This window comes from Sorex araneus, chromosome 3 (genome assembly GCF_027595985.1).
Source record: "Sorex araneus isolate mSorAra2 chromosome 3, mSorAra2.pri, whole genome shotgun sequence".
In the NCBI taxonomy this organism is placed as follows: Eukaryota; Metazoa; Chordata; class Mammalia; order Eulipotyphla; family Soricidae; genus Sorex; species Sorex araneus.
In genome coordinates this window covers 191988551-192269001 of record NC_073304.1, presented here as the reverse complement: position 1 = coordinate 192269001, position 280451 = coordinate 191988551, and the positions used below count along the sequence as shown (strand labels likewise).

The 280451-nt window shown below is 52.0% G+C and overlaps 8 protein-coding genes across 30 annotated transcripts; all 8 read right to left on the bottom strand.

Annotated features, from left to right (window-relative positions):
• Nucleotides 1-13477: 13477 nt before the first annotated feature.
• Nucleotides 13478-48492, bottom strand: CRK (CRK proto-oncogene, adaptor protein). Of its 2 annotated transcripts, none has more exons than XM_004604986.2 (3): nt 48119-48492; nt 31320-31855; nt 13478-16048 (listed from the first exon to the last, which is right to left on the bottom strand). In XM_004604986.2, the coding sequence occupies exons 1-3, from the start codon at nt 48357-48359 to the stop codon at nt 15911-15913; spliced, it is 915 nt and encodes a 304-aa protein (XP_004605043.1). In that variant the 5' UTR covers nt 48360-48492; the 3' UTR covers nt 13478-15910. The 2 variants fall into 2 exon arrangements, with proteins under 2 accessions (XP_004605043.1, XP_004605044.1); XM_004604987.2 differs by having other exon boundaries at nt 15906-16048; nt 31490-31855.
• Nucleotides 48493-56767: 8275 nt separating this feature from the next.
• MYO1C (myosin IC) lies at nt 56768-81154 on the bottom strand. 3 transcript variants are annotated; one of them, XM_004604984.2, is made up of 32 exons: nt 81065-81154; nt 74112-74267; nt 73905-74020; nt 73446-73644; nt 73287-73367; nt 70873-71052; nt 70695-70793; nt 70419-70532; nt 70257-70328; nt 69681-69800; nt 69519-69601; nt 69223-69328; nt 69041-69121; nt 68755-68846; nt 66271-66365; nt 66120-66166; nt 65933-66013; nt 63391-63496; nt 63153-63270; nt 62265-62378; nt 62109-62185; nt 61474-61542; nt 61295-61379; nt 61037-61196; nt 60538-60621; nt 59618-59711; nt 59484-59539; nt 59241-59376; nt 59094-59164; nt 58917-59014; nt 58684-58783; nt 56768-57976 (listed from the first exon to the last, which is right to left on the bottom strand). In XM_004604984.2, exons 1-32 carry the CDS (start codon nt 81137-81139, stop codon nt 57950-57952), a joined length of 3192 nt encoding a protein of 1063 aa, XP_004605041.1. In that variant the 5' UTR covers nt 81140-81154; the 3' UTR covers nt 56768-57949. The 3 variants fall into 3 exon arrangements, with proteins under 3 accessions (XP_004605041.1, XP_054986295.1, XP_004605042.1); XM_055130320.1 differs by lacking the exon at nt 81065-81154 and adding an exon at nt 80194-80314; XM_004604985.2 differs by lacking the exon at nt 81065-81154 and adding an exon at nt 75750-76141.
• Nucleotides 81155-82695: 1541 nt separating this feature from the next.
• INPP5K (inositol polyphosphate-5-phosphatase K) lies at nt 82696-107202 on the bottom strand. 6 transcript variants are annotated; one of them, XR_008629387.1, is made up of 13 exons: nt 106893-107177; nt 104921-105028; nt 104534-104642; nt 99565-99681; nt 99108-99283; nt 98481-98592; nt 97596-97705; nt 86729-86915; nt 85533-85670; nt 85216-85299; nt 84968-85072; nt 84566-84794; nt 82696-84132 (listed from the first exon to the last, which is right to left on the bottom strand). XR_008629387.1 is itself a non-coding variant. In XM_055133933.1 (12 exons), the coding sequence occupies exons 1-12, from the start codon at nt 106943-106945 to the stop codon at nt 84735-84737; spliced, it is 1359 nt and encodes a 452-aa protein (XP_054989908.1). In that variant the 5' UTR covers nt 106946-107177; the 3' UTR covers nt 82696-84734. The 6 variants fall into 6 exon arrangements, 5 of the variants coding, with proteins under 5 accessions (XP_054989908.1, XP_054989909.1, XP_054989911.1 ...); XM_055133933.1 differs by having other exon boundaries at nt 82696-84794; XM_055133934.1 differs by having other exon boundaries at nt 82696-84794; nt 104534-104682; nt 106893-106917.
• Nucleotides 107203-108087: 885 nt separating this feature from the next.
• Nucleotides 108088-154393, bottom strand: PITPNA (phosphatidylinositol transfer protein alpha). The gene is made up of 12 exons (XM_055133938.1): nt 154226-154393; nt 149721-149751; nt 141282-141427; nt 138539-138630; nt 129344-129351; nt 127718-127792; nt 125267-125350; nt 122500-122577; nt 122238-122348; nt 120694-120816; nt 112235-112301; nt 108088-110685 (listed from the first exon to the last, which is right to left on the bottom strand). Exons 1-11 carry the CDS (start codon nt 154243-154245, stop codon nt 112257-112259), a joined length of 813 nt encoding a protein of 270 aa, XP_054989913.1. The 5' UTR covers nt 154246-154393; the 3' UTR covers nt 108088-110685; nt 112235-112256.
• A 15428-nt stretch (nt 154394-169821) lies between these two features.
• On the bottom strand, nt 169822-213195 carry SLC43A2 (solute carrier family 43 member 2). 4 transcript variants are annotated; one of them, XM_055130883.1, is made up of 15 exons: nt 213076-213195; nt 212135-212343; nt 202704-202911; nt 200962-201017; nt 199791-199867; nt 183500-183592; nt 181966-182099; nt 181681-181883; nt 181109-181255; nt 177991-178002; nt 177293-177431; nt 175322-175451; nt 172722-172795; nt 171554-171677; nt 169822-171177 (listed from the first exon to the last, which is right to left on the bottom strand). In XM_055130883.1, exons 2-15 carry the CDS (start codon nt 212292-212294, stop codon nt 171016-171018), a joined length of 1719 nt encoding a protein of 572 aa, XP_054986858.1. In that variant the 5' UTR covers nt 212295-212343; nt 213076-213195; the 3' UTR covers nt 169822-171015. The 4 variants fall into 4 exon arrangements, with proteins under 4 accessions (XP_054986858.1, XP_054986861.1, XP_054986860.1 ...); XM_055130886.1 differs by lacking the exon at nt 213076-213195 and adding an exon at nt 212909-212974; XM_055130885.1 differs by lacking the exon at nt 213076-213195 and adding an exon at nt 212642-212726.
• Nucleotides 213196-226649: 13454 nt separating this feature from the next.
• On the bottom strand, nt 226650-236934 carry SCARF1 (scavenger receptor class F member 1). Of its 2 annotated transcripts, XM_055131514.1 has the most exons (11): nt 236772-236934; nt 236435-236496; nt 236126-236227; nt 234938-235463; nt 233301-233519; nt 232935-233063; nt 232113-232216; nt 231541-231661; nt 230034-230155; nt 229810-229956; nt 226650-227901 (listed from the first exon to the last, which is right to left on the bottom strand). In XM_055131514.1, the coding sequence occupies exons 1-11, from the start codon at nt 236867-236869 to the stop codon at nt 227033-227035; spliced, it is 2499 nt and encodes an 832-aa protein (XP_054987489.1). In that variant the 5' UTR covers nt 236870-236934; the 3' UTR covers nt 226650-227032. The 2 variants fall into 2 exon arrangements, with proteins under 2 accessions (XP_054987489.1, XP_054987490.1); XM_055131515.1 differs by lacking the exon at nt 232935-233063.
• Nucleotides 236935-237309: 375 nt separating this feature from the next.
• Nucleotides 237310-241716, bottom strand: RILP (Rab interacting lysosomal protein). Of its 11 annotated transcripts, XM_004605266.2 has the most exons (9): nt 241437-241715; nt 241270-241363; nt 241078-241184; nt 240804-240989; nt 240085-240233; nt 239142-239264; nt 238145-238225; nt 237845-237931; nt 237310-237813 (listed from the first exon to the last, which is right to left on the bottom strand). In XM_004605266.2, the coding sequence occupies exons 1-9, from the start codon at nt 241677-241679 to the stop codon at nt 237543-237545; spliced, it is 1341 nt and encodes a 446-aa protein (XP_004605323.2). In that variant the 5' UTR covers nt 241680-241715; the 3' UTR covers nt 237310-237542. The 11 variants fall into 11 exon arrangements, 9 of the variants coding, with proteins under 9 accessions (XP_004605323.2, XP_054987591.1, XP_054987590.1 ...); XM_055131616.1 differs by having other exon boundaries at nt 237310-237931; nt 240804-240983; nt 241437-241712; XM_055131615.1 differs by having other exon boundaries at nt 237310-237931; nt 241270-241357; nt 241437-241712.
• A 579-nt stretch (nt 241717-242295) lies between these two features.
• Nucleotides 242296-275052, bottom strand: PRPF8 (pre-mRNA processing factor 8). The gene is made up of 43 exons (XM_004604980.2): nt 274961-275052; nt 274653-274766; nt 273851-274019; nt 271416-271580; nt 271084-271302; nt 270699-270911; nt 270446-270571; nt 270246-270351; nt 268174-268364; nt 267802-267921; nt 267524-267713; nt 267144-267263; nt 266911-267045; nt 266241-266370; nt 261764-261960; nt 261436-261642; nt 261164-261327; nt 260903-261029; nt 260593-260785; nt 259910-260097; nt 259523-259761; nt 259048-259194; nt 258646-258856; nt 258340-258456; nt 252838-253085; nt 252556-252735; nt 252196-252331; nt 251910-252079; nt 251646-251775; nt 251403-251549; nt 251075-251235; nt 250349-250540; nt 249170-249407; nt 248944-249072; nt 247430-247543; nt 247174-247347; nt 246693-246886; nt 245632-245871; nt 245395-245536; nt 243431-243571; nt 243160-243299; nt 242855-243057; nt 242296-242637 (listed from the first exon to the last, which is right to left on the bottom strand). The coding sequence occupies exons 2-43, from the start codon at nt 274750-274752 to the stop codon at nt 242483-242485; spliced, it is 7008 nt and encodes a 2335-aa protein (XP_004605037.1). The 5' UTR covers nt 274753-274766; nt 274961-275052; the 3' UTR covers nt 242296-242482.
• Between the last annotated feature and the right edge of the window lie 5399 nt (nt 275053-280451).

The window sequence follows — 280451 nt, the reverse complement described above, 5'->3', positions numbered from 1 at the left end:
AAGGGGGCATGGATTTCGTTCAGAATTCATTGTAGAGTTTGAAGTGCCTGGAGGATTTGCAAATGGGCCTCACAGTAATATGTATGACTGCTTATTATCTAAATTGAAGAAAAGGAAGGTTTGAAAGTGACAGATAGTGAAGGAATGGGACTAGAATGTTCCTAGAGAAGAGACTGAAAAGGATAGAAGGTAGTGAGTGGGGGTCAGAGCAATAGCATAGCGGGTAAAGCGTTTGCCTTGCACGTGGCCGACCCAGGTTTGATCCCTGGCATCCCGTATGGTCTCCCAGCACTGCCAGGAGTAATTCCTGAGTGCAGAACCAGAAGTAAATCCTGAGCATTGCTGGGTGTGATCCAAAAAGCAAACAAAAAAAAATAAAAGAAGAAGGTAGTGAGTGGATAGAAGTATTTACAATTTTAGGGAATTAACAGTTTTATTTATTCCTTTTGGTTTGGAGGCCATATCCAGTGGTGTTCAGGGCTTACTCCTGGCTCTGTGCTCAGGAATCACTTCTGGCAGGGCTCAGGGACTATATGTGGTGCTAGGGACCAAACGTGGGTTAGCTACATCCAAGGCAAGTGCCCTACCTGCTTTATTTTATTTTATTAAATTTGCTTTTTGGGTCACACCCAGTGATGCTCAGGGGTCACTACTGGCTCTGCACTCAGGAATTACCCCTGGCCGTGCTCAGGGGACCATATGAGGATGCTGGGAATCGAACCCTGGTCGGCCACGTGCAAGGCAAACGCGCTACCCGCTGTGCTATCACTCCAGCCCCGCCCTACCTGCTTTAATATCTCTCAAACACCTGACCCCGCAATCCTTAATAAACAAAAGGAAGGCTGATAACTGATTCATGGAGGGAGAGAGAGAGAGAGAGAGAGAGAGAGAAAGGAGAGAGAGAGAAATATCTAAGATGGAAGAGCTTCAGAGATAGAATAAATTGTTTTCATGGGAATATGAGCTCCGGGTGATATGGCTGGGTGCTTGAGAACACACTTTTGCATGTGTAAGTCACCAAGTTTGAGTCCCAGCAATGGAGGGAAGGGGTGAAAAAGCTTAAACTGTGGGGATATGATGTATGGTCCAGGAAGTGAAAACCCAGATCAACTCAAGGATTCCAACGACAGAATGAGATGCAGATAGCAAAGATGGCAGGAATGTGAACGATGGAATGAGCTTGTCGGTCCCAGCTGTCCTGGTCATGACAGTTCACGCTTCAGAAGTAATTCGGTGCATTGCAGGAGTGTTTCTCCAAAGGACAGGCCTGGGAGAGAGTAGCCAGATTTAGCAAGTGAAAATGCAGGCAGTCCAGTTCAATGTCAATGTCAAATACTACAGAAGACATACTTAGAACTGAAAAATTATGTGAGTTATTTGAGATGCCTGAAAGCATCTTCCTGCTTCCGGCAAAGCTTTGGGTGGAGACTAGGGGTAAGATAACCTGACAGTTGGAAAGCGTCTCACCTATCCAACTCAATGCTTCCTGACTAGTCAGAGTGTGATAACTGCTGTCACTACAAGAACTTAAAACCTAGAATGGGGGCTGGAGTGACAGCACAGCGGGTAGGGCGTTTGCCTCGTACTCGGCCGACCCGGGTTCGATTCCCAGCACCCCATATGGTCCCCTGAGCACTGCCAGGGGTAATTCCTGAGTGCAGAGCCAGGAGTAACCCCTGTGCGTCGCCGGGTGTGACCCAAAAAGCAAAAAAACAAAAACAAAAATAAAAAAAAACCCTAGAATGAAGTGTAGGCTTCAAGAGGGCAGAGAGACAGGACAGCGGAGAAGGTCGAGCCTTGCTTGAGGCCAGCTTGGGTTCGATCCTGGGCATCATATCGTTCTCCTGAGCACTGCCAGGACTGATCCCTGATTGCAAAGCCAAGAATTAGTCCTGAGCACCGCTGGGGGTGGCACCCCCCCAAAATTAAATAAGTAAAAGACCCAAGAGCCCTTGGTGGTTCTTTAGGTATCCCAAAGTCACTGTCACTGTCATCCCGTTGCTCATCAATTTGCTCGAGCGGGCACCAGTAATGTCTCCATTGTGAGACTCGTTATTACTGGTTTTTGGCATATCAAATATGCCATGAGTCGCTTGCCAGGCTCTGCTGTGTGGGCTAGATATGTTCGGTAGCTTGCCAGGCTCTCGGAGAGGAGCGGTGGAATCAAACCCGGGTTGGCTGCATGAAGGCAAATGCCCTACCGCTGTGCTATCGCTCCAGCCCATCAATAATCCCAAAGTAGTGCTGATTAAATATCTCACTAAAAGAAACAAGAAAGGGCGCTTGCCTTGCACACTGCCAACCTGGGTTCCATCCATGGTATCCCATATGCCTGCACACTGCCAGCAATGATCCCTGAGTGCAGAGCCAAGAGTAACCCCTGAGCATCACCAGGTATGTGCCTCCACCCACACATTTTTTTAGAAATAAAATAAAAGGAAGATAAAAAAATATACTCTGGTGTTTCAGATGCTCTCTACTCAACCATGAAGTGGCTGCTTTATCTTTCCATTATAAATGAAATTTACTACAAACCAGTCCACACTGCAAATGTTCCTCTCTAGGTCTGGCTTATATAAATGCCAGTCACCATGGCAACAGGAAGGCTGCCGGGCTCAGGCGGCAAAGCATGGTGAGGAACAAGAGGCCACCGCTGGTTCAGACAAAAAACCTGATCCCCCGTGTGTGCCCGGCAGGGAATACAAAATGTTCAAAAGAAAAAGTGAGCCAGCCCCCAAGCGCCACAGCGTGTGATCCAAAACAAAGCAAAATAAATAGTAAAAGTAGGGGCTGGCATGATAGTACAGGGGACAGGGCGCTTACCGTGCTCGAGGCCATTGGGTGGGATCCCCCAGAACCTCGAGACCCGAGACCTCCAGGAGAGACCCCTGAGCCCAGAGCCAGAGTCATCCCCAAACACCTCCCAGCGTAGCCCCAACCCAACCCAAAGCAAACAAAAATAGTAGAAGTAGAAGTTGCCCTTGATTCTTGTGAGAGAAAAATGTGGCCAGAATTTAGATAAACCATTTGTTCTCATTACATTGTTTTCTGGGAATAGGACCTGGCTTTCTCTTTCTTTTTCTTATTATATTCCCGGGTTTCTAATAAGACTGGAACTGTTTCAGGCCCTGCTTCTCTTTCTTCCTGCTCCTTTTTCCTTTTTTTTTCCCCCCTAATTTTGGGCACCTCGGTGGTGCTCAGAGCTTACTCCTGGCTCTGAGTTCAGAGGTCACTCCTGGCAGTGTTCAGTGGACCATATGTGGTGCCAGGGATCAATCAGGGTCAGCTGCATGGTGCTTTAACCCCTGTGTCACCTCTCTGGGCCCTTTCTCTTCCCTTCTAACCTACCCTAATAGAGTGAAGTCATTCCTTTTACCATAATCTTTTATCATAAAGATCCTGCCCCATTAGTTGCTTTCTTGAGTTGCTGTCACACTCAGTGATGCTCAGGGATTACTCCTGGCTCTGTAGTCAGAAATTTTTCCTGGTGGGTTTGGAGGACCATATTGGGGATCAAACCCGATTTGGCTATACATAAGGCAAAAATGCCCTATCCACTATACTATCACTCTGGTCCCTGAGATCTATATTATTGAAGGACCTAAATGGCAACAGTTTAAAAGTTATTTCCAGGGGCCAGAGCAATAGTACAGCAGGTGGGGCATTTCCCTTACACATGGCTGACCTGGTTCAGTCCCTAGCATCCTATATGGTCTCCCAAGCACAGAGGAATAATTCCTGAGTGCATGGGGGCTGGAGCGATAGCACAGTGGGTAGGGCATTTGCCTTGTATGCAGCCAACGCAGGTTCCATTCTCAGCATCCCATATGGCTCCCCCGAGCACCGCCAGGAGTAATTCCTGAGTGCATGAGCCAGGAGTAACCCCTGTGCATTGCCAGGTGTGACCTAAAAAGCAAAATAATAATAATAAATATAACAATAATAATTCCTGAGTACAGTCAGGAGTAATCCCTGAGCATCACTGGGTGTGACCCAAAAAGGCAAAAAAAAATTATTTCCAGGGCCACTTGGCAGTAGTTTCATATACCTTGTAAGCATATGGTCACAAATTCAAATCCCATATATACTGAGCATGATCCTTGTGGCGATCCTGCTCAAGCTGGCAGCTCGGCTGACTGTGCTCCCCGGGTGCAGGTGACTTCTATCTGCACCACAGTCAGGTGTGTAAGAGTATACAACAAAGAGAGCTTCAGCTCTAGGAAGCCTCAAGACTGCAAAGAAGTTCAAGTCCAGGAAATGTGACCTCTGGTGAGCATGTGTAGAAGCAAATCAAGTGATCCTGACCAAATACCACAACGATATATGTGTGCCTCAGTGAAACTGTGCACTCTGAGGAGGGTATGTGTGCAAGCACCATACCAGTGACACAACACCAGTGAGCACGTGTGGAGCATGTGAACACCACACCACACAGCACTGTGCTAGCCCGGTGAGCACCACAGCTACAAATGTGTGGGCTTAACAACAATGAAGGGTGGGGATGAAGGAGGGAAAAATAAAATAAACATCACCATAGGAGTTACTTGTCATGGGCCAGAGTGATAGTACAGCAGGTACGGCTGTTGCTTTGCATGCAGCAGACCTGGGTTTGATTCCTAGCATCCCATGTAGTCCCCTGAGCACCGCCAGGAGTGATCCCTGAGTGCAGAGCCAGGAGTAACCCCTGAGCACCTCCAGGTGTGATAAAATAAAAGTTACTTTTCACGACAATGGCATTGTAGGGGGTTTTAGGGCCACGTTCAGTGTTACTCAGGGGATACTCCTTACTCAATCTGTCAGGGCTCCCTCCTGGTGATGCTCAGGGCACCATGTCATGCTGAAGGATCAGACCTGGATCTCCCACCTGCAAAGCATGCCCTTAACCTGTTAGTTCTCTCTGGCCCAACAACTGGCATTTTCTCTATTTTGGTTTGGGGGTCTCCCAAGCAGTGCTTATGAGGCTTAGGTGTCCCACCCAGTGATTGCTGACCAATCACACCAGTGGTTCCAGGTGAGGACCCACAAGTACAGAACTGCCCAGTCCTTGAGATGCTGGGGATCACCAGGTAGCTGTGCTTGGGGCCCTCCAGGGTCACAACCAAAAGTTCTCAGTGGCTTCCGAGGCTGCACCCAGCAATGCTTGGGAACTGGGGGGTGGCGGGACTAAGCAGGGTCAGCTGCATGCAAGGCAGTTTAGGCTTAACCAAGCACTACTGGCCTTCTCTGTTTTGTTTATGTTAACTCCTCCAGGAGTTACCTACAGGTTCTCCTGCTCTCACCGCAGGGATCATTCCAGGTGGGTCTCAGGAGGCCATACAAGGTGCTGGGGATTGAACTCAGGTCAGTGAAGCACAGGCAAGTGCTCTACTCACTGTCCCGTATCTCTGACCCCATAACAATTGACAATTCATTTGTTTAGATTTGGGGGCCACACTCGGCGGTACTCAGGGTTACTCCTGACTCTGCACTCAGGAATAATTCCTGGCAGTGCTCGGGGGCCATACGAGATGCCGGGGATTGAATCATGTTCGGCTACATGTGGGACAAATACCCTAACTGCTGTACTAGTGCTCCAGGCCCACAAATAACATTTTAGAACAAAATATTTAGACATGACCTTGATATTTTAGGTGATATATTCAGTCTTTTAATTTATTTTGGGGGGCCACACCCAGCGGTGCTCAGGCCTTACTCTAGGTTCTGCATTCAGGGATCACTCCTAGTGGGCTTGGGCCCCCACAGGATGCGTAAGATCAAATCTGGGTCAACCTCATGCAAGGTAAGAGCCTTACTTGCTGTATTATCTCACCATCCTCCTTTAACTTTATTTGGGGGAGGGGGTTGGGGCCACATGCGACAATGCTCAGGGGTTACTCCTGGCTCTGCACTCACGAATCATTCCTGGTGGTGCTCGAGGGACCATATGGGATGCCATGGATCAAACCCTGGTCAGCTGTGTGCAAGGCAACTGCCCTACCCTCTGTACTATTGTTCTGCCCAACCCCTTTTTATATCTGTGATTTTTTTGCCTTTTTTGTTTTTGTTTTTTAGCCACACCCAGTGATACTCAGGGGGTACTCCTGGCTCTGCACTCAGGGATTACTCTTGGCGGGGCTCTGAGTATCATATGGGGTATTGGATATTGAAAGTGGGTCTGCTGTGTGCAAGGCCAGCCAGTACCCTGCCTGCTGTATCCTATTTTTTTTTTTCTTTTTGGTTCACACCTGGCAATGCTCAGGGCTGACTCCTGGCTCTGCACTCAGGAACCACCCCTGGTGGTGCTCAGGGGACCATATGGGATGCTGGGAATTGAACCTGGGTAGGCCGCGTGCAAGGCAAACACCCTACCCACAGTGCTATTGCTCCAGCCCCCACCGTATCCTATTTCTCCAGCCCTCTGACATGTATTTTACTCTTGTTTTTTGGTTTTGAGGGCGATGCTTGGCACTACTCGGGTTATTCCTGACTCTATGCTCGAGAATGACTCCTCATGGGCTCAATGGGCCATATGCAGTCTTAGGGGTTAACCAGGTAGTCTTCATGCAAGGCAAGCGCGTTACCCCTTATCTTTTCAGCCCCAATTATTAAAAACAGAGATCACAGAGACCATAAAAATAGAATAGTAGCCAGGAGTAACCCCTGAGCACAGTCCGATGTGACCTCCCCCCCCACAGAAAAAAGGAAAAAAGAGTATTTGTGGGCAGAGAAATACCTCAAAGGGCTAGAACACATTCACGTAGGAGGCTGGGGTTCGCTCTCTGGTGTCACACACAGTCCTCCAAGCACCACCAGAAGTAGCCCTTAAACACTGCTGGGTGTAGTACAACATTCTTTTAAACAAATGAGGCCACTTGTATTGCCAGTGGTGCAGCCCTAAAACCTTGATCCCTGGTGTTGTGTGCTCAGGGCTGGCAGTGCTGAGGTTAAGAGAAGTCAAGGATCAGGCTGGAGCAATAGCACAGCAGGTAGGGCATTTGCCTTGCACGCAGCTGACTTGGGTTCGATTCCCAGCATCCCATATGGTCCCCTGAGCACTGCCAGGAGTAATTCCTGAGCGCAGAGTCAGGAGTAACCCCTGTGCATTGCCAGGTGTGACCCAAAAAGCAAAAAAAAAAAAAAAAAAAAACCAACCTAAAAAGAGAGAAGTCAAGGATCAAATCTGGGGTTGCATGCAGGCCTGCCGTGTGCTCCACCCCTTTCAGCCATATCCCAGACTCCGTAGGTAAATCACGGGGCCTGGGCCGGGCAGATGGCTCAAAGGGCTCCAGTGGGTGACTTGCAAGCATGAACCCAGGCTCTGACTCCTGGCACCGCGTGGCTCCTTACATTGCTAAGAGTTTAAGTCCTGTACCAAGAGCAGCACTGTGTGGGTGGACTAAAAGTGGGTGGACTAAAAGTTGGACTTAAAAGCACTACTGGGTGGACTAAAAGTCCCCTTTCCACAGTTAAGTGACTACTTCTAATTTGATCACGATAGCCCCCCTTTGAGGTGACCAGTCACTTCTGCTTCTTTGGAAAAGGAAAAGGGAGATGGCCACAGGGAAGCTCTCAACCCTGGCGACTGTTTCCCGGGACTTTCCCAGATGGGTTTTACGCTGACCAGCGTTCAGACACACCTGCAGTTTCTAAGCACACACAGGAACAGGGACATTGTGGAGAGCCATGAAGAGGCAAGTGGTTGGATCCCTGTCCCCTGCACTCCAGCCCCGTGAGCACGAACATGACGCATCCCACAAACACGAAGTGTCTGCTCAGAGCCGGGCCCCGGAGATACAGTGAATGAATCTGATCTGGCTCCTGTCCTGCTGGAACTGACCTAGAGCCTAACATGGGATTTGCATCACAGAGCTAGCGAAGGAGGGACGGAGAGCAGTGCTGCCAAGGGGAATGACTAGAATCAGGGCTTGGGTGGTGGCCTGGAAGCAGGGAAGGCGTCTCTGAGAAAGTGACATTTAAGCTGGAGCCAAGAGAGTAAGCTGGACTTGAGGGAGGGGGGAGGGAGGGAGAGAAAGAGAGAGAGAGCGAGAGAGCAAGAGAGGGAGAGGGAGAGAGAGGGAGACAGAGAGAGCGAGAAAGAGAGGGAGAGGGAGAGAGAGAGAGAGAGAGAGAGAGAGAGAGAGAGAGAGAGAGAGAGAAGAGCTTGCCCATCTAAAGTGCTCAGACTGCCAGAAGCACAGTCAAGGTGAAGGGTGAAGGTCAGCACTGCAGTGCAGTTGCTTTTTTCTTCAGGGAGACATCAGGCCCACACTGGTGGTGCTCAGGTCTTAAACTGGGCTCTGTGCTCAGGGATCACTCCTGGCAATGTTCAGGGGAACCATATGGGGATCTGGGATCGAATACAGGTCAGCAACATGCATGGCAAGTGTCCTGCCTGCTGCACCAGCCCTTTGGTCAGTCCTCCCCCCATTTTTTGGGGGGGCGCATACCAGGCAGTGCTGGGGATCAACAGGATCAATGCTGTGACTCCTGCATGCAAAGCAAATGGCCAGCTTTGGAGTCATCCCTCCAGTCCCCAATAAGTCACCTTTTCATGGGAGGGAGGGGCCACACCTGGAGCTGCTCAGGGCTTTTACCTGGCTTTGTGCTCAGTGATCACTACTGGCAGGCTCAGGGAACCATATGAGGTCCTGGGAACCAAATCTGGGTTGGTCGTGTGCAGGCAAGTGCCCTACCCACCGTACTCTCTCCAGCTCCAATAAAGCACCTTATTATGTAATTGGGGTATTTTTGGCCACACCTGGTGTTCAGAGCTTAGTCCAGGCTCTGTGCTCAGCAAGCATTCCTGGTGGTGCTGGGGATCAAAGCCTGGTCAGCTATGCCTTACCTACTCTTTCTTGTCCTAATAATTTTTTTTTTTTAAGTTTTTGGGCCACATCTGGCAAATCTCAAGAGCTTACTCTGGCTTTGTGCTCAGGAATGTACCTAGCAGGGCTCAGGGTACCAGATGCAACACTGTGGACTGAACCCAAAGTGGTAGCAGCTGAGGCAAGTGCCCTATCCACTGTACTATCTCTGTGGTTCAGTAAGCACTTTTTCGGGGTGGGGGTGGGGCGTGTGTCAACACCCTCGGATGCTCAGGGGCTACTACTGGCTCTGCATCAGGAATTAACTTCTGGTGGTGCTTTGGGAGCCACATGGGACACTGAGGATTGAACCCGGGTCAGCTGTGTACAAGTCAAATGCCCTACTCACTGTACTATTGCTGGTCCCCCACTAAGCATTTTAATTAATTTTGCCTTTTGGGTCACACCTGGTGATGATCAGGAGTTTCTCTTGGCAGTGCTGGGGGACACCATATGAGATGCTGGGGATTGAATACAGATCGGCTGCATGCACAGCAAACACCCTACCCGCTGTACTATTGCTCCGACCCTCCGCTAAGTATTTTAAACAAGGGCATGCCATAATCAAGTCTGCCTTGCTGGAAGATAATTCTGGTTGCTCCACAATGCACAGAGGGGCAAGTGAACAGTGCGGAAGGTGCTGTGTTATTGCTGTGGTGCAGCGGATGGCTGCTGGAGTGATGATGGAAGGATACAGATGAGGGGAGAACAGAGCCCTCAGACTCAGTAATGAGGTGGGTGCGGGGAAGAGGGGCCTTTATTAATGGGCCAACAACTGGGACATTTAGTAGACATCAAAGCTAGTGTCTGTCTTCCAGCACTGCCACACTACAAAAACATGAAAGTGGGGGCTACTCTGTGCTGAGATTTAACTGGGGTCTGCTGTATGCTAGGCAAGAGCTTTACCTCTGTGCAATCTCTCTGTTTCCCAGACACAATATTTTTCCAACGAGTGTCAGGCCAGGAGGTTGTGTACTAGTTAGGGTGCAAGCCTCGCACGTGCCAGACCCAATTTGTTACTGGCATGACATGGTTCTCTAAGCACGGCCAGGGTGGCTGTAAATCCCTGGCACCAGTCTCAGTAACATCACAGCCTTGGACCCTTGCATCCAACAGCCTACTCGGGCTTTTAGACCTCCTGAGCACTGCTTGGGAGATCCTCCACCCTCCTAAAAAAGTGTCTGCCAGTGTCATGTTTAGATATCCTTAGCAAGGCCACTCAATTCAGCAGAGGAAGAGGGTGTTTTCTACGGGCTACTCACAAAAAGGCAATGTCACCAAAAATTTTTAAATTTTCTTTTGGGGCCACAACTGATGTTCAGGGCTTGCTCCTGGCCCTGCACTCCTGGTGGGCTCTGGGAATAATATGCAGTGCCAGGAATCAGTACGGGTCAGCTGTATGCAAGACAGTACCAGCTGTATTATTACTCTAGCCCCCTAAATTTACTTTTGAAAGTCACCCTCCACTTTTGGGAGCTTCTGCTGGGGTTACAAACGTGGTTTTGTTCCTGCTTCTCACAGAATTTAGGACTCACAAGAATAATCTATTCCACATGACCTCTATCTCAGAATTGCCATAATTTAATCAGTCTCTAATTACCCTGCCAAAAACCAGACCAGAGTCAAACCCAACTCTGTAGATTGACGTATCTTTTTCATTCATTTATTTTTTTTGCCACACTGGCAATGCTCAGGATCTACTCCTGGCTCTGCACCCGGGATCACTCCTGGGCTTGGGGACCATTATGGGGTGCAGGGATAGAAACAAGGGTCGGCCGTATGCAAGGCAAATGTCCTTCCCACCGTACTATCACTCCAGCCCGAGTCTTTCACGTTTAGAGAAGCCCTATTCCATGGCAGCTGAGATAAGCTTATGTGACACTCTCAAAAGAGTAATTAGAAAAGGATGAACGTAAGTTTACAACCATCCCTGCCCCTTTGGTAATTTCTGGACATTGGTAACCATAGCCAGGTCAGCTAGGACCTTTAGTTCTAAAGACCTATTAGAGGCTGGGGGCTTCATGAAGAGACCTGCGCCCATGGTCAGGGACTTCAGGAAGCTCAATCCAGCATTACACAAAATGCGAGTGAAGTCTCATAGCCAGCAATTAGTATCACTATATAGCCTTTATAGCACAAATTCCTTTCCACACTGGAATTCTCTCCCAGCACATAGGAAAAAAGACCATGAATTTCACTTAATGAATCCATTTTCTAATTTTCCTTGTTGATACTCAGACTCTTAAGAAAATGCCCTTACCCTACTTCTCCAACCTTGACCCAAAATTATAGACTCCATGAATTTCTCCCAGAGGGAAGAAATGGGCTTGGAACAAGCCAACCTCCATGAGTCTGATACACATCTGTTCTTCCCAATCCCAGAAAGCTACATCATCCCTAACCACCACCCACCTAACTGCATCTCAAGTGGGATAGAAACAATTAGCACATGGGGCTGGAGTGATAAGCACAGCGGGTAGTGCGTTGCCTTGCATGCGGCCAACCTGGGTTCGATTCCCAGCATCCCATATGGTCCCCCGAGTACCTCCAGGAGTAATTCCTGAGTGCAAAGCCAGGAGTAACCCCTGTGCACCACTGGGTGTGAACCGCCCACCCAAAAAGAAACAATTAGCCCAGGACAGTTTAGTTTACATTTTCGTTTTTGGGCCATACCCAGTGGTGGCAAGGTATGGTTTTGGGCCATACCCAATGGTGGTAAGGTATGGTTTTGGGCCATACCATTCAGTACCAGGGATCAAACCTGCTTTGCTGCTAGCAAGACAAGGGCCCTAACCCCTGGACCATCTCTCTGGCCCCAACCCAGTTTACTTCTGAGGTATGTGCTCTACCATGGAGAACATCCCTGGCCCTTAAACTGTTTCCTGATGGTTAGTTTTCCACTGTTCTTTTTCTTCAGGATATAAAAGGCTGCAGAGCTCCAACTGTTAACACTAGGAGGACATTTTCACATTTTCTTCTTTGGAGGGGATCTTTCTCTTCATATCTGTAAGAGGAGTAGAATTTAATCTAGACAGGATCACAAAACTGAAGAGCTGGTAAAGGAACCCAACATTTAAACTATTAAAAGATTTTAGCAGCTTGTTTTATTGATAAAAGTGGAAACACTTAAATTAGCTTATTAAATTTGTGTCTGCTAAAGCTGGCTGGCTCCTTTTAGAGTAGTATTATTCATTTAGTTGATATGTTATATCCACTAACTAAATAAATTTTGGATTCAAGTCAACACTATGTAACTGGCAACAGAATTTTTTTGTGAGTGTGGAGAGGGCCACACTGGGTTGTCCTCAGGGATTGCTCATGGCGTGCCTTAGGGGACTATACAGGGTGCTGGGAATCTAACCTGTGCTGGCTGCAAAGCAAGCAAGCACCCTACCCACTGTACTCTCTCCAGTCCAACAACTGTCCTTTTCACTTTAAAACTTTAACCCTGTAGGATACATAACTAAAGTATATACATCTTTTACATATTTATTTATACGGACTGGAGTGATAACACGGTGGGTAGGGTATTTGCCTTGCATTCGGCCAACCCGGGTTCGATTCCTCTGTCCCTCTCAGAGAGCCCGGCAAGCTACCAAGAGTATTCTGCCTGCACAGCAGAATGGCAAGCTACCCATGGTGTGTTCGATATGCCAAACACAGTAACAAGTCTTACAATGGAGATGTTACTGGTGCCTGTTCGAGCAAATCGATGAACAACGGGACAACAGTGCTACATCTTATTTATATGTTTTTGTACATGTATCTATAACATGCACTCTGAACATGTTAAACTTTCTTTTTGTATTTTCTAAACTATAAACCTAGAAAATTGATAGCACAGCGGGTAGAGTGTTTGCCTTGCATGCGGGCGACCTGGGTTCGATTCCCAGCATCCCATATGGTCCCCTGAGCACCGCCAGGGATAATTTCTGAGTGCAGAGCCAGGAATAACCCCTGTGCATCACCGGGTGACCCCCCCCAAAAAAAAGCAAAAAAAAACCCTAGAAATGTGCTACTTAGGTTTAAATAAATCATACTGGTTATGCCTGTCGCTAACACCCTAAAACCCATTGTAGAGCATCCAAACTTCCCTTTTATTTTTTTTGGTGCAATGTTCAGGGGTCACTCTGAAAGGCACAAGGTGACAACAGGCCTTCTGCATACACAGCCTGCACTCAGCACTTAGACAGCTGAGTTGCCTAGCTCTGGCCTGAACTCTCAAACCTTGTTTGCTATTCGAAAACCCCTCCATATCCTTATTTGAACCAACATGTAACCATTTTCAGTCAAGTTAGATATTTTCTAGGGATGATTTATACCTATGTCATTTAGAGTGATTTATATCCACACCATTCAAGTCTTTGAATTATCTTATGATTGTTCTTCTATTCCGCTCAAATATTTCATGATTTCTAGAGACCCTTTAAAGTGGTACCGATTATTAATTAATCCCATCTTTTATTTTTTTTGTTTTATTTTTTGCCAAATACAACAGTGCTCAGGGGATCACGCAGTTCTGGGGCTTAGACCTGCGGCGCTCTCATGAAAGCATGTGTTCCAGCCCTTTAAGCCAGCTCGCCAAAGATTTAGCTCTTTTGCGAAAAATATTCAAAGATTTCTCTCTTCAAAAGATCACCAAGCCAAATATTTGGCCATATTTTTATTTACTACATATTCTATAAACATATACAATACATGCTACAAAAAAACATTTTTTTAAATTTAACTGTCAAGAAAGTGTATAGTGTTATAATACAATGGCACATGTTCATATTTTATTTCAAATTGGTTTGCATTATCACCCATTCCAAACCATTAATAGTGAAATGTTACTTAAGGATAATTAAAAATTCTATCTGCAATATTAACAATAAACAATTCCAACAAATTAATAAGAATTAACCATGTCAAATATTAGTATCCAAAAAAATGTGGGTTTTTTGCAGAAATGATTATATAAAATATAGCAGCCAATTTCAGTTTACTTTGCTCTGTGACAATGCACATATGCATTTATATAGGCTTCGAGCATTTGCTTTTGGAAGATACTTATAAGAAGTCCTTTTAATTTCTTAAGGTACAACAACGGCCATATTCAGCCAAATCCAACTCAACAATTCATGTCACGTAATGGCTTCAGACAACTGATCACTGAGAAATTCTTCTGACTTAGGTAAAGTTGCATGTCGTAATAATATTACATATGATGAAAAGAGACATTACAAAGTCAAAGGCAAAAGAAAATACAAACATTCAACTCAGTTGTGACAAGATTCAATGGGTATTGGATTTTATAGTATCTATATTCAAACTGAAAATCTAACAGAGTAGTCAGCTGGAATTAGGTCTAGTATTGCAAGTCTGTTCACTCAACATTACTGAGCACCCACTATGTGCATAGCACTGTGATAACATTTTAAAAGTAGAGTATTAATGTCTTTATCAAGCATTACCTTAATGTGAGGTAAAAATATATAAATTAGTATCAATTCATTAGTTTGTTGTGGTAATGTACGCAGTTCTGTGCCAGCTGGCTTTTCTGTGCCACATAATGAGCTTCTTCATGACCCTCACTCACTCACACCAACATCTGTATCTATATACCGATGATGACAGGCATGACGATAATCACTGGGACACCATAATTTGGTAGATTTTTTCAAATAACATAAATGAATCATTAATAATTAGAAATATACCTTACTTTTCTAAAATAAGGCCCAAAGCAAGATACAAGGTGTTCTGTTAAGTCATGTCATACAACACCACAGACCAGTAAGGACCTTTCTAGACAGGGAACTAACTTTTTAAGTTTTATAGTGTAGTCTAAATAACCTAGATCATTTTTGGTCTCAGAAGTCTATTTTTTTGGAGCACCTGACCCCATAAAACCATTCCATACTTAAAAGGGGTTTGTAAACTAAACCTGAAAGAGCCAAAAAGGAAGGTAGTTTATAACGTAATTCACGTCAAGCACAATCGTGGCCGATAATGTAATATATAATCACATAAGTAAGTAATTCATGATTGGATCAAATATTTTTCAAAGCACTCTCATCTCAAATTCATGTTATTTGATCTTGACTTTTTATACAAGTTGCACATAAAGCAAAGGACAGAATTTGGCCCCACAACCTTCTATGGAATATCCTAAGTAATTGGTCCATCCACTCCAAGTAGAAGCTAAGAATCCCAAAGAATCCCCTATTAGGATACTGGCACTCAGGAGAAATGGCCCCGCTGGATCCCATTAGCCCCGGGTCTGTGTAGACGCAGCAGCAGCGTGAACCTACTACAACCCTGTGGGGGAAGGCAGAGAGCTGGAAGTTTTGCTGTCCACTCAGTGAATCCAATACTGCCTTAAAGCTATGCACTGAATAAAGTGCTCTGCACATCCCACTTGTCATCTGGAATTAAAATAAAACATTCCTCTTAAGAGTCAACCTAAACCTTTTTGGTAAAAGAATGACAAGGGTTGAAACAATCCCAAGAAAAAAGTGTGAAGCATTGACTAGGAAGGTAGACAAATGCCTCTAGTAGTGTCCTCAGAATTCTCAGGATTCGAACTGTCAGAATGAGTCATATGATGGTCGTGTTCTGTAAATGAAAAAGCAGTCCCACTGGGTACTAGCCACATGGTGCATGGTTACTTCATGGGGGAGGAAGGGAACAGTCTGTTGCCATTGACAGTATGATTTCAGAATGAAAGCAAAACCACTGAATAAATCCGGCAAGCAGTGTGCAACATTCCTCTCCTGCTCATCAGTTCCCACAGGCTGAGCTGCACCACCTGAGAGGAAGGAGGTACTCGGATACACTCGGGTGTGGCTCTACCACCTAATAATGCCAATTCAGAAATGAATACACAAGCCCTCCAGTTTCGTACCCTAAACATGGTAAATGAGACTAGGGATGGAACAGTTCAGCCAGAAAAAGATCACAGGTAACAGAATACTTATATATAAACTAAACTGCTTTGACATCTGTAAGAAAATTGTATGGATGGCAATTTGGGGGGAAAAAAAAGATTGTTCCCATCTGTCAGCCACACTGTTGAGCTATACTCAGCTGAAGTCCTCATCGGGATTCTGTTGATCCAGCAGACGGACATGTGTGAACGGGAAGTGACCTCGTTTGCCATTACACTCCCCTTCCCACTGACCACTCACATTAATCTTCGTAACCTTTACCAGCTCACCGACCTGCAGGAGGAGAATAAGGAGAACACTTTATTCCTGGTTATAAATGCAAACCAAAGAAATCCGTTCCCTGGTTAGCATACCCTGCCCACATGATTACTCTAGGGCAGAGTTACAGAAATGACCGTTTGATGCCTCCCAAGCCCCAGCCACCAGAATTGATTATGTGTGGTTAATGCAGGCAGAAGGAAGAAGTGATTTTAGCAGTACAGAGAAATAGAGTACAAAAGAAGAAAATGCTGTTTCTCAGGAGTCTCAGTTGTTTCTGGATGAGCAAAACCAATCAAAGCTAGCATTCCTTTTCTTCTTACCCATGATCTTTAGCTTCCTTCTGATCCCCAGGTCCTTCCTGGCTTAGGGGAAAGAGCAAGTTCCCTCTCTCCTCCCTAGCACAGAGCAGCAACACGACCCTCCAGGCCTACTCTTCTACATATATCCTCTCCTGCTACTGTTTATAAAGGGTTCCCCCACAAGGCAGGTATGGGCCCAAATTCCAGCAGTTCCCTGCAAATTCCCTTCCTCCTTCAGCAAACTCTACCTGGCTGATTACTACCTGAAACCTCAACCTTCCCTGTGTTGACAGAACTTGCTCTTCCCTCAATGCTACTTGTTACCTATTTATTCATAAGGGGGCACCATATATTTGCTTGCTTCTGTTCTAAAAAAGTTTCTTATTGTAATAAGATTTTTTATTTTGGGGTTTGTGGGGGGGGGGGGGCCGAGGGGACAGCAATGCTCAGGAGTTAACTTATAGCCCTGCACTCAGGAATTAGACCTGGCAGGTCAGGGAACCATAAGGGATGCTGGGGATTGAACCCACATTGGCCACATATAAGGCAAATACTCTACCTGCTGTACTACCTTTCAAGCCCTTCAAATAGACCTTTTTATTTTTTGGGGGGAGGGTTTATTTTTGGCTTGTTTGGGGGCTATATTGGCAGTGCTCAGGGGGCTCTCCAGGATCATTACTGGCAGACTTGGGGGACAATACAGGGTGCTGGGGGCCAAACCTGGGTCAGCCGCATGCAAGGCAAGTAACTTACTCCCTGAACTGCTCCAGCCCCTCAAGTAGACATTTTTAACAATTTAGAATATAACTCTATCCTGCTATAAAACTTAAGACAAGGTGAGTCTAAGGAATGGCTTCATCATACGGAAAAACACTGAATAGTGATAAAGGCCCCAATAATCAATTAACTAGTAGCTTCATGTCTTGCCTTAAACTATCAGCATCTGAAATGAGCATACAAAAAAATAAACGGTAGCACTGTCGTCCCATTGTTCATCGATTTGCTCGAGCGGGCATCAGTAACATCTCCATTGTGAGACTTGTTACTGTTTTTGGCATATCGAATACACCACGAGTAGCTTGCCAAGCTCTGCCGAGAGGGTAGGATATTCTCGGTAGCTTGCCGGGCTCTCCAAGAGGGACAAAGGAATCAAACCTGGGTCGGCCGTGTGCAAGGTAAACGCCCTACCTGCTGTGCTAATGCTCCAGCCCAAATACATAAAAAAACCCCGAAATTTTAATTTGATTTCACTGAAACTATTCACTGAATTTTCTTTTTTTGCTTTTTGGGTCACACCCGGCAACGCACAGGGGTTACTCCTGGCTCTGCACTCAGGAATTACCCCTGGTAGTGCTCAGGGGACCATATGGGATGCTGGGAATCGAATCCGAGTCGACAAGGCAAACGCCCTGACTTCTGTGCTATTGCTCCGGCCCTCACTGAATTTTCGCAAGTACCTTTTTTTTTTTAGGTAAGTACTTCAAGCACTGTAGCACTGTCATCCCATTGTTCATCGATTTGCTCGAGCGGGCACCAATAACTTCTCCATTTTGAGACTTGTTGTTACTGTTTTTGGCATATCGAATATGCCCCGGGTAGCTTGCCAAGCTCTGCCATTCGGGGGCTCTCCGAAAGGGACGGAGGAATCGAGCCTGGGTTGGCTGCATGTAAGGCAAATGCCCTACCCGCTGTGTTACTGCTCCAGCCAAGTGCTTTTACAAAAAAGAAAAAAAGAAGTTTTTCTAGATACAGAGGTAGGCGCATTGCTGCACATTGTCGCCAGGAGTGACACCTTGACACCTGCCAGAGTCCTGCCAATTATGGGCCCACAAAACCAAAACCAATGGCCAGTGCAATAGTACATGAAAAGAAACACTTCCCTTTCAGGGCTGGAGCAATAGCACAGCAGGTAGGGCATTTGCCTTGCACGCGGCCGACCCCGGTTCAATTCCCAGCATCCCATATGGTACCCTGAGAACCGCCAGGAGTAATTCCTGAGTGCAGAGCCAGGAGTAACCCCTGTGCATTGCCAGGTGTGACCCAAAAAGAAAAAAAAACAAACAAAACCACTTCCCTTGCATGCTAACATGTTCAATGTTTACCCTGACTCGAATCTCTGGTACTGCCAGGTGTAACCCAAAATATCCTCAATAAAACCAACCAACCCAACCAAAAAAGCTTTTCCATATTATTTTTACCCCACTCTGCAATTCTAAGGGGCTACTATGATTAGGGGGCTATGTGGTCGTATGACAGGAATTATTTTCATCTTACAGATAAGAAAACTGAGGTTCAAAACAATTACATGAGGGGGCTGGAGCAATAGCACAGCGGGTAGGGCGTTTGCCTTGCACTCGGCCGACCCGGGTTCGATTCCCAGCATCCCATATGGTTCCCTGAGCACCGCCAGGAGTAATTCCTGAGTGCAGAGCCAGGAGTAGCCCCTGTGCATCGCCAGGTGTGACCCAAAAAGAAAAAACAAAAACAAACAAACAAAACAATTACATGATATATCTGAGGTTACAGGGCCAGACAAGGCATGGATCTGAGCCCAGATTATCTAGCTCCAAACCCTATTTAGATCTTTCTACTATACAAGGAACACAGCAACCAGGGTTCAAGGATTTTCTAAGAATGTCTGCAGGTCGACAACTAGCCAATGCTGATCTGAGTCTGGGTCCATGGCTTCTTCAGAGCCCTCCTGATTTACTATAAAGGAAATAACTTTACATACTGAACTGTAATTTCCTAAGGAACTGATAGAAAATGAGAGGTTGAAGCAGTTTGGGGGGGGGGGGTCAAAGAAATGCCAAAAAGAGGACAGATGGGGCTGGAGCGATAGCACAGCAGGTAGGGCATTTGCCTTGCACGCGGCTGACCCGGGTTCGATTCCCAGCATTCCATATGGTCCCTCGAGCACTGCCAGGACAAATTCCTGAGTGCAAAGCCAGGAGTAACCCCTGTGCATTGCCAGGTGTGACCCAAAAAGAAAAAGAAAAAAAAAATGGAGGACAGAGACCAGGGAATATTAGAGACAAGATAAGGTACCAGGGTAAGAAAATGCAATACAGTGGTGTCTGTATTTGGAAAAAAAAGTGTGTGCATATATATATATATATTTTTTTTTTGGGGGGGGTCACACCCAGTGATGCTCAGGGGTTACTCCTAGCATTGCACTCAGAAACCACTCCTGGTGGGGCTCTTAGGACAACATGGGATGCTGGATATCAAAGGTAGGCTACATGCAAGGAAAATGCCCAACCCGCTGTATACAGTTTCAGAAAATTAAGGCTGATGGTGTAAGAGAAGGAAGTATGGTACTGCATATGCATCCTTGGAAGCAGATGCAGTCCCTAGTCCCTAGAGTACTAGAGTTGCTTATGCCAAGTACTTTGAAAACCAAAGTTCCTGACATCTAAGCAGGGCAATCACAAGTTAAATTTTCAGTCTTTGAGGGAAGGGAAGTCTAGAAGCCTAAGGTGACATTTTCTCACTATCAATGATTCTAAAAGATCTCTGCTGGGGGTCTGGAGCGATACTACAGCGGGTAGGGCATTTGCCTTGCATGCAGCCGACCGAGTACGATCCCCCACACCCCATATGGTCCCCCGAGCACCGCCAGAAGTAATTTCTGAGTGCAAAGCCAGGAGTAACCCCTGTTACTGCTGGGTGTGACCCACAAAGAAAAAGCAAAAATTAAAAGATCTCTGCTGAATCTGGTAAGAGAGTTCAAAGAGCTGAGTGAATAATTTGCATGCAGGAGGCCAAGATTCAATCCCCAACACTGTATGGTCCTGAGCACCAACAGGAACAATTCTGGAAAAATCACTAGAGTGGCCCCAAAACCTAGCTAGTAAAAAACTAAGACTTCTTGGTCTTTAAGGCTAGAACTACAGCTTCCCAGAAAATCACCAAAATGACCAACACAAAGGGAAAGAAGAGAGGCAACTACTTATATGTTCTCTAGACCTCTGAAAAAACATATCCTTACACATATGGATCTACAATAATTGTAGATATAAAGGGAATGGCTAATGTTCAAAGAGTGACATCCCGCAAAAGTCACTAAGGCAAAACTGGGAATGTCTACCATGTTATCCTTTATGCTGCTGGCATTCTTATAAACAAATACAAGCAAAATTCTTACCAAGAGAACTTGGTTTGTTTTTTCTGGCCACACAGTCCTCTGTAAAATACAGTTCTTTCCCCAGACAGAAACCACACTAGCAAGTGTGTAACTCTGCCTGTCAGGCAACAACTCACTAAGATTATTCCTGAGGGCCAAACCAGGGAGTGGGAGGAGGGTACATAAGGATTTCAAACTTGGCCTACGTACTACTTTACAAACAAAGAGAAAATAAAAAAACAAAGAACAAAAAAGCCAATTTCTTGTCCCAGAAATGTTATAAACTGAAGACATAAAGGGATGAGTACAGTAATAATTATAGCTCTAGATTTTGACAAGATTTCAAAATTCAAATAAGGACAAGCACTAGCTTTTTGGGGTTTGTTTCTGGGCCACACCCAGTGGTGTTCAGGGATTACTTTTTTTTTTTATTTTTGGGTCACACCCAGCAATGCTCAGGAATTACTTACTCCTGGCAGTGCTGGGGAACCAAACCATATAGGATGCTGGGAATCGAACCTGGGTTGGCCCTGTGCAAGGCAAACACCCTACCTGCTGTGCTATGGCTCCAGCCCCTCAGGGATTACTCTTGATGGTGCTCATGGGACCATATACGGAGCCAAGGCTTGAACCCTGACTGCTGTGTGCAAGACAAACATCCTACCTGCTGTACTATGGCTCTGGCCCCTTGAAAAATTGAGTTTTCGATGATCCAAGATTTGAGAAATACAGGGATACATAGCTTAATGGTAATTACAGGTACTTCCAACAGAAAGGGGAGGGCCACCCCCAAAATACTGATCACATGCCAAGTGTATGCTTCGCATTAAGGAGACCTGAGTTCAATCCCTGGTACCATATCTCCCTCAGCACCACCGGTGAGTACTGCCAGGTGTGGCCCCCCCAAAGACAAAAATTAAATAAAATAAAAGGGGATCTGGGATGGCTCAGTGAATGGCAAGTGTCTTGCAAGTAAGGAATCAAGAGTAAACTCTGGGGGCTGGAGCAACAGCACAGCGGGTAGGGCGTTTGCCTTGCAAGCGGCCAGCCAGGTTCAATTCCCAGCATCCCTTATGGTCCCCCAAGCACCACCAGGATTGATTCCTGAGAGCAGAGCCAAGAGTAAGTAACCCCTGAGCATCGGCAGGTGTGACCCAAAAAGCAAAAAAAAAAAAAAAAAAAAAGAGTGAAACCCCGCTTCTGTCTCAAGCAGTATCAGCAATCTCTGAATCTCTGGCAGACCACAGAAGGTGCTAGGGCTTACTCCTGCCTCTGTGTTCAGGGATCACTCCTGGTGGGGTTCAGGTGACCATATGGGATGTTGGGGATTGAACCCGGTTGTGTGCAAGCAGGGCAAATGCTCTACCTGTTGTTGTACTATAACTCTGGTCTGTATTTTGACATCTCTTATTGCAAATAGAGCTCAATGGTAACTAATCCAATTGCTCAGACACTGGAGGCAAGGCCTTTCGATTCTCTATAGGTGATTTCTGATCAACTATTTTACTTTTACTTTGGAATACTAACTATGAACTGTAATAGTGTAGCCCAGAGATCCCCAACCTTCTTGGTTTGTTACATCCAGAGTGCTTCAGTACTATTTCATAGTTCTCCAGGCAAAAAGGAATACCTAATAGGCTGGTGCGATAGTACCAGTAATAGTACCATTCTCAATAAAGGACAGGGCACTTGCCTTGCACATGGCCATCTGGTTTGATCTCTGGCACTGCGGAGATCAGTGAGTACAGAGCCCCTGAGTACTGCTGGATGTGACCCAAAATCAAAACAACCAAAAAATTCCGAGGAGTTCCATTTATTATGTTCAAATTATTTATAATAGCAGGGGTGAGAAACAGCATAATTACAAGGAAACTAGGGTTGTGGCGCTCATTGGCTCAGTATATGCTTTTCAGGTATGAGACCCTGGGTTCTATTTATTTGTTTGCTTATTTATGTACTGCTGGAGAGTGTACCTGGAGCAAGAGCTCTACTGCTGAGCTGTATCTCTGGCCTAAATATTTTATTTTTGAGTGACAAAACTTCCAGCTCTAGTGCTTGGGCTTCTTTGGGCAGTGTTTGGGGGACCATGCTGTGTCATCCAGAACTTTCACACACAAAGCTTGTGCTCGGCCCTTTAGGCTCTTTTTCCCTGGCACAAATAATCATTTTTGGGGTTTTTTTTTTGGGGGGGACACACTTGACAGTGATTTACGTTACTATTGCTCTGTGCTTGGCAGGCCACGAAGTGCTGGGAGTCAAACCCAGGCTTTCAGGGAGAGAGATTAAGCTCTGCTCCTTTCATTACCCCATCCTGGTTAGATTTCCTGGCACCACATATGGCCTCCCAATGTCACTCCTGAGCACCACTGGGTGGTGGCTCAAAACCCCAAAGCACAAAAGTCAAAACAAATCCAGTCTCCTTCACACAAAGCATGCTCTTAGCCTATTAAATTATCCTTCCCTGAAGGCAACATGTGGCCGATACTGGTTTCAACCCCTGGTAGCCCAGTATGTTCTCCTAAGCACTGCCAGGAGGGAACCCTGAACACAGAGGCAGGAAGAAGTAGGTACTTCTAGGTGTGGCCCAGAAACGTGTGTGTGCGTGAGGGAGGGGAGGGGGTGTCAAAATAGAATGATAGGAGGAGTAAAAGTTGTTACTATTCTCAATAAAATGTGAAATACATAGCAACAATCTTAGGAAAATTAAAAACTGTAGGGCCAGAGAGCACAATTGGCTATCTCTGAAGCTTTGTACACAGGATAACAAGCTTTAATCCCCAGCATAGCAGAGCTAGGAGTAACCCTCAAACACTGGGTATGGCCTCAAGACCGAGTTGGGCGGGGGGTGGGGGGTGGGGGGAGAGACACACAACTGGGGATGAAATCAGGAGTAGGGAAAACTGAGGACAAGGATGTAGGATAGAGATCAGGGTAGAGCACTTGCCTTGTTTGTGTGCGGTCCTGAACTCAATCCCTGGAACCAGAACCCCGAAAATCTCTAATGTGACTATACTACAGCAAGATAGATAATACAGCAAGTACGACACCTGTCTTGCACAGCAGCCAACCTAGGTTCAATGCCCAGCACCACATACAGACCCCTGACCCCCCACCAGGAGGGATCCCTGAGCCCAGAGCCATGAACAGTAAGTTTTCTGTTTTTCCTTTTTTGGGTCACACCTGGCGATGCACAGGGATTACTCCTAGCTCATGCACTCAGGAATTACTCCTGACAGTGCTCGGGGTCCACATGGGATGCTGGGAATCGAACCCGGCCAGCCTCGTGCAAGGTAAACGCCCTACCTGCTGTGCTACCACTACAGCCCCTGAACAGCAAGTTTTGAACACTGCCAGGATCAAGAGAGAAAGAGAAATTAAAGATGAGGGGCCAGAGTGATAATACAGGGGGTGGGACAATTGCCTTGCATATGGCAGGCCAGGTTTGCTCCCTGGCACCCCAAGTTCTACTAGGAATGATCCCTGGGAGCTCAGGTAGCAGTCCCTGAGCTCTGCCGGGTGTGGCCCCAAAACAAGAGAAAAGTAATTATGTTCTAGAACAGAGTCTTCAAAACTTTCAATACTTGTAAGTTATATTTCTCATTATTTTAGTTTCCAGTGAGTCAGATCAAATACTATAGTAGTTAAGGGAATTAGATCAAAGATTAAAACTATGTAAAGGTATCTGTTTCAGCATTAGTCTTTTAAAATCACTTAGCATATCTGCAATTTAAAATCTTTCTTAAGGAGCTCCAGGATGGAACAGATGGTGTCTGTCTTTCAGTTAAATTCCTGTAGAATAAGGCTGACCGACCCACAGACCCAGTAAACACCCCATCTTTGTTTCCTTTTAGAATTCCTTCTTTCCATAGCCTTCGTCTCTTCTAGAGAAATCTGGTGGGTGGGAAAAGGGTAAAACATAGTATCTTATGTTCTAGTGATTCTGCTAACAATTAACCACACAGGGAATAGGGAAAACCCAGTCATTCCTAAACTGGTTTGTTTGGGGAGGAAAAGGGAGGTCATACCTGATGGTGTTCAGGGGTTACTCGTTAGTGTCTGGGGGAACATATGGTGCCAAGAAGTGAACCAGGACCTCCCACATACACCTCTCACATACAAAGTATGTGCTCAGGGGCTGAAGTGATAGCACAGCGGGTAGGGTGTTTGCCTTGCACTCGGCCAACCCGGGTTGGAATCCCAGCATCCCATATGGTCCCGAGTACCACCAGGGGTGGTTCCTGAGCGCACAGCCAAGAGTAATCCCTGTGCATCGCCGGGTGTGACCAAAAAAGCAACAACAACAAAAAAGTATGTGCTCAGCCCATTATCTGACACCTTGAGGACTGTTTTTAAAACCAGGGACCACCTGAGACTGCCAGGAATAACTCCTGAACAGATCCAGGAATGAGCCCTGAGCATCACTAGGCGTGGCTCAAAACTCAAAATAAATTAATTAAAATGGGGACCAGGGGCCAGAGAGATAGTATGCATTGAACAGGGTGTTTGTCTTGCACCTGGCTAACCCATGTTTGATTCCCAGCACCCCATATGGTCCCCCGATTCCTCCTGGAGTGATCCTTAAGTGCAGAGCCAGGAGTAAACCCTGAGCACCTCTGGGTGTGACCCTAAAACAAAAACAAAAATAGGGGGCTGGAGCGATAGCACAGTGGGTAGGGCTGTGTTTGCCTTGCATGCAGCTGACCTAGATTCAATCCCCAGCATTCCATACAGTCCCCCAAACACCACTAGGAGTAATTCTTGAGTGCAGAGCCAGGTGTAACCCAAAAGCAAAGGGAAAAAAAGGGGGCAGCAGAGGGGTAGTACAGGGGTTAGACAGTTGCTTTGCATGTAACAGACCCTGATTTGAATCTCTGGAGCTACATATGATGACTCCTGACCTGAGCCAGGAACATACCCTGCACATTTATTTGCATGTACCCCAATGCCACCAAAGTAAGGACGTCACAGGGAGCACAGGGGGCAAAGGGCATGCCTGGCATGTCTGACCCTGGTTCCACCCCCAGTATTGCGTATGGATCCCAGAGCACCACCAGAGGTCACTCCTGAGCAGAGCCAAAAACTTCCTGTGCACTGCTAGGGTGTGGGCCCGAATCCCATGCCCCACACTCCAAATTAACAATTTAGGGTCTAGAGAAAACACAGAAGTTAAGGTACTTGCCTTGCAAGTGGCAGACCCTGGTAAAGCATGCATCTTGTGTGTGGGATGCCCTGAGTTGAGGCCAAACCAAACAAAAACAAAGGTGGTTTGGTCAAACAAAAGAGGAAACCTAATTGTGTTACAACCATAATTCTCCTAGCTATTTCCTGGGAGACCAGGAAAAGCAGTCTCATGGCTTCTGGTAACATTTTTACTCCATGATTCTGCCCAATTATAAGATGTAATGATTACGGGCTGGAGCGATAGCACAGAGGTAGTGCGTTTGCCTTGCACGGGGCCGACCTGGGTTTGATTCCCAGCATCCCATATGGTCCACCAAGCACCGCCAGGGGTAATTCCTGAGTGCATGAGCCAGGAGTAACCCCTGTGCATCGCCGGGTGTGATCCAAAAAGCAAAAAAAAAGGGGCTGGAGCAATAGCACAGCGGGTAGGGTGTTTGCCTTGCACGCGGCCGACCCAGGTTCAATTCCCAGCATCCCATATGGTCCCCTGAGCACCGCCAGGAGTAATTCCTGAGTGCAGAGCCAGGAATGACCCCTGTGCATTGCCGGGTGTGACCCAAAAAGCAAAAAAAAAAAAAAAGAGTATTAAAACTCCACACCAAGTACCTACAACCGGAGAGACAGTATTCATTCAGCACCCCAGTTTGATCCTTGGCACTCTGTGAGGACTTCTGGGAGTGACTCCCATCCCCCTGAAATCAAGAGTCTCTGAATCTTGTTTGTGGACGACACATAGTGATAAGCAAAGATCTTAGGGTATGATACAAGGACAATCTAAGCCTTCTGGGAAGTAAAGTATATGCTCTTGCCCTTTGAGCTCCATTTCTTGGACTCTTGTTTGGGGGCCATACCTGGCCCAGCTCAGGACTTACTCTTGGATCTGTGCTCAGAGATTACTCCTAGCAGGGCTTGGGAGGCCATTCACGGTGTCAGGAATCAAAACCAGGTAGGCAGCATGCAAAGCAATCACCCTAGCCCCTGTTCTCTCTCCAGACCCCAGAGCTCCATCTTCTAGTTTGGTTTGGCCTATACCCAGCAGTACTTCAGAGCTACTCTCAACAAGGTACTCTGGTCATGTCCAGAGAGGCCTGAGGATCATGCCATGTCCAGGGTCAAACCTGAAGCTCCCACATGCAGAGCATGTGCTCTAGCCCTCTGAGCCATCTCCTCAGTCCTGAGTATCTGAATCTTTTTTTTTTTCTGGGTTACACCCAGCAATGCTCAGGGGTTACTCCTGGCAGTGCTCAGGGGTAACTGGGATGGGAAGGTGGGAATTGAATCTGGGTCGGCTGCGTGCAAGGCAAATGCCCTACCCACTGTGCTATTGCTCCATCCTCAGGTCAGTAGAGTAAACATTAGCTCCTGTGAAAAAAGACAGAAAAGAACTGTGGCCCTCCACAGTGGAGCTGATTACATGCCGTCACTGAAGCCACAAAGCTTTAGTGTCTCCTTTAGGACAATAGTAGGGCTCAATCAAAAAGAATCAGCTTAGGGCTAGACAGTACCGGGGTTAAGCACTTGCCTTGAATGCAGCTGGCCTGGATTCAATCCCCAGCCCCACATGACCCCCTGAACCCCACCAGGAGTGACCCCTAAGCACTGCTATGTGTGCACCCTCCACCTCAAAATAAACAATCAGCAGAAATTTGGTTGTGGTAGAAAAGACACACACAAAAAAACTGGGGTCCTTCATATTTCTACCTCCAAATGGCCTTTTTTCTGGTGGGTGGGGAAGGGGTGGGACAGGGGGCCTATTCTGAGGTGCTTAGGCTATTCCTGGCTTTGTACTCAAAAGTTACTCCTGGGGGTATTCAGGGGTTCCTATGTGGTGCTGGGAATTCAAACCAGGGTCACTGCAATGGCACCTAAAAGCAAGGGTCTTTATTTTTTTTCTTGGTTACTGGCCCATACCTGGGTATACTTGGAACTTACTCCTGGTTCTGCTAAAGATTATTTCTGGTAGTATTTAGGGGCCATGATGATGCTGGGGATCATATCTGAACTGAGTGCAAGGCAAGCACCTTACTGTATCTCCAGCCCACAAGGCACTTGTCTTATAGCCTATACTATCCTTCTGAACCTCCAAGTTAGTCTTAATAACGGATCCATCTATATAAACATCTAGTGCTTTCATATAACAAGAGCATCCAAGAGTGCTTTCCAGTTCTAAAACTCCATGATGTAAATGAGTACCTTTTCTTTTTAAAGTTATCACGTATTTGTTTTAATTTTTTGTTTTTGGGCCACACCTCATGGTGCAGAGGGCTTTCTCCTGGGTCTACAATCAGGTATCATTTCTGGCAGTGCTCAGGGGACAATAGGGGTGCCTGGGATCAGCTGCCTGCAAGGCAAACATCCTATCCATTGTACTAACATTCTGGCCTCCTATCTAAGGTATTTAAGCGCTATTGCTTGAAGTTATTTGTTCTAACTTGAAAGAACTTAAAAAAAAAAACTCATCTTTAGCAATAAACGCAAGGCTCACAACCAAATATATCCAAGCAAAAGAGAAAGGGTTCTGAAATCATAAACTAGTTTTCTACTTAAATCTTTATTTCATAAGATTTATCTTTACATCAGGGAAAGAAACTCAATCACTTCTGAGCACTGTAGCCTCTAACCAAGGCAGACATTATAAACAATTCTTGCTGAGAAAAGGAAATGCAAATAAAAACAAAATTAATATGGTCTCTCTGGCTTATTTCATGAATGCTATTTTCACATTCCAGTACAGTGATAATAAGGCCTGCAATAAATCTTAGTATCACAGCTATGTGCACAGGGCCACGTTAGATAGAGCCATCACTTGAGCTTAAATGGTAGTAGGAGGCTAAAAACTTTCCCTATCCTCCAAATTCTAAGTGTAAAAAACTGGCGTGATCTACACAACAAACATTTCACTCGCTAGAAAAAAACAGGGACACTTTTAAGTCATATTAGCCCCCCAAATACATATTTCCTGGGGTCAGAAAGATAACTCAAAATGTGGGTCAATGGGCTTCATGCTTTTTGTATGCAGGAGGCCCAGGTTTAAGTCTAGCACCCCCATGGTGTCCTGAGCACTGCATGCATGGCCCCCAAGACAAAAAAAAGATACACACTTCCTTTTTTTCCCTTCTTTTCCCTCTGTTTTCCTTAGTCACTCTTAGCTATGCTCAAGGGGCCATGTGGTACTGTGGTACTGGGGATAAACCAAGGTCTCTGGACCAGGAAATTACTCAACAGGCTAGAGCTCATGCTTTACGTGCAGGACATCCAAGTTTAATCCTAGCATCACATGGTTCCCTGAGGACAGTCTGAAGTAGCCACTAAGCACTGCCGTGTATGGCCCCAAAACAAGAAGAAAACAAAGAACAGGCCTCCTGCATAAAAGCACTTGTTCAGCCTGCTGAGTTCTCTCAAGGCCCTCCACAATAAATACTTGAGGGGGGAAACCCATTCTCAGTCAAATCAACTAACCCTTCTTTGTACCCATTGTCCAGAATATAAAGTTATTTGAAACCTATAGTCTTTGGGAATGGTTCAAATAAATTCTAGCTCGTTTGGGGCTGGAGTGATAGCACAGCGGGTAGGGCGTTTGCCTTGCACGCGACCGACCCGGGTTCGAATCCCAGCATCCCATATGGTCCCCTGAGCACCGCCAGGGGTGATTCCTGAGTGCATGAGCCAGGAGTGACCCCTGTGCATCGCCAGGTGTGACCCAAAAAGCAAAAAAAAAAAAAAAAAAAAAAAATTCTAGCTCGTTCTCTGAAGAAAAAAATCCAGAGAAGATAGCTCTACTCAGTGTGTGAATATGACTCAAAGAAATAAAAATTTAGGGGCCAGAGAGATATTAAAACAGGTAGGGCTCCATATACAGATTTGACCCATGCCACTGTTCTTCATGTCCTGCCAAGAGTGATAAGAGTGATCCCTGAGTGCAGAACCGGGATGAGAATCACCAAGTGTGGCCCAACAACCAAAAAGGAAAAAAAAAATTAGGGAAGATTTCAATTTACAGGAATATTCTTGCCCTTTCTCTGCTAATCTGTGCTCATATAACCAGTCAGTGATGCTCAAGTTACTCCTGGCTCTATATGCTCAGTAATTTCTCCTGGCAGTGCTCAGGGGATCATATGGGATGCCGGAGACTGAACCCAGGTGGGATGTGCACATGTGCAAGGCGAGCATCTTATCCACAGTACTATATAGCTCAGGCCCCAAAACCAGCTACTTTCTTACCTTCAAGTTACTTATCAGTAGGCTCTGAAGAATAAAATACACGCTACCTCTGTCTGCCTCTGTAGTTTTATGCTCAACTACTAGGACAGCGTAACTCAGAAAGGAAAAGAGGGAGGAAGGACATAAAGCTGCAAGTGCTAGAGAGGAATAAATATAATTCAAGGGTCGGCCAGGAGATGGATTACTACTATAGATTATTATTAAGGAAAACCATTCACCAGTCAAAGGCAAAATTTTTTCTCAATAGAAATCACCTCCAGGACCAAGGAGATACTTAATACTTTTGGGGGTGGGGAAACAATGAGGGAGAGAAACTGGCTTCTTGCCTATAAAATATTTAAAAATAAATAAATAAATTGCGGGCTGGAGCAATAGTACAACGGGTAGGGTGTTTGCCTTGCACACAGCCGACCCAGGTCCAATTCCTGGCATCCTATATGGTCCCCTGAGCACTGCCAGGAGTAATTCCTGAGTGAAAAGCCAGGAGTAACCCCTGTGCATCGCCGGGTGTGACCCAAAAGCAATAAATAAATAAATAAATAAATAAATAAATAAATAAATAAATAAATAATAACAATTGGACAGCAGGTAGGGTGTCTGACTTGCGCAGCTGTGTTTGATCCCCTGCATCCATATGGTCCCATGAGCACTGCCAGCAGTAATTTCTAAGTGCAGGGTCAAGAGTAAGCCCTGAGCACCCGCTGAATTCAACCCCTTACATCCCATATGGTCCTCCAAGCAATGTCAGGAATGATCACTGAGCAGCCAGGTCTGGTCAAAATCCAAAAACCAAAAAGTCTATAGCCACAGCAGTACTCAGGGGCCCATGTATCAAGGGCTCAGAAGTCCAGGGATCAAATCCAGGGCTTCTGCATGCATTCCAGTCCTTTGAGTCATCTCCTAGACCCAAAATGGACATGTCTGGATATGTATCTCTTCACACTTGTACTATGCTTTAGTGTTCCTCCTAAATTCTCAATTAGTAAAAATAATCTGTCAATCAATGGTGAAACCAGGCTCCCTATATATAAACACTATGGTTTCATGGAGTAATTTTTAGTGCTTTGATAGAGATCAATTCTTACATTCAAATCTGGGTAAGCCCACCTTAACGTAGACTATAACAGAGAGAAAGAAACAGAATAGAATGTAGATGAAAAATGAAGTATTTTAGGTTAATTCCTGTGAATTCAGGTGATGTTATTAAAGTAGTCAAAGTGTGTTTAGTAAATCAATGAGAACATTCAGTTATACAGTTTTTAGCTTAGTTATTCCAAAACAGGTTTTCTTTGAAAAAGAGAAAACCCAACATTTCATGCCAAAATCAGTACTGAATGGTTTGACAACATCATTACAATACTGGTGCTTGTATTCAGAATTCCTAAAAAGCTGTAAGAGGTCTGAAAGGGAGACCCTGTAGCAGATATCTTCTTTCTACATTTTGCACATTATGTACCTCCAAAGCCAAGGCTGTCTTGTCGTAGGCATTAGGGACTCGCTTCTGGATTACCCTGGCATAAATGGGCCCATTCTGGAGGTTAGGGAGCGGAGTGTTGACGCTGGGTTGGGCATAGGGCCCAGGCTCCGGCCCACCCAGTGGCTGTGGGTGGGAACCCTCCTGGTTACCTCCAATCAGAGCCGATACTGGGGCGGAGGCAGGTCTAAGCTTCTCCACGTAAGGGACTGGAATCATCCCCCTCTTGCCTTCGCTGTCCTCAGCATTCCACCACTGCTCTTCAGGCTTATCCCGGATTTTCAGGATGTCTCCTTTCTTAAAGGGAAGATCTTCTTCATCATTCCCATTAAAGTCAAAGAGGGCTCGCACATACTCTGTCTCCTCCGGCCTGAGAATCACTCCACTACCCTGCCTGGATCTGGGAACTGGTTCTATCAACGTTGTAGTGTCCAAATAGTGTATTTTGTAGAATTCCAGTAAAGCAGGCAATGAATCAAATTCTTGATCCCCTATTCGGAGTCTGGAGGGGCTCACCCCTGGAAAAAAACAGAGCAGGGTATTATTTAAAGATGCTCAATGCCAGAGATGACAGGCAGCTTTTAAATTATTTTTCATACACTTTTTGTCAATATTTAATCAGGGGAAAAAACTCATAACCCTCTGGAAGAAATAAACTCCCTTCCTCATAGTATGCGGAACCCGTACTTTGTGCTGGATTTTTGAGGCTGAAGGTCTCTCAGAAGAAAGACGCCCACTACAATCAGCCACAAAGAAGGAAAGGGTGGCGACAATGGACCAGGGGCATCAGGACAGACGCTAATACTGGCTCAAAGACAGAGAAACGGAGATTTCCAGTTCTCCCAATATGTTCTGTGCTCTCCCATTTACAGAGCAGCATCAAGTCCAAAATTTTGTTTGCAATCTTCCGTACAATCTGAGGAACTGCATCAAGCTCTCCTTTTCTTATAAGTCCCTGTAGCTGTTCCAAAAAAACAAAAAAACAAAAAATCAAGTTTGTACAATTTTATACTTCCACCAGCTGAGTTCCCATTCCTATATATTCTTGCATTAAGAAAAAAACTGAGGGGCTGGAGAAATAGCACAGCAGGTAGGGTGTTTGCCTTACACTCGGATGACCCGGGTTCGATTTCCAGCATCCCATATGGTCCCTTGAGCACCGCCAGGAGTAATTCCTGAGTGTAGAGTCAGGAGTAACCCCTGTGCATCGCCAGGTGTGACCCAAAAAGAAAAAAAAAAAGAAAGAAAAAAACTGAGAAAACTGAGAGAGGTGCAACACTGATGGGTATGGGTATGGGACCATGAGGACTTTGCACATCCCAGGCATACACAACCACTTTAGGTATAACCCAGTCCCCTCAAAACAGAATTTGAAAAATAATTTTCAACTTTTTTTTTCTTTTTGGGTACACCCAGAGATTCTCAGGGGTTACTCCTGGTTCTGCACTCAGGAATTACTCCTGGCGGTGCTCGGGGGACCATATGGGATGCTGGGAATCGAACCCACGTTGGCTGCGTGCAAGGCAAATGCCCTACCTGCTGTGCTATTGCTCCAGCCCCCTAATTTTCAACTTTTTTTTTTTGCTTTTTGGGTCACACCCAGCGATGCTCAGGGGTTACTCCTGGCTCTGCACTCAGGAATTACTCCTGGCGGTGCTTGGGGGACCATATGGGATGCCGGGGATCGAACCCGGGTCGGCCACGTGCAAGGCAAACGCCCTACCCGCTGTGCTATCGCTCCGGCCCCATAATTTTCAACTTTTAAAGATGATCTTTGATTTTTTTCTTGTTTATAATCTATGCTTCTTGTGTGAAAGTTATTTGATCCTTAATTAGGGAAATAACTAATTTACCCTATCAATTACCATTAACATTGTAATCCACCAAAAAATTTTAAAACAGTTGCCCAGATGTCTACATTAATTTACCATATAAAGTACATATTTCAGGACACGAGCGGCCCCTCTGTTGCTGAACGCTCACAATCCGGAGGCCAACTAACCACCAGCAGCTTCTTGCAGAAAAGCCACAGCCCCATGCTGCCCTGGGAGGGGAAAGGTTTTTCTCTCTAGGCTTTTCCTTTCCCCAGCGGCAGCATGGCAACTGCCATCTTACAGGCCCACTAAAGAGAGGTACGAGCTTGCAGTGACGGGACACTCGGGAGATCTCGGGATGGGGGATGTTACCAGCACCACTCTCCGCCCAGACATGACCCCAGCGGCCGCACACAAGCGGCCCCTCCGTTGCTGAATGCCCATGATCCCAGAAGCCAACTAACTACTTTCGGCCCCAGCAGCATCTTGCAGAAATGCCTCGACTGTGAACTAAGTTATGGCCCCATGCCACCCGGGAGGGGAAAGGTTTTTCTCTCTCAGCCTTTCCTTTCCCTGGCGGCGGCGATGACGTGGAGACCCCCATCTTATAAGGCCCACTAAACAGAGGTATGAGCTTGCAATGATGCGACTTCTGGCAGAAATCTCTGGAAATTTACTAAAATACCATAAATCCAAAACTGTGCGGCCGCTATTGCGGCTGCGCAACCTGATATGCTCTTCATTCTCACCAATGGAAAACAAATTATCTAATGCTGCCTTTTTGGCAGGTCTGATTGTTGAGGGGAAATTCCAAATAATAATAGTGAGTTTCCTGTTGAAATATTGAATGTAATCAAAGTAAAGAGAAAGTAAAGCGAAAATCACCAGCCACACAGGCAGGGGGTGGGGGTGGGGGTGGGATGGGAAGTATATTGGGGTTCTTGGTGGTGGAACATGTGCACTGGTGAAGGGATGGGTGTTCGATCATGGTATGACTGAGACTTAAGCCTGAAAGCTTTGTGACTTTTCACATGGTGATTCAATAAAAAATTAAAGAAAAAAAGTCCATATTTCAGGTTGGAGAGATTGCTCAATAGGCTGGAACACATTCTTTCACACCAGAGGCCCAGGTCTGAGCCCAGAATGACATGGTTCCCCAAGCACCAAGCATGAGTAACCCATGAGCACCACTGGGTCAGTCACTGTCATCCCGTTGTTCATTGATTTGTCGAGCGGGCACCAGTAACGTCTCCATTGTGAAACTTGTTGTTACTGTTTTTGACATATCGAATACACCATGGGTAGCCTGCCAGACTCTGCCATGTGGGCGAGATACTCTCGGTATGTACATCCTGAAAACCAAAATAGAATGTATTTAACATTCCCTACTGGGCAGGGCTTAGGGAACACAGGTCAATACTCTGTATATATGAGGCACTGAGTTTGAGCCCTGGCACCCACCAATAAATGTACTGGGGAGAGATGAAAAGATACTTTAGACGGTAACCAGAAGTCTGCAATACAGAATGAATACCAATCAGTATCTTCTCTTTTCACCCAAATAATGAGACGGATACACAATTTAAATGACACATCAAAAGTCAATCTGTGGCACTCATGGCTGTAAGCTAACAGAAGTTACTAGTCCATACTGAGTAATGTTGGCTGTCTCTCCAACTCAAGATGCTGAAATAGATGCCCAGACACAGGCTGTCCATTTATGGAAAAGACTGATCGGGCACTAGCAGAACACAACCTCAGCAGTTCAGAACTAGTCATAATTTTAGTTATGATCATAGCACTGAATGGTGGTACAATATTATAAAGTTTCTCTTCACTCAAGCAGATCACTGCTGGGGATTAATCCTACGCACAATTTAAGGCAGAAGAGGCATGGTCACTATGGTTGTCTTCAGTAAGCTAATTCAGTGACCCTTCAGGCCTAATCATGTCTGGATAAGCAAGGACACGATCAGTATAGGTCTTCAAGGAGACCCCTACTTAGCAAACTGGTTAAGAAATCCTCAGTAGCATAATAGGGAAAACCCTTTCTCCATTAAAGCACCTATAGCTTAGGAAATTATCCTGATGAGGGGCCAGAGCAATCTTACACTGGCCTTGCACTGAGTTGACCTAGGTTCAATTCCCAGCTCCCATATGGTCCCCTAAGCACTGTCAGGAGTAATCCCTGAATACAGATCAGGAGAAACTGGAGTATTGCTGGATGTGGCCCCAAAACAAAACAACAACAACAACAACAATCAGGAAACTGTCCTGATGATACACAGGAAAACATCCAGCTTACCCAAATACATGCCAAGGTGCAATAGCCAAAATGGTTTTCACTGGTGAGCCTTACAACAGTGGTTTGTAGGGCAGGAGCAATAGACAGCGGTTAGGGTGCTTGCCTTGCATGTGGCCGACCCGGTTTCAATCCCCATTTATGGTCCCTGAGCATTATCAGGGTGAACTCTGAGAACTTCGAGGTGTGGCCCATAAATCAGAAAACAGAAACAAAAACACAAACAGTGGTTTGCAGGGGTCAAAGAGATAGTAAGTGGCACCAGCCCTGACAGCACAACGGGTAGGGCATTTGCCTTGCATGCAGCAACCGGGTTTGATTCCCAGCATCCCATATGGTCGCCCAAGCACCACCAGGAGCAATTTCTTAGTGCAGAACCAGGAGTAATCCCTGTGCATCATTGGGTGTGAGCCAAAAAGCAGAAAAAAAAAAAAGACATAGTGTGTAGAGCAATTGCCTTGAATGAGGTGGACCCAGGTTTAATCCCCTCATATGGGATTCCCGAGCCCTTAAGGAGTGATTCCTGAGCACTGCTAGGTGTGGCACCAAAAAAAAAAAATGTTTACAGATAGTAGTGCTCAGTATTAAATATTGTGGGGGGAGGCGCACCAGGACTACACCCAAAGTGATTGAGAGGTCATGTGGTATTGGGGATCTAGCTAGCACTTTAAGCTATTTCCCCAACTCCTTAAATATTACTCTTAATGAACCTTACTCTGAAATGAGGGGAAACTTAAATGAAAATCTGTTCCGAGCTCACAGCATGGCTGAAGATACAAAGGTATCTGAGAGATAGTACAGCTTGTGTTTATGCAGCTGGCCCTGTTTGGAATCTCCTGAGCAGCGCTAGGAATGGTCTCAAATACCCCACTGCACCCAGAACAGGAATCCACATATGGTTGGTAAGGAGCAAAGCAACATCACTCCAAAGACATTATTACTCCCACACCCAGCCCAGCTTTTCCCTTTCTAGCAATAACCGTTCTTGTGAAACGGGCTCACAGTCCGTGAGTGGCTCTAACCATCCCTGAATACTGCCTCTTCTTTTTTTCCACTCTAAGAAGGAACCACTCCCCGTCATCCATTGTTATGGCTCCTCCACTACTGGACTAGCCCAAGTGAAGTGTGTCTTTTTAAGTTTTCTTTGATGGGGGTTGGAGCAATAGCACAGTGGGTAGGGTGTTTGCCTTGCATATGCCTGACCCAGGTTCAATCCCTGGCATCCCATATGGTCTTGGGAGCACTGCCAGGAGTAACACCTGAGTGTCATTGGGTGACCCAAAAAACCAAATGGAAAAAAAGAGTAGGTTTTCTTTGAGGGAGGGGGTCATGATTTAGAACAAATGACACTTCCTTTTATTTATCTATGGGACTAATAAATCAAGTCCCTTAGAAATATCAGTGTGAGACTCTAGTACTGAAAAACTGGTAAAAATCCTGGGAAGAAAACCTTATTTGTCACACAGGGAGGAAGTTGACTCAATTATTTTATCTTTTTGTGGTGCCTTTGACCTAATCCAGGGCCTTACACATACACTGAGCCACATCCCTAGCGCTGATCATTTTTTTCCTTGGGGTGGGGGAGCGTCCATACCCAGCTGTGCTCAGGGCTTACTCCTGGAGGGGACTGAATGGGTGCTGGGGATCAAACTGGGGTCAGCCACGTGCAAGGCAACTGCCCAACACACTGTACTACTATTGTTCTGGCCTTCTGATTCTTGCTCAAATGCTACTTAATGGGCCAGAGATGGCTCAAAGAGCTGGCGTGCATGCTGGCATGCTTGGAGGGTCGGGCGGGATCCCCAGCACTGCAGGGTCCCCCAAGGACTATTGAGTAGCCCCAAGCACTGCTAGGTGTGGTCTCAAAACAAACAAAAAATCACCACAACAATGTTTGACATTACAATACATATAATTTAATTTTCTAATCTAAGGACACTTGTAATTCCACAGAGGAAACCCGATTTTGCCTACTTGCTGCTGGAGCAATAAGATATATATGACAGGGCCGGAAAGATAGTACAGCAGGTAGGGTGCTTATCTTGCCCACCAGGGTTCTATCCCAGCACCCCATATGGTCCTCCATGCTGGCCAGAAGTGATGAGTACAGAGCCAGGAGTAAGCCCCAGCACTGCTGGGTATGGCCCCAAAACAACAACAAAGATGTACAGTACAATTGCAACTCCAGAAAGGAAGGGCGGGAAAACAGCATACTGAATTCAAGATAAGCCCAATTTCACCATAGCTGTGTGTTCTAACTCCTTTCTCCTAGTGTATCTCCTCTCGAGGAGAGAGAGCCAAAAGTAGGAAACAAAAGGGAGGGAAAGGAAGGATATTAAAGTAAGTATCACTGTCATCCTGTTGCTCATCCATTTGCTCGAGCGGGCACCAGTAATGTCTTCATTGTGAGACTTATTACTGTTTATGCAACCAACATAATATGCAACAGCTGAGGCCTGGAAAACCTCACTGACGTGTTTTACATCAAACCTGTGCTGGGGGCTGGAGTGATAGCACAGCGGGTAGGGCATTTGCCTTGCACGCGGCTGACCCGGGTTCTAATCCCAGCATCCCATATGGTCCCCTGAGCACCGCCAGGGGTAATTCCTGAGTGAAGAGCCAGGAGTAACCCCTGTGCATCGCTGGGTGTGACCCAAAAAAAACAAAAAAACAACCTGTGCTGGATTCTGAATGTGCCATTATTTATTTAGTTAGTTAGTTATTGAGCCAACCAGGTGGTGTTCAGGGGTTACTCCTGGCTCTGCACTCAGGAATCACTCCTGGCAGTGCTCAGGGACCATATGGGATGCTGAGGATCAAACCCGGGTCAGCAGCGTGCACCTTACTTGCCGTACCATCTCTCCGGCCCCTCTGAATGTGCAATTCTTTTTTTTTTTTTTTTTTTTTTTGCCTTTTGGGTCACACCTGGCGATGCACAGGGGTTAGTCCTGGCTCTGCACTCAGGAATTACCCCTGGCCGTGCTCAGGGGACCATATGGGATGCTGGGATTTGAACCCGGGTCGGCCACGTGCAAGGCAAACGCCCTACCTGCTGTGCTATCTCTCCAGCCCCCTGAATGTGCAATTCTAAAGAGGCAGAAATTAAATTTTTTGATCAGACATTCCTTGTTGCCTACATGCCTGTATGTTAGAAACTCATTCCTTCTAAGCTTTTTAGCTCTGCAGTCAAAGGACTTTTTACCATTTTACTGCACTATTTCTGCAGGTGTTTTATAGAGAATACCCAATAGCCCCATGGGTTAAATCAGATTAGGGCATTTGCACAAGCAATGCTGGAGTATTAGCACAGTGGGTAGGGCGTTTGCCTTGCACACAGCCGAACCAGGATTGATTCCTTTGCCCCTCTCGGAGAGCCCGGAAAGCTACCAAGAGTATCTCGCCTGCGTGGCAGAGCCTCGCAAGCTACCCGTGGCGTATTCGGTATGCCTAAAACAGTAACAAGTCTCACAATGGAGACATTACCGGCGCCCACTCGAGCAAATTGATGAGCAACGGGATGACAATAATACAATGATACACAAGCAGATCTCAGTAACTCCATCACCAGTCCCTTCCTGATCTTACACCACTTCCCTTTTTCTCTCCCTCCAACCTTAATTCCCATGCCCTTTTTTCTCTGCATGCAGTATTCATAGATCGATTAATATTTCCCACCACCTGTCCAACATAAAGGGATAAAAAGGCTGAAAAGTCACCTGAAAGAGGTCTGGAGTAACAGCACAGCAAAAGGACACTTGCCTTGCAAGGAGCTGACCCAGCTCTGATCCCTGGCACTCCATAGGGTCTCCTGAGCCTCACTAGGAGTAAGCCCTGAGCACAGCTGAACGTAGCCAAAAACTAAAATCCTAAAAGAGTTATCAAGGGCTGAAGAGGGGCCAGAGCTATAGAGCAGGGAGGGGGAGTTCTATGGCCAAGGACCAGAGATGTGGCTCAATGAAAGAAAGCATGTGTGAGGCCCTGGGTTCATGCCACGCAATGCAAAAAATAAGTTATCCAAGTAGGTTTTAAAAATTCAAAAATCCTGGGCTGGAAAGACAGTACAATTTGTCTTGCATGCATATAACCTGGGTTTGATCCCCAGATTGTATATGGTCCCCCAAGCACCAACAGGAGTGAGCCCTGTGATCTCTGGGTATGGCCCCCAAACAAAGAGTAAAACAGAAAAATCAAACTAAAATCCAGAATTCAATATCTGTCTCTTGGAGTCATAATTTCCCATGAGCACAGTAAAAGTTTGGTGAAATCCTACAATAAAGAAACTTATGTCTTGGGGCTGGAGCAATACAGTACAGTGGGTAAGGTACTTGCTTTGCATGTAGCCAACCCGGGTTCGATCCCCGGCACCCCATAAGGTCCCCAGAGCACTACCGGACTACTGGGAGTGATCCCTGAGCACAGAGCCAGGAGTAAGCTAGGAGCATTGCTGGGTGTGGCATACTTCCCCCACCCTCACCTCCAGAAAAAGAAACCTACTTCCTTCTACCTAAGAATTATTCTTTTGGGGCTGGAGCGATAGCACAGCAGGTAGGGGATTATTTGCCTTGCACGCGGCTGACCCGGGTTCAATCCCCAGCATCCCAGATGGTCCCCTGAGCACCGCCAGGAGTAACTCCTGAGTGCAAAGCCAGGAGTAACCCCTGTGCATTGCCAGGTGAGACCCAAAAAGCAAAAATAATAATAAAAAAATTAAAAAACATATTCTATTGGGGCTGGAGCGATAGCACAGAGGGTAAGGCATTTACCTTGCACGCGGCCAACCCAGATTCGATTCCCAGCATCCCATATGGTCCCCGAGCACTGCCAGGAGTGATTCCTGAGTGCAGAGCCAGGAGTAAACCCTGTGCATCACCAGGTGTGACCCAAAAAGAAAAAGAAAATTATTCTTTTGGTGTAAAACCTTAGGTAACTTACTAAGAACTTCTTTGGATGGAGGGATATGGGTTTCCCCACGACCAAAAGTAGAACACTCCTGGGTTGCAAGGCTAGTCCAGTTTAGAGTGCTTGCCTTACATATGACAGACCCTGGTTCAATTCCTGGCACACATGATTCATTTTTAGGCTGCAACCAGTGATGCTCAGGAGTTACTCCTAGCTCTACATTCAGGAATTAACCCTGGTAGGGATCAGGGGACTGTATGGGATGCCAGGGATCAAATCTAGGTCAGCTGCTTGCAAGGCATGCTCTGGCCCTCCACATACATGATTCCTGAATGCTGCAGGGACAAGCCCCTCACACAGGTGATGGGGATGAGGGGAAGGGAAGAGATGACCAAAAGTAAAACACTCCCACTCATTAGCTATTTGTTGGGTGCGAGTATACTCAAAAATAATGTTCCAGAAGTCTGGAGAAATAACACAGCAGAGAGGGTGCTTGCCTTGACATGGCCAACCCGCGTTTGACTCCCAGTCCCCCAGACACTCCCCTGAACACCACCAGGAGTAATCCCTGAGCACCACCAAGTGTGGCCCAAAAACAGAACAAAATCCCGGGGCAGAGAGTCAACAGGGGTTAAGATGCTTGCCTTGAACATGGATAGATTCTAGTACCACAGGATCTCTGAGGACAGCTGGGAGCAACCTCCAAGCAGAGTCAAGTGTGGCCCAACTCCCTGAGAGATCAAAGAGACAGCACACAGGCACATCAGCAGTGACGATGGTTCGAATTCCACCTTGAGCACTCTTAAGGGTCACTCCTAAGCACAAAGCCAGGAATAGCCCTTGTGCACTGCCAGATGTGGTCCAAACACTCCTCCACATAATCCTCCCCCAAATAAATGAAAAAGACAGCTAACCCCACCCCAATTTCTTCCTGTTAATGGTAATTATGTTCCCAAACCCCAACAATAACCTACTAAATTTCACCAAACAATAATATTCTACTTTCAGATCATGAGGGAAAAAAAAGAGATCGCCAAAAATTAAGACACTCCTACTCATTAGCTATTTGTTGGGTCCGGGAATACTCAAAAATAATTTTTTGGGAAAAAAATCTGCTTTGATATTGAAGAGTAAATCATGAGAAACAGTCATGAGCACTGCAAAAATTAGGTAAAGAAAACATGGCAGCTGAAGGCACAAAAAGGCAGGAGTGGGGGAGTGGGGAGCTATCTCCAAGGGCTGAAGCACAGGCTTTGCATGTGGGAGGCCTGGGTTTGAACACTGGCACTGCATGGTCCTCAAGCACCTCTAAGAGCAACCCCTGAGCACCAAGCTGGGAGTAGCCACGGCACCACTGAGAGACACCCACGGCTGTGGGCCAAATAAGTGGGCAGTAAAGGGTTACCAACAATTCCACAGGCCCCGCAAGGCACTCAGTCAAGTATCACCTTGAATAGGCAGCACTATTACCACTCTGGCTTCTGTCCTCCATATCCACTCCCCAGGTTAGTTTGTATGTTCCACAAGGCAATAGAAGGGAGGCTCTGGATCAAGCAGGTAACAGCACACTCTATATCCATGCATAATTATTCCACCTCCTGCTATACCAGCACTTGCCCCTTAACTCACGCTGTCTTTTGTTTTTGTGCCACACCTGGCAGTGCTCAACGATCACTACTGGAGGTGTTCAGGGGCCCTATGTGGTGCTGGGACCAAACCCACATGAGCTGTGTGCAAAGAAAGCACTGGAATCTGCTGTACTATTCTTCCTGGGGCCCTCTGCTTTTTGTTTTGTTTTGGGGTCACATCCAGTGATGCTCAGGACTTACTCTAGCTCTGCACTCAGGAATTATTCCTGGCCAGGACCCAGTGACAATATGGGGTGCCGGGTATAGAACCTGGATCTGCCATATGCAACCAAGTGCCCTACCCAATATATACTGCTTCAGCCCTGCTTTTTTTAGTATGTGGTGGGGTTTGTGGAGCCATATGATGCCAGAGACACAAGCTCCATGCCTATGCCTTTAGCCACATTCCCAGACCTAAACATTGTCTTACTGGTGCTCATAAATCCATATCATGGGGCTGGAGCAGTAGCACAGCGGGTAGGATGTTTGCCTTGCACGCAGCCGACCTGGGTTCGATTCCCAGTATCCCACATGTTCCCCTGAACACTGCCAGGACTCATTCCTGAGTGCAGAGCCAGGAGTAACCCCTGAGCATGGCCAAGTGTGACCCAAAAAGAAAAAAAAAATCCACATCATAATGCCTATGACTGAAAAACAAACACATAATTTAATGGCCAGCAATGCAGTTTAGTGGTAGCATGTACACTTCATATGTGGAGGGCATGGGCCCATACCCTGGCACCACTAAAATGAAACAAATACTATCAAAGACATACTACAGGAGTTAGGGTGCTTGCCTCTCCTGTAGCCAATCCTGGTTTAATCCAGGCAGGGACTATAGCTCACGGTACCTTCAAGCACTGCTGGGAGTGACCCCTAAACCTCCTCAGCACAAAGCAGTAAGTAGTTCCCAAGCACTGCTGGGTATGGCCCCAAAACAAAACAAAAAAACCTGCATGCCGATGAGTTCTTAAGGCTGTTTGCTATTTTCTTCAATTTCACTCTCAACATCATCATCATCATTTATAAGATTAACATATCAATTATCAAAAAATAGGGATAGTGGGCCAGTAAGATAGTACAGGAAGAGGCATGCCTTGCATTTGACCAAACCCAGTTAGAATCCCTGGTGCCACATCCAGTTCCCCAAGTACAGACTGGAATCACCTCTGAGAACAGAGCCAGGAATATCCGGAGTATCATCAAGTACTAAAAAAAATAACGGGGAGAAACTGAACAGATGTTTCCCAAAGATACACAGTGGGCCAACAGGCATTTTAATGAGTTCATCATAACTGATTATTAGGAAATCAAAATAACAATGAACTATAATCTGGGACCGGTCAGAGTAAAGCAGATAAGCACACACGTTACCCGAATCCACAGCACTGCACGTGGTCCCCCAGCTCTGCAACGAGAGACTCCTGGGCACAGAGGCAGGAGTAAGCCCTGAGCACTGCAAGATGTGCCCCAAAATCAAACGAGAACAATGAACTTTTATTTCAAAAAAAGGTGAGTGAAAAAGAAACCCTCATTCACTGGTCAGTCACCTGGTTCAGGCACTATGGTAAACAGTAAGATGACCTGTCAAAAAATTTAAATTAAAAGCTTTCATATTATCCAGCAGGTTCACTCCTGGGCATCTATCTCAAGAAAAGAAAAACATTAATTCAAATAAATATTTGCACACATATGTCATTTGTAGTGTTATTTATAATAGCCAAGATCTAGGAACAACCAAAGTGTCCAACAGAAGAGTGAAGAAAGAACTTGTGCGATATAAACCCAATGGACTACTATTCAGCTCTAAGATAAGCCAGAGCAATAGTACAGAGGGCAGGGTATTTTCCTTTCATGTTGCCAACTCAGATTCAATCCCTGGCACCCTATATGGTCCCCCAAGCACCATCAGGAGTAATTTCTGAGTGCAGAACCAGGAGCAATCCCTGACCCAAAACACAACAAAATTAATTATGCCAGTTTAATCCTCAGTATCACACGTGGTCTCCTGAGCGTTGCCACAAGTGATTCCTGAACACAGAGCCAAGAGTAAATCCTGAGTACCACCATGTATAGCACATCCAACTCCCCATCCCCCCAAAAAATTTATAAATAGTAAGATGAATAATCTAATACTTATTTACTACAGGTTTGCTCTATTCCTAAGCATTTATTGCACCAAAATTGATTTATTCTCACAATACCTGAGATAAGGCTTTACAATTTTATCTTTCACATAAGAAAACTTAAGGCATAGAGAAATTAAAGAACTTGTCCCAAGTTTGACTGACAAAGCACATGCAGCCAAGACTCAAACCTATGAGGCCAGAGCAATAGTACAGTGGGAGTGGGTAGGACGTTTGCCTTGCACGCAGCAGACCCAAGTTCAATCCCCAGCATTCCACATGGTCCCCCATGATCACCAGGAGTTATCTCCTCAGTGCAAAGCCAGGAGTAACCAGAGCATCTTTGGTTATGGCCCGAAAACAAACTCAAACTGGGGCCAAAGAAACAGTACAGCAGGTAGAGAATGTCTTCCATCTGGTTTGATCCCAAGCACCATACATGGTCCCCCAATCCCTACCAGGCGTGAGCCCTAAGCACAGAGCCAGCAGAAATCCCTGAGTACCACCAGGTATGCCCCGCCCGCCCCATGCCCCCAAAAAGACTCAAGCTCAAAATTCAAAGTATGTAACTACTCTGCCAACATACTTAGTTTTGTCAATTGGTCAAGATCTAGTGATACTTCACTGTTCTAACAGGAACTAGTGGGGGACTCAATGATTGCAATGCAATCCCAAATGAATCACCTCAAGTATGACCAGTATGACCAAGCTGCCCTTTTGCTCTGGGAAACAGTCAGGATAGCATCTGCAATCTGCGGATTATTTTATCCTTATTCCCCCAAACTTTTTTTTTCTGAGGGAAAGCCACACAAGGTTTATATTTATGCCCCAAAACCTTTTTCTATTTTTTGGGGGAGCCACACCCGGTGGTGCTTGGGGGTTACTCCTGACTCTGCACTCAGGAATCATTCCAGGTGGTGCTCAGGGAACCATATGGGATACCAGGGATCACACCCAGGTAAGCCACATGCAAGGCAAGCGCTCTACCTGCTATACTATCACGCTGGCCCCAATGGCACTAAAAATCAATCTAGAGCAGGAATACAGCTCAAAGAGCTGGAGGCCTGGGTTTGATCCTGTGCTGTAGCCCCTGAGTCATTTCTAGGACCCCAAAGCTGATGTTAATTGGCGTACACTGACTAAAACTAAAATAACTTTCCTTCTTTTAATCCTTTCCCTTTGGACTTGTAAACAGCCCAGGAGTCTAGAACATACACAAGTTTTGAATCCTCTGTGTGCACTGCTGAGTTCTCGGAAACAAACTAATTTTGACAGAAAGTACTACATAGTGTTAGCTTTCAGATCAGAATTCCTAGACTCAAATCCTTTTGTTTTTGGACCACATCCAACTATACTCCCAGCTCTGTATTCAGGGTTCACTCCTGATCAGCTCGGGGCCATATGAAGTGCCAGTGATCAAACCTAAGTTGGCTGCATGCAAGGCAAACACCCTACCCATCATACTGTCTCTTTGGCCCTAGATTAAAATTCTGACTCAATCATTTTACTAGTTGTGTAACCTTGGGCAAGTTACTAATTCTGTTTCCCCATCTATAAAACAAAAATATTTTAATAGTGTTCACAGTAATTACTTCACTTGATTGTTATAGACAGTAAATAAGGCAGTGTCTTTTTCTGGGGGGAGGGGTGTTTGGGGGGTCACACCTGGATGTGCTCCAGGTTTGTTCCTGGTCTTGCACTCAGGGAGCATTCCTGCCAGGGTTCAAGGGATCATAGAGAGTGCTGGGGATCAAACTCAGGCCACTTCCCTGCAAAGCAAGTGCTCTCCCTGCTATGCAAGCTCTCTATCGCTCAGAAAAGTGTCTTACACAAAACTAGACAATAAATGTCAGTTATTAATACTGTGTATGTCTTTCTAAAATTCAAGAAATGCCTCTCTGTGGTTTCAAGAGAGTACAAGAATAAGATTTATAGGGAGGGGAGAACAGAGATGAAACTGAATCAACTGCCCTATGTGGAAAATAGGATACACAGAAGAAACAATCACCATAATGTCCAAGACTTTCCACACCCCATCCACACACTTTGACAAATCTTTACATTTTCTCATGAGTCAAGGCTCTGAATTCTTTTATCTGTTAGGATAAGGTGGAGTCCAATAAAAAGGTAAGTAAGCAGTGAGCAGCAGCGTCACAAGGCCAAGGTGAGAAAGCTCAAACCAACAACCTGCCTGGTGCCACTGACAAACTGCAACCAGTAAGAGACGAGGTTGAGAACTGAGGGCCAGGGAGATGTTTCAGAGGAGTGAAGCGCAAGCTTTGCACGTGGGAGTACCAGGTTCAATTTCCCATGTAGCTGAAGGGTGAGGGACCCACCCCCAGCCTCCCAAAAGAGAATGAGACTAGAGTTTCAGTAAGCTTGCCACCATGTCACCACAATCCTGATATAACAGAAGGTAGTTAAAAGTAAACCTAGCTAACTGCTAAACAACCTAGGGTAAAGATCCTCCCTCCCCTACTTCCCCCAACCCCCCACCCCCAGCATTTGGGCCAAACCTGGAGATGTTCATGGCTTAGTCCTAGCTATACTAGAGGGACCATACGCAGTACCAGAGATCAAACTGGGGTCAGTAGTCACATGCAAACCAAGGCCCTTAGCCCCTGTATTCTCTCTCTGGCCTCAGGATCCCAAATTCTTGCCAGGTGGAGTTCAGGACATACACATCTGCACGTATGAGGCCCTGGTTTGCTCACACCCAAAACATAAAATCACACCGATCCCATGCTCTTTGGAACTGCTGTGTGTGGCAGGGCATATGGCTTAACGGTAATGTGCGTGCCTTGCATGCATGAGACCAGTGCTCAATCACCAGCCCTGCAAAAATAAAAAAAAAAATGTGAACATGCAAGACTGCCTCGGAAAGGCTGTCCCATCTCCCCATTTCTGCTCAAAGTGGAAGGAAAAAGCTAAATGAAGACTATCCTAAAAGGACAAGCCTGCAAAGGCTGGCAGAGAGGTCTCCTTCCCTTCAGACAGAATCGGTCTCAGCTGGTCAGGAGGAAAGTGCTTCAACGGGGAACAGGGAGGAGGCACTCCGGCTCCTCGTGCTGAGCGGCTCTGCGCCCCTGCTGCTGCTGGAGCCCCGGCTTCCCACACAGGAGGCCCCAAGTCTGAACCTCCTCCCCAGCACCCCAATTGTCAATACTAGGTGCACGAGGAACCTCCTCAACATCCCCCCCTCCCAAATCCCCATGGCCTCGCTTACAGCAATGAGCCCAGGGCAGCGCATGCACATTCTCCAGGGAGGTATGTGCCCAGTGGAGATCTGGTCCCGAGACTTGGGAACATTCAGGCCAGAGCCCCTCTCGAGAGGCCCCCCGAAGGACCGGCCTGACAATGGTTATGCCCCAGGAAAACTGCAGCTCCATCCGCTCCGAGGGAAGGGAATTGTTTCCCCGGGCTGACTTCTGGTTTATTTCCTTACACCAACAAACACAAAGCCTCCCCGGGCAAACACGAGGAAAGCCAAGCCGGGAGCCCGGGAGGGACGGCAGGGGGTCCCGCGGCGCGGCGGCCGGGCATCCCTGCGGCGCTCCCTGGGCGCCCCACCTTCGTCCTCCGCGGGGGAAGAGCACCGTAAAGTCGTCTGGAAAAATGCCCAAGAAAGGAAAAAGCTGACCGGCTTCCTGAGGGTGTCTCCATCCCTGCCGGCCGGCGAGCGCGGACTTCCGACCCCAGGCCGGCAGGGGCGGGGAGCCCGGGCCGCGCGCTCCGGAGCCCCACGGCCACTTGTCGGACTCGGGGCCCGGCGGCGCCCCCCGCCCCACCCCCGCCGTCCGGCGCGGGCCCCACCCTGGGCCGCGGCAGCTCCCCTCCCCGGCCGTGCTCCCGAGTCCCTCCCACACACACACACACACATACACGCGCGCACGCACACACACAACACACAACACACACACACACACACACGCACGCCCGTCCGCCGCAGCCCCTCCGGCCCGCGCGGGTCCCGCACCCCCGCCCGGGGCCTCCCGTCCCGTGCGTCCCTCACCGGGCGGAGGCTGGGCGGGCGACGGCGGCACCGGCGGGCGCGGGCCGCTGCTGTTGATGATGTAGTGGGAGACGCGCGAGTTCTCGGAGACGCTGAGCACATAGTCCCCGGGGCTGGTGCTCGAGTCCCGCACCAGGAACACCCCGTGCCGCTGGCCCTGCAACAGCGCCACCGCCTCCTGCCGGCTCAGCCGCCCCCAGTACCAGCTACTCAGCTCCTCCGAGTCGAAGTTGCCCGCCATGGCCGCCTCGGCGCCTACACGCTGGGCCGCCGCCGCGCGCGCGCCCCTCCGGCCCCGCCGCCCGCCGCCCAGCGGACCGGCTCGGGTCTCAGCCTCACAGCAGCGCCCGAAATGGCGGCGGCGGCCGCGGGCCTTCCCCACCGGAAATGACGCACTCCCTACCCCCTGGAGGATGCCGGGAAGGGGACCCGCGCCCGCCATCAGGAGAAGGTCAAAGGACCACCATTATTTTCCACTTCCCAGTGCGTGCACTGCGCATGCGGCCTCATGGGCGTCGCTGCCTGGCGGGAAGTGGAACTGCAAGGTTAGACCCGCTGAGTTTCGAGTCAAAAGAAGGGAGGGGTCTCTGCCTAGGGTTTGCAGAAATTTTTATTCCTGAGGTCCAACCCGGGCTTCGGGTTTCTTTTTTTCCCTTTTGTTTCTTCTGAGGCGCCGAGGTTAAAACCAGGACCTCACACATTCAATGTAAGCGCTCTACCGCTGGCCTCGGGGTCTTAACTCTATCAGGCTTCAAGTTCCTGGAAGACCCAGGGTTTCACAGCAGTGAAATGAAATGAAAACATGTGAGATTGGAGAGATAGCACAAGGGCTAAGCCTCGCATGTGGCTGACCCCACTTTAGTCCCGGCACAGCATATGGTCTTGCCAGCTGCCAGGAGTGATCCCTGTGCACAGAGCCAGAAGTAACCTTTGAGCACCTCTGGGTGTAGCCAACCACTCCCCTTTCCTAAATAAAGAAAAGAATAAAAAGGAAAGTGAGGGCCAAAGGGCCTGAGCTCAGAGAAACAATGATCTTCAGTTTCTCCAGCTTCTCCACAGACCTGCTGAAGTTTTTGTTTTCATTCATTCCTTCAGCATAAAAAAATTTTTTTTTAATTTATTCTTTTATTGAATCACCATGTGGAAAGTTACAAAGCTTTCAGGTTTAAGTCCCAGTTATACAATGCTCGAACACCCATCCCTTCACCAGTGCACATATTCCACCGCCAAGATTCACAGTATACCTCCCCCCATCCCCCCACCTCCCCAGCCCCCCACCTGGCCTGTGTAACTGATAAATTTCACTTTACTTTCACTTTACTTTGATTGCATTCAATATTTGACACCGCACTTGCCCCTGCAATGTGCAAAGGTGATCAAGGCTGGGCGGTTTCCTCAATAAATTCAGATTAGTGGGAGGAATTAGGAAAAGCCAATGACAAAGGACTACCTGCCAGGTGTTAAGGTGGTGGAAGGGACAAATGGGAACATAGAGTAGGACCCCTAGTCTGGTGTGTAGAGGGATCTGTCATGGATTCACAAAAAATGGATTGAGTTGAACACTGAATGGCAACTAGAGAAGAGTATTCAATACAAAAGCCAAATCCGGGGAAAGTACTCTCAAATCTTCTACTCAGAGTCTTCTCAACTCTATTTGTGTGTGTGTGTGATGTCTCAGCCATCACAGTCATCTGGATGGATATTTCCAGATCTCTTTCTGTAGTCCTGTGAACAGCTCGCTTGGTGCTCTCCTAGAAGCTTGATGTGTCCTTCATTGTCCTGCACATCTGTCTATGAGCACTTTCTAGATTGCAACTCTGAGTCTGTTGCTACGCTGTGTAGTTTTGAATGGGTATAGTTTTGAATAGATATTAAAACTCCTGTTTTAAGTCACAGCATAAAACTGGGTCACAGTGTCAACTGTTCATACATGAGTTTTCTGTTTCCTCCGGAATATACCCTTCTTCACCACTAGCGATTTCAGACTCAAATGCCCCCTCTCTCCTGACCACCACACCCTTCCCTGTCTGCAGCAATGCACGATGCTCTTATTACTACTATATCTTACAGTTCTGACCCATTGTACCACAATCTTCCACTTACAAGCCCTTGTATGGCTCATGCAAGAGCCCTACAAAAGCCAAGCACCTCTTCTTGGAAGCAGTCCATAAATATTTCATAATAACAGTTAACATTTATTCAGGAAATGCTGCTTGCCAGGCATGGTACTGCCTTTATGGGGATAATTTTACATAATCCTTTCAGCCATCTTATGGGTCGTATTTTTACAGATGAATCTCAGAAGGCTAAGTAACTTTTCAAGAAATACAGAGCTGCTGAATGGGGGTCTGGGATTCAAATCCCGAAAGGAGATTTGAATGACACCTTTCAGGGCAAACACAGTGTCAAAACTCTCAATCTGCCATATCCTCAGACGTCCAAGACAGAAATGTGGGTGAGAGGAGATGGAGGACAGAGGGTGAGCACTTGCCTTGCACATGGCTCACCCGGGGTTCACATAGGGTCCCCTGAGTCCCACAAAAAGCGATCCCTGAGCACAAAACCAGGAGTAAGTCCTGAACATCACTGACAGGAGAGGAGGGGTGGTGGTGGTGGTGGTGGAAATAAACACTGAAAACTAATCCGGGCTGACACGTGGCTCAGTAGTAGAGCACAAGGCTTGTACACAGGAAGATCTGGGTTTAATCCCACCAAAAAATAAGTAAATAGAAATCTATCACCCCTGGGCTACAGCCTGACATGAACAACACTACACCTCAGCTGGCCTTATTCACATCCCCTGAGCCTTTCTGGGAGGGCGAGGGAAGCAGGGCACCTGGCCTGGTATGGTGACCCCGGTGACCCTGGCTTAGTCACGCACATCACCATAAGCCAGGCAGTTGAAGTCATCCAAGTGTGAATGCTGGCTCTCTGGAAAGAGAAGTGACTGTTCATTTCCCCAGGATGGCCAGACTATAAGGCAGGGCCTACCCAGGGTTGCTTCCAAGGGGTTCTGAAGCTACATCTCAAAGCCTCTCTCTGGAGTAAATGGACATGAGGGGGAAATACATAAATATGTGTATATGTGGGTGGCCACATCTGGTGGTGCTCCGGGGGCTACTCCTTGCTCAAATATCTCAAGGGGATCATGTTTTACTGGGTCCAACAAATCAGAGACCAGCCACATACAGGACAATGCCTCAGCCTCTGGCCTTGGAAGAAACATTTTATTTGAGAGAGCTGGAGTGACAGTATAGTGGGTCAGGCCCTTGCCTTGCAGGCAGCTGACCAGGGTTTGATCCCCAGGATCCCATAGGGTCCCTAAACCCTGCCAGGAGTGATCTCTGAGTGCAGAGCCAGGAATAAGTCCTGAGCTCCACTGGATGCGGTCCTAACCCCCCAAAAACCCTTATAGGGGAGAGTGTTGGACCACACCCTGAGGCACTCAGGGGCTATTCTGTGCTCAGGGAAACTGGCAATGCCAGAAATTGAACTGGGGCAGGTGCTTTGGCTCTGGCTCTTGGAAAAGTGTTCTGAAGGAAAAAAATGACAAGTCTGAGTGTGTAGCTTACTGGTAAAGCCCATTCCTTGAATGTGTAAGGCCTCAGCAGTACAAAAAAATAAAAAGAAAAAAAAACTTAAGAAAAAGATAGCCAGAGAGACAGTCCGGCGACTACAGCACTTGCCTTGCAGGCAACCAACCCAGGCTGGATTCCCAGCACCCCACAGCTCCCCAGCACTGCCAGACCCTGGGGCACGGAGTCTGGGGTAGCCTCTGAGCACTGCGGGTGTGGCCCAACTCTCCCAAAATAAGAAAATAAAATGAGAGAGGGGGAGAGGAGAACAGATCCTAGAAACTAGAACAGATCCTTATTGTGGAAAATAAGGATTTTGCCACGGAGGGGAAACCTATCCCCAAAAGCAGCTACACAACTGGATTCTTTCTTGGAGGGCAGGAAAAAAAAAAAAACACTAGTTCAGAGGCCAAAACAAACCCCAAAGCAGAAATAGGAGCGGTCTTGGAACAAGGGATGAGCCCACTCTGCACCTCCCTCCTTCCTCCCCTCACCCTATCCTTCCGGCTTTGGATGTCAGAATTTGCAGCTGGAGAGAGAGTGGTGGTCCCTGATGAGCCTGAGATCTGCCTCACCTATTGAGGATCGTTCCTGTGGTGCAGGAAGAGTGTCTCTGTTGGGGTGGGTAGGAGGGTGCCCGAGGAACAGGGAGGAGAAAGGAAAAAAACTTAAGACTCCCAAGTACTCTACTTTCTGTCCTCCCAAGGTGAAATAAAAGAAGAGTTGCTCCTTGTTTGAACTGTAGAATAAGAGCAGGCCGGGGCAGAGCAATAGTAGAGTGGGTAGGGTATTTGCCAAGCACTCTGCTGACCCAGATTTGAGCCCCAGGATCCCATATTTCCCCTTGCACATCGCCAGGAGTAATTCCTGAGTGCAGAGCCAGGTGTAGCCCCTGAGCATTGCCAGGTGTGACTCAAAAAAAAAGGAAGGAAGAAAGGAAGAAAGAAAAGAAAGGAAGGAAGGAAGGAAGGAAGGAAGGAAGGAAGGAAGGAAGGAAGGAAGGAAGGAAGGAAGGAAGGAAGGAAGGAAGGAAAGAAAAGAAAAAGAGCAAGGGGGGCTGGAGTGATAGCACAGTGGGTAGAGTGTTTGCCTTGCACGCAGTCGACCCACTCAGGTTCGATTCCCAGCATCCCATATGGTCCCCCGAGCACCGCCAGGAGAAATTCCTGAGTGCATGAGCCAGGAATAACACCTGTGCATCACTGGGTGTGACCCAAAAAGAAAAATAAAAAAGCAAGCGGATCCACCTGCTTGCCTATTTGCTCTTTCCCTCTAAGTGACCAGTGGGGCCTCTCACAGCTGTGCAGGGATGGCAGCACTGGGGGTCACGGGGCACCACCAGGTGCACCCCTGAGCATTGCTGGCTGTGACTCCAAATCCCCAATCAGAACAAGACAAACAGGCTATTTGTGTTAAGATGACGAAAATTGTTATTTAGAGAGAAAATGGACAGCATCACTTTCCGAAGTCTGAGAGAGCTGGCTGGAGAGATAAGACAGCCGGCAGGGCGTGTGCTTTGGCTGACCCAGGTTTGATCCCAGCACCATATATGGTCCCCTGAACCCCACAGGAATGATCCTGGAGCACAGCTGGGTGTGGCCCCAAACAAACCCAAAACACAGAGAGAAAGAGAAGTTGGGTGCGTGCTGAGTGAATGTGGACTAGCAGGAAAATATGCTCCTGCTCCCATCCCCAGCGCCGCCGGAGCAGCCCGCAGCCCTGGACTGGGAGTAGCCCGCGGGGTGTGGCCCCCAAACCCAAGCCAAAGAACAAACGTGCAAACGCAGCCTCTGGGGGCAGACCTGGGGGAAGGCTCGGCGGAGAGATGTGAGGGATTCCGCAGAGACTGGCCAGGGGCGTGCGCTGGGATCAAAGCCTCCGGCCGGCCGGCAGCTCCCAGAAAGGTCAGGGCGCTGGTCGCGGGCCAGGCGGGCTGAGCATGCGCAGGGCCTTGCAGCGGCCCCGCCCTCTGCTGCCCCCAGCCTTGGGGCAGATGCTGTCCTGTCCTGGAGGGAGGAATTCACAAAGTCTCCCCCCACCTCCACTCAGGAATCACTCCTGGCAGTGCTCAGGCATCAAATGGGATGCCAGGGATTGAACCCAGGCTGACTGTGTGCAGGGCAAGCGCCTCACCAGCTGTCCTGTATCTCGGGCCCCACAAGGTGTACTTTATGACTGAGGTGATATTGCAAACACATTGCTCTTCTCTCCGGCCCGTTAGTACCCTGGGGGTGGGGGACCAGGCACTGCCTGAGGCTGGAACACAGGGACTCGTGGGTGCTAAGCGCTAAGCTTGTGCTCTGCCATGGGAGTCACTCCCTGCCACTCCTTCCTTTGTCCCATGTTTGGGGATTGTTTTGTTTGGACGCCACACTCTGCTCTTTGGGGGATCCTGCCACGAAGGGACCAAACCCAGCCCTCCTGCATGTAAAGCCTCTGGCCCAGAACTACCTTCCCTGGCCGCCTCCCCACACTTTGTGCTGCTAATCCTTCCGCTGGACACTCCTGGGCACTCCCTCCCATCCTGCCCTTAATGCTACTGTTAACTCTGGGCAGTCTTCCTTCACCAGTCAGTCAAAAATGCACTTTGCAGGGCTGGAGCAATGCACTTTGCGGCGCTGGAGTGAGTAGGCCATTTGTCCTTCACGTGGCCGACCCGGATTCGACCCTTGGCATCCCATATGGTCCCCTGAGAACTGCCAGGAGTGATTCCTGAGTGCAAAGCCAAGAGTAACCCCTGAGCATCGCCAGGGCCAGTGTGACCCAACCCCCCCCCCCAAAAAAAATAAATAAAAGGAAAAGAAAAGCACTCTGCACACACAAATCTATCCTACCTTTTTGTATTTTCCTAGCACTCTCTCCTTCTAATTATTGGGGTGGTTTATTTTTTTTGGGGGGATGCTGCCAGCGGTGCTTAGGGCTTCTGGCTCTGCACTTAGGGATTAGTCCTGGCAGGATCAGAGGACGATATGGGGTGCTGGGGATTGAACCCAGGTTGGCCACATGCAAAATAAGTGGTTAGCACCTGCTGTGCTAGTACTCCAGTCCATTAAATGGGAACAAGAATGTTTGGTCTTTTGTTGTTTCTGCCTTGGCCCCCGTGCCTGACAGAGAGCCTGGCACATAGTAGGCATGAGTAAGAGAATGGAGAAGGCTGAAGGCTCTTGCCTGGAGGCAACATTAACTTTCTACAATTGAGCCAATAGTACGGTGGATAGGGCACTTGCCTTTCTCATGGCCAGTCTGGGTTTGATCCCCCGAAGCCCATAAGGTTCTCCAATGAGGGAGTTAGTGATTTCTGAGTGCTGAGTGAGGAATAAGTCCTGAACACTGCTAGGTGTGACCCCCAAACCAGAAAAACTGAGCCAAAACAACTTCCCATAATTGACAGCTCTGTCTCGGAGGGCTTTGAACTTCCTGTGGGATAAGAGCTGGGGAGCAAAGCGCTCCAGGTTCCCCCCCCCCCCCCCCCCCCCCGCCAAAGGACAGGAGGACAGGAGTCCTTAGTGTGACATCACCCACAAGTGTGCCAATCGGTTAGAAAAGGAAGTTGTAGGCTGTAGTTATTAGCTGTGAAGCCAGTAATTGCACCTAGGCAGTGCCTATCTTATCTGTCATCTTCTTAGAGCCACAGGTACAGCAGAGAGAGTGGACAAATTATCGCGGTGCTTGCATTTTTCTGGTTAATTTGGGTGAGGTGTCAAAATCTAGGTGTGGCCCCAGGATTTTATCAAGGCCTAGATAATCATGCTTTGCTGGAGCTGGAATTTCAGCCATTAAGAACTTCTGCCCTACGTGAGGAATCTACACTTATGGTATTTTGGTTGGGTTTTTGTTTTTCGATCACACCTGGAGATGTTCAGAGCTTATCTGGCTCTGGGCTCCAGGCTCACCCTTTCGGGTTTTGGGAAATATATGGGATGCCAGGGATCAAACCTGGATTGGCCACATGCAAGGGACGTGTGTTCACTGTGCTCAGGCCCCTATACTTATATACTTATATTTTGATTTGGGGCCCACAGGGGTGCTCATGGGGCACTCCAAGCAGTGCCTGGGGAACCATGCGGTGCTGAAGATTGAACCCGGGCCTCCCACATACAGGGGAGGTAGCCCAATTAAGCTCCCTTCCTGCTCCTAGCTCAGCAGGTTGCTTGCGCCCAACCAAACCTTTTATCTTGTAGCCTGCATATGCCATACCTTCTGGGAATCCCAACGTCCTTTCCTTTAGGGAACTCTTGGCCAGCTTTACTGAGCTGAGGGAGCAGCTTGTAACACTCACTCCCCGATTTCTGGAGTAAAAGATCCTTTCTTCCTCCAGATCCTTCCTTCCTTCCTTTTCCACATGCAGTGGTGCTCAGGACTTACTCCTGATGGGTCTGAAAAGTATTATGGGCTGCTGGGATTGAACCCTCATCAGCTGGGTGCAAGGCAAGTGCCCCTGCTTGCTGTACTATCTCTGTAGCCGCCAAGAGAAAAATTACCTTTCAGGGTACTCTTTCTCTCTGTTTTACTCTTTCTCTGTTTTATCAGTCCTACCCCAGGACTATTAGACTACTAATATGAATAAATGCCTTTCTTTGCCCCCCTTTTGTTGGATTCTTGATTTGCAACACAATTTGGTTTGTTTAGTTTTTGTTTGGGGCACACCTGGTGATGCTCGGGAGTGGCTCCTGGCAGGGCTAAGGGGAAAAGCATGTGCTCTACCCATTGAGCATCTCCCTGGTCCTGCAACATTTGAAGACCATCCTTGGGGACCCACTTCAGATGCAGCTTCTCTGTGAAGAGTTTCCCAGGTATCTGCTGGCCAGTCCAGTTCACAAGGACGGAGCCTGTGTGAGGCTTCTGACCCACAGCCCGCAGCCTGGGGCCAGCTGAGCAGGCCTTTCATAAGTGACCCATGAAAGAGTAAGTCTCGGCAGTTCAACCGAGCTCTTCCTTGGTGGGGGTTGACGGTAGAGCACTACTTGCTTTCTTGGGAAAACAAGGCAAAACTGGAGTGTGGGAACCACTGCTACTTTCTGGGGGGATCACTTTCTGGCTAGAACACACCAAGACCAACGCTGGCAAACACAAATTGCTTTATTTAGTGTTTCTCTGGATTGCAGAAGTGTCAGAAGTGGGTCAAGCCCCTAAGAAGGGTACAGAGGCAGTGGGTAGTCCCCAGCCCCTCCGGGGAGGTGGGGGGAAGCAGCAGAAAGAGGTGATGCCCCTGCAGCTTCTCCCAGGCCAGCCCCTTCCCTCTGCTCCCAGCACAGGGAGGCGCCGGCGGCACCTTTCATCCCTGAACTGGGGCCAGTGTGGGGGGAGTGGGGCGTTGGTCCTCCTAAGGAGCGCAGGCAGAAGTGCTCAGGCAGAAGTGCTCCTCCTACCTAGTGGCCCCCCAGATGTGACTGCTGGTTAGGGAGCCAAATGCACCCATAGGGTATGAAGGTGTTTCCTGGGGCTCCCTGTCCTTGGGAATTCAGTGAGGGATGCTAAGGACAGGAAGCAGTCCCAGATTTGTGCCCATGTGCTGGGGAAGCCCCGGGTGAGTCTTTCCCCTCCATGACTTTAGTCTCCTGCTCTCAAAACACTGGGAGGCCAGACCGGCCAATCTCTGCATGTTCCAGGTTCTTCTAGTTCTTCCCCTGCTCTGGGCCACTTCGGGCTGCACCAGTGATAACAAGACACTTAAGGCAGGAAGATGGAGGCTGCCAAGAATGGTTCCAGCTCCCAGGGGGTGTCAGAGTGGGCTGCAAAGGCCACAGATGGGCAGGTAAGCAGGCAGACAGACAAGGTGCCAAGGGAACAAGGAGGAGAGGGAGGCCTGGGTCGGGTAGAGGGCACCAGGGCCCAGACCACCCAGCCTCTCAGCTAGGTTCCCTGCCCCGCTGGAGTCAGGGAAAACACATCCAGTGTGTCTTAGGGTGGGAAAATGGCTTTTTTAAAAAATAGTTTCCTATAAAGCATGAAAAAATCTCAGAGAAAAACCTCAGCAAAAGTTCCCTTCTCGCAAATATTTGGCATCGGCGGTGGGGCTGGCATGGCTGACGCCGGCCCCGGCTTTTCTATTGCTGTGGCCCGGCCTGGCCCACCCGCGGGCCGCTCCCAGCCTCTTTGCTTTCTCGTCGGCCGCTGAGCAGGAGGCAGGAGCTGGCCAGTGGACTTTGAGGTGTCCCTGGGTCCCTGTCCGGAAGCTCAAGTCTTTGGTAACTGGGAAGGGGATGAGGAGATAAGCAAAGCGTTGGGAGGAGGGAGGAGTCCAGTGACACCTTCATCACCGCGAGTTCAGCCGTGGGGCCACCTGTGGGGACGCCGGGCAGAGGCTGAGTGATGAGCAGAGGGCAGAGAAAGATGCTTCTGGGACCTGAGATGGGGAGTCCCCATCAGGGCGGCCTAGCGGCCTCTCCCTGGGGCCTCAAACCCAGCCCTTGGGAGTGCGGCCCCACAGCATAATCCCAAAGCCTTGGGCCTCACCCCCACCATCTATTTTTTTTTTTTTTTTGCTTTTTGGGTCATACCCGGCGATGCACAGGGATCACTCCTGGCTCATGCGCTTAGGAATCACTCCTGGCGGTGCTCAGGGGACCATATGGGATGCTGGGAATCAAACCCGGGTCGGCCTCGTACAAGGCAAACGCCCTCCCCACTGTGCTATCACTCCAGCCCCACACCATCTATTTTTAATTCGAGAGTTTGGGTCACAGCGGTGATGCTCAGGGGTTACTGCTGTCTCTATACTCAGGAATTACTGCTGGCGGTGCTCGAGGGATGCTGGAGATCACAGAATCCAGGCATGTGCAAGGCACGCCAAGCACCCTACCAGCTGTGCTATCGCTCTAGTACCCCCATCGCACTATCTTGTGACCCTCTGCCCTATGGCTCTAATGGTCCCCCTTGTCAGCCTCCAATGGGCCGGAGAGGGTGCTGGGGGTGCAGACTGCCTGAGATTGAGGCCTAGCCTCAGGGGTTCCCAGCGGGAAGCGGGGTGCTGCTGTGAGCCCCACTCACCACAGCCAGGTGCCCGTTCTTGGCCTTGGTGATGAGCAGCTCGGAGCCGGGTGTGAAGTCGATGGTGCCATCCCTGCCTGGGCCCCCAGCGAATGTGATGCTGTGGGGTGGGGAGAGAAGGGATGAGGACTTCCCAGGACACACAGGTCCATCCAATGCTGCCCCTCGCTACCCCCCAACAGCCCCTCCATGACCTCCCACCTCCCCCAGGGGCCCTTTCTGCCCACACACACCTGCCCTGGTTGATGTTGACACTGTTCACCCGGTCGGCACTCAGGGCAGTCTTGGTCAGTGTCTCAATCACGTGGTCGCTCTGCAGCACCACATCCCCCTGAGGGGCCAGGAGGGTGGGTCAGCTCTGCTCAGAGCCCCCTAGGGACCCTCGCCCTGCCTCCAGCCCCCCCACTGACCTTCTGCTTGTTGTCCTCACGCTGCACATGCAGCACGAAGAGGCTGTCGCTCAGGCTGCTGACTGAGATGCCTGGGGTGGAAGGACAAAGGTCAGGGATGCGGTGAGAGCAGGGGGCATTCCCTGGACAGCCCCAGACGCGGCTCACCCGTCAGGTTGGCATATTCGATCCTCTGCTTGACCTTGGCATCCTCCACGATGACGATGGCACTGGGCGTCAGCAGCAGCTGGCGGGAACGGGGCTTGTAGCCCTTGCGGTCATACTTCACGACGGGCACTGCGTACTGGGGACGTCGGGCAGGGTGAGAGGCTGTCGGGACTCCCTCAGCTCCTGCCCGTCCACCCACCTGTTGGGCAACGGAACCGGAACCAGCCTGCAGGCAGGCCTCACCTGGATGGGCTCAGAGCCCAGGGCTTGTAGCACTTTGGGGCTGATCTCGTCTGCACCTGAGAGACCCAGATGGGAACATTAGAGGGGACTGGGATGGTGACGGTGAGCTGGCACGCGGGGAAGGTGGGGCTCACCGAGCCGGGTGCTGATGAAGAGCCTGGGCACGCTCTGGGGGTAATTGTCCTTCTTGCCCTTGAAGATCTCGCTAGCCACGGCTTTTTGCTGAAGCTGTAGAGATAAGGGCAGTGAAGTGGGGAGATAAGGAGGGGACTCAGTTTCCTGCACCGACAGCTTCCCTCGGCCTCTCAGGCCCAAGTTAGTGCAGGAGGCAGAGGCTGTTGCCAACCTCCCCTTGGCACCTACTCTGGCCTTCTTCACTTCCTCTTTTGTCTGTTTTGTTTTGGAGCCACACCTAGCAGTGCTCAGGGCTTACTCCTGGCAGTGCCCAGGGAACCATATGGGATGTCGGGGATTGAACCCAGGTTGGCTGTGTGCAAAGCAAGTGCCCTACCCGCTGTACTATATCTCCGGCCCTGCCTTCACTTCCTGACCCCCAGCGCCAGACCAGGCGAGCACTCCCAGAAAGGGTCTGACAGCACAGGAGGGTCCAGGTCTGCGTAGGGGATAATTCCCCTCCATCAGGATCTGGGGTCCGGAGTGGCCTAAGTGCTAAGACCCGGCATGTCAACAGCCTTGGCCTGAGCGGTGCGGGTACTTTAGCGCCACCCAGGACCCAGTGGGAAACATGGGCACCTAGGCCGTCAACATCTGTCTGGGGATGCCTGGCACAGTCCTAAGCCTGTGCTTTGGGATACGGGGCTCTGACACTTCTGCGAGTCCAGCAGAGTGGGTCAGAAGAAGGTGCCCGTCAGCCAGACTCTAGCCCCAGCCTCTGCTTCAGACATGAAGCCAAACAGAGGCGGGATCCACCTGGGAGGTATAGTACACCCGGGGTAAAGTGCTCCCATGGGCCAGCCCTCCTCCTTCAGTGCCCGCTGCCTCCTGAAGCCCAGCTGCCAGTTCAGGCAGCTGCAGGCCTCTTTGCTGTTCCCACCTGCTGCTTCCACTCCGGGCTGATGCTCCGGCAATACTTCCACACCATATTCTTCAGGCACAACTCCCGAAGAAGCTCCGAGGCCTGTGGGGACAGGTGAGGTCAGGCACCCGGACGGCCTGGCTCCTTCCCACGGAGACTGCAGGCTCATGCGCACCACAGGGCCCCGTCCTCCCTCCACTCAGACAAGCCTTCCGCTCCCGAGTCATTTCCCAAGGCCCAGCTCTAGCTCCTGCCTTGAGGACTCCAGCCATAAGAGAACTCTACTGGGCTTTTATTTGGGGGAGTCAGCAGGGGAGGGTGGTGGCCATACCCGGAAGTACTCAGAGGTCTTGAGTAATTCCTGGCTCTGCACTCGGAAATCACTCCTGGTGGGTTCAGGGGACCATAAGGGAGGTTGGGAATTGAACCTGGGTTGGCTACGTACAAAGCAAATGCTTTACCCCACCCTGTAAACCAGCCCATCTGCCGTTTGGGTGGCCACCAAGTGCTCACAGACCTCACGCAGGGCAGGTGGGGGAGTGGGCCAGGAAGTGTCCAGGACATTCCGTGGTAGCTGCCGCCGCAGGTTGAGCAAAAAGGAAGCACGCACGTGGTCCAGGAAGAAAGCGTTCTCAGGGCAACGGGGTGCGTGGCGAAGGATGAAACCACGGATGAGTCTGGCGGTGGAGGACCCAAGAGTCAGGGGTTGGGGGGTCTGGCAAGAGAACCCTTCATCCCGTACTCTGCACTCCCCTTAGGGCACCCCAGGGCTCACCTCCGGATGGTCTGGGCTGCCCACTTCCGCTTGGCTGCCTTCCTTCGGCCCAGCGTGCCCCGCCACCAGGACTGAATGCAGACAGCTGAGGGGGGTCACAGTGGCTTAGCCCCACTCTTCATGGGGGAGGTGCCCCCCAGCCTCTGCCCCTCCCAACTAAAGTTTCCTGGGCCCCAAACCTGATCGCTTCACTCGGAGGAATTTCTGCCGCCAGTGGTAGCCCTTCCAGCTGGCCTGGATCTTCGTGGCTATGATTGAGAAGGAAAGTCAATTGGTTGGGGGTCCAGGGGAAGAAGTGGGGGGACTGGCACTGTCAGAGCTCACTGAGTGGCATGAACGGGGTAGGGGGCAACTAAACAAGCTACTGAGGGGGTTGGAGTGATAGAATAGTGTGTAGGGCATTTGCCTGCGGCCAACCCAGGTTTGATTCCCAGCATCCCATGTGGTTCCCCAAGCACTGTCAGGAGTAATTCCTGAGTGCAGTAACCCCTGAACATCGCCAGGTTTGACCCAAAAAAAAACAAAAAACAAAAAAAAAGCCCCAACCCTCCCCCACCAAGAAAACCCCAAGCTGTTGGGCAAGAGGAGATAGATAGGGGAGGAGGATAAATGAAAGCAAATGGAGGGAGCAAAGGAGCAAGGGAGTGTGCTTGGCTTCCGTGTCCAGTGCCGGGCGTGGGGTGGGGGCTGGGAGAAAGGCAGCTGCACGTGGCTGAGGCAGGCGTCCCAGAGAAGGAGCCCAACTGCCATGATCTCTTTCCTGCTCCCCAGAACAGCCCCCGCTGGCACAGGAAGGGCGGGGCCCGTGTCTCACCCAGGTCTTGCCGCCGGACTTCCAGGGCATCCTCTGTGGCAAACAGGGTCTTGGGGAAGCGGATGAAGATCTTGGTCCTGGGAGGGAAGTAGTGATCAGCCGCTGGCTGTCACCTCACACTCCTCCCCCCACCCACCAGGCCTGGGCAGCACTCACCGGCCCATCTTGTACTCTTCTGGCTTGTAACCGAGGTGCCTGACCAGCACGTTCACCCCGTCCTGGGGCCGTCCTGCCCATATGGGCCATGTCTCTGGGCACAGTGACTTGTACCTGAGGACAGGAGGAGCAAAAATGCACTCCAGCCAGCACCCCGTCCTGGGGCCCAAACCAGCTTCTGCAGGTGCTCCTCCTGATCTGCACACAGGAAGTCTAGGAGGTCCTGTTACTGCTTTCTCAATGTTGGGGGTGCTGGGGATTGAGCCTAGTGCTTCACACACTCAAGGCAAGTTCTGAGCTACAACCACCCCACCCCCCCGGGCTCCTGTTATTATTTTAGAGACAAGGAAAAGGGGGATTTAGAGCGATGGTACAGCGGGTAGGCCGTCTGTCCTGCACGCGGCCAACCTGGGTTCCATCTCCAGCTTCCCATATGGTCCCCACGAGCACTACCAGGAGTGATTCTTGAGTGCAGAGCCAGGAGTAATCCCTGAGCATCACTGAGTGTGACTCAAACACACACACACACACACACACACACACACACACACACACACACACACACACGGAAAGAAAAAGGGCCAATGGGCACAGGGTTAGAAAGCGACAGAGAAGGAATTTGCCTGATTTGCCTTCCTGGGCCCTAAATTGAGGAAACCACAACATGCCCTTTCCTGAAAACTGGGAAACTTCTCAGAGGCTGCCTGCAGCCCCTCTGCCCCCCACCCCCCACAGTGTACAAGCCTGCGGGGGCCCCTGTGAGGGCAGTCAAGCTTGGCATCTAAGCCTCAGGGGTCTTCAGTGAGAACAGAATCCCTCTCCTCCCTCCGGGATGGGACCGCGCGCCCCACCCCGCCCCACCCCGCCCCTGGCCCGGCCCCGCCCCACCTCTGCAGAAAAGCCTCGTATTTGCGGCGGTAGGCAAAGCCGGCTCTGCGCACGCGCAGGTTCTCCATCAGCCCCAGGTACTTCACCTGGTGCCGAATCAGCACCTCATCAAAGCGGCCTGGGGGAGGGGTACGGGGAGTTGCGGAGTTAGTGGGCAGAAGGCCCGGTGGCCCGCGCAGGGCGGAGTGGGGTGGGGGGTGTCCTGGCCCGCACAGGCCCCAGGGGCGGGAGGGCCTACCCGGCTGTTTGGCGTCGTTGGGCTTGATGCAGCGGATGTAGGCGGGCTCCTTGGACCTCAGGATCTCCACCAGCTGCAGCAGGCTCATCTTGAACTGGGTGGCGACCTGGCGAGCACACGGAGAAAGGTTCTTGATGCACCGGGCCACCGACCCTGGCCAAGGCTCACCCTGAGGGAGAGCCCTCCAATTCCCGCCTCCGTGGCATCGGGTCTCCCTTCCTTGGCACCCCGCCAGGGACTAGGCTCACTGCAGCCCTAGCTGGGCTAGAGAGCTTGGCTTAGAACCTCAGCCCGGGTTACAGAACTGGCTTAGGAACCTCTCGGCGGGGAGGGGCGCGCGCACGTGTGTGTGTGTGTGTGTGTGTGTGTGTGTGTGTGTGTGTGTGTGTGTGTGTGTGTGTGTGTGTGTGTGTGTGTGTGTGTGTGTGTGTGTGTGTGTGTGTGTGTGTGTGTGTGTGTGTGTGTGTGTGTGTGTGTGTGTGTGTGTAAGCTAGGCTTAGGAACCTCATAGGGAGGGAGGGGCGAGAGAGCTGACTTAGAACCTCACGCCTGAGAGAGCTGGCCTCAGGAACCTCAGAGCTCAAGCTTAGGAACCTCACCCTGGCGAGAGAGCTGGGCTTAGGAACCTCATTTGGACTGAAAATCCTGTGCAGATCCCTCATTTCTTTGGCAACCCTGTGCTCCCTCTCGCTTCCATTTCTTGGCCACACTCCTGAGCTATCTGTCCTTCTCTGTCCAGCTGTAGCCCTGTGAGCTGCTCTGAGAGATGCCCAAGAGACTCAGGTGCATGCCTGCGAGTAGGAGAGCACCAAGAGGGGGCATAAGTCGGTCTGTGGGGCTCAGGGGCTTCAGCAAGGGCCTCGGAGAAGCTCCTCTGGCTGGGACTTTAAGGAGAAGTCACTGACCCGGGATGAGGGCAGAGCCAGGCACTCATAGCAGAGGGACAGAGGGAAGGAAGGTCCGAGGTGCACAGGGAGTGGCCAGCGCGCAGGGGCCAGTGGGAAGGAAAGACAGCAGTCCTGTGTCCTGTGGCCCAACCCATGAGTCACAGGGATTCTGAGGGAAAACATTCTGGAGAAGAACTGAGGAGCCAGGGATAGGCCAGTGGCTAGCATGGTCCATGGGGTCTCAAGTGGAGCCCCCACATCCCCAGGTGGGATCCCTGGCCCCATAAGTGTGCAGTCCCCCGGCCAGAACGGCAGCTAATGGGTGTGAGACCCCACATATCACAATAAGGCAGGAAAGTGGAACAAAATAAACAGCGATCTGGAGTGAGGGACCGGCAGGAAGAGATCAGCATTTTGGACTCAGAGAAAGGTGTGGCCATGGGTGATAAGGGAGAGGACAGCAGGGAGGAGGCGAGTGGCCTGGAGCTGTTTCTCACCAGGGGAGTCTGGGTCCGGAGAGGCCCCGGATATTCTAAGGAGGCCACAGTGAAGACATCATAACTGAGGGGGCGGGAGGGCAGACATATGAGACAAGGAGCGATGGGTAGGAAGGGGATGGGGGGCCAGGAAGAGAACAAAGATGGAAGGGACCACGGTGGGAAGTCTGCTTGAGCGACACTGGGCTGGGGGCAGGTGTGAGGAAGGGCGGAGGGACGGAGCTGATGAGGGCCCAGGTGGCGCAAACACCTAAGACCCAGTGAAGGACGGGAGGGGAGGAGTCTGGGAGGCTGCCCAGACTTCTAGCCCGGGGCACTGGGTACAGGGTGATCCACAGAGAGCAGACCAGCAGGACTGAGGAGTCAGGGGCGCAATACAGACCAGAGCAGGGTGGGGTGAGCAGGTGCTGGAGGGACCCTGGGTTGTGTGACCTGCAGGAGAGGCCAGAATAAGGTGGAGGTGTGCTTATGGGGGGAGGAAACTGTGGCCTGGCTCCAAACTGGGAGCCTCCTGCAAACACCTCTCAGCTGCAGCTCCCTGCCTCCCGAGTCCCTGCTGACCTCCCTCTCCTCACCTGCCCAAGAGCCCCGCCTCTACCCAGGGCTTCCTGGTGCTGGCCTGTGTGAGGTGCCACTGGCCACACCTGCACCTCCCCTTTCCTTGAACTCTGCAGGCCAGGCCCGCTCATTACCTGAGAAGCACTTACTCATTCCCAAGTTTCTTCAAATGCTTCCTCCTCCAGGAAGTTTTCCCTGAACCCCTCTTCCCCCTCCCTCCTACAGATATGCTACTGCTCCTTCTTATTTCCAGAGCACTCACTCTGCACATTTCTGAGCGGCCAACTACCCCAGTCTGTGTCCTACAGGCCTAGGAGAGACAGGCCGGTGACAAACAGCTCCTGTGTGAGAGTGCAGGCAAACGGCCACACGGACAGAAGGGTACCTGCACAGACGCCCTCACCAATTGGGGTATACACACTGACATACCACATACAGGGGTGCACATCTGGAGCAGGAAGCAGGCTCCAGGACTCCAGGGGCAGCTTCCCACAAGCATGGGCAAAGACCTGAGCTCACAAGTGTCCCGCGACTCCCAAGCCAACACAGACCCTTGGTGTGAGTGTGTGCCACATGCCCCCGGCCCCACAGCCCCCGAACCGTCTCGGGCCTCTTCTTGTCACTGAGCTCGCTCCGGTCGAAGCACTGGCTCATGATGGGGTTCTCCGAGCTGCACATGGCCTGTAAGGCAGAACAGGAGATGAGGGTGGGCGCCTGGGGCAAGCAGGGCAGAATCCAGGGAGAGGTGAGTTAGGACCTAGAAGCCTCCCCTTGCCAAAGTCCTCACCTCCTTCAAGTTCCGGAAGAGAAGGTCATTGTTTTTATCCAGAAATCCTGGCAGGGGAGAGCAGACGTGAGGCCAGTTCTACTCTCTGTCCACGGGGGCGGTGGAGGTGGGGGGGAGAGGGACAAGGGGAAGGCAACTCTGTGGTCCTTACCACTCACGCTGTAGGTCACCTCCCCAGCATAGTGCAAAAGCCGGAACTCCCCACGGTCCAGAGATTTCCGTGTCCGCTGGTCAGCCAGTTTGTGTCTGGGGGGACAAGGAGAAGAAGCCAGGTTGTTGGCCTGAACTGTGCCCTCTGCCTGCTACAAAGACTTCGAGAGGCCTGAGGCATCTAACGGGAGCAGGCAAGCTCCCGGCCAGGGCCACCACCTGATGTGCCGTCTGCCTCCCTGCGGAGCACCACTGTGGCTTCAGAAGGCCTTGCCCAGGTTTCCAGGGTGCCAGGACCATTGGCATCTAGGCCTCTGCATGCCAGGGGGCACTAGGCAGAGGGAGGGTCACTCACTGCTGCAGAGGCTGCTCAGAGGTTGGGAGCTGCCTCACAGCAATTGTGTTTTTGAGAGGGTTTTCTTGGGTGGACCCACAATAGGTAGTGCTCAGGAGCTATTCCTGGCTCTGTGCTCAAGAATCACTCCTGGTGGTGCAAGGAACCCTATGGGGATTCAACTGGGGTTGGCTGCATGCAAGAATTTGCCCAAGGGACTGGAGCAATAGCACAGAGGGTAGGGCGTTTGTCTTGCACGCAGCCCACCCGGGTTCGATTCCCAGCATCCCATATGGCACCGCCAGGAATAAAAAAAAAAAAAAAAGAATTTGCCCAAGAGACGCAGGAGAGATAGCACAGTGGGTAGGGTGGCTGCCTTGCACAGGGGCAACCCAGGTTCGATTCCTGGCATCCCATGTGGTCCCCCGAGCCCCTCGAGGAGTAAGCCCTGAGCACAGCAGCATGTGGCCCCAAAATTGAACAACAATGAAAATAATCTGCCTAAGAGTCTTTTTTTTTTCTTTTTGGGTCACAACCAGCGATGCTCAGGGGTTACTTCTGGCTTTGCACTCAGGAATCACTCCTGGCAGTGCTTAGGGGACCATATGGGGTGCCAGGGATCAAACCCAGGTCACCCACATGCAAGGCAAACACCCTATTTGCTGTACTATCACTCCGGCCCCAATATGACTTAAGTCTTAAGCAGATTTATACCCACTAACCCATTTTTCACTTTTACAAAGTATTCCAAGTATCCACACAGAGACACAGAGAGAGGATCTAATGTCCAGAGATGACAGTGACTGCCAGTCATCCCAGCAGAAACCTGGAGGCCAGCCAGGACCCTCAGGTGAGAGCCACAGGGGCTCAATGCATCTGAGCCAGTGGAGGGAGTGTCCGGAGCCAAGCTTTCCATTTGATGATTCAGGAAGATAGTCAGGACCTACCATTATTCTCAGCCTAACCTAAGTTCTGAACTATGAAAAAAAAAATGTATAGAAGAAGGCAGGAAGGAAATGCCTTGAATAGCTAGTAAAGATGACTTCTGGGTGACAGGATTACAGTAGGGTCTGCACACATTCCTACTTTTCTCTGAAGAGCAATGTTATTTTCACAGTCAGGAAAAGGGTTCTGGAGGCTGGAGGGATAGTACAGCAAGTAGGGCATTTGCTTTGCATGCAGCTGACCCCGGCCCAATCCCTGGAATCCTGTATGGTTCTCTGTTCCCTAAACATCACCAGGGGTGATCCCTGATGCAGAACCAAGAGCAAACCCCAAGCACCACTGGGTGTGGTTCAAAAAATCAGAAAGAGAGAGAGAGAGAGAGAGAGAGAGAGAGAGAGAGAGAGAGAGAGAGAGAGAGAGAGAGAGAGAGAGAGAGAAGCTCTGTTGGGCCACAGTACAGGGCTAAACTGCCTGCCTTGCATGCTACAGACCCTGGCTCAATCCCCAGCACCCACATGACTCCCTGAGCACCACTACATGTGCCCCCTCCCCCAAAATAAAACTATGACAAACAAAAAAAGCAAAAGGGTTCTAATCTACAACTAAGAAACAAAACAAAACATGGGGGCAGAGAGATAGTACAGAGAGTAGGGCGCTTGCCTTGTACACGGCCAACACAGATTCAATCCCTGGCACCCCATACGATTCTCTGAGCCTTCCAAGTGATCCCACAGTGCATAGCCAGGAGTAAGCCCTGAGCATAGCCAGGTATAGCCCAATAATAACAATAGATCAAAAAAAAAAAAAGGCCATTCAGAGCTCTGGCATCTGGGGACAGGGCCAGCTCCACTACTGACGAGATGTGTGATAACTGAGCACAAGCATTCACCTCTATGATGGAGTGTGCCCCTCCTTTGAGGGGTGGGGTGGTCTAGCAGGGGGTGTGCACACATGGCCCGGGGCAGAGGTGTGCGCTTCTGCTTCTCCCTTGCCTCACTTTAGGGGATTCCTTAAGCAAAATGCAATTCCCAAATAAGGAAGCCAAGAAATCTTAGCAAGTTTCATTCTCAAAAAAAAAAAAAAAAAAGCAGGAAGCCAGGCTACTTGTTTCTTACTTCATAGATCCTCCCGGGGTCGGCTCCTGGGAGCTAGCATTATAGGATTGTGGGGGACCACCTCCCCAGGCAGCCCTGTGCCCTCACTCACGTCACGAAGTGTGGGTGGTGCTTGATCGTGTCCTCCAGCTTCTCCAGGAAGGTCAGATCCGTGGCCTCCCCGGGGCGCAGACACTCCTCATCCTGGGGGTTGTGGTCCAGGGGAAGGGGGTACAGGCACGGGGGGGAAGGAGGGTCAGAGGGACACGCCAAGCCTCACCTCACCCTCCACACAGGGCCCTGCCCTGTCCCTGCGCAGCCCCCGACACTGGCCCTCAGTGGCCAGGCCTGGCATGCAGGGGGAGGATGACCCCCCCCCCATCCAGCAGGGGACGCACCAAAATAGAGATGATGCCCTTGAATTTCTCCTCCACCAGGTCGCAGATGATTTTGTTGTTGAAATACTGGACCGGCTCCCACTGAGGGGGTAAGGGAAAGCAGGCGTGACCACGGGTTTGGCAGGAGCAATGGTTGGCCTTCCCGGGGATCCACGGCGGGCCACCGCGCGGCTGCCACTCACCGCGATGCCCTCCGCCTCATATTCCTCCTGTTCAGACTTAAGGGTGAGCTCGATGAAGAGCTGTTGCAGCTTCTCGTTGCAGTAATTGATGCAGAACTGCTCGAAGCTGTGGAAGACACCAGAGCTCAAGGGGCACATGGGCTGGGAGCAGGGCACAGGACTCGAACAGAGCCCCCGCACGGCAGGAGGAAGACACAGAACTCAAGGGGGGCATGGCATGGGCTGGACGCAGAGCACAGCAGGAGGAGCCCCAGAAAAGGACCCTGGGTGACAGGGGGGTGGGTGCAGGCACTGACCTGTTGTGCTGAAACACTTCAAAGCCATAAATGTCCAGGAGCCCAAGAACTGTGGTGCCTCGCCAGCCGGGTCGCTCGGCATCCTAGGGCCAGAGAGTCAGTCCTGCATGCCCAGCTCCCAGACCTGGCCTCCTTGGAGGCTGCCGGGGGCCAAGTCCTCACCTTGGAGGCCAGTGACCTGTTGATCTTCCCGACCAGCCAGGTGAAAGTGCGGCTGTACACGGCCTTGGCAAGGGCGTCACGCGCATATGCAGCCTGTTCCAGGTTCAGCGGGCTCAGGAGCTGCATGTGGAGGACAGGCGAAGTATGTGAGGGAGGTGAATGCCACAGGCCCATCCCTGCCCCCGCCCCTCACAGGCTCCCACAGAACTCCAGGAAACAAACCTCTCTGTTCTCCCTGTATGTGTGGAGGGGTGTCTGCAGGGGGTTGGGGGGGAGTGGGGTGTGTGTGTGTGTGTGTGTGTGTGTGTGTGTGTGTGTGTGTGTGTGTGTGTGTGTGTGTGTGTGTGTGTGTGTGTGTGTGTGTGTGTGTGTGTGTGTGTGTGTGTGTGTGTGTGGAGGGGTGTCTGCAGGGGGTTGGGGGGGAGTGGGGTGTGTGTGTGTGTGTGTGTGTGTGTGTGTGTGTGTGTGTGTGTGTGTGTGTGTGTGTGTGTGTGTGTGTGTGTGTGTGTGTGTGTGTGTGTGTACAGAGACAGTGGGGGCTGCACTGGAAGCCCTGGAGGCAAGAGCGCAACTTACCTCTTCCCCCTTGGCGATGATCTTCCTGTGTGTCAGGGATTCCCGCAGCGTGGCGCCGTCCACCCCGAGGAGCTGCCCGGGAGGGATGGGCATGAGGACGGGCACCCCACGCCTCGCCGGCAGCACCCCTGCCCTCACCTCCCCTCAGCATCCCTAGCTCACCCTGGTCAGATACTTGAGCTGGTTCTCAGTGGTGACCTGGGCGTTACTCTCTTCGTCGGCAGCAAAGTGGAGGTTGCCCAGGTGCAGGACGCTGGCTACGATGCTCAGCAGGTCCTGGGCGGAGAGGTGGGCGCACACAGGGGTGAGCCGGGGCACTCAAGAGCCCCCAGAGGGGGCAGTCTGAGGGTGACCACGGAGGTGGACGGGAAAACATCTGAGACTCTAGGTGGGAAAAGGGTGGAGGTTTGCCAGGGGGGTCCCCAGCAGAGGCCTCACCTCCACTTCATCCTCGGTGAAGTCAATGACCGCCAGGGCCTTCCGGACCACCTTCCAGTCACTCCTGTCGTTGATGGAGGAGACCTTCGCACACTGGCCCTGGAGGGAGGGCAGAGCTGGGTCAGCGGCCCTTAAAGAGATGCTTCCATGGGCACCTGCCTCGCTGCTGGCAACTCACCTTGACCAGGTACATGTAGCTCTGGGGGTTCCGCTCCAAGCCCAGCCTGCGCAGGGTCTCCTCCTCGCCCCCCTCCAGCAGCTGGTAGAAGATGTGGAAGTTCCTCTCGCCGTGGTTCTGGTGGACCACGCGGGACTTCTCCAGCAGGTAGCTGAGGATGTGGCCACCCACGGGGGCCCCCTAGGCAGGGAGGATGTACACGCTCAGGCGGCAGGGGACACCACGTGCCCCTCGCTGCCTGGCACCCTGGGGCTCTGAGTCCAGCCCTGCCCCTGGCTGCATGGGCGCAGGCATGTCCCTGGCTCTGGCCTCCGTTGCTTCATTTAAGAAACAAGGACACAGGGCCAAGGAGATGGCTTAAGTGCCAGGACTCATGCCTGGAATGTGGGAGGGCCTGGATTTGATCCTCAGCACCACGTGTCTCCCCATCCCCCCTGCCTTGCTGGAAGCGGCCCTATCACAATAATTAAAAACAAAACTGAAAACAAAAACAAACCAGAGGGGCCAGAGTGATAGTACAGTGGGTAGGGCGCTTGCCTTGGACGTGGCCGATCGGAGTTTAATCCCCGCACCCCATATGATCCCCCGAGCTATCCAAGAGTGATTCCAATTATTTTTGGAGGGCTCCCCCCAAAAAAGCTATCTATTTGACCCCCTTCCAGGAGTGATTCTTGTGCGCAGAGCCAGGAGTAGCCCCTCGAGCACTGCCGGGTGTGCAGCAAAACAAAAAACAAAAGCAAAAAATAAGGAAAGAAAGAAATTAAGAACTGAGTGTGGGGAGGATGGGCAGCCTCCTGGGGAGAGGCTCAATGGGCTGATCATGTTTTGCATACAGGAGGCCTAGGTTCAACCCTCAGCACTGGGCTGGAGTGATGATAATACAGTGGGTAGGACATTTGTTTTGCATCATGTAGCTGACCTGGGTTCAAACACGGTCCCTTGAAAACCACCAGAAGTGAATCCTGAGTACAGAGTCAGGAGTAAACCCTGGGCATCCCCAGGTGTGACCCCCAAAACCAAAACCAAATCAAAATTAAATAAAAATAATCCTCAGAGCACTGTTGGGCACAGTCCCTGAGCACGAAGCAGCTCCGAGGCACAACCTGAATTTGAACTGGTACCACACGGTATTCAGAGCACTTCTTTTTATCCCCAGAGCATTTCTGAGCACTTCAGACCCTGGAGGTCCTGAGCACCCCAGGGCTGATGCTGGTGGCCCTGGCATAGGGGTAGCCTTGAGGAGCATTACAGCACCAGGCCACAGAATTGAAACATCTGGTCCAAGTGGCTGAATATTACCAGGAGTGATCCCTCAGCCCCCTTGAACATAGCTTGGGAGGTCGCTCATAAAAGAGGAAAGTGAGGGGCAGATAGCTCAACGGGGTAGAGGGCATGTCTGCCTATGCCAAGTAAATGCCCTCCCTAACATGGGACCCCCATCCCAACACTGAGCCCCTAGACCCAACCTGCAGCCATGCTGAGTACCACTGGAAGTAGCCCCTGGGCCCTGAGCACCCCTGAGAGGACCCAGTTAAAAAGATTTTTGAAGGGCTGCAGCAATAGTATAGAGGGCAGGGAGTTTGCCTTCCATGCTGCCAACTTGAGTTCGATCCCTGGCATCCCATATGGTCCCCTGAGCACTTCCAGGAGTGACCTCTGAGCACGGAGCCTAGAACAACTCTGACCACTGCTAGGTATGGTTCCCCCCCTTAAAAAATAATAAAGCCTTTTTTATGCTCCTCCCCCCATGCATCCACACATTTTTTACAAAGACCCAAAAGCACCACTACCATCCACTTCTTTGGCCCCCCACTCTCTTCTCTAGCTCTCCTGGACTACCCAGAGAACCACATGGGGTGCCTGGGATCTTGGTGTGCCAGCCGGAGCACACCAAGCGCCTCCCACTGGGCTTCTGAATGGCTCCTCCCCCTGCCCTGCCCGAGGTCAGCCCCCACACACACACTCTCTCTCTCTCTCTCTCTGTCCTTCCTCTCTCTCTCTCTGTCCTTCCTCTCTCTCTCTCTCTCTCTCTCTCTCTCTCTCTCTCTCTCTCTCCTCTCTCTCTCTCTCTCTCTCTCTCCCCCGCCAGGTTTCTGTCTGGTTCCCGTCAGCCCTTCCCCAAAGGCTCCTGCGTTCAGGCTGACCCCATCTGCCTCATTTGGAATAGCAACTGTTCCCATACTCATCTCCTTTTATTTTTTGTCCTGGCACCTGTCACCTAAATTAGAACTTTTGTTCATTGTCTCTTCTGCAAAGCAGGGATCTCGGTTTTGTTTCCCTGTTGTACCCTCCGCCCTTGGAAGAGTGCCTGGCACAGAGCGGGTGCTCAGGAAGTACCTGCTTTTGTCCAACAGGACCTGCCCAGGGGGCGACCCCTTCCCCAGGGGACCCTATGCAGCAACCCCCTTAGGTACCTTGAAGTCAAACTGTACGTCCATGTACTTCCCAAACCTGCTGGAGTTATCATTCCGGAGGGTCTTGGCGTTTCCGAAGGCCTAGGAGCAGGTGAGGGTATGAGGGACGCATGAGCTTCTTCGCGCCCCGGCACAGTCCCCTGATGGCTGTCCCCTCACCTCCAGCACGGGGTTGCTCTGCAGCAGCCGGTCCCTCACGGCGCCACCCCGCTCGGGGGCCGGGCAGGTCTCTGCATAGAACTGCAGCAGGCGCTTGGTGGCCTCGGTCTTGCCGGCGCCGCTCTCCCCGGAGATCATCACCGCCTGGTCCCGGCGCTCCGTGCGCAGGGCCCGGTACACAGTGTCGGCCACCGCAAACCTGGGGCGGAGGCTGCTCAGCTGGGGCACGAGTCCCAGGGGAAGGGCTGGCGGACACCTCCATATGTGGTGGGTCACTGAGGTTGGGGGGTTGTGCCCAGGTAGAGTTGGGGGGGAACCAGGTAGAACTGAGAGTTATGTAGGATGGGGGGGTCACACTGGGGGGACCTAACCTGAGTGACCTAACCAAGTGGGGGTGAGGGAGCACTAGAGAGGAGTCTGGTGGGGTGAACTGATGGAGATGGGGGCTGGGTCACTCACAGGTGGGGGGGCACCTCATAGAAGCTGACGCCACGGTAACGCTCCATGTGCTGCCGGCTGTAGATCTGCAGGTCCCGGTAGGGGTTGACCGACACCAGGACTGGGCCAATGTAAGTCTGGGGTGAGGGAGGAGGGTCAGAAGTTGCTCCCTGAGACCCTGAGTTCAGCTCCCCAACAAGCCCTGACTCCCACACGTAAGCGCCTTACATAAATGAGGTTCTCCCGGAAGCGGCGCCGAAGGTTCTCCATGAAGGCAGCCTCACTGGTGAAGTTCTCCAGCAGCACAAAATCCTGCACCCCCACCCGGTCTCGGGCGGTCAGCGCGCTCTCCATGGTTACCCGTACCCCGTCACTGCCCAGGGCCTGCGGACAGAGGGGCAGACCACAGGTAAGGGAAGGGCTCCCGTGGGGCCTGAGAGCACAGCGGGAAGGGTGCTTGCCTTGAAGGCGGTCAACCCTAGTTCGATCCTTGGCACTCCCTATGGTCCCCTGAGCACCACTAGGACTAACGCATGAGTGCAGAGCCAGGAGTAACCCCCGAGCATCATCAGATGTGGCACCAACACAAAAGAATAAAAAGGGAAGGGGTTCCCACTGCTCCTGAGGGCTGGAGTGAAATAGCGACCTGAGTTCGCAGAGGACAGCTAGGAGCCCAGTCATGCAGGTGCCTCGGCAGCCCCCGTCCCAGGGACCCGGCATACGGGGACCCAGCATATGGAACAGCGAGGACACAGGCACACAGCATAGCAGCCACATGGGCACCTGGGACACGGACGCTGGGGCACAGCGTTCTCAGAGGACAGGCAAGCAAGGCGACTACTACATGCAGGGAGGCTCCAGTGTGTAGAGGAAAAGGGAGGACGTGAGAAGGAATTCCCAGGAATTCCAGAAAGAACATTCTGCTGACCTTGGACAAATCCCCTCCTCTCTCTGAGCCGCTTCCTCCTCAAGGAGGAGGAGCTGAGTGAAAGCAGGTGACCTCAGGTCCCTTAGCTCTGGGCCACGTGTGACAGGTGCTTTGGAGGACAAATGGCTCAGAGTTTTTCTGCAAAGAGGGTGGGGCCCTTTCTCACTCCCTCCATCAAGATCTCTGGGAGAGGAATGTCCAGGGGCCAGCCAGAGGCTGCGGAGAGGATTTCCCCTAGAGGGCCTCTAGTCCCAGTGGGGCCCAATATCCACCCCAGAAGGGGGCCTCCCTCCCGCTCTGCTCTGGGTGACTGGGTCGCCACACCCTCCCCTCCAGCTGCCGAGCTGAGACATGCTCCTCCACCCAGCTTGCGGGAAGCCCCAGAGTGGGGTTTACCCAGGAAAGCCCAGCTGCCTCCAGGGCCCACCCGGGGGGGGGGGGCAGCCCGTGGCCCAGGGGCTCAGCTCACACCCCGTGCTTCACAGACAGCCAGGGTGTAAAAAATAGATAGTCACTGGGTGTCAAAAGCCAGAGGCGGCAAGGTGCGGGTGTTGGTGTACATCCCAAAGGGGTCCCGATCTCCTCCCGGCCAGACCACCTAGATCTCTGGTCCCAGGCTCCCCAGGTCTCTTACCCCACCCCTGCCCCAAGCTGCGGAGAAATCTGGCCGTAGCTCCCGCCCCCTCCCCCGCCCTCTGGGTAAGGGGTCTCTGCGCTCTCAGAGGTGCCTGCCCCGGGGACCTCCTGGCCCCGCCCCGGTTCCGGAGCCCCTCGGCGCTCCCCGCCTCCGCCTCCTACCCCTCCCCACCCCGTAACTTTCCGGGACATTTTTCCACCCGAATTCCTGAGCCGCGCCCGCTTCCTGGCGGGGCCGGGGCAGCGCCGCGAGACAGGGAGGGACGCCCGGGACCCCCGCCCCGCCCGCCAGCCCCGCTCACCGACGCCCGGTAGCGCATCCTGCCCGGCCGGCCTGGCGCCCCGCTCAGCAGTCGGTGCTCTGGGCCCGGGGCTCGGCGGCAGCGGCGGCGGCGTCAGCGAGGGAGGGGCCGGCCCGCCCCCGCGCCGCCCCCTCCGCGGGCCTCGGGAGCGAGGACTCCCCGGGGCGCTCGCCGCCCCCCAGGCTCCGACGCGGGGTCCCTGCAGCTGCTGCGGGCGGGAGAGGCGCGCGGGGGTCTGGGTGGGGCGGGGCAGGGCGGGGCGCGCTCCCCCTCCCGGAGGGGGCTCGGCCTGAGTCAGGTTTTCCAGGAGAGACGTTTTGGTTCCAGGGTGGGGCCCGGAACCCGCGCGGCAGCCGCGTCTACACCGACCCGGAACTCACTTCCGGGCTTGTGTCTACACCAGCACCAGGCCAGGCGCGGGACGACGGCTGCGGCCCGTGGGGCCGGAGGAAGCAGGATTTCCCCCCCCTCCCCGCAACCTCGCGTCCCGGGAAAGTTAAAAATAGAACGAAATGTCCAAATACGGCCGGCGCGCCCCGGCGGGCGGAGCCTCGTGCGGGGCTCTTCACCCCCGTCCACTCTCCGGGGGCGGGCCCCGCGTGTTGGAGCTCGGAAAGTCTCCCCGGGTTCCCGCGGGGGGCACGGAGCTTGCGGCCCCGCGCCAGGGCGGCCCCGGGCGCGTCTGCGGGGCGCGTCGCGTCCTCGGCCCGGGTCGAGTCTGGGGCTCCCGTCTGGGACTGCCAGGTCGTACCGGCAGTGCCCCCTAACCCCCGGAGTGCCTCATCTCTCTCTCCTCCAGATGGAGCTCCCAACGCAGGTCACTCGGGACCCCTCCACTCGGCCCGGGGCTCCCCCCGCGGCCCCACCCTGGCCGTGGGCCCTTTGGGCGGCGCCCCCTGGAGGGGCGCGCTCGGATCAGGCCTCGCCGTTGTGGCGGGAGGCAGGGACGGCTCGTGTTTGCCAAAGGCTCGGCCCTTTCTTCCAAGCCGGGAGCGACCAAGCCCCTTCATCCCGGCTAGGAGCGGGTCCTGCCGGACAGGCTCGGGGCAGCTTACGACAGCATGCGGGCCTTGGTCAACACCACGGCTCTCTCCATTCCGCACGTGCTTGGGGACGCCCTGCTAAGAGCCAGGCCCCAGGCGGACCGTCTCACTTCTTATCTGGTGGGGAAAGCCCTTCAGGCGTGTCTGCTGGCTGCCGAGAGCTCTCCAGAGCGTTCCCTCGCCACACCTGAGCGCAGGACGCGGGACACTGACAGCTTCTGGGTGCGGGGGGAGGGGGGCCGCGCAGAGGCGGAACCCAGAGCCGCTGCGCGCCCGGCCCCGCGCACAGGCGGGCTCCCCGGGGAGGGCTGCGGCTGCGGCAGGTGCGGGCTGCGTTGCGGTGCAGCCGAGCACTTTACCTGCAGAACAACAGCTGGGCAGAACCACTGCCCCAGGGACCCCGCTAAGGGCGGGGGGAGCGGGTCCAGCTGGGAGATGGGGCCCTCGGGAGGGGGCGAGGGCAGCGGGTGCCTCCGCTCGCAGCTGGGAGGTGGGGGGAGCGGAGGGGTAGGGGTATTAAACGCCCCTGGCAGAGGCGGGCTCAGGGTGGGAGGGGGCGCCCTCCGCCGTGCCCCCAGGTTTAAAATCCAGAAGGCGGCGGGGAGGGGACTCAGCCTCCTGCCAGCCCGGGCGAGGAGCGCCTTTGAAGACTGGCGGAGAGGGGACTCGAGTAAGCCCGCACCAGAAGCATGAGGGATCCCCTCCTTAGGTAAGGGGGACCCCGACTGACCGCGGCGGCGGGTCGCGGCCGGGGGCGGAGCTAGGGAGCCGGGCGGGGCCTCGCGGCCGCAGTGCCCGCCCCGCCCGCAGCCGCGTCAAGCAGCTGGAATGAGGGGAATCCGCGAGCGAAGGGGGGTCCAGCGGACCACCCCCTACCCCGAGCCGCGCCGCCGCATTCCCGGGATGCCCGCCGGCGCCCCCGCAGCCGCCGCCCGCCCGCCGGCCGAAGGAGGGGGCGTCTCCGCGGTGCGACGGCACGCAGGGCGGGTCCGAGCCCCCTGCGCCCCCGCAGCCCCGGCCGGGCCGAGCGCGAACCCCGGACTGGGCGAAAGAGGCGCTTCCTGCGTCCTCAGTTACTCCCTTTAGCGCCCCCAGCGAAAGGCCGCGGGGTCCCTCCTCCCACCCCTACAGAGTGGCCGGCAGGTGAACCCTGAGCTCAAGGTTTCAGGACTAGGAAAAGGGGCTCCAGCAGCCACTCCCGGTAGGGTGCCCGAGAGAGGGGCAGGCCTGGCCGACCCCCCAGCTCCTCGGGACCGGTTAACCGGCGGACCTGACCTTCCTGGGTGACCCCGCGGCCCGTGCTGTGTGACTTCTGTCTTGAAGGCTTTAGGAGTGGCAGCTAGGGGGCAGGCTGCGGCTTTGGGGACCCCCAACACTGGCTGGATCCCTGCCTGGCCTAGGCGCTGGCTGCAGGCTGGGGGGCAGCTCGGGTTGCTGAGTGATCAGGACTTATTTCCCAAGGTCGCCTCGGGGTCCCGGTCTCCAGGGCTGGTGGGTCTCCCAAGGCCGGGAAGGAGCGCGCCAGACTCTCTTGACCGGAAACCAGGTGTTTGGGCAGGTCCTTGTTGAGGAGTGTGGAGAGGCACCCGCCAGCCTTAACTGTCCCCCTCGGGCTGGTGAGATAGCTCAAAGGACTGGTGTGCCTGCATCAGAGCCGTCAGTCTGATTCCCATTTTGGTCCCTGCCATTGCATGGGCGCCAGGAAACTGCCAGGGAGCATCTCTGAGCTCCACCATGACCCCAACACAAAGCAAAGCTCCAACACCCTGTGCAGGGTTGGAGCGGGTGTTCTGAGGAACCATGGGTCACGCAGGTAACAGGATTTCATTACGGGGGTGGGTGGCCTGGGATTTGGGGCAGTGGAAAGGACCATCGGCTACCTCAGGAGGGCTGCATACAGAACAGGTGCATAATCGGAGATCTGGGCTCTGTATGTCCCACCAAGGGTTGTACCAGGCTCGGCGGAATTGCTGGGAGGGGAAATATTGGGGAAAGAGAAGATCTGATGATGCTACCTGATTGCACACAGGGCCCAAGACGGGGGCTGTAGCGGGGCTCCAGAATCAAGGCCATTTGCCTTCCAGGTATCTCTCTAGGGACCCAGAAAACAGCCGCCCCTAACCTCTCCTCCTTGTTCAATAGCCTTCAAAGGTTGAGAGGAGGGAGACACTTCCACCAGTCATCACTGCCTGGCACCAAAACACCTGCCTTTGTCCTCACCCTCCTCACCTCAAGAAGTCCCCCCCCCACACCAGCTGAAAGCGCTCCTCTGGTCCTCTTCACTGCTAACAGGTCACCTGGGCTTCTTCCCCGTGATAGTTACACATGCAAAGCGGATCCATTACCACCTCCTGCTTATTAGCGGGTTTACAGGGCACCTCCACGTGTCAGGTCCCTACTTGACATCCATTCCTTTCACCAGGCACCTGCATCAGCCCTCCGCGGCACCCTCGGTCCCCACTGTCGCCGCTGTTCCGGCGTGCCTGTGTGCAGGGGCAGCCCCCTCTCGTCCCTTCTCTCTCCTTCACCGCCACACAGCCAGGAGGAGGTGCGGCGCCCCCGCAGCGGGCTGCACGTGGCTCTCAGAGCCTCCCGCCTTTGCACCTGCAAGCGCGCTCGGCCCGGCTCCCCCACACCCTGCTCCCCACCTGACTGACTCTTAGTCATCCTTGAAGATCAGCTCAGTTCTCACCTCCTCCAGAGCCCAGGCCCGTGCCCCCAACACACAGCCCCTTTCTCATCGCATTCCGCTCTAATCGCGCGCTTCCACGTCAGGCTCTCCCAGGAGAGCGTTCCCGCGCGGCGTCCGCCCAGCCCGGCCCCCCCCCCCCGGTGCGGGCTCCAGAATCCCGGGCGCACGCCCGCTCCAGTGAAAGAACCGCGGGGCCCCGGCGTGCGCGCAGAGCCCGGGGTAATGCCCGGAGCTGAGCTAGGCCGCCGGCCGGCCACTCCTCCCCGCGACCCCTCCGAGCCCCCTGAACGGCAAAGCGGGGCGCGGCGGCGCGCCGGGCCGGGGGCGGAGAACGGGAAGGGGCGGGGCGCGGCGGCTTCTCCGGAACCCAGAGGCGAGCGGGGCTGTCGGAGGCGCCCCTGGGGCGCGCGGGGTGTCTGGATCCCGCCACCCCAGCTGCTCCTCCCGGCGCTCACGCTCGCCACGAGTAAGCCAAGTCTCCGCCACGCCGAGTCGCAGCATCGCCGCGTCCTGCGACCGCTTGCGGGTGCGCCGAGCCCGCCCGGCTCCGGCGGTCCCCGAGCCGTCCACCCCGGCCGGACTCCGGCGCGGCAGCCCAGAGCCGGACCTGGCGCCCGGCTGGCTGCCCTTTCCCCCAGCCCCCCGCCAGCCGAGGCCTCTCGGGCCACGCGGCTGTTTCCCGCACCGCGCCGGCTCCCGCGTTACTCACCGACTTGGCTCATTCGGGTGCGCGGGCGGGGGCCAGGCTGGGCGGCGTGGCCGGCTCCGGAGTCGGCAGCCCCGGCTCGCTCTCCCCGCCCAGGGCCCGCCCGGGGCCGGGCCGCTGCCTGTCGTCATCCCGGGCAGGGCTCAGACCCCGGCGCGCGCGCGCACCCTCCCGCCTCGCCCCGCCCTGGCCGGCGGGTCTGGCCCAGGCCTGGGTCGGCGACCGTGGAGACTGGGTGCCACACGCTCCGCAGCCAGCTCCCGGGGCCAGGCGCGCCACGGTCACGGTCTCACGCACGGAAAGACACACACACACACACACACACACACACACACACACACACACACACACACACACACACACCTCCTCTGGCCAAAGACGGGTCCACTCGCCTCAATGCAGGGTGGTTGGGGGTTCGCCCGATGGGGTTTGCCCTCCTGATCCTAGGACCCCTTTGTGCGTCCCCCGATCCAGCCCGCCGCTGTTCTGCGCGCTAGACAGGTCAGTTCTTCCCCATTTGTGACTTCCTCTATCTCTTCTTGACTAGCTACTGCCTTGAGCTGGCCAGTCCTGTTTTTTGGGCCAGTTGGTAAAGGGGAGGCACTCATTGAGTCTGTTCTGGGCACTGAGGGTTTTCCATACCCACCTCACCTAGGGATTATGCCCAGTTCACAGCCCAGCCCACTGAGGTGCAGGGAGCTCTAGGGGAGGAGATTCAACCTGAGATTCCCACTCTTTACCCTGCCTTTTACTCCTGCCAAGGCTATGCCTCCCCACTGCTCATCTTTAGCCCAGATTTGCCTGAGTGGGGGCTGCTGGGCCCTGGGGGTGGGCATTGCCACCCTTCCTCCCAGCCCAAAGAATCCCAGCTTACGAGTTTGCAGGGCCTGTGGGGATGCACCACTCGGATGATCTCCCCGGTGGGGATCAGCTCCACTTGCAGTGCCATTCCGCCCCGTGGTAGCCAGCCTGCGGAGTGCAGGGATCTCTGAGCAATAGCCTGCCCGCTGGCTCTGGAGCCAGGAATCTGGTCTCACGCTGGGATGGCCACTTGGTTCAGCTTCCACTGCAGCCCCAGGGGATGTGTCTGGTCCAGTGCCTCAGGACACAGCTGGAGCAGCCCAGGTCTGATTGGGAGGCCTCTTGGCCTAGCGGGTTGGGGCAGGAAGAGGAGTGGCCAAGGGTGGAGGAAATGCCTGTTGTCCCAGGTAACCAGAGGAGCTGATGCAGCCACCCTGAGGGACCATCGCATGCCAGGTTCCTCCCAGTAGTCCGGCATCTCCTATAGTCCACTGGTTCAGTATTGGCTGGAAAACACAGTAACCACACCCCAAATCCAAAAGCTGCACGGTTCTCCCCTAAACTGACTGGGTCCTTCCCGAAGGCATTGCCCCTCTGGCATACAGCCCAGCTTAGCTTCCTCCAAAAGCAGCGGGCAAACTCCTTAAACTGGAGGGGTCAGGGCTGGGGTGGGCTGGGGGTGGCAACCATGGTGCAAAGGAGTTGGCTCGAGAGGCAGGAGAACCCCTAACACAACCTCCTCTGAGCTAGTCACTTGGGAAGGTGGTCCCAGTTTCTGTGGCTGTGGACAGTCTTAGCTCTGTCCACTCCTCACTCTAATAATCTCAGGTGGTTCCCCCCTCCCCCCTAATGTTCCCAGTGTTTTTTTTAAATCTTCATTGTTGCTAAATCACAGTTGACACTTTCCTGGCCTGGAACTGGGCCTCCAGTCTCCAGCCATTCCTTATAGGAAATGAGAAGGGGGAAGTGGACAGGGGAAATTGACCTTTCCAGAGGGAGAGGCTGGCACCAGAGGGGCTGCCCTCCAGAGGGCCAGCTGACCTTGACAAGTAGGACAGGCCTCTTCCCTCAGGCACCCTTCCCTTCCCTCAACACCTTCCCCCGCCCAGGAAAGGCCAGCGAAGCTTCCTTCCTTCCTCTGGGAAGCACATCTATCCAGGGCCGGCTCATCCCAGGCAGCCACACAATGGCCTTATCAGCTGTGGAGCCAGGCGTAGAGACCCAGCGCACACCAAGTCTCACATATTTCCTGTTTCCACCCAGCGGGTCAGGGCTGGATCCAGAGTAGCCATATCCTGACTGGGGCCCCGAGGAGGGAAGAGCACTCCCCCTTCCCCTTCCCGCCTTGTCACTTGTAGGACATGACTCTCCAGGTAGGGAGTGGCAGGGTTAGGCTTGTGAGAACTAAGGGGAGGGGCCAAGGAGATAGTACAGAGGTTAAAGCACATGCCTTGCACACAACCAAGCCTTATTCTATGCCTGGCACCACACGGTCCCCCAGCATTGCAGGGTGCAGCCCAGAAGGCTCTCGCACCAAAGCACTACATCCCAGACCCCCTAAGCTTCTTAGGGAAACCCACCCTACTCCAAATAAGAGGGAGATCTTGGGCATGTGGAGGTTAAGTATGCACCATAAGCAGGATAAATGGGGAATCTGGTGTCAGGATCCAGTTCCGGAATTAACACTAATTCAGAGTGAAAAGGTAGGCATACAGTAGTTTTATTTTTGCAGCTGTTCTCACAATAATCTTGTAAAGAGCTACATCATTTGTATCTGCAGACGCCAAGGTGGGGAGATGCAACTCGGATTCCAACACAGGTCTTGACCCCATTCCTTTTTCCGGTTCATAGCTGCCTGTGTAAACTTCAGAGGAAGCTTTGCCTCAGCTCAGCTTTCCTGGAGTCGGTGATGGGCTCCAGCCCCCCTTTTATCTGCAAAATGGAGCCTGCGGCGGCCCTTGGTGATGACTGCGCATGTGAGAAGAAACAAGGGGTGAAAGGTGGAGGGCTCAGGGGATATGCTGGGGGTAGGCCAGGGGATACTGTGGAAATGAGGGTGGGGGCCCTAGGGAATGGTGGAACAGAGAGAAAAGATGGCAATGTTTTTAGATAGTTTAAGTCAGGATCAAGACTCAGACTCAGGTGTGAGGGAGCAGCAGGTAATGAGGCATGAACCAGTGGGCACGGTATAGTCACCTGTGCCAAGAAACCCATTCCACTTAGCAGCACAGTAAGCTAAGTGGCATTGACCAACTGGGCGGGCAGCCGCAATCCCAGGTCCTTATCCTGGAACTGGAGAGATAGTTAGGGGTTAAGGCACTTGGCTTGCAACTGTGCACTGTCCCCTGAGCACAGAGCCAGGAACAGCTCCCGAGCACTGCCGGATATAGTCCCAGAGCATGCAAAACCAGGACTTATTTCTATCCCATCCAGGCGTTCTCTGCTGCTCAGACGTGAGTGGTCTCATCGTCCTGGAGTCTAGCAAAGGCTTCCGGCAGGTGCCCCTTACAGCACCACCACAGCCAGTGGGAAGGCCGTGCTGCTGAGCAGTGCCTAGTGCAACAGTCACACACAGCCGTGGCTCACCAGGAGCCACACAGCAGTTCTCCACGGTTCACAGGCGTAGAGCTGCAGAGCAACGGAGTGTCCTCGTCTCAGGTCGCAGAACAGGCATGGCAGCCTGGCGCATGTTTCCCGGGAGAAGGGCCAGTGACTGGCAACAGGGGCTGGAGGCAAGTTACTGGATGTAACAGACCCTGTCCATAGAACGCCTGGGGAATGTTCTCCGAAGGCCCCCCGCCCAACCCACAGCCCAGGCCATGTTCTTTACAATGTCTTGACCCCAGTTCCCTTCATCTGCCTCACTTCTCGGTCCCAGAAGGGTTTGGAGCAAAGCCGTTCCATACATGGCTGCTGGCCAGGGAAGGGGCAGCTGAGCTTTAGGGGCCAAAGACTTTACCACCATTCCTCTTCCACCTGCCAACTGCTCCAGGAGGGCAGGCTAGAGGCATGAAGCCTGCCCCACCAACAGAAGTGAACTCAGGTCCAGCTCCATTCTAAGGTCCCAGAAATTCCTGTGTCGGATTCCATGGGGCGGGACAGTGCTGGTCTGGCAGGACACTCCTCCACCTGCCCACAACCCTGCCACGAGAATGCGGGTGGAGGGTCCTTTCAGTGTGCCATCTTAGTCAGATGCTTCCCCTGAAAAGAGGGATCCCTCCCCAACCCTGTCTATTCCCTTGGGGCAGACAAGATGATGCCAAGGCTCTTGGAACCCAGTGGAGATGGCACCAACCAGCCCATGGGGCCTGAACAAATGTGAGCATCTCCCCTCCCCGCAGGCCCCGACGGCATGGCAAGAATGTAGGTCTGTGCCAGATGGGGCAATGTGCCTGGCAGGCCTGCTGGGGTGGGACTGGAAGTGCATGTGGGCAAAATCAAGAAATGAGCTGGAGACTGGAGGGTCCTTCCCACATCTGGTAAGCCGTCCCCAGATCTTCCACGTTGATGAACCAGCTGGTTTCATGCCCATCTCTGCAATAAAAACCTGTATTTAGCAGCCAATTCCAGAGACCTGGACTGGAGAGAGAGCACAGGAGTGGTTGGAGTGCCGCTGGGAGGTGGAGGCTACTTGCTGTCTCCTCAGGGGCAGGCTGGGCCCCGCCCCGCCTGCTCTCCTGGCGGTAGGAAGCAGAGATGACTGCCAGCTCTGGCCTCTGCCCTGGATCCCGTCTCTGCCCAGCTCAGTTCTGTGGTTGGTCTTCCTTAGGCGGGTCCGCCCCCATGAAGGCGCAAGGCTGGATCTGCAGGGGTGAGACCGTGGGTGAGCATACGCCTGGGGCTGAAGCAGGCTTTCCCATCTCTCCCCGTCCCTGAATGGAGCAGCTCCCCAGTGCAGCTAGGCCCGTGGCCTCAGGGGAAAGGATGGCGGCCTGGAGTCCTGTCCTCCCCCTTCCCGTCCCCCTCCAGCTTTTACCTTGAAAGGTTTGCTTATCCCCACCACAGAGCGGAGGTTGTTGCTGTAGTAACAGAGGAGAAACTGCTCCTCAGTCTCCAGGATATCACTGATGTTGATGTAGACCTGGCGGGGGGTGGGGGGAGGGAAAGATAGGAAGGGGGTCAGCTCCTGAGCCCGTGGTCACCCTGAGCTGGCCCTCTGCTCCTCCCAGGGACAGGAACAAACACTCTGGACAGGGAGTGCCCATCTCAGGAAGGGCCAAGTACCTGGTTCAGCCTGTCACTGCAGAAGACCTGGTTGTCCCCAACCCAGATATAGGACACATAGTCATTAATGTCGCGCAGCCCCACCTGTGAGAGGGGAATTGGCTGGTGAGTGGTCTGGGAGGATGTGAGGCCTGGGCCCAGTCTTAAGAGATGGGGGTTTCCTTCCCGATTGCCTGCACTCCACTCCTTCCAGCGTCACTCCCACAGTGGGGGTCCCTGAGGGAGTTTTCAGTTTCTGTACCCGGCTCCCCAGAGACCCAGAATGGCTAAGGCAGAGGGTATCACTGGGGTGCTCCCCGCCACGCCCACTACATCACCTTGTACAATCCAATCCAGTCCCAGGGGCTGCTGAGGAAGTCGGCGGTCAGGGTGTAGCTGATAAGCATGTCATTCTCCAAGGTCCACAGGCCCTCGGGCATCAGAGTGATCAGGGGCACAGAAACCAATGGCTTCAGCTACACAGGGGGCAGAGGGGGAACCCCACAGCGAGATAAATGCCCATACTCTCCCACCCAGCACGTCAGGGTCAGTGGCAGGAGAAGGGCACCAAAGGAGGGGACAGAGGGCTTTGCTAGGCAGCCCTGGAAGTGTCACACTTTGGCCAACTAGAAGACAAAGGCCAACGGCTTGTCACAGGGTAGTTGACCCTGGCAGGGAGGAGGGGCTGTGGGCCAGGTGGAATGAGGCGGTGTTAAAAGTTTAAGCAGCCAGGTACGAGAGCCAGGGAGAAGGCCCAAAGGGCCGAGTATATGTGGGAGGCTCAGTCTCCATCCTGGGCACCGCAGGGTCCCCTGCCAGGAGAAACCCCCATGCATGGAGTAGTTCCTAAGCATTTCCAGGTGTGGCCCCAAGTGAAAAAAAAAAAAAAAACCAGCAGCCAGGTAGGGGCTGGGGCAGCAGTGCAATGTACAGCACATGCTTCATGATCTTGGGTTTGCCTAAACCCCTACATCCACCCCTGCCAAAAGAAAGGATAAAGAAGCCACACAAGCTCTAGGCCTCCAGAATTCCTGACCCAAAGGCCAAATCCATCTGTGTGGGCTGGTGGGGTACCCTGGTGAGAACAGCTATAGAAAGGCGAAGAGACGCAACAGCATAAAGACGGAGCACTGGGGAGACGTGACGGGCAAGAGCAGCCTGAGGGAACACCTTGGTCATTAGACAGGAAGAGACAAGGATGGCGAGAGGTCCCTTGGCAACCTGATCCACATGCTTAGGATGAATAAAAGTCCGACTTCACATCATAGGTAATAAGCTTAATGGAATTCATTAGCCCCCAGGGATGGCACCAAGAGGAAATGGAAACCTATTCACACAGGGTCTGAGAGTGGTTCTGACAGACAGCGCGTCAACAGCTCCTAAGATGAGCTGGGATACCTGACCTGAGCGGAAAGGCAATCAGGTCTCTGACAGTCTCCCCTGGGGGATCTGCTGACAGAGCCTAGGGCTGAGGGTTTGGGGATGTGGCTCAGAGCTGTGCTTTTGCCCCAGGCGGACCCGCTTGCAAGTTCACCTCCAAGTCGAACGTGCCAGTGACAGGCTTATGGTCACTGATGCTGTACATCATGTGGCTGACGTAGCTCCTCTGAGACAGGGAGAAGTAGGGGGCCAGCAGCTTAGGAATGTGGGGATCGTCCTGGGGTTTCCGCCTCAGCCTCCATAGGATGCGGTCGGTCCATGCAGGCTTGCGCTTTTTCTCACTAGAGGAAGAGGAGAATAGGGAGAGAAAAAAAGGGTTGGCAGGAAGACAGAAGACATCACCACGGTTCTTCTGGAGCCCCTAATACCAGAGTCTGTCAGTGGCCGTGAGACCCTGGGTAGAGTTGGAGGACCGCCCCACAGCAAGTCTGAGGGTGACTCCTAGACTCTGGAGGATGCCCATCTATGTGGGACTCCGCCAAGGGCCTCCAGTCTCAGCACTTCTGAGAAGGTTCCAGCACAAAGCTTTTACTTCCTGAACAAAAGCACTTGAACAAAAGCTGAGATCTGGACCTGGGGAGTTAGAGACCTGAACTTGAATTCAGCTTCCTCCTTACTAAAGGTCTGACCTTAGAAAAAGGAAGGGAAGCGTTCAGAAAAAGCTCAGTGCAGGCCCCCAGTCAGAACAGTTCAGGGATAACTCTTTACGGGTGGAGAGTTGCAGAGGGGAAGTCCCTTGCCCAAAGTCACAGCACTAGCACGTGGCAGAGCCAGGATTCCCATCACATGTGCTCTTTTTCGCACGCGCGCGCACGTGTGTGCGTGTTATGTGTGGGGGAAGGGCGGCGGGCACCTCAGTGTGCTCAGGGGCTACTTCATTTTTGTGCTGGGGTGACCCATAGCTAAGGACTGAACTGGGCCTCCTGCATGCAAAGCATGTGCTCTGGCCCGCTGAGCAGCCTGCCTCTCTGGCCCCAGAATAGCAGTGCTCGTAATCACCAGCTCAACGCCTCTAGGTTTCAGCTCGGCTTCCTCAAACTGTAGAGATAATAACAGTTATCTCATACAGTTGCTGATTGGATTAGATAATCATCGTTTGAGAGAAATCTCCAAAGTTAAGCCCAGAATACAAAATTAGTTCTCGTGGGCCAGAGAGATAGTACAAAGGTTTAGGTGCTTGCTTTGCATATAGCTCACCCAGGTGTGAGCCCCAGCACCACGTATGATTCCTCCAAGCATACCAGCAGTGACCCCTGAGGTGAGAGTCAGGATTAAGCCCTGGGCACTGCCCCAGAACAAAACCCAAACCCAAACCCAAACCCGAAAATCCATTGCTGGACACTGGCTATTCTTTGTTCTCAAAGAATCAATCCAGACAGCACCCACCTGCCCTTCATCTACCAGGCTCTCTGAGGAGCACGGGAGGCTGTCCAGTCCGTGGAGATGGAGATGCTCAGGCTTCCCTCTCCAAGGGAGCTGGAGTTGCCCCAAGATAGGGCCAGCTCTAAACAAACAATGACAGCTACTGGGAAAGGACCAAGAGCTATGACTATCTAACAGAGACCCTGAGTTCTGAAAAGAGACATGTGCTGTGGCTCTGTTCCTCCATCTCATTTCAAATGAATCTTGAGAGTGGTATGGTCAAAGAGACAGCACTAGGGTTAAGGTGCTTGCCTGGCACACAGCTGATCCTGTTTGATCCCTGGCATCACAAGGAGGCACTCTCAAGTAGAGAGCTGGGAGTCCTCCCTAAGTGCCACTGGTGTGGCCCAAAAATGAAAATAAGTTTTTCTGAATTTTTATACAAGAATTTTATATAAATAAAAATCTAATATACAAATTCTAAAATTGATATATTCTTATATATATTTTTGGTAAAGACTGGTCAAATGATTTCCTACTTTATTATTATTATTATTTTTTGCTTTTTGGGTCACACCCAGCAATGCACAGGGGTTACTCCTGGCTCATGCACTCAGGAATCACCCCTGGCGGTGCTCAGGGGACCATATGGGATGCTGGGATTTGAACCCAGGTCGGCCGCGTGCAAGGCAAACGCCCTACCTGCTGTGCTATCACTCCAGCCCCCGATTTCCTACTTTAAAACCTTTAAGGAGACCAGGGGTTAGTTCACCAGGTAGGGTACTTTCCTTGCATGTGGTCAACTCGGGTTCTGGGTTCCACTCCCTGCCCCACAGAATCTGGTGAGCCCCACCAGAAATTATTTCTTAGCAGAGTTTACTTAGAAGTAAACCCTGAGCACTGCTGAGTGCTGAAGCTGCAAATTCCCTCGAAAAACTTGGAGGGACTGGCTGGGGAGATGGCTCAAAGGACTGAGCTCATGTTTTGTGTGTAGGAACCTTGGGTTCAATCTCCAGCATCATATGGTCTCCCCAGCATTACTGGGTATAGTCCCCAACCCTCACCCCCTCAAAAAAAAAAAAGACACCCAAAAAACATGATTTTTTTTTTTTAAGTTTGGGGCCTCACCAGCTGTGCTCAGGGGCTTACTCCTGCCTCTGCAATCAGATATCACTTCTGGGGGCACTCACGGGACATAGGAGGTATTGGAGATCAAACGTAGGTCAGCTGCATGCAAGGCAAATGCCTTAATCACTGTACTATCCCCCTGGACCCCCAAGTCCTTTAAGGAGCTTTCACTGCCTCCAAATTACAAGGATCCTTTTAAGGTGCCTGGAAGTCCGATGCTCCTGTCCTCCCTTGTTTCCCATCCCGGGAGCTCTCTCTTTCACTTTTGCAGTGTATGCTGCCTGTGCCCACTTCGCCTGGGAGAGGCCCAATTCTGACGCTGTCTTTGTCCTAGAGCCATCCCTGCCCTCTCTTCTCTGCTTCCAGAGCAGGTTTTACACTGGGACTCCCACAACTGCTGCTGTGCAGCTTTTTCCTTCGAGTTGGCACTGCAGTCACCGTGGGTGCTCTGGAGTCACAGCCTGGCCTGTGGCAGGTACTCCACAACTGCCTGAGAAGCCCAAACTCACTCCCTTCAAAATGCTCACGGAAGGAGCTGTAGGAATAGCCCGGCGAGGTGCCTGTGTGCTTTGTATGCAGGAGGCCAGGTTCAGCACCCAGCACTGCCAGGTCCCAGAGCACTGGTGTGGTAGCCTCGAAACCAAACCTCATGATATTCAGGGGCCCAGGTGGTGCCAGGGATTGAATCTGGGCCCACAAGATGCATGTGCTTGGCCATCTGACCTATCTCTCCAGCTTGTTTAATTTTGGGCCACTCCCAGGAGCACTCTGGGGACCATGTGAGGCCAGGGATTGAACTCAGGGCTCCCACATGCAAAGCACATGCTCTGGCTCTTTGAGCTATCTCCCTGGCCCAATATATACTTCTATAGTAAGTCAGTAATTGAGTTTTTTAAAACAGTCCTGTGCCGGGGCTGGAGCGATAGCACAGCGGGTAGGGCGTTTGCCTTGCACGCGGCCGACCCGGGTTCGATCCCCGGCATCCCATATGGTCCCCCAAGCACCGCCAGGAGTAATTCCTGAGTGCAGAGCCAGGAGTAACCCCTGAGCATCGCTGGGTGTGACCCAAAAAGCAAAAAAAAAAAAAAAAAAAAAAATAAAACAGTCCTGTGCCCTTGGGCAAGTGACTTCACCACTCAGTTTTTTTCAGCTCTTAAGATGGAGCGATAATAGTACTTCAAAGAGTCACTGTGAGGATTAAATTAATTAAGGCCCATCAAAGGAGGAATCAAAAGGCAGTAACCGGCTAAACAACGTCTGCCTGTGGCGCCCAGGGTTGTTCAACCTCTCCCGGTTCTGAAGGCCATTCAGAGGACGGCAGGCAGGACCTGGTGGCATTCCCATGCCAGACTACAGGTACCAAGCCTCGGAGTCTACCTGGTACAGCTGGGGCCAATAGCCACGAACCACAGACCACAGCACTCTCCCTTTCACGGCGCATTTCCCCACCCGACTTCCCTCTCATGGTCAAGGGCCAGTACTTGCTCTCGATCAAGATCCTCCCAGGACATGGCCACTCCTCCCCCTTCAGTACCCATCAGCATGTCTCCCGCTCCTGCTTTTCCACACCCAGTTCAGGCTTTGTGACTGGGGACCAGAATACAGAGCATCTGTGGGTTTCTCTTTGTTTTTGTTGGAGCCACACTCAGTGGTGCCTAGGGGCTACCCCCAGCTCAGTGCTTGGGGAACCATGTGGTGCTGGGGATAAAATACACACCCGCACAAGCCCTCTGAGCCATTACCCTGGCCAGACTTGTGCGTTCTTTCAGCCAAGATTTACTGTGCCTTTATGATACATTTATCAGATGCTAGGCAGCTGGGGTACACTAAATGGACTAAGGGCCTCAAGAAGCTTCCCTGATAACAAAAATACAAGAAATAAATGAAAAAGGCCAGGTAAGGCACTTGCCTTGCACGCAGATGTCTGGTTTGATCCCTAGCCCTGAAAAAAGATCCAGGAGTAAACCCTGAGCACTGCTAGGTATAGTCCCAAATGAAGCAAAAACAATGATTATTATTTGGGGGCAACACCTAGTGGTGCCCAGGGTCCTACGCAACTCCTGGTAGTGCTTGGGGACCATATGGTGCTGAGGATTAAACCCAAGCCTCCACAAGCAAAGTGTATGCTCTAGCATAGTGAAAATAGACAGAACGATTATATATGTTCCCCAACTTTCCATTTCTAAAAGAGCTAAAAACAGGGTCAATCTGGGTATCAGTCCTTGCAACAGGTGACTCTCAGAAAGTTTGAATTCTGGGGGCTGGAGCGATAGCACAGCGGGTAGGGCGTTTGCCTTGCACGCGGCCACCTTGAGTTCGATTCCCAGCATCCCATATGGTCCCGAGTACCGCCTGGGGTGATTCCTGAGTGCAGAGCCAGGAGTAACGCTTGCGCACCACCAGGTGTGACCCAATAAGCAAGAAAAAAAAAAGTTCTAATTCTTCTAATAAGCCTGCTACAGGGCCTATTTTTCTCCTTCTGTGTAAAACTGAAGTTTAGAGAAATCACCTTGACCAGGTGGAAATCAGATGCTTGCCCAGTTTTTTCCACTGTTCCCTCATGTGCCGGCCACCAGAATTGTTTTATTCCACGGTCTAGGAGAGAGCCTCACTAATGCTTTCAGCTGATTGGTCATGACCAAGTGCAAGGACTGTTTCTGGACATTAGTATGTTTTTACTTTGGAAAAATGAAAACCATGTAACTCTGTAAGATTCTTTCTGCGAGGGGGTCTCCATGGCTCCCTGAGCAATACTCAGCTCACAAGGTGGCAGTTCTGATGCTGGGGCTTGAAGATGTCATACTGCTTGAGCATGGTGGTGCCAGGGATCGCCAGTGATGCTTGGGGGTCTCCAGAGCTGTACTCCATGCTTGGGAGGCCATGCAATGCCGAGGACTGAACCCTGGTCAGGTGTGTGCTCCCTAACCCTTGTTCTATCTCCTGGTCCCTGATTCTTTCTGCTAAGAGTCCACTGAAAATGTGGTGAGAAGAGATTACAGGAGGTCAAGGAGCTTGTTGTACATGTGTCTGACCCCAGTCCAAATCCCTGGCATCAAGGACCCTGATGTGGTCCCTGAACATCACCCAGAGTACCAGGACCTCTGAGCACAGAGCCAGGAGTTAGCTCTGAGCACTGCCGGGTGTGGCTCCCAAACTAAAACATAAAATAATTCATTGAACAGACCCAGCAGGCAGAGGTGTGGCTCAGTGGCAGAGCTCATGCCTTACTTGTGTGGGGCTCTAGGCTCCATCCCTGGCACTGCAAACAAAAGTATGAACTGAACTAAGCCCAATGTGGTAACTGTTCCAATTCTGGATCTGGAAGCATTTTTCAGGGGTTGAGGGGAGGAGAATGTGGACTGGAGCTAACATAATGGCACTGAACAAGGGTCATAAATGTTTTGGCAGTTGAGCAGTAACTATGCACTTTAAAGCCATAAGAGTCAACACTATTGTAAACACGTGATCCAAACGTAAAAATTTTACAAAGTTTACTAAGGAGGCGGGGTGGGGAATGGAAGGGAACCTTGGGTCATTGGTGGAGGGAGACTGACACTGGTGGTGGGTTTGGAGTTGGAACACTGAATTCCTGAAATATATTAAAAGCTTTGTAAACCCTGGTGCCTAACATAAATAGTAATAAAAAGAAAAAAAGCACTTTTTCCCTTCAGCCTCTACATGTGGCTTCTAACATGATCCTTACTGAACTGGTGAGAGGGACTCTAAGACCCTCTATCAGCTACCAGAGTCTCACAGAGTTTAGCAGGGTTCATGTCACCTGTAAGAAAACCCTACTGAGAAGCCAGAGTGATACCCAACAGTGAGTAGTGCCTTGCATACAGCTGACCCGGCATGGATCCTCCGGCACCGCCAGGAGTTATTCCAGAGTGCAGACCTAGGAGTAATGCCTAAGCAGTGCCAGGGGTGGTCCAAAAAAGAAAACAAAAATCCTATCACAACCCCTGGCTTATACAGAATTTCCCCTCCCCCCACCCTCCCCCAAGGCTTCCCATCCTCACTGGCTGCATTTCTCACGACAGCCTGGCTGGGGCTGCCACTGCTAGGGCCATGTGAAGCTACAGACATGCCACTGATGGCTTCACTCACAACTGCTTGGACAGCTGGATGAGGCTTTGCAGGGCGCCTCTCCTCCGAGTTGTCGTCTGGCTGCCAGCTGCCAAACTCCTGCCTCCCTAGCAGATGCCCCAGGAGCCTGTCCTGGCTTCAGCTGTCTTTCCTTAGCCTCCCTCCATGGTGTTCTGGAGCCCCCAGCTAGCCACTTCTTGGACAGATGCTATTCACTTGGGTCTTATTTGGCTCAGGGCTGAGTCCCTCTACTCCATTGACTGCTTTTTTGTTTGCTTGTTTTTGGATCATACCTAGTGATGCTCAGAGATTACCTTTGGCTTTGTGTTCAGAAATTCCTCCTGGTGGTGCTCAGGTGACTATATGGGATGCTGGGATCAAACCTAGGTCTGTCATGTGCAAGGCAGGTGACCTAGCTGCTCTACTATTGCTCTGCCTCCATGGCTGCTTCTTAAACAGCAAGTTTTCCTCTTTTTGGCAACTACACCTGGCAGTACTTGGGGCTACTTGTAGTGATGCTCAGGGACTAAATCAGGGTGAGCATGAAAGTCATGCTCCAGCCCTTGGTGTTCTCTTCCTACCCTAGTCTCTTCTCAGGTTCCCAATTCAAACACATGCTGGTCATCAGATTCATGCCTGTGTTCTGGGCATTCAGCGCAGCAAGGCAGACACCCAGGGTCTCACGAAGCACATTTACAGTGTCTGTGTGTGAGAGGTGAGGCTGCACAGAGCTGGAAAGGCTGTGAGTGAGCTGGAGCAGGGCAGGTTCCCTAGTGCAGGTGTCTTGATCAGCTCCACAGTCAGACATGAACTTCTAGGAGGCTAGATGCTGGCCACTGTAGGAACCTCAGCTGTTGTTGGACCTGGCCTCAGCCTGGACACATTTTTGGTTTTTGGGCCACATCAGTGTACTCAGCCTTACCTCTGGCTGTGTACTCCTGGTGATGCTTGCAGGTATCTGTATGGAGTGATGGGGATCAAACCGGGGTCGGCCGTGTGCAAGGCAAATACCCTACCCACTGTACTGTCTATTGCTCTGGCCTCAGAACACTGTGGTTATATTGCCCCCGTTTCTGTCCAGACATGCCGTCATTTCCTGGCTGCAGGCAACGGGAAGCTCATGGGTCTGGTGTCATAGAGACTAGTTTAAATTCTTGCTCGACCACTTACTGTTACTATCTTGCTTAGGTAATGAGACTGTTTTCTTATTTGTCAGAAACAACCCTGTCTGCCTAAGGAGGATAAAGATAAGGTACCAAGGAAACAAAGTTGTGCAGGCAAAGGTTAGGGCCCAGGTCCTGGCACAAGGTACATGCTCAGTAATAGTATCAACGGGAGCTGGATTGCATCAAATATATGAAAATAAGTCTCCTCTCTTCCTTAGCAAGACACTGATGTCTTGATCCTGGTTTTGTTTTTGTTGCTGCTGAGGCCCTATGGGCCGCTGTCCAGGAAACTGCGTCTGAGCCATAGTTCCCCAGCCGAGGAAATTGTTGAATGCCTCTGAGACCTGCCATCTAGAGTCAGGCACTGCCAACACAAGAGCCTGGACCCAGATCTCTGCAGCGCCGTTCAACTTCCTGCTGGTCTCAATCCTTGGAGGACAAAGGGACACCTTGCTACATGGCCTATCAGTATTTTTATTCATTTCTTTTTTCAGTTTTTAGGCCACACCAGCTGTGCTCAGGGCTTATTCCTGGTTCTTCACTCAGGGGTCACTCCTGGCAGGGGACTGAACCCACGCTGGCTGTGCCCAAGCAAACGCCCTGCCCAACCCGTTGTACTATCGCTCTGACCCCGTCAGTAGCACATTTCCTGCTGGCAAGTGGGGCTCTGAAGTCAAGAGGTATACCTCAGTCCCCCAAGGCCCGAGGCTGCCCCTGAGGTCTTGCAGCCTCCAGGGGATGGCTGTGGAAACAGGCAGTCACCCTGCAGCTCCGGTTCCAGAGCAGCCTGCTGGCGCAACCTGCCCTCTTACCTCCTTTCTGGCCTCTGGGGCCTGGGCTGGACCTTGCCTGTGCTCTTGGCCTCTTCTCACGTCACTGCCTAGTCATGACCCCTCTCCATCTGCCCACACTCCTGAGGCAGCTCAGTCTCTCTTCTTGCTTCCTTAGTGGGGACACTGTGGTTCAGCCATGCCACTCCCAGCCCTGTGCTGGCAGTTCTCGATACTGGCCACACTGACCATTACGGACCTGTTACCCCCAGTCCCGGACTGCGCCCCTGCCTTCATCAGTCCTGCTAGGCATAAAGGAGCTGCTCCAAGTGAAACAAACTCCCCTTACATATGAAGAGTTTGTTTTATTTTTTGCTTCTCGAGTCATACCTGGCAATGCACAGGGGTTACTCCTGGCTCTGCACTCAGGAATCACCCCTGGGGGGGTGCTCAGAGGACCATATGGGATGCTGGGAATCGAACCCGGGTCAGCCACGTGCAAGGCAAACGCCCTATCCGCCGTTTTTTGCTCCAGCCCCTGAAGAGTTTTTTTCTTTTGGTTTCTGAGCCACACCCGGAGAGGCTCAGGGGTTACTCCTGGCTCAACACTCAGGGATCAATTCTGGCAGTGCTTGGGGAACCATATGGGATTCTGGGAATGGAACCTGAGTCAGATGCATGCAAGGCAAGTGCCTTACCCACTGTATTATCTCTCAGCTCCTGAAGAGTTCTTTTTTCTTTTTTTTTTTTCTTTTTTGCTTTTTGGGTCATACCCGGCGATGCACAGGGGTTGCTCCTGGCTCTGCACTCAGGAATTACCCCTGGCGGTGCTCAGGGGACCATGTGGGATGCTGGGAATCGAACCCGGGTCGGCCGCGTGCAAGGCAAACGCCCTACCCGCTGTGCTATTGCTCCAGCCCCGAGTTCTTTTTTCTTTAGAGATGAATATTTGTCTAAGTTGTGCCAGTGACTTTCTGCTCCTCTGCCTAAGGCTTAAATTTGAGGATTACCCAAGCACTGCCATGTTTTTGTAAAGATAATCAGTATTTCTGTAGCACTGTTATCCTGTTGTTCATCAATTTGCTCAAGCAGGTACCAGTAATGTCTCCATTGTGAGACCTGTTATTACTGTTTTTGGCATATTGAATATGCCATGGATAGCTTGCCAGGCTCTGCTGTGCGGATGGGATACTCTTAGTAGCTTGCCAGGCTCTCTGAGAAGGACAGAAGAATTGAACGCAGGTTGGCTGCGTGCAAGGCAAACACCCTACCCGCTGTGCTATTACTCCAGTCCATCAGTAATACATGACTCTAAAATAAAAAGAGTTGGGGCCAGAGTGATAGTATAGCGGAGAGGGCATTTGCCTTATACGCAGCCAACCTAGGTTCGATCCCTGACATCCCAAATGATCCTCTGAGCACTTCCAAGACTGGTTCCTGAGCGCAGAGCCAAGAGTATCCCCGGAGCATCTCAGGGTGTGACCCAAAAAAAAGATACACACACAAAAAGTAACAAGAGTAATGGAGTTGGTGAGATAGTACATTGGTATAGGATGCCTGCCTTGCATGTGGCTGACCTGGGTTCAATCAATCTCTTACAACTAGGAGTGATCTCTGAGTCCAGAGCAAGAAGGAAGCCTTGAGCATTACTGGGTGTGGCCTAACCCCGCCTACCCCCCAAGGGGGCGGGGGAAGGGGAGGGGGAAGTAACAACAGTAGTCTTCACAGCCATTGGCAGCTGTCAGGCCAATCCATCAAGGTCTCATTCAATAACAACCCCCTCAAATGAGGTGAACACTGCTTCATGCCCCATTCGATGACAAAAAAACAGGCTTGTTAAAGGGCTGGAAAGCTAACGCCAAGGGATAAGAGCATGTATGCATGCAGGAGGCTTGGATTCTATCTCTAGTACCACATGGTTCCCATGAGCCACTGAGAGCAACCCCGAGAACCCAGCCAGGAGTAGCCGCTGGGTGTGGCCCCCAAATCAACAAAGCCTGTCCAAGGCCATAGAGCTGACAGGAGGCAGAGCCTGCGCACAGACCAGGGCAGGGGTGCAGGCCTACTTCCTGTCAGTCTGCGGTCAGGTTTCTGCCCCCACGTGGGACATTGGGCAGCGTTTCTATGAGGCTGAGATGTAGTTCCTCCCGTGTCAGGATTCATCTAACTCCCCATCCTCTGGCAGCTCTGCCAACCCCTTCTGCCCTGGCAGCCCAACCCTTTTGCCAGCCTGGGCCCCTCCTCCTGTTCTGCCGCCAATCTGAAACAACTCTGGCAGTCAGCGCCTCAGGGGAATGTATCCCCGCCTCCTGCCCCCCATCAGGCAATGTCTGCATCTAGTCCTGCTTCCCTCACACTTCCAGTCTCAGGTAGTGCCTCAGTTGGGCCCGCCTGCCCAGGCTTCCTGGGCCCCACTTCCTCCTCACAGGCTCCCCTGACCCTGTGTCACCTGGTGTCATAGTTGTTGGAGTTCTTATCAAACTTGTAGGTAGGCGGGAAGAGTAGAGGGCCCTCCTGGAACTCTCGGAGCAGCGGGTCGCATTTCTTGGCAAGGCTGAGCTGTTGAGGAAAGCACAGTCCCGTCGCCCAGCAGCCAGTGGCCACACCGCACTCTGCACAGGGGTGAGCACACCCCTCCCCAGTGGGCCAAGAGTCCACTGGCAGCCTCAGCACCTCCCCCCCACCCCCCGCCCGGGAGAGCAGCTCAGTCTTGTCACAAACATCCCTTCACAGTCCCAAGGGAAGCAGCTGCTTATAGTCCGAGGTTTCCCAGACCTCAGACTACTGGGAAGCGGCTGTGTGGAGCTGCTAGTGATCACGTGGTCAGAGAGGAGGATGGGGGTGCTGAGATAGTAGAGCAGGTAAGGCACTTGTCTTACACATGATCAACCCTGGGTGGATCCCTGGGTTCAGAGCCAGGAGTAAGCCCTGAGCACTACCAGTGTCCTCCCCACCCCCTGCCCCCTCAAAAAAGCCAACAAACCAACAGAACAACAGAGAGGAGGCTTGGATAGGCAGGTCCCTGCCAAGGGTGGCAGTGCATCCTCCAGGAGATGAGGGAGCTGGGGGGACAGTGTGAAAGAGACAACAGGGCTGGTGCAAGGACACCGCAGGCCCTAGTCCTGTCTCCACATACTGAGCGGAAGAGGAAGCCCCAGCGCTGACCGCTGGCATGACTGGCTGTTCCGCTTGCGCTGCGAGGCACTGTGGACTCTCCCGTGATGGGGAACAGGAAAAGAAAAGAAACAGAGCTTCCCCCCATAGTCCCCTGGGCCTCCCAGTGCCCCCCAGAGCCACTATCACCACTGCATGCCCCTCACCCCCCACTTGATACCTGGTCCTTCTCCCACAGGTCACTGTAGCACTGTTTTTTAATGGCTTCTCGGACAAAGTGCAAGCCGAAGTCCTCAATCCGAAAATTCATGTCGCCAAACCAGAGAATGAGGCTTTGGGGAAAAAAAAGGCAGGCAGCCTGAGTGTGAGATGGGGGTGGGGGGCCCCGGGGGGTTGACTTGTTTCAGGGGTTACTGCAGAGCTGAAAGCTCCAGGAAGTCATAATCAGGGGTCAGGAGAAAAATCAGGTGAAGACAAGGAATGGGCTTCTTAGGACACCTACCCACCATTTCAACCCAAAAGCAGCCCCTAGGGGCCGAGGGTAAATGCTTGCTGGGCAGGTGTGACTGACCCACACCTTCTCCCCTCCATCCATACAAGGGGGGTCATCAAGAGGGCCCAGGGCTTCTTGACAGAACAGAAGGGCTAGGGCAGGAAAAGGGGACCCAGGCCATGGATAGGAGGAACTGGCTGGGAGACCAGGAAGGGCATTTAGGAAGAGGGTGAGAGAGGGATGGGGGAACAGGTTGACTGGCCAGGGCCAGGGGGCCAGGACTGAGGCCAAGGCCAAGGCTAAGAGGTGGGGATGGGGAGAGGGAAGGGCAAGAGTGCACAACTGTAAGCTCACTCATGGTCCAGGATGTTGGGGATATCAAGCCCCTGGAAATTCTGCATCTCCAGGATCCGGTCAAAGTGCTCCAGCCGCTGGTCATTGTTGGTCATGTGGGGGGGCAGGTGGCAGTTGATGATGCTGATGTAGTAGCCATAAAGCTTTAGGCAGATGTTGACACCCCCTTTATTCCCCTGGGAAGACAGGTGGCAGAAGGGAAGGAAACCCTTCTCTCTCCCCTTCCAAGGTCAGAGGCCAGTCACCCCAGCTGCCCAGAGCGACCTCTTCAGCCTCGGAGCCCAGCTCTCCCCGCCTGAGGGCTCCACCATGCCAAGCCCCTGGGAGCAGGAACACGGGCACTGGCCTGAACATGTGAGACTCAGGCTCCCCCCTTCCATCCGTCCAGCTCTAAAGCTCGTTGTCCTTCCCAGCCCAGGGCCAGGGCCTCCAGCAGCTCCCACAGAGCAGTCCTTACCCAGTAGCCAAAGAGACCGGTGGGGATGGAGTTGGTAGAGAGGATCTGGATAAAAGGCAAATGTTGATGCTTGGAAAAGACCAACAGGAGGAGCCCCAGCATGCGAACACAGGAGACCTGCAGGTCAGGGGGTCAAGGGTTACTCTTGGCCCTATGTGGGTCCAGCGTGAGTGAGGGGCTCCAGAGGGCCCTGCACTGTGTGCAAGATCCTGGCCCAGGGTTCAGAGTATTTTAGGGCTGTCTCAGAGGCTTGCTGGCCACAGCTCCAGATAATGCGTGTGGGGAGCCAAGCAAGTTTTGGTTTCTATTCCTGGACTTGGGGGTAGGGGGAGATGACAGGATATCAGAGCACTCAGGGCCACGGGGGCAGGGTACTCAGGGTCAGCACCATCAGGGTTAGACTTACTCCTGGCAGTGCTCAGGTCAGCTGAGGTACTGCCCTCATTGAGGCTCTCCTGGAGCCACGGGTAGGGGGAACAATGTTATGCAGGACAGTGGCTGAGGACACTGTTTTCTAAATGTGTGTATATATATATATACATGCATGTGTGTGTGTGTGTGTATTTGGCTTTTTGTCACATCCAGTGGTGCTTGGAGGTTATTCCTGGCTCTGCACTCAGGAATTACTCCTGGAGGTTCTTGGGGGACCATACAGGATGCAGAGGATCGAACCTGGGTTGACTGGGTGTAAGACAAACACCTGACCTGCTGTACTATCAACTCTGGCCCCTAATACATATTTTTTTTATTTTGGGAAGGAATGGGGGCTTGGAGCCAGAGTCTGTGGTGCTCAGGAAACCATATGAGATACTGGGAATCAAACAAAAGCCAGCTGTGTGCAAGGCAAGTGTTTTAATTCATGCACCCATCTCTTTGGCACCAGAGCACTGGTTTTGAAGTGAGCCAGTTCTGGGTTCAAATCCTAATTAAGGCTCTTAATATTTGCTATTATATAAGTCTCAGTTTGTTTTCTCACTGATAATGCAGGAATCTATGTCATTAATGCTAGAGGGATTAAGTAGTTATTACAGGTTTAAAGATTCTGTTTTGTTTTGCGTTTTTGGGTCACACCCAGCGGTGCTCCTGGCTGTGTGCTCAGGGATCACACCTGGCAGTGCTTAGGAGGACCATATGCAGTGCCAGGGATTGAACCAGGTCAGCGACATGTAAGGCATGTGCCCTGCATACTCTACTACCTCTCCAGCTCCTAAAGATTCTTCTTTCATATTCTGTTTTTGAGCCACAATGCTCAGGGCTTACTCCGAGCTTTGTACTCAGAGGTCACTCCTGGTGGTGGTCAAGAGACCATATGTGATGTCGGGGATCAAACCAGTGCTGGCTGTGCATTAAGTCAAATGCCTTAACTTCTGTATTATCTTTCTGGATCAGAAAGATAGTACCAAAAACATACTCTTTTTTTTCCTTGGGGGTGGGGGGAGACTGTACGAGCAGTTTTTCAGAATTGTTCCTGGCTCCTTGTTCAGGGGTCACACCCAGCAATGCTTGGGGAACCATGCGGTGCAGTGGATTGAACCCAAGATCCCTGCATACAAAGCAAGTACTCTAGTCAGGTGAGCTATCATCTCTCCGGCCCCTTTACACTTACTTTTTTTTTTGTTGTTGTTTTTTGGGTCACACCTGGTGATGCACAGGGGTTACTCCTGGCTCTGCACTTAGGAATTACTCCTGGCGGTGCTCAGGGGACCATATGGGATGCTGGGATTTGAACCCGGGTCGGCCGAGTGCAAGGCAAACGCCCTACCCGCTGTGCTATCACTCCAGCCCCTACATTTACTTTTAAAAATCTTTAACCAAGGGCTGAGGAGATGCTAGTTCAAAGAGCTTGAGTGCTGTGTGCTGAGGCCTGGGTCTGATTCTTGGACCTGCATGATTCTCAAAACTGTGCCAGGTACTGAGCTGGGAAGCATATTCCCTGCCCACCCAGTACCCCCAGTGTGGCCTCAAGGCCCCCCCCCCCACAAACATAGGGAAGGTTCCTGTGTTCAGGTTTTCTAGGGTGCTGGAAATACTCTCTATTTTTATTTGGCTGGTGTTTTCAGGTGTGTAAATATAAAAGCCCATCAAACTGTATGTTTTATTTCTCCACGAATGATAGACAACGTAAATGTGCTCCAGCCAGATAACTAGATTTGGCCTGACTGAGAACAGGATGTGTTGCCTGTAAGCTTACGAGGAGCACCAGCACCCACTGTGCCTACTCTGGCACTTCAGACCACACTCATCTTCATGCCAACTCGGAAAGAAATCAGTGCGTACAGGAGCCAGGCTGAAGGAGCCCAGGAAAGCAGGAAAGCTATGTGGGTAATGTCATCACAGGCCCAGGACTGCCGAAAAGTCAGCTCTACGGTCTTGGAGAGTGGGAGTGTGGGTGGGCTGCAAGTGACCCTCTCTCAGCCTCAGGCATCTACACCAACCACCGCCACCTGAGTAGCTGTTTCCGGAGCAAGAGGTGCAGAGGCCAAGGAGGAAATCCCCGGGTGGGGAGCACGTACTGGGGCCTTCCAGGAATTATGAAATTTGATCCCTCAGCCCAGCAGCTCTGGCACAGAGGCAGAGACAAAGCAGGAGGAACCCCAAACTCAGGACTGACTGAGGGCATGTGAACCGAGTGTGAGGCAAAGGTGGCTATAAATGTGTCCCTACAGCCACCCTCTACCTTAAGCCCCAGTCTTTCCTCTAAACACACAGTAATGTGCAAGTATGGCTCTAAACGCAGTGAAAGGAAGAAGGGCTGCAACACAGGGACGGACCTCCCTGGGGAACCACTGAGATTCTGGAGAAGCAGGTTCGAATTCCCGGGGCTTAATTACAAAGGTACCAGCCCACCCAGTGAAGGAGCAGGGAAGTGGGAGTGGAGAAAGGTTCCGACCTCCACCCCCAAGTCTCAGAATGGGAAAAAGGGTGGGGCTGTGGGAAAAACACAGGAGCTGGACAGCAGATGTTCTACCTGATGGCAACGGAGTAGGAATAGCTAAGGAGGGATCCGGGAGGAGGTGGCTGGAGCTCTGGAGCAGGCCAAGGGGGTCAGCATGCCTTTCAATATATGGCCAGCAGAGTTTTACCCCACAGATAAGGTTCAAGTTGGGATTGCCCCCCTTGCCCTCAATTCATGACTGAAGACAGGACCTTGCTGTGGGGGTCAGGTTCTCTGTCTGGCTGCCTGGGTAGAGTGGAGGCATCCAGGCCACAGGCTGAGCTAATTCCCTTGGCTCAATTCCATTTGACCAAGTCTGTGCCAGTTAGCTGCTAGTGTTGGAAGGAGTGGGTGGAAGAGAGGCAAAGGGCTCTGCCCTCGGAGACAACCTCAACTCCAAATCTGATTCTAAGAGATCAGATTTGGAATTTTGGGGGCTCTGGGGGGCTGGCATTTTCCAGTTCCTGCAGCAAACCCCCCACACACATTTTGTGCCACACCTGGAGGTGCACAGGGCTTACTACTGAATTCAGGGATACATCTGGGCAGGCTTGGGGGACCATATGGGGTGCCAGGGACCGAACCAGGGTCAGCTGCATTCAAGGCAAGAGCCTTACCCACTGTATTATCCCCTCAGCCCCAAAACCAGCACTTTTATTTCCTCCTCCTAGTTTTGTCTCTCTGTAGGGCCTCACAGCTCCTGCCTTCAGCATCAGACACACTAGGGTCACAAAATTCATAGTAACAGGGAACAAGGAACTTGCACTTCCAAGCAGCACTGCACTAGGTGGTCTGCATGGAGAGACCTTTCACCACACAACTGTGGAGAGCAGATAAATGAAGCTCCTGCAATCTAGAGACTTCCGGGCATTTGCAGGATCCACAGATTCCTCAAACACTGGTCCTTTGGACCAGAAGCTTCCTTTGTCAACTGACCTCTCATCTCCTAACCTCTGGTGAATTTGAGGGGTGGATACCCTCTGAGTAGTGGAAATCTTCTTTTTAAAAAAATTTTTTATTTTTGGGCTGGAGCGATAGCACAGCGGGTAGGGTGTCTGCCTTGCACGTGGCCGACCCGGGTTCGAATCCCAGCATCCCATATGGTCCCCTGAGCACCACCAGGGGTAATTCCTGAGTGCAGAGCCAGGAGTAACTCCTCTGCATTGCCGGGTGTGACCCAAAAAGAAAAAAAAAATTATTTTTGGGTCACATCTGGCGATGTACAGGGGTTATTCCTGGCTCTGCACTCAGGAATTATTCCTGACAGTGCTTGGGGGGACCATATGGGATGCTGGGAATTGAACCTGGGTTGGTGCATGCAAAGCAAACGCCCTATCTGCTGTGCTATCGCTCCACCCCCATGGAAACCTTCTGATCCCAAAAAGATAGCTAGGAGCCACCTATCAGCCTTACAGCTCATCAGTATAGCAATAAAGTCCTGGAGCTAAGAATGTGTGTAAAGGGGCTGGAGAAATAGTACAGCATGTAAGGGTCTGATCCCTGGCAATGCATATGATCCCCTGAACCCCACCAGGAGTGATCCCCAAGAACAGAGACAGGAGTAATCCCTGAGCACAACTGGGTATGCCCTCCCCCAAATAAAACAAACAAGTATGTGTAAAGAACTCATTTATAATGTAGAACCCCAAGTAAGCACTCAATAAACAGCAAGGATTACTATACTGAGAGGTTTCAGGCAGGCCTGTGAATACAAACTAGGGGGTGGGGGTAGGGTGAACCCTGAGGTTTAACAAGCCCAGCTACACCCCCCTCAGGAATTCTCTGAACCTGAAAAATACCAAGATGTTCACATAACCCCGGTGATTGCAGCTCAGTTCCAACAACCATGGAAAAAGTACAGAGTAGGCTCCTCTCCCCTCATTCGCCCCCCCCAGGGGGACAGGTGCAATGAGGTCCGGGGATTTAAATAAATGGACACCAGTATGAATGAATGAATGAATGGGAGGCCAGAGGGCTGGGGATGAGTGGAAGACATGAAATACATTTGCCAATAGCCCTGTACTTGTAAATTACCTTGATGAAGCCCAGAGGGGAAAGCACATCCATGAAGAAGCTGCTCCAGCTGTCCTCAAAGGCAGTATCATTAAGGAGGCTGATGATCCCACAGTTCTTCTCCTGCAAACTGCCCATCTGGGTCAGAGGCTCCTCCCTGGTGGAGGGCGCTGCCTCCAACACACGCACTGGGTTAGACAGAGCCCTGGTTCTGATGGCCATGTTTGCTTACTCCCCTACAGTGTAGGACCAGCCCCTTGCCATCTAGGACAAGGGGTCACAAATGGCCCTGCCTCAGGCTAAAGCTCTACAATGGGGTGGCCAGGCCCCCCACCGGGAATCTTGGGGCCAGCCGGGCTTACCTGATCATGATAGAGAGGCAGGGGGAGGGGCTCTGCTGATACCTACCCAATGACATACATGTCCAAATTCAGGTCCTGGTCGTTCAGCTGAAGCAGATCACTTAGGTCTAGAGGAGGTGCAGCAGAGGCCACGTTCCATGTCACCACATGTATGCTGGGGAAAGGAGGCGAAGGGGAGAGGTGGATGGAGGAGAGAATCAGGTCCAGAAAAAGAGTTCCAGGTCTAGGAGTGGCTGTACTACAGTCCATTGCAAACATCATGAGAAATGCAAATTTCTGCATCTGAGGGTGAGACAGAGGCCCTGAACTCTAAGTCCCTCATCTTTACCTTTGACTCCTGAAGCAGGAAATTCCCTCCTGGGATCGACTCCTCCATACAGGCCCACAGCTGCCCACTGCTGGCAGCTTTGGCGCTACCAATACTAGGAGAGCACAAAGGATATGGGGCGGGGAGGGGAAGGGTAGAAGATACAATGGATTCTCAGGAAAGTTATCATTTTTAATTTGGGGGCGACCCCTGGTAGTGCAAGGGATTGAAGCAGGGGTTTCCACCTGCTTGTGCTCTAGCCTCTTGAGCCATCTCTCCCGCCCTTGTCAGGAATGTTATTAACTGCACCAGCCATTCAGTCTCAGCAATCACCCCATGGCCCAGCCAGCAACCTCCCATCCCGACTCTTCAGTCCACATGTCCCTAACATCACCAGAAAAATTCTGGAGGTCTCTAGTTTCCACCCCAAGAGGTCTCAGCATTACAAGACAGGATTTTGTAAAATAACAGAGATACAACACCAAAATTCTCTCCCTCGGGCCATCCTAGCTGACCTCTGGAGCACAACTAATTCCAAGTCTTTCAGAGAGACTAAGGAAAAAGATTTTAAATATAATAGGCCTCTCAACATCTCAAGAGTCTACGTCTCTTGGGAAAAGTCATTGATTGGATAACATCTTCCACCTCTGTTTTGTATAAGCCCTAGGGAAGCAACAGAACTAGATCAGCAGCTCTTAACAACAATGGATCTTGTCAGTGACTCTGGGGAAGGAGAGACTTGCAGATCAACTAAATAGCCAAGCAGCATGCCAAGGAAATCCAGCCTGTGCTGTTAGCAGAGGGCCGGCCAGTAGGAGCTACAAAACCTGAGAAGACCAAGAAAAGTCACCCATCCTCAAGTGAGTTGAAGAGTAACCAGAGGCTTGAGACTAGAGGGGGGTTGGGAGAAAAGGACAGGATGTCCCCAAACATCTCTTCACCTAACCTTGTTCTTAGAGGTCTATGTTCTAAAAAAGCACAATTTGAAGAAATTCTTGGCCAGCTTAAAGCAACTTCCTGTCCCTCCCTATGAACAACACCAACAAAACATTGTAAAACCACCTTCCCAGGCACTCAGCCAGGGATTCTGAGCTTGGTTTGTTTACGATCTCCCCCTGCCGTTCATCCGAGGATTAAGAAGGCAACCTTTCGACACCTCCAAGGCTCCTCGCTCGCTCAGGAATTTGCTCTAAGTGGATGGAGAGCAAAAGCTGGACTTGGTACCAAGGCTCCCCTGTTTGACGATTAGCAATAAAGCCTTGCAACGTGACCACTAAGTCGGCGATTAGGGCTGTTACTCATTAAAGAGCAAGCATGGGCCCAAGCCACATCGTTCCGACCAAGGATCTTATCTAAATCTGATTTCCTATTTCAGAAGGTCACAGCAGGATCAAGCGGACCCTCTGATGCATGTGCCGATGACTCGTACAAGCAAGACTTCTCCCGAGGGCCGGGGCGGGCGGCTCTGTTCTGCCTTTGGCCGCGACAGGGCCGCCTCCTGCGGATGACAAGTGGAGCACCCGCTCGGAGGGTGCAGGTGGGAGCACGCCGGCGGGCGGGCGCGCGTGGGGGCGCGGGAACGAGCGTGGGAGCGCCGCCTTTGGACCAGAAGCCGCGCTCGCGCCCCGCCTCCCCGCCCGGCTCGGGCCGGCGGCGGTGCCTCGCTCCCGGGGCGCTGCGGCCTCCCGGCGGCGGCGGCCGCCGTCCTCACCTGAGCTTCCGGCCTCTCTGCTCCAGGGGCTTCCGCGGGTTCACGGTCGCCATCGTCCCACGTGCCGCCGGGCCGCTCCTGAGCCGGCCCCCGTCGGGAGAGTGGCCGCGAGCAGCGCTCCGGTCCGCCTGTTTTCCTTCCGGCTCCCGTCAGAGGCGGGGCTGGCGCACGGGCGGCTCTGGGGGCGCGGCTCGCAGGAAGGGGCGGGACCGGCGGCCGAGCGCGGAACGGAGCGGGGCCGCGGGCCGAGGCTGCGGGCGCCCGCGACGTTAGGCGGGCGGGGCTTCCTGCCAGCGGACTGGACGCAACACTGCCCCGCCCCGCCCCGCCCCGCCCCGCCCCGCGCTCCCAGGGTGCCCCGCGCGCGGCCGGCCCAGAGGCGCCGTCTTCCGGCGGAAGCCGACCCCGCGCGAGTTCTCCGTCCGGGCGCGTCTCGCTCGCGGCGCCGCTGCCCTTTAGTCTCTCCGGTTTCCAGACGCGGAGCCCCAGGCCCGCAGGCCGAGCGGGGGCTGCTCAGCCCCTCCCCCCCTCAGGTAACGCCCTCCCGCGTCGTTGCGCGCCCCACAGTGCCCCTCTCCCTCGTGGACGCCTTTTCGCGTCTCTAACCGCGCCTGTGGGCTTTTCCGGACTCTGGAAAGACGATCAGTGAAGGAAAAGGCCCTCCCGCTGCCTCACGACCGAACAGTCAGTCAGTCCGGGTGATTTACGGGGCCAGAGAGTCATTCCGATTCCTTTTAATGACTGGTTCTTAGGCTTTTCTGTTTTTTGAGCGGAGGGGAGGACGGGGCAGAGCATTCCTTTCAGGATCTGATGAGAGCCTGAGTCCCCCTGGAAAGTACAATTTTACAAACGAACTTCATAGGCCCGGAAGCCAACTGAACTCATACTCGGATGTTTTGCTTGTTAGTTGGGAGAGAGATACGAGAAGGGGAGACAAAAACAAAAAGTAAACACTTGCCAGTATAAACATGACCCAATTGTTTTCAGGTGTGTAATGCTGCGTAAGTAAATTAGCAAGGGCGTGTTTGACTTTGCAGAAACGCACCAGCAAAAAAAAACTTAAGCAACACCGTTTGTCCTTTTGGCTAATTCTTGCCTGGTGAAATGGGGGACACAGCAGCAAGACTGGAGGAGACCTAAATTGTAAAAAAAAACGGACATTGAGGACGTCATCAATAAGCTGGACTCCAGAAAGCTCTGTCTAGGATTTTATTAGACTGCTTTTTTCCCCCAATATACCTGTATTGGAAGATTGAGACAAAAAGGCACAAACTCACATTAAATAAACAGGTAATCTAATCAATTCTACAAAGTGTATTTTGTAAAAGTAGCACTAGGAACAAACCAAAATAATTCAGGGTGTCCCTGCAGGGACTGTGAGAGAACTTGGGAAGATATGCGCGTGCCCACAATACTGACCCTGTCCCTGACCTCTCAGTGAGGGGGCTAGAACCCAGCACCCCTCCTGTGGAGGCACTGCTACTGCCAGGGACATCATCCTGGAACTCTAATGAAAGCAGCTGGTCTGGGGGCATGGCACATCCTCAGGTACTACCCCTTGAGCTGAACCTTTCATTATAAGCCCCTGTAAGTGGTAGTAAGTTTCAGGGTGGGTGAGGAGGGAAGGGGATACTTAACAGAAGCCAATACTGTTGCCCAGCAGCAACACTGTTCATGGGGATGGAACAGATCAGGGACTCCCTTTATGTTGTTACGGGCAGGAGGCCCAGGTCCAGGCTGACCTCAGGAAATTGTAGCATCATTCATGTGGATGTTTTCAAGCTGGGGCAACAGGTAGAAGTGGGAGGAGCCAGAGAAAGGTAGACCGGAGCAGGCCTCCAGTAGAGCTGAAGTGACAGGCTGTGGATTTCAAAGGAGAGCTGGAGGAGGAGCCTAACGTCTGCTGACACTCAGAACACAAACAAATCTGCTCAGAATAGCATTTGTGCTTCCTGGGTAACTCTCCTCTGGATTTCACCTGGTTGATGAAGAAAGGAAAGCTTGAAACACAAGTATAATGATAGGTAATACAGAGTTTGTAGGAAAACATTTACATTTTTTCCCAGTGGGAACCTCACTTCAACTTTTAGTCGATTAAATGTTACCAGCAAGTTGGGATGCTAGGTTACCAACAGAACTGCCCCAGATCCATAACTATAGACCCGACAAGGCGAGCAGACTATAAGGAACGTGTGATGGGACATCTGGTTCCAACAGAACCTCCAGCAGTGATAGTCAGAACTAACTATACTGAGGGAGTTTGTGTTTGTCCACCCTTGCTTTAGAGAGGGCCACAGGGAGGGCAACTGTCCATCAGGATAAAGATACCATCCTGAGATACTCCTTTATTGCACTTTAAAATGAGTAAGGCAAAACAAATGGACAAAAACATAAGGATAAATCATTCCACCCTACTTCTCACTCCCCAGAAAAGAATTGATCTCTCCATCAGTAATATCCAGGCCAGCATAGGCTAGGATCACTGCACACTTGGCTGACAGACCTGATGAGATTTGGGGACTGTCAGGCGACAGGTAATACAGCTCAGTTCTCCCAGCAGGCCAGCATACTTGGCTAAGGCCAAATTGCAGGAAACTGACGCATCCAGCAGCTTCTATTCCCTTGGGAGCCTGTACTTTCTCACCAGCTGACTTTGGTAGAGAGTTCTTTACTACAGCCACTACTCGCATTTGATTGTCCAGGGTAGAACTCAGCAAGGGCAAGAGGAGCTGAGTCTTTGATCCCCCATATTCTTTTACAGCAACTGGAAACAAGAAGGAACATGTTCTGCTGGGAAGAAGCTTTTTGCATGCTTGTTTTGTGCAGCATGAAAAGGTCAAGACTTTTTGTGTCCTGATCAGCCTCAAAGACAGAGGACAGGATTCTAAGAAAGCACAGAGAGAAGAGGATTATTGCTGAGTGGCAGCACCAGCCCAAAAGGAATGAGGAGCATGGACATACAAGGGCTCCTCGGGGGCAGACTGATTATCTGGGGTAGTCTCACTTCTAAGGGCCATGATGGACAGGTCCCTCCAGGTAGAGAGTTGACCTGGGCATATTGACGGGCTCAGCAGAGAAATTCAGACAAGAGTGGGCAACAGGAGGGCCAAGAAGTCACAGGCAAGTTCTAAGAATAGTGACCAGAGATGCAATGCTTGGGGCAGGGTTATTTGTATATGTCAAATTTTCAACACAAACTGACCGGGCCCTGGGTACTTCCTTGGTGTTTAGAACATACTAATAATTGGTTACTGGGAACAGAAGTCAGAGTAAAGTGATACTGTGGCTATGTGGAATCAGAGTGGGGTGGTTGGGCGGGGACAGGGGATTGAACTCATCCCCTCTCCCCAGGTAAGCATTCAGAATTGCAAAGATCTGCCCAGGATGCAAAATACCTTAATTTATCCCAGGGTTGAAAACAAACAAACTTAAATCATTCAAATCACCACATCACAAAAGGCAGCTATTTTCAAAGACTAAAAATGTCACTTGGAATTAACGGCTGGGGGAGGGGGGCACAAAAATGGATGAGAACACAGTGTGAGAGGGAGAGGAGCTGTAAATACAGCAGCCTACACACCACATATCTCAGAGGAGCAGGCTCCCGCACACGCGGGCTTCATAATACCAGACGGTCTATTTGTTCACAATATTAAAGGGCATCTAGAATTAGCTACAGTGAGGGGTGGAAAGTTGCCTGAAGAATGGGCACAGAAAGGCTGCGTCCGATGATGGCCTGTCACTCGGGAGGGTGGAGCTGCTGGGCCTTCCTGTTGACCACTGTCTTGCAAAACTAAAAGAGAAATACAATTATTAAGGAAGCAACAGGGAAAAATAGAAACAAGCACACTGTAAATCATCATTGATGGAGGAGTTTCAAAAGAAGGAAGGATGCCAGTTGGTGTGGTGGGGGTTGGAGGGAGACAGGAAACTAAATTCAGGCTGTGACTGAAAAGCTGGCATTGCAATAACCTGCTCAGAACTACTGTCCCCACCCCTTGTTTGTGTTTTTGATACCCTAGCAGTGCTCAAGGGTAATCCAGGCTCTGTTCTCAGCAATTACTCCTGGCAGGTTTGGGGGACTACATGGGAGTGCCGGGATTAAACCTTGGTCAGTCATGTGGAAGGCAAATGCCCTACCTGCTCCGCCCCTCAGCATTACCCTTTTATCTGCTACTAGTTGTCAAGTACACGGGGCAGGGAAAGAGCAGAGATTTGCTGGGTGAGACCCCAGGCCTTAGGGCCTTAGTGCTAAAACATAGCCAGTTTTCCTTGATAAATAATTTCTAATAGCATAATGGAAGCAGGCTCGGTTTTACATTCCATGACCAAGTCAATTCTTGCTGGAATTACAGCAAGTCTTAAGGGCACAGGGAGGGAGTCTTAAGGACTAAGAGAAGGAAGGAAAGGGCTTGGGAGGGTGACAGCATGGAACCGGGGCCATCCCACACTGATCCTATGACCTGCATAGAAATACTTTCCAAGCATCTGAATGACGCTGCCTCTCAGGGACAACCACTCAGAATGGCATGAAGGAACACTGAGGAAGGAGATGAAGCACCGGACAACAATGAACAGAAGTAAAAGCTGTTTGGCCAGCAGAATTTCCAAGGGAGGGCCAGGGAGATGGCTCATACCTAAGGATGGTGCACATGTCGTGCAAAGTTGGAGTGTTAGGTGATTCATGGATGCTAGTAGTCCCCTGCCATCCCCCAATCCCAGTACAACCAGGTATATGGGGCAAAAAAACGAAACCAAAGAAAAAAATCTTTTTTGGTTTTTGTTTTATTGGGGCCACAACTGTTGGTGCTCAGGGCTTACTCCTGGCAGGCTGGGGGAGGGGGGATCATATGTAGTGCCGGAGACTGAACCCGGGTCAGCTGTGTGCAAGGCAAGTGCCCTGTCCACTGTCCTATGGTTCTGGCCCAAAACCAAGAACAACTTTTTTCAAGGGAGAGGTAGGGAATGCTATGGTAACTAGGAACTGGCTCCGGGGTGGGGGACAGAGGGAGAGCCCCAGAATGCCTGCTCCAGCTTGAAATGGCTCAGGTTCTCAGAGGAAATGTGTTTAGCTGATGATACTTGTGCATCCACTCATTATAACCTTAACCTCCAGCTCATACCACTGCCCTGTCCCTGCCTGGGTAGCTCTGTAGGACCCTGAATATCATAATACTTGTCATCTCTTTGACAGCAGTTGGGGAGCACGGGCAGTCAGCATCATTACTAGAGGGCAGGACAAATGCAGGTTTTCTTACTCCACTGAGCGCTGCTGAGGCCTTGAGGACCCACACTGCTTTGAGGGTCTATGACATGCACAGTGAGAATTCAGTAGTACATACAGTGCAGAGGGAAGGGGTGGCTTTAGTCATCCGCTGTCATTCCTTTCACTGGGTCCTTTTGTCTCATCTGGAACATAAAAAAGCACAAAACAGCCATTGAATCCCTTGCTGTTACACTTTAGTACAAACACATTGTCCTCTTTGGGGGGTGGGGCCAAAGTGGGTTCCAGCTCCACCTGGTGGTGTTTGGGAGTCCCAAATAGAAGTGGATACCATTTCTTGCAGATACCTTGGAGGTGATTACTCAAATCCTTAAAACCTGAAAATTCTCTTCTCTTTACAGAAAATCTATAATGTGGGTTTTGCTTCTAGGCCACACCCAGCAATGCTCAGTTCCCTATACACTGCCGGGATTTGAACCACAAGGTTGTGACCACACGCCACGCAAATGCCTGAACCTATATATATATATATATATATATATATATATATATACTTTTTGGCTTTTTGGGTCATACCCAGTGATGCACAGGGGTCACTCCTGGCTCTGCACTTAGGAATTACTCCTGGCGGTGCTCAGGGGACCAAATGGGATGCTGGGAATCGAACTCGGCAAATGCCTTGCCCGCTGTGCTATTGCTCCAGCCCCTGTACTATTTTTTTGGCCCCAGAATACGCATTTTAACTTCCCATTACGTATTACATCACTATCCATTAGTTTGTAGACTCTTTTTAATTCAACATTTTTGGTTCTGGGCAGTGCTGGAGGCAACCACGGCAACTGGCAGTGCCAAAGATTAAACCTAAGGTACTTCACATGCCAGGCATGCACAGCCCTCTGAGCTCTCTCCTATCCTTGTAACAAAATCTGAACACATAAGAGCATTATCTCTGGAATCAAACTGCCTAGATTGTATTGTCTCCATCACTGACTGATCTTCATTTTACTTCATTGATCTTTATTTTGTTTTATTTTTTGTGAAGAAAATGGGATGACAGTGATACAGTGATAGTGATTTTTGGGTCACACCCAGTGATGTTCAGGGGTTACTCCTGGCTCTGCACTCAGGAATTACTCCTGGCAGTGCTTGGGGACCATATGGGATGCCGGGGATCGAACCCAGGTCAGCCGCGTGCAAGGCAAACGCCCTATCCGCTCGCTGTACTATCACTCCGGCCCTTCATTGATCTTAAAACCTTCATTTCTTTACTTTTTTGATTTTGGGGCCACACCTGGCAATGCTCAAGGAACACTGCTGGAAGAGCTGGGGAATCATATGGTGCTGGGGATTAAACACGAATTGGCTGTATACAAGACATGAGCCGTCTCTCTGGTCTAAGCTTTCATTTCTTAGATAATAAAAGTGAAATAATAATACATCTGGGGCCAGGTCCGCTCAACACCTTTATTGCGAACCACAACACCTAATTAGAGAGAGAGAACAAAAGGGAATACCCTGCCACAGTGGTGGTGTGGGGTGGGGGGAGATGGGATCGGGGAGGGTGGGAGGGATGCTGGGTTTACTGGTGGTGGAGAATGGGCACTGGTGAAGGGATGGGTTCCCGAACTTTGTATGAGGGAAATAAGAGCACAAAGGTATGTAAATCTGTAACTGTACCCTCACGGTGATTCACTAATTAAAAATAAAGAAAAAAAAAGAAATTGACGAATAAAAAAAAATACATCTGGGGCCAGGAAGATGGCTCAAAGGGCTAAAGTACATGCTCTGCAATGTGAGGGGCGTGAATTCAATCTCTGGCACTGTGTGGTCCCCTGAGCATTGCTAGGTATAGCCCAAAACCCTAAAAACTGTATATGTATGTATGTATGTATGTATCTATCTATCTATCTATCTATCTATCTATCTATCTATCTATCTATCTATGGGCCCATAGTAAAGATAAAAGTTAGGTGTGTGTGGGGCTGGAGTGATAGTACAGCGGGGAGGGTGTTTGCCTTGCACTTGGCTGACCTGGGTTTGAATCCCAGCATCCCATATGGTCCCCTGAGCACTGCCAGGGGTAATTCCTGAGTTCATGAGCCAGGAGTGACCCCTGTGCATTGATGGGTGTGACCCAAAAGGAAAAAAAAAATAAAGTTCTTAAAAAAAAAAGTTAGATGTGTGTAGGGCAGTATTTCTAAACCAGAGGCAATTAAGGTCCCTGATGGGGCACCAGATTTTTCCGAGTAGTTGATCTCATAAATTAGGGCTGTAGCACAAGTTTAGGGCACCAACTGATAGAAAAGGTCAGAAGGAGGCCATGGTCAGAAAAAGACTGAGAAACACTGAAGTAGGAAACTTTGCATTAGAGAGTGTTGCCATGGAATTGACAACTATTTCATGTTACCAATGTTATTTCTTGTTTCAAACAAAGGGTATATGTCTACGCAGTCTCTGAAGAACATGAACTATTTATTTGTTGTTGTTGTTTGTTTTTTGGCTTTTTTGTGCCACACCCAGCAGTGAGCAGGGGGACCATAAGGAATGCTGGGGATCGAACCCAGGTTAGCTGCATCAAAGCAAACGCCCCGTTGTGCTGTCACTCCAGCCCCACATGGACTGCTTTGGTTTTGTTTCCTCAGGGATGACTCATGATGGGCCTTAGGAGATTAAACCTGAGCCAGCCACATGCAAGACAATAGCCTTACCTTATCTATCCAGCCTAGAACATTTATTCCTCCTTCCAGAGTTATGCTCTATTCACTAAGACTTTTAATTCCAACAGTTTGCAGATAACAGTTCTTCACTGAGAAACATTTTTCTATACACTTTTTACTGTATTCAAGCTGGTGTTTGTCTATTGTTCACCATCCCCAACTATATAATCAGTAAGTCTATGGTATTAGGGGTCTCAGGCAAGGCCCAGCTCCACATTTACAGAGTTCAGCAGGGTGCCGGAGAAAGCTCTGAGAAAGTGAGGCTGCCTGCATCAGGCTATTTTCCAGGGATGCTCTACCCTTGGCCCACAACTTGTTCAAAACCAAGAATCCTCTTCCAGCCCCCATCAGATCAAAATTTTCACACACACCCCCCCCCGCCCCAAGAGCTTCTGAAATTCAGTCCCTACTTACAACTATTATTGTAATCACACAAATATTTTAGCTTGTTCTTCTAAGTCAATTTCCTCAGACCTAATCAAAACAATTCCCTGGGGCACTTGTCTATTCTTGGGCCTCAGACTTGATGAATGAGAACCTACAGGAGCTGTATCATAAGTAAGTCATAAAATCAGTGTCTTACAAGCTGATTTTTCTTTGTCCCCTGCTCCAAACAGGAAGTCTCTCTTCTGACACAAAACCCATGTATACTGGCTAAAGACTAGGAAGCCTTTGCATACCTTAGCTCTATCTGGAAACTCTGACTCCTATAGAGTTTTCTTTTTTTGAGGGGGAGACTGTTTGGGCCATACCCGGAGATGTCAGGGGTTATTTCTGCCTCTGCACTCAGGAATTAACTACTGGCAGTGCTCAAGGGACCATATGGGATGCCAGGGATCGAACCCGGGTCAGCCGTATGCAAGGCAAGCTCCCTACCTAATGTACAGGTAACACTGGTTTACAAGACTAGAGATGTTGAGATATTTAGACATACAATATTACCACACAATGCCCCCAATCAGACTATCAGTATCTGTCCACCAGTTCATGGGACCCCTCCACCGTTAGCCCACTTTTCACCCCCCAGGATGATTGTCATCATTACGGTTTTTTTAAATAGCTGTACCCAGTGGTGATGTTGATCAAACTCAGCCTCAAACATACTACGCATTGCTTAACCATTCAAGCCCCAATTTCTGACCCCAATTTTAATTTTTAAATAGAATTTCACATTGGAAAATAGTTCCCAGAGGTACAGCTCAGCAGTACAGCTGTAGCCTTCCTCCCGGGGAGACCCTGGGTTCAACCACCAGTACTACAAAACAAAAAATGCTATTTGGGCTGGGCAGATGGACCATGGTTTAAGGTGGAATGCAAGGCAGGTTTCATTTCTGGTACCATGACTTCCCGAGTGCTGCACTACCACAAGGTAGCACTGCCTGGTGGAGTTCTGAAGCCCCTCAGAGCACTGCAGGGTGTGGCCCTTGGCCCTATAGCACTGTATCATCAGGCCTCAGCACTGACCTGCCAGTCATTTGGCACCTCGTGGTCCCCTGAGCACCACCAGGAGTGGCCCCTGAGCACAGAGCCAGGAGTAGCCACTGGGCAGTTGTAAGCCCTAACAACTCTTAGGGCTTATTCCTGGCTCTGCATTCAAGGATTACTCCTGGTGAGCCACATGCAAGGGAAGTGCCCTACCTGCTGTACTATCTCGGTGGCTCGAACCAGAATTTTTTAGAGGAGAAAAGAAAAGAGACAGCCAGATACCAGGCCTTACACATTTTCTAAAGGCGTCAAACATGTCCCACAATGACATGGTCTTGGTTTGCTTTTTCTTTCACTGCCAAACTACAGATTGTAATTCCAGAGGATTTCCTGCTTTCACAGCCACCTCTGAGGAAGGTGCTTAATCTAAGCTTTTGGCACACAACTCTATCGAATGCAGGAACATGGCTGCTTCACGACTAATCTCTCTCTTTTTTTTTTTTTTTTGCTTTTTTTTTGGGTCACACCCAGTGATGCACAGGGGTCACTCCTGGCTCTACACTCAGGAATCACCCCTGGCGGTGCTCAGGGGACCATATGGGATGCTGGGAATCGAACCTGGGTCAGCTGCGTGCAAGGCAAATGCCCTACCCACTGTGCTATCGTTCCAATCCCACGACTAATCTCTTTTTTTGGGGGGGGTCACACCTGACGCTGCCCAGGGGTTAACTCCTGGCTCATGCACTCAGGATTTAGTCCTAGCGGTGCTCGGGGACTATATGAGATGCTGGGAATTGAATCCAGGTCAGCCGCGTGCAAGGCAAATGCCCTACTTGCTGTGCTATAGCTCCAGGCCCATTCACAACTAATCTCGAAAGAATGCCAAGCCAGTTGTCCCTAGATCAATCTGGCTGAGAACTCTGGGGCCTTCTTAGAGTGAGGAAAGCAGATTCCCTCCATGCTAGAAGGTCCCAGAGCCCCCACCACACCCACTATCCTCCGGCATATAAACAGCCCACCTCCATGACTGAATCTCAGCAAGCTACCAAATCATCCCAGCCCTACAGCTCCTGAAGCATGTGGCCACATACTCAGTCACACAACACCTTCAAATTTCAGATTCCACAGGAGCACAGCAAACTTGATGAGAAAGTTGCATAGAAGCCCACCAAGTTCAGTGTGCAAGAATAGCACTAGTTGAGCTAGAAGGCCTTTAGCACCAGCCAGCGTAGTAAATCCTCAATGATAATGACTTTCGTGACGGGTGATTTAGAGACATGACAATGATCAAAAATTGACTTTTACTGATAATTACATTTGCCATTTTGTTGTAAAAAGCAATATGAAGTAAATTTGTGTCTGCTAAGGGGGCAGTCAGGGATGGGGGGGCCATGGGAAACTAGGGACATTGGGGAGGAAATTAGAAAACTGATGGTGAGACTGGTGTTGTAACACTGAATGCCTGAAATAACTGTATTATGATCAACTTTGTAAATCCAGGGTTTTTTTTTGCTTTTTGGGTCACACCGGTGATGCACAGGGGTTACTCCTGGCTCTGCACTCAGGAATTACACCTGGTGGTGTTCAGGGGACCATATGGGATCATGGGAATTGAACCCGGGTTGGCCTCCTGCAAGGCAAATGCCCTACCTGGTGTGCTATCACTCCAGCCCCTAAATCCAGGTATTTTTTTAAAAAATGCAGGAACAAGCAAAAACATGGGCTTGGGACTAAAATGAATCCTTAACTATGAGGATGCTCAAACTCAAATCTGAGAGAGACAGATCCAGATTTTCTGGAGAGTTCTCTTGATTCAAAAGTTCAGATTCTGGGGCTGGAGCAATAGTACAGTGGGCAGCTTCTTGCCTTGCATACATCCAACCTGGGTTCAATCCCCAGCACCCCATATGATCTTCTGAGCCTTGCCAGTGGTGGCCCTGAGCACAGTCAGGAGTAAGCCCTCTGGTGTGACCCAAAAACAAGGAAAAAAAAAATCATTCTGGGGCCGGAGGGATAGTATAGGGAATTAAGGTTGTACTGCATCCCAACAATCCTGGCTCAAGTCCCTGGCATCCTATATGGTCCCGGAGCACTGCCAGGGGTTACTTCTGGACATAGAACCAGGAATAGCCCCTGAGCACCACTAAGTGTGCCCTCTCCCCAAAAATAATTCAGGTTCTACCTACAGAGTAAAAGGGTTTCAGCAACCATGACCATATGCAGGATACTTTAGGTTGGCCTGTGCCAGGCAGCCAGTGGATGGAGCTCTAGCTTTAACCCTGAAACCTGTCTACACTTAGAAACTTTGTTGGTTTCTAACAAAGTTTAGACCAGAGTGTAGACCAGAGTGTAGACCAAAGTGTAGACCAGAGTGATTAATCAAAAGACTCAGGCCTCTCTCTGTATCTTTCTAATTCCCCTCTCCCCCAGTGTTGGGGCTGGGCAAAGCTTGCTTTCCACTCATACTATAACCCAGTCCCGGGTCTCAATCAACAGAACCCTGGACATTAAGATCTACCACTTCCTGGGCTTGATATCATGGCTTAAGTGGTAAAGCATATGTCTAGCACACGCAAGGGCCAGTATTCAAACCCCAAAGCATGGGACCCCAGGCACTGCTGGGTGTACTCCGAGTGGGCCGCCCCCAACCCAGCACTGGACCATCACCAGAAGCAGCTGCAGACCCTAAGCACTGCTGGGTGTGGCCCTTCAAAAATAAAATAACGGGGCTGGAGAGAGACTACAGCACTGGTAGGGTGCTTGTGTTGCACACCTCCGACCCAGACTCGTTCCCTGGCATCCCATAAGGTCACCCAAGCACTGCCAGAAGTGGTCCCTGAGTGCAGAGCCATGAGAAAGCCCTAAGCATTACCAGGTGTGGCCCCCAAACCAAAACTAAATGAAATAGCAAAATGTACCACTCGCTATAGATTCTGAGCAGAAGTACCAGGAATTGTGTCCCCAATCCTATCACTTCCCTGCCAAATGGAGCTTAATGAGTAACCCAAACATCTGCCTTCAATAGGAACTAAGTCAGCACACCACTTAACCAATGAGTCAGCCCAGGAAATATCTTCCGCGGGGGTGGTTAATAGCAATTCCCCATGTGATTCCAGGGGAAGGAAAAGCTCCTGCGCCCAATTCCCACTGGGGACCAGCCTAGTGTAGTGGGGAGCATCTGCGTACTATGGAGGCACCAGGGGCCCCAGGCCTGGCTCTCACCTGTGACTGTTCTGGAAAGCTGGCAGGGCTGAGCAGAGCACTGCCTGCTGACTCCAGCATAAGGACGGAGGAATGGATGACAGTTCTTTCGAAACGGCTTCCTGTCTTATTTTTAGCCCTGGGAGGACGGGAGGGGCCCCAAACAACACTGAATGGGAGAAGGGGCTGAGTGAGGAAGCACTTGGGCTCCTACCCTGTGTTGCCAGCAGGTAAGCTGACCTGGGCCCATGGCCTGCACTCTCAGCAACTCTTTTTCCTTTAAATGGGGGGACCAGTGGCACCTCCTCACAGATGTGAGGCTCACAGGGAGTCTGTAACAGCCCTGAGAGCAGTGCTTCACACAGTTACTGCAAGGTTATTTACTGACCATTTCCTCAGAATGGGCCTCACAGTTCCGAATGAGGCAGAAGACTACTGGGCCTTGGGTTCCTGCGGAGCAAACAGCTCTCTCTCTAGTCCTGAAAATACTATTTTTTTTTTTGCTTTTTGGCTTACACCTAATGATGCTCAGGGGTTATTCCTGGCGATGCTCGGGAGACCAGATGGGATGCCGAGGATCGAATCTGGGTCAACCATGTGCAAGGAAAAGCCCACTCACTGTACTATCACTCTGGCGCTAGACTTCAAATTCTTTATTTAAAAAAAATACCAAAACCTGGGGGCCAGAAAGAGAGAGCAGAGGGGCCTTGACTTGCCTCCTGGGTTTGATGCTAATCCCCCAAGTCCCGCCAGGAGATCCCTGAAAACACAGGAGTAAGCCGTGAGCACCTCCCACTGTGGCCCAATAACAGAAATCACTGAAAACCACCTTCTAGAGGAGTCTATTGTGTATGTGCTTTAGTTGTCCTGCCAGTTCCGTGCACGGGATTCCTGCATCAGCCCTGCCAGCCACTTCTCAGAGTCCCCTCCAGGTCTCCAGCCAGCACCACTAAAGGCCTCTGCTGGCTTGGAGAACCACTAAGGCAGCCGCCTTCCTCACTGGCCCTGTGGCATGTCCTTCAGCTGGGAGTCTCAGGGTAGGCCTCGACCTCAACTAGATGGCAAATTCAGGAGCACAGGCTGTTTTCTCCAGCGCTCACGTACTGTCACAATTAGAATGGACTTACTAGACATGGACACTTTCCAAGACCAGTGCCCTTGGGGAAGTGCCTGACAGTCTGACATTCCTGTTTACCTTGAAGAACGCCCCAGTTTTCTCTGGGGTCCCACTTACCTCATCTAGCTGTCTCTTCGTCTCATCTTCCATCCTTCGAATGTCATCCATAGTCAGGTCAACCCACTTATCAAGCCAACAGAACAGCTGCCTGTGGAAGTTTGTAAACAGACGCTTCTCTTGCTATAAAAAGGATGGACCCAAGTTAAGAGGCCAGAAGGCAGAAGCCACCAACGTAGTCCCCAGCCTGACTCCCCCAGGATCTCTGGGACAGTACCCCCAAATACTCCTGATGTGGGGGAGGGATGATGCCTGGCTGACTTATCTGCTTCAGCCTTCAGGTCCAGAGTGACTTGCCTTCACATGTATGGCTTCAAGTAAGAGAAAGGCCCTAAGAGACAGTGGGTGCCTACCTCACAGCTAGGTCCTGTGCTCAAAATAGTACAACAGGGGCTGCCCATGAGCTCCTGGCTAAGCAAAGACTCTCAAAGAACGAGGCCGGTTTCCTCCTTGTCTCTGGAGCCTAAAGTTAGGTTAAAACTGGTAACTGCTCAGCAGTTACTGTGCTGAATGTGGTTAGTGAGAAGGAGAGGGACAGACAGATGAGCTTTCTCACACGTGGGATATAAAGAGACATAAACAGGAAATAAAAAATGCCAAGAGGGTGGAGTGGAGAGTCAGGTATAGGGGCTGGAGTGATAGCACAGCAGGTAGGGCGTTTGCCTTGCATGCAGCCGACCCGGGTTCGATTCCCAGCATCCCATATGGTCCCCTGAGCACAGCCAGGGGTAATTCCTGAGTGCAGAGCCAGGATTAACCCCTGTGCATTGCCAGGTGTGACCCAAAAAGAAAAAAAAAAAAGAGTCAGGTATAGAATGGAGGGGACAGTGGTAGCAGGGAGCTGACACTCGAGTGGACGGTAGAGTGCTGGAATGTTTTATGCATGCAACTCTACCATTAAGTTTTTTTAAAACCACGGTGCCTTACATTTAAAAACAAGAAACAAAACTGGCCAACAGTGGGCTAAAGATAGAACAGGCTGAGCTAGCTGGCCATGCCACATATGATCTCCCAGGCACCACCAGGGGTCACTGCTGAGCACAGAGCCAGAATAGCCCCTGAGCACCACTGGGCGTTGCCATACCCCCTCCCGCCCCCCCCAGGAAATAAAAAAATAACTGACCGGCAGCTATGAAATATAGCCTAAGAATGTGGCTCTAAAACATGTAAAAGATAAAAATTCCTTAGATCCAGTGATTCAGGGCCCTGAAGAACTTGGGCTAAAAAAAACCCCTCTTGCTTTTAGCTTCAAGAAAAGAGAGATTCTATTTTAACTGTTCATAGAAAGCCCCCTCCTGAGTCCTCCCTTTGCTTAGCTTCCTTCCCTGTCACAGGGGATGCCCTTGGATGGAGGCTTCAACTGTAAGACAGGTGCAAGGGCCTGGGCAATCAAACTAGATCATTCTAGTGATGGCCATCTTCCCATGCACCCCATGTTCCTGACCTGGGGCGCACAGAGCCTGCATCACCTGGGGCGTGAGATCTCTTACTGGGCAGAACACCACCACCAACACACTCTTGGAAGGCCTCATGCTCTCACTTACCTTATGTATAAAGTTTTCCACTTTGTTCTGCAGGCCCCACCACTTGAACTTGACAGTGACCAGTTTGTACGCACACATGTAGGGGCAGTCTTTCTTATTTCCAAGTTCTTGCTGTATTAGAAAGAATGCAGAGACAGTCAGGTAACTCTAACAGGGCAGACATCTGACTCTTAGCCCAGTCCTTGTCAGCCCCCTTGCCCGCAGGAGAGATCACACCACACGGAGCCCCGCCCCCTAGTGGTGAGAGTGGGAACTACTGTACCTTCCAATTGGGGCCCAAGGGTCCTCGTCCTGTTTTAACAGATTTAAATTTTGCTGGATCTTCCTCTGCCTTATAATCCTGAAGGGAATGGTAGAATTGGAAAAAAAGAGAGGAAGAGAAAGAGATCATATTTTTCATCAGAGAAAACTTACAAGTTCTTCTTACTGCTGGCACACCAAAAATACAGAGAAATGTTACAAGCAAAATGGAAAAACATACATATGGAAAAATCTGGTATTCTCAGGGATTGGGAGTCAAACCCAGGGTCTGACACATGAGCGGCATGAGCTCTGTTGCTGAGCTGTATCCCCCTGCACCGATTTGTTTTTGGGCCACACCCAGCAGTGCTCAGAGGTTATTCCTGGCTTTGCATTCAGGAATTATTCCTGGTGGCACTTGGGGGACCACACAGGATGCCATGGGTCAAACCCGGGGTGGCTGCATGGGAGGCAAACACCTTACCTGCTGTACTATCACGCTGGCCGTGCATTGATTGTTTGAAGAATAAAAACAAGGGCCTGGCAAATAATACAATGAGTAGGGCCTTTGTGGTGCCCTGGACACATCTGACTTGGATTAGATCCCTGGCACCCCCATGGTCCTCCAAGCACCGCCAGGAGTAAGCCCTGAGCGCAGAGAGGCATGCCAGCCCTAGCCCCATTAAATAAAAATACAAAACTGGGCCTGCTTTAATAAAATCATTACTGGGAATGTTCAATGAATAGAGTATTTTCTCTAGTCATGCTATTGTCAGTCTCACCTCACTGAATTATAAAGGAGGCATTGCTGTGTTAACTAACAGAAATTTAGTCAGGGACTCTTTCTCTTCATAGATTCATGTGGACTCAGGAAACTCATCAGACCATCTATTTACTATAATAAATTGCAAACATGTGGAAATATTTCCTAGCAGTAAAGAGATTATGTGGGGGGGGGGGGCTGGAGAGATAGCACAGCGGGTAGGGCGTTTGCCTTGCACGCAGCCGACCCGGGTTCGAATCCCAGCATCCCATATGGTCCCCTGAGCACCGCCAGGAGTAATTCCTGAGTGCAAAGCCAGGAGTAACCCCTGTGCATTGCCGGGTGTGACCCAAAAAGCAAAAAAAAAAAAAAAAAGATTATGCAGGGCTGGAATGATAGCACAGCGGGTAGGGCATTTGCCTTGCACTCGGCCGACCCGGGTTTGATTCCCAGCATCCCATATGGTCTCCCAAGCACTGCCAGGAGTAATTTCTGAGTACATGAGCCAGGAGTGATCCCTGTGCATCGCCGGGTGTGACCCAAAAAGAAAAAAAAAAAAGATTATGTGTGCTTAAAAAAACTTCCAGGCTGAAAGATGGCTTACTGAGCTGGAGCACACATTTTGCATGCAGGGTGAGGTGATTCCCCAGCATCGAAGGGTCCCCCAGACACTACCATGAGCAACCCCAGGCGCCAAGCTAGGAAACCTGAAACACAGCTACATGGAGTCCAAAAGCTAAAAGAAAATTCAGTGCTGGAGGGATAGTACAGTGTGTAGGACACTTGCCTTGCACTAACCTGGGTTCAACCCTGGCACCACATATAGCCCCAGAGTACAACCAGGAGAGATCCTGAGCACAAATTCCCCAATCTGTGTGGGTCAAAAACAAAAAACAAACAAACAAAAAACACCTCCCATGTCTGTTTTCCACTCAAATACTCTGCTAATTATTTGGGTATAGTTAGTCTCAGAAAAATTCATCAAGCTGAACACTTATATTACCTTTGGTTTTTTTTTAAATTATGCTTTGCATTTCAATAAAAATAAAAGTTTTGGTTTCTGAGCCATTCTAAACACCTGGAGATGTTTATTTTTATTGACTTATTTATTTTTGCTTTTTGGGTCACACCCGGCATTGCACATGGGTTACTCCTGGCTCATGCACTATGCACTCAGGAATTAACTCCTGGTGGTGCTCAGGGGACTATATGGGATGCTGGGAATTGAACCTGGGTTGGCCGCGTGCAAGGCAAACGCCCTACCCACTGTGCTATTGCTCCCACCCCGGCAGCTGCCTTATAAAGAGCCAACCTTGTTTCAGTCCCTGGCACTGCATATGGGTGTGCTAAGCATTGTTGGATGTGCCCTTCCAGCCCAGCTCCCCCACAATAGAAGTCACTTTTTTTTTTTTTTTTTTGCTTTTTGGGTCACACCCGGCGATGCACAGGGGTTACTCCTGGTTCTACACTCAGGAATTACTCCTGGCAGTGCTCAGGGGACCATATGGGATGCTGGGATTCGAACCCGGGTTGGCCGCGTGCAAGGCAAACGCCCTACCTGCTGTGCTATCGCTCCAGCCCCCTAGAAGTCACTTTTGCATATTAAAGTTGACCCATACTTTTTGTTTGTTTGGGGGCTACACCTGTCAATGTTCGGGCTCTGCACTCAGAAATTATTCTAACAGTGCTTAGGGAACCATACGGGATGCCAGGGATTGATTCTAGATCAGCTGTGTGCAAGCAGGCACCCTATCCACTGAACTCTCTCCAGCCCTGTAACCCACATTTTTTTGCTTTTTTTTTTTCTTCAGTGCTGGGGATTGAACCCAGGGCCTCACAGATGCAAGGCTAATGCTCTACTGCTGAGCTACATCCTCAGTGTGGCCCACATTTCTCTTAGTTTTGGGTGACTCCAAGGGGCTCAGGGATGGAATATGGGGCTTCAGCATGCAAGGCATGTGCTACAGCCCTCTCAGGCAAGCTTTTGGGCCCTTGGCCCATGATTCACATTCTAAACAGTTCCTACCTTGCTAAGTACTTGGCTTCGATCTGCAATGTCTATATATATGACTTCCACATGTTTCCACGTCTCAGACTCCAGCTTATGCACCTGCAGGAAGAAGGGAAATTGCTGTCATGTTTATCACCAATCTGTCCAACCCAGAAAACAAAGTGCCTTGTTTTGTTTTGTTTCTTTTTGGGTCACACCTGGTGATGCACAGGGGTTACTCCTGGCTCATGCACTCAGGAATCACCCCTGGCGGTGCTCAGGGGACCATATGGGATGCTGGGATTCGAACCCGGGTCGGCTGCGTGCAAGGCAAACGCCCTACCCGCTGTGCTATCGCTCCAGCCCCCTTGTTTTGTTTTTTGGACCACACCTGGCAGTGCTCAGGGCTTCCTCCTGGCTCTGCACTTAGGGATCACTCCTTGTGAGCTTGGAGGACTATTTGGGATGCTGGGGATTAAACCTGGGTTGGCAGCATGCAAGGTAAGTGCCTTTCCCACTGTATTAGCGCTCTGGTGATAGGCTCTGGACTACAAAAAGGACAAAGAAATGACAGTAGACTCTGGACTCTAGGAAGGACAAAGAAATGTCCTTTACTTAGTGTGGGAAAAAAACCCTTAAAACAGCTATTCCTGTAGCTGCAGATGTGAGATTTCTACTGGTAAAGAATTACATACAGGGATCAGAGCCATAGTAAAGTGGGTAAGGTTTGCCTTACAAGCAGCCAACCTGGGCGTGATCCCTGGCATCCCAAAGAGTCCATCACCAATGAGTGATCCCTGAGCACCATTGGGTGTGGCCCAAAAACAAACACAAAAATGAATTATATACAAAATTATCCAGAGAAAGGGCTGGAGAAATAGTACAGCAGGTAGGGCCTTGCATGCAGCTAACCTAGGTTAGATCCCCAGCATCCCATAAGGTCCCCAGACAATGGCCAGAAATAATTCCTGAGCACAGAGCCAGGACGAACACCTGAGCAATGCCAGGTGTGGCCCCCAAACAAACAAACAAACAAACAAAAACAAACAACAAATACTCAAAACCAAAATTATCCAAAGGACTGAGGAGAGATTTAAAATTGTATTAATTTTTTTGTTGGGGCCAGAGCAAAAGAACAGAGGTAGTGCACTTGCCTTGGACACGGTCTACTGGGTTCAATCTGAGACAGGAGTGATCCCTGGGCGAAGAGCCCATGAATAAGTTCTGAGCACCGTTGGGTATAGCCCAAACCCTTCTCAATCTGTCCCCCAATTTGTGTGTGTGTGGTACAGTAGTGCTATCTCAGTGCTTCATATGCAAGGCATGTGTTCTACTGCTGCACCACATTTCTAGTCTCAGAGGATGGATTGTAAGAGGTCACACATTTGAAAGCTAACGCTTTAGTATTTTTCGATTAGTTACCAGTCAGCATGTGAAACATTTTCAGACCTGGGGTCAGAGAGAGAGAGAAGACAGTAGGTAGAGCACCTGCCTTGCATGTAGCCAATTCTGTTTCAATGTCTAGCAGTAAACATGGTCCCCCAGCCCTGTAGGAGTGATCCCTGAGCCCACAGCCAGAAGCCCTAAGCACAGCTGGGTGTGGCCCCAAAACATTAATAACAGGGCCAGAAAGATAGCACAGTGGGTAGGGTGCTTGCCTTGCATGCAGCCAACCTGAGTTTGACAGCCAGCACCTCATATGGTCCCCTAAGCCCCATCAGGAGGGAGCCCTGAGCATCGCTGGTTGTAGCCCCCAAACAAACAAAATAATAATAATAAAAAAAAAAACATTGCCAGGTCTACAGAGAGCCTGAATGCTGCTTTTGTTTTACCTTGTTGGGCCACACCTGGAAATGCTCTGGAATTACTCCTGCTGGTCCTTGGGGGACCATATGGGGTGCCAGAGATCGAATCTGTGTCAGTCGTGTGCAAGGCAAGCACCCTACCTGCTGTAGTGTTGCTCCAGCCTCAGGTGTTGCTTTTTACTCCTGGCTTTGCACTCAGGAATTACTCCTGGCGGTGCTTGGGGGACCATATGGGATGCCGGGGATCGAACCCGGGTTGGCTGCGTGCAAGGCAAACGCCCTACCCACTGTGCTATCGCTCCGGCCCCAGGTGTTGCTTTTTAGACAGATCATTGCAGCATCATTATGAGAAGGCTTGATGAGGAGACTGGGAGATGCCAGTAAGAAGGACAGCAGTCCCATGCAAACAGGACAGGTATAGGGACAGGCTGTTGCTTTCTTAGGAAAAAGGAGACCCCAGGAGTGAGAGGACTAGTACAGGGGGTCAGGCACTTGCTGTCGACCCCTGGTTTGATCCCCAGCATGGCAGATGGTCCTGTGAGTACTGTCTGAGGACACAGCCAGGCATGGCCCCAAACTCCCCTTCCCCACTAACAACAAACCAGACAAGACCAGGGCAGGGGTAGAAATGTTACAGGGCAGAATATCAACACCCCACCCCAAAGCCTGGAAATCTACTTACATTCTCCAGGGTGCCAAGGTCTGGTTTGTGCCAGGTTTCAATTTTAATCAGAAAGTCTTCTTTCATGTATTCATTCTGGAATGGGGGTGGGTGGGTAAGAAAAACACCTTACAATCACCAAAACTGTAGAGTGACCATCCCCACTAACCGATCACCCTCTGCCTCCTATCACCGCTGTAGGGACCACAATATGCTAGGCCTGAGCGATCTCATTCAGTGCTCACAGTGGTCTGCGAGCCCTGGAGGATGACTGCCCATATTTCATGGATGAGGTCAAGCCCAAAGGGGTCAGGTCAGGTAACAGAGATTATACAGAGCTGGTGTCGAAAACAGTTCTGACTTCAAAATCCATGTGTTTAACCACTCCACCACCCTACTTTAACCACAGGGTGCAACGGTTAGTGGGCAGCACAGGAAGACTGCCTCGCTGACACGACTGACTCCTGCCCCACTCCCTCCAGCCAGCCTTCTGCTGAGGCCTGCGGTTCTCTTCTCAGCAGTTTAACCCTTCACACTTAATGTCTTCTGACCGCTTCTTAGAAATCAGAAGTCCTCAGAAGAACAGCACATTAACCCCTCAGCCCTTTGCAGGAAGAGTCGGGGCCCCAGACGCTGGTACAGTGGCTAGGGTGCTTGTCTTGCATGTCGCAGACCAGGGTTGGATCCTGGCATTTGGTATGGTTCCCCAAGGACCTCCAGGAGTGATTCCTCAGTGCAGGGGCAGGAGTAACCCATGAGCATCACTGGGTACAGCCCCAAAACAAAAAAACACCAAAAACCAAAAACTGCCTCCATTTAACCCACCGAGACAAGGCATGTGGACGAGGATTCTGGAGGGAGGAAAGACAGGGCAGTGGTAGAGGGGATGGACGGTCACGGGATGTGAAGTCTTCCTGACTTCACAGTTGTGACTAGGGTCAGTGTTCATTGGGGTCAACAGATCCCCTAGAGTTGGAAAGGCACAATCAGGCCAGCAACCTGAGGTTTCCACATAGTGCCAAGGAAGGCAAGGGAAGAGGAGAGAGAACCTGGGGTGATTCATTTCATTTGGGGTGAGGTACCTGACAAAGGCACAGGCCAGTTCATCTCAAGAGGATGGGACAAAGCACAGGGGTAAGGCACCTGCCTTGCACATGGTGGACCAGTTTGTTCCCAGCACCACAAATGGTCCCCCGAGCACCACCAGGAGTGATCCCTGAGCTCAGAGGCAGGAGTAAGCCCTGAGCACTTGAGGTGTGGCCCCTAAACCAAAGAAAACAAACGAGCTCCCTTGGCCAATTAACAAGTTCCAAATTGGGACCAGAAAGATGGCTCACCTAGCTGGAGCACTTGCTTTCAGGAGACCCGGATTCAATCCCAGGCTCTGCCTACAGCCCAAGTTCCTCTGGGACTAATCCCTAAACACAGAGCTGGGAGTAGCCCCAGAGCATTCCCCGGGTGTGGCCCGAAAACCAAAAGGAAAAAACAAAGTAAGTTCCTCATTGGGATGGAAAGAATTATGCCTCACTTAACTAGCTTCCAAGTCACCGAGAAAGAGAGGAATACCCAGAATTTTAAGTATAGCTATATTTTTTATTTTTTCTCTTATAAATCATCTATATTTGAAAACCCCCTGAAAATACTTACTGTAATAACTGCTCCAAGTCAGGACATGGAAAGAAGAGAGAAAGAGATTAATGAGGAATTAAAATCTGCCTCTCGCCACCCGCCCAGGGGCTCTGGCAGCAAAGGGCTCTCCGTGCCCAGCAGCTTACCCCAGGGCTGCCCTCCAATGCAGCAGCCCTCAAGTGCCACCCAGTACAAGTCCCCAATGACCGAATCTGGCAATTAATTAAGGGGATGCCACTATCGGTCCCTCGGGACTTTCTGGCTGGCCTAGGAATGGGACTGGCTCTGTGGAGCTGAAGCACTGAGCCCCAGCACTCTGCACTCAGTTTCAGCTGGTGTCCCCCACTTCCTGGGGGTGTGTGGGGGGCACTTTAGGCCAGGCCCTTTATATCTGCCTTCTGTGTCCTCTGTCTCGCTGTAACCAAACCTCTCACCTCTATTCTCTCGGCTCATTGTAATGAGACCCCCTTGGAAAGCACAGATCAATTATTCATAGGCGAGAATGACCAGCTCTGATGTCACTGCACAACCAACTACCTCTCCTGACAGCAGCCCAGTTCATTCTGTACCCTCTGAATTTAGGAGTTATCTTGGTTTCTGCTGGAAGTCACACTGCCACATGTGGACAGTTGTTATTTGGTGCTAATAGTTAAATTCTGTAATTCTAGAACTGAAATCAAGATATCTAACTCTGAAATGGAAGTACCAGGTACAGAAATAAAGAGATCATGAGTAATTTCCCTGAATCCAGTGAAAGAAAGATACTTGCAAGACAGTATTAAGACTAAAAGGTCCACACTGAAAAAATTCACCTGTCAATAATAGCTCAATGAAAATTAAGTTAGTAAAAGGAAAATCAAACAGTTCAAAGGGAAACAGTTCAACAGGTTGAGGACACGCTTTGTATACAGGAAGGAGGTCAGGGAGTTCTTCATTTATCCCTGCCATTGCTGGTCTCCCAAGCCCCATGAGTGACTCTTAAACACAGAACAGGGAGTAGCCTCTGATCACTGCTGAAGTGGCTGAAAAACCACACACACAGACACACACAAAGCATGAATGTGCATGCACAGAAGTGATAGGGTCATATAAGTGGAAATGATAGGTGCACACACACACACACACACACATAGAAATGGTAGGTACACCCATACCTGAGTGGAAATAAACACACAAACATAGAAATGATAAGTATACACATATATACATGGACATGATAAGTGCACATACATGCACAGAAATGACAGGTACACACATATATAAATGACAAATACACACATGGAAATGAAAGAACACACATGCACAGCAATTATACCTATACATACATGGAAGTTATAGCTACACACACATGGAAGTACACATACAAGAAAATGATAGCTATACACACACAGAAATGATTAGGTACATACACACATGAAAATGACAGTTACACATAAATGGAAGTCATAGGTACATATGGAAATGATAGGTACACATACACATACACATGAAAATGGTAGGTACATACAGATATGATAGGTACACACAAACACACACAGGAATGATACACACACAGAAATGATAGGTATAAGTATACAAAACCACACACACACGCACGCACGCATGCGCACACACACACACATGCGCACACGCGCACACATGGAGGGTATACTATCCACCAGCAGAAGTCCCAGGAGGCCGTTTGGCAGGGAGTCTTCAGTGCTGTTCAAAGAGTGGGAGTCTCAGGTGCTGCAGGGAGCCTGGAGCAGAATGGGCCAGGTCCGATGACCCTGGGCATTAAGCTGCTACAAGCCCCCTGATTTTGAACCCATGTCTCCAAGCAACCTTCTTTTTAAAGTTTTTGGTTTCGGGGCCACACCCGGCGATGCCCAGGGCTTACTCCTGGCTCTGTACTCAGGAATGCTGGTGGTACCCAGGGTCCATATGGGGATTACCCTACCCGCTGTGCTACTGCTCCACCCTGAAGTAACCTTCTAGCTTGGCTTCTGAGGGACGTACTAGCTTTTTGTTTTGTCTGCTTCTTCTTTGAGTCATTCCCCAGAGTCCTCAGGGGGTATTTTTGGCTGACTGCCCAGGGGTGGCTCCCAGCAGTGCTTGGGGAACCATGTGGTACGGGACCAAACCCAGTTTTCTCCAGCCCTGTGAGCCAGATCGCCACCCACAAATCAACATGATTGTAATCTGGTTTCCCATGTGGAAGTGTCCACAAAACAGCAATGCCTTAATCAGCAAACAAGCATATCTAGTTTCATTAGTGATTTTCTTTTGTTTTCACTGTCGTTGTTATGGCCACACCTAGTGGGTACTTGGGGTGCCAGGGATCAAATCCGGAACCTCATATACAAGGCATATACTCAGCCATCTGGATCACATTCCTGGCTCAGTAAATTCTGTATTTCACTATCACTCTATATAGACACCGGGGTTTCTATTAGTCTTTGTGAGACTCTGGAAGTAGATCCCCACAGTTTTTACAACCCCCTTCCTGACCTCTAATGCCAATTTGATGGCCAAATAATCTCCCCCACTCTTTCCCAGCCCTTCCTGCTCCTCCATGCACTCAGCACAGCACGCTTCAAATGGTAACCCTCGCCACACCGCTAATACCCCGGGAAACCTGCGCAGCTGGAGAACAGGGCTCTTCAGTGAGACCAAAGGAGCCTTAAAACCATGTCTTGTGAGGACTGTATGTGGCTGGGGGTTAAAGTTAGAGAGGGAAACATTAATTTGCTGCTTTTCATCCAGGCGAGATGAGACAGAGAGAAACAAAATGAGAGGAAAAGAAAGCTGACAAGGAGTGGAGTCTTTAAAGTTCATTTTTTGTTCACCTCAAAATAGGGTTAGAGCCTTCCCAAAGGTATGGAGGTTGTTCCACATTCCTCTATCTATCTCTGCCTATGTAGACATGGCCTTTTATCCACTTAGGCCAAGCTAAAAAGTTTGAATAATCTTTCTCCCATGAACTCTGGGGAGAGGGGTGCGAAAAGTAGCCTTCCTTAATTCTTATTTTTTGGGAGGGTCTACCCAGTTGTGCCTGAAGGCCTGGGGGCCATTACCAGGAATATCTGGTCCAGTGATGTGGGCCTGAGAGTTGAATAGTTGAATAATCCAGCGATACAGGGTTATTCAGGTCTGGCAGTGGTAGGGGGCCCCAGTGCCTCCCAGAGGTGCTGAAAGTGGGGGTGGGGGATGGGTGGGCTTTGGACATGTGGTACAGGGAACTAAGTGGGGCTTCTAGCATTCGAGGCTTATGCTTTATTTACCCTTCTGAGAGCTCTCCCCCCAATCCCGAGATCTTTGTTATTCATGTATCTGTTTATTTCTGGTTTGGGGGTCATATCCAGTGATTTTCAGATGTACTCCTGGCTCCATAATCAGGGACCACCCTGGTGGTGCTCAGGGGACTATATAGGGTGCTGAGGTTTGAACCTGGTCGGCAGCATATATGGCTAAGCTGTATATCGCTCTGACCTATTTTTATTTTTTTGTGGTGCTAGGATTGAACCCAGGGCTTCACACATATAAGGTAAGTACTCCACTGCTGGGCTCTATCCCTGGTTAGGATATATTTTATTCTAATTAAAAAATTCTTTCGGGGCTGGAGTGATAGCACAGCGGATAGGGCGTTTGCCTTGCACGCGGCCGACCCAGGTTCAAGTCCCAGCATCCCATATGGTCCCCTGAGCACAGCCAGGGGTAATTCCTGAGTGCAGAGCCAGGAGTAACCCCTGTGCATTGCCAGGTGTGACCCCCCCCCCAAAAAAAAATTCTTTCTTGGGACTGGAGTGATAGCACAATAGGTAGGGCGTTTGCCTTGCATGCGGCCGACCCGGTTCGATTCCCAGCATCCCATATGGTCCCCCAAGCACCGCCAGGAGTAATTCCTAAATGCAGAGCCAGGAGTAACCCCTGAGTATCACTGGGTGTGACCCAAAAAGAAAAAAAAAATTCTTTCTTATTGAGGCATTGTGATTTACAAAGTTATTATATTTGGGTTTCAGGTATAAGATTTTCCAATATCAACCCCATCACGATTGTCAGGGATCACTCCTGATGGGCTTCAGGGGACCATGTGTGGTACTGGGGATTGAAGCTGGGTCAGTAACATGCAAGGCAAGTGCCCTGCTCACTGTACTATCTCTGACTCCAAGGGTACATTTTATTTTATTTTATTTTTTTTTTTTTTTTTTTTTTTTTTTTGCTTTTTGGGTCACACCCAGCGATGCTCAGGGGTTACTCCTGGCTCTGCACTCAGGAATTGCTCCTGGCAGTGCTTGGGGGACCATATGGGATGCCGGGGATCGAACCCAGGTCGGCTGCGTGCAAGGCAAACGCCCTACCCGCTGTGCTATCGCTCCGGCCCCCCGGGTACATTTTATTTTAGAAGACCAAATATATAGCTGAACAGATCTAAGAAAGAGCATCTCTATTGAGAGAGTGGATCCTAACTGCATTCTGCAACCACTGAAGAGACCAATCTTCTCTCCCTGCAACTTCCTGGCTTTCCCATGTATAAGTAGTTAGAAATTACTGTTTTCCCCCCTTTTTTTTAGGGGATTAGGATAAGATGTGACTGAATATTTGGTGTCTAGAAAAATGCTCATGTTAGCTGAAAAACACTCCAAAGAATTACAGAGACAGAGGCTTGGCCCTGGGTTGGCCCAAGCTGTGTACCCAGAGCCCTGCTTAAGGCATGGAAGAGTCCAGGCTATCTGTTTGCCTCCTTGATGCCAAGTCAGCTCAGTTTCTCATCACTCGTGCTCATTCCTGCAATTCTCTTAGACAAGAAAATTCACCTTTGGCCCTAAACCAGACACACCCAGTGGAGATGCACTATCTCCCCAGACCCCCCCTTTTGGGTCACACCCAGCACTGCTCAGGGGCCGCACCCAGTAGAGCTCCAAGGAGGACCTTATGCAAGGCCAGGATTGGAACCACTGTCTCAGCTGTAGCCATATGCAAGGCAAGTCCCTTAACCACCGCATGATCTCTCGGCTACTCTAGTTCACAGTGCACTGTCTTTTAAGAAAGTGTCAGCATACAGCAATAAAACTACAATGTCGCACACTTCAGGTCACATCAATGACTGCTCAGCTCTGATACCGGGATCCTGAATCAATGTAAGGCCACTCAGAACTGGAGAGAGCAATGACTCTGTGTGCTAAGCTTTAATCATTTTTGATCTTCAGAGGATAAAGGTCGCCAAAGTCAAGTATCATCATTCTATTCAATATAGAAGAGTACTGGGGCCCACAAGTTGAGGCTGACAGGAGAGCCCAGAAACCAGAATGACTGTGCGAACAAAGGTAAGTTGGCTGGGGGAAAAGCCCCTCACTGCACAGGTAAGTTCAAGGGAACTTCCAGTTCTTAGCAGACAGATCATTACCAAAGAGTTCTAGGCTAAATGGCCTAGAACTAGATAGCACTTAGGAGTCAGGAATTCTGGAAAGCAAAGAATCTGAAACAGTCAAAGCGGAATTCCAGAATATTGAGCACAGCAAGTTCTCTGTGAAGATTCAGTTCTATCCATTCCGGAAATAAAGACAGGAGACTGACCAATATTAAGAAGGTGATTTCCGCTCTATTTCCATCTCAACTATAAAACGTGCTGGAGAGACAGTACAGCAGGTAGGGTGTTTTATCTTGAATGCAGCCACCCTGGATTCAATCCCTGGCTCTGTATGTAGTTCCCCAAGCCCTGTCAGGAGTGATCGCTGAGTGCAGAGCCAGAAGTAAGCCCTGAGAACTGCCAAGTGTGGCCCCAAACCAAAAAGACACAAACATCATGCTGGTTTAGGGTTGTTAGGGTTGTTACCAGTTCAGAGCTCTAGCAATGACCCACCTTGACCTTAACCTCCCAACTCCAGCATGCATACTCCATGTTAGATAACACTTAGGGAAACTACTTCTAAGTCCTTTAGCAAAAGAGAAAAGAAAAAAATAGGGGTCTGGAGAGAGATTACAATGGGCAGGGCCCTTGCCTTGCACTTAGCTGACCTGGGTTTGATCCCCAGCAGCCCATATGGTTCCCCGAGCCTCACCAGGAGTGATCCCTGAGCACAAGGCCAGGACTAAACCCTGGGCATTTGCTGGATGTGGCCCCCAAATAAGCAAACAAACAAAACAGGTCTAATTTTTCTTTTTTTGCAGCGGTCACTGTCACTGTCATCCCGTTGCTCATCGATTTGTTCGAGCGGGCACCGGTAACGTCTCTCATTGTGAGACTTATTGTTACTGTTTTTGGCATATCCAATATGCCAGGGCCTCACATACACAAGGTAAGTGCTCTACTGGGACATTCCCAGACCTCTAACCACTTTAGTCTTTCCTTTGCTATTTTCTTGGTGTCTAGGCCTGGCCTTCTGCAGGGCAGAAAAGTTCCCCTACAGGTTCTTTCCTACAGTTTTTTCTCTTGAAAGTCAATGGACCGGGGCTGTAGTGATAGCACAAGCGAGCACAGCGTTTGCCTTGCATGCGGCTGACCCAGGTTCGATTCCCAGCACCCCATATGGTCCCCTGAGCACCAACAGGGGTAATTCCTGAGTGCAGAGCCAGGAGTGACCCTTGTGCATCACCGGGTGTGACCCCCCCCCAAAAAAAAAAAACAAGAAAAAAAAAATCCACGGACCTTGGGGGCAGAGAGCACAGAAGATAGGATGCTTGCATTGCACACAGCCAATCTGTAGTTCGATCTCTGGCACCCCTCGTCATCCCCCAAGTCTGCCAGGAGTAAGCCCTGAGCATCACTGGGTATAATCCAAAAATCCTGCCCACCTTCCCCTCCCCCTCCCCCCTCAAAAAAAAAATCCATGGGCCTCAACACTGCCATTTTTTGTTTTGAACCCAGGGCCACATTCATGCAAAGCACATGCTCTACCACTCAGCTATATCAAGCCAAATACAAATATACCATATTAAAATGAGAAATTTCAGAGCCGGAAAAGAGCTCAGAGGTCAGAGGGCTGGGGTTCACACTTTGCATGCTGGGTTTTATCCCCAGCACTGTATGGTCCACAAAGTCCTTCTGAGCACTTCTGGAGGGACCCTCAAGCAGTGCTTAGTATGACCCAAAAACCAAACAAAAAAACAAAAATTTTAGGGCTGGGATTGTAACTCAGTGATAAAAGCATCTGCCTGTATGTGTGAGGCCCTGGGTTCAATCCCTAGCACTGTAAACAAGCAAAGAAAAACACTGGAAATTTCACTATTTAGCAATAAGGAAATGGTTTGTTGGTTTGGGTTTTTTTTTTTCCTTTTTTTGGGTCACACCCAGCTACTCCTGGCTTTGCACTTAGGAATTACTACTGGCGGTGCTTGGGGGACCATATGGGATGCTGGGGATCGAACCAAGGTCGGCCGAGTGCAAGGCAAATGACCTACCCGCTGTGCTATCGCTCCGGCCCTGGTTTGGGTTTGTTTTTTTTTTAAATGGTTTTTGAGCCATATACGGCAATATTCAGAGGATACTACTGGATCTGCACTCAGGAATCAATACGGGTGGTGTTTGTGAGACCAAAAACATAGATGACAGTAATAACAGTATCACGATACCTTCGGATGGTGGAGTACTATGCAACCATTACTATTTCTGTAGACATTACTATTTAAATGAGGAGTTGATAAGAGGGGCTAGAGTGACAGTATAGCAGGGAGGATGCTTGTCTTGCATACAGTGAACCTAGGTTTTATCCCTGGCAACACATATGGTCTCCTGAGCAATGCCAGCAGTGGTCCCTGAGCAGAGACAGGAATAAGCCCTGAGCACCACTGGATATATTCCCCAAACAAAACAAAATAAAGTTGATTCGGGCCAGGGATGTTGCTCAGTGGTCAGGGATGTGGCTCAAGGTAGAGCATTTGCCTTGCATGTGTGAGGCTATGAGGTCCTTGGGTTTGAGTCCTGGCACTGCAAAAACAAACAAAAAGCAGGCTACCTAGTATCGGGGAAAGGTATCTATCTTCAAGCTATTTAGCAGTTTTTCTTTTCTTTTCCTTTTCTGGGCCATACCTGGCAATGCTCAGGAGAGTTACTCCTGGCTCTGCACTTAGAAATTACTCCTGGCAGTGCTCGGAGGATCATATGGGAAGCCAGGGACTGAACCCAGGTAGGCTGCGTGCAAAGCAAACACCCTACCCACTGTACTACTGCTCCGGCTCTATTTAGCAATTAGAATGATACAATGTGAAATATGTCTAGAAAATGTGTCTGGAGATTATATGTGTATATGGTATTAAAAAAACACTACCAGGGGCTGGAGCAATAGCACAGCAGGTAGGGCATTTGCCTTGCACGCGGCCGACCCGGATTCGATTCCCAGCATCCCATATGGTCCCCTGAGCACCGCCAGGAGTAATTCCTGAGTGCATGAGCCAGGAGTAATCCCTGTGCAACGCCGGGTGTGACCCAAAAAGAAAAAAAAAAAAAACAAAACACTACCATTAAAAAATTTAAAAACCCACTAGACTGTTAAGAGTAACTATCAGGAGATGGAAGAGATATAGATGGCTATTTTCTTCTGTTTGTATTTTCAAAATTCCTACAGAAAAACATTTTTGTTGTATTTTGGACGGAGGTGAGAAGGGGCCATACGAGGCAATGTGGGTACTGGATCACGTGAGACTCAAACCCAGGGCTCCCACATACAAATATAGCTCCTACCATCATAGACATCTCCCTGGCCCAAGAATATACCTTTTATAATCAAGCAAAAACAATAAAAATTATCATGCAAGTAATATATCCTCAAATAAGAGGGTTTTTTTGTTTGTTTGTTTTGTTTTTGTTTTTGAGGGATGGCAGGATGGAGCCATACCTGGCAAGGGCTCCGGGGCAGTTCCTGGTTCTGTGCTCAGGGGTGACCAGCTACGCTTGGGCAACCGTATGTGGAGTCACAATTCAAACTGGAGTTGGCCATCTGCAACACAAGTGCCTTAGCCCCTGTCCCGTCTCTGTAGCCCAGAGCGGTGGTTTCTACACTCTCTCCTGTCGTGTCCACATTGTGGTGCCCACCTGGCTGGCTACCAAACTGTACTAGACAAGTGACACTAATTGCTTAGAAGGGGGTACCCCCCAAGCTCATCCTCTAACCACTCAATGGAAAACGAAGGTGGAACACCAAGCCCCAATACAGCCCTACCTGCAGGTCTACTCGGCACACCCTCTGTCTGCATTAGAGCCCAATAAACTCAAGCCTCCGTAAGGACTTCACTCACCTGTTCTGCAGTAAGGATAGGCGTTCCATGCCTTTTCATGGATATTCAAGGCTCCCTCTGGGGCCAGCATTCGAACAAACGTGGGGACTTTGCTAAGGAAGAGAGAAGGAATAATTAGAAGACAATGGGCTTACACATCACATTCCTCAGGCCACAGCTTCTGCTGGGGAGTTGACAAGCAAGTCTCCGTGAGGTAAACAGATTACTCTTACGTCTGAGTTGCCACCCATTAGAGCCTGACCCTCTAGCTGAGCTGGCTACTATTATCCACCCACACCGGGAATGGGACAGCCCATCAGTCATTACATTATCCTTACACATTTTTCCAGAGCTCACCGGCCCAGGGCATTCCACTACACACTGCACACATTAGACAACAGATACAGGCACTGAAGAGATGGCACAAATAAGTATGGTGCTTGCCTTGCGAGTAGCCCATCTGGGTTCAAGCCCCAGCACCACCTGAGGTCTCAGAAATCAGCTGAGTGTGGCCCCCAAGCCAACAATACGCTGTGGGGAGAGCATGTCTGGAGCCCTATTCTAACCCACTGTGACTGTGGGTGGCTGGGCAGCTGAGTCAGAGTACAGAGAGAAGATGACACAGGAAGCACGGAGAGCACAGAGGAGAGCGCACAGCAAGGAGGCAGAGGAGAGAACAGAGGAGCGTGCACGGACAAGGAGGCAGAGGAGAGAACAGAGGAGCGTGCACGGACAAGGAGGCAGAGGAGAGAACAGAGGAGCGTGCACGGACAAGGAGGCAGAGGAGAGAACAGAGGAGCGTGCACGGACAAGGAGGCAGAGGAGAGAACATGGAGGAGAGAACAGGGGCAAGGAGACGGAGGAAACACGGAGCAGAGAACATAAAGGAGAGAACACGGAGGAGAGAACACAGAGGAAAGCGCACGGACAAGGAGAGAGAACACGGAGGAGAGAACACTGAGGAGAGAGCACGGACTAGGAGACGGGCAGACTCCAACCAGCCGTGCTCAGTGTCTCGACCTCTCCGGGTCTCTCAAGCACTCACACCACCTCCAGCCTCTCTGCCAGCACGTCTGTACCTTCAGACTGCCAGAGGACTTTAAACTAGGGATTCTACCAAATGAAAATAAAACTGGTTTCAATGTGATTCTAGAGACTCAAAGGAAGATTCAGGTTTCTATGTTGCAGTAATGTGGATATACTTAATGCTGAACACTTCAAAATGGCAGAAATGGTGGCCTTTGTGTGATGTGTATTTTATCACTTTAAAAAAAATCAGGTTTGGGGCTGGAGTGATAGCATAGCGGGTAGGGTGTTTGCCTTGCACGCGGCCGACCCGGGTTCAAATCCCAGCATCCCATATGGTCCCCTGAGCACTGCCAGGAGTAATTCCTGAGTGCAGAGTCAGGAGTAACCCCTGTGCATCGCCAGGTGTGACCCAAAAACAAACAAACAAACAAAAAAATCAGGTTCATTTTCCCTAGTTCTCAGTTCTGGATGTTTATAAAACTAGTCAGCTTCAACTTCCAGTCATAGCTATTTACATGTACTAGGGCTTGCAATGTCCCAAGGGTCAGCCCACAGTTTACTGAAAAATTACTGTTTTGGTTGGAGAGTCAACAAATTTGTGTGGTTTGCTATAGATTTTGGGCACACAAATCGTTGTGTTCCTTTTTTTCTTCAGTACCAGGGATCAAAGCCAGGATGTCACATATGTACTACATTGAGCCAGATCTTCAGAACACAAGTTTTTTGTCTTAAATTTTTATGTCCCGAACCAAAAGAGATGCCAAAATTTCTCAAATAACTGATTTCCTAATACCTGGTCCAGCAACTCCACTTTAAGGTTCATTTTTGTAGATCCACTTGAGTGAATATACATGAGTATACCAAAATGTGAGCAGGGGCTGGGGTGGGCGACAGTACAGTGGGTGAGGCGTTTCCTTGCACAAGGCCAACTCATGTTCAATCCCCAGCATCACGTATAGTCTCCCGAGCACTGCCAAGAGTAATTCCTGATCACAAAGCCAGGAGTAAACCCTGAACATTGCCGGGTATGGCATCAAACAAGCAAAAAAAAAAAAAAAAAAAAAACAGTGTGCAGAAGGCATTTTATGGAATTCCTGTATACAAATTTCTGGAAGCTATTATAAACTTCCATCTAAACCACTCCCAGCACATTAGCACAACATAATGCTATGTGTGCTTCAAAAGAATGAGGTCAAATATGCAGAGAGTGAAAGACAGCTATGACAGTAACAAGAGCTAAGTCAAGAATAGTCTGTGTGGGGCTGCAGTGACAGCACAGCGGGGAGGGCATTTGCCTTGCATGTGGCCTACCCGGGTTCGAATCCCAGCATCCCATATGGTCCCCCGAGCACCGCCAGGGGTAATTCCTGAGTGCATGAGGTAGGAGTAAGCCCTGTGCATTGCCGGGTGTGACCCAAAAAGCAATTAAAAAAAAGTCTGTATGATACCATCAATGTAAGCCAATGATTAAAAAAAATTCACACACCCGCTCTGCTCCTATACTCAGGCCACTGAAGAACCCTCAAGACACTAAACTCTACCACTCCTGGGGACTAGAGTCTAGTGAGCAAATATTCCACTTAAAAAATACCTTCAAGTAAGGAAACAGGCACCACGCCTACTCCCACAGGTGAAACAACTTGAGCAACCTCCTAATATCCAAAAACACCCCCAATTATCCATTATCTCTACTTCAGAACCAGCCAGCCCCATGGCTCCGTGCGCAGTCACATACCTCTGTAAGTGGTAGATCTTGTGTGTGTACTGGCCTTTCTCACCATCCTTCTCATAAGGTTCATTCACCAGGACCTCCACGCCTTCACCACCGCCTGTTTCATTTTTGCTGGCCTCAGCCACGGAATATAGCTGCCCTACCTGATACTACAGGAACAGAGAGAATGAGTTATTGTTAACACAGAATCTTCTCGACAGTTACACGCCATTGAGCTGCTGATAACTATCTTGTGAGATCACGCTGGGACCCCCCCCCCGCCCCCGCCTTGCCTGGGACCTTATTCTCAGGTTTCACAGGGGGACCTTGTTCAAATCCACCCAAAACAACTGCGGATGTTGCTCCATGCGCCTCCCCCTCCCCAGTCTGTTTCATTTCACCTGCTTCCCACTGTCCCTGATACTCCAGACTTAAGGAGGCATTCCACCCCACGCCAGCCCCTCCCCCACCCTTACCAAAAAATGGATTACAGATTTCCCAGTAGCTTTCACCCTGGATTTGCCTCTGGTATTAAGACCCCCCAAACAAGACCTGGGTTGCCTGCTAGAAGTCTGTTTATCCTACCTTTGAAGATATCCTAAGACCTGACTTTTTTTTTTTTGTCTTTTGGGTTCTTTTGTTTTTTGGGCAACACCCAGCAGTGCTCACGGGTTACTCCTGGCTCTGCAATCAGGAATCACTCCTGGCGGTGCTCAGGGGACCATGTAGGATGCTGAACTCGGGCCAGCCACGTGCAGGTACAGCCCTACCTGCTGTACTATGGCCATGGCAAGACATCCTGTGAAAGAAAATCATCCCGTGCCCTGCAAATCTCACAGCCTCGGCTGTAAAACTGGCTCATCGTACAGCTCCTTCTCAAGTGCTGGACTCATTCTCTCCCTGCCTGCAGCTCAGAAGCCCCACGGACGGACACCCACCTGCGGGGGCTTCCCAGGTTCCGTGTGGGGCTGAAGCAAGGGCTCTGTTTCCGTGTCAGAGAGCACAGCCCACGCTCTGTGCTGGCGGGGAGCACCTTCGCTGCTGGCGCTTACTAGAGGGCAAAAGCCTGGTTTTCTTTTATTTGGGTCACATGCCACCCTATCAAGTCACCAGTCAAGATCACTGGCCTCCTCTGACCTCCCGGGACAACTCAGTGTAAGGGCCAGGGACTTGGCCGGCACCCAGGCCTGGCCCATCTGCCGCCTCCTCTCTGCGGGAAGTTGTCCAGAGGAAGAATGAAGATGAAGAAGAATGGAAAGCAACAAAGAGCACAGGGAGTTACCCTCCAATCACTACCAGTGATGAGAAACATAGTTGGTTTCCGGTTCATGTTGAGGGGTGGATAAAATTCTCCTCACCCCCTCACCCCTGTGCCTTTTTTTTTCTTTCTTTTTTTTTTTTTTGCTTTTGGGGTCACACCCACTGTTGCACAGAGGGTTACTCCTGGCTCGTGCACTCAGGAATTACTCCTGGCGGTGCTCGGGGGGACCATATGGGATACTGGGAATCGAACCCGGGTTGGCTGCGTGCAAGGCAAACACCCTACCCGCTGTGCTATCACTCCAGCCCCTCCCCTGTGCCTTTTCTCCAGTCCGGTCTCCCAGGGGCAACACCGTTCCCTTCTGAGGAGCAGAGACTGAGCTCTGGGCAGCTGCCCCTTATGCCACCGCCTGCACCAGCGGGGAACAGAGGCAGTTTCCAGGACTTTTCCCTCTCCAACCTCCAAGCCTGCTCTACCAGCAGCCTCCTAGGTACAGAGGGGGATTCTGGGGCAAAATCTGGAAGGTAGCAGAACATGGCAACTCAAGCTCAAGATTCTCAAAGGATCAACTTCCAAAGCAAACACCCAATATAAAATGCCAAGGGGAACAGGAAAAGGAAAAGAGCTAAGAGGCTGGAGTGCGTGTGTAGCATGTGGTGGCCTGGGATGTGTCCCACCCCCTTTCCCCAGCACTGCTTGGGGTGTCCCTCAAGCAAACAAACAAAAACAGCCAAGCAAAGGCCTAGGCGAGTGACCAAGGCTCAGCTAATCCCAGGAAGAGGAACATCTGGATGAGAGCCAGTCACCTTGACCTTGCTAAGCCCGGCACCATCAGTGCTACCTCAGTGGCCCTGTGGGACCTCGAGCTGCTCCTGTGCCTCTCCAAGTGCAACCTCCTGCTGAGGCCCCTGTGAAAACCCTAGAGTGGGTCAGGGTTTGGGCGCGTCAGGGGCTCCTGGCAAAGCCCAGTCGCTGTTTCAGAGGAGTCCCGAGGGCACCTAAGCACTGACTCAGCAATCCTCACGGGCAGGTGGGGGAAAGAGCTTGGTGCAGGGGACAGGGTTTCAGGGTTTCCGGTGGTGACAGGGCCCAGGGAAGGGGCCCCCAGGCAGAAACTAATCCCCTTCATTTGTTTCCTCTCCAGCAGCCAGGAATCAGAGGGCAAGCTCTAAGAGGATCAGTGGTCGGGCTGGCATCTTCACCCTCTAATCTCTCTTGATATTCTGATCCTTTAATTCCAAAGAGACAAGTGAAGGCAGCTTTGTTAATCCAAAAGGGTAAGTAAGGCTGGCCTCCTCCAGTTGGAAGTGAGGGACGCTTCCTGTCAGAGGGTTCCCTATGGCTTACAGGCTCTGCAGCCCGGAAGGCAAAGGAGCTGAGGAATCAGAGAGCTGGGGAATAGTGAGGTGAGAACATCCCACCAAAGGGCCCTAAGTGAGCAGATTCCAGCCTCACAGGTCTCAGACAGTGAGCCCCGCCCTTGAGATCTGTTCCCTGTTCCGAAGAGCAAGACATTCGGCTAAGAAAGACAGACTCCAGGGGCTGGAGATGTCCAGGGGGCAGGGCACCTTGCACACGGCTGACCCGAGTCCGACCCCTGGCACTACGTATGGTCCCTGAGCCTCACCAGGAGTAAGCACAGAGCCAGGAGTGAGCCCTGAGCACCACTGGATATGGCCCCCCCCCAAAAAAAAAAAAGAAGAAAAGAAAAACAGACTCAAAGATAATACAGTGGGGAGGGGTTTTGCCTTGGATACGGCCAATATAGGTTGAGTCCCCAGCACCCCATATGATCTCCCAGAATAACCACGTGCAAACCCAGGAGTAAGTCCTGAGCCGGGCTAGGTGTGGTTCCAATACTTTGGTGAGCTGTGACTCGGGGACCAGGAAGATGTGGCTGTGGTCCTGAAATGCTGACACATGGGGACAGGCGAGAAGCTCAGAGGCCTGGAGCAAAGGCTTTGCAAGCAGCAGCCCCAGGTTCAATACCCAGAACTGCATGGTCTACCAGCACACCATGTGCACTGTCCCCCCACCCCGGCCCCAAATAAAATCCCCAGGAGATCCCCCAGGGGCCGAGGAGATGGCTCAGAGGGCTGGAGGGTGTACTCTGTGTGAGGGGGATCTGACTCTGACCCCCAGCACCGTCAGGCGTCACTCCTGAGCACTGAGTGAGCACATCTGCCTTTGGGGGCATACGTGGAGCACCACTGGGTGAGCACAAAACAAAACAAAGAGGAAGGAAGAAGCACTGACATCAAGAAGGTGCAGTCGGTCCCACCCACGCGCTCCTGGCAGCCCAGTACTCAATACCTCCCCGCAGCGAGGAAACTGCCCAGCCACGACACAGTGTGGGGGAAAGGGTGAGCCGCCCTGAGCTAGGACATGAGTGGACGTACCCATACATCCAACAGTCAAGCATGCGCTCTGCTGCAGGACGCCCACAAAGCCTGGCTACTCGGCCGCTAGGGTCACCCCCAGAACACTGACTCAGGCCAGCAGGTGGGAAAGCTAGACTGCTTCTCTTCTCCCCACACATCAGAGAACTCACCAGGGCCTCAAATCATGACTTTCAAACAGGAAGTGAAACCCACCGCGTCACAGGTACTGGGCTGTTCCCATGCGATCAAGGAGTCAGCATGGGGTTACGGACAGGCTCTGGGAGGGTCGAGCAGCACTTGTTACTTCTGATCTTGGGCGGGAGAGGCAGCTCAAAGCGCTGGAGCACATGCTCTGTATGCGGAGGACCGGGTCCACCCCAGCATCGCATGGTCCACTATGCAACCTACAGAGAGTGACCCCTGAGAACCAGTAAGGCCCCCAAACTACAGATAAATTTAAAAATAAGATTTTAATGGAGCTGGAGAGATAGTTTGTGGGTAGGGTACTTGCTTTGCATGTGGCCAACCCAGCTCCACATAAGGTTCTCAGAACCCCATCAAGAGTGATCCCTGGGTACATAGCACGAAGCCTGGGGCCCAAAAGTGAATGAATGAATGAATGAATGAATAAAAAGTAGTATTTTCAGTTCTTCTGGAACTCTTAAGGTTCAAGCTATCAAAAGAGAAGCTTCTGGGGCTGGATCAATAGCACAGCGGGCAGGGCATTTGCCTTGCACGCGGCCAACCCAGGTTCGATTCCCACCACCCCATATGATCCCCTGAGCACTGCCAGGAGTAATTCCTGAGTGCAGAGCCAGGAGTAACCCCTGTGCATCGCTGGGTGTGACCCAAAAAGTAAAAAATAAATAAATAAATAAACAACAAAACAAAAGAAAAGCTTCTACTTCAGGGGACTGGAGCGATAGTACAGTGGGTAAGGGGTTTGCATTGGACACGGCCGACCTGGGTTCGATTCCCAGCATCCCATATGGTCCCCTGAGCACTGTCAGGAGTTAATTCCTGAGTGCAAAGCCAGGAGTAGCCCCTGTGTATCTCCAGGTATGACCCCAAAAAGCAGAAAAAAAAAAAAAAGAGAAGCTTCTACTTCAGCCTTACCCAACCCATGCACTGCTTTCTCATCAGCAGTTTCTGGCTGCCAAAGGGTGAAATGAATTCTAACTAGCATTTACTTCCCAAGTTTTTGCTTAGACTTTCAGTTCTGTTTGCCCCACCCCGTCACTTCCTCAATACTTGGGGGCAAAGAAAAATCACTACCGAGAAACTCCCCATCGCTGGCTGACGCTCTCCAGACGAGTTCCCCTTTTCCTTAGTCAGGCCCCACTGTAAGTCATCAGCATTTGCTGCTGTGCAATCCGAACTACAGAACAGTCAAGGGGGGACTCAGGGCAGTGCTGGACCCTGAGTACTGGAAAAGGGCTAGCAGCACTTCGCAAAGACACCCCTACCCTCCAGTGCCCGGAGACACTCCCTAGATTGGGAAAGGCATTGGCACTAAGATTACAGAAATGACACCACCAGGGAAGGAGGGAAACAGAGGGGGCAAGCAGGAAGACAACACTGGGGCAAGGGTCAGGGGCCTGGGGCTGTCTCTATGTAGAGTTGAGGTACCTCTGCGTCTCTTAACCAACACCACGGGCAGCAAGGGACCCAAATCACAATAAATAAAACTTAAAAATGTGTCTGCTGGGGCCAGAGCAATAGCACAATGGGTAGGGCACTTGCCGTGCATGCAGCCCAGGTCTGACCCCCAGCACAGCCTGTGCTCCCCCAGCACCACCGGGATGGGTACCTAAGCATAGAGCCAGGAGTAAGCCCTGGGCACCACTGGGTGTGGCCCCCAAACAAAGGAACAATAAAACAAAATGTGTCAAGGCTGGATGACAGCACAGAGGGTAGGGCGTTTGCCTTGCAAGCGGCCAACCCAGGTTCGATTCCCAGAGACCCATATGGTCCCCTGAGCACTGCCAGGGGTAATTCCTGAGTACGGAGCCAGGAGTAACCCCTGTGCATCGCTGGGTGTGACCCAAGAAGGGGAAAAAAAAGTATCTGTCAAGGGGACAGGTTGCAGGTGGGAGGGAATCTGGGGTCTCTGGTGGAGGGATATGAGCAATAGCAGTGGGATTAGAGTTGGAATACTGTATGCCTGAAACCCTATTGTCAACATGCTGGTAAATCAGTGTCTAAATAAAAAGGGAGAGAGGGAGAGAGTAAGAGAAGGAGGAAGAAGGGAGGCAGGCCCTATAAAAAAATCCATCTAGGGGCCCAATTCAGGTTCAATCCCCAGCATCCTATGTGGTCTCCCAGGAATGATCCGAGAGAAGAGCCAGGAGTCAGCCCTGGGCACCACTGGGTAGGATTCAACCACCACCACCACCATCCTGCCCCAAATCCATTCACCCCTGGACACCACAGACACTAATCACCCAGTAACTATTCCTGAGTTCCTGGGACACGTCTTCCTGACTAAGGAGGGGGAGGGACCTGGCATAGCAGCGTCATCATATAATGTATGATTCAGAATTTACTTGTATGTCCTGTTAAGTATGCAAAAAGCCTAAGATCCCCTAACTTCAGGGTAACAACCTTGCCCAGCTTCCCTTGATGTAACCATGATGGTACCCTTATCTTATGATATTCTTGCTGTGCTGTAATCCCAACGTCATTTCTGCACGTGATGTCATGATGTAACCCCAATGTTGTTTCTGCACTCGATGCCCATGACTGTACTGTCTGTCTCATGCTAGATTAAAAAGTCACATGCCTCACAGATGCTCCATACAAGTGCTTTTAGAACCCCTGATTCCCAGGCCAATAGTTTCAGGTGCTTTGCCTAGCTATGGTCCCGGCCCAGCTAGCCAGGGTAAAGAAAGACCTCCTCGTTTTACTACCAAATCTCTGTCTTGGCGTGCCTGGTTAAGTGAAGTTTGGTTATAACAAGCAGACCCCCAGGAGTGGAGTTTCAAAGCTAAGGACGTGCTGGGCCTTCCCGCTTGGTGTCCTGGTTTAGCGGATCTTCACTGGCGTTTTCATAACCTATTGTTTTCGTAACCAGGGCTTGGGGCTGGAGATATAGTACAGTGGGCAGAGCGCCTGCCTTGTACAAAGCCAGCCCAGATTTGATTTCTGGCTCTCCTGGTCCCCTGAGCTTGACAGGAGTGATCCCTGAGTGCAAAGTCAGGAGTAAGTGCTGAGCACAGCTGGGTGTGACCCCCGACACACCCTACCTCAAAAAAAAAAAAAAAAAAAAAAGATGGCAGGTGACAGGACTGGAGAGGGGAAAAACAGCAATTAAGGCACTTGTTTTGCATGTTACTGACTCTGGTTTCCAGGAATGACCTCCAAACACAGAGCCAAGAATACCTCCCTGAGCACTACTGGCCCAACCATCCCCCCAAACCCCCCCCCAAATAATAGAAAAATTCCCCAAATGATGACCCACACCTAGGAAGGTGTGAGTTAGCAAAGTTCCCCAAAACAACAGTCGCCAGCACAAGCACATGGTTCCCATGCAGCAGCTCCACTCTCCTGCTCCAGGCCCTCTCCTGGAACCCTCGAGGCAATCCCACAGTCCCTTCCTCCCCGACCTTGGTCCTCTCTCTCATCCCCCTTCTGGGGCTTCCTGCTCATGCTGGAGGTTCACCTGTGGCTCCCTCCACCATCCCCATAGCTCGTCTTAGATGTCCAGCCCACCAGCATCAGGAGATCCTCTACAGGACTAACGCCTGCTCGCCCTCTCCGGGGAGCACTGCTCTGGGAGAACTGTCTCACTCACAGTGTGCTGCAGGAACCAGCAACATAGATCAAAGGCCTGGAGCATGTTTCAATCCCCAGCACCTGTGGTCCCCAAGCACCCCTGAGCACTGAGTCAGGAGTATCCCTCAAGCACTGCCAGGTGTGGAGCAAAATCCCAAAATGAAAAAAATAAATAAATAAATAAAGTGTGTGCAGGCTCCGCTGGCCTGATTTCATTTTTCAGAGGCCCACTTCATGTTGGGACCAGAGTGTAAGGTATTTCAGGAGCTTCGTGCTGGTGATGCAGGGACGAGAGTGTCTGAGGGCACTGTCCAGCTGATGGACATCACCCCAAACCAAGCCTGAGTGGAAGCTGGGGGCAGGGGAGGGCAGGCAACGGTGAAGGAAGCAAAGCACAAGTCTCCGAGAGAGGACATGGAAGGAAGTTCAGAGAAAGGGTGGGTCCTGGGAGACGGACAGCTTTCTGCTCTCTAAGAGACCAACTCTGAGTCAGCACGACCTCTGAACCTCCTGGTGGCAAATCGTGCCAGAAACCCGTACACAGGGAGGAGACGTCAGGCTCAGGAACCATAAAAGGACCGCGGGCGAGCCAAGCCCATTCGTTACTCCCTGCCCTCCGTAAAAGGAGGCTTCTGGGCCTCGGCCTTCCCCACAGCACCCAGAATGTGGCTGGGGCAGGCTGTGGAGACTTCCTGTCCCGCTGGTTCGTTGCACAACTAGAGCGAGCCATGCACACTCCTCAGCCCAGTCACGGAGGGCCACAGACACATGCACTTAATCCCTGAATGACGCGTCCTGAACAGGCACGGGCCCAGGAGGTAAAAGGGGCTGCTTTAATCTCGATTCAGTCATCTCGTGTGCCAAGAGCTCGAGGCAGTCTGCCCAGCTCCCCAGATATACAAAGTGGGTGCCTTCCATCACAGACTGATGATCTGTCAGGACAAACAGAAAAACAATCCCGAATGGGGGCCACTCAGAGTCCAACTCGGCCCATGGCCACAGGCAGTGCTACGGAGCTATGGGTTAAGAGAAAGGAAAGGGACTTACCTCGTCCACAGACACAGGCAGGATGACACGACTGCAAGAGAAGGAAAACAGTATCACCTTCAGGCTCTGAAACCTGCCCATGGCTCTTAAGGCAGAGTGTCAACATAGTGTCAAACATTTTGTTGCGGATGACACTTTGTTCACCATCAAAACCCAGCAGAAAATGACCCCCTCAGTGCTTTGAGGCCAAGACCTTCTGTGCCCTGCTGGCATCCTGTTTAGAGCCCTGTGACACAATGCACACCTGTCCCCTCACCACCAGAGATTTCCCAGGTCTCACACTGGAGTCATCTCCTCAAGTAATATTTTGAAGAAAACTATCGTAAAGCAGGAGGGGAACTGAACCGCGTGTAGCTGACCCAGGTCCAATCCCTGCACCATGTCCTCGATGGAGCCCCCTGACACATGCTAGCAGTGACCCCTGAGTGCAGAGCCACAGCCTCGCCTGAGCATAGCCGGGTACGGTCCCAAAACAATCAAACAAAAAACTTGCCGGGGAGGAGCAGACAGTACAGCAGGGCGGGGCACTTGCCTTGCACACAGTCAACCAGTGCCATCCCCAGCACCCCAAGTGGTCCCGCAGCTGTGCCAGGACTAATCCCTGTGCACAGAGCCAGGAGTAAGCCCTGGGCACCACTGAGTGTGCCCTCCTAGAAAACAAACGAAGAAACCTCGTCAATGAGTCTGGTGACACAGGCCGACACAGGAAGACCGAGCCCCACAAACACTGAAACCAAGATGAGGTTTGGGACTCAGAGAGTCAGAGCAGGGGGTGACTCACATCTCTGTGGACACAACCTCCCAACAACAGCCTTTCTCAAGGTGAAAGACTAGGAAGCAGTATAGCTCCTAGAAGGATGAATCACCTTACAGGCAAACAGCAGCAATCTCTGTACAGGCAGGGAACGTCACGTAAGCCACTACCATAAAGCCACAGGGCGGGAACACTCAACTTAGACCCTGATCCCCAGAAGCAGACTAGCAGCGCCCTAACTGGGGCAGGAGAGATAGTACTAGAGTTATGGCATTTGCGTACATGAGGTCAAGCCCAGTTCAAATACCAGACACCATATCAGGTCCCCTGAGGACCTCCAGGAGGGATCCCTGAGCACAGAGCCAGGAGTGAGTCCTGAGCACCGCTGAGTATAGGGCAGTGCCCCACTCACCTGCAAACAAACAAAAGCACCCCAACCCATCACCATCACTTTTCCTCCTTTATTTTTCTTTTTTTGGCTTTTGGCCCCCAGTGGTGCTCAGGGCTTACTCCTGGCTCTGCACTCAGGGATCACTCCTGGCAGGCTCTGGGGGCCATATGGGATGCCAAGGATCGAACTTGAGTGGGCTGCATGCAAGGAAAGTGCCCTACCCACTATGCTATCCCTCCTGCCCCTCTTCCTCCTTAATTTCAGTGACCACTGACTATTGGTGGTACCACCAGGAGTGTGACAGAGAAGCCCTGGCAAGCAAAGTTTCCACAGAGGTATAAGGGCATGTGGCACTTCTCTAGGTGGCTTGCATTTGTAACAGAGCAACAGCCATCATCCACCCCCATCCCGCCGCTCCCTGCCCCCCCCCCCCCCACACACACACACACTCAAGGCTGTAAGGCCCAAGAGCTGAAACAAAAAAGGCCTGGTTGAGTTCAGGCAAATGAACCAAGTCCCAAGCTGAGCAACTCAATTCCCAGGCCCCGGGCTGGCACCCGCTAGAGAACCTTCTGCATTTCGAATCTGTGGGTCCACCAGTCATGATCCTGGCTCAGCCTGGTACACAGTCCACTCATTACTTTCTAATTCCACAAGGATCCCCCACGTAGAAAAAGCACCAGGAGGGGGGGTCTGAGAAAAAAACATGCTAACGGGAAGCTGCCATGCAGAAAGTAACAGGAAAAACAAAATGGGCTCCAAGTATTTACTGCCTGCTAACTTCCCTCCTCCAAAACGACTCAAATAACGGAAATCCTGCAGGTTATTGGATGCTGTCACCAATGCTCCCCTGCCATTAGAGAAAGCCGACGGTGCAGAAAAATACTTCTAACTCGGAGGCCAGAATTTCTGCACCCTCAGAAGAAACTTCCTCGAAAACAATAAGCCTTTCATCTTCAAGAGCAGCTGCAAAAAAAAAAATAATAATAATCACATCCAAGAATTTTCAGAAATCAAGGAGAACCCTGTTTAAGGAAATGTCAGAAAAATCAACAGGGACTACCTTCAGATCCTGGGTGGGTACCCATCTCCCCTGAAAAGAGCCAGGAGACATCAGCCAGTTCTTGACAGGATGCTGAGAGGATGTTGACCTTACAGCTGCACACCCAGCTGCCTCTCCCTGGATCCTTGGGAGCCAAAATGCTCCAGCAGTGAGAGAGGACAGGGCCACAGAGATAGCGCTGGGCCACAGCAGGAGCTGGGCTCACCTCAGCATGACCTTCAGTCGCACCCTCCTCAGCGCTGCAGCGCTGCAGCCTCATACTAATACCTCAGAGCCCCCCCCCCGACCCCCACCCAGAGAAGCACACACACTGCACAGGTTGGGTAGGACGAGGGTGCAGATGCCAGGCGGACTCTGCAGCCCCAGAACTGAGGATCGTTCCCCTGCAGACTTCAAGAGAACAAAGGACGGAAAGGGAGGCTCTCACTTCAAAACTCACTCAGATCTCTTCTCAAGGTCTCTCCTTCCCTGCCTGCCCTGCCTCAAAAACTACAGATCTCCACGGGGGCTTGGATGCCTCTGGGAGTGGGCACAAGGACAGGAGATGGGAAAAGCCCATCAACGGCACACAAGGCTGGCAACACACCATGCTCTCCTCTTGTCAACATCCCAGGCTTCCCCCTCGCCATGGAGCCCCGAGCTCCGGATCAACATCAGACTGGGTGGTGGCCAGAAATAGAGGTGGAGGCACCTCAAATACGCTCTTCAGATGAGGTGTCAAGCTGGGATGACACTTGGATTAGTGCTTCTTTTGTTAGCCCAAGTGCCACATTATGCCCTAAATGTCCTAAAACCCTTTACAGAGCAAATTGAGGAGAAAGGGAACGTCCCTGCGCGGACAGCCTGGAGCCGGCCTGGCGCCAGCCCCACAAATATCCACCTGGGTACCCGGCAGGACCCACTAGTTGCTACCTTGTCAGACAGCTCCCACTTCCAGAGCACCCGAACTGCTTCCCAGCACTGCCCACCCACACCTCTCCACCTCCAACCCTTGCCCGGGAAGCCGAGATCCCCTGTAAACGCAGCCGCCTTGGACAAACCACCCTTTTCTGGGCTGGAAAGCTAGCACAGTGGCTAGGGTGACAGCCCTGCACACAGCCTCCAGGGCTGGATGGAGCCTCAGGACCCCAGGTGATCCTCCAAAGCCTGCGGGGAGTGAGTAAGCCCTGAGAAAAGTCAGGTATGGCCCCCCACCTCCTCCCCAAATTATCACTCCTCCGCAGGTGGGGAGGGTCCACAAAAACCCTAGATGTTTCCTGGAGTGTTTCCAGGAGCTTCAGAGACTGTCTCTGTACTGCAACATTTCAGGAGCCTGAACATCTCCACCTGCCTTCAGGAGAGCCCATCTCCCTGCAAGTTCCACCTAAGTTTCCCACCACCGCCCGCTCCCCAACACCCCTCCTCCCGTCTTCGCACTCTTTCCTCAATGAATGGCTGAGTGGGACCGCCTGCAATTCCTCCAAGCCATTTCCCCAACTCTCTGCCAACGGGCAGGAGCATCCCCTGGAGAGGCCGCCCCAGCCCGCCCGCCTCCAGTCGCGATGGGATGGATGTCCATTCCCCGCTCCGCGACAGCCTCCTTCCAGGCGGGCTCTGCCCCATCCCGTCCTACGCGGGCAGCCCGGCCTCCTCACCTGCCCACTGCCCCCGCTCCTCCCGCAGCCTCGGCCCTGCTCTTCCTCCCGCCCTGCCCGGGCGCCGGCGGCAGCCCGCACCCCCGCGCGGTCCGCGCCCTGCTCTCCCCGACCCTTCCCCTGTCACTCAAGGCCTCTCCTCCCGCGGCCCGAGATGTCCACGCCCAGGACCCAGGCCGTCCTCGCCGGCCTCCGCTCCCCTCTGGGCGGGAAGCCCCTCGCGGGGTCGGGCGCCCCGGCCCCTCCCCGGCCCCGCGGGCCTGCGTGCCCTTGTCCAACTGCCCCTCGCCCCACTCCTCGGGCTCCCGCAGCCCCCGCGGCGGCCCGCTGCAACTCTCCGTCCGCGCGCTCGGCCCTTCCCCGCGCCCTGCCCGCGCTCGCCGCGGTCTCCTTGACCGCGCCTCGGGCCCAGCTCGGCCCTCCCGGTGCCGTCCGCCTCCCCTCCGGCCTGCGCGGCCCTCCCGGCCCCCGGGGCCGCGCCGCAGGTGCTGTCCGCGCCCGACCCCGCGGCGCCTCCGCGCCCAGGCCCGGGCCGAGCCTCGCCGCGCTCCCCGCGGACGCTGCCCATCCCCTCGCGCGCCGTCCTCCCGCTGCATCCCCTCCGAGGTCGTCCTCCCCGGCCGTCCCTGCCTCCTCGCGGCCGCGCGGCCCGGGGACACTCACTACTCCTTGAGCAGCACCATGTCGCCCGGCGGCTCGGCGGCTGCCCGCCCGCGTCCCGGCGGCCGCTGTGCCCGCGGTCTGCTCCGTCCCCGCCGCCCCGCTGCGTGGCCGCGCCGGCTGCCGCCCCCCGGCCCCGCCGCCTCTCGCGCCGCCGCCTCTCGCGCCGCCGCCGCCGCCGCCGCCCGGACTCTGGTTCCGCAGCGCCGCGCGGGGCGGGGCGTCTCTGCGGCAACCGGGGCGTCACACGCCGCGGGCGCGCTGACGTCACGCGGGCCCGCGCGGAGCCCCGCCCCGCCTCACGCCCCGCGGGGGAGTGCCCCGCGCGCGCCGGGTCCCGGTGGCCTCCAGGACCCTCGCCGCGACTGTTTCTCTGCATCCGGGATAGAAGTACCTGTACGCAGAGTCCGTCCGGGTGGGATGGGTTGAAAACCAAGAAACGGTTTTGTGCAGCGGTGGAGGATAGTACAGTGGGTAGGGCCTTCGCTTTGCACGCAGCTGAGCCGAGCCGGGCTCCATCTCCAGCATCCCAGAATCTCCCGCATCTCAGATCGCTGCCATCCTGTGTGGTCCCGCCACGAGTGACCCTTGAGCCCAGAGCCAGGAGCACCGCAGGGTTCCCAAACAACACTATCTCCACTAAGATTTCTTTGCAGGCTCTTGGTGTAGTCATTTCATTCCATGCACATTTGCTAAGCGGCTGCTACCTAGTTCACAACCCTGTACGTTTGCTAAGAAGGGAACAAGGCAAAAAAAAAAAAAGTGGAAAAATTAAAAATAAAAGAAGGGAGGGGACAAGGGACAAGGCAGATAAGATCTAACCCTGAGGAACTCCAGGCCAAAGTGTATCTGGGGGTTACATGGGAAGGGGATTGCACAGCAAAGGCATCTCTGCCTCTTCTAAGCTGAGACCTGCAGGGTCGGCCTCAGCAGCATTGGTCAGGGGCAGAACACAGAGGGCAGAGGGCAGTGAAGAGCTTACAGCAAGAAGGGACCCAAGTTTGGGGGCTGAGGAGCTTAAGGGATAGGAAGGCGATTTCAGTTCAGATTGTGCAGTTTCTAGCAGGTGAACATAAGGTGTTTGGGCTCCATCCTAGCATGGGGAAATGGGAGCTGAAGAGTCCTTCTAGGTTAAGAGTTTGGGGTGTTTGTTTTTTGCAGTGCCACACACTGTACTCAGAGCCTCACATACAGGAGGCAAGTGCTCTGTCACTGAGTTACAAGCCTGACCTAAGAGACTAAGTGTGTTAAAGAATTCTGATCCAGGGGCTGGAGCAATAGTGCAGCGGGTAGGGCTTTTGCTTTGCACGCGGCTGACCCGGGTTTGATTCTGGGCATCCCATATGGTTCCCTGAGCACTGCCAGGAGTAATTCCTGAGTGCATGAGCCAGGAGTAAGCCCTGTGCATCACTGGGTGTGACCCAAAATGCAAAAAAAGAAAAAAGAATTCTGATCTGATCCAGGCAGCACCTGAGAAGTCTGGCCAATGGTATTTAGCTGAATCAAACTGGCTATCACCAAAAAAAGGTCTAGGTTCAAATACAGTTCACAAAGAGTTTTTATAGGCTATAGCAATAGGTTATATGTTTCTAGGGAAAACTCCTTTTTGGGGGTTTTGGGTCACACCTGGCAGTGCTCAGGGATTACTCCTGGTTCTGCACTCATGAATTACTCCTGGGCTTAGGGGACCATATGGGATGCCAAAGATCATGCCGGGGTTGGCCTTGTGCAAGGTAAGTGCCCTATCTGCTGTACTATCACTCTGACCCCTAGGAAAAACATTTTTTATTCAACATATATGGTGGTTGCTAACAGAGTTGCTAAAACATACAATAATTAGTATGATCAGTGATTAGTGCAATTTACTTTAAGTTACATATAGATTAATTATCTGTGACCTGTTTCTTGTTCCAGCAACTTGATTAGACTTGCTCTGTTGCTCCCTTGTGCTGTTCTTGTCATTTTGTGACTTATCACCCATTCATCTTTCTGTTTGTTTTGGGGCCACATCCAGCAGTGCTTAGGGGCTCAGGGATCACTCCCGTTGGGGCTTGGAGGACCCTATGAGGTGCCAGGGATTAAGCCTGGGATCAAGGTAGGGCATGTGCAAGGCCAGGCACATGCCCTACCTGCTGTACTATATCTCTCTTGCCCCAAATGATTCATGCACCTTTGCTCAGCTTCTAGTATGTGTCACTCAGAGGTCCTGCCTCTAATTTTCCCACTTCAGGTGAAGACTTATTCTGACTGCTGAGCAGAACTGGAAACCAGTAAGTTTCTGCAGAAACAGAGGTGGACATGGGCTAGGTCTAGGTCTGTTGTGGGAAATGGGGGGAAGGAATGGATTCAGTAGCAACAGGGATGGTAAATTCAGCAAGATGGGCTTATTTTCAGTCTGATTTGGTTCTTGAGCCGTACCCAGCATGAATTGCTCCCAACTCAGTGCTGAATAACTCTTGGTGGTGCTTGGGGGACAAAGTGGTGCTACTGTAGGATGCAAAACAGGTCCTCCAGCCCTTGAGCTTTCTCTTTGGCTCTGCAGGACTTGTTCATTAAATGGCTGAGAGGGTGAGAGGAGAGAGGGAGGAGGGGAGGAACCACCTTGGCTTCTGGCCTGGGTTCCCGGGAGGACATTCCTGCCCTTAGGAGGACACAGGAATGAGGTTTGCACTGGGGCCAAGAAAGTGACTGAAGGGACAGGAGAGAGAGAGAGAGAGAGAGAGAGAGAGAGAGAGAGAGAGAGAGAGAGAGAGAGAGAGAGAAGTCAGAAGGCTGAGCGCATGCCTGGACTGCACTAGGCCTCTGAGTTCAATCCTGGATACTGCCCAATGCTGGGTATAGCCCTGTAAGTCCCTGGCACTGGGTATGGCCTTGGCAGCCCCCAACGCTGACAAACCTGAGCAACCTAGCATAATGAGCTCTTACCCTTGAACATCTGGCCAAATTCCTGGGAGTTCCCTCTCCCTGCAAAAGAGATAGAGAAGAGAGAATGACGCAGGTGACCACATAGCTGCTCAGTGTGACTGCGCCCTAGGACAGCTCAGCTATTACACCTGTGGGCCATTCATTCATAAAATCCCAGGGTGGCAGCATGAATTGCCCCAGAAATTTAACACTGTTGAGGCTGGAGTGATAGCACAGCGGGTAGGGCGTTTGCCTTGCGCGCGGCTGACCTGGGTTTGATTCCCAGCATCCCATATGGTCCCCTGAGTACCGCCAGGGGTAATTCCTGAGTGAAGAGCCAGGAGTGACCCCTGTGCATCTTTTGCTTTTTGGGTCATGCCTGGCGATGCACGGCAAACACCCTACCCGCTGTGCTATCGCTTCAGCCCCTAATTAATTAATTTCTAAAAAAAGAAATCTAACGCAGTTCTCTCTTATCTCTCTCTCTCTTTTTTTTTGCAGGAGGTGGGGGTTGGGGGCCATACCCTCAAAGATATGTTTCTGGTTCTGTGCTCAGGAGTAACTCCTGGCTGTAGTCACGGGACTATAGGTGGTGCTAGGGATTTGAACTGAGGTCTGTAGGATGCGAGGCAAGTACCTTAATCCCTGTACTATCTCTTTGGCCTCAAACCCAGGTCTCTTGAGAGCAGACCACAAGAAGAGACAGTCTGACCCCAAAGTCTATGATTCGGTAAGTGGCCTGGACCCTGGTCCCCAAGTTCCTAACTTTGGGCCTTCTCTCCTACCTATCAGTGAGCAGTCACTTAACAATAGCCCTGTGCTGGCTCTCCAGGAAGTAACCAAACCCAGACTTCTGGGAGCTTGCAGTCTAGTTGGGAAAACTACATTTTTACTCATCCACTCAATAAATATTGATTGAGCTCCTGGCCCTGTCCTGGGCCTTTCTCTAGGAACTCAGGATACAGAGGTAACCAAGAAAAGTGAGGACCTTCCATTATTCAGAGAGAGGGGAAGCACGGATACAGAAGTAACTTTGAGGGGTGTAAATGTGTTAGAAGAGGCGGTCAGCAGGAGGGGAGGTCCTGGCGCAGTGTGAATTGGGTGGGCTAGAAAGACTCAAAGGAGGCAAAGTGGAGACTGAGATCTGAGCAGAGATGAATGATTGACAAGCTGGTTAGCATAGCAGTTAAGGTGCTTGCCTGGCGCACAGTTGACCTAGGTTTGATCTGTAGCACACCACATGATCCCCCTAGTTCCACCAGGAGTGCTCCCTCAGCAGAGAGCCAGGAGTAATCCCTGAGCACCATCTGGTGTGGTCCCCAAATGGAGAAAATGCCATAAAACAGTTGTTCTGCTTCTTGCTTCTTATGGTCCACACTGGGTGGTGCTCAGGGATCACTCCTGGTGGGGCTTGGGGGACCATTTGGGGTGTGGGATCAAACCCAGGTCATCCATGTGCTAGGCAAGAGCCCTTCCCACTGGGGCTGGAGCAATAGCACAGCATGTAGGGCGTTTGTCTTGCACGCGCCCGACCCGGGTTCTATTCCCAGCATCTCATATGGTCCCTCCCTGTGCATCACCAGGTGTGACCTAAAAAGCAAAAAAAAAAAAAAAAAAAAAAAAGAGCCCTTCCCACTTCACGATCTCTCCAGCCCCTTGTTCTGTTTTGTTCATCTATTACTCTGGCAGACTTTGCTTCAGCTTTGCATGGGCCCCACTGTGAGCCAAGGTCCCACTTGTGGAACCAGATACCCTGGTGCCTAGTGCTTTGGAGTCCCACCAGCCCAACAACTTTTTACCTGTGTGATTTTGTGTCAGTTACTTAACCTCTCTGTGCTCAGTCAGCTTCTTCATTTATAAAATAGGGCACTGCCCAGTGCCTGCCTAGCAAGACTCTGGGAATCATTAGATGCCACAGTGCAAATCCTGGTTTGGGGCAATACATGGCACATTTTCATATTACTGGGGGAACGGGGAACTGGGAGGAGAAAGAGGGACATTACTGCCCCTCAATGCTGCTTCTCCAGGGCACAAGAGATACCACAGGGGCCAGGGATGCATGCTTCGCATGTGTGTGGAACCCGTTTGTTCCCCAATGCTGATTGCCCTCTGACCACTGCCAGATGTAACCCTGAAGGTGCCCCAAGCTCTGCCAGTATGCCATCGTGGTCTTCAGCTCTGCAGGCCAGAGCATTGGACCTCCCCAGCTTTTGAGTAGAATATAGAGGTGTGCCCCCAGCCCTACTCTTTGAACTCTGAAGGCCTGAAAACAAAAGAAATGAAAGAGCTCTTTCAGGAACTCAGCTTAAAGGCAGAAGAAGGGTCAGAGAACTAGTACAGAGGTAAGACACTGGCCTTCCTTGTGGTTGACCCGTTTCAATCCCTAGTACCCAGTATGTTCCCCTGAGCATCATCAGGGGTGACCCATGAAAAATAAAATTTAAGTTTTTTAAAAGGAGTGGGAAAAGTGAATCTTTAATGTTGCTGCAATATTTATACAAATAGATAAATTGATTGACTGATTGATTGATTGATTGGAGGTTGCACCCAGTGGTGCTCAGGGTTTACTCCTGGCTCTGTGCTGAGGGATAACGCCTCGCAGGCTTATGGGACCATGTGGGATGCTAGGGATAGAACCTGGGTCTGCATGTGCAAGACAAATATCCTACCCACTGTTCAATTGCTCCAGCCCCAAGAGAGAAGCTTTTGTCGGGAGGAGGTACACCCAGTGATGCTCAAGGGTTACTCCTGGCTCTGTATTCAGCAATTACTCCTGTTGGTGCTTGGAAGAACATACAGGATTCCAGGGATTAATCTTGGGTCAGCTGCATGGAAGCAAAGCGCCCTACCCACTGTACTATCTCTCTGGCCCCAAGTGCTGCTGCAATCTTTGCATATCTTTTCTCTTTGTCTTTCTTCATCTCCCCTATATTTCTTCACCTTCACTCCATCTCTCTAGCCTCTCTGACACTCTCCTCCTTTTTTTTTTCTTTTGACTTTTTGGGTCACACCCAGCGATGCACAGGGCTTACTCCTGGCTCATGCACTCAGGAATTACTCCTGGTGGTGCTCAGGGGACCATATGGGATGCTGGGAATCAAACCCAGGTTGGCCACGTGCAAGGCAAACGCCCTACCCGCTGTGCTATCGCTCCAGTCCTGACACTCTCCTCTTGCCTCTCTGTTTCTCCCTTCTAGCTCTCTTTACATTGCCTTCCCACATTTCTCTCCTCTCTGTCTCTCTTCCATCTCTCATTATGCTTCTGTCATTGCCTCCATCCTGCCTTTGGACCACTCCCTGCCTCCCATTTTCTTCCTCTCCTTGTCTCCCTGCATCCCTGCTGTCTCAGACTGATTCCCTAAGTAGCGCACCTTTGATCAGTTTCTCTCGTCTCACAGCTGCTGCCTCCCTTCCCCGTAGCTGTCTGCTCTGTTCTGCCTTAGCCTCTGTCCCTCCTTTGTTCCACACAGCTCACCATTCTGGCCTCCACAGTCTTCATCACTGCCATGCTGTAACCCATCTCCGGGTATCTCGGGGAGACTGTGTTTCAGTGTTTCCATCTTCTGCACTGCCCTTGCAGGCTGCTGAGAGCATGTTCTTCCCACAGCCTGTCTCTGTGCGCTGCAGCTTCTTTTGGGTTTATTTCTGTCTCTGCGTGCATGCGTGTACGTGCATGCGTGTGTGTGCGCGTGTGTGCATGTGTCTCTCTGCCTAAGGATTCAGCCCAGGACCACCCTATACATAGCCGGTACTCTTCCATTGAGCCTGCTCCCCAACCCTCTCCCTCTTTTTATGCATCATCGTCCAGCTGCGGACTCAGCAGTTATTCCCCACTGACCCCATTCTTGGCACCGCGGTGTCGCAGTGACCAGGGGATTGCACCAGGGGACAGTATGTGCCAGCTCAGGGAGCTTTCCTCCTAGTGGGAGACGGATAACCAGGCAAAGAGCGGACAAACACATGACCACAGCTGTCCGCTCGTCCCACAGAAGAGAGCGTGTGCCGGTCACAGCAGGCCTGTGAGGACAAGTCAGCTCTGCCCTGTACTTTGTCCGATGATTCCCTATTCCTGTTTGGGGTCTGTGGTTCACGCGAGAAGCCAGACTAGAGCATTTGTTCCATTTGTCATTCCATCTCTCACCAGGAACCAGGCTGGGGGTTACAGGGGGGAGAGGAGAGAAATCCCAGCCTACACAGGATCATCATTTAAAGCAAGACAAGTTTTTCTGCTAGAGTCAGGAATGAGCCATCACCTGACACCCCAAAAAGGTTAAGGAAGTCCCCCACCTCCCCTCTTCTACCTCTGCTTGTGTTTGGCATGCACAGAGTCAAAAGCTAGGATCGGGTGAAAAGCTATGCAACCCTTATGTTTAAAAAAAATTTTTTTAAGGGACTGGAGAGATAGCACAGCCAGTAGGGCGTTTGCCTTGCATGCAGCTGGGTTTGAGTCCCAGCATCCCATATGGTCCCCAAGCACCTCCAGGAGTAATTCCTGAGTGCAAAGCCAGGAGTAACCCCTGAGCATCACCGGGTGTGACCCAAAACACACACAAAAAAATTTTAAATGGGGACATTGGTGAGGCTGGCATGATAGTATAGTGGGTAGGGCACTTGACTTGCATGCAGCTGACCTGGATTCAGTCCACCATATTCAGCACCTCATATGGTCCCCAAGCACTGCCAGGAGTGATCCCTGAATGCAGAACTAGGAATTAACCCTTAGCATCATTGGGTGTGGCAAAAAAAAAACGAAACAAAAATGGGCACCCTAGGGGAACTAAAGAGATTGTAGAGCAAGTAGGGTACTTGACTTGTATGCGGCCAACCCAGGTTTGATCACTGGAAACCCATATGGCTCTCTGAACCTCACCAGGAATAGGTCTTGAGCACTGCCAGGTGTGGTTCAAAATTAAAAATAATAATAGGGCCAGAGAGATTGTATAGCAGGTAGGGTGTTTGCCTTGCATGCAGCTGACCTGAGTTTGATCCCAGGCACAGAGGCAGGAGTAAGCCCTGAGCACTGCCAGGTGAAACCCCAATCCCTGCTTCCACCAAATGGGAATAGCACTGTTGTCCCATTGTTCATTGATTTGCTCGAGCTGGCACCAGTAACATCCCCATTGTGAGACTTGTTGTTACTATTTTTGGCATATCGAATATGCCACGGGTAGCTTGCCAGACTCTGCCGTGTGGGCGGGATACTCTCGATAGCTTGCTGGGCTCTCCAAGAGGGACAGAAGAATTGAATCTGGGTCGGCCACGTGCAAGGCAAATGCCCTACCCACCATGCTATCACTCCAGTTCAACAAATGGGAATATTTTTTTTTAATTTATTTATTTTTAATTAGAGAATCACCGTGAGGGTACAGTTACAGATTTATACACTTTTGTGCTCATACTTCCCTCATACAAAGTTTGGGAACCCATCCCTTCACCAGTGCCCATTCTCCACCACCCGTAAACCCAGTGTCCCTCCCACCCTCCCCAATCCCATCTCCCCCCCACCCCACCCTGCCACTGTGGCAAGGCATTCCCTTCTGTTTTCTCTCTCTAATTAGCTGTTGTGGTTTGCAATAAAGGTGTTGAGTGGCCGCTGTGCTCAGTCTCTAGCCCTCATTCAGCCCGCAACTCCCTTCCCCCACATGGCCTTCGACTACAATGTAGTTGGTGATCGCTTCTCTGAGTTGACCTTTCCCCGGAACGTGAGGCCAGCCTCGAAGCCATGGAGTCAACCTCCTGGTACTTATTTCTACAGTTCTTGGGTGTTAGTCTCCCACTCTGTTATTCTATATACCATAGATGAGTGCAATCTTTCTATGTCTGTCTCTCTCTTTCTGACTCATTTCACTCAGCATGAAACTTTTCATGCCCATCCACTTGACTACAAAATTCTTGACCTCCTTTTTTCTAACAGCTGCATAGTATTCCATTGTATAGATGTACCAAAGTTTCCTCAACCAGTCATCCGTTCTGGGGCATTCGGGTTTTTTCCAGATTCTGGCTATTGTAAACAGTGCTGCGATGAACATACATGTGCAGATGTTGTTTCGATTGTACTTTTTTGCCTCTCTGGGATATATTCCCAGCAGTGGTATTGCTGGGTCAAATGGGAATTCAATATCTAATTTTTTGAGAGTCGTCCAAATTGTTTTCCAGAAGGGCTGAACCAGTCGGCATTCCCACCAGCAGTGAAGAAGGGTCCCTTTCTCCCCACATCCTCTCCAACAGCGGTTGCTTTTGTTCTTTTGGATGTGTGCTAGTCTCTGTGGTGTGAGGTGGTATCTCAAAGTTGTTTTGATCTGCATCTCTCTGATGATTAGTGATGCAGAGCACTTTTTCATGTGCCTTTTGGCCATTCGTATTTCTTCCTTGGTAAAGTTTCTGTTCATTTCTTCGCCCCATTTTTTGATGGGGTTGGATGTTTTCTTCTTGTAGAGTTCAACCAGTGCTTTATATACCATTGATATCAACCCCTTATCTGATGGGTATTGTGTAAATATCCTTTCCCATTCTGTGGATAGTCTTTGTATTCTGGTCACTGTATCTCTTGCGGTGCAGAAGCTTTTTAGTTTAATGTAGTCCCATTTGTTGATCTCTGTTTTTACTAGATTGCTTAGTTCCGTGTCACCTTTGAAGATACCTTTATCTTCAATATCGTGGAGGGTTTCGCCGACCTTGTCTTCAATGTACCTTATGGTTTGTGGTCTAATGTTGAGGTCTTTAATCCATTTGGATCTGACTTTTGTGCATGGTGTCAGGTCAAGGTCTAAACCCATTTTTTTGCATGTGGTTGTCCAGTTGTGCCAGCACCAACAAATGGGAATATTTAATATAAATCATAGGGGCCAATGAGATAGCTTAAAGGGTTAGTTTGCATGTTTTGCATGTGGGAGACCTGAATCTCATCCCTGGCATTGTGACCCCAAAACCAGAAAAAAAAAAGAAAAGAAAACTCAGAGTGTTCAACTTTGTTCTCTCACTTTTTCTGCTGGGCTAGGATCAAACTCCTGTCTCACACAGCTAAGATGTGCTTTATTGCTGAACCCATTCCAGCCCTGCAGCCTCTTCTCTCTCTCTCTCTCTCTCTCTCTCTCTCTCTCTCTCTCTCTCTCTCTCTCTCTCTCTCTCTCTCTCTGGTATTTCAGCCACACCTGGCTGTGCTCAGGGCTTGTTCCTGACTCTGTACTCAGGGATCGCTCTTGGCAGGGCTCAGAGGACCATGAGGGATGCTAGGGTTGAACCGTGTGGGTTGTGTGCAAGGCAAGTACCTTAGCTGCTGTACTCTCTCCAGCCCCTGTCCACCTTCTTTTGAAAGAGAGGAAATAGTCATAACTTGACGAGCTGGTGCCACTGGGCTTGTTCCCACACAGCGGGCTAGAGCTAAGTCCATGCTGTCCCCCTCGATGGGGTTTTTGCCTTTAGGGCCCCTAGGCCCCTCGAGATCCTTCTTGTCCCTGCATGAAGGCCAACATCAAGCTGCCCCATGGCACTGCAGAGCTGAGATTGGGGAGCTGTTGTACTGACACTACCAAGAGCAGGAGGAAAGACACAGCAACGGAGCTGGCTATGAGTTTTCTGTCCTTGCGTCCCTGTAACGGGAGCCCACACATGGAGCCGCGCACACATGCCCAGCCCGCATCTCCTCCCTGCCTGCTGGATGCTGCCCGCTCCTTAGCCCTTTCCCAGTGGGGCCCCAAGGCCATCACCATGCTGCCCCTGCACCCCCCACACCCCAAGTCCCTTCCTCCCGGGGTCAAGGGCCAGCTCCCTGCTAGTCCACCCCCTTCTCTGCTAGCAGTGGGGAGCTCCCTGCAGCTTCTCTGAGGGAGCCCAGTGACCATCTCTCTCTTGCTGTTATTTCCCGTTGTCCCAGAGCGGGGGTTGGAAATCTAGTAGGAGCAGCAAGCCATGCTGTGACCCCCACCTGGACGCAGAGGAAAGGGCGAAGTCAGTCCCCCTGCTTGAGAACCAGGTTCCACTGGCAGCCTAGGCCCACACACCTGGAGGCCAGGACAGAAGGCCAAGTCAGCCCAGTGGGGCCAGCATAGGGGATTGAGGGGCAGGAACATTTAGGACAAGTGACCCGAGCAAGAGACAAGGATCCAGGTGTTGTTGTATGACTCAGAGACACAGGAGGAGGCAGTTCTCGGTCATTCTCACAGACTTTTACTGGTGCTTGCTGAGTGGCGGGAAGAAAGGCAGGTGGGAGAGAGGGTGAGAGGTGGGAAGTGGCAGGCAGCAGCCGAGCGTGGATGACTCTAGACTCATGCTGGCTGAGGTGCGAGCAGAAGGACCTGCAGGCCCCACTCTGGGCACCTGCCTTGGGCCTGCCAAGACCCTTCGGCCATGGGCAGGGGGTCAGCCAGGCAGGACCCCTGCCTGTTCTCTGTTGAGCATGGACAAGCTCTGCACACATCTCTCATGTTCACGCCGACACCCTGGAACACAGTTCCCACTTCCATACCGCATGGGCACGCACCATGCTTCAGGCACACAGGCCCGACCCCGAGATCCGCTGGGAGCTGGTGGGGGTGCGGCCCGCATCCGGTTCTCACTCGCCCCACTCGACAGAGACCGGGAAGAGCCGCTGGCAACCTTCAGAGGGTTCTGGGCAGCGGGTTAGGTCAATCTCTTCCCACAGGAGAAAGATATAAAAGCAAACAGAACACTTTTTATTTGGGTTTGGGGGCCACACCTGGCGGTGCTTGGGGGCTCCTCCTGGCAGTACTCAGGGACCCGTGAGGTGCAGGGGACCAGACCCCGGCCCCCGCATACAGAGTATGTGCTTGGGTTCTCTGAGCTCTTTCTCTGGCTCAAAGGGACATTTCTTTTTTTTCTTTTTGGGTCACACCCGGTGATGCACAGGGGTCAGCAAGGGTCACTCCTGGCTCTGCACTCAGGAATTACCCCTGGCGGTGCTCAGGGGACCATATGGGATGCTGGGAATTGAACCCAGGTTGGTCGTGTGCAAGGCAAATGCCCGCTCCGCTGTGCTATCGCTCCAGCCCCAAGGGGACATTTCTTATGGCTTTTGCTTCAGAACCTCGAAGGGGCTCTCTGAGGGGAAGGGCCAGTGAGGCAGACCTCACCTCCTTGACTTGGCCACACGAGTACTGGCAGAGCTGCCTGGGCTAAGGGTCCTACTTAAGCTTGGGGGCGGCCCTTTTTCACTGTGTGATCTGCACCGTTTCATGGCCGCACCCTCATGATTAAGTAACTCTAAGTGGCAGGGGCTGTTACTGCCCACGTGGCCCAAACTCAGGCATCATCACCTTTATCGTCCAGATAAAGTGTGTGTGTGTGTGTGTGTGTGTGTGTGTGTGTGTATGTGTGTGTGTAAAGCGGTGGGGGTGTTGGGGGCTCTAAGTTCTGTTCTTCCCCTCCAGACCTCCCTGCTACAGGGAATTTGAGACTCTGGGAACTCAGGGTAGGTAGGGGGTCAGGAGATCGTTGGAAGCCTCAGTTTCTCAGGGGGAGCTCTGGGGCCCCACTTCCGTTGGGATCCGCACAGGTGGCTGGGAGTGACTCAGTCCAGAGGTCGCCGTGCTGTCTGGGCCTGAGGGGTGCAGCTGGTGGCCCTGTGCTTGCAGGAGAGGCTCCGGCTTGCCCAGGACAAATAGAGGTGCCTAGAGGCTGCATCCATCCCCGTGGGAGACACACTCAGGATCTTTACTGGGGGACATGGCTGTCCCCATCCTCACGGCCCCAGAGCCCCGAGTACCCACCGATTACTTCTCAGAGCCTGGGGACACTGGGAACAGCCGCAAAGCAGGGCTGGGACTTAGCGGGAGAGCATTTGCCCTGCACCTCTGAGGCCCAGGGTTCCAGCCCTGGCACCACAAAATAAAAGCCCCCAAATCTTTTTTTAAAAAAAATTTGGGCCACACCTGGCAATGCTCAGGGGCTACTCCTGGCTCTGTGTTCAGTAATCACTCCTGGTGAGCTCGGGGGAACCACATGCGGCACCGGGGATCGAACCCTGGTCGGTCATATGCAGAGCAAGCACCCGCCCCACTGTCCTGTGGCTCCAGCCCTGAATGCTGACCCAGTTGAGAAGACGAGCAAGACCTCCTGCTAGAACCCTGCCCCGCAGGGCTCCCTGGCCTGTTCCTCCCCGCCTCGGCCCTGCTAAGGGCCCTGGAGACTGTCCCCAGCTCCCACAGTAGCCGTCGGGGACAGTTCTAATGGCCCCTTTCCGTGTCCTGGGGGCCTGGAGCAGCACGATCGGCACGGTTGAGGAGGGCTTGAGTTTTTTTGGTCAGGTCATAAACAGAGAAGGAGAGAGAGGGGGCAGAATGGAGACACCCATGGGGCCGGCACCCCAGTTTTGCCGTCCTTGGGGGTTGGACCTTCCCTAACAGACGCAGGTGGTGGAGCTGCAGGCAGAGGCCGGGAGGTCTGGTGGGAAGGCTGTCCATTACCAGGGAGATCTAGTGCAGTCCTGGAAGGCTGCAGGGGGCACTGGACAAGGGCACACACCCCAGGTGACAGTGAGGGCAAGATATCACTTCCTGCCCCACCTCGAGGAGCCCAGACGATAAGCAGAAAGAGGCTACTTGGTGTCCCTCCCCAGAGGCTCTTCTCTCAGGGTCGCAGAAAATTGCTGCCCACCAGTGTCCAGGGCCAAGAGGCTCTTGGCCTCAGAGCAGCTTCCTGGCTTCCCTTCCTCCAGCAGGGACCACCCCCGTCCCAGGCGGGGCCACTCTAGGACAGGATTCAGGCGAGTCCTGATTTATTGTCTGTGAATCTACTTCCTGGGGCCTCCATCTGCCGCTCTGGACTAAAGGTAGGGCTGGCAGAGAGCGCAGCAGGCAGGATCACCTTGCTTGCAACCCACCTGGATCCCCAGCACCACATAGGGTCCCTTGCGTCCCACCAGTTGTGACCCCAGAGCACAGCTGAATGTGACATCAAGGATGACAGCAACTACCAAACTCCTGGGTTGTCATTTCATGACAATGGAAAGCAACGGGCCATGCTATGGAGCCAGAATGGCAGGGCGTGAGCAGGCAGCGGGGGAGGGTGGTGGTGGTGGTGGAGGGTGCTGGGCCCCACCCAGGGGGCACCCTGCTCCCATTCATGCCTTTCATCCTTATACAACTGACCCTCACAGCGTGCCCATCGGAGCTCTAATTCCCAGGGAGGCTGCACCCCATAGGCTCCATCACCTCCAGACTACAGGAGGGAAGCAGCAGCGCCCTCTTGGGCTGGTGTGGGGGACAACACGGGCTCTGAGCCAGCAACCTCAACAACGTGGCCGGCTCTCTGTAGGGTGCTTGCTAGCCTCTTCACCACTGTGTTCCTCGTTATCAGCGGGCGTAAGACCCTTTTTTTTTTTTGTGGGCGGGATTGGGGGGAAGAAGGGGGAAGTTTACCAGACAAGATTTATTGGTTTTTGGGGCTGGAGCGATAGCACAGTGGGCTAAGCATTTATTTGCCTTGCAGGCGGCCAACCTGGATTTGATTTCCACAATCCCATATGGTCCCCGAGCACCTCCAGGAGTAATTGCTGACTGCAGAGCCAGGAGTAACTCCTGAGCATCGCCGGGTGTGACCCAAAAAGAAAAAAAATTAGTTTTTTTTTTTTTTCCTGGTTTGGGGGCCATATTTAGCAGTGCAGGGGTTACTCCTGGTTCTGTGCTCAGCAATTATTCCTGGTGCCCTGGTGCTGTTTGGGAGACCATATGGGATGCCAGGGATCAAACCTGGGCCAGCCGTGTGCAAGGCAAATGCCCTACCTGCTGTACATATTGCTCCAGCCCACCAGGTGAGGTTTGAACAAAATGAAGACCCCTGCTCCCCTCAAGGTCAGAGAGAAGACCTGGAGTCCTTGTGCTTAGCAGGCACTCAGCCCCTGGAAGCCACTGAGGGCCTCCACTCCTCCCCCCACATACCAGCTGCTCAGTGGGCACTGAGGCCCGCTGTGGGTACCTGCCTTTCCCCAAATTTCACTGTAAAACTCTTTGGTTTTGGGGCCACACCCGGTGATGCTCAGGGCTTACTCCTGGTGGTCCTCTGGGGACCTTATGAGATTCTGCAGACTGAACCTGGGTCTGCTGCTTGCAAGAAGCACCCTACCTGCTACACTATTACTCTGGTTTCTTACTATAAAAATTTCTAGTGAAGAGAAATAGTTGTGTATACTTTTAAAAAAAAAAATGTTTCTTGGGGCTTGGGAGATGGCTCAAAGCCCTGGCAGCTAGGCCTGACCCCCAGCACTACACGGTTCGCTTGTTTGCTTTCCAATATCTGAATGCTGCAGAGTCCTGGGAGAGGAGGTGTGCGGGTGGTGCTCACTGATGCGTGGAAAGCTGGAACCTGGGCCTGGGCCCGCCCCTTCCCGTCCTCCGTAGTTGATTCCCAAATCCTGGATCTGACTTGGGGCCCGAGGGGCTCTGGGGAATCACCTTGAGTCCTGAACTCCGGAGAGACCCTCACAGTGGGGTGCTGGGGGGCAGAGGCTCAGAGTGGGGGCTAGGAGAAGGTCAGGATCAGATAAACAGAAGGGAGGAGGCCCGCTTCCAGGTGTCGTACAGAACCCAACTATTTGCCGGGAGCCGAGGGAGCTTTCCCTGGCCCTCTGCCCCTCCCAACACATCACTCAGAAGAGTAAGGTGGGGTCCTGGATGTGGCAGAAACTCCGTCCTGCCTCTTCTGAAGCTCAAAGCAGGCGCATGGAGCTACGACTGACATGCTAGAAGGGGCATCCCCCTGCCAGGAGGAAAATGGATTTATTGCTTTATAAAAAGTCTGGAAACAAAAAAAACCACCATCAACCTAAAAAATAGACCGTCCCCACTCAGGGCTCCTGAGAAGTCCGGGTGGGGTTCTGTGGGTGGTGGGGGTGTGTAGGGGCAGACGGAGGAGGGGGCCTCTCCCCTGTAAACAGCCCCGGTGTGCTGGCGGGACCAGGCAGCAGGGGGCGCTGTGGCCCTACAGCTGGGACCCTCTGCGTGACGCAAGCCCGCCGCAGGCCTGGCTGGCTCCGGGGCGTCTCCCAAGAATACAGACAGGCACCCAGAGCCCACATCCGACCCCGACCCACCCCACACACGTCACGCGCACACACACTCGCTCCCTTTCTCTCCTAGGTCCTGACACACCCGCCCCGGCCTGAACTTCCCCTTCTCTCAGCCGCCACCTTCTTTGCACCCGCCAAAAACATCTGTGTGTGAGGGTCGCCCTGTTGGTGCCCTTTAATTCCCTTCAGGTCACAAAGCTGGCGAGCATGGCAGTGGGGACTGGGCCCTCCTCTGGCTGTGCGGGGAGGCCTGGGGGTGCTGCCCAGCTTGGCCCAGGCCTCCTGGGCCCTGTGAGTGACCACCCAACCCGGGCTCCCTTCCCCTCGCAGGCCCCCGGGGTCTTCTCCATAGTCCCTGTGGGAGAGGCCCCAGACACAGGAATGACAAAGGAGTTAGCACCAACGGCAGGAAGCAGGGCCTTCCTTCCTCAGCAAACTCCTCCACGGGGCAGGGGAGGAGGCGAGGGGCCAGGCCAGGGGGTGCAGACAGTACAGGCCTTTGTCCTCAAGCAGGCGTGGCTGGAGGGCATGCAGCTGAGGGACAGGTGGCAGCACCCGGGCCCTGGAGGGGCAGGACCTGCCTGCTGGGCGCCTCTAGCTCCTCCCGCAGGTACCGGGGAGGCATCCCAAGGACCCTGAGGGTGCCAGGGCACAGCCCGGGGCTGCTCCGTCCACGCTCTGTCCAGGCCTCTCCCTGTCCTTCCAACGCAGAGCTCCCAGGCAAGGCTGGGGGCCAGGGAGGGAGCGCGGACACCCCCTCGGTGAAGGAAAGTCCCTGGAGGTGCGTGTGGGGTCCTCTGAGGTGGGGCGGAGGACCAGAGTCAGTCACCGGAGCAGGGTGGGAGGCCCCGGCGCGGAGTGCTGGGCGCTACACGAAGGCCTCCTGGTTGGATGAACCGTTGATCTTCATGAAGAGCTTGTCGTTCTCCCTCTTCTGCTGCAGCTGCCTCTCCAGCTGGCGCCGGTAGCAGATGAGGTAGAGGGGGAGGCAGAAGCCCAGCAAGCTCAGGCCCAGCAGCCCCACGTTGACCTGGGGGAGAGCAGGGCTGAGAAACCAGGCCGGGAGGGGGCCAGCGCAGGGCAGCGGCACCTCACGCTCAGGGTCAGGGGGAAGGAAGGTGACAGGGCAGGAGAGGGTCCAACAGGAAGTTCCCAACAGTCCCCCAGGCCCCGGAGTCAACATTCCAGCGGCAGAATTCCCCTGTCCCCGCCACCCTCGGGGCTGGGCCCTCAGCCCCACTGATCTGAATCTAAAGGGTGGAGCGGGAGGGCGCCGCCTCTGCTGTTGACCCTGCAGACAGGTGGCTGAGTGGACCCTCCTGGGGCCGCCGCCCCCCGACCACTCTAGCTGTGCGCCCCCGGGGCCCTAGCTGCCAGCGTGCCCTCCCACAGCCATCCCTTCTTACCCACAGAGGGTCTCCCTGGAGGGGACCCATCATGGCCAGAAACAGGGGCTGCTGCAGGAGGGCGAAGAGCGCACTGACCAGAGACTGCAGACCTGTGAGACTGCCGAACTGCGTGGAGGGGTACCTGCGGGCGGGAGAGGACCATGGCTACACTCTGCTCCCCTGCCTCAGCCCGGCCCGAGGGGAGGGACGGACCCAAACACGCCCTTGGAGGACTTCCAGTGCTGCAAAATGACTTTCCTCTGTGGGCCCGTAAGAGGGCGGGGGAGGGGGAAGCCACAGATCAGGTGTGCCCAGGACCCAGGGGTGCCTGGCCAAGCTGGGTGGGAGATCGGGGTCTGCAGCTCGTGGAACAGGCCCCGGGAGCAGGTGGGAGGCTGGGCCCTGGTTCCACTGAGCGGTCCATGGAGCACATTGTGTAATCCCGGAAACTCAGCATCACACTCTCTCTCGGCCAACTCCCCCAAACCCTGCCAGAGCAGCCGCCACTTCCTCCAGGCAGGCGGGTGTGGTGGTGGTGGGGGGGAAAAGGGGCCAGGCAGACCTAAGATGAACCCCACGCAGGCGATGCGGCTGGAGGGGCACAGAGTTTTAGCAAAATCTCCGCCAGCAACTCCCGGGCATTGCCCCCCAGCTGGGCGACACACTGACTGGCAGGTCAGCCAGAGAGACTGAGGCGGGGTCTGGGTCCTGGCAGGGGAGCTGAGACCCGGCAAGGGAAGGAGGAACGGCTAGGTTTCCCCCGAGGCCTCTGAGACGGAGGCAGGGGCTGAGATGGTCGGAAAAACCACACTGTGAGTGCGCCGTCCCGTCCCTCCTGGGCCCAGGCTGAGCACACGTGGGTGAACCCTACACTGAGCTCTGGTAGCTGAGCTTCCGGGCGGCTGGGGGCGGGGCTGGGACACGGCTCAGCAGCTGCCCCGGAACCTAATGAACTGCATGAACTGCGCAGGGCACTAATGTGGCTGGGGGAGCTGACTTCGTGCTCAACGCCAAGGCTGTGGGCACCCAACTGTTGAACCCCGGCCCGGAGGGCCGCCCGCCTCCCAGAAGTTCCCCATGTGAGAAAATGAACCGGAAGAGGGCAGGTAGCTGGGCCCCCAGCCCCACCCCTACCCGTCATTCCCTTGCCCGCCCCCAGCTGTGGCCACGCCACACCCGGACTTACACAGCAGCATACAGGCCTCCGATGGAGGAGTGGATGAAGCCTCGCACGATGGTGTGCAGGATGAAGGAGAGGATCTGGGGGGGCAGAGAGGACTATGAGGCCCCTTCCCTGGTGTCCCTGTCCCCGCTTCCTGGGCCCCAAGCATCATGCACTGGAGACCCGTGACTGGCTCTACCAGCCCCCACAGGCCAACTCCTAAATTTCCAGGAACACTGTAAACCTTTGTCCTCACCCAAAGGAACTCTGATCTGTGGCTTTGCCAAAAGAGACACAAGCTATGGCAGCCAGCCACCAAGTGTCCTTGTATTGGGACTTGCGTTTCCTGAATCTAACCATACCTCTGGGCACTAGTTCTGCATGTCAACACAAACTCATCAGGGCCCGGGGCTCCACACGGTTTTGTGCCTGTAATTTATCCCGCGGGGGCCAGGCGCAATGCTCGGCACACACGAGTGGTGGGTCTGATCCTGGCATCACCGAGTTCCCCGAGCACTGCTGGGAGCGACCCCAAGCCGCCAACCCAAACAAATACATCCAACGAGAAATCACACCCCAGCTTTCAATAGTGAGTGCCAAAACAGAGCTCAAGTCAAATTTCTTGGGTGGGTGCGTGCATGCGTTGTGTGTGTGCGTGTGTGTGCACACACATGCGCTTAAGGCAAGTGCTCTACTGCTGAGCCCTCCCTGGCCCGAGTCAGAGTTCTCTGCAGTAACAGGAGCAGAAGATGCCCAGGCCCACAGTGGAGTCTCTCCAGCCGTGCTTATGGTTTTCTGGGTAGCAAGTATATGGTGAAAATAACCCGCAGATGGTGTGTGGCAATGCATCTCTTTCACACTGGCATCACCCTCAGTGGCATCACCCGGGCTGCAATTTTCACAACAAGAGCCTTTACACCAGGGAAATGGGTGAACACCGAAAACCAGGTCTCCCTTCCGACCCCAAGCCCGCCCCTGTCCTTCCCCGGCCCCCAGCTGCCAAAGAAGTGTCTGCGGAGCGTTGGTAGGAGGCCACGCTCTGTGACCCTGTCTGCTCTTGCTAAGGGAGCGCTGTGCCCAGAGGTCCCCCTGCCAGGTTCCCTGGGGCGCACGGGCAGTGGCGGTCCTTCCTTGCCCCCGCTCTCAAGGGCGGAAGTCTCCGGTCTCTTGAGAAGGCTGGTGTGGCTGCTCAGAAAGCCGAGACGCAAATGCTGAGGGTTCCTGAGAGGCTCAAGAGCAGCTGCTTGGCCACAGGCCCCTCTGCCTTCTGCAAACAGGCCTGCCTCCTGCTCAGTGGCTGGACCCACTCCCAAGAATGTGGGCAGCGGCGGGCCCTGGGCTCCACTCCCTGGTGGTGAAGGAGGGCTGGGCCCGGGCGTGCGTGCTCGCATCGTAGGCCCCTGCCCTTCCAGCACGGGCCCCGCTGCCTGTCCACAGCTTTGCTTTCTATGTGAACTGAAAACAAAACAGCAATTGACAACGCTGCCGGAGCATTGTTCCTCAACCGCCCAGCAGGGTCAGGACAGGGAGGAGCAAGGCACCAGGGATGCAAGATCACTCCCAGCTGGCACGTGGGTAGGCCCAGTGGTTTTCTCAGGTCTGCATACAATCACGAGAGTGCTGTGCTGGGAAACATCCGGGTTTGAACATTCGTCAGCACGTGGCCACTTGGGAAAGCACAAGGGCTCTCGCTTTCCTCCTTGACCTGGCTCAAGATATGGTCGGCTGGGGATGCAACCCAGGACTCACACGTACAAGGCGTGTGGCACCACTGAGTCACATGCCTGGCCTCCCCAGACACCCTAATAGACTTGAGCAACACCCATCTGGAAGTGGGTCCCTCCTAAGCTTGGAGACTCAGAACAGTTTTATGACCCTAAGGATGGAGCCAGGCAGGTAACAAAAATTTGCCTTGCTTGTAATGTCGTTTCCAAAGCCTCAAGTCTGGCACCGAGCGAGCAGGCTTTGAACCCACACACCAAGCACGCGTCACGGTCTCTCCCCAGTCTCTGACAGAGCGACATTCTGGGAACCGAGAGGCTGAGAGTCCCAGCAACAGCGCAGACTGGCCCAATCTCTGGGCACTACCTCGCTTAGCTATCTGACTCAATGTCAATCAAGCAGCCACATGACTAGCCCAAAGGGTCGTCCTGGAAATGATTTGATGCTGGTGTTCACAGTATAGAAGATGTTTGAAAGACCAAGAAGAATCTGCCTTCAGATTGTCTTCACAGTCATAGTCCTTTTTTTTTTTTTTACTTTTGGGCCACACCCAGTGGTGCTCAGGGTTTTTACTCTGGGCTCTGCCCTCAGGGATCATTCCCGGCAGTGCTCAGGGGACCCACCATATGGGATGCCAGGGACTGAACTTAGTCTAGTCACCTACATGCAAGGCAAGTTTTCTTTCTTTCTCTTTCTCTTTCTCTTTCTCTTTCTCTCTCCTCTCTCTCCTCTCTCTCTCTCCTCTCCCCCCTCTCTCTCTCTCCCCCCCCCCCTCTCTCTCTCTCTCTCTCTCTCCTCTCTCTCTCTCTCTCTCTCTCTCTCTCTGATTGGCTCCCAGGATAAACACATCAGGCCTCGAGTTCATTTGTCCCCCAGCTGAACTCTTCCTCTCCCATACCCACCTGGAGAGGCAGGTTGGGAATGAGACAGGTCACCCCAAAGCCCACAAGCAGCACATTCGTGAAGGCGAAGGCGCGCATGGCGTTGGTGACCTTCTGGATCTGCCGGTCCCGCTTCTTCTTCTCTGGGTTTCTGTGGAGACACATCACACGCTGGAGCCGGGGGTGTGGATGGGCTCATGGAGCATCCGGTCCTCAGCAGCACAGCCGGAGGAAGGAGGGGGCACACTCAGACTGCCCAAGCACACTGGAAGGGTGTTACGGCCTAGGCAGCACCGGTCCACCCCCCACCCCACCCCTGCCAAGTGTTGGGCGTGAGTCTCACAAGGGGCCCATCTCTCCAGCAGAAGGCGGGATCCGCGCACTGCAGGGAGGAGCGAGCTCAGAGCAGAGGGAAGGGGCCGGAGCAGGCCTGAGCCAGGACATGGCAGAGCCTGGCTTCACTTTTGGCTCTGGCTACACCTACATCCTGCAGGGAGCTGACAAGATGCCCGATCAGGGAGTGGGGGCTTCTCCCCTCGGGCAGCGGGGCTCTGGTGGCAGGGGAGGAGGGAAGAGTATGCAGCAGATGGAAACGGAACTGGGATGGGCACAAATAACCTCCCGGTGGCAGGACCTGACCTAGATAACAGAGTATTCACTGTAATTATTTCCTTGTGAATTCACTACTACTGATTCTAGTCTCACCACCCACATCGACACCCCACAGACAACTGTAGGACACCCAAGAACGAACGCCAAGTGTTGGGAAGTGAGCAGATAGCCCGAGGCCCACGGCTTTCTCCCCAGCGATTGCAGGCAAGCCACTGAAAGGCCAAGGGTCAGTTTCCTCGCCTGGAAAATGGGTACATTGACATGCGCCCCATCAGGGAGTGAGGAGGCTGAAGTGAGGTACTGTGCACGGGACATCTGAAGCGCTTGGAGCGACGCCTCACACAAACAACAGAAGCTCATTAGATGGGGTGGGGTCAGAGAGGACGGCTCTGGAGTCATCCTCTGATCTGAGCCCAGCCCTGACATCCTGGAGGACTCAGGGCCTTGAAGACGCCTCAGAATCCTGAGCAGAGCTGGGAGGATACCGGATGCACGGTTAGAGCAGCTTATCACACACAAGGCCGGGAGCCAACCCCCAAGGGATTTCACACCCCTTGTGCCGCCACCGTGCTGAGAGCCTGTGTGTGGTCCTGCAGGATGGCCCCTGGCCGGGTGGCCGCACACACACCTTGCCCTGCTTTCTCTTTTCTCCCCTCTAGTCTAGGCACTCCAGGGACCTTCCACGGAGAAACAGCGGCCCCTGACCTTGGCTGGAGGCCAGCGGCAGTGTACATGCTTCTCATGCATGAGGCGGTGGTTTAACCCCCGACTCCAAAATCACAAACAAAAAGGAAACGGCCGCCCTGTCTGCTGAGCTCAGGAGGGGGTACTGGGGAGTCCCCTGAGCAGTGCAGGCCACCTGGCTCAACGCCAGGGCTCAGGGACGGGGAGAAGGCCCAAAGGGCTGGAGCGCTGGGTTCAAGCCTGACCCAAATGGTCCCCGTGCATGGCCAGGTATGACCCAAAATAGAAAACAAACAAGAGACAAAGCTGGGCCTGGCAATGCTGCCTACTGGGCAGAGTCGGGGCCACTATGGCCATATCCAGTGACGACTACAGCTGGCAGTACTGAGGGCCAAGGTGGGGTGGAAGTTAAACCTGAGGCCTTGAGCATGTCCATGAGCCTTCTCCACTTGACATTTCATTGATGTTTCAAGCTTTGGGTCACACCCAGTGATGCTCCTGGCTCTGGACTCAGGAATCACTTCTGGCGCTGCTCAGGGGACCATATGGGATGCCAGGGATCGATCCCAGGTCAGCCTTGGGCAAGGCAAATGCCCTATCCGCTATGCTATCACCCCACCCACCCAGTCTCTGCCTGACGGCTCATTTGAGGAACCTGTTTCGCAGGGGGCTGGGGCACGGGCCCTGGCTACGCACTGGTTAGTGTCCTTCTCTTCAGGCTCTTCAGAGCCATCTTCACATTCCTTCATTCTCCAGTCCATGATGTACCCGATGATGGGGGCCGTCAGCAGACACAGCAGCTGGAGCACGCCGAAGATGGACGTGTAGAGGCCAACTGGGGAGGAAGATGGTGTCACGGAGGTGGCCAGGGCTGCGGCGGGCACCGCACTCAGTCTGAGACCCCACGGGTCCCCCCCTGGGCGGGAGTGGCTCCCGCTCTTGACACTATGGGTGATGAGGGGCGCCGTGAGCTTAGTGGTGAAGTCAGCCCCCGAGTCAGGGACAGGCCCCCATTCTCCAAGTCCCTGGCTTGTTTTTATGCCCTGTCTGCCACAGTGGCCTTGCCCGGAAGCTGCAGAAGTCAGGGCCCGGGAATCACCCGGCTCGCAGTGTCTGTGTGGGGTCTGGGCACAATGGGCCATCAGAAGCTGCCTCTGGAAATAGATCTGCAGGGCCCTGTTCCGAGGGGTGCTGACGTAAGGGCTCCCATCTTCAAAGAGCCAGACAATTAGGAAGGGATTTTTCAGGAAAAGAGAAGCTGCAAGCCGACCGCCCCACCCCGTCCGCAGAGGGGAAGAGTGTATGGCGCTCAGGGCATGGCGCCTTCTGGAGGAACAGAGCTGGGCTTGGGGACTGTGTCGCAACATTCCCGGCCATCCCCCGCCCCTGCTTACCAGTGGCCATCACTGCGTCCCGAGAGCCAGGGTGAGAGAGTGGAGAGGAGAAAGGTTAGCAGCAGAGATGGGGAGGCAGGGGACAGAGCAGGAGTGTGGGGCAGCTAGCTCTGGGCCCAGTACACGGGCCTGGTCCCACCAGGATCGACTCAGAGTCCCCAGCCCGCCTGGGGAGGGGGAGCTCCCGGCTTCCGGAGCGGAGGCCCGGGTGCGTCTGCTGTCCTTTTCCTGTCTGCTGGGGCTGCGTCCCAGGAGGGCTGGTGAATCAGACTGAGTGTGGGCTGGGGCTGTGACAGGGAAGCAGTGAGGGTGCAGAGGATCCTGCAAAACCAGAGTGTGCAAGTGTGAGGAAGAGAGAGTGTGTGTGTGTGTATGTATGTGTGTTTGTGGGAGGCGGGGGGACAAAATGACAGTATAGCGGGGAGGGCACCTGCCTTGCACGGGCCTGACCTAGGCTCAATCTCCCGCACCACACATGGCACCATGAACCCTGAGTGCAGGGCCAGGAGGAAACCCTGAGCACTGCTGGATGTGGCCCCAAAACATAGACAAACAAAAAATTGTGTGTGTGTACACACACTGTGTGTTCGTGTGTATGTGTAAGAGTGTGTGTGCTGAATGTGAGTCCCGTCCCAGAAACACTGTCTCTTTCTGCCTTTTTTTTTGGTTTGGTTTTTGGGCCACAGTGGGTGATGCACAGGGTTTACTCCTGACTCTGTGCTCAGGGGACCTTACTGTGGTGCTGGGGATTGGACCCAGGTTGGAGGCACAGATGGCAAGCTCCTTACCCGCTGTACCATCCCTCTGGTCCTCCTCCTGCCACCTCTGAGTGCAGGAGGAACCAAAGCATCTGACAACGTGCCCCCACCCCGGGCCCCATCCCCCAAGGCAGTCTCCCTTCTGTGCCCCCAGCTGAACCCAAAGCACGCGCACTGGGCAGAGGGGCCTCGGTGCTGGCGCAACTATGCAGGATGGGGAAGACCAGTGTCCTGTCAACTGTGAGCTGAAGCTCCTGGGCCTACTTCCTCTATTTCCTCAAAATGACTTTATGAATGTGGGAAACAGTCATAAAAATTCGTCTTAGGTAGCAGAAGATGTTTTTGGAGAACTTGAGTCAAGGTCACGCACGACTCAGTAGCAGTAAATGAGCCGTCCTGAGGTTAGCGACGGCCTCTTTGGGCTTGAGATTTCTTTTCCCTTGAGTTTTGGGGGGAGGCAGCCCATACTCGGTGGTGCTCAGGATCACTCCTGGCGGGGCATTGAGGGACCATATGTGGAACCAGGGAGCAAAGCCAGGTTGGCTGCGTGCAGGCCAAGTGCCTAACCCACTGGATTATCACTGGCCCAGATTCTTTTCCTTTTGAGAAAGCCCTGGCAAAGGAGGCTCTCCTGGCACTGTGTGCCTGGCAGTGCTGGGGGTCAAACCTGTGCTCCGTTAAGCCATCTCCCTGAGATGCTTTTCCCTTTCTGAATCCTATGCTGTGCTCAGGGGGGGCCCAGGTCTCCTCCCAGGGACATGTGGGCCAGACTGTTCAGTGCTACAGGGCCTGAGGATGAAGTGCAACTTGGGTCAATGGCCCCCACAGGACTCCTCAGTGGAGTTCAGGGGCCATCAGGGCTACACCTGGCTCTGCTCGAGGGGCCACGCAGTCCCTGCCACTGAACCAGAGTCCTACACATGCAAAGCATATGCCTCTGTGCTATTTCCCCCGCTCTAGGGCCTGTGGTTTTAATATGCTGCACTGCAGCACATCAGAGCTGCTTTCTGCACAGGATGGTGCTCAGACACTCATAAAAGTTTATTGTTTGTTTTTGCTTTGGGCCACACCCAGCAGGGCTCGGGCCTTACTCCTGGCAGTGCTGGGGGGTTCTATGGGGTGCCGGGGATCAAACTCAGGTCAGCCTTGTGCAAAGCAAATGTCCTACCTCCTATACTATCTCTCCAGCTGCTAAAAAAAAAAGGGGGGGAGGGGGCTGGAGCGATAGCACAGGGGGTAGAGCGTTTGCCTTGCATGCAGTCGACCTGGGTTTGATTCCCAGCATCCCATATGGTCCCCTGAGCACCGCCAAGAGTAATTCCTGAATGCAGAGCCAGGAGTAACCGCTGAGCAACGCCGTGTGACCCAAAAAGCAAAAAAAAAAAAAAAAAAAAAAAAAAAAAAAAAAAAAAAAAAAATTTGTTCTAAAAGGTTTCCCATGGCAGAAAAGTGAGGGTGCTCCACCAGGCTAACTTTGCCCTGGAAGGCTCCCTGGGCCTTCACCATGTCAGAGCTCACTCGGCATTGTGCAAGGCTGGGAGATTCTATCTGCCCGTGTCACAGAGGAGCCGTGCTGCCTGCTTCCTCTATCTGGGTGCTGTCCTGTTTGGGGTTGTCCCTTTAAAGACCGCCTTTGATTTCTCACCATGCTACGGTGCCATTCCCGAGGGGAAAAATAAGCCAACAGGAGAGCGGCACAGCGCAGAGCCTGCCAATAAAAGGGATTTACCGAAAGTGTTTGTCCCGCGCGGGGATGACTAAAGCTGACTCAGGCCAGGCCCTGAGGAAGTACTGACTTTCTTTGTTGAATCAAAACCTCTAATCAGCTGAAGACCTTCCGTGCTGCTCTAGAAAAGCGGCGTGTGGTTTATCAGTTCTGTTTACCCACGCACAAGCCTGGACTGGGGGGCTGCAGAGGAAGGCTCGGCCTTGCCCGCTTCCCGGTCCCGCGGCCGAGGCTCTGCTGGGACGTCCCGCCTCCCGCCCCCCCTCAGGCCAGCCTCCCGTGGGGTTCGTGGTGCCGTCTTTCAACATGCTCTCAGGGGCAGCCTGTCTCGTTCAGTGTTGCTTACCCACACACGTCAGCTGTCCCCTCCGGGCAATGAAACACAGGCACCCGCACCCCAAACACACAGACTCGAGTTCCTCCTCCCCACCCTCGCCAACCGGGAAACAGCGGCCAGGAGAGCCCCGTCCGTCGCGGCCAGGAGGAAACGGCCCCAAACCGTAACTGCTGCCTGAGCTTTGGCCATTTCACGGCCTCCTTCCAGTCAGCAGCCAGTGGACCTGGCCTGGGGCGAGCGGGAGTGACCGCTGTTCTGTTCAAGGGCGGCGCCCTTCCAGGACCGGGGCTCACCTACCTACGTCCTGGTCGCCGCTGACCAGAAACTTGAGGATGTTGTTCATGGCACCCATGTAGAAGATGAGCCGCAGCTGCGTGACGCACATGGTGACGAGGCTGAGCAGCAGGATGGGGCTGAACACGCTGTGCATGAACGAGGGGGCCGCTGTGGGGGTGGGGGGGTGCTCAGCTCAGAGAGGACAGGGGCTGCAACCCACATTGGGCCCCCCCTCCAGACGCCAGGGGCCTGGGTAGAGAAGTCCCGACTTCACCCACGAGATGCCCACATGCTGGGGTGGGCCTGGGCCAGGGGGGTGGTGCGGGTGCTGGCGCTGGGCACCCAGTTGTGGGGAGTGGGTGGGATGTGGGCCCCCAGCCCCCTCAGAGCTCTTGTCCTCCTGTGTGCCCCAGGATGGCTGGTGCCCCTCTGATTTGGGGGTGAAGGGAGCTGATGCCCGTGTGCCCTTCCGCTGGTCCTAGTCCCCCATGAGGCACGGCGGAGGCCAGGGCCATGGAACCCAGCGAGGCTGCTCTGGTCAGCAGGGGTGAGCTGTGTCGGGGCCTGGGAGGGGCGGGTGGCAGAGCGGGTACCTGCGGCGTCGGGCTGGCACTTCACCTCCAGGTCCACAGTGGACAGGCACAGCTTGTGGCCGTCCTGCAGCGACGCCTGCTCCTTGGCGCCCCGCATGGAGCTGCCCACGCTGAGGCGCCGGCCCACCGTGGTCACCTGCTTGTAGAACTGCTTCCCGGTGATCTTGTGGTCAAAGCCCAGCCAGCTGAATTTGATCTTCACCCTGTGGGGGGAGTGGCCGTGAGCTGCTGCCCAGGACCCCGGTGGGCCGCGAGGGGCTGAGGGCTGGGCGCGTGTGCACTCACGTGTAGTCCATGTCTTCCGGCCCCGGGAAGGGCTCCAGGGGCCAGTTAAAGAAGCAATTGAAGAAAACTAGTCCGGAGCAGCTGGCCCAGACCACGAGGATGATGATGAAGGAGACCCCGAAATCGTAGATGACCTATTGGGGGCAAGGTGGGAGTGCAGTTGGCAGCAGGCCACCCCGTTTCCCCGGGCTGAGGTGTGACGGGCCACAGCCTGCCAGTCTGGCTGGGGGCTCCCCAGACATTTGAGGCATTTGCTGTGCGTGAGGCTGACCGCAGAGCCAGGAGGAAGCCCTGAGCACAGTCGGGGCGGGGTGTGGCCCCACCCCACCCCCATCAAAATAAACAAGCAAGCAAGCTAGCAGTTACTGTCACTCTTGCTGTTTTAATTTCTTTTCCTGTTGGTTTCTGGCCATGCCCAGCGATGCTCAAGGGTTACTCCTGGCTCTGCACTCAGGAATTCTGCACTCCTGGTGATGTTCGGGGGACCATATGGGATGCTGAAGATTGAACTCAGGTCAGGCATATGCACAAGGCAGGCGCCTTACACGCTGTATACTCTCTCCAGCCTTTTTAATTTCTATTTTGTTGTTGTCTGGGGGGCCACAACCGGTAATGTCCAGGGTTTACTTCTGCCTCTGCACTCAGGAATAAATACTCTTGGCGAGCTCAGGGTACCATATGTGGTGCTGGGGACGGAACCCAGGTCAGCAGCGTGCAAGGCAAGTGCCCTACCAGCTCTAATATCACCCGGGCCCTTGCTGTTTATCTCCAGCACGAGTTCGGCACTGGCAGACAGCGGCCCTGGAAGGAGAACGTGGTCAAACAGGACAAGCAGGGGAGAAACTTCTGGCTCCTCGCACTCAGGGGGCGAGAATCCTCACTGTCTCTGGAAGGGAGGGCCCAGGATGCCTCAAGCACCTTGATGCTGGTGCTTGCCCACCTGAGGCCTCCTCCTCTCCCTGGGCCTCCCCCCATGGAACTCAGGAAAGGGATTTGGGGGGGCAGGGGCGGGGGAATTGGAGCTGGAGCCAGAGGGGTGAGCAGCCCCTCTGCCGGCCTGGCAGCAGCAGCGGCAATGGAAGTGGGAATTGTGTTTGCTTCAGCCTGACCCTTCGTGACTTCCATGCACTCTAAGTCCTGTCTGGGAGGGAAACAGCTGAACCAACTTGGCTGTGAGCAGCGCTTTGGCCCATGACAGCGCTGCCGTGGGGGAGCCAGGAGTCAGGCTCTGGACCCCAGCAAGCCCGCCCCCACCCCATTCTCCACGGCAGCCCAGCAAAGCAGAGGCTTTTGCGGTAACACCCTGCAGAGATCTGCTAGTATTTTCCAACCCCCCCCCCCCAGCCCCCATGGCTCAGTGGTTTGCTTTTCTCGCTCCTCTGGGGCCCAGGTGCATCCTCCCAGGTGTGGGTGGCAGGGAGGGGCCCAGCTTGGCACCCACAAAGACTTCCCGCTGAAGAAGCCTTTTGGAGAGGCCTCTGTTCAGACACCAACGCAAAATAAACAAGCTGGAAACCGCCGGCCCCACCCTCACCTTGATTCCTGGGAAGGTGACGGCTGAAGAGGCATAGGAGCCAATCATCAGGGAAATAAAGGTGGAGCGAAGGTCGCCGAACATGTTGGGCAGCTGGAAGACAAGAATCAGGGAGTTGAGCACTGACTAAGGAGGAGAGAGGCGATAGCTAGGTGGAGCCAATGGCTGCTAATCCAGAGATTTTTCTTTCCTGGTCCGAGTTTGAGAAGGGCGAGACAGCAGCAAAGCAAAAGCACTCCAGATGTTCAGGCCGGCTTGCCGGACCTCCTGGCCAGCCAGAGCCCTGCAGTGTCCCCTGCTCTCGCCAGGGGTGTCCCCGGGGTGGCGGAGGCTTCCCCTGAGATGTCCCCAGAGCAAAGTTGGGAGGCTCAGGCTTTGTTCAAAGGGAGCAAGTCTATTAAAAAGAAGAGTTTATTTGGAGATGAGGGTGTCATTTCGTAAATAAAAATAACAGCATCCCAGAGAGACCAGATGCCAGCTGAAGCTGCCAACCCCAGTGCCATGGTTCCCTCGGCTTCCTGCTCCCGGGCATCTGAGAGCAAAAGGGTTTTCCCTTCCGCTTGGCTGGAACCCAGCACCCAGCACCTGGGACAACGAACAGCCAGTCAGGCTTGCTTTCCTCCGGCTGAGACCACCCCCCCCACCCCCCCGCATTCCTCTTAGAGCATTCTGGGCCCAGCGTGACCTTGAAGCCCACACCCAGGGCAATGCCTGGTGGAAAATGACAACCAGCCAGGGGTTCACACAGACACGGAGCAAAGAACATCCTCCCAAAGGGCCAGCCAGGGAGGGCCTCCCCTGCACATACACAGTGCCTGGACACCCACTGCTCCCGGGTGACCCAGCCCACCAGCTCCCGCACTCAGCTCACATGGGGCCTCCCTTACTTGCCTCCAAACACATGCGGGGAGCAAGAGATGGCTCAGTGGCTAAAGCACTTGCCCTGCAAGCCAAGATCCCTGAGTGCACTCCCCAGTGTCACCACATGGGTCAATACACAATCTTGGCCTCTCTGCTGCATGTGGTTCACGGGAACACCAGTGATTCCCAGCCACACCACAGCCAGGATCATGACTCCCAGCGAGCACCACTCCCAGACTGTGCATGAGCACCAGGGCTGAAAGAGCACAAGTCCCAGGGGGCACTGTGAGCACCACGATGACATGTGTGCAGCCTCCAGCATCATAGGTGTTATCCACAGACGTGAAAGGGCTTCGGGAGAAATGCATGACGGGCAGCAAGCTAACCTGCCTGGTGTCATTTTTGTCCATTCTGCTCACAACTGAGAATAAGGAAAGGGACACTGAGAGTGGAGCTCAGTGGTGGGGGCTGTATCTAACAGGGGAGAGGCCCTAGGTTTGGCCTTCATAGAATCAGCCTGTTGTAACCTAATATGAAAACAGCATTCATGTCAGTTATATCTCAATTGTCACACTGTCGTCCGGTGTTCATCGATTTGCTCGAGTGGGCACCAGTAACATTTCCATTGTGAGACTTGTTGTTATGGTTTTTGGCATATCAAATATCAAATAAGCCACAGGTAGCTTTCCAGGCTCTGCCATGCTGGTGGGATACTCTCGGTAGCTTGCCAGGCTCTCCGAGAGGGATGGAGGAATCGAACCCAGGTTGGCTGTGTGCAAGGCTGTGCTATCGCTCCTGGAGTGATATATCTCAATAATAATAATATAAAAAAGGGACATCAGGGCCGGAGCGATAGCACAGCGGGTAGGGCGTTTGCCTTGCATGCGGCCGACCTGGGTTCGATCCCCGGCATCCCATATGGTCCCCCAAGCACCGCCAGGAGTAATTCCTGAGTGCAAAGCCAGGAGTAACCCCTGAGCATCGCTGGGTGTGACCCAAAAAGCAAAATAAAAAAAAAAAAAAAGGGACATCATTAAAATAAAAATTTTTGTGCTTCAAAACAGTGAAAAGTTGCCAGGGACGTGGCAGAGTGCCTGGGTGGGTGCCTGGTAGGTGTGCAGTCCTGGGAAGGAAGCACCATGAGAAAAGGGGAGGAAGGGGCCGAGCCCTATTACAGCAGGTCGGGAGCCTGCCGTGCATGCTGCCAACCCAGGCTCCATCCCTGGCATCCCATATGGTCCCCTGAACCCACCAGGAGTGATTAATGAGCACAGAGCCAGGAGTAACTTTGCGCAGTGCCAGATGCGGCCCAAAATTGAAACAAAAAAGCAGCAGGGGAGCAGAAAGATAAGTGGGGTTACAATACCTGCCTTGCGTGTGGCCAACCCAGGTTTGATCTATGTGGGTAATCTCTGAGCCCTTGCACTGAACCATGGCCCAGATGGCTGAGAATAGCAGCAGAGGCCTGTTAGCACTGCTTGGGGAACAGCCCCAAAAAAGAAAAAAAAGTGCAAATATACATTATAACATGGATAAACTTGAAAATTTGCTGAGTGGAAGAAATCAGTCACAAAGACCACGTATTATTGCATGAGTCTATTGTTGTGAAAGTCCAAAACAGGCAATTCTAGGCAGAAAATAGATTCACGGTTGCCTTAGGCTGGGGAAGAGGAAGCTGGGAGTGAACGGGGAAGAATAGTTGATGGGGACAGGGCTTCCTTTTGAGGTGATCTAATTGATTCTGGGGCTGAAGGCACAATTCTGTGAACATACTGAAATTCACTGAAATTCAATATGGTAAGTTGTAAGGTCCACAAAGTATGTTTTGCCATCGCCCTTTAAAAGGGCGCAAGTGGCTGAGAGATAGTCCAGTGGGTAGGGCACTTGGCATGTACACATCTGACCCAGGTTAGATTCTCGGCAGCTCATGTAGTCCCCAAGCACTGCCTGGTGTGATTGAGTGCAGAGCCAGGAGTAAGCCCGGAGCACTGCCAGGTGTGGCTCCAAACCCAAAACCAACACACACAAGTCTGGAATTTAAGATGTTTAAGAATCCCAAGATTTAAAAGGAACTTAATAAAAATTAATGTTACCTCAATTTAAAAAATTAAATAGTTCCCCAGTGAAGGGGTACCATTGCCTTGAAAAGGCACAGGAAAGCTGCCTAGAGCATAAGCCGGAAGTGCTCGCCTAGGCCACCTATACCTCTCTGAAGAATCTGCCCCCAAGAAATTCTCAGCACACAAACAGCTCTTCTGTTGGCCCCTTCCCCTTCCCCCAAGAGTGAACCTTCTGTCCACTCAGGTTTCTCAGGAGGGTCTGCGGGAGATCTGGGACATCTGGAAAGGTCCCCCCGCAGGAAAGGAGGAAACGGGAAGTGTCCGTGTGCGGCGTGCCATGAAGCCATGAAGGGCACTCAGGCTTCCTCTTTGCACACCTGCTTCTCAGCTATGCTGTGCACAGTGCCCAGGACACGCCTGGGATCCTGAACTCACATATTTGGGCTGCTCCGGCAGGCAGCCCCGTGGGGAGGCAGAGCTGGGCCCGATGTGCTCCAGGGAGAACGCAGAGATTAGTTCTGCTTTCATGGAAGCAGGGAACTGCTCCCACCCCGGAGGCCACACCAGCCGGGCAGGTTAAGGGAAGGGAGAGATCAAAGAGGCTTAGAAAAACCCAACCAGAAGAACAGGGAGAGAGGAAGAGCCTGGGGTCCAAAACGCCGCTTGTTCTGTACAGTGCCAAGCCCAGACTGCTGTTCTACAGGGACCTTTGCAAGGGCCCCTAACTTGGCAACAAGGTTTGGGGGCTTCTCCAGGAAAGCAGGCAGCTTGCTTCCAACTAGCCCTAACTACCTTCTTACCCTGCTCAAACTGCCTTAACTTGAACCCAAGCTAGAGGCCAACAGAACAGGTGTCTGGGGCCCGCAGACTACAGTAGGCTGGGGTTAGGCCCTCCCCAGAGCTGCCGGGAGTGAGAGGAAACACCCTGGGGGGCCCGGCTCAGAGGCAGGGGGCCCTGGGGCCCAACAGCCCTGCTTGCTATCCTCTGCCTTTACTGAGAACATTTCCTCCCGAGAAAATTCTGCTCCCCAGAAAGTTATTTTGGTCAGCAGGGCCATTCCCAGTGGGTTCTGGAGCCTCAAGCCATACAGACAGCTTTCCCACCAACACCTACCTGTACCTAGTATTTTAAGTTATGATTAATTTTCCTTTATTAGAAAAAGCAAATTAAGCCCATTAGAAAATAGCTGAGCAAGGATATATAAACAGAACCCATGCTGGTTATCCCTGTTACAATTTTGGGTTTTTTAAATTATTATTGTTGTTGTTGTGTTGTTTTTTTTTAATTGAATCACTGTGAGATACAGAGTTACAAAGTTGTTCCTGACTGGGTTTCAGTTATACAATGTTTCAACACCCAATCCTCCACCATTGTAAATTTCCCACCACCATTTCTTTGTTTTTGGGTCACACCTGGTGATACTCAGAGGTCACTCCTGGCTCTGCACTCAGGAATTATTCCTAGTGGTGCTAAGGGGCCATATAGGATGCTAGGATGGAACCCAGGTCCACCAAGTTCAAGGCAAGCCTGTATACAGTAGGTAAGACACTTGCCTTGCATGCAGCCAACCCTGTCACTGCATATGGTTCCCTGAGCACTGCAGGGAGTGATCCCTGAGTACAGAGCCAGGAATAAACCCAGAGAGGCCCAAACTCCTGCATCCCATAAAACGTTGTTTTAGAGAAGATTAGCATTGATCACGGTAGCACTGTTGAGCCACTGTTCATCGATCTGCTGGAGTGAACACCAGTAATGTCTCCATTGTGAGACTTGTTACTGTTTTTGGAATATGCCATGGGTAGCCTGCCAGGCTCTCTGAGAGGGACGGAGGAATTGAACCTGGGTCAGCCACGTGCAAGGCAAACAAACGTCCTAACCTCTGTGCTATGGCTCCAGTCCTTAGAGAAGATTAAAGGGAAATATACTAAAACTAACAGAGTTGTGGGGTTGGTCCTAAACTATCCCTTCACTGACACTCCTGCTTTCTTTTCCTCTGATTATTATTTTTTAATAGGGCTTCCCCTGCAGGCTGTGGCTGCAACACCTGGGGTTCAGCAGAGCTGGAGGCCATCAGGACTATTCCTGGAGGTGCCTGGGGTGCCTTGGGGTGCTGGAGACTGAATCTAGGCACAAGGCCCACCCCTTGGGGCCACTGCATCTTTCGATCCTCTGAAAGCCTATTCTTTCTGTATATGGAGAAAATGAGTCAGTGATTGATACTTGTGTTACAATGAGCTGATTATGCCAGAGGGGGGAAATTCAACAAGACTGATCATGAATTGATAACTGTTTAAGTTACAGATAGGGAGATTAGGTGAGTTACACTATTCCCTCTAGTAATGCTACCTATGTTTACATTTTTCAGTAATTAAAATGGGAAAAGCTTACACTGAACAGATTACAAAGAACTGAAGAAATGTCTGAAATTTTTTTTGCTTCCTTTGTTTATGGGTCACACTCATCAGTGCTCAGAGCTTATTCCTGGCTCTGCACTCAGGGATCAGACCTGGCGGGGCTCCTAGGAACCAACTGGAGTACCAGGATCAAACCTGAGTCGGTCATGTGTAAGGCCAGTGCCTTACCTCCTGTACTATCTCTCGGGTCTCATTTTCGGCAATTTTCAAATCAGTAATTTACAATCATCACTTATCTTTTTTTTTTTTGGACCACACCTACTGGTGTCCTGGGTTACTCTTGGTTTTGCACTGAGGAATCACTCCTGGCAGGGTTCGTGGAGAACCATATGGGATGCCAGGGATTGAACCCAAGTTGACCACATGCAAGGCAAGTACCCTACCTGCTGTACAATCATTCATACTCTTTTCTGCTTATTTTGGTTTGGGGCCACATTTAGGGGATCAAATGGTGCTGGGGGTAGGGATAGGGGTTCCACACACAAAGCACATGCTCAGTCTGTTGAGCTATCTCTCCAGTACTGGACATTAAAAAAAAAATTCCCCCTTGCTTTTTGGGTAACACCTAGCAGTGCTTAGGGCTTACACCTGGCTCTGAGCTCAGGAATCACTCCTGGCAGACTTGGGGGCCCATCAGGGGGCTAGAGACCAAATCCAGGCTGGCTGTGTACAAGGAAAGTACCCTACCATCGCTCCAGTCCCAGAATAGTTTTATTTAAAAAATGTTGGTTGGTAAAGGGATGTAGGGAGAGGGAGAGAGAGAGAAAGAGAGAGAAGAAAAATGATTGCCCTAGTGGGGGAGTGGGGGAGGGTCGGGGGAGGGAAACTGGGGGCATTGGAGGTGGGAACGTACACTGTGAAGGGATGGGTGTTGAAACATTGTATGCCTGACACCCAATAGTGAAAAACTTTGTAACTGTATCTCATGGTGATTCAATAAATAAATATATAGCACTGTCGTCTAGTTGTTCATTGATTTTCTTAAGCAGGCACCAGTAACGTCTCCATTGTGAGATTTGTTGTTACTGTTTTTGTCATACTGAATACGCCACGGGTAGCTTGCCAGGCTCTGCCATGTGGGCGGGATACTCTCCGTAGCTTGCGGGCTCTCTGAGAAGGATGGAGGAATCGAACCTGAGTCAGCCGTGTGCAAGGCAAACGCCCTACCTGCTGTAATAAATCTTTTTAAATAATGGATTACTGTGGGAAAATAAATGAGAGATAATATCACTCTGGCCAAAGGAAGTAAAAACATTTTAATGCAGATTTTGTAAAAGCTCTTTATATATTAAAGTCAGGTTAGTCTCGATGGAGCAAGTAGTTTCATGTCTTGGCTTAGTGTTTTGGAACCAATGGGTGTGTCAGAGAAGGGACGCAGTTCAGTGGCAAAGAACATGCTGTCCATGTATGAGGCTTTGGGTCTGATCCCCAGCTCCCCCAATGCTCCCCCTAAAAGAGGAAGTCAAAATACACTAAATCTTTTATGGAATACCTGGAACATGTCATAGGTTGAAATCTCTCTGAAAAGAACAAGGGGCAGAAGTGCCTCGGGGGAATACTCTAGCTACTACAGTGTTTGACTTGCCTGCAGTCAGCTCGGGTTTGCTGTCTGCCTCTGCATATAGTCCCCCCAGTACCACCAGGGCTGATTCCTGAGCACAGAGCCAAAGTAAGCTCTGAGTGCTACCAGGTATGGCCCCAAACCAAAAAATTAAAAATTAAAAAAAAATTCGGGCTGGAGCCATAGTATAGCAGGTAGGGCTCTTGCCTTGCACACAGCCGACCCAGGAATCTGGGCGCAGGGTCACAAATGAGTAGTTCACAACAGGAGGACAAGTGGGTTTCCCCATGGGCATCTACTATTCCTCAAGCAAGCGCTGACAGTGCGTTTCACCCTCTGAGCCTTTCCCGCACCCCCTCCCAAAGCTAGCATACCTGCTAGAGGTGTCTCCCGTTTGCTATACCCAGGAGCAACTTGATCAGAGGACTGCCATCATTAAGTAGCGATACGTGCATTATTCTATTAGTCTGGCATTATTATAATAGCATACAGACAAAGAGCAGCTCTGTTTTAATAGCCTACTGTACATTATCTTAAGCACCTTCAAAGCAACCTTACGAGGCAAGTGCCACAGTGACTGCCCTCACTCCCATGCTGGACAGGGTCAATTTAGGCTGGCAGCAAGTCAGGCTCACAGGCTGTGAGGCACTGGGAATGCTGCCCCACCCCCAAACCTCAGGTGGCTCCCACTGGGCCCACATAAAGTTCCGGCCCCAGGCAGTCACCCTCACTTCTCTTGTTCCCCATCCTTAGCGCATTTGTCTGCTCTCCACTGGTTTCCTACATCCCTTTCTTTAATCTTTTTTTTTTTTTTTTTTTTTTTATCTTTTTGAAGTAAAAGAGGCTTGGCTGAGGGAGGTTACTTACTGCCAGGAGAGACAGTCGCACAGCAGAAAGGAAGTCAAGCATCAGGGCTCTGCACGCCCCTGAGGCTTCTAGATCTGCCCCCATCCGCCCCCACTCCTGTAGGCCCAGGGCCACCCGGCCAGGTGGCTTCTCCAGCCCCTTCTGGACGCTGAACCTCATGCCCTGGCCGCTGGCTCGGCCGCACAGGAAGGCTTCTCAGAAGCCCCCGACGTGAAGGCTCTGTGCTGAGCGCAGCGTCTGCGAGGGCCTCCAGGGCCAGGTGGCGGCGAGAGGACAGCCTGCTGCCAAGTCGGAAGCAGGAGTCGTGCTGGGATGCCTAGTGCTGGGGAAACACTCGGCAGAGGCTGTTTCCTGGCTCCCAGGCACCCCTGCACTCACAGGCGCCGCATGCGGCACCCACCCCCGCGTGGGGGCTCATCAGGGGCTGGGTGTGCGGCGCGTACTCCCCTCCCGGCTGGGCTGCCCAGCCTCCACGCCGCGGCTTGCTCCTCTGGCTTGCTCCTCTCGCAGGATGCAGTGCTGACTCACCCCGCCCAGCCCTGCACAGCGAGCAGGATCCAGCAGACTGACCTTCAGGACGACCTTCCCGAGGGGGAGCAGCTGCAGGCGGCCCTCCAGGGGGTCTGGCCTCTGAACTCCACCCCACCCCCAGGACACTGAGCTGGCTGTCCTCAGGGACCCTCTCTAGGAGGCCTGATGGTGGGCTTCTCTGCCCAGAGACCCCCAAGACAGGTAGTGGGGTATGGACAGGCAGGAACTGATGGGCCATTGGGTCTGGGTCATCCGGCACTGACTTTCCAAACCTCTCATCTGCAGCCTCCCAGTCGGTTTCAGACCAGTGGGCTCCAGAGGGTGGGGGCTACATCCTGGTCCTTAAAGGTGAGCGTTGCTGGCAAAAGGCAGCTGGATACGCCCAGGGTTCCCTAGACCTGGTGCAGCAGCTGCCAGTCTGTTCCAGCCTCGGCAGAGCCAGGCTGTGCCCGACCCCACACAGCAGTGGCTCCAAGCACTTCACACCAGGTCCTTGCGGTCACCTTCCCGCTCCACTGCTGAGGTGGGGAGGGACTCCACTCCCTCCGGCCACCCCATTCGCTGTCTCAAACAGGTTCAGCTGCCGAGGTCCCCCCAGGACATTTTGTGTCCATCCCTACAGGTGTCACATGCTGGAGGAAATTCACAAGGGGGAACCCTGGTAGGTGGGATATGCTTCCCAGACCAGAGCACTGAGCTGATCGTTCTGGATGGGCTAGTCACAGGTCAGGGACTGGATTCTGGGCACAGGGGGAGGCAGTCCTACTCCCCGAGCCTGTGGCTCCTGTGGAGCTGGCTGGTGGCACCATGGGGACTCTTTCGGTTGTGGTTGCGGGAATGGCTCAGAGAAGCAGGAATGCTAAACTCACAGACTCCAGCCCCAGGGAAACTGCCTCATTGTTGAACCCTGGATCTATTCCTTCTCTCTCAAGCGTCTTCACAGGGGGATGCTTATTTTGTTCTCTGCAAACTCTGACCTCCAAACTCCGCACAGGTTCCTTTCTCCTTCAGGGTGAAAGCCAGCCTTCAAGGGGGCTGGAGAGCTAGTACAGTGGGTAAGGTGCTTACTTTGCATGCAGTAAGCCCAAATTCAATCCCCAGCACCCCACAGGGTCCCCTGAGCCCCGCTAGGAGCTGAGCACAGAGCCTGGAGTAATCCCTGAGTCCAGCTGGCTGGGATCCCCAAACCAAATGCAAACAAGTAAATAAAGTCAGACTTCAAGGCATCACATAGGACAAGTCCACAGAGAAATGTTTCCTTAAAGAATGGGGCTGCACCCTAGAGCCTGAGCTTCTGTCAAAGTCTTAGCTCAGAACTCTGTGTCTCATCCACATGAAGGGGGTCAGAGTAATGAGCTGGAAAAGTGACACTCAGGATGTTGGCCACAGCTGCTGCCATCTCTAAGCAACCTGGGCCGGGTGGTGGGGTGGTGACCAGAGACGTAGCTGCGGCTGTCGCCTGGGTCCACGTTCCAGCCACTGAAGCGAGTGTAAGGGGTGAACAAACAGACCAATGTGCACTGTCCAGATGTCCGGGGGAGGAGCGGGGAGGCTGAGACACACCTCGGGTGTGTTCCGCTTCCCTCAAGTGACCCAGCGCCCTTCCTCCCAAGGATGCCACTACCTGGCCCAGGTCAGCTGCTGGGGTTGCCCCCACCCTTCAGAGCCCCTATCTCACCACAAGTACTAACCCACAGGGAGGCCCCCTGGCCAGTGGGGAAAGGACTTCTGCCAGCATGGGGCCCCTTCCCTGCCACTGGGAACAGCAGTGCCTAACCGTTCCCTCTTCTTCCTTATCATCATCATCATCATCATCATCATCATCATCATTTTTATTTCCCCCACAGTCAAAGCAACACAAAACCCCTTGGGGCACACAAAGCCCCAAAACTGAGGTTTCTCTGGCAACCCTTTTCCAAGATCCCTGGACTAGCTACCACAGGAAGGTACTGGACCACTCCCGTGGCCCCAGAGCACTTGGGGGACATTTGGCTTTGGAAGCTCCTAAAGGCGACCCTGAGGACTCCTCAGAGTATGGTGTGGGCCACCAACAAGTACCACTGTGCGGCAAACTCGGCGTCTGCGGGAGCCGAGCCAGAAAGTTCTGCTCTTGAAAGGCCTGGGCTGTCACACGAGATCCGGCTCGGCTCAGCAGCCACCCGGCGTGGGAACACTGCTCAAGTGTCAGGCGAAGGCCTGTGCAGAGACGCAGCCGGCACGCAGACCGGGAAGGAGCTGCCCAGGAGCCCTCACTGGGGCCATGGGGCAGCGGAGGAGTCAAAAGGCTTTGCAAAGTGCGCGGGTAGTTGATATGTAACCAGAAGGGGCAGGATGTGGGGGCGAGGGGGTGCGGTTCTGTCCCCCCCACTGCAGACAGGGAAGAGTGAGGGAGCAGCTTGGCGCCTCCTGGCCAGAGGCTGTCAACCTCTTTCTGTGAAGGGCCAGAAAGTAAATATTTCAGGCTGTACAGGCCATATGGTCTCTGTCACGGCCTCCTTCCCTTTAGCCTGCTGACAGGGAGTAGAGCCAGGGAGTAAACAACGGGGTGTTGCTAGGTGCCAATAAAACTTTGTTTGCAAACTCTCCCCACTTGCAGTGGTCTGTGTTTGGCCTGTGGGCGGCAGTTTGTTGACCCAGCTCTTGACCAAGAGCGGGGTCCTTAGGGCAGGTCATCAAGCCCCTTTAAAGGGGTCCCTGCTAGGCAAACACGAGCGAGGGCTGCTTTTCTGCCTGCTCCTCACCTAGCCGGGGTCTGGCCTCTTTCCTCCTGGAAGAGGAGAAGCTAACAGAACATTCCTCGCGCAGGCCTTTGGGCACCCCACAAACCTACCAGTGGGTGATGAAAGCCGTGACCCTCGCCCCCTCTCAGAACCCGCAGCGCAGGGCGCACCCCATTGGCTGCTTCTGCCCCTGAGGGTTGCAGAGTCCTGTAGCTCGTCCAGGGACCACTGAGAGGCCTGAACACTCGGGGAAAGAAGCCTCGCTCACTGGCTTAAGAGAGCTAATTGCTTTGTTTATGAAAGGGCTCTTACAAAGCACTGAAAAAAGATGACTCTTCAGGAAAATAGACAAATGACACAAAGGAGCGATTCATAGAAGAAATACAAATGACCTCTGGGAGGGGCGAAAACATGTTGCATCTCACTAATAATTAAAGGAATTAAACAAAACAAAACAAAACAACATGGTGCAGGAGACAGCTCTGTGGGCTGGGGTCCATGCGGGCATGACTGACCTCTGCGTATCTCCCCACCCAGCACTGCAGAGGGCCCTGGTGGCCCACAGTACCATGAGGCCCAAGCACGGGACCTTGAAGTCTGCGTTGCTGAGCCGAGTATCACAAGAACTGAAGGCCCCCGAGCACTACGGCAAAAAGAAAATCACAGAATGTTTTTTTCCACTGGCTGTGGTTAGCTAATGTTTAAGTGCCGAATGGCGGGGCTGGGAGTGGGGAGGAAGGGGCCTCCTCCAGGCTGGTGGTACCACACTGCTGGGGAACTAGGGAGGAACATTTGACAATATATATTAAATTTTAAAACACACTGATCCTGTGGCTCAGATATTCCACTTCCAGGAATTTCTTTTACAGAAATATACGTCCAGGGCCTTCATTTTAGCAGCATCATAAATCAGAAAAATTGGAACCCTACCCAAATGTCCATTAGTAGGCAAGTGACTAAATAAATTATGGTACTTCTATATTCTAGAATAACATGGAACTGTTTAATAATGAGAAAGGACTCCAGGTTTAAAAATAATCCAGTAGATTTCTAAGTATTGCCAGGAAAAAAAAGAAATGTAAAAGATATACTGCCACCTAAGAAAGGGGAGTGGCAACAGTACTAAAAAAAAAATTAGCACCAAGAGAGAAGCTGGAGATAACGCAGGGAAGTCGGGCTCTTGCCTTGGTCACTGCTGACCCGGTTTCAACCCCCAGCAGCACACAAGGTCCCCTAGCACAGAACCAGGACTAAGCCCCAAGCACTGCTGGGTGTGGCCCCCAAAACCAAACCAAACATGAGTATATGTAGATTTCTTTTCAGGAGGAGCCTTTCAGGTACTTCTCAAGGTGGGGAGGGCTTCGGGGTGTCACTCATAGGGATACAGGACCATGCGGGGCAACACCCTGCCATTTCAGTGCTTGGGCACGGTGACCTGCGGCTACTTGGGCCCAGCAGAGCTCAGGGGCCATCGGAGCAACACCCCAGTGCTGCTGGGGAGGGGGTGGGTCACTCAGGTCCACCACTCAGTCATGCAGAGCATTCCAGCCCTCTGAGCTATCTCTCTGGCTCTTGGTATAAGCAGATTATTTTATGATGAAGAAAGCTTTATAGAATTTTACTGTCTACACTGGGGGGGGCAGGGCTGGGTCACACCTGGAGGTGCTCTGGTCTCACTCCTGGATCTGTGTTCAAGGATCTTTCCTGGCGGGGCTCAGGGGACCATATGTGACAGAGAGATTCAAACGAGGGTTCACTGCACACAGAGCAAGCACATTACCCTCTGTGCTATCCCTCGAGCCCTGAGTTTTGATTTTTATTTCTTTTTTCGGGGTTTGGGGCCACACCTGGCAGTGGATGGAGGATGGTACTGGCAGTGCTCAGGGAACCACATGATGCCAAGGATTGAACCAGGGTTGGCAGTTTGCAAACACCTTAACCTCCATACTACCTCTCTAGCCAAATACTGAGGGATTTTTGTTGTTGTTGGGGTCACACCTTGCAGTGCTCAGGGCTTACCTCTGGCTTTGTGCTCAGGGATCACGCCTCCTGGGACTTGGGGACCACATGGGATGCTGAAAACAACCCGGGTTGGCCAAATGCAGGCAAGTGCCCTCCCTGCTGTATTATCACTCCAGTCCCAGTACTGAATTTTAAAATAAAAACATTTATGTTTAGGATAATAGAAAGAAGATAAAACAAATTCTCGTGGACTTACTAGCCTCCTCTAAAGGCTTATTTGAGAACAGTGAATTCATTTTGTTTGTTTCTTTCCTTGCTGGGGATCCCCAGACCATGAGGCTGCCAGGATTGCCACGTGCTTGGATGAGCTCACAGCCTCACACTTGCCCTGGGCGCTTTTTTTTTTTTTTTTTTTTTTTTGCTTTTTGGGTCACACCCGGCAATGCACAGGGGTCATTCCTGGCTCATGCACTCAGGAATTACCCCTGGCGGTGCTCAGGGGACCATATGGGATGCTGGGATTCGAACCCGGGTCGGCCGCGTGCAAGGCAAACGCCCTACCCGCTGTGCTATCACTCCAGCCCCGCCCTGGGCGCTTTTAAGCCATCCAGACTCTTCTAGGTCCAGTGTTCATTTTATTCTATTTATTATTTTTGGTGTGGGGGCCCACAGCCAGCTGTGCTTAGAACTTACTCCTGACACTGCACTCAGGAATCATACCTACCATAGACCAGGGGACTATATGGGGTGCCAGCGATCAAAACCAGGTGGGCTGGGTACAAGGAAAGTGCTCTACCTGCTGAGCTCTCTCTCTCTCTCTCTTTAGGTTCATTTTCAGTTTCATTTTAAAGCCTATTTATGGGAGCGGGGTTGGGGGGCCAATTGGCAATGCTCAGGGGTTACTCCTGGCTTTACACTCAGGAATTATTCCTGGCGGTGCTCTGGGGACCATATGGGATGCCAAAGATCAAACTCAAGTTGGCTGTATGCAAGGCAAACGCCCTACCTGCTATACTATATCTCTGGCCCCTCAAAGGTTTTCTTAAATGGGGATTCATTGTGAGATGAAAATTTAAGACAAATTTTTTTTCTTTTTTTTAAACCTGGACTTTTAAAAAAAAACTATTTGTCAGGGGCGAGAGATAGCACAGTGAGTAGGGTGCTTGCCTTGCACACAGCAAACCCAGACTTGATCCTGGGCACCCTATAAGGTCCCCAAACTTGAGCCCCACTGAGCACAAGAGGAATTCCTAAGCACAGAGAGCTACGACGAGTAAGCCCTGAGCAGGGTACGACTACAAAACAAAACAAAATAGTATCTATTTGTCTTAAGCTTTCATCTTTTTATATCCTAGAGTATAAATTCCTCAAAGTTCTTGCACCATCACCGTTTACCCTAAAATTCAGAACTGCTATGACACAGGCATTACGTGAATAAAATAAGGAGAAGCTAAGTCTTGGTTTTTCATTTTGATAAAATTGATCACTTTCATGCTGCATACAATCAACTTCCACTTTGCAATTCACATAACTTAGTGGGATATGTAAATTTCTGACAGTTCTAATGTGTCTCTTACTATTTTCTTTTTTTTTTTTTTTGGTTTTTGGGTCACACCCGGCGATGCACAGGGGTTACTCCTGGCTTAATTACTCAGGAATCACTCCTGGCGGTGCTTGGGGGACCATATGGGATGCTGGAAATCGAACCTGGGTCGGGCCGCATGCAAGGCAAACGCCCTACCCGCTGTGCTATTGCTCCAGCCCCCTGTCTCTTACTATTTTCATATTTGTTTGCCCTGGGCACTTGAGAGGGGAGAGGACTAGTCCATTCTCTATATATTTCTACTTGGTTAAACAAAATAAAAATAGGGGCCAGAGTGATAGTACAGTGGGCACGGTGCTTGCCGACCTGGGTTCAATTCCCAAAATCCCATATGGTCCCCCAAACCCTGACAAGAGTGATCCCTGAATATAGAGCCAGGAGTAAGCTCGGAGCACTTCTGGGTGTGGCCCTCCCCCCACAAAAAATTGGGGGGCCACACACTCTACTCAGGGATTACTCCAGGCTCTGTACTCAGGGATCTCTCCTGGCAGTGCTTGTGGGACTACATGCAATGCTGGGTATTGAACCTGGGTCAGTCACATGCAAGGCAAGTGCCCTACCCACTGTACTACTGCTCTAGCCCCCAAACAAAACTTTTACATGGGAAAATAGACAGGTCAGACGGTCTTTGGTGAAATCTCTTTCGCTCGGGCCTTCCTGGTGAAGACTGTCTTGACTCCACTCTCTCTTCTTTAGTCTGTACCTTCTTGTGACTCTTTGGGAGACCACTTGCCTTGAATGTGTCGGGCTCTGGGTTCAATGCCCAGCACCATCAAAAAAAAAAAGAATATCAGCCTAAACCAACCTGAACCTTCCTGTAGACTCTCCTAGTACAAAGAGCAACATGTTCTATGGTGTTCTGGTGCAACCAATAAGGGGTGATTTGCATCCCTAGAAAATGTCTCCCTATTCATAACGGTTCTCTGGGTCTCAGCACTTAGAAAAGCAAGATGGGGCCTGCAAGTCACCAAGTGGCAAAGCACCTGCCTAGCAAACGTGAGCTATGCATTCAATCCTCAGCACCGCCCACGAGCACTGAGCACAACCCTCAAAGCACCATCATTTGGAACACCTGATGCCACAACCAAGAGTGAGTGCACAAGCACACACACACACACACACACACACACGCACGTACACATGAACACATGACGCACAAGCATAAAAATATGCACACACACACACCACCCCTAGTCACTGGAACTTATAATAACAATAAAGACAGGGAAGGATGAGGAATACATTTTTTAAAAAAGAAATCAAGAAGAGAGTCCGCATCCGTGTTCCCCTGAGTTTCTCATTCAGTTCTGGCCCAGAGGCGCTGTGGGGGCAAAGGTGAATCTGAGGGAGGTTTGTTTTTAGGTTGCACTGTTAGCCAGAGCTGTCATGGAGAACAAGAGAAAAGAAACTGGGCCACAGCTCTTTTCTCCCTGTCTTGGTCTTCCTTGGCACATGGCGGGGGAACTGGCTTCCCCAGCACCTGTGCCAAGCTTCACCTCTTCAGAGGGACCCATTCCGGAGTCCTGCTTGGCACCTTCAGACTTGCCCACAGACCTTGCTGCTGGGCCACTCCCCAGCAATCTCTGTGGCCTGGAATGTCCAGGCGACGAAGGTGAATGAGACACAAGGCACTGACAGCAAGTAAAAGTGGCTTCCTCAAGTTCACAAGGAGATTGTAGCACAGAAAGGCTCTGCAGAGCCTGGGACTTACCGTCAGCGAGGTGAAAGTCATGCACATCCCACCAAAGCCATTCAGAGACAGGGCGATGAAGATGAGCACAGACAGGGCTGGAAGCAAACAAGAAGCTTGTAAGTTGGGAGCCAGAGCAGAGCTTTGCGGAGGCCAGAGCCACACAGGGTGCAGACTACTAACAAACAGTTGCATGAGGGACGATCCACTGATTAGTGTGGACCAGCCTCTCTGTACCCCTCTTATTTTATGGAACTCAGGTTCTTTGAAGAAATGTACCCTCCACCCTTCTTTCTCCACCAACACAAGCAAGAAGGGAGCTACTTTACTGAAACTCTAACTACAGGTACCCCAAATCAACAGATGAGCCTGGCTAAGGTTTTGGTGCACCTTGAGTCTTACTTTGGTGTTTGCATAAAAAGTTTCCTCCCCAGAACCCCGTGGGTTCTTTGAGTCTGCCAGAAGTGATTCCTGGTGCAAAGCCAGAAGTAAGCCCTGAGCACTGCCACAGGTGGCCCCCCCAAAAAAAAGAAAAGAAAGGGAAGGGGGAGGGGGAAGGGAAAGGAAAAATAAAACGATGGGGCCAGAGTGATACTACTATAAGGTTTGTGTTGCATGTGGCCAATGGTGTTCAATCCCCAGTCCCATATGGCCCCCAGAGCATTGGAGTAATTACTGGAATAATTCCTGAGTGCAGAGCCAGGAATAACCTCTGAGTATTGCCTGCTGTGATCCCAAAACAAAAGAAAAGACAAAAAAAAGAGAAAGAAAAGAAAAGAAAGTGTGAGCCTGCCAAGGAGATGGCTCAAAGGACAGGAGCAAATGGCTGGCATGCAGTGGGTTACAGGTTTAGTCCTTGGCCCCACATGGCCTTCCAAGCACCACTGGGTATAGTCCTGGTGGCATTTAATGCCAGTGGGGACTATGCTCCTTTTCCCAATAAAGTGCTAGCTGGGACAGGTGGAGGGGACCAGCATGCAGCTTCCACACGAACTCCTGCAGCTGAACTGGTTCCTGGAACTTGGCTCCATCTCTTACCAATTACCCATCTAAGACCAGTGCTTGGAGAACAGTTTAACAAATCCATGTTCCACAAACCAGCAGTGAGCTCAAGGCTGCAGAGCTTCCCAACGATTTCCTGGGCACCCCTCCCCAAGTCCCCAACAAAAGGGCGGAGGAAAGGCATACTCACAGTCCGGGTTACTGGCGCCATAGGCAATCATCAAGCAGGAGACAGCGAAGCAGGCACTAAAAATAAGCAGAATAGCATATTATTTGAGATTATTACATAATTTCTTGCTATTGTTAATATTGTTATCATCGGAGGGTATTTACTAGGCACCTAAAGCTTTCAGGAAATTTACATACATGAGTTCCTTTCATTTAGCGACGATTCTAAGGCATTTAATTGGCTCCCTTGGACTGCTAAGAAAATAAAAGTCTGATGAAGAATGAACTTAAATTTGCCAAGGTCTCTGGAGCTCCTAGACAGTCAGGCTGGGATGGGGGCCCTGAAGCCAGATCTGGTAAATACTACACTGTACTGCCCCCTCCCCTTGGCCCAGACTGGAGAGGGTCAGGGTGCTGAGGCCAGAGGGCATAATCCATTCGCCAGATTCCTATAACTACTTGGCATTGGGGAGATGAGTGGCAGCTCCTGAATGCCTCCACTACATGGGCTAAGAAGCAGGCCCCTTGATCACAGAGCTCAGGAGCCCCGACACTCCCCATCCCCTTCTCTGTTCACAGGTTCCCACAGCAAACCTCCATCGGATCACTCCCCACAGGACTGGGCGTGGCGGATCCTGGTGAGCTAAGAGGTCAGCTGCCAGGGAACTCACTCACGCTGAGGCTGGGCAGAGGAGCTTTATCGGGAGGCAGCTATGAAATGATCTGCTCGGGTGCAGGGGTAGGGAAAAGATCGAAAGCCTTACAATGTGTAATTCTCCGTCACTTTACTTGATGTTTTGTATGGGGAACCTAATACGTGAAATGTTAAGAATGTATACGTAATTGATAATTCCATGAGCTTCTATTGGACATTGGGTATTATGTGTCCAAAATCAGTATTTTTTTTTCTCCTGGAATTATGAGGCCCCAAACACTGAAAACCAGCAAGGGTATTAGTACAGTGGTGGTGTGCTTGCCTTACATGTGTGAGATACTGGATTCCAGAAAAAAAAAAAAGGGGGTAGAAGGAAAGGGAAAAAACCCCTATACCTGAAAACTGTGTGTGTGTGTGTGTGTGTGTGTGTGTGTGTGTGTGTGTGTGTGTGTGTGTGTGTGTGTACACATGACCCAGGTCTTACATATGTGAGGTCTGTGAAAGCCAGTCCGTGTTTTTTTTTTTTTTTGGTTTCTTTTTTGTTTTTTTTTGGGGGGGTTATACTCAGCAATGCTCAGATCTTAGTTCTGAATCTTTGCTCAGGGATCATCCCTCACAGGGCTCAGGGAGCACCTTATGTGCTGCCACAGATCAAACCTGGGTCAGCCATGTGCAGGGCAAGTGTTCTGTCCTACTCACTGTATTATCTCTCCAGTCCTTTTTTTTTTTTTTTTTGAGTGAGGTCACACCCAGCAGTACTCAGAGGTCACTTCCAGCCAGTGGCGTCAGAGGCACTAGGTGGTGCTGGGGATCAAATTGGGGTCAGCTGCATGCAAGGCAAATGTATTAACCTCCGTACTATCTCCCTGGGCCACAAAACCAGTTTTCTTAATGACAAACAACTCCAGACTGTCCCAGGCAGATGGTCTCGGCACAGTGCAAAGATCCCAGTATCTGCTGGTCCAGCAGCAGATGGGGCAAAAACCCGGCCTTGGGAGCGGGCGGCGTTTTTAGGCCTCCGAGTGCACCAGTAGCAGGTCCCAAGATTCACTACTGAATAGAGGGCTCATCCCAGAGGTACCACTGCGCGCCCCCGCCCCTGTACTGACCTGCCCAGCAGCCTGAGCTTCCTGGGGCCGTATTTGTCCATGACGATGCCCAGGGGAAGGGTGATGGCGCTGAGCAGGAAGGAGCCCACGGTGAAAGCCAAGTTCAGCATCTCGTCCTGGGCCTGGCAGCTGAGCCAGCCATTTATCCAGCTCACTTCCTCTAGCTCCGGCATCGCTGTGCCCCCCTCTGAGCTGTTGGTGACATTCTCTGTGGAGAGGGAGGGAGACCTGATCACAGGGACTTGGCAGGGAGGCCTGCGCGCACTCTGAGTGCTCCCACAGAGAAAGGCAGAGCTGGCTCACGGCCCCTGCAGGGCTCCAGTGATCCCACCCCGCCCCCCAGGAGGCCCAGAAATCTGCTCCCAGCCCCTGAGAGTGATAATGCAAAGATTGTTATTCTTTTTTTTCCAGAGGGGAGGGGGGTCACACTCGGCAATGCTCAAGGGTTATTCCTGGCTCTGTGCTCAGGAATTACTCCTGGTGGTGAGTTGGGGGGCCATATGGGATGCTGGGGATCAAGCCCTGGTCAACCAAATGCAAGGCAAACGCCCTATCCGCTGGACTATCACTCTGGCCTCCAGCTTCTTAACTTTTGTGGGAATTATGGAGACTTTCTTGAAACTGATAAGCTCTACTCCTGCTCCCCAGAAAAAAATATACATCGACTTGTCCATGATCCTAGGAGTTTCCTGTGTTCTCTGAAGCACACCTGAGCTAAGCTGAGATTCCCAGTCTGCACTGGAGAATACCCTAGAACAGAGGCATCGGCATGCAGCCCCTGTTGCAGGGGCCCGGCTAGCCAGAACCTTCTTGGCAGCTCTGGCCATGATAATGGATCGAGGCTAGCAGACAGGAGGCAGAGACAGGGCCAGCGGGGAAGGTGAGCAGCCACCCCCTAGCGAGGCTTGGGCCTCGGCGCAGGGCAGGAGAGCTGGCCTTCTTCCCTCAGAGTCTGCTAGGTGTCCCCCACAGCTCCTATGCCACCTCCTCCCTGGCACATCCATCACACTGACCCCACCACACACACTGTCCCTCAGAATTCCTGCTTGGCCTTTTTTTTTTTTCCTCTTTTTGTAAGGTTTTGGCCCATACCCATCAGTGCTCGGCTCATTCCTGGAGGGTCTTGGAGGATCATATGGGATGCCAAGGATCAGACCTGTTTCAGCCACATGAGGCCAGCACCTAAACCCCTGTATTATGGCTCCAGCCCCTCCTGTTTGTTTTACTAGTGATTCCTCACTTCCTGCTTTGGACGGGGCGGAGAGGAGGTGGGGGTTACACCTGGCAGTGCTCAGGGAATATTCCTGAATCTGTGCTCAGGGATCACTCCTGGCAGGACTTGGGGCCCACAGGTGATGCCACGGATCAGGCTGGGGTTGGCCTGGTGCAAGGCAAGTGCCTTAACCCCTGTACCCCCTCTCTTGGCCCCAAAATGATTTGCTTTCACTTGTGGCAGGTACAGCGCTCTTCCTTTCCTCACTAGGGTCAGCGTGTGGCTGTCCTCTGTGGCCACGCCTGTGCTATAACCCAGCCTTTAACGGCCCCTCCAAAGTCCAGCCAGCACCCAGGGAGACAAAGTGCTGTGACAGCTGTGGGTGAGAGGGTGGGGGACACCCAGCTGCCAAGGAGCTGTCTCCTCGTGGGCTGGCTACGTGAAAGATGCTGAGTAATCCTGAAGGAAGCCTGATTAGATGCGAGGTCACCCCCGAGAGGCGGGAAATACCGCTCGGCAGATAGCCCTGTGCCTGCCCCGTGCAGCCTTGTGGCGCCGACACCATCAAGCTGAGGTCTGCAAAGGGCTGCCTCAAGGTCACAGAGAAGCATGCCCTTGGGGTGAATCATGCTCAGACCAACCTTTAATCACCAAACCCCACCGGGGCACGCTGATGAGAGTAAGGTGTGAGGCCCTGGTCTCCGGGTTGCAATTTTCCAACCTCAACTTCCTATTTTGGGGAACCTTAAAGCATTGACTTCATCTCACTCTAGCTCAGTTTCTTTAGCTGTCAAATGGACATAACAGACTAGGACCTATTCCCTAGAGCTTTGGGAGATGAATGAGAAAATCCAGGTAATACCCTGGAGCTCACACAAGCATAGAAAGTGACTGATAGGGGCCCGAAAAGACAGTACAAAGGTTAGGTCGCTTGACTCGCATGCAGCTAAAACAGCCCTGAGTCTCTGGCACCATATAAGATCTCCAAGCACTGCCAGGGATCACCCCTGAGCACAGTGCCAGGAACAGCTTCCGAGTATACCACTGGGTGTTGTCACAGTCCACGCACCCCCAAAAGGAGATAGAGAGACAAGAAGGAAGAGAGGGCGGGACCTATAAAGAACAGCTAGAACTTTACAATGATGACTCCTGTCCTTGGAGGCTGGGGATGGGGGTATTGGGGCCACTGGCCAGCTGCAGAGCTGGAGGTAGTACCCAGGGGTGGGTTTTTTTTTTTAAGAACTATGACAGCATGACCTCATGTCCCGTCCCAATGGGGCTGGGGGCCCTGACAGGCAGCACTGTGTTCCCACTCACTTGGGACCAACACCCCAGTTTACTAAAGGAACTTCAGCAAAGGAATCAGAGCACAAAGGTCAAAGGGCGATGAGAAGATAGGAAAGAAGATATCTGCAGCCAAGCCGTGTAGCCACGCTGAAGATGGGGCCGTTTAAGGAAAGGATAGCAAGGTTCAGGTCTAGAGGTCATGGAAACAAAATCCAACAAGTCCGACGCCTCCCACCCCCACCCCCACCCCCTCTCCTGGAAAACTGACTTCCAAAGAAGCCCCGCCACACTGCTACTCCAAGGATGAGACAGACGGGGCTTGGGGGGCGCCTCCTCCGTGGCACAGCTCCCGGGAAGGCACAGGTGCTTCCGACGGCCCGGTACAGGGCAAGGCGGCTGCTGGGGTCTCCACATGGCACCAGCCTGTCCACACCGGCGCACGGACAGGAGCAGCAGGTGCGAGGCCAGGGCCGGGCGAAGCAGCTCCGGAGGCCTCTGCTCAGTGGGGGCCACTCTCAGAGAGCCGCAGCGGGGCCCCTACATCACTGCCGGTGCTCACCCAGAGGAAGAAGGAAAACCCTGGGCAAGGTCTACAACAGGGTCACAGACACCACACTGTTTCCAGATCAAGCACCCCCAAAGCTAGACAGTGGCAGGGAGCTCATGAGGCGCCGCGCGGAGGACGAGGGAAGGGCTCCTGTCTGTCTGCCTTCCCCGGAGAATGCCAGAGTAAATTCCTGCCACGCCGTTCCCCCTCCGGGCAGGGATGTCCGGGGCATGAAGCCCAGCATGGGGTCTGAGTGACCTCAGAGAGCAATGTCAGAGTGTCCTGCTCCCCTCCAGGGACTGGAACCTTCTGTGAGGCAGAGCTCTGTTGGCAGTAAACAGCTGTGTCAGTGACCCCACCGCCGCCAGCCAGCCGGGGCCCCAGACGCTCCCGCCCTGGCTCCCCTCCCACTCTCCTCACCTGGGCCACCCTGGGCCAAGACAGACATAAGCAGAGAAGCATCCAGGAAGTGTCAAGCCCGGGGAAGCCCCCGGCTTCACCTCAGCCCTCACTCTGCCCGTCTGCGCTGGACCACACCTGCACCTGTTTATGAAACAGATGCGGTCGCAGTGGGCACCTGGAGTGGCCTGGCCAGGTCCAGCCTGATGGGGAAGCTGAAGCCCTGCAAGGAGCTGGTGAGGCCCCAGGCTGGGAGCAGGCGAGGGGCTGCTGAGGAGACCCCGGGGCACGGGAGAGAACAATGCTGCACTGTTGGGCCCGCACACAGAGGGCTCAAACACAAGGTCTGGACGGGAAACCCGGGAGGAAAGAGTGCTGTGACCCCAGTCAGGCTCTGACACCCAGGGTCAGAGGGGGGGGTTCCCCCTCCCCAGGGAAACAAGGGAAGCAGAGTCCCGATGCTTGAGGAAGCACAGGGGCACCTGGCAGGAGGCCCCTCTAAATTCCTGAGCAGACTCCTACCCCTGGGCCTCCCTGCTAACTAACGGGACCTCCTGTCTCTCAATCCTTGTCTATCCGGCAACAGGAAGCAGAATCTCGGTCCAGCAGGGGGGATGTAGGTAAGAGGTCAGCGCAGAGAAGAGCAAACAGGAGGCGGGACACAGGCACTCCCAGGGCAGGCCTAGGTAGGCTGGCCTGCCCACCCTGCGGTCAGTCCCTTGGTCCCTCGGTACCCTGCCCCCTCCTGGGCCTCCACCACAGCACTGTCAGAGCAGGTGAGCTGCTGGGTCAAGGTCTGAGAGATGGCCCAGGGCTCAGGTGAACCCGGATCCAGGCTGTCTGGGCATCAAGGTTCCTGCTTTTCACCTTCAGGCTGCACTGACCTTTGTTACCTGGAGAGAGGTATTGCATTCTTTTCCTTTTTTTTTTTTTTTTTTTTTTGCTTTTTTGGGTCACACCTGGCGATGCACAGGGGTTACTCCTGGCTCTGCACTCAGGAATCACCCTTGGCGGTGGTCAGGGGACCATATGGGATGCTGGGATTTGAACCCGGGTCGGCCGCGTGCAAAGCAAACGCCCTACCCGCTGTGCTATCTCTCCAGCCCTGCATTCTTTTCCTTTTTATCCTTCAGTTTGGCCACATCTGGCTATGCTCTTGGCTTACTCCTGGGTCTGTACTCAGCTCCATGAGAGGCAAGCACCTCACCTGCTGTACTATCAGTAGCATTTCAGAGAGAAAACATCAAGACTGGTTGTCACTGTGTCAAGGGCAATACTCAGTGGCCTTTAATGTCCTAGTGAGATGGAACTGCCCCAAACCCTCAAGTGAGATCCGGAAAGCCAATCTAATCTGAATGGAATCCTATTTATTTGGGAATTTTTTTTTTTTTTTTTTTTTTGGTTTGGGGGCCACAGTCGGCAGTGCTCAAGACTTACTCCTGCTCCGCAATCAGAGATCACTCCTGGTGGGGTTTGGGGGATTCTGTAGAGTGCTGGGGATTGAACCCAGGTTGGCTGCATGCAAGGTAAGTGCTCTACCCACTAACGTATCTCTTAATGGGCCACCAAGACCCACGTGGGAACAGTGGATCTGAGGTGGGAAATCAGGCCATGAGTTGGGAAGGAGGGAGAGAAGGGCAGGCGGAGAGGGAGATGGAGCCAGCTCTCCCTGTGATACTTCCTGAGGCTGTGGGCACCAGCTCTTAGACCCCCTTACCCATGACCACACGAATCAGTGAGCTGAGCACATGCATCACAAGTGGGGAATCCTGGATTTCATCTCCAGCACCACACACTCTCCTTTTACCTCCACCCCGATCCCCCAAAAAAGATCCCTTTCCAACAGTATTTTCTTTTTTTTTTTTTTTTTTTTGCTTTTTGGGTCACACCTGGCAATGCACAGGGGTTACTCCTGGCTCTGCACTCAGGAATCACCCCTGGCCATGCTCAGGGGACCATATGGGATGCTGGGATTTGAACCCGGGTTGGCCGCGTGCAAGGCAAACGCCCTACCCGCTGTGCTATCTCTCCAGCCCCAGTATTTTCTTTTTGTTTGCTTTTGGCCACACCTGGCAGTGCTCAGGGCTTACTCCTGGCTGCATGCTCAGGGATCACTCCTAGAGGGACTTGAGGCACCTTATGTGGTCTTGGGGGTCAACGCTGGGCCAGCTGCATGCCAGGCAAGTGCCCTCTCTACCTGTATAATGGCTCCAGCTCCCTTTTCTTTTCCTATTAAATCTCAAATAAACCAGGGTAGAGGGAATAAAAACTCACAATCACAGCAATAAAAGCGAAAGATGGGTTCTCAGACGCTGTCTAACCTTTACATGCGGGAGATCGTAAAAAAGGGAAGGTCCTGAGCAACAGGGACCATTCTGTCCTCATCTGCGCCCTTTTCCCCACACAGCAGCAGCTGGGCCTAGCCCTGTGGCCTCGGTTCTCTCTCTGCTCCCTCAGGACTCAGGGCCCATCTTTTGGCTGTGCTTCAGAATTGGGGGGAGGGTCCAACTTCCCCACACGGCTCTTGTCCCCACCACAAGCAGAGCAACCACAGAGTAACGTGATGTGAGAGCACAGAACCACAGTCTGCCTTAGTGTTTTAGTGGGGCTGGCTGTGACTTCCCTAGGTTGGGGCCACCCTTCTAGGCACAGAATCCCACCCTGCGCCGTGCCTGACCTGGGAAGCCCGCTCAGCACCACTGTCCTCCTCTGATCCCATCACTTCTTCCTGCCTCAAGAATAAAATTGTCTCTATGAGGCACAGGCCCCTTCCTGCCTCGCCCAGCCCTTCTTTCCTCCCCACAATGTCCCTGGGGCCCCAGATTCTTAACTCCTGACCTATCCCTGCTATACTTCTTTTTTGATGTTGTTGTTTTACTTTGGGGATCACACCCGGCGATGCTCAGGGGTTACTCCTGGCTCTGCACTCAGGAGTCACTCCTGGTGGTGCTTGGGGGGCCATATAGGATACCAGAGATCAAACCTGGGTCAGTTGCATGCAAGGCAAATACCCTACCCACTGTACTATGTTGCCCTGGCCCCGAACACCTGCTACACTTCTGCCTCAAGAGCAGAGAGGCCCGCCTACCCACCCAGGTGGTGCCAGGACCCCACTGTTATCTCTCCCGTTCCTGGCACCCTGCTCTCCACTGAAGCGCTGGCCACCTCCTCCTGAAATTAGATAGAACTGTATGGGATCACTGGTTTGGGTGCCGGCAAACTGTAGACTAAGGCGCCTGCACGGTTATTGAACGCGGGACATCAAAGAGGAGATGCAACAGCCCAGGGAACCCCCGCCCCTAAGCAGAACCTGTCCAATTAGGCCACTGGATGACAGAGAGCATGAAGAAAGAGGTCAGATGTGGGTGTGACACTGGCCACCCAGAGGCCAAAAGGACAGAGTACCAGAAAAGCCCCTATTCCTCCCTGGCTAGGAACCCAGTTGACCTTCCTGTCATGGGGGGGGTCGGTTGGGAGGGTGAAGCCCAAATGTGCAGCCCTGGATCCCCTGTCCCAGCCACCAATCCTGACTGTCCAGTACACCGGGCATGATCCACAGAGGGGCCATGGAGAAACAGGCTATTCTTTCCTGCTCCCACCTCATCACACTGGAACATGAAACTGTGTCTGTGGCCAGCTCCTGGCTGGAGTCCCAAGAAAAGAGTTCTGAGAACCTTTCAACAGGTTCAGGCAAATTTCCTTTAGAGGACAAACCAAAGCATCAGTCCTTAAAGCAACAACAACAAAAAAGCTGACATGTTCGAGTCCCAGTCAGCTGTAAACTGCTCAGCTTTTCTCAACTCTGATTCAATCCGTTTCATAAGCCGCTTCCCAACTGCTTCTCTGCAATTCAGCTGTTCACCAAGCTTGAAAATGTGAGGTTTAAGAAGAACCCTGACTATAAAATCCTCCTCACCCACCCAGTGAGACAAAACTCTTAGGGTTTCTGGACCCGAAAGGCAACAGGTTACGTAGGCTCCAAGAAGCAAGGAGCAGAGTGGCCAGAGAGATAAGATGCGTGGAATCAGCAGCCCTGAGAGAACCGTTGCTGGCTCAGCGGGTTTGCCTGATAGGCAGAAAACCCAAAATCAGAGGCAGGAGCAAAGGCATGTGATAAGAAGTTGATATTCAACCCACAATCCTGACCCTTCACCTTCACTTTGGTTTATGGGAAGGACTGGCAAGCCTCTCAAGGAATTAAAGACCAGCTCAGCACTGTGTTGGCACAATTTCTGGGACTCCTCCCACTTACAAGAGAGAAAACGCCAAGGCTGAGGCGGCACCAAAGTGACCAGCCCCAATCCTGCCAATACTAGAAAGGAAATCAAACCAGTGGACAATCTGGGAGCACACCTTGAGAATCTGGTCTTCCCGTGCCACTGTGGGGGTTCCTCCCCCACAAAGAAATCAGACTGCAATAGTCCTCCAGACTACGTCATGATGTTAAAAGCTTCCTTTGGGGAGGATACTCCTTTTTATTTGTAAACTCTCTGTTTGTAAACCCTCTGTAGCTTCAAAGAGCCCCTTGGGAAGACAAGTAGGAAGGGTCTAGATGTACATGGGAGGTGGGGCTTGAGTGACAGTAGTGGAGAAGGTGTCTGCCTTGCACACAGTGGCCAACCCAGGTTCAATCCCCAGCATCCCATAGGGTCCCTGGAACCAGCCAGGAGAGAATCCTTGGTAGAGAGACAGAAATAAGCCCTAGCACTGCTGGGTGTTCCACCCATAACAGAAAAGAAATATGTAAGAGAGAGAGGGCTGGAGGGAAGCGGTCAAACTCTCAATATGCTCCTTCCAGAGTCATTAATCTTCTAACATCTGTGGAGCAAAGAAAAACTCATTCAGGGAACAAGGTCTGCGGGATGTTCTCCTCTCCCAAGATTTCTTGCTGATGTGGGGAAAGGTCTGCCAACTACCTGAGAGTCTATTAGGAAGCATTTCTGAGAGGCTAAAGGCTAAAGGCTATAAATGATATGCTCTGTGCCCTCTCCACGTGCACTTCTTTCTCTGTCCCTTCACCTCCCCCACGAGGCTGTCCGCAAGACCTAAGCATCCAGGGAATCTCTGGGGATGAGCAGAGCAGGGCAACAGAGAGGAGACTAAGTGGGGTTACAGACAGCCAGGGTGGGTCCGCAGCTTTCTCTTCCCCCAAAGAATTCTAGGAAGAAAGGTCCGTGGTGATGCTCCAAGACATCAAACTCAGGCAACCTCCACCATAAGGCGCGGGTGAGGGGGGCGCGTTGGCTGACAAAGGTGCAGAGGTTGTGCCATTAAAGGGTTTTGGGTCTGAGCTGGCTGGGATGCAGCAGTTAGGATTAGTCTTCTCAAACAGGATGAGTGCGAGCCCATCTCTGCACTAAGCAACCGACTAGCTCAAGCATTCCCATCAACGTCCCCAGAGCCGCTCCCCACCCCCCCAGCCTGAAAGCCACTGAGAGGCCCCCACAGCCTGCAAGAGGAAAATCATAAAGCAGCAAAAATAGACAAATTGTCTCCGACAGGTCCGGAAGAGACCCGTAACAGCCTAACTGAAAAACATCTAAGATGAACGGTCTGCAGGGTGGAGACCAAGTCACTCACTCAGGAGTTCCTCTTTCTTACAGCATGTTTACTGCAGGCAAAGGATGTGCCAGGCAGCAGCATGTTTACTGCAAAGCAAGGGATGTGCCAGGCGCTGGGAGGAGTTCGGCAACGTTCCTGGGCAGTGGAAAGAACACTCCAGGCTTGGGGTTTCTGGATCAGGCACAGCCCCAGTTCTATGGCTCCAGGGCAAGTCTGATCTGTCTGGGGCTCAGTTTCCTCATCCGTGAAATGGGGAACAGTGCTAGGCTACACTGCAGAGCTGGGAGGCCTTTTGGGGAGGCGCGTCTGGTTGTGGGGGTACCGCTGCGCAGCGAGGTAGTGCTGTTGGTTCGGTCTCGAGCCATCGCACCCTCTCCCAAGCCCACTCCAAGCCCCACCGCGAGTCCCAAGCGCCCGACTCACCTGGCTCAGTACACAGGTAGGAGTAAAAGCCCTCTGACTTGAGCATGATCAGCAGCGAGCCCCAGCCCAGGAGGACTGCTGAGAAGAGGAGGTTTTCCAACACGGCAGTGCAGGCCATCCACCAGCGGCGCCGATGGGCAGTGGCCAGGGTGGGCGCCATGGCGCGGCGCGACGCGGTGGCCCGGCTCTGGCTCCCGCTCTGCAGCCACCTGCGCACAGAGCGAGACGTCAGCCCGGCCGCCGCCGCCGCCGCCGCCGCCGCAGCGCGCGCGCAACCCGGGCAGGAGCCTCAGCCCTGCCTCGGACCCGGCCGGCCCTCACCGCCACCCGCGCGGGCAGCGGCCGCGGCCAGGCGGGAGCCCTCTCCCCGAGCCGAGGCAGAGGTAAACTGAGGCACGCGAGCAGGACGGGCACTAGGCATGCTCCGGGGACGCGGAGCCGGTCCCGGCCCCCGGTCCCGCGGCCGGAGCCCGGGAGCTGCGCTCGCGACGCGGGCGAGGGGCGTACCTGTGGGCCTGTCACCGCCCGGGACCCCGACAGCGCGGCCCCCGACCCCCGGCGCAGGTGGCTTCCACCACCGGCCCCCCGCCCCGAGCCCCGGCACGGCCCGCCCACGGCCCGCTCATTGGCCTGGACGCGCAGGAACTGCGGCCCCATTGGCCGCCGCGCAGGTCGCTAGGCGCTGCGGCCACGCGAACCCCGCATGGGAGAGGCGAAGCCGGTTCAAACCGGCGGCGCGGGCCGCCCGAGTGACCCCCCATGCAGGGCCATTACCTCAGCAGTCAGCCCGTCTCCATGGAAGCCTTCCCGCTCCCGCCACCTCCCAGCTCCCGCCTCGAGCCGTCATCCTCGCCCCGAGGACCCCCCCCCCATCCATCCCGTCCCTGCCCGCCCCGGCCCACGCATCCCGCCGCGGCCCGCGACGCCGGGGCCCCGCTCACCCCGCGGCTGCTGCTGCTGCGTGTCGGGCCCGGCCGGCGCCGTCGCTGCCCCCTTTTATTCCAGCCCTTTTATTTCGACCCCGAGATGAAAACACTGCCGCGCGCTGATTGGCTGAGCGGGGCTGGAAACAGGCGTCGGCCAATCCACGGCCGCCCGCCCGCCCGGCGGCGAGCAGAAGCCGGTTCCGGCCGGACTGGGGAGACAAACAAGAGAGTTGGGGGGGCCCGGGGCAGCCGCGGGCCGTGGCTGGGCTCCGCCGCCCGAGATCGGGAGCCCCCCGGGCACTGCCCCCCGCCCCGCTGGGAGTCGCAGCCGCGTCTCGGCCTGCGCAGCTGCGCCGCGGCTCTCCCTGCCCCGCTGTGCTCGGGGCGGGCCACGCGACCCCCGCTTGCCCTCTGCCCTGGGCGCGCGCCCCCCGGTTCTCGGGCTCCCGTGGGTGGTTCCGTTCCCGCCGCCTCCAGTGCCTTCTCCCCACGCAGCGCTGCCATCCGGGCAAGCTCGCGCTTTGTGTGTCCTCCCCTTCGGGCACCCGGCGGGGAGAAGGGACCCCTGTCCCCGCTCCTGTAATTCACCAGCGCCTTTCCGGGAGGGTGGGAGTTTGAGACTCCTCTGGAACGGCTCTGACACCCCACTGGCCCCTGTCCCGGATCCGTTCTCCGTGGCTCCCCCCGGGACCTCTCCCCAGATTGGTCTTCGTGGTGCTCCCGACCCGCTGTGACCACCCGCGATCCAGCCCCCGACTCCCGGTTCCCGGGCGCCTCCCCGGGCGAGGCTGATGCGGGAGGCAACGCCGCGCCGCGAGAACGAATCTGGCCTCTCGGTCTGGGCTCCCAGTCACATAAACGGAGCGGACCTGCCGTGAGAAACGGCCGGGGCCGGGGAGCTGAAGGCCAGGCTCTGCCCGTGTCCGCAGTCCGAGGCACCGGCCCGCGCGACCAGGACCAGGGATGGTCTCCCCGGGCACGCTCTGGGAGATGATGCCGGTGCGTCCTGGCGGCCGACGGCTCCCCCGGTCCGAGGGCGCCCCCTGCCGCCCAGAACGCAGCTCTGGCCAGATCGCACAGGAGCCGGGAGCTGTGCGAGGCTCTTTGCTGGTTGAGTCCCTGTGTAGAATGTCACCCACTTGAGAAGCTGTGACTGTCTTCCCTCATCCTAGAGCCCCTGCCTGAGTGCTGTCTTCCAGGTCACTACTTCACGCATAATCTACGGCTTCAAATATATCTTTTATCCCCCACCCCCACCCCTCATATACAGCACCTCTGTCTACAGAGGTTCATACTGTGAACCATCCTTTCTTTTTTATTCATTCATTTTTGCGTGTGTGCGTGCGTGTGTGTATGTGTGCGTGTGTGTATACCATCCTTCCAACAAATGTTTACTGGGTACCGTGCTGTTGGGGGCTGGTACCTCTCTCCACCTCACTAATAAAGCTGTATCTCCTCTAAGATTTTTCTGATTTTCTCTGTTGTGTTCATTCAATCCCTCCAACTTCAGCCCCTTCGGTTCATTTCTCTCTGTCCCAGTGAGCCATGGGAAATGTAAATCTGACGGGCAAAGCTGACTACTCCTATAAAATCTTTCAGAAACTTTACCCTTTGTCCTGTGGGTTTAAGGTCCAGTTCCCCACTTGATCCACAAGGGTTCCTCCCCAGCAGTTCCTTCCTGCCCTGGAGACTGGTTGACGTGCACCATCCTCGGTGCAGGTCTTATGGGATTGCTTATGATTCCTGTACATACTGTTCTTTCACCTCTGACCCTCATGTTCTTCTTTTTTCTTTTCTTTTCAGGCCACACCCAGCTGTGCACAGGGTTTAATCCTGGATTTACACTCAGGAATCACTCCTGATAGGAACTTGGGGGACCATATGGGTGCCAGGGATTGAACCCAGGTCAGCTGCATTCAAGCAAATGCCCTGCCCATTGTACTATCTCTCTGGACCCTGACCCTTAGATTCCTAGACGGCAGCTCCTCCAGGGAACCTTCCCTAAACACTCCTCTAGCACTCTCTGCCATCTTTATTTTTGGATTGCATTTATAAGTGTCTATTCATCTGTTTCTCACTCTTTTCCCAATTCCTATGTACTACATGGGTGTATGAATTATATCATCTTTGCATTTCCTGGATTTCAGGTCACACCCAGCAGTGCTCAGGGGCCATGCCAGGCAGTGTTTGGGGAACCATATGAGGTACCTGGATTTGAACCAGAGTCATGGCCACAGTCAATGGTAGGTAAATGCCTTGGCCTTTGTACTGTATCTCTGGCCCTGAACTATAATTTTTGATTTAATTTTATGGGATGGAGGAATAGAATAATCAGTAGGGCACTTGCCTTGCATGCAGTTAACCTGGGTTTAATCTCTGGCACCCATATAGCCTACTTCCACCAGGAGTGATCCCTGAGTACAGAACTATACTCAGGAGTAAACCCCAAGCACAGCTGGTTATGGACCCCCAAACCAAAACAACCAAAAAAATAAAACTTTGTATAAACCATTTTTTTTTCTTACTTTTTGGGTCACACTCAGCGATGCACAGGGGTCACTCCTGGCTCTGCACTCAGGAATTATCCCTGAGTGCTCAGGGGACCATATGGGATGCTGGAAATGAACCCGAGTCGGCCGCATGCAAGGCAAACGCCCTACCCACTGTGCTATTTCTCCAGCCCCTAAACCATTTCTTAATAACAGAAATAATTACAAAGCAGAGGATGAGTTTGTCAAATGAAAAGAGGATCAAGGGAAATGTGATTAGAGGTATCAACTTGTAGGGACAAAGAATTCAAAGCTGAAAGAAGGATACTGGACCAAGGATGCCATGCAGAGGTAGAACACTTGCCTTGCATGTGTGACGCTCTGGGGTGAGCCTCCAGCATTGCCAAAAAGTTGATAGTACTCACTCTTTCCAAGAGCATTTTCCTTTTTTGTAGTATTTTCAGTGGTTTTTCATAACTAACAATACAAAATATATTATTTTGGTTCTGCTTTGGCAGGAACTGGGTTCAGGATGAAAACATCCAAAATATGATGGTGGGGGGCTGGAGTGATAGCACAGCGGGTAGGGCGTTTGCCTTGCACGCAGCCAGCCGACCCGGGTTCGATTCCCAGCATCCCATATGGTCCCCCAGCACCGCCAGCAGTAATTCCTGAGTGTAGAGCCAGGAGTAAACCCTGTGCATCACTGGGTGTGACCCGAAAAGCAAAAAAAAAAAACAAAAAAAAAAAAAACGAAATATGATGGTGGGAAGGTGTAATAGTGGTGGAATTGGTGCTTGAATATTAAATGTAATGAAATATTGTGAACTACTTTATAAAATAAAAATTTTAAATTAAAAAATAAAATCACAATGTGAAAACAAAATATAATGAAATAAAAAGAGCTAAACATTTTCTTTTTTTTTTAATTTTTTAATTTTTTGTAGTGAGTCACAGTGAGGGTACAGTTACAGATTCACACCTTTTCGTGCTTGTTCGAGAGCCCATCCCTCCACCAGTGTCCATTCTCCACCACCAATGAACCCAGTATCCCTCCCACTCCCCGATCCCATCCCCCACCCCACCCGGCCTCTGTGGCGGGGCATTCCAATTTGTTCTCTCTCTCTCCTTTGGGGTGTTGTGGTTTGCAGTAGGGGCACTGAGTGGCCATCGTGTTCAGTCTCTAGTCTACTTTCAACATGAATCTCCCCCACGCCGCGCAGGATCTCCAATCACATTTTACTTGGTGTTCCCTTCTCTATCTGGGATGACTTTCCCCGAGCATGTGAGGCCAGCCAGCTTCCAAGCTATGGATCCAACCTCCTGGTATTATATACTACTATTCTTGGGTATTAGTCTCCTACTCTGTTTTATATTCCTTAGATGAGTGCAATCTTTCTATGCCTGTCCCTCTCTTTCTGGCTCATTTCACTTAGTGGCATGATACTTTTCATGTTGATCCACTTATATGCAAAGTTCATGACTTCATCTTTTCTAACAAAGAGCTAAACATTTTCTAGGTACTTTACATAATTTGTCTCATTTAAAATCCTTGATAGGGGCTGAAGCAATAGCACAGCGAGTAGAGCATTTGCTTTGCATGCTGCCGACCTGGGTTCAATTCCCAGCATCCCATATGGTCCCCTGAGTACCGCCAGGAGTAATTCCTGAGTGCAGAGCCAGGAGTAACCCCTGTGCATCACCAGGTGTGACCCAAAATGAAAAAAAATTTTTTTTAATAAAAAAATAAATAAAATAAAATCCTTGATAATCCTGAGATGGAGGCCCAGAAATGGCTCAGTAGCTAAAAGCACGTGCTTTGCAAGCATGAGTCTTTGATCCCTAATGCCACCTACGTGCGCAGGGAGGCCCCACCATCTGCTGTCTGCAACATCTGGTGCTGCCTCCAGAATGTGCTATCTACAGCACACCACAGCCATATGTGTTCGTGCACCACAACAGTATGTAGCTCCTGGCAAGGACCATGATCAAGTGTGTGAGCATCACAACCACACACTAGAACCACCGCTGTCAAAACAATAGCAGCAAATGGAAGGGCAAATGCAGTGATAGCAGGAGACGGGCGTTATCTCCCTTTATCAGATGAAGGTCTGAGGCTTCAAGCCATGTTCCCAAAATCAGAAAACAACTATGTCAGAACAGATATTTGAACTATTTGAATCAAAATTCCATTTTTATAGACTTTTTCAGGAGTGTTGTCAGCACTCAACAGATTATAAAAACATATACATATAAACTGGGACTGGAGAGACAGCACAGTGGGTAGGGAGCTTCCTTTGCATGCAGCTGACCTAGATTTGATGCCCAGCATCCCATATGGTCCCCCCAGCACCACCAGGAGAAATTTCTAAGCAAAGAGCCGGAAATAAGCCCTGAGCATTGACGGGTGTGGCCTGAAAAACAAAAACCAACAATCCTGAAGACCAGATAGAGCATTTCTGCTGGGTGCAGATCTGGAGGCTTCTGAGCACCGGTGGGACAACCCCGCAGGGCCTGAGCAGCACCACGCCTTCAAGCCCTGTTCAAGCATTGAACCTCCAGCCCTGTCAGCTGAGACGTGCCAGGAGGGAGCCACAGAGTTTCTGAGAACCTCTCAGACCCCCTCCTCAGAAAAATAAAAAATAAAATAATTTAAGTACTAGGGGAAAAAATTAAGATTGTGTGTGTGTGTGTGTGTGTGTGTGTGTGTGTGTGTGTGTGTGTGTGTGTGTGTGTGTGTGTGTGTGTAGGCATATCCAGGGATACTCAGGTATTACTCCTGGTTATGTGATCATGAATTACTCCTTACAGGCTTGGGACCTTATATGGTGCCTAGGATTCAACCTGGTTTGCTGCATGCAAGGCAAACATCTTACTCACAGTACACTCATTCCAGGCCCAAATTTGTGCAGAAATTTTAACTTTTGTTACTGTTTTGGTTATGAGGCCACACCTGGCAGTACTGGGAGCTACTCCAAGTTTTTCTGGGACTTGGACCTGAAACTTCTGCACGCAAAGATATATTTTTCTTCATAGTGCCAGGGATTGACCCCAGGTCTCATGCACGAAAGACAGGCAGGCACTCTCCCACTGAGTCACATCCCAGCCTAGTAGAGTTTAACCTCTTAAGAGGTTTAACATCTATTACTTTGTTTTGATTAAAGCACCTTGTTTTTATGCTCAGAGCTTAGATCTGACTCTGCCCCCAAGGATCGCTCCTAGTGGGAATCAGGGAATCATATGGGAAGCCAGGGATCAAACCACTTGGTTGCATGCAAGGCAAGCACCCTCCTCTTTGTACTATCCATCTCTCCAGTCCCTTAAAATATCTTCTCTTTTCCTTTTCTTTTTCTTTCTTTCCTTCCTTCCTTCCTTCCTTCCTTCCTTCCTTCCTTCCTTCCTTCCTTCCTTCCTTCCTTTCTTTCTTTCTTTCTTTCTTTCTTTCTTTCTTTCTTTCTTTCTTTCTTTCTTTTCTTTCTTTCTTTCTCTCTTTCCTCCTTTCTTCCTTTCTTTCTTTCTTTCCTTCTTTCTTTCTCTCTTTCTTTTTTTTTTTGGTGCTGAGAATTGAACCCAGGTTTTCATATATGAAAAACATGTGCCTTATACAATACTATTGGGGCGCACTTCTGGCACTGCACTTGGAGGACCATGTAGTTGTCAGGAATCAAGCCCAGAGTTTCTGCTTGCAAAGCAAAGCACCTGCTCCAGCCCTTTATGCCATACCACTGGCCTGAAATACCACTTTGATTTTGTTTTCATTTTTCTTTACTTTTTATTCCTTATGTAGCTAATCTGAAATACCATTTTTAAAATCATTTATGTGAGGTACATCTTGTTTTTGAGAAATTTGAAGTGCAGAACTTTTTTTTGCTTTGCTTTTTTTTTGGGGGGGGGGGTCACACCTGGAGATGCACAGGGGTTACTCCTGGCTCTGCACTCAGGAATTACCCCTGGCCGTGCTCAGGGGACCATATGGGATGCTGGGATTTGAACCCGGGTCGGCCGCGTGCAAGGCAAACGCCCTACCCGCTGTGCTATCTCTCCAGCCCCGAACTTTTTTTTTTAATAATGTTGGAGCACTGCTATTTGTTCAGCCATTGATTAAGCTGATTGAATTGGGCATGAGCTCCACATCACTTTTTATTTATTTATTTTCAGCAGAGCCTGGTAAGCTACCCGTGGTGTATTTGATATGCCAAAAAACAGTAACAAGTCTCACAATGGAGACATTACTGATGCCCGCTTAAGCAAATCAATGAACAACAGGACGACAGTACTACAGTACAGTCCTATTTTTTTTCTTTTTGGGTCACACCCAGTAATGCACAGGGGTTACTCCTGGCTCTACACTCAGGAATTACTCCTGGTGGTGTTCAGGGGACCATACGGGATGCTGGGAATCGAACCCAGGTCGGCCGCGTGCAAGGCAAACACCCTACCCGCTATGCTATTGGTCCAGCCCCTATATTACTTTAAAAAAAAATTTATTGTTTCACAGTGAGATAGATAGAGTTGCAAGCTTTGATATTTGAGATTCAGCCATATAATGATGGAACACCCATCCCTCTACTAGTGCTCATTTTCCACCACCAGTGTCCCCAGTATCCCCACCCCCCACCACACACACACACACACATCCCAGTCCTCACCCTGCCTCTATGGCAGACAATTTTCCCAATACTCTCTAATTTTGGGCATTATGTTTTGCTCGGGCTGGAGTAATAGCACAGCAGTAGGACGTACCTTGCATCCAGCTGACCCGGGTTTGATTCCTCCGTCCCTCTCAGAGAGCCTGGCAAGCTATCAAGAGTATCCTGCCTACACAGCAGGTCCTGGCAAACTACCTGTGGTATATTTGATATGCAAAAAACTGTAACAACAAGTCTCATAATGGAGATATTACTGTTGCCCACTCGAGCAGATCAATGAACAAGACGACAGTGCTACAGTGCTATGTTTTGCTCAAATTTTCCCACCCCCATTCAGGCCTACCTGCCAGGGGCAGACACCAGATAATTTATTTTCCATTGCTCCTTTTGAATATCATGAGAGCTCGCGCGGCCGCTATTGTAAATGTAAATTCTAGACTGTAAATGGTTGGGTTCTGAAGACATCTCTGTGTGGCACTAATCCACTTTGGGATTCAACTGGGAGTCTCTGGGCCAGGGCTGTTGGTGCGCAAAGATGGCACCCGGAGGCAAATTGTGGCCTTGACAGCCAGTCCGAAGTGCAGAACTTTTTTGTTGGGCAGGATGTTATTTCTTTGTTTGGAGTCACACACAGTAGTGCTCAGGGATCACACCTGGTGGGGACTGAGGGACCATGTGGGATACTGAGGATTAAACCGGATCAGCTGGGTACCAGGGCCCTACCTGCTGTACTGTTTCTTTAGCCCCTTCCCCTTAGTACAGAAATGTTTGATGCTTTCACTCCACTATCCAGAAATCCCACTTCTAGGAATCTCTTCTACAGGAAAACCTACACAAATGCAAAAGAAAATATGGACAAAGTTGGACATAGCATTATTTGTTGTTTCAAAACAATTAGAAACAACCCAAATCCCCATAGGTAGAGTTAAATCCCCTTAGGAAATAACTTGTGTTATTTCCACATGATGATCTTATTAGCCATATTTTTAATATAAAAGAGGTATCTTTTGGACATCAAAAGATATCCATGATAGGGGCTGGAGCGATAGCACAGCGGGTAGGGCGTTTGCCTTGCACGCGGCCGACCCGGGTTCTAATCCCAGCGTCCCATATGGTCCCCTGAGCACCACCAGGGGTAATTCCTGAGTGAAGAGCCAGGAGTGACCCCTGTGCATCGCCGGGTGTGACCCAAAAATTAAAAAAAAAAAGATATCCATGATATTAGCTTAGTAAAATAGAATTTTATTTTATTTTATTATTGAATCACCGTGAGACAAAGTTACAGACTTACAGGTTTTCATGCTTACATTTCAGTCATACAATGATCGAGTGCCCATCCCTCCACCAGTGCCCATTTTCCACCACCAATGGTCCCAGCATCCCTCCCACCACCCCCACCCTGTCCCCTTCACCCCACCCCGCCTCTGTGGTCCCATTAATGGGATTCTCTGAAGCCTGGGATAGAAGGGAATCCATTCTTTCTTTCCTGACTGGATAATAAAAGTATGTGAGGAAAGAATTCAGAATAAGACCAACAAATGGGAGTTGGAGTGGTATTACAACAGGTAGGGCATTCGCCTTCCACACGACTGACCCAGCTTCCATCCCTGGCACCCCATATGGTCCCCTGAGCATCACCAGGAGTAATTCCTGAGTGCAGAGCCAGGAGTAAACCCTAAGCATTGCCAAGTATGGCCCCAAAACAAAACAAAAAGAAAGAAAAAGAAAGGCCAGAAGATATTCTGTGAAAAATAAAGTCTGGTACAGGGGTCAGACAGTATAGTCAGTAGGGCACTTGCCTAGCACACGACCCACCCAGGTTCAATCCCAGGCATATGGTCCACCAGGATCCCTGAGCAAACCCTGAGCACTTCCGGGTGTGGTCCAAAAATTAAAAATAAAAGATTAAAAAATGAATATAAGTCTGGTCCCTTCCTAAGGAGTCCCCAGACTCTTCTAGGAAGAAGGGAAATCTCATTTTCACTTTTGTGTGTCTGAACTTTAATACAGTTTTCTTCTTTTTTAATTTTGGTTTGGAGGCTATAGCCAGTGGTGGCCAAGGCTTGCTCCTCACTCTGCACTCAAGGGTCACTCCTGGTGGTCCTTAGGAGACCATATGGGGTGCTTGGAATAGAATTGGGGCCCGGGGTTGCAGAAATAGTACAGCAGGTAGGGCTTTTGCTCTGCATGCATCCAATCCGAGTTCGATCCCCGAATGTCATATAGTCCCCTGAGCACCACCAGGAGTGATCCCTGTGTGCAGAACCAGGAACAACCCCTGAGCATTGCCAGGTGTGGCCCAAAAATGAAAACAGAAGAAAACAAAACAAACAAGAGAAAAAACAAAACAAAACACTGGGTTAGCTGTACTGTACACAAGGCAAACACCTTAACCCCCATACTATCTTTCCAGGCCTTTTGTACCTTTTTTGCCACACCCAGCAGTGCTCAGAGCTTACTCATGGCTTCTGCCTCAGGAATCACTCCTGGAGGGCTTCGGGGGACCTGTAGGGTGGGGAACTGAACTCACGTCAGCCATGTGCAAGGTAAGAACATTATCTACTGTTCTATCGCTCCAGCCCCTTTTAGTACTTTTTAACAGAAGAAAAAAGATTTCTTTTTGTAATTTTTATTCAGTTCTAGGGATCAAACCCAGTGAAGCATATATTTCGCTACTGAACTACATACTGGGCCTTTATCATTGTCTTAAACTTTCAGTCTAGAGAGTTGTGGTGTCGTGGTAAGGGAAATGCGCGCTGAAAGTGGACTAGTGTCCAACATGATGGCCACTCAATACCCCTATTGCAGACCACAACACCCAAAAGGAGAGAGAGAGAACAAATTGGAGTGCCCTGCCACAGAGGCAGGGTGGGGTGGGGGGATGGTATTGGGGGTGGGAGGGATACTAGGTTCATCGGTGGTGGAGGATGGACACTGGTGGAGGGATGGGCTCCTGAACACTGCATGAGGGAAAAACAAGCACGAAATGTTTGAATCTGTAACTGTACCCTCACTGTGACTCACTAATTTGAAAAAAAAAAAAAATAGAGAGTTGTGGTGATTTCCCACAGGTTAAGTGCACACTTTGCATGTGAGAGACCCGGGTTTGATTCCCAGCTCTGCTACATACGGTCTCCTTAACATCACCAGAACAGCTCCAGAGCACTGAGCAGGGAGCAGCCCCTGACACCACTAGTGTTGCCAAAAACAATATTTTTTTTGCTTTTTGGATCACACCCAGCAATGCACAGGGGTTACTCCTGGCTCTGCACTTAGGAATTACCCCTGGCGGTGCTCAGGGGACCATATGGGATGCTGGGATTCGAACCCTGGTCGGCCGCGTGCAAGGCAAACGCCCTACCCGCTGTACTATCACTCCAGCCCCCAAAACAATTTTTAATAAAGAAATAAAATAAAAAATCCAGTTTAGGGGCTGGAGAGATAGCTCAAAGGGTTGGGCACAGATTCTGCCTGCAGGAGGCCAGGGGGCTTCATCCTGGCACTGCTTGGCATGATCCCGCAGCCTCCTGAGGGGACAAATCCCTGAGCACCACCAAACCCCTCTTTTGAGAAATGTTTAAAAAAAAATAAAAGAAAGGAATTGTCACTAAATTGGCAAACTGTATGAAAATCTAGGAGGAAAATTAGTATCAGACACAATGTCATCTTCACTGTATCACTGTCATCCCGTTGCTCATTGATTTGCTCGAGCGGGGACCAGTAACGTCTCCATTGTGAGACTTCTTATTACTGTTTTTGGCATATCGAATACGCCACGGGTAACTTGCCAGGCTCTGGCATGCGGGCGAGATACTCTCGGTAGCTTGCCAGGCTCTCTGAGAGGGACGGAGGAATTGAACCCAGGTCGGCGGCGTGCAAGGCAAACGCCCTAACCTCTGTGCTATCGCTCCAGAAATATATAATAAAGTGTGTATAATACAGATACAGAAGGAAACAGAAGGGAGGGCTGTGAAGATGTTCATGTCCTTTTTTTTCTGTGCTTGTTTTTGTGCTATACCAGGCAGTGCTCAGGGCTTACTCCTGACTCTGTGCTCATGGATCACTCCTGGTGGGGCTCAGGGGACCGTATCACTCCAGTTCTAACATGTCTTGTCTGCAGGAAGCCTGGGCTTAATCCCCAGCCCTTCATGGTCCCCTAGCACCACCAGGAAGGACTCCTGAGCACTGAGCTGGAGTAGAGCCTGAGCACTGATGAGGCTGACTCTGACTTGAAAACTAAAAAAGGAAAAAAAGAGGAAAATGAAAAAGCAAGTATGAGCACCCAGGAAGCGGCATCTGCGGGGCCTGGAGCCCGACCCTGACCTTCTCCAGCCTGGCATTTGGGCACACAGTGGCCAGCTCGGGTGGCCATGTCCAGCTGGGAAGATCCCACCCCCCACGTGGTGGAAGCCACAGCCCTCAGGGGCCTTTTTCCAAGACAAGTCAAGTGGGAATTCGGGGTCACCTCATGACTCAGGAGCCAGCTGGTCAGGGCGGCGCTGCAGCTGGGTGCAGCCTCTGCCCCTCCAATGTGGCTCTGGGCCTTCTCTGGGCCGTGGGCACCACACACCTCCAGCACCACCACCCTGCACCCCTGCACTGAGAGCAAAGGAGCGAAGCCAGAGGGCTCGCACCTGTGGCCACTTCCTGGGGGCTCTATCGCAGCCAGTCCTGGCACACAGTGGTGGGCTCTGCTGCTGACCTAATGTACGTAGGCCTCAGTTTTCCCCTCTGGAAACTGGGAATGACCGCCTCTGGTTCCTAGTCATGGGGGGTACCCCCAGCTCGGCACCCTGAGGTTTACCCCCACTGTTACATGCTGGTGGGCACCAGGAGGGCCACTCCAGGTCTGAGGCTTCTGAAGCAGTGCCTGCTCCTGGCCTAACCCACGCTGTGTGCAGCCCAGCCACCCACCCCCACTCCGTCGCGGCCTCACGGCCTGGACTGGCAGGAGACAGCACAGTGCCACGGATGAGTCCTCAGACCCTTCTGGGGAGGCCAGGCAGGCAGGGGTCCCCGAGACCTCCCTGCAGGCCAGAACAGGGCGTTGGGGAAGGGGACTGAAGAGCTCTGATCACATGGCAGGTGGGGGTGGGGTTCTGCTTTCCCGCCATGGGCTCCCAACGGGACCCGCAGTATGTGTGTGTGTGAGTTCCTAGGCAGGCCCCTTCCCTAGCTGCTCCACACACGCCCATTCCATACCGCGGGTCCTGCTGGGAATGTCATCTCAAAGAAAAATAATATTAATAAAAAATAATTTTTTTATAGTTTGCTGCAGGTTGACTTTAGTTGGCTGGAGCGATAGCACAGCGGTAGGGCGTCTCCTTTCACGCGGCCGACCCATGTTCGATTCCTCCGCCCCTCTCGGAGAGCCGGCAAGCAAACGAGAGTATCGCGCCCACAAAGCAGAGCCTGGTAAGCTACCCGTGGCGTATTGGATATGCCAAAAACAGTAACAATAAGTCTCTCAATGGAGACGTTACTGGTGCCCGCTCGAACAAATCGATGAGCAACGAGATAACCGTGACAGTGACAGTGAATAAAAATAATAAATACTTTGAAAGGAAGTTTATAGGCAGGGGCCAGAGATAGCACAGGGGTTAAGGCACTTGCCTTGAGTGTGGCCAGCATCTGTTCAAATCCCCAGCACCAAAGTTTTTCTTCTCTTTACCTCCCAACCACTGAGCATGGCTGGGTGTGATCCACCCCCCTCAAAAATAAATAAATAAATAAATAAACTGTAGGCTGGAGATGTGGCTCAGTGGCAAAGCACTGCTTTACATATGTGAGTCCCTGGGTTAAACCCTTAGCGCACACACACACACACACACACACACACACACACAGAGACATCACAGAGTTTAAGAAGAAATCACAAAATATACAAGAAAAAGGGAGAATTCTTTGATGGGGAGCAAGCTCAAAGGGTTGGAGCACTTTGTTTGCCTTGTGTGTGCAAGTCTGAGTTTGATCCCGAGCACTGCGTGCTCCCCTGAGCACCACCAGGACTGACCCCTGAGCATGGGGGCAGCCTCTGGAGTAGCCTCTGAACACCGCTGGGTATGGCCTAAAGCTGAGAAATGTGTGTGCATGGAGGGAATTGCTTTCCCTCTTCCCCTGCCCTTCAGTTATTACTGTAATGACAGGGGCCGCACACACTTGGTGCTGGCCTGCCGGAAGTCGGCTGCAGCAAGCAGCACTCTCATACTTTGTGTCCTCAGGGATCCAGGCTTGTGGGGTGGTGCCTGGGATTGTACTGGGGCCGCATGCCTGCAAGGCAGGCGCTCCACCAAGGGCCACAGAGCAGAGAATTCCAAACATGTATCCCGAGGCAAAAAAAAAAAAAAAAGCCTGAAATGTATAAAAGGAAAAACTTACTTTTTACCCTGAACAGTAGAGCATGAACATTCTCTCATGTCACGTTCTTGGACAACATAATTTTTAGGCTTGCTTAGAAACCCATCGTAAGAAATATTTATTTAACCCATCTTTTTTTTTTTTATCATCAAACATTTAGGTTATTTCCCATTTCAGGAAAATGTTTTGCAGATGAAGGAAAGCATACCCTTTGGGGGCAAACAGAAGAAAAGTCCCTGAAGCCGCCTCTTGCTTTCCTGACCCCCCTCCCTCGGGGTCTCTGCCAGGCCTTCCAGAACACCCCCAGAACGCTGTGGGGTGCACAGCCAACTGGCCTCCAGCACCGATTCTCCCTGGGAGAGGACAGTCTCTGGCACACCTTCCCTGCGCCTGGCATCTTCTCCAGCATGCGGCGCCGTCTGACCCAGTTTGGACGCACGCCCGTCCACAGTCTTTCACTCCCCAGAGTCAAAGTCCTCAAGGGTCTGGAGGCCCACAGACAGGCGCTACGTTTTCATACTGGGGCTCCTCCTTCCCTTCTTCTCCACCCAGCCCCTGCACCTCCTGTCCCAGGGGGCCGCCCTGGGGAGCTGGCTCCTGCTCCTTCCCGGACCCCCTGACGCCATCGCCCGGATCTCTGGTCACTTCCTCTGCTCTGGCTCCTGCAGGTTCCACAGCCCCAGGGAGCTCCTCACTCAGGAAGGCTGAGCCCGGGCTCGGACCGTCAGAGACAGAGGCCAGCCCAGGGCCACCCTTGTTCCGACTCAGAGCCCGGCGGGGGGGCTTGGGGATGGTGCTCCTGATCTTGGGCTCTGTCTGCCCTTTCTGGAAACTACCAAAGCGGCGGAGGACTGACCGTACCGAGCCCTCTGCTCCCCGGGGAGTCCCTGCCAGCATGTAGATTGTGGTCACTGAGCCTGAGCTCTCCTGGACGTTGCCCTCGATGGCTTCCACACGCTCTGCCACCATCCGGCCACCAAGTGGGAGGCGGCGGCGGCCGGCGGCTGAGTCCCGGGGGCTGGCAGTGCCAGGAGGTGCCTCGCCGTCCCTTTCTGCTTGCTCTGGGGCTGTGCCCTCCTCAGCCTCCTGTTCTTCAGAACCTTGTTGGGCCCCCCGGGAGAGCCTCTTGGGCTTTCGGAGTGGGCTGGAGAGTTCCCCTGAGCTTCGGTGACTCTGTGGAGCAAACTTGGTGCCTTCAGCAAAAGAGACAGACGGCCGCTTGGCTCGGGCCAGGCTGGAGGTACGTGGGATGGCAAAAGGCGTGGAGGCGTCCTCGGGGGGAGGGAAGGGGCCCCCAGCCAGGCTGGACTCTGGGGACTCTGCTTGTACCACAGGAACCATTATTCCTGGCAGAGGAGACGCAAGAGTTCGGTGAGAGCTGGACTGGCCACCTCAAATCCTTCATACCCTCCCGGCCTCTTTTGGGAGGTCCCAAAAACGGGGCAAGGAAAAGCAGGGATGCAGGGCGGCTGGGACAGGGCGCTGGAGGCTTGCGTGACTCCGCTGTGCTCGTTTCTCCCTGCCACTTCTTCCTCTGAGCAAATGTCATTGCCATTTTCTTTTTTTTTTTTCCTTTTTGGGTGATACCCAGCGATGCACAGGGGTTACTCCTGGCTGTACACTCAGGAATTACTTCTGGCGGTGCTCAGGGGGATCATATGGGATGCTGGGAATCGAACCCTGGTTGGCCACACGCAAGGCAAGTGCCGTACCCACTGTGCTATTGCTCCAGCCTCGCCTTTTTCTTTTTCTTTTCTTGTTTTTGGGTCACACCCAGCAGTGCTCAGGGGTTACTCCTGGCTCCGTGCTCAACTGCACCTATCCATTGTACTATTCCTCCAGCCCCTCTAATGCCTTTTCTTTTTTTTTTTCCTTTTTGGGTCACACCCAGCAATGCACAGGGGTTTCTTCCTGGCTCTGCACTCAGGAATCACCCCTGGCAGTGCTCAGGGGACTATATGGGATGCTGGGAATCGAACCCAGGTCGGCCGCATGCAAGGCAAACGCCCTACCCACTGTGCTATTGCTCCAGCCCTTCTAATGCCTTTTCTAACCAAGTTCTAACTCTTTATTTTGGAGGCCGGAGAGACAGCATAGGAGGGAAGGAACATGCCTTGCAAGTGCTGCTTCAGTTCACCCTGGTTGATCCCCAGCTCTGCATCTAGTCCCCAAGCACCACCAGGGATCATCTCTGAGTAAAAAGCCAGGAACAGTCCCTGGGCACTGCTGGGTGTTGCCCAAATACCCCATCTCGGGGGCTGGAGTGATAGGACAGTGGGTAGGGTGGTTGCCTTGCACATGGCCGACTCATACTCAACCATTAGCATCGCATGTGGTCCCCCGAGCACCACCAGGAGTATTTCCTGAGTGCAGAGCCCCTGAGCATTACCAGGTGTAAAAAACAAAACAAAACAAAATGACCCGCCTCCTTCCACCCTTCCACAAACAAACAATTTTGTTTGTTTTGCAGAAGCCGGGGGTCACAACCAGCAGTGTCCAGAGGCCACTACTGGTTCTGTGCGGTGCCTGGAGGACCATGTGGTACTGGGGTAATATGGGATCAGCTGCATGCAAGGCAAGTGCTTTAATCTATGTCACATCTCTCAGGCCCAAACCAAGTTCAAACTCTTTTGTCCCTTTATTTGGTTTTGGGGTCACTCCCAACAGTGCTCAGGAGACAATGTGGAGCTGGGCTGGAATGCAGCAAGGGTCTGGCGCCCTGACCTATCTCTCTGGCCTCATATGCCACCACACAGACCCCTCTCACACCTCTGAGCCTGCGTGACTCTATTCCTCTCCTGAACTGCTACTGCCACCCCCCACCGCTCTCTCTTGGCCAGAGCCTGTAGATCCTGCAGGACTCGAAGCCAACCTCACTGGCACTGAGTCCCCTTTCCTGTGCCCGGTCACCCCAGCAGGCTGGGAAGATGGGCCTCTCAGCGGAGCCTGCGGCGCGGTTCAGTGAGGAATTCTTGCCCATGGGGGAGGACACAGATCTACCTTGTCCCTTCCGTGCCCCTTCGCCAGGAAGCGTGACCGGCACAGAAAGATACTGGCACACATTTGCTGAGGGGGCAGAGGGGAGAGTGCGGGGCCAGGGTCATGCTCCGCAGCAGAGCGTGAGCCTCCCACGCCTGAGGCTCTGGGTTCAAGCCCTGGTACGTGCACATACGCGCGCACACACACAAGAGAAGGTTGTGGCGGGCAGGGCTGCTGCTTGGGGGAGGAGCTGGGGGGGCGGGGTGGTTAACTACCTTCTGCGGGGGGCACGCAGTAGGTTGGGCCCTCGTCTTCCTCTCCAGACTCGGGGTCCGAAGAGAAGGAGTCGTCGGAGGCCCAGCCCGTGGATGGCTGCTCGATGAAGCTGTGGTTGAAGGGGATCTCCGGGTCGTGGTGTGAGACTGTCGGGAGTCCAGGTCAGCCACAGAGCCCCGGGAGGCCTTGGCCACTCCACCCAGCACTCCCTGCGCTCACTTACCTGTCACCCAGGGAAGCTTGTGGCTGCTGAGGGACCCACAGGGGAGCGCTGAGCCCAGGCTGCTCAGTGCTCCCCACACCTGCAGCTTCATCCTGGACACGGCAGCTCCATCTCTCACTGGCCTGAAGGTGGAGAAAGATGGTCAGTGCAGAGGCCTCTGGGGAGACAGGACCTTTCTGGCCCAGCATTAGGATAAAGGAGATGGTGACACAGTGCCTGGGCCCACAACTGAAAGGTAAATCAAATCCACCACACCTGGGGCAGTAATTGGCTCACACAGTGTCTCTATGGGCCTCAGTCTCCTCATCTGTAAAATGGGGATATCTTCTGTCTAGCAGAGCTGTTTTTAGAACCCAGCATGGGCCTGGACACTGGCACAGACCCCTCAGGTGCCGCTGAGTGCTATCACTGTCAAGTATCCAGCACCATGAGCTCAAGAGGCTCCTCTACCCACTCCCTGCCCCCCACCCTCCCACTCTGCCACAGCAGGGAATAACAGCTCAACTCAACCCTTTCCACTGATGGTCTGTGCACAAATGCTCATTTCAAGGGTATTTCCCCATCCCAGGCTCTAGGGGGCAGCCCAGGGCAGCTCATCTGTGAGCGGGTGTAGTTCCAACAAGCAAAATGAAGAAAAAGGAAAAGAAATTTTGGGGCCAGAGTGATAGTACAGCAGGTAGGGTGTTTGCTTTACATGCAGCTGACTCGGGTTCAATCCCTGGCATCCCATATGGTCCCCTGAGCACCACCAGGAGTAATTCCTGAGTGCAGAGCCAGGAGTAACCCCTGAGCATTGCCAGGTGTGAACCAAAAAGCAAAACAAGGAAGGAAAGAAAGAAAGAAAGAAAGAAAGAAAGAAAGAAAGAAAGAAAGAAAGAAAGAAAGAAAGAAAGAAAGAAAGAAAGAGAAATTCTTTTTAGCTCCCTACTCCGAATTTCTAGTGGGCAAGAAAGACAGTATATCGGTAAGCTGTCCGCCTTGAATGCAGCTACCCAGGTTCATCCCTGAGACCACAGATGGTTTCCCGAGCCCCACCAGGAGTGATCCCTGAGCAGTCTGGAGTAAGCTCAAAAAAGAAAATCCACGCAAAACAAAACACCCCCCTTGCCTGCTCCACCACTGCTCGCACTTGCACGGCACCCTGAGCTGTTCAGGGCCTGGCCTCCTCCTCCCCTCCCACAGTGGCCGTCTGTGACTGTCCTCCCGACCGGGTGCATCACCAAAGCAGAGTGCGCAGGATGGGCAGAAGAAGGCCATGGCAGTCTTTTCTTTCTGCCCCACCTTTCTGCCAGCCTGGTCCTGGGGTCCTCCTGCTCATGCCCCTTTATGGCTTCCCAGGAAGCTTCCGGAAGGCAGGTGGCTGCCCTGGCGACTGCCGAGTCAGACCACTGCCAACCACTTCCTTTCCCTCGGCCCTAGTGTGCGCAAGGCCAGGTTGCCCCCTGCCCCTGCCAGATGCCACCTGACTTCCTTCCACATGGGCCAGGAGGGCCAGGCTGGTGCTCACCTGTCCTTGGGGGCCAAGCGGGCCGCCCAGCAGCAGCAGGCACAGCAGGCGATGCCCAGGAGCAGCAGCAGCAGCGGCACCAGGATGCCCACGATGAGGACGGCATCCTGACTGCGAGAGCCTGGGGGCAGAAAGGGGCAGAGTCGGAGCCTCCCCCACGGCACACACTGACAGCTCCAGCCTAGCTCTGAGTTGCTTCTGCCCAGAATGTTCCACCCAAGGGTCCCTCCCCACTCTGCCCAGTCTGAAGTCCCCTTCCTCCAGGCAGACCTCCTGCTGCCCTGTTCCCTCCCAATGGTTCCTGGTCGGTGCTACAAACTCCTGTCCCCAGTTCTGGGCCCGGACTCAACCCAAGGTCAACCCCACCCTCTCATGTCCTGGACTCTGCTGTGTGTCTCAGGGAGCCTGGGCTTGGCTGCATCCTTGGGGCTCTAAAACATCCCAGTCAGTTTCAGGCATTCATTCAGAGAATGTCTTTGACAGGGCGTCTGCCTCCCTCACCAGAGCTGGGCCCCTGCAGTCCCTGCCAAGGTACCCTGGTTTCCGCATCCCACACCCTCCTTCTCCCTTACCCAGCTGGCAGGCCCCAGAGACAGGGTGGCAGGGCCCCTCTGGACACTCGCAGGGCACAGAGCAGTTGTTGCCATGGAAGCCAGATGGACACGAGGTGTTGCAGCTATGGGATGGCAGGGAGAGACAGGCAGAGGCTGGTGAGAAGGGACAGGGGTGGGGGGCAGGGAGCTTTCTGGGCACTGCGCCCGATCCCCCGCTGGGCCGGCTTCCCGGGTGCTGCCCTAGCACAGTCCTGCTGCTCCAAGCCACAGACTATGGCCCTGACAGCATTGGGAGAACCTCTCAGCCCCAAAGCTGGTTTTCTAGAAGTTTCCAATATCCGGGACCCCGGGCTCTTAAAATACAATTTGGTACAAGGCCCACCTCTCATTGTGCACATCCCTTGCCCACCCAGCACAACTGTGAGAACAGCAAGATGCCCAGGGCCACCTGAGGGCGTCTGGGGAACACCCTCGGGGTCCAGAGGCCTGAGCAGGGCCAGCCCAGCCTCCCCTCAGCCTCCACTTCTCCCCTCTCACAACACTGTCCCGTGTGCCAGGGGTGTCGCCCCACCTGGGAGACACAGCATCTCCGTTCTACAGCTGGAGGCCCCTGGGAGACAAGTGTGGGGTCTGGCGCACACCCCAGGTCACTCTCCCCACTAGTGAGGGGCATGGTCAGTTTAGTCCAGCATCACTCAGACCCTCTTTAGAAGGCCCCAGAAAAGGAGGTATCAGTCCTTAGGGGGCCCCTGGGTGGGTTTGAGGGAGATGAAGAAGCCAGGAAGGGAAGTCCGCACCAAGGCCTGACAAGGCCCTGGTGTCCCTTCTGGCCGCCCTCACCTGGGTCCCCAGTAGCCAGCGCTGCAGATACACTCCCCAGTCACCGCGTCACAGGCCCCTTGGACACAGGGGGGGCAGGGGGAGTTACAGGCCTCCCCAAAGGTGCCAGCTGGGCAGGGGTCCTCACACCTGAGGGAAGGCGAGGTGAGCAGAGAGGAGCCCCACCATCGACCCCCAGTGAAGTTGGGCTGCGAACAGGGCCCTGACTTGGGTCCCCAGAGGAGGCAAAGGGCAGGAAGTGGGGTGGGGTGGGGCTGCTGACAGAAACCTCTCACAGCAGCCCTGGAGACAGACGAGGGACCCAGAGGAAAGGAGGGAAGGTCCTGAAGAAGGTGCGCCCCGCCCCCAAGCAGGCCAGTCCCTCACCTGGGCCCCAGCCAGCCAGGGTCACAGTGCTGGCAGTGGCCAGAGTCAGGCTGACAGGCCTCCCCAAGCCGGCAGTGGGGGCACTGATGCCGGCAGCTCTCACCAAAGGTACCAGCTGGGCAGGGCTGGTGGCACTGGGTCCCGTTCCAGCCTGGCTCGCAGGACGGACAGCTGCCTGTGTCTGCAGAGCAGGCTTCCTTGGGCCTGCAGTGGCCACAGCTGGAAGAGAAGAAGTGGTTCCTGGGCACCTGGGAGCGGAGGGCTGAAGTGCCCACCCGGGCATCCAGGGGGCGCTGGAGAGCAGCGAGACCCGCTCAGAGCCTCAGTTTCCTCTGCCACTGCTCTCACCTGTTATCTGCAGGTTCTGCAAGGATTCCAGCCTTTCCCTTCTAGAAAGTCCCACCCTCCCTCCTGGGGGTCCAAGGCCACACCAGGAGCCGGCAGCCTGGTCACAGCAACCAAATGGCAGTCCAGACTGCTCCTCTGCCCCTCCCCCCTCCCTCTCTCCCACCCACCGCAGTGGTCCCTGACATCTGGCACTTTGGAGACTCGGTAGTTTTTACCTCCTACTCCCTAACACTGAAATGTACAAAAATGAAACATTTCTGGTGGGAATGATAGTACAGAAGGTAGGACGCTTGCCTTGCACGCAACTGACCCAGGTTTGGCTCCCGGCATCCCATATGGTCTCACCAGGAGAGTTTCCTGAATGCATATCCAGGAGTAACTCCTGAGCACTGCCAGGTATGACCCCCAAACAAAACAATTTTTCCAGTTTTACTGGGATGTAACTGACACCCAGTGATGCTCAGGGCTTTCTCCTGGCTCTGTGCTCAGGGATTGCTCCTGACAGTACTCGGGGTCCAGATGAAGTGCCAAGGTTGGAACCAGGATTGGCAGTGTTCAAGGCAAGTGCCTGAACGCCTGGACTATCTCTCTGGCCCACAGAATAGAATTCTTTATCAGTTTCTCTTTTGGCCCGTGAATACTGGAGGTAGGGTGCTAGGGATCTCCCAGGAGGTGCTCAGAAGGTCTGGAGCTCCTGGTTCAACGGTGGGCCCGAGGATGCAGAGCTGGGGTCTTCCCTGCAGTGTTGAGGGTCCCAGGACTGCACCCAGTGGTTCCTGGGGGACCCTGTGATGCCAGGGACGAGAGTGGGGCATGCAGCAGGCAAGGCTCACACCTTAACCTCCGTACTATCATCTCCCGACCCAAGGCTGTCAGTGTTTGTTTTTGTTTGTTTGTTTGTGGCTTTTTGGGTCACACCTGGCGTTGCACAGGGGTTACTCCTGGCTCTGCACTCAGGAATTATTCCTGGCGGTGCTCAGGGGACCATATGGGATGCTGGGAATCAAACCTGGGTCGGCCGCGTGCAAGGCAAACGCCCTACCCGCTGTGCTATTGCTCCAGCCCCTGTCAGTGTTTGTTTAACGGGGATGAGACGAAAGAGTGGCAGAACAGATGAAGCCTGATCTTGGGGGCACCCAGCGTCTTGCGCACACCCCTCCAGACACACCCCGTGGGCCCGCGCCACTGTATCTTGGTGGAAAGCGCCGCGCCCCTCCCCGCGCGCCCCAGCCCAGCCCCTCCGCGCTCTCCGGGCCGCCCCGCGCTCTCCGGGCCGCCCCGCGGCTCACCTCTCGCGGCACTGCGGCCCGTAGGTGCCGGGCGGGCAGGGCAGCTCGCAGCGGGCGCCGCGGAAGCCGGCGGGGCAGCTGCACTGGCCGGTGGCGGCGCTGCAGCGGCCGCGCACGCACTCGCACTGCTGCCGGCACTCGGGGCCCCACCAGCCCGGCCGGCAGGCGCAGCGGCCCGAGTCCTGCGCGCACGGCGAGCCGTGGCAGGCGCAGCGGAAGCTGCAGCGGCGGCCCCACCAGCCCGGCTCGCACACGCACGCGCCGCTGGCCGGGTCGCAGCGCGCCGCCGCCAGGTTGCACTGGCACGGACGGCGGCACGTGGGCGACCACCAGCCGGGCTCGCAGCGGCACGTGCCCGTCGCGGGGTCGCAGCGCCCGTGCGGGCCGCAGGGGCACGGGAATTCGCAGCGCTCGCCCCAGCGGTCGGCTTGGCAGTGGCACACGCCGGTGTCCGGCTCGCACTGGCCGTGCGGGTGGCAGGTGCAGATCTCACGGCAGTCGGGGCCCCAGTACTGGCCCGGGCAGCCTGCGGTAGGGCGGGGGAAGAAGGGGTGCGGGCGGAGTGAGGAGAAGGAATGGAGGGGGTCCCCCGTCGTTTACACGAGAAACAGGGGGGCCGGCCCGCCCTCCAAGAGCCAGGGACAGACCCTCTCCCCCTGGGGCCCAGCTTACTTCCTGCCCCAGACAAAGCCTGAGCAGTGACCCCAGCCCCGCCCCCCCCCCCCCCCCCCCCGCCTTAAAAGCCCCAGTCTCTCTCAAAGGCTGGAGGGACCCCAACAGCCAGCACTGGGGGACATTTCCTCTCTACCCTGACTCCGGGTGTCCAACCTCTGGCCATCCGTCCATCAGCCCTCTCCCACCCCTCCCCCCTTTCTTCTAAAGAGAGCAGACAGTCCCCCACCCTGGGCCTTCTTCACTGGAAGAGGATGATGGAGAATTGTCCGTTTTGTAATTTTGAGGAGTGCCCCCCCCATCTTTCCTGAGAAGTTGGAAAGGAAGGTGAAGAGCCCCGAGCCTGTGGGTGGGGCTTTGTGGCGCAGGTCACTTCACAGATGACTCAGGACATCTAGGAATGCGTCACTTCCTGCCCCTGGACCTGAACACGGACACTGCCCCCGGCGGCTTGGGAGTGCCCCCCTCCCCCAGTCCCGTCCCCTTCACCCTCCTGCAGACGCAGGACTCACTCACGGGAGTCGCAGCGGGCCCCGAAGAATCCGGGCTTGCACCGACAGAGGCCTGGCTTCACGCACACTTCCTCATCCCGGCAGGCGTCGAGCCCCTCGCAGATGGCTGGAAACCCCCCACCCAGGTTGGAAGGATTCGGGAGTGCTCCCAGGAGACACTCTGCCCCCCCCCCCCCCCCCCGGCTCCCAGTTGCCTCTGGTGGAGGGGCGGGGTTGTCGCAGGAGGGAGAGGAAAGGGGCCCCAAGAGGCTAGGAAGGAAGGGGTCCAGACGCGGCCTTCCCGTCCCCGAGGGGGTCTGTCCCAGCTACTCACGGATGCTGCATTCTTGATCTTTCTGCTGCCAGCCTGGGCAGCACTGGAGCTCGGCCGAGGGGCTGTGGGGCAGTGTGGGGTCAAGTGAGGGCAGCCTGGCTCAGCCGCTCCGTCTCACGGTCCGGGGCTGGTATCAGGGCAGCTGCCTCGCCCCTCTCAGACTGCCTTAGCCCAGGTCAAAGCCCGGGTCCCCAAGCCCTTCTCTGGTTTCCCACCATTGGACCTCCCCACTGCCCTCAGCCTGTCCCTCTAGCGGAACCCCCACACCCTCTCTCCCCCCCAGCACCTCATCACCAGTTTAGTCACTCCACCCCCACCACGCTCCCTCCAGACCCACCTACTGGCCCTGCAGACGTGCTGCCCTGTGGGGTCCAGCTCGGACCCCGGGGCACCCTCGGCCAGGAGCAGCAGCAGCGACAGCAGCCCCGGTGCCATGGCGGCCCGAGCAGCGGGAGGGCCAGGCTGGTCTGGCCCCCACTGCCCACAACCCCCTCCCTGCTTCCTTCCAAGGCTTTTCCTGAGGAAACCAGGCCGGAGGGGCGGGCTGCCATGAGGCACCTCCCTGAGAGGGCGGGCGGACACTGCAGAATTGAAAGGAAACGAAGGCCCATGGCCAGGCCGGACTGGGGGCTAGCGGGGCTGGCCTGGGTCTGGAGGGCCAGGAAGAGTGAAGCCGTTCCAGGGTAACGGGAACAGGCAGAGAGCTGGGGGGAGGGGGGCAGGGGACACAGGGGAGCCCTGGCTTCCCAGCAGGTCATGTTCCCAAAGGGAGGCTGGAGCCAGGAGGACTCAGTGACAACCAACCGAGGCAGTACTCAGGACACCGGCGCCCTATGGCTGGAGGAGGCGGACAGACAGACGCAGAGCTGTTTCTGGGTTTCACGGGCTTTATTAGGATAGCTCAGACCATTGGCTGAAGAGTGGCAGGTGATGGTTCTCAGTTCCACGGGGAAGAGAGAGGAAGAGCTTTCATCTGCACTGGGGGCTGGGCCCGAGGCGTGGGAAGGCAGGTCGCTTCCCTCCTGTCCTGCCTTCCATGGCCCAGTCTAGGGTAAGTGTGCGGTTAAAACAAAGCCCTGTGTTTGCCTTGCACGCGGCCGACCTGGGTTCAATCCTCGGCACCCCATATGGTCCCCCAGGCACTGCCGGGAGTAATTCCTGAGTGCAGAGCCAGGAGTAACCCCTGAGCATCGCTGGGTGTGACCCCAAAACAAACAAACAAACAAAAAAACAGAGCTCTGTCCTCATTTGAGATCACACATCCATCCGTGGCCAGGTTCCAGTGTCTGGCCTTGGGGGCAGCTGAGACCCCCAGCCCCCTCAAATGTTCACGGAAACCGTTACAAGGCCGATCAGGAGTTGGGGGTTGCGGGGCTGCCCACAGGTGCCAGAGCGGGTGGCTGTGTGGCCTCCTCTTCTGCCCCTTGAGTGCAGGCGGCTTTGCTGCTGGTCTCAGCCTCCGGGGCCTCTGCCGTGCCACGATACCATAGGCCGAAGCTGCAGGGACAGCCACGAGAGTCTGAGCCTGTGGCCCGAGCCGTGGAGCACGGGGCCGAGGGTAGAAGCGGCGGGAAGGGGACATTCCAGCAGAAAGGGCGACGTGAGCAGGGACCCAGGTATCAGGGAGCAGAAAGGGCAGGAAAGAGAGGGGAAGAACCAGTGCAGCCCCTCCCGCACCCCACCACCTCACTGTCTCCTCCCCCAACATACAAATTCTGGATTCTGGACTCGGGGGCTGGGGGATCTTCCTTATCGTTGGAGATCAGGAGCCATGAGTCATCTTCATCATCGCTGAGGCAGAGAGAGGAGATGTGGGAGCCATTCATCAAAGGACAGCGGGGCTCCGGCTTCGGTACAGCCCCAGGGACCGGCACAGGAGGGCAGGCTGACTAAGCGGCCCCCAGACTGGAGAGAAGATGAAGCTGGGCATAGGAAGGATGTCTTGAGGCTTTGGTGTCAGGCCCAACATAGGCCTTGGCAAAGGTGCAGCACAGTTGCAGAAAACACAGATCCAGCCAAGATGGGGAACGGGAAAATGAGCATAGAGAAACAGCATCTGCATACAAGCATAGCCAGTGGGGGGGCAGTGGAACCCAGAAAGAAGGGTGCCAGGCTCAGGACAGCAAGCTCAGAAGGTGACCAGCCCACATCAGTAAGCCAAGACGTGATTCAAGACGGATAGAGGGCTGGAGCGATAGTACAGCGGGGAGGGCATTTGCCTTGCATCCCATATGGTTCCCTGAGCACCGCCAGGAGTAATTCCTGAGTGCAGAGCCAGGAATAGCCCCTGAGCATTGGCGGGTGTGACCCAAAAAGCAAAAACAAACAAACAAAAAAACCCAAAAAACAAAACAAAACAAAAAAGAGACAGAATAGAAAGTTGAATCAAACCAAAACAGGCTTCCCTGCAGGAGGGGCAGGCCAGAGTGGCAGGCTCTGCACAGTCCTGGGGGTGACCGGGATGGCTTTGCAGGCTCCAGAAGTGGCAAGGTTAGGAGACAGTCTCAGTGTGTGAGTAGGCTAGATGAATAGGTCCCGGGGTGACAGGCTTGAAATGATTCAGCAGATGACCAGGAAGGTCCAGGAGGAAAAAGGGGTCAGCACACTCAATAGGTGTTGAGGCTGAGTTCAGGAGGACCAGGCCAGGTTAGTGGGTTCAGCAGGAGGAAGGCAGGTGGACCCATGGGAACTGGAACCCAGGACTGACCTGCTCTCCATTTCCTCTGGGGTTCCCAACATCTTGGCCTTGATCTTCTTCCGCTGCTTCCTGACAGCCACCTTCATGGCTTCCAGCAGAAGCCCAGGAACCCGGGCATCTGTGAGCAGCTCCCTGCAGAAGAGGGGGAAAGGAGGGAGCAGGGGCTGTCAATAGGAGGTCTCACCTCAAGTACATCTATGAGTTGTCTCCCTCTCGTTTTTGCTTTTGCTTTGGAGGCCACACCCAGTGGTGATCAGGATTAATCACAGATAGGTCGTGTTCTATTACTTTATACTCTCTTCTATCTCTCTGGTGCCCTCCTTTTTTGTTTGTTTTTGGGCCACACCAGGCGGTGCTCAGGGGTTCCTGCTGGCTCTGCAATCAGAAATCACTCCTACTGGTGCTCAGGAGTCCATATGGGATGCCGGGAGTTGAACTAGGGTTGGCTGCGTGCAAGGCAAGCACCCTATCCTGTACTATCACTCCAGCACATCCATCCAACTCTCTCTCTCTCTTAAATACTAACGTTCCCTCAGATCTTGCTCAGCTATCAGCCTTCCTAGGAACACTTCTTTGGTTTTGGGGCCACACTTGGCAGTGCTCGAAGGCCATTCCCAGCTCTGTGCCTTGAGGTTGCTCCCAATGATATATCAGGGACCAGGAGGTGCCGGGATGGAACCTGGGCCTCCTGCATGTAAAGTCTGTGTTCAGCCCATTGAGCTCTCTGTAGCCCAGGAACACTTCTTTATTGGCACCACTGAGAACCCTGCATGGTACTGCTCCATGGCCCCAGTCCCTGATCTGGATGAAACCCCAGGGGCCAGGGGCTATATGATGCATGTATTCCCAGGGCCTGGTACATGTCACTGCCCATACATGAGTGAAGCAAAGAAGGAGGAGGGACCCTGGGGCCCCAGAGCTGGTGTGAGTGGAGCCCAGCTGGGGTATTCACCGTTGGAAATAGGCCAATTCCTCCTTCAGCAGGAAAACGTTGGCTTTGAGTTCATTCCGCTCCTTGAGTATCTGTTCAACCTCTTCTCGACTGAAGCCGGCGCATGGCTCTGCCTTGGAAGAGGAGCCTGGTTTCTGGGAAGCATCCACCTGCGCAAGGACAAGCATGGTCATAGGGTCCTCTCCATGAGGGAGATGGCTCAGCACAGCTTCTGCTTTGCCTGCAGTGGTTCAGGTCTATCCGCAGCATCGTGGTCCTCTAAGCACTAAGTGACTTCTCTTTTCCCCTTAATTGTTTTCTGGGTCACACCGGCCATGCTCAGGGGTTATTTCTGGCTCTGCTTTCAAGAATCATTCATGAATGTTCTCAGGGGACCGTATGGGATGCTGGGATGGAACCCGGGTCAAACTACCTGCTGTACTATGCCAGAGTGACCTGCATCGAGCAAAGAGTAGACTCAGCATCATTAGGTGTGTCCCTCCATTCCCATCCTCCCCCCAAAAAAACATACACACAGGGTGTCACCCCAGTTAGATCTCCCCGCCCGCAGGCCACCACAGCAGGGTTAGAGGAAGTGACTGGGCAAGGGCCCTGCAACAGACACCCCACCAGTTCCCGGGCTGAGATTGGGGCAGAGAGGGGCTGGAGGCCCCTTCCAAATTTACTGGAGAGCCAGTTAAGCAGTGCATCAAACTCTGGGTCCCTCACCAGGCACTCACCGGCGCGTCAGGAGACCCCGCGGGTCCCGCACCCGCAGACTCCCGCCCCGACTCCGGCGCGGGCTCCGGGACGGGCTGCCGCTCCCTCTCGCGGTCACGTGCCGAGCGCAGCTGGGTCTCTACGACCGCCAGTTTGTGCCGCAGCTCCGCGTTCACCAGCAGGAGGCGCTGGAGCTGCTCCTGCAGCTGGGGGCGGAGCGGAAGCGGGTGGGCGGGGCGCCGCGGGCCCCGGGAAGCCCCGCCCCGCCGCCGGCTCGCGCAGCCCCGCCCTCACGGCCTCGGTCTCCTGGCTGCGCTGCAGCAGGTCCCGGCTGTGCGCTCGCAGCTCGTCCCGCTGCCGGTCCGTCACCTCCTTGAGTCTCCGCAGCAGAGCGCGCTCCTCTGGGGGAGGGGCGATCTTAGGAGAGCAGGGAGGCGGTCCCCGCGCCGCCCCCGCCCCCCGCGCGGCCCGGGCCCGCACTCTCACCCTGGGGCCCGGCGCGCAGCTCGGCGCGGAGCTGCTCGTTCTCCTCCCGCAGCCGCCGCAGCTCCAGCTCGGCCTGCTGCGCCGACACCTGCAGCTGGGGACGCGGGGCGGTCAGGGGTCGGGGCTCTCGGCTCCCAGAAGCCGCGCGGCCCGGGGGCGCCACTCACCGAGTCCGGGCTCGGCCCCACGGCAGCCTTTTCCAGGAGCTCCAGAGCCCGCACCACGAGCGGCACCAGCCCCGCGGCCGCCTCGGGCCCGCAGCGGCGCGCCAGCTCCTGCAGCTCGGTGCCCAGGGCCCCCGCGAGGTGGTACACGAGCTCCGCGGCCGTCCCCGACCCCCGCCCCGCCGCCGCCGCCGCCCCCTGAGGCCCCCAGCCCTGGGCGACCGGGGCCTCCGGCCTGGGCTCCATGTCCCCACAAGGCCCGCGACGGCTCCCCACCCCCACGCGGGACAGGAAAGAACCCAGCAGCCCAGGCCCAGGAAGCAGATCGGGGCAGCTAGAGGGCGGGGTGGCAGGCAGGGGAGGAGCAAACAAGGGAAAGCAGGGCCTGGGCAAGGACCAAGGGCCCCACGCCCTGGGCCGACTAGCCCCCAAGGTCACAGGAAGTGGGACTGTGGGCCAGGCCCTCCTAGAGGTTATTTTCAAGCCTCCCCACAGGGTGCCCAGTTCAGGCTCCGCCCCCGTGTCTGGAGTTACCGTCACACAGTGACTGCCAAGCACACCAGGCAAAAGGTGAGTGGACAGCAGGCTGCTGTCCAGTCCTGGTGCCTGTCCCCTACCAGGCAGACCACAAAGCCTGGCACTGCAGCTCCAGAAAACCTGCTCCAGGTACTGCAAGGCTCAAAACTTGCCAAAGGCTCCAAGAAATGTTTAAAGGGAAATTAACCAAAGCCGGTCTGCAGCTCAGCCCTGCAGCCCCTGGACAGGGAAGTCTTCCTGCATCTTCAAGGCTGAGAATAAGCCTCACATATAAACTCATCCCTGAAATTTGCACTTCTGGGGGGAAAAAAAAAACCTCAAGCACTCCTATTTATACAAAATTTATTATTATACTTCGTTCAGGGTTACAAGACACCAGGAGATCAATACAACACAGTAAGCACAAAATAGAGGGGGAAAGAGGCCAAGCTGCTGAATGTCACCAGCTTGTCTGTGGGGGCCAAAGGCCCCAGCCTTTGGGGGTTCTGTGGTAGGGGGCAGTGAGGCATCGTCTAGGCATACAAGTCCTCCCGGTCTGCAGAGTAGACCTCGCCCTCCTGCAGGAGTGCAAAGTTGAGGAAGTGGGAGGGCCTGTGCACCTCGTGGTAGAACTCCTTGGGGTTTGCCAGCTGCAGTTCATACTTCATGTTAGGATCATGCCGGACACCTTGAGGCGGAAGAAAAAGCCAGAGTTAATGAGGCTCCATGACTCACCCTGCCTGGGCCCTGGGATCCAAACCAGGTCAGACCTAAGCATGAAGGTTCAGGTGAGGGCTTAACCCTAGCCTGACTCCTATGCTCCCACCCTCCTTCTCTAGGGTATGTGAGCTGCCACTGAGCCATATCCCTGGCCCCATCCCCACTTCCGGTGCTCCTGCACTTACCCATAAAGTTGTAGTTCCACGAGGACTGAGCAGGGACCATGAAGAAGCCGAGGAAGCGGTCTGAGAGCAGCATCTGGACCCTCTCATAATGGGAGGGCAGGTAGCCCTTGGGGTTGTTGCCCTTGTCTGTGTTCTGGCGGCCCCACTCATAGCCACTGGGGGTCAGCTTGTAGGCGGTCAGCGTGCAGGAGCCCGGGGTGAAGCTGGAGAGGAAGAAGGGCAGTCCAAGCTCAGACCACCCTTTTGGGCCTTGTCTGAAAGCCTGTCCTGGCCCCCAATACTTCCTCCCAAGGGAGCCAGCCTACCTGCAGGTGATAATAATGGTCTTCTCGCCATCCCAAGATGGATTGTCAGCCATGATTTTAGCGTGGGTGGTGACATCCTGGGGTGAAAGCTGAGGGGACTCATTGGGCTGAGTGTGGATCCAACCCAGTGGTTCCATCTCCTATAGGCAAAGAGCAGATGACAAGCTAGTTGGCCGGCAGCCCTCTACAGACACAATCCCACACTGCCGAGTACGGTGTCTAACGCCCCCACGCCCTGAGAACAGAGCCTGCCACCTCCCCCACCACTGACCTTGAGGTACTCATGCTGGGGCAGCTGGCCAGGCAGGTGCACAGTCTGGTGAGTGCCCCACTGCGGCACCATCACAATGCAGCGGATCTCCTTCACCTGAGGGTTATCCGGCGGACTCACCCCATACAGGTATCCTGCAATCTGAAGAGAAGAGGGTCAAGGCCATCCTGGCTGTGCTCAGGGATCATTCCTGACAGGGCTCAGGGGAGCATATGGGGTGCTGGGAATCGGACCCAGTTGGGTGTGTGCAAGGTAAGCAAGCACCTGCTGTATCACCCCTCCGTCCTTTTCTAAATTACCTTCGTATTATGGAGGGGGATGATGACTCTCAGTGATGGTCAGGCCAGCAGAGCTTGGGGCTACCAGTGCCATTACTCCTGGTTGTGCCATAAGGTGCCAGGGATCACATGACAGCTGAGCATGCCTTCGGTATATGCCCTACTACGTGAGTGACATCCCAATCCCTACCTTGATAGTTTTTGCCATTATCTACAGTTTTGTTTTGGAGGGATCATACCCACTTGCAAAGCACATATTTCAGCCCTTTGAGACATCTCCCCAGCCCCCAACAGTTATTTTAAATTCAGTATCCATGAATTTCTTATTTCTAGATGCTAATCCATTATATGAGTTATGCTAAAACTTTTCCCTGGGGAGGTCTCCTGAGCAGAGCAGGGGACGCCAGAGCCACACCTGGCAGTGCTCAGGGCTCTCCCATGATGTGCTTGGAATTGAACCTAGATCCCTGTGCCTGACAAGCATGCACCCCTAACCCTTTCTCCTTAAGTCCCAAGTTGTGTAAATATTTTCTGTTAAAGTTTTTAAAAATTAATTAGGGGGCGGGGTTGGGTTCATATCCAGCAGTGCTCAAGAGACCCTGGTATGATGGCAGGGATCAAACTCTGGTTCAGCCATGTGCAAGACAAACACCCTTTAAAAAGAAAAAAAAAAAAAAAAAAAAAGGAAAAGCACCCTACTGCTCTGTACCATCTCTCTGACTCTCAAATTTTAAAAAAATTATCTTTCAATTTTTTTTTGGGGGGGAGCGAGCATACCTGGCAGTGCTCAGACTTATTCCTGGCTCACTGCTCACTCCTGGAGGGGCTCAAGGGACCATATGTGGAGCTGGGGATCAAATTGGGGTCAGCCATGAACAAATGCCTTGACTCACTGTTCTATCTTCTATGCCCCAAGTTTTTGTTGTTTTTGGGTTTTGTACATACCTGGAAGTACTCAGGGGTAATCCTGCCTCAGTGACAGTGTGTGTGTGTGTGTGTGTGTGTGTGTGTCTCTCTCTGGGATGGGGTAGGGAGAGGGGGTCGACTGGGGAGGGAAAAGCGGGTAACAATGATGTAACATGATACTGGGGATTAAACCTGGGTCTCCTGCATACAAAGCACACATCTCAGCCTCCATCTCTCTGACCCTTAAACCCTTTTTAATTACATATTAACAAACCTGTTTCCAACTATCTGCCACTCCCTTCCAGTAACTGCTAGATGTGTAAGACACCATTCACTGTTCTTTCATTTTTGGGCCACAGCAATGTTGGCAGGGGTTAAGTGGGGTGTGCATTACACCCAGCTCTGTGCCAAGGAGAGCATCACCCTGGACCCCCAAATCATTTTCTTAATTGCCACAGCTTGATAATGTTTGATGCCAAACCTCATTGTGTTGGCAAAATTTGTATCTGCCTTTATCCATGCAGCTTGCAACCAGCATCCCAAGCTCCAGGAACTCTCAGATGAGCTTTGGGCACACATGGCTGGAGAGGTGACTTAACAGGCCCGAGGACATGCACTGCATGCAGAAGGCCCAGATTCAATCCCCCACCACATAGTCCCTTGAGCACCACCAGATGCAACCCCAAGTGGAGGTAGGAGTGGGGTCCACCCCCCAGAACGAAATAAACCCAAAACAACCCTGGCCATTTGCACTGTGGCCTGGCCGAGCACATGACTCACTTGGGCCCGAAGGTCAGATATGCAGATGAACTTCTTAAGCACGTTCTTGGGGAGGATGTAAGTGTAGCCAGTCTCCTTGATGTCATCAGACGAGACGTAGATGTGATTGGTCCGCAGGTGCAGATTGGCAGCGGAGATGGCCCTGAAAACAGGTGGGGAAGGTCAGTACTTCTCTAGTGCAGTATCTCAAGGACCTCCGAAGCACCCTCCATGGCTCTGCTGTGGCCCTGCCCGTACCTGACCCTCCACTCAGTCTTAGAGGAGAAAGTCTGGGTCTCATAGTTGCTGGTGGTGGAGGTGATGATCTCGTCTCCATGCTTGTTGACAGTGCGCGTCTGCGTCGCTGTCAGCTGTGACTGCTCCTTGGTCTGTTTCTCAATCTCAGCAATCTGCTGCCGCTGCTGTGACGGCGCCGAGATCTCCATGCCCAGGATGATGTCCCGGATTTCTGACTGTGTCAGTGACGCTACATTCACACTGTGGGAATAGTGGACAGTAGGTGTCATCCCAAAGGATCCCTCCTCCTCAGTCATTAAGCCTCAGGACCAAGTGTGAAACTTGGTGAGACAGGTAAGCCTATACTCATGCCTCAGACAACCCTCTAGAGACATGCGTGAGGGAAGTGAAAAGCAGAGAAGCCTTCAGGAGACCCGACCCCTCCCACTGCTCCCCACAGCAGCGCCCAGATCAGCCTGGCCTCTGCACTCCCCCAGAATACTGCTCTTCATCACAGCTGGTACCAGCAACACTGAGGGGACACTGGCAGCTCTGCAGGTGTTTCTTGTGACAATGACAGGGAGGAAGGGGAGGATAGGTATGTGTACGATTAGCAGGGGTATCTGGACTCCAGATACTGAAACTTCTTTTCTGTTCAGTTTTGTTTTGGGGTCACACCTAGTGGTGTTCAGGGTTGACCCCTGGCTCTGCACTCAGGAATCACCTCTAGCTATGGTCAGGGGATCACGTAGGATGCTAGAGATTGAACATGGACCAACCATGTGCAACTTTGTGAAACCAAGGGCAGAGCAGAAGTAGCTCTGCCCTTAGTTTCATTCAGTAAGGCCCAGGGCGGGGGGAGGAGACGGTGGCACACAGGCAGGGACACACCCAGAAGTGCTCAGGGTTTACTCCTGGTTCTGCACTCAGGGATTACTCCTGGTGGACCCAGGGGACCATATGGGATGCAGGGGATCAAACCCGGGTTGCCTGCATACAAGGCCAGCGCTAAATTCACTGCACTATCACTCCTGCCCCTTTTGCTCTTTTGGCAACTTCTGTCTATCCGTCCTACCACTCACTTGTTTTTCTTGCCATAGTCAGCCAAGATAAGGTCCTTTAGCTGCACCTCCACCTTGATCCACTCCTCGTCAGTGAGAGTGGGCCAGATGTGGTGTGGCTCTGTGATGGTCGTCTTATCTGGCTTCAGGATCACCTTGGCCCGGTCATTGTTCACATGCAGGGCACGAAGGATCAGGATGAGGCGGGAGAAAGCCTGGGGAGAGACACAGGAGCATGGGGGTTAGGTTGGAACCTGAGTGTTCCCATTCTCTGAGACAGTCTGTTCACCCTTCAGGGAGCCCAAGGACTGTTTCTGACTCCGAGGGTGTTGCAGCCGCCTTCCCCGAGAGACAAGCTGATGTGCAGAGACTAGCACTGCTGTCCCCTCTAAAGGCTGAAGCGAAGCAGAGGGCCCCTCGTGGGAAATGCTATGGTGCAGGGTCCACTCAGGTCCCCAAGCCCACACTTCCGAGTGACCCTCTTCCCATGACAGTTTCGTACCGTGTACGAGGAAATGGTCTTTAGCCAGTCATCGTAGAGATTGAAGAGAACCATCTGGGGCTCCGTGGCTTTCAGGATGAGGTCCCCAAACTTTTCCACCTTGAGACAAGCTTGGAAGGGGAGCTGGAGTTCTGACCCTTTGATCACGATATTGGGGAAGTCCAGCAAGTGCACCTGAGACAAGATTAGGCGAGTGATGAGCAAGGGCTCCTGCAGGTCTCAGCATGGCCCGCCCCGACCCTGGGCTCAGCCTCACCTCCAGCGGGTCCAGCATGCCCTTCCTGGTGACGATGATCTGCTTGGGCTGCTCCTCCACGGGCAGGGAGCGGATCAGAGCAGCTACCTCCTCGGCTGTCTTCCACTTCGCTAGCTACAGGGCAAGCAAGAGGGAGAGAAATGAGCATCCACGCAGGCGCATCAACTCAGACAGAGGAGCCAATCCTGCTCCAGTCCAAGTGCGTCTCTGCCATTTGCCACTTGTGTGCAGTGCTTGTTTGAACATTTTGTTTTTTCTTATTGTAGATGTTCTGTTGTGTTTATTTTTATTTTTTTTTTGCCACACCTGGTGGTGATCAGGGGACCATACGGGATGCTGATAATTGAGCCCGGCCTGGCTGTGTGAAAGGCAAGCACCCTACACTCTGCATTATTGCTCCGGCTTCCAGTGCTTCTATGGACTACCCTTACTGAATGTTATGCTACTTCACTAGTTGAGAAATGGTGTCAAATGGCCTTGTCCCAATAGGAGGAGCTCATACAATACTAACAGCCGTCTCTACAATTATATACCACATACACTGAATTAAAAAAATTAAAGATCACAAGAAAAGAACCGGGGGGGTCAGAGGCAAGCGAGATGGCACAGAAATTTAAGGCATGACCTTGCCTGCAGCTGTGGCATCCCCATATGGTCCCCTGAGCACCATGCCTATGGGCCAACACTCCCTACCCCCAACAACATCCTCTTCCTCCCCTGCAAAAAAGGGCCTGAGATATGGCTCAGAGCAGGGCACCTGCTTTGCATGGGTGAGGTTCTGGGCTCAATCACTGGCACTACTGAGAGAGGGCAAAAAGGACACTCACTCTGGAGAAAGCTCTATGAGGAAATTCACTGAGGTGGAGATGAGCATTAAGGTTTCAAGCTCTGGAATCCTGACCTGACCTCAAAAGAAACCTGCTGTGAAGGAAGAGAAGGCGGCTGGACTGGTCCCACCCAGCCAGAGACTGTCTAATCTAAAAAGCTGAGGAAATGTGCCTAGGCTGAAGGAGAGACACGGTCAGAGTGACACCCTAAGAATGTCTATTGCCTGCAGAAAGACGATGTTTAGTAGCCTGATCAAGAGAACTAAGAGGGCTGAGGAGACAGCTCAAAGCAGGAGTGTTTGCCTGGTATGCGGAGCCTCTGGCCAGTGCCACCAAGCACAGAGCCAGGAGAAGCCCCTGAGCACTACCAGTTATGACCCCAAAGCAACTAAAATGTTACCAAAACAAGCCTGTGCTCAGGTTCCCTAAATGTAGTCACACAAAGGCATAAATACCCAGCACTGCAGGGCTTAGGGGTCAATACCCAGCATCACAGGGCTTTGGGTCAGTACCCAGCACCACAAGGCTTAGGGGTCAGGACCCAGCATCACAGAGCTTCCCAAACACTGTTGGGTGTAGCCCGAAGGCCCAAACACTGCTGGCCCAGGTAAACAAACAAAAAAACAATATACCCATGCTCTAAAAAATAGGAGGTTACTAGTTTCCACGGTCTCTTTCCCTACTCACCTGCCCCAAACGCTTCTGTCCAGCCCACACCGATGTGTGGATTATCTTGAGGAACAGCTGCCCCGTGCGTGGATTGAAGATGAAAATGGCCCCATTGATGGGTTTGGTAGTCAAGTTCCCTTCAAAGGTCTAAAGAAAGATCACGTTAGTCAGCATGGCCTGGGCGTGACCATCCTGCCCTCAGAGATGTAATCCTATTTACCCGCTTACTCCCCCACACCCTCACCTTATGGATAGTAACTCTGTAGACATTGGTGTCGTCCACAAACCAGATGATCTGGTTGGAGAAGAGTTCACCGTAGTTCTGCGAGGACAGGTAAGGCTCGGTGGGCTCAGATGAGTAGAGCTGCAGCCCCTTGCGGATCCGCTCACGTAACACATACAAGGCAGGGTTTGCCTTCATGATCTTGGCCATGGCCTGCTGGATGAGAGGCTTGCTGCCTGGGAACCAGTTTCCATAGGCACTGTGGGGGCCAAGAGACAAGAAATATAAGGGGCCAGAGAAATCGTATAGTGGGTAAAGCACTTGTCTTGCACATGGCCAACCAAGGTTCAACCCCCAGCATCCCAAAAGGTCCCCTCAGCACTGCCAGGAGTCATTCCTGAGTGCAAAGACAGGGTGTGCCACTCCCCCCCAAAAAACACAAAACAAATGGGGAGGGGGTGTTCTAGAGAAATCATATAGAGGCTAAAGTGCTTGCCTCACATGCACCCAACCCAGATTTGATCCCTGGCACCATATGGCCCCAGAGCATAAAGCCAAGAGGAAACCTTGAACACAGCTGTGTGTGGCCCAATGCCCCACTACACCCGCCCCCCCGCCAAAAAAAAAGACAAGAAAAATCAAGATTACGTTAACAACTTAAAAATCAGGCAGACCATAGCTTGGCAGAGAAAGAAAGATTATTTCAGGAGCTCAATGGGCTGCCGCACATTTTCAAGTGGGAGACTCAGAATTAACTCCCAGCATCCAAAGTATCCTAAGCACAGCTGGGAGGGAGTCGAACAGCTCCTGGCGTAGCTCCGCACAAAAAATAGACAATTAGGGGCCAGAGAGACAGTACAGTGGGTAAGGGGCTTGCTCTGTATGCGGCCGACCGGGGATCAGTTCCCAGCACCCCATATCTCTGAGCACCATAACAAGTGATTAGTGCAGGAGGAATCCCTGAGACTGCGAGGGGTGGCCCAAAAACCAAGATTATAAAACAAAAAAAGAACAAACCTAAAAATAAATAAGACAATTGGCCAGTCTGGCGTGAATCTGCCTATGTACAAAGAGGCAGGGAAGAGTGAATAATCCAGAGAAGAGAAGAGCCAAAGCTCACCTCACACAGACGAACCAAAACTCACATGGACATTAAGCTAAGGGACTGATGGAAAATACAAGCCCATGTGTCCCCCTTACCTGTGCAGGTTATAGGCCAGGTCGATGGCGATGAGCACACCTGTGGGTGAAGGGTAGATACTCATGTTGTCTGTGGTATAGTCCAAAAACTTTGCCCGGGCGTAGCGTTCAATGTCATGGGAATCGTAGTCCCCCCAGCGCAACTGGATGTCGATCCAATACTTCTGAGTGGTGGTGCTGTCCATCACATCCCTGTGGGGGGTACAGGAGTCAGAACTCCAGTCTTCAGAAAGCCACTAGCACAACTGACATTTCCAGAACCACAACTCTCTCCAAGCAACTGGTGAGATGGTTCAGGGGAGTGCAAGCTTTGCACACATAAGGCCTGTGCCCATCCCTGCCACATAATGGTCCCAAGCACCACTGGGCATGACACCCCAAATAAAAGCAGTCAGGGGGAGTGGCAGGGGGACCAGGAGAGAGCTTAAGGGGCTGGAGCACATGCTTTGTAGGTTAAATGCCTGGGTTTGATCCTTAGCACTGCAAGGTCCCTCAAACACAAACACAGAGAACAAGATTTCCCCCAAACACTACATTCAAACTATGACCTCTGCTTATTCCAAATAAGCAAAACCTCCCAGGGAATCCGCAGACCAGCTGCGGTTTGGGCAGTTAACAATAGCCCCGTGTTTGAAAGAGCAGACAGGGCAGGTTCTAAAGCAGCAGCTCTAGAACAGCAAGGAAACTGGGGTTCTCGAGTGTCAAGGCTGGTCCTGAGGCACTTACTTGGAATCTGCCAGCAAGGAGGGCCGAGAGACATTCCATTTATAGGAGGCAAAGAGCAGGATATCTGCACAAGAGGAGTTCATCTTATAGGACTTTCGGGGGTGGATTGTCTCCTTCTGTACTGTCTCAATTTCCAGTGCATCCAGTTCCTGGTCGAACACCTGGAGACAGAGATGGCCAAGTCAGGATTGGTTCTGCAAGTTCACCTGGAATACGGACTTGGGGAGTTAAGATTACACAGCACCAGGCTCCACTCTCGTGCTCAGAGCGCCCAAAAGAATGAGAAGACTGGTTTCACAGGCACCCTCAGCCCTCAACTCTAGCTCACCTGACACAAGTCCATCACTATGCTCTCGTGGATCTTCTGCCACAAGTGAGCTCGGAAGATCTGGATGAGGGAGATCTTCAGCGTGGGGATCTTGCCATGCATGAAGATGCCGGTGAGGTCCAGCTGTACCTGAAAGCCCACGTACACCTGGCGGAGGAGAGAGAGAGAGAGAGAGGGACTTCGGTTTTCTGGGCATAATCAAGGATGGGGAACCCATCTCCCCAGTCTCCCCGTCACACTCACATTGGCCCGATTGATGGTGGGGGACCACCAGAGGGTGAATCGACGATTGGGGATCTGGTTCAAACCGGATCGCTGAGCGTTGGTTAGCTTCTTCCATTTCATAGATTCCTCAAACCCACTGGCCTTCTCCCTGGGAAGCACAAGAGAGTAGTGAGGCCTGTTACTTCCCGGAGCAACTACTCCCTCCTGGGCGTGCCTGACCGCCAGCACAAAGGCACAGAAGGACTCCCCGAGGGGTCCTCAGGAGGGGAAGAGAATCCTCACCAGAACAGCCCCTCCCAGGTGGGGAAGTAAGTGCCCTTGAACAGCGTGTGTTCCAGGATGCCCTCTACACCACCCAGGGCCTGAATCATGTCCGTCCGGTAGTTGTTCAGGTTCCAGAGCTTCCCGTCGTGACGCTGGTGGGTCCACCAGAAAGGGTTCTGCTTCAGGACCTAGAAGGCAAAGCAGGTGTGGTCAAGCTTTGGAAAATGTACTACCCAGGTCCCCAGCATGGCCATAAATTTTAAGTGAGAGGCAATCTCTGCCCTGCCCCGCCCAGTCCAAATACCTGGTACTGCTTAAAATCAGTTCGAACACGCCAGCCCTTATCATAAGCCAATGTATGTCGGTCCTTCTGGAAGAGAGTGTTGATTCGAGGAATACCACGATCCCAAGAGTCTTCGAGATCTTCTAAAGTCAATCGTCTGCCAAAGAGGGAAGAGGGAAAAATAAAGATTTAAATTAAACATGTTCACAATGAGTTCGCTTGTCCCTGGCCAACAACGATCATCAGGATCACACAGAACCCACTTTCCTCTATAAATGGGGTTCAACACCAGCCCTCACGACACACACACACAGACACAGACCTAGAGACACACACACACACACATGCGCGCGCCAGCTCCGATTTCCTGGGTGTACACACCTGTTCTGAGCAATGGCCTCTTGTCTCTTGAGTGCATACTCAGCCCAGACCCGCTGAGAATCAATGAATTCACTTTCCCATGGCTGTATGTAGCGGTACAAATTGGGAATTAGCTGATCTTCTTCGTGGCTCATTCCTGAACGAAAGTGTGTGATACCCACATCTGTCTGCTTGGACCACCTGTTTTGGAACACAACCGAGATTATAGGACAAAAGGTGAAACCTGAAGTCGAGAAGCAGCTCTTCCCACAGGATCTGGCAAGACTCCCAGCATGGTCCTACCTGAGGTCAGACTGGGGGATGAGCACGTGGCCCATGGAGAGCATGCCCAGTCCGCCCAGTTCCTTGGGGGTATAGAACACGACAGGGGGGAACCGACTCGGCATCTTAGAGTTGAGACCAATCTTGATACGTGTCTGGATCTTGTTCTCACACTTGACCAGGAGGTCCAATAGTTCCTGAGTGTTTACCACAGCCTCCCGAAAGTAGGTCATCAGTCCAATGAGAGCTGTGTTCCACTTATTCACGATCTGAAAATAGAGAACAAGAAGTAAATATAATGGAGGCTAAGGGTGAAGGGCTAGGGACCATCGATCTAGTTATATTCTCCCTAGTTCTTCTTTTTTCTCTTTTTGGGTCACACCCGGCAATGCACAGGGGTTACTCCTGGCTCTGCATGCAGGAATTACCCCCGGTGGTGCTCAGGGGACCATATGGGATGCTGAGAATCGAACCTGTTTCGGCCGCGTGCAAGGCCAACGCCCTACCTGCTGTGCTATTGCTCCAGCCACACAAACTCCCTAGTTCTTAAGGTAGGTTTGAGCTCCATGTAACCAAATCCACTGTAAATGGCACCTCAACTCCACTGCAATGGTTACAGACAAAAGATAGCAACAAGCAGAGTTAATGAGAATATGGAGAAAATAGAATTTATATACGCTGAAATGCTACAGCACCTTTGAAATAGCCTGCCAGTTACTCAGAAGGTCAGAGATCTTATAACTCTACTCCTAGATAGGTCATCCCGTTGCTCAATTTACTCATACCAGTAATGTCTCCATTGTGAGTATTGTTACTGTTTTTGGCATATTGAATACGGCACAGGTAGCTTGCCAGCGGGGGAGATGCTCTCAGTAGCTATTGAAAGAAATATGAAACCTATGTCCAAACAAAAATATACACACTAGGGGCTGGAGTGATAGTACAGCGGGTAGGGCGTTTGCCTTGCACGCGGCCGACCTGGGTTCGAATCCCAGCATCCCATATGGTCCCCTGAGCACCGCCAGGAGTAATTCCTGAGTGCATGAGCCAGGAGTAACCCCTGTGCATCGCTGGGTGTGACCCAAAAAGCAAAAATATATATATATATACACACTAATATTCACAGAATTACTAGTCACAAGCACCAGAGAAGGTAAAAAGCTGTAAGTGACCTTCAACTTGACAAATGAAGAAACTAAATGTAGAACTTAGCTATTTTATAAGAGTATTACTCATCCATTAAAAAAAAAAAAATTTGAAGGGTGGGGCTGGAGCAACGCACAGCAGGTAGGGTGTTTGCCTTGAACGTGGTTGACCCAGGTTCGATTCCCACCAACCCATATGGCCCCCTGAGCACTGCCAGAAGTAATTCCTGAGTGCATGAGCCAGGAGTAACCCCGTGCATTGCCGGGTGTGACCCAAAAAGTAAAAAATCCAACAAACAAACAACAACAACAAAAAAAACAATTGAACGGTACTAATAATACAACGTGGATAATTCTTAATTCTAATTGAGACTAAAGAGGTTAAATGTTATATAAATCCATACACATAAAATATCCAGATTAGGCAAATTCATACGGACACGATTGGATGAGCAATTTTCAGGTGCTAGATAAACGGGACGGGAGGTGGGGGGGTTGGGGGAAGGGTCGCAATAGGGTGATTGATAGCTAAAGTGTACACTGTTTCTTTTTGGGATAAGAAAATGTAGTGGGCCCGAGAGATAGTAGAGCAGAGCACATGCTTTGCATGTGGCTGACTAGATTCAATCCCTGGCATCCTACATAGTCTCCCTCACCCCCCGCTCACTCTATGCATTTAGGAGTGATCCCTAAATGCAAAGTGTACCCTAAGGTATGGCCCCACCAAAAATGGCTGGAGAAATAGTACAGCAGGTAGGGCTCTTGCTTTGCATGTTGCTGTCTGGATTCAGTCCCTGGCACCACACAGGGCCCCACCAGGACTGATCACTCAGTGCAGAGCCAGTAGGAAGCACGCCCTAAGCACAAAAACAAGCACCAAGCAGGAAGGGGGAGGAGACATAGAGACAGTACTAGGGGTAAGGTCATATGCAAGGCAGGCATCTTAACCCCTGAATAACTGAAAATCTGTGTGTGCCACCACATGTATGGACAAGCGTATTATCATACACACACACACACACACACACACACACACACACACACACACACACACACACAGATATCAAACAACAATGGGAAAAGCTGGAGGGCTTAAAAAAAATACAGCAGAAGTGGCCAGGAATGAGGCTCAAGTGAAGAGCACATTCCTCACAGCACCCCACCACTGCCAACAGTGGTCCTGGGGTCCACAGCATTGCTGGCAGTGCTCCCCATCAAGACCAAAAAAGTGGGGCCAGGGCGATAAGATAGTACACTGGCTAAGGCATTTGCCTTACAAGCGGTCAACACACCCCCATGGCCCCCAAGCCCCATCAGGAGTGATTCCCGAGTACAGAGCCAAGGGTAACTAACCCCTGAGCATCACTGGATGTGATCCAAAAACAAACGACAGAAAAAGTTCCAAATAAATAAAAAACAGAAGAAGCTGACAGTACTAAAAGTGGTGGCAGCAAGGATAACACAAGACAAGGGGAGGACAAAAACAGCTACAATTGCCTCTAGCCTTGGAGACTTCCCGCTATTATCAATATTGGGAGACCAAGAAATTTTACTGTAAGAACTATACCTAATGCCACCTCAGGTACAGTTGCAATTTGTATGATAAACTGCACTGTTCTCTTATATGAGTAGATCCTCTCACTCTATAATTAATGAGCAAACAATTAAGCAATCCATAAAAATATATATAGCCTATTATATGTCACCTTTCTTAATAAGGCTCATTGTGCTAGATAATTAACATATCAGTAGCTCCGCTTTATGAATGACTGAACTGAGGTCCAACTGGGATCTTTCCCAAGACCCCACTAGTAGTAGACAGAGCTGAGTCAACCCAGTTTGAATACTGTTAAACCCACTATCCACTACATGTCTCCCTGATCAGACACGCCTCCATTACTCGGGCTCTTACTCTCATATATCTATTTCCTTTGCTCCACGCTATTTCCCAGGATGTGTGGCCTGTTTTACACTCTTCCGTATCACCCTTTCCCATCATCCAGAATTCCAATGGCTCTAAAACACTTGATTCCTCTGCATTCTATCCTTACTGCTCCATACAGGTGGTCTTTGCCAAAAGTTCAATCCCAGGACAGAGAAATAGCTCAATGGGGTGGAACACAGGCTCTGCATGCAAGAAGCCAACATCAGATGCCCAGCACCCCATCTGAGCACCCCCAGGTGCTCAGATGGGGTGCTGCCAAATTCAATGGGTGCTGCCAAATTCAATGGATGCTTTTAGGGTTGTCTTTAACCAAAATGTTCTTAGGCAAGGACACTGTGCTCCTATGCCGCACTCCCTCCAATCTGCCCATGTGAGTTCTGGGGGTCCTCTGAGCACCCCCAGGAGCAACCCTAAGCACTGACTCAGGAGTAACCCAAGTACTGCCAGGTGTGGCTCCAAAACCAAACACACACAAAAGGCCACTCCTAACCCACTGCAATCTCTCCCACCCAACACTAATTGAATACTTCTAGAAGACTCATGTTTACTGACAGCTATCTTCCTCTCCTTGAAATCTACCCACACCCTTACTCTCAGCAACTCAGATCCCACCAATAATTATGCCCAACATTCCAACCCTCACTTCAGTTTGAGTCAACATCATATTTTTAAACATTTTATTAATTTTGGTTTTTGGTCCACTCCCCAAAACCACCCACATTCTGCACTCCTGAAGGTGCGTTGGGGGACCATATGGTATGCTGGGGATAGAATCGGGATCAGCTGTGTGCAGGGCAAATGTCTTACCTACCGTACTCTCTAGCCCCTCAAGATTATTTCTCATAACTTTCCAGTTATACCCATGTTCACATCAGCCCACACCTTTTTTGTTATGCTCAGAGGATACTGCCCTTTCATTCTCTAAAACTGCTCAACTCCTCTGGATCGCTGCACCATCAATTTTTGTATTTCTCCCTTATACGTATATTCCAACAAGCTCCTTCTAAGTGGAAGGCATCTGAAAGATGTGCTGACTCTACCTCCCTCTAGGTGGCAGCCTTCCTCCTCCTCCAGCTCGGCCACACCCTCACTTCTTATAAGCTTCGCCCATGGCAATCTGGCTTTTATCCCCATTATTTCTGTAGTTCTTGCTAAGGTCATCCATGACGTCTGCCAAATTCAATGGATGCTTTTAGTGTTGTCTTTAACCAAAATGCTCTTAGGCAAGGACACTGTGCTCCTATGCCGCACTCCCTCCAATCTGCTCACGTGGGTTCTGTGTTCTTTACAGTCCTCAGAAATCCTCACTCTACATCATGTCCAATCCAGTAAACTTCTGGGTTTTCAACCTGTCTTTGACATGGACAGATTCCTAAATATGTATTTATAAGCCACACCTTCCTTCCACCTTCAATGTATGAATTATCTCTGCTTGGACATCCTACAAGGAACCTTTAAGTAACTCTTGAGGGCTAGAGATGTGGGGACCAAGGATAAGGCTCAGTGCTAAGCACTTGCCTTACACATGTGAGGCCCTGGATTTGATCCTGGCACTGCAAAACACATACATAATTTACTCCTATTTGTTATGGGGCTATACCTGGCTGTGCTCAAGATTTACTCCTGGCTCTGTGCTCAGGGGACACTCCTGATGGTGCTCAGGGGGCCATACGGGGGGCCAGGAATTGAACTCAGTGGGCCACACACAAGGCAAGCACACTGTTCCCTCCTAAACCTGCTGTACTTCCTACAGTATTTCAGTTGAGGACACCAATATCTACCTAGACACCCCGGACAAAAACAAGTGGGGGGCAATAACTGGAAGTACTCAGGGGACCATATGTGGGGCCACAAATTTGAACCAGCGTCACAGCTGTCACAGCATTACCTTTTGTACTCTCCCTTGGCCCCGAGTGCTACTGATATTCACAAGAAGCAATAGAAAATAAATTATCTAGCATCTGCCCCTGGCAGGCAGGCCTTGAATGATGGTGGGAAAATTCAATCAAACCATAATGCCCAAAAGTAGAGAGAGTATGGGGGAAATTGTCTGTCATAGAGGCAGGGGGAAGGCTTGGACTTTGTGTGTGTGTGTGTGTCGGGGGGGGGTGATACTGGGGATACTGGTGGATACTGGAGATGCCTGCCCCCACGGCAGAGTCTGGCAAGTTACTGTGGCATATTCGATATGCCAAAAACAGTAATAACAAGTCTCACAATGGAGATGTTACTGGTGCCCACTTGAGCAAATCAATGAACAATGATGGAACAACAGTGCTATAGTGTATTGGTGGTGGAAAATGTACACTGGCGGAGGGATGGGTGTTCGATCATTGTATGACTGAAACTCAAACATGAAAGCTTTGTAACTATATCTCACGGTGACTCAATTAAAAAAAAAATGGAGGGAAGTGGGGCTAACTGCCCCCTTACCTTGGTGAAGGTGGTGGAACCAGAGGCCATCAGAATCTGACGCACGCGGTTGTGGAAGCGCTGCATTGACTCATCATCCACACGCAGGAAGCACTGAGCTGTTCGTTCCTTGGTCACCTAAGCCACAAAGTCAAGGTCACCTTGCCTCGGAAGTGGTCCTGGCCGCAAGGACCAACTCTGAGCACCATTAATCGCACACCACCCACCAAGGCTCGGCTGCCTTGACAGTGAAAGTGTGGCAGCCTTCGCCTGCCCGCCTCGTACCACTGCTCCCCACCCCGCGCCCGTCCCTCCTCCAGGTGCTACCTCGTTCTGCAGGTTCCAGACCCCGTCCTTGTGGGTGAACTCCTCATAGCTGGTGCGGCACTTAGGCAGGATGCGGCACTCAAAGCCACACATGTTGAACAGCAGGTTGGGGTTATCCTTGCTGTACACGGAGACGAAACTGTTCTCCCACTGAACTGTAGTCACTGACCGTGGCAGCCGGTTCTTGATGTCCCAGAACACTGCCCGGCCCCTGCCCACAAAGAACAAACGGTCACTTCAGTCTCCTGGAAGAAACTGCCCTTCAAAGGCCACAACGGCACTCCCCGAGCACACGTACTCCTCCCACCCAGGACACAATCTCATCCCTGGAGGCACAAGTCGAGACCTGTCCTCTGGGTCCCGCAGGCTGGTGTCTGTCCAGCTCCCACAGACCCAACTCACAAGTTGACGTCATGCTTCATGAGGCGCATGCGGGCATCACGGGGCCAGCACTTCTTGTTGTTATAGCCAACGATGTTCTCATTATTGGGGTCCGGGTGTTCTGTCAGGTACCGCTGGATCAGGTCCCGAGCCTCATCTGCTGTGAACCTATGACAGAAAAGGTACACACACTATTAAGGCCCCCAGGTACCATGATCACAACCAATCCACAGCACCTAGGCAAAGAACCCCCGACTGCCTCCCACAGAATTTCATTCCATTACAGAACTATAATTCAGCGGCAATATAACTAAGGTTCAAGAGCTACTTCCAGAGGCAGGGCCAATACCAATGACCACAGGGGTGACAGTATAGCAAGGGCGAGAGAAGGGGCTCAAAGAACTGGAGGGCATGTCCTGGGCTTGATCCACATCACCACCCCCAAGCACCACCAGGCATGACCCTAAAACAAAAAAGAACCCAGGCAAACCCTCACCTAAAGAAGATATGGATGCGATCAATGTATCTGCAGAAGAGACGGATGGGGTGGGCAGCCTCTGTGGCGATGTCCTGGAAACTGAGGAAATCATTGGGCATCTGTGGAGGCCCAGCCATCTCACTGGCCCGGTGCAAACCCAACACGAGCAAATCCATCACCAGGCCATAGTACTGCACGATGAACGAGGCAAACTGAAGGCCTCTGATGATCCCATATGAGTTTGTGTGGTTCATATCCTAAAAGACAGCGTCAAAACTCTCAACAACTGTTAACAGAGGGCTGAGTCCCAGGCTTCCCCAGGGACCAGCCTCTTGTCGCCCCTCCCCCCCCGCCCCGGAGTGGTCACCAGGTAGAGCAGACACCCCCATGCTCCCCTGCCCTGACCTTATAGTTGATGACGACGTTGTTCTTGGCTGTCATGTAGTCGGCGATGTTGTGATCCACAATGAGGCGGAGCAGTCGATTGAGCAGGGTCAGGTCGATCTTCTCATACATCTTCTCAAAGCGTGACTCCAGCATGACGTTGCACTCGCCCTCGCTGGTCTCCCACACGTCCTGCAGGTTATTGATGCCTGAAAGGTAGGTTGAGACAAGTCACCAGCGTGGCACATGCCTCTCTCTTTCAGGACCAGCAACTGTCATATTTAACACATTCCCGATTCCACTGCCACTGCACTCGATCATCAGAACTGTGCAGTGTCACCCTGTCACTCAGACATTCTGCCTCGCACAAAGGTCAGGGCACCTGTCTTGCACGTGGGCAGCCTGAGGTCAACCACCAGGGCTCCATTTGGTCCTCTGAGCACCACCGGAGTGACCCTTGAGCACACCAGGTGTAGCCCCCAAACCAAACCATGATGCTGCCTAGTGGCCTAGGGTAGGGAGAATTCTCATGGCGAATGGAAGTCACCTCCCTTCCAGAGGGCAATTCTAGAAAGGTTTCTCCTTTGGTCTGGGTGCCACACCCACCAGTGCCAGGGATTAAACCTGGGCCTGCCACACACCAATCATGCTCTGCAAGAGCTCAGCCTGCTGAGCTACCACTCCAGCCCCCAGAAAAGTTTTACCTTGGCACCACTTGTAAACGAGTAGAGGCGGTGGTTCTGTGTCAGCAGGCTTGATCCAGGGTGGGAAAAGACGGCGCTTATCAGCTTCATACCACAGGTACTGGTCCAGATAGGCGTCAGTTATCTTTTCCAGGGGCTCCACATCATAAACTGGCACCAGGTGACTATAGAGATCCATGAACTCGATGCCCACCTGTGGGACAGGGACAATGGCTCACAATAATCCACCAACGATCCGAGGTAATCTGCCGCTGTGGGCACCACATATGATCTGCAGCCAAAAGAAAACTCAAGAGAGCATCTCACTCACTTCCTTGAAGGCTCTCTGTGTGAGGAGGTGACGCTTGATGCGGGACAGTGCTTCATGGGGGTTGTCATAGGCTTGCTCGATCAGACCCAGCTCCTCCCTCTGAGACTGGTTTAAACGAGACTTCACACTAACAAGGCAAGAGAGAAGGTAAAACTGGGGAAACCAAGAAGCAGCCAACCCCAGACAGGACAAAACGAAATCCTGGTGGCACCATTCCCACCTGTCCCGAGCCTACGAGCACCTGTCTACTCTCCTCCTCACCTGTAAGCTTCCTTAAGCCGCTCCAAGGCCAAGATGAGCAACTTGGTGTCATGCTTGTAGGAGAGCGGGGGGAAAGGAATGGGTGAGAACCTGCGGCTTTCCAACCAATGCACAGTGGTGGTGTACACTGCCACTGCTTCCTCCGCAGTGATGTAAGGTCCATCCTGTGAGACAGACAGGACAATTAGCCTCTCTCGGTAGCCCAATCCCTCCAGGCCAAGCCCAGTGCTTTATTCTACCATCCACACCCAGCCCAGGCTACTATGTCGAACCTTCAAGTAGTTATGCTGTCGCTCCTGTTCTGCCTTCAGGTAGAGCCGGGTGAGACGGCCCAGGTTCTTTTTGCAAACGGTCTTATCCACAGTGGCCCCACGGCGGATTCGCTCTCGGTTGTAGTGGGCAGTGTTGGTCCACCAATCAGCCTTGGCCTTCACATAGCGAAGGATCATATTTTCTATGGGTGTTGGCAGCCCGGGAACCTAAAGGGCGAAAGGCACAATAAGGAAGTGAAGGGGACCCGAGAGACCCCAGCAAGAGCCCCAGAACACATATCCCTGGATGGTGACACCTGTGCTTCCCCAGAGTCTGGGAGCCACCCACCTTCCAGGGGATATTGGCCTTCCAGCAGCGCCAGGCTTCACTGAGATGCTGCAAGATTGTCCTGGCCTTGTTCTGCTTGATCCCCTCCGGCATCATGTCCAGAATGTCATGCATCACAGCCGCCCGAAGCTCAAGGTCAAAATGTGACTCCACTCGCTGTTTTGTCACAGTCTTGGCCACTCCTTTCGAGTGTCTGCCTAGAAGTGATTAAAACCAAGAGCATTTGTTTTTATTCTATTGCTGGAGCTAATCTGGCAGTGGTCAAGCTTAGCAGTGCTTGGGGTCATCCACCTGTGCTCCTAGTGCTGGGGACTGAGCTCAGAGCCTCACCCATGCCAGGCAGATGCTCCTCCTCCTGGGCTGTCTTCCCAGACCGTGTCCTTGCTTTTATTTATTTTACTTTACTCTGGGGTCTTAGGGCCACACCTGGCAGTACTCAGGGCTTAGTATGGCTCTATGATCAGAGATCACTCTTCCTCAAGGAACTTGTAACTTGTAACTATGCAGCACTTGTAACCATACCATGCAACACAAGGACCTTAATCCCTGTACCATCTCTCCAGAGCTTTGTTTTTATTGATTTAAATTTTGGGGCCACACCTAGCAGTGCTCAAGGGCTGGTCCTGGCTCAGCACTCAGAGTCACTCCTCATGGTGTTCAGAGGACCGTGCAGAACTAGGTACCAAGCCTGGTCTCCCACACACAAGCATGCCCTCCAGTCCACTGAGCTATCTTTCTGGCCTGAGTTGGCTTTCTCAGTAAGTCCCTATTGGAAGGGTTAACACTGCCCAAATGACAATCCTATCCAAAGCAATATAATTCAACACAGTTCCTGTAAAAATACCCATGACTATTTATTTATTGATTTTTTTTTTTTTGCTGTACTTCTGACTTCTGGTGGTGCTCAGGGCTTCCTCCTGGCTCTGTACTCAGGAATCACTCCTGGCAGACTCATAGGACCCTATGGGAGGCTGGGGATTGAACCCTGGTTCCATGTGAAAGGCAAATGCCTTCTCTGCTGTACTATCATTTGGCACCCCCCCACCACCACCCCATGACAATCTTTAAAAGACCAAATACTGCTGAAATTTATATAGAGTAACGAAAGCCCCCAAATAGCTAAAGCAATCCTGGGAAAAATGAAGGAAGGCTTTTCTTTTCCAAACTTTAAATTATTCTATAAAGCTATTATAATCAGGACAGTGTGGTACTAGCATAAGGACAAACTCTCACATCAACAAAATAGAATTGAGAGCCTATGGATAAATCCTCAAGTATATGGTCATTTAACCTCTGATAAAGCGGCTAAGAGTATGAAGTGGAACAAGGAAAGCCTCTTCAGTAAATGGTGTTGAAAAAACTGGTCAGTCATATGTTTAAAAAAAAATGAATTCAGACTTCCATCTCACACCATTCACAAATCAATTCAAAATGGACTCAAGACTGGCTCAGAGAGTAGAGTGGGTAGGGTGCTTCCCTGGCAGGTGACCAAAGCAGGCTCAATCCCTGGCACTAGACAGAGCCCATGAGCATGGTCAGGAGTGACCCTGAGAGCCAGGAGTCAGCACTGAACACCACAAGGAGTGTGCCAAAGCACATCAAAGAGAGGGGGAGGAGAAAAACAAAGATCTCAGTATCAAAACTAAATCTACACACTATATTGAGAAAAACACAAGCAGAAAGAATCCTATATAACATCAAATCTAGAAGAATCTTCAATAATTCAATGCCGGGGGGTGGGGGGGAAATGATTCAATGCCATTCACCAAGCAAATATAACAGATGAGATTACATCACATTAAAAAGCTTCTATACTGCAAAAGAAATGACCGGAATAAAAAACACCCCAAAGGAGGCTAGAGCAATAGGACAGCGGGTAGGGCGTTTGCCTTGCACGCAGCCAAACCAGGTTCAATTCCCAGCATCCCATACGATCCTCCGAGCACCGCCAGGATTAATTTCTGAGTGCAAAGCCAGGAGTAACCTCTGTGCATCGCCAGGTGTGACCCAAAAAGCCAAAACACCCCACAGACGGGGAGAGAATATTTGCCCACTGACAAAGGGCTACTTTCTAAGATATATACATCTGTGAAACTTAACAAGAGAAAATTAATCAGGGATGGAGAAAGTACAGAGTGAAGGGGCTTGCTTGGCAAGTGGGTTCGATCCCCAGCATGCCATATGGTCCTTTGAGTCAGTCCCACGAGAAGTGATTCCTGAGTGCAAAGTCCTGAGCATTGCCAAATATGACCCCCCCTCCAAAAAAAACAACAAAACAAGGAAAAATAATCAACCCCATCAAAAGAGAGAGATGAACAGTATCTTCCTCAAAGAACAAATATAGATGACCAACAAGTATATGAAAAAATGCTCTGTATCACTTATCAGGGAAATGCAAATCCAAAGATGAGTTATCACTCAGACCAGTAAGACTGGCACACGTAACAAAGAACAACAACAACCAGTATTAGTGGGGATGCTGGAAAAAGGAACCCTATTCACTGCTGGTGGGAATGTAACCTGGTTCAACCTTTTTGGAAAATAATATGGACACTTCTCAAAAAACTAAGAATTTGGGGCCAGAGAAACAGCACAAAGGGTAGGGCACTTGCCTTGCACATGGCCAACTCAGGTTTGATCCCTGGCATCCCATATGGTTCTCTGTACCCTGCCAGAAGTGATCCCTTAGCACAGAGCCACAGTAACCCTGAGCACTGCTGGGTATGAACCAAAACCAAAGAACAACAACAACAACAAAGAATTAAATCTCCATATGACTCAAAAATTTCACTAGAGGGTTCAAATGCCTAGTCAGAAAAGGCATTTTGCACTCCCATGTTCACTGTAGCACCATTGACAATAGCCAAAAATTGGAAACAACTCAAGGGTCCAAAAGCAGATGACTAGATAAAGAAACCGAGGTATATATACACACAATGGTATTAAGTGTGCACATTCAGCTATAAAATAAAAGTAGCAATTTGCTGCCACGTGAATAAAACTGGAGGGTTATCATGCTGAGCCACGTTAGCCAGAGGCAGAGGGATGTGAGGGCGATCTGGCTGGCCAGAGGGGTGTCCCTCACTGCTCCATATACACCTCTCCTGAGGCTGCGTAGCCTTCCCAATAGAGATGAAGATTCTTCAGTCAAGTAACTGCACCTGCCTGATAGAACCTCCAAACAAGCTCTCAGAAAGAGAGGGAGAGACAGAATGGCCTCTCTCATATGTGGGCAGAAAGCAGCAGATTAAGGGAGTAACAAACAGCCTAAAGCAACGGAATCTGAGAAATGGTCTCCAGAACTAAACTTAACATGGTGGGGAGAACACAGGGGACGGGGACTCGGGGATCCTGAGATAGCAGTGGGGAAAGCAGACACCCAGGTAGAGGGTGTGGGGTTGGAACATTGTTTGCCTTAACCCTAAAAATATTATAAATCATAGTGACTAAAATGAACGTTTCTTAAACTTGTATACCCAGGGACCTGAGAGATAGTACAGTAGGTAAGGTGCTTGCTTGCCTTGCAGCTGACCTGAGTTCAATAGCCAGTACCACATATGATCCAGAGCATAGCCAGAGTGATCTCTGAGCAGAGTCGGGAGTAACCCTGAACACAACTGGGTATGTCCCCAAAACCAGAACTTAAAAACGTATATATTCAGTTAACTGGTAAGATTCTTTGTTTAACATACTTTTCTTTTCTTGGGGTCAGAGCAATAGTGCAGGGGGTAGGGCGCATGCCTTGCATGCATCCAACCAGAGTTCTCCAGCACACCATATGGTTTTCCCAGCAGGTCAGGAGCAATTCCTGAGTGCAGAGACAGGAGTAACACCTGGGCACTGCCCGGTGTGGCCCAAAAACTGAAAACTAAAAGTAAATAAAACGAAACACTTTTCTTGGCTTTTAGCTTAATTTGGCGGGAAGATGGAGGAGAACGGAGGGAAGTAAGTCACTCTGGCACGAGGTGTGGTATTAGAACAATGTCTGTATGAAATCCATTTTAACAATATTGTAAATTAAAGTGCCTAAAATTTTTTTTAAAAATCACTGTCTTCATGTCCCCACAGCTAATCCTGGTTATAATTATATCAGAAAGTCCTGAGAACACAATGTTCAATGAACATACAGAAAAGACTTCAAGGGGCTGGAGCGACAGCACAGCGGGTAGGGAATTTTCCTTGCATTCGGCCAACTCGGGTTTGATTCCCAACATCCCACATGGTCCCCCCCCCCCCTCAAGCACCGCCAGGAGTAATTCCTGAGCAAGTAACCCCTGTGCATTGCCAGGTGTGACCCAAAAGGAAAAGAAAAAATACTAAATCAGGCTCACTGGAGAATGGATCTTAGAAGAAACTTAACCACAAGAACTTCTCACAAATGCAAAATAAGAGCAGGGAACAGCGAGGGGGCAACACAGGCTAGTCCTGAAGCAGTAACACTTGAAGCAGACACTGGGGACAAAGAAAACCCACTTACCTTCAAACTGTCGGGCCAGGAGGTTACCCAGCCACCGCTCCAACAGAGGGGTGATGCCACGCATGAAAAACAGCCAAACCCGCCATCCAGCAGCCCAGAAGCCACAGCCAGGCCCCTTTCCTACAGGGCCCTGTGATTCCAAGCAGAAGTCAGGAATACAAGTTAACAATTCACTTGGACAACAAAACTGGGCAGAGATAGGACAGAAGGAGGAACAGATGCATAACAGGTAAGGAGAAGGAAAACCTACGAATCTCATTCTCTAGAATGGGATAAATAAAACGTTGGGGTATGGGGTGGAGTCTTGTCCACCTTCTCAACCTTCTGCTGTGCTAAAAGTTTACTCTTGGTTCTGTCCTCAGGGATCACTCCTGGCGGTACTTGGGGAATGACATGTGGTGCCACAGATCAAATCTAGGTCAGCCACATGCAAAGCAAGTGCCCCCCCCCTCCCCGCCAGAGCTTCTTTCCAGCCCCTAAATAAAAAATGTTAAGGCAAAAAGCAGTGACTAAGATTTTGTATGTAGATTTAAACGTGACTGGGCTTAGGAGAAAGTGTTGAGGTTCCCAAGGAGAGGACACTAGTAACATGCAGTCTCTCTCCAAACAGAGAAAGCTCTGACTAAATGGAAAAAGAAAACAAATCTGATGAGTAAGAGCAGCGGCTCACCGTGTTGAAGCGGTAGTAGATGAGATGCTTCAGGTCCTTGCACATGCGAATCTGCCGCATCAGCTTGTATTTGTAGCGGTACATGCCTGTCAGTTGCCCCACATGGGCAAAGATATACTGCAATCCATCTGCCAGCTGCAACACAAAGATGCTTTAAGCTAGAGCCAAGATCATGATCTGCCCAGGTCTTACCCAGCTTCTCCACCTGATCGGGATGGTGCTACCCACGTCACCTGGAAGGCATCCACATTGCCCAATCGATACTGCACGTGACTATCCACCACCAGCTTCGTTAGACGCAGAACCTCTCGACACAGATGAAAAGCATTCCCAAAGCGAGATTTTTTTCTTTCCTGGTAAAGATGCCAAAAATGGAAAAAGTATGAATAAGCACTATTTTTAACAGGAGTACTGCCCTCCTCAGAAGTCAGACGCAGCCGACCCGGGTTCAATTCCCAGCATCCCATATGGTCCCCCGAGCACCGCCAGGAGTTAATTCCTGAGCGCAGAGCCAGGAGTAACCCTTGTGCATTGCCAGTGTGACCCAAAAAGAAAAAAGAAAAAGAAAAAGTCAGAGAAACAAGTCGAGAGACCCTGAAGGTCCAAGGTTCACCTTGGTGGTGAGCGTCTTGACTGGCTTGAGGTTGAAGTTGTAATCCAAGTGCAGGTAGTTGAGGTTTTTACGGTGGATGAGAAGGTTGAGCATGTTGTAGCCCTGGCGGCAAACCTGCAGCCCCACTTCCACCCAGTCCAGCTTAGTGGACTGGAAGAATTTGGTGGCTTTGAAGGAGCGGAAGAGATACCTAGGGTGGGAGTAGGGAGAATGAGACTTGGTCTCCTGATTTCCTTTGGAAAAAAGGAGTCCCAAGAGGGGTCATTGGGATACCCGACCTCTTCTTCTGTGCTTTTGGGGGCCGGTGCTTCAGGGCATTCAGCACATAGTACTTGAGCAGCTTCTGGTAAGAGACTCTGACTTTCACAGGCTGTCCAGCAGGGCAATGCTCACGATACCTGGGAAAACAAGGGAACAAAGCTTAACCCCTCTCTCCTTCCACTCACTGTGCTCAAGACTGCTAGCCTGCTCAGCAGGGCTTCCTTCTCCCTTTAGACCACCTGGACCCCCCACAGGCAGAGGCCTTTACCAGTTCCTGATTTTATGTATGTGAGTGTGTGCAGGGACCAAATCCAGAGTCTCGCCCACAGCCCACACAAAGCAAGTGCCCTACCATTAGGCCACATCCCTGACCCCAGTAATCCCCTTACCAGTTCTTGACAAGGGGAATATCCAGGGCCCGGCGAGTGCGACCCGAGCGAAGGTTAAAGGGCCGTGGCGCCCACAGCAGGGCGATGCCATTGGCGGTATTGTCTGTGTAGAGGGGTGTGTCCTTCAAGAAGGGCTCCACAAACTCCGGGAGTTCAAACTCCTCATCGTCATCTGGCAACGGTTCCTGGCTCTGAAACAAGAACCCCAAGGGTTCATCTCCCACTGAACTGGGCAGACCTGGGATGAGAGGGAAACTCTCTAGGGCCAGGCACAGTGGCTACAACTGCCATGGAAACTGGGCCGCCTGACAAGAGAAGCCCTAAAGGGCCAGGGCAGAGGGGGCCAAGGGAACAGAAAACAAGTCAGGGCCAAGGAGGAAAGCATCAGCTTGCACACCCCACTGGCTCACCACCAAGCACACCTCCCACAGGAACCCCAGCTCCAGGAGGTAAACACCGCAACTACCTCCCAACCAAGAGCCAAATGCTAGGCTGCAGGAAGGAGTTCTGCTCATGTCCTGTGTTTGGTTTCTGCAAAGTAAACAGCTCTGTTTAGGAAAGTGAGGTAGTAGGAAACAGGCAAGTACACATTCCGGAGAAAATGCAGGCTTCTCCAGGGCTGAGAGCGAGGTAAGTCAGAAAGTAAGAGAAAGAAATTACACATCTCAGGCTGCGATACAGATGACCCGGAGAATGGGAAATGTACTCGTTCCTGTTGAGAACAAAATGAAGAGCCAGGCCTCACTTACTCAAAGGCTGAAACGGATGCAGCTCCCCACCCTGCTCCCGAACACCACCAAGCACTGCAGCTGGGAGCAGTGTGGCCTAAGTTCCAAAAACAACCAAAAAAAAAACACCCACAGTAAAATGTGGATGAACATCCAAAGAAGTTTTTTTCCTGGAAATAAGTCAATCACAATATTGTTTGGGGGCCACACCCAGAGGTGCTCGGGCTTACTGAGCACCTGATTCTGCCCCCAGGGCTCACTCCTGGCAGTCCCGGGGGCTCTATGGTTATCAGGTCTAAGCAGGTCTCAAACCAGGTTGGCCATGTGCAAGGTAAGCACCCTCCCTATTATTGTACTATCTCTCTGGCCTGAAGACCATCACAAAAAGATCATAAATTGGGGGCCACAGAGATAGAAGAGCGGACAGAAAATTTGTCTTGCACGTAGTCAGCTCATTCAATTCCCGTCATCCCACATGGTCAGCAGAGTTAGTCAGAAGTGAGCCCTGAGTGCAGAGTCAGAATTAAGCCCTGAGAACTGCCAGGTATGGCCCAAAAAACAAGTTTGAAAAAAAAAACAAAAACAAATTTTATGATTCCATGTATAGAAAACATCCAGACCAGGCAAACTAATGCTGATAAAGTGAATTAATAATGAGGGTGGCTGAGAGAAATGGAGAGTAACTCATACTGAGGGGTCTATCTTCAGATGAGAGAAAATGTTCTAAAATCACCTGTGATGGTGGTTGAACACCTCTGAAAATTCATTAACCAGTGCATTTTACATTTTAAATTGGGGTGGTAAGCAAATTTTATCTCAGTAAAGGAACCAGGACAAAAATAGATCACAATAGGGGCTGGAGAGATAGAACAGCGGGTAGGGCATTTGCCTTGCACGCGGCCGACCCGGGTTCAAATCCCAGCATCCCATATGGTCCCCTGAGCACGGCCAGGGGTGATTCCTGAGTGCAGAGCCAGGAGTAACCCCTGTGCATTGCCAGGTGTGACCCAAAAAGCAAAAAAAAAAAAAAAAATAGATCACAATAAGCAAATTGTATCTCAATAAAAAGAATTAAGAAAAAAATAGAACATGATGAAAACAGAATAGTATAGAGAAAAAAACCCAGAGGAATAACTACAAAGCCCAGATGAATAAGCAAAGAAGCCAAAATTATACCAACAACTAGGTTTGAGCCAAGTGCCAACCTCTCAAATTAGCTTAATCCTCAAGAGAACACTAAGAGACTGGAAAACACGTCTGCCTCTAGCTGATTTGATCTGGTAACACTTTAGCCACACTCTTGTGCGAAATTTCTCTTGGAAGAGCTGAGATCAAATGTCCCACCTTGACAGAGTGCCGATGGGAAATTGGGTTGATCAAAGGATCAAAGTAGAAAGCAGGCAAATCAGGATCCTCGGTTTTGATGAAGACAACATTAGGAGTGTGGTACCTGAAACGAAAGAAGAGTCAGTCCAGGTTCTCCTGCCCTGACCCAACCTAAGTGCCTGCCTTCTCTTTGCCCCTAGCTACACCCTCGCTCTCACCAAGTAAGGTGGACATGGTGTGGGAGGTTGTTGTATAAGTAAGGGAATGCAATCTTGTACTCAGTCCGGATCGGCTGACGAATGATGATCTTATTAATATCATTGAATTCATTCCAGTCTTCATCCCTAGGGTACAAAATTCAAAGATAAGCTCACTGTCCAAGACATTTCCAAGTTACAACAGGATCTTAAGGCTCAATACTGGCTTTTATCCATCCCAAGGTGCCTAAAATCCTTATTCTCTTCAACTTACTGCAGGTTGATATCTCGAACAAGAGGTTCAAATTTGGGGCCTCCTGGAATAGCCATATTGAGGGCCTTGGAGGTAAAGAAGGCCTTGAGATCAAACAGGTAGAAGTAGTTGTCGTCCACCAAGTCTGTGAGGAGCTGATTGGCCAGGCGATAGAGAGTGGACATCATGGGCAGCGTAAACTGCCAGCGCTGGTAAGTAGAGCCATTCACATACCTGGCAAAAAGAGGCCTGTGTCAAGGAGATGTACCACGGAGCTAAGTCCAGTTATACCAAGTCTGTCCCCATAGACCAACAGCATTCCAAGATATATCAAGAAGCCAGGCTCTCCCTGGACTCCTGGACTTCTAAAATTCTCATAGGCATGGAAACCTCAACCCTTACTCACTTCCTGCTGTCCCTTAATGGCTGGTGGTCATAGAACCAGTCCAACACAGGAGCATCCTCCTCGGGGTCCAGCTCCAGCTGAATGGCCTCCAGAGGCTCAACATCTAGAATATTGTCAGCATAGTCCAAAGGCGGCTCCTCATCATCAAAAGGAGGGAAACGCATCCTCTTGAAATGCCTCCTGTCTCTTTTTTCTCGGCGCATCATAATCCACATTGACCTAGAAGCAAACAACATTTCATATATACACACAGAGACACACACACACACACAACTATTTCCACCCAATACCCACCACCCACCAGCACCGTTACCGCCTGCCGCCTTTCTCACCCCCACTGGGAGATGTAGACGGGCTCAATGACCCACGGAATCTCATTGACAAATGAAATGGCTCCAGTGATGTGATACAGCACAGGCACGTCCCGAATCTGTTCCCATGGCATAGGCATGTTCTCCAAGAGTTTGAGGACTGCATGGGGCATGTACTTTAGAGCACTGCAATGTTCAAGAGAGATTGTTAGAAATGACAAGGTGTTCCCGCCCTGTTCTGCTTTCCATGCCAACAGTTTGAGCACACATTCCACAGAAGACACTGCTTACAGTCCAATTCCATAATCCAGCCACACAGGCTTCCATGACCAAGAGAGGTAGTACAGGAGGTAAAGCACTTAGCTTGCATGTGGCTGTCATGGTCACGACCCTAGTTTTTTGTTTTTTTTTTTTCTTTTTGGGTCACACCCAGCGATGCTCAGGGGTTACTCCTGGCTTTGCACTCAGGAATTGCTCCTGGCAGTGCTTGGGGAACCTTATGGGATGCCAGGGATCGAACCCAGGTCGGCCACATGCAAGGCAAACGCCCTACCCGCTGTGCTATCGCTCCAGCCCCTCACGACCCTAGTTTTTTTTTGTTGTTGTTTTTTTTTTTTTTTTTTTTGCTTTTTGGGTCACACCTGGCGATGCACAAGGGTCACTCCTGGCTCTGCACTCAGGAATTACCCCTGGCGGTGCTCAGGGGACCATATGACGACCCTAGTTTTAATCCCCAGCAACATCTATGGTCCCCCTAAGCACAACTGACTGTGCCAAGGGTGATACAAACCCACTCTCCTTCAGAAAAGAAAAAACTCTGCCCATCCTCCAACCCACTTCCAATGGTGCCACTTTTCTTGTACTCCAAAGTCGAACAAGATGAGTCAAAGTCCCTTTAAACCAACAGCTGTCTCCCATCAACACAGCTTACATTCTACTCTCCAGGTACCTTCTCACAGAAAATCAACTATTCAGTGCACTTGACTGTACCCAGGTGCCTCCAGTCCTTCCTGTTGCTAAACTGTAAGCTCAGGAAGGGTCATCTTCCCTGATGACTGCTATATGCCTAGCAGTGACCAGAAGGTCTGGAGAAGCAGTGTGGGGATGCTAAGGTGCTGGCCTAGATCCCCAGCTTCCTATGTGCACAGAATGATCCTGTCAGCGCTGCTGACCATGATCCCAGAGCCACAAGCAGCTATGCCTCAGCCAAGGATGTGTAAGCACCACAAAAAGAGACACAGTCTTGGTGAGCACTACAACTAAAAGGGTGAGCAACTGAAACATCATCACGAAAGTTTCTAAGTCTGTAACTGTATCTCACAGTGATTCATTAAAAAATATTAATAAATAAATACATAGTAAAAAAAATTTTAAAGAAGGGTGAGCAAGTAGGCTGCAGATACAGCTCAGTGCTAGAACACTTTGCCTTGCACGTGAGGTCCTGGGGTCCATCTCTGGCCCTGCACCCTGCCCCTGCAGCACCAGCAGCGATTCCAAGCACTGTAACCCAGAGTCAAGTGTGCCTTGACCAAGAATGGGACTGCCACAATGAAAGGAGTGCAAACCTCAGCGAGCACTGCAGCTAGGAGAGCACCAGCTGATGTGCCACACCCTGGAAACACCATAACTTAAAAAATGTGAGTGCCACACTCAGACACATGTGGGAACTGGCATCGCAGCACCAACAATAGGAACAGAAAAGAAACTCTAAATGTTAAAAAAAAATTTTAAAAATTAGGGAAATAAATAAAACTTCCATAGCTTAGGCCAGTTCACTAGATGGCTAATATTTTTTATTTTAACTAGAAGAGGCATTTGCTAAGTTATTTATTTACTTTTATACATTTACTTATCCATTTAAGGCAAGTGAAAACATAAATATAAAGACCTCCAGACTTTAATCCCCCAGAACCTCAGAATTCAGGCTAGTATATGATAAAGCTTCTGTTCTGAGTTTCCATTCACTCCTATAGGGACACGTCATTATTGGTTCTACAGGTTAAATAAAAGCCACAATCCCAAATTATGAAAAATAGGGACCAGACAATTAAAAAGCGTAAAATTAAATTAAACTTAAAAAAATAGGGACCAGAGCAAATAATACAGTGGATAAAGCATTTGCCTTGCACAAGGCCAACCCAAGTTTGATCCCCCAGCACCCCATATGGTCCCTTGAGCACTGCCAGGAGTGATTCCTGAGGGCAGAGCCAGGAGGAAACCCCTGACCATTGCTGGGTGTGACAACCCACCCCACCCCCAAAAGTTATGAAAAACAAAAAGGCAAGAAATAATATGCTGGAAGATTAAGGAATAATCACAGAATCCTACTTTTAACTCTTTTCTCGCATCCTCCAGGACAGACTGTGATAGAAGACTTCTGCCCCATAGTGACAGAAGTTATCTGCAATAAGGGTCAGAGAAAGGAGTCAAATTCCAAATTCCAGAATATTTCTTACCCCAAGTAGACTCTCTTGTCATGGCGAAACTTCCTATTTGTCATGTCTCCATGGTCTCGAATGATCTTTCTGACATGTTCTGGAGGCATGTCTTCCTTCTGAGCATCCACAAATCCAAATTTGCGCTTCTCTGCATAACGCTTGGCCTGCAACTGCTGCCATTTTCGGGCTACAAAGACACTTGGGTTTAGAGGATTGCAAACCAGTGGCTCATTCATCCCCACCTCCTGCCCTAGAATGGCGCCTGTCAGGGATACCAGGGAGTGAAATACGTGGACTATGCAGAAATACACATTGTTTCAATCATTGCTGCATTCTGCTTTCCCTATCCTTTCATCACATTTATAACTTATGCTTTTTTCTATTGTTGTTGCAAATCTTTTAAAGTGCTTTTGGGGGTGTGTTTTGTATCAGAGTACTCCCTCATTACAATTTAAACTCTAAAGTTGTGTCTTCATCGCTACTGCGTCCTCATGGTTTAAATCAAATGTGCACGAAGAAAGGCTTTCAAAGGTTTGACTAGATGAGAAAATAAATGGGACTAACAAGTGTGACATCTAGCTTTTGGGTTTTGGGCCAGAGGGTGGTGCTTTCCCAGGCTGCGGCGGTGCCTGGGAAAGAAGCCGGAACTCCCTCCCGCATGCAAGTCAGGTCCGTCCAGCCATCTCTGCTACCTGGTGACAGCTAATGTTTTTGACACTTGCAAAGAACAGTAGGGAAGCTGGCCGGCCGCCGCACGCATGCGCACCCCCGCCCACACCTCCCCCAGCCTGCAGCGGGCTCCCGCACGCGCGTTCTTCACCTTTCTCCTGCAGCTTCTCCTCTGACATGTAGTCCGGCAGCGGGGCGAGAGGGCCGGGCACCGGATTTCCTGGCCCTCGGTAAGGAAACACTCCGGCCATGATGCCGGGAGGATCTGGAGGGTAGCGACAGGGAAAAAAATGAACCAACCGCTAGGCCCGACCGCAAGAGGTGTAGCAGGGATGCATCAGACTCCCTCCGGCTGCAGTCCCGCCCGCTTACAGTACGCCCAGAGCAAGGGCCCTGCCCGTCCTGCTGCTCTGGCCGATCACACCAAGCCCGCAGCCCGGCCTTAGAGCGACTACGTACCCTAAGCCCCTCGCACAGACGGCCGCTTTTCTCCGAGCGCAATGGCGGTAAACCTACGTCCGCACCGCGTACCCGACGCCGGAAGTACGCAACCGACTAGGCGATTTATCCAATAGGCACCACCGGGCCCAGACGGATTAGCGAGCTCACCAATTAGAGTCGGACGTTCGGCCGGAGGGGGCGGCCCTTAGGCGGAAAGATTTGAGCGGAGGAGGGGGTGTGGCCGGGTAGACGCAAGCCCCGCCTTCCCACGTTTCTGGGGCTGTATTGGGGCTTCTCAGCAGTCTCTCTACTGTTTACTTCTTAGAGGGACTGGCGACCGCTAGGTCCCGAGCTTTGCTAAATTCATTAGCATTTGCATATTATTCTGTAACTTGTCTCAGAAATGTGAGGTGTAGTCATTTCTTCGTACATGAGTGCCTTCATTCATCCATCCATCCATTCAATGTATGCCCGTTATCTCATCAGGAAATATAGTGGGGGGGGGGAGAGGAAGGACATGGAGGGGTTCGTGGGGGCGCAGGGAGCTAGACCAGAACCCTGGCTCTTATAATGCGTTGTAATGAGAGTTTGGAGTTAGTCACTCTAGAAAAATGAAAAGAGGCCCGGAGGAACAGTGGGGGAAGTAGGGTCCTAACGCCTCCATACACAATCCCCACCCCCATTCCTCTCCATTCTTTTTTTCTCTTCGCAATGATGTCTTTGTGGAATGTTCAGTGAACAATCTAAAACTCGTCTCCCTCAGGCTCTCCCCGTGTCTTTTTGGGGTGGAGGACATCCACACCTAACTAGTGAACCACATCTGTTTCTGCTCCAGGGACATAGACGGTGCCAGGATTCCAACTAAGGGTAGGGGCTGAAGTTATATGCTAGGCAAGAGCCTTGGCATTGGTACTAGCTCTTCAGCTCCTTTACTATGTCCTGTTGCTTGAATTACTCTCCATCTGCCATGATTAACTCACTTCCCATTACTCGTGCTCCATTTTTGGGGCACCAATTTACAATCTGACTTGGTCAACAGATAGGATTGAACACACACCAAGTTTATCCTGGAGGATGTGGGGAAATTGTAACCCATACTGCTTACCCATCTAGTTGGGGAACTAGGACACAAATGTGAAATAATTGGAGAAAAAATGCAATGGAGAGTTTTTTGTTTTTGTTTTTGTTTTGCCTTTTGGGTCACACCTGGCGGTGCACAGGGGTTACTGCTGGCTCTACACTCAGGAATTACCCCTGGCGGTGCTCAGGGGACCATATGGGATGCTGGGATTCAAACCCAGGTTGGCCGCGTGCAAGGCAAACGCCCTACCCGCTGTGCTATCGCTACAGCCCCCTGGAGAGTTTATTTTTGTTTTCTTTATTTATTTAGGTTTTGGGGCCACACCCAGTGATGCTCGGGTTTTATTCCTGATTCTATGCATAGCAATTACTCCTGGTGAGGACAGGGTGCTTCTTGGGTGATTGAATCCAGGGGCAGCACTCCATCTTGGGGCTCCAGCATTCTGGATTCTGGTCTTCAACATATATATATACATATATATGTATGTGTGTGTATAAAAATGTATACAAATACGGTTCCCTGAGCCCTCCAGGAGTGATCCTGAGCACAAAACTAGGAGTAAGCTCTGAGTACTACTGGATGTGGCCCCAACTCCTTCCCAATAAAATAAAATAAAAATCACAGACACATACTTTACACGCAGGCAGCATGGGTTTGATTCCTGGAAACTCTTGGCCCTCTGAGCACTGCCAGGATGGACTCCTGAGTACAGAGCCAGGAATAGCTCCTGAGCACCACTGGGTATGACCCAAAAAAAATTGTAAATAATTTATCAATCAACGAGGAGTAACCCCTGAGCACTACTATATGAGGACCAACACTGTCCCTACCCCCCAAAAAGATATATTGTGCCTAAATATCATTGTCTAAAACGTACAATATGAACTAAAGAGATAACTTAATAGGATGAGCACTTGGTTTGTATGTGGCTGAGTTGGCTTCAATTTCTGGGACTTTCACGTCAGCAGTACTGGGAGCAACCCCTGACCACACAGCCAGGAATAGTTCCTGAGCACCAATGAGTATGACCCCGCCCCCAGCAAAAAAAATTAAAGTGTGCAATTCAATAATTGTAGTCCATTTAAAGTTGTACAATTATCACCACTATCTACTTCCAGAATATTTTCATCATCCCCCAAATAAAGCAATTAACACTCGCCCCCATTTCCTCCCACCTGCTACTTCTTAGCCTGAGGCAGCTCCTAATACACATGCTGTTGTGGATGTCCCAAATGAATATCACCAAATACTGGTCTTTTGTGACTTTATTTACTTAATGATTTTTAGTCTTGTTGTTGTATTTGTGGGGGAGAGGATGCGTGAGAGTCTTCCAAGCAGTGTTTAAAGGGCCTAGATCTGATCTCCAATAATACTCAGCCAACCTGCTCAGAGAGTTCATTGCGAGGGCCAGAAGATATGGAGCCTGGACCCTGTGATTCCAGGACCACCAGGGCCACTGCCACTGGTGCTCAGGGGCCAGGTGGTCCTGGGGTTCGAATTCAGGTTCTGTCATGTGGGCAATGTGTACTCTGACCATTAGGCTCTCACTGACCTGTAACCAGTGTTTGTGGGTTTTTAGTTTTAGGCACCTTGATTCACAATATTGTTAATGGTGCTCCAGCACCGCATCCTCCAGCAGCGTCTCCCCTCAATTCACCCCACCTCCACCCCCTACCCTAGGAAGCCTAGTTCTGTAGGCCAGTTCCCAGGTTCTGTGGCCTTTGGCCATTTGTTACTCCCTTACTATATTTCTTCATGTCCTACATATGAGAGAGATCTTTCTGTCTGACCCTCTCATGACTTATCATGCTACTTTCATCATGCTACTCTCCAGATCCATCCACATAGTAGCAGATTGCTTAGTCTTTTTCTCTTTTTTTTTTTCTTCCTTCCTTCCTTCTTTCTTTTTGGTTTTTGAGTCATAGTCAGCTATGCTCAGTGTAACTCAGCTATTACTCCAGGCTTTGCACAGGAAATCAGTCCTGGCAGTGCTCTGGGGACCATATATGGAACCCAGGGGGCTGAAGGCTGTGTGTGCAAGGCAAGCACCTTAATCTGTTCTCATCTATCCTTGGATATGGGTTTTATCCAGATTTTGGCTATTGAGAATAGTACTCAGGAGGCCTGGAAGCCCTTTACAGCAATTCCCAATCAACTGGTGTGGCTGAGAACTCATTGCCACTAAGCCGATGCACACCCCATGGCTCTTGGGGGCCACACTGCAGAGTTCAGGTGCAATATGGTCCTGGGGATGAACCAGGGTTGACTGCATTCAAGTACCTTAGTCCTGTCTATTTCTCTGATCCCTGAATCATGTAATTTGGGCCTATTTGGCATTTTATTTATTTGTAGTCCAGAATAATGTCTAGAATTTTCAAAGTAAGCAACATATTCCACTGGAAGTTACTATACTTACTTATCTACTAATAAATAGATTTTATTCAACAATGACTAAGTATAGAAAACATGAAGAAAATTATATATTCCTCTTAGCTTTTCCACAGCCTTTGAAGCTGACAGGCTACAGACCAATGAAGCAGAAACCGCCTGTTACAATCAAGTATTTGAACAAGGGCAGTAGATTAACCTTTAGCAGAGGACGTGCACTGAGACTTTCTTTCATGAAAGTGGATAGCAGATCAAAAAGGGAGAGAGTCTTGGAGAAGGGAGACAGTTCAAAGGGGTGGAGCAGACACTTCATAGGCCCCTGGTCCTAAGCTAGATCTCTGGCACCACACCATGGACCACCCAGCACTGCTGAGTATGGCTCTGGCAGCCCCCTGAATCCTGCTGCCGATACCTTATAAAAAGAGAGATGGGGGGCTGGAGTGATAGCACAGCTGGTAGGGCGTTTGCCTTGCACGCGGTTGACCCGGGTTCAATTCCCAGTATCCCATGTGGTCCCCCAAGTACCGCCAGGAGTAACCCCTTAGCATTGCTGGGTGTGACCCAAAAAGCAAAAAAAAAAAAAAGGGATGGGAGTTTCCCTCAAGCACAGACTTCCCCAAGCACAGAGCCAGGAGAAGCACCTAGGAAGCACTAGGGGTGCACCAAAACAAACAATTAAAAGGGGTGGGGGAGAGGTAGAGAGAGAGAAAGGGGGAGAGGAAGAGGGAGGGGAAGGGGTAAAGAGATGGAGAGAGAGAAGAGGGGGAGAGAGAGAGGGAGACAGGAGGGGAAAGAGAGAGAGAGGGAGAGAGAGAGAGAGAGAAAGAGAGAGAGAGAGAGAGAGAGAGAGAGAGAGAGAGAGAGAGAGGAGATCTGAAAAGAACACAATCAAAGGGCTGGAGCACATGCCTGGTGTTCACAGGGCCCCAGATTCTACCTTGGCACTGCATGATCTCACTAACATCCATGCGTGAATTCAGGCCCAACAACAACAGAGCATTAAAAGGGGGCAGAGAGGGGCTGGAGTTATAGCACAGCGGGTAGGGCGTTTGCCTTGCACGCGGCCGACCCGTGTTCCAATCCCAGCATCCCATATGGTCCCCTGAGCACCGTCAGGGGTAATTCCTGAGTGCATGATCCAGGAATGACCCCTGTGCATTGCCGGGTGTGACCCCCCCAAAAAAAAAGCAAAAAAAAAAAAAGGGGAGCAGAGAGGGATGAGAACAATAGTATAGCACGCTTGCGAGAGAAGTTCAATCCCCCACACCCCAGAGTCTCCCGAGCACTGCAGGAGTGATTCCTGAGGCAGAGCCAGGAGTAACCCCTAAGCATAGCTGGGTGTAGCCAAAAGATCAAAATTATAATAAAATAAATAAAAAGTCCCCATTATTATACTCCTTTTTACATTTTGCACTTCTTAAGTGTCTTACTACCTCCAAGTGGAGTTTATTTCCCTTTTATACAAGTTCTTTAAGCATTTCTTGGAGGGCCAGTCTTGTGATAATACAGTTCTTCATTGTTTGTCTGAAAAGCTCTTTATTTCTCCTTCAAAGCTGAGTTGTGATCTAAAGTATTTTTGGTTGGAGGTCTATTTCAGTCAGCACTTTGTACTCATCTTGCCCTCCTGTGGGCTGGAGCAATAGTACAGTGGGATGGGGCTGGAACGATAGCACAGTGGGTAGGGCATTTGCCTTGCATGCAGCCAACCCGGGTTCAATTCCCAGCATCTCATCTGGTCCCCTGAGCACCGCCAGGAGTAATTCCTGAGTGCAAAGCCAGGAGTAACCCCTGAGCAACATTGGGTGTGGCCCAAAAGAGAAAAAAAAATAGTACAGTGAGTAGGACATTTGCCTTGCGTGCAGTCAACCTGGGTTCAATCCCCAGCACCCATTGTGATCCCCCAAACCTACCAGGAGTGACCTCTGAACACAGAGCCAGGAGTAATTCCTGAGCATTGCCCCAAAAGAGTGGGGAGGGGAAATCCAGGAATAGGCCAGAGAGATGGTGCATAGGGCTGATAAGGGCCTTCACAGCTCAGGA

Coding starts and splice junctions, on each gene's coding strand:
- PITPNA (XM_055133938.1), bottom strand. CDS start 154,245: ATGGTGCTGCTCAAGGAGTA. Junction 125,351..127,717: donor ACCTTGGCACCCTGGAGAAT/GTAAGTAGATTT, acceptor TTCTTCCTGCAG/GTGCATAAGCTGGAGTCTGA. Junction 112,302..120,693: donor CGAAGAGACAGCTAGATGAG/GTAAGTGGGACC, acceptor TTTATGTTCCAG/ATGAGACAAAAGGACCCAGT.
- RILP (XM_004605266.2), bottom strand. CDS start 241,679: ATGGAGCCCAGGCCGGAGGCCCCGGTCGCCCAGGGCTGGGGGCCTCAG. Junction 241,364..241,436: donor TGGGGCCGAGCCCGGACTCG/GTGAGTGGCGCC, acceptor CCGCGTCCCCAG/CTGCAGGTGTCGGCGCAGCA. Junction 240,234..240,803: donor CGGGGTCTCCTGACGCGCCG/GTGAGTGCCTGG, acceptor GTCCTTGCGCAG/GTGGATGCTTCCCAGAAACC.
- SCARF1 (XM_055131514.1), bottom strand. CDS start 236,869: ATGGCACCGGGGCTGCTGTCGCTGCTGCTGCTCCTGGCCGAGGGTGCC. Junction 236,228..236,434: donor AGATCAAGAATGCAGCATCC/GTGAGTAGCTGG, acceptor GGGGGTTTCCAG/CCATCTGCGAGGGGCTCGAC. Junction 230,156..231,540: donor CGCTTGGCCCCCAAGGACAG/GTGAGCACCAGC, acceptor CTCCACCTTCAG/GCCAGTGAGAGATGGAGCTG.
- SLC43A2 (XM_055130883.1), bottom strand. CDS start 212,294: ATGGCGCCCACCCTGGCCACTGCCCATCGGCGCCGCTGGTGGATGGCC. Junction 181,884..181,965: donor CCGGAAGACATGGACTACAC/GTGAGTGCACAC, acceptor CTCCCCCCACAG/GGTGAAGATCAAATTCAGCT. Junction 171,178..171,553: donor TCCAGGGAGACCCTCTGTGG/GTAAGAAGGGAT, acceptor GCTCTCCCCCAG/GTCAACGTGGGGCTGCTGGG.
- CRK (XM_004604986.2), bottom strand. CDS start 48,359: ATGGCGGGCAACTTCGACTCGGAGGAGCTGAGTAGCTGGTACTGGGGG. Junction 31,856..48,118: donor GCCCGCCCAGCCTCCGCCCG/GTGAGGGACGCA, acceptor GTTTTTTTCCAG/GGGTGAGCCCCTCCAGACTC. Junction 16,049..31,319: donor AGACAGCCTTGGCTTTGGAG/GTACATAATGTG, acceptor CTCCTCCTGCAG/GTCGGTGAGCTGGTAAAGGT.
- PRPF8 (XM_004604980.2), bottom strand. CDS start 274,752: ATGGCCGGAGTGTTTCCTTACCGAGGGCCAGGAAATCCGGTGCCCGGC. Junction 261,961..266,240: donor CCTGGCCCGACAGTTTGAAG/GTAAGTGGGTTT, acceptor AATCACTTCTAG/GCAGACACTCGAAAGGAGTG. Junction 261,328..261,435: donor GACAGCATAACTACTTGAAG/GTTCGACATAGT, acceptor TCTGTCTCACAG/GATGGACCTTACATCACTGC.
- MYO1C (XM_004604984.2), bottom strand. CDS start 81,139: ATGGCACTGCAAGTGGAGCTGATCCCCACCGGGGAGATCATCCGAGTG. Junction 61,543..62,108: donor AGTCCGGCGGCAAGACCTGG/GTGAGACACGGG, acceptor TCTCAATCATAG/CCACGAAGATCCAGGCCAGC. Junction 60,622..61,036: donor CCCCACCTGCCCTGCGTGAG/GTCTGTGAGCAC, acceptor CTGTCCCCACAG/GCCTCGGAGCTTCTTCGGGA.
- INPP5K (XM_055133933.1), bottom strand. CDS start 106,945: ATGGCGACCGTGAACCCGCGGAAGCCCCTGGAGCAGAGAGGCCGGAAG. Junction 99,284..99,564: donor CCGGTCTCTTTGGCTACTGG/GTAAGGACTGCT, acceptor CTGTCTTCCCAG/GGGAATAAAGGGGGTGTCAA. Junction 85,073..85,215: donor GCAGTGACAGGCTGAACCAG/GTACTTGGCCCT, acceptor ACCCCCCGCCAG/GTCTACATCAACATCAGTGA.